Source organism: Bemisia tabaci, chromosome 2 (genome assembly GCF_918797505.1).
Source record: "Bemisia tabaci chromosome 2, PGI_BMITA_v3".
Lineage (NCBI taxonomy): Eukaryota > Metazoa > Arthropoda > Insecta > Hemiptera > Aleyrodidae > Bemisia > Bemisia tabaci.
Genome location: NC_092794.1, coordinates 21384036 through 21672393, shown reverse-complemented (window position 1 = coordinate 21672393; position 288358 = coordinate 21384036). Strand labels below are relative to the sequence as shown.

Here is a 288358-nt window from a genome sequence, read left to right as displayed (position 1 = left end):
TGCAATTTTCAAGACATCATCATTCTTCGATAAAATTCTAAAAGGGATTTTACGAAAAGTTAAAAAAAAAAGTAACATGCATTTTTCAACGCTTTAAATGTTTTAAATAATGTTGAAGCTATTTTTGAAACCGGCACTCATTGAAAATATTTCCAAATTTAGTCCCAAACCTACTTCAGAATTTCTCTAAAATATCTATACATAAATTTATTAATATTTATAGTTTTACCAGGTAAGCAGCGGCAACATCGCGCCACGCGTCGAGACAGAGACAGGAGGCGTTGCGATATCTCAATAGCTATCATGAAATTTAGCGTGATCGGAAGGTGCTCTCAGCTGTCGAATTTGCAACGTTTGAGCAGCCCAGGGGTAATATAGTGGCCGTCGGAGTCGGCAGGTCGGTTTCGTCTGCCGTGATAGCAAAAAGAGCATAAGTGCATGCTCGGATGAACCTTGAGACACATAAACCCATGTGCGAACCATGGCTCATACAGAAATCCATGTACTGCTTTCTTCGCTATCACGACAGTCGTGGCCGCGGCCGGTCGGTAGTTCTAGTGCTCTGCCGCACTCTGGACCGAATCAAATTTGGAAGGTCGGACGTGAAATTTTTGACTAAAACTGCGAATTTTGATGTCTAAAATGTCATATTTTAAATTATAAGGGGTGATTCCTGAAGAAAATTTCACGAGAAAACCAATGGAGCAACTTTTAAAACCTCAAAGTTTTGTATAAACGGAGTAATGAGCGTTTAAAAGTTTCCAAATATTGTCCGACCTCTCCTGTTGACTCGACCTACTGTGTGCCGGTGCCCGAGTGGCGATGAAGGAATTTGAATACGGGAGATGAGGAGATACGACTATACGAGAGCGATCAGTTTCGGCTAATCTTCTCGTGGGTCGCCCGTATTTCCGTTTCCGTTTTTTACGACCCGCGCGCGCCACAGCGCCGCGGCGCCGGAAACCGGCCGTGGAATCTGCTCAAGATCGCAGCTCCAGTTAGCCTCCGCTGCGTTGCCGCATCCTCATCGAATTTCAGCCGTGCTCCAGCTCATACTGTCGGTAAACTTGGATATTACAACCGTAAATGACATATCAGTGTGATTACATTATCAATATATTCGTTGATATAAACCGGTGATGGCGTATGGACGTGGTCACACTACCAATATATTTTTTGATATAAACCGGAAACTACCCTCATAAAAAGAGCATGGACTTCACCCGTGCTCACACTATCATTATATTTGTTTATTTCAACCTTAAAAGACGACACGGTGTGGTTAAAACCGCTAATATATTCTTTGATATAAACCGGAGATGATATAAGTAACACTGATAGTATATTTTTTTGTTATAAACCGGAAATGACATCTCGCGACTTGGTTGTATTCGTCGATATAACGCAAAAATGACGCACCGACCAGTCCATGAACATTTAGATTAGTTAAATATCGAAAGAAATGTTGGCCGTTACGTCATTTTCTATTTTTAATATACTGATAAGCCCTGATCAGTGATCATAATATCAATCAACTCCTGCAATAAGTACCTTAAGGTCGCAAAGTCATTAACTGAAAATGACGTCACATTATAACCCGTTTCCGAGAATAATTAGCGTGCTGTGAAATATTCGTGGGTTGGTTCGTTACGTCATTCCTGGTTTATATTAAGTACGCGAAAAAGCTGATGTCATCCCGACTACTATAGGTCTGACGTAAAGAAGTTGCGCGCGTTGCTATTTCGCCTTCAATTTTCAAGTTAGACCATAATATGTCTTGGTGCAGCAATAGTTATCTTTTGGGGGAGTGTACCTTGTGGCTGCGGCCTTTCAAATTTTATTAAAACTTTATTTTAATCGGTGTGAGAGGCTTCCTTAAACCTGCCACATCTCAATGTTGAACTAAACGTGTCTTCCTAAGAGAGCATGGAACTGACCGTCAGCAGGACTTAAACAATTGAAATACATTAAATTGGATAGGCGTTGACGCAGATATGCTGAAATTAAGCATAAAATTTGTAATTTTCAAAGTTGTCAACGTCTAACGAATCCAGGGCAGGTTGGATCATTCAACAATGGCAACTTTTCTCGCTCGGCTGGACCCGGTTCCGTCTGCTCTCATGTAAAACGCATGACTTACGCTAGCTCGTTCACGGTGGAACTTATTACCTACTCTGAAAGTTTATTGCAGTAAGATCTCAAATTCTGCATGCATCTTCCTCGGAATTTCGCATGTTGTTACTGTTCTCAGAAACGCGAATACAGGAGCCGTTTATCGTTGTTTATGTTGTTTATCATCAAGAATCATCCATTCAATTTAATGTTATTTCTATTTTTAAAATCGGGTCCATCTTTAGCTCTACTTTCCAGCTTTGGATGCAATAGGCGAGTCTGGGATCCAACCTCCTCCCCCCCCCCCCAAAAAAAAAAGTCTGGGGAAAATTTTGAATCGTTCCCTGCTTAAAATGTCATTAGTCTGTAATGAATTTGACTCAGAAATGTAAGAATAGCTTCATTCTATTAAAATCGTTGATTGATTCTGAATATTTGCTACATCTTTTGATTCGAACACATTGTTCCCCCTTATGACGAAAACGTTATTCTCCTGATTTGGGTTTGCAAAAATGCGTTAACGCGCGTCGTGTTAACGGTAAGCGCGCACAGCGTGGCACTCGCGCAATAGATATTGAATTGCGACGATATCTCCGAGCGTCGCGAACGGGTCCTCGCGATTTTCCGAAAAATCCTCCGAAAATTGTTCACAGCGTGTCGCCTAGTCGCTGGAGGATTTTATTAACCTGCGGAATCGACGTTTTTCTTTGAATTGCAAAGAATGGTTTTTTTGAAAAAAATTTCATATAATCATTTTTTTATTCTAATGAAATACAGACCAATTACTAGCCTCATCAAATTTTAGGTTATTTTGGCAAAATGTTTAAAATTTGTTGTCTTCACACTTTTAGAATTCAAAAGTGAAAGAGAGCAATTGGTAAACGAGGATTACATGGACGTATGTTCGTAAAAGGTTTTCCGATGTCAACAGCAGGGTAGAAATACATTAATTTTGTGGGGACCACTGTGCCAACGTATTACAGCTTTTTCCCCGTTAGATACAATCTTCATTGGGCTATATTTGGGTGCGGAATGTTAAACGAGAAACAATGCTGCCGGTGCCTTTGTTTACGCATGGAGAAAGTTTTTGATGTCAGATTTAGAATAATTGCTCACAAGATTTAACAACAAATCCCGACTCGGAAAAAGGCTTCAACCTGAGTCCGCTAACATGGGCCTAGGAGACCCGGTTGCTAAGTCAAATCTTCCATTATTTATTCATTTGCCTAATTTATATGTATTACGACATTCCTTTTCTACATGACCCTAGGAATACATAATTTTCAGATAGATTACCTACTTTAATGACTTTCGAGAGCTTCATCAGTATTATAGTGACGCATTGCTAACATTCATACTGCTTCTGTTTGAGTGTATCATGTACCATGCATCCTCTTTTACCTGTGCCATTTCTTTCCTCTACCGCTTTTCACTCTTCCTGTCTATTTTTCAGTCTATCACTCCCATTGCAGCTCGTCTTGAAATTGTAGACTGACAAGGCCTGCAGATGACATGAGATGCCATTCTTCGATTAGATAGCTATTAACAAAATTGACTAAAACCGGTTATGACCATAAAATTTCATCACATAGAAACTAAACAGAAAAACAAACTGTAAATCATGAACATTTTTTCACCCTTTTGCCGCACTCTCCCGTTTAGAATTCTTGATGATGATAGGTAAAGCAAGCCTTGGAGAATTGAATAGTACTGTGCCGTTGTGCCATGGTTAGAAATACGTTGTTGGATGTTGAGAGAGGGTGGTTTATAAGTCCTTGTTTGTGCTTAAGAGAATAGTTCATTAACAATGCACTTTTTTGTGCGCGCTCTAAAAATTCCAAAGTCTAGACCCGATGATTAAACCACTCGTCGATTCGTATTGCTCCAGGTCAATATGATTATTTATATGTAGGACTGATAATTCTAGTTTTTTGTGCATTTACAGCAGTCATAGTGTCTAGTCGTCGACCTGAAACCAGTCGTGCATTCGGTTCAGCGCAAATACCAACATAGTCTTCGGATTTCAAAAAACTTGCCAGTGTTACGCAATGAACCACCGAAAAATTGGTTCACTTAGCCGTAGTTGTCAGCGCTTTGTCCAGGCTCGCGTTTGTCGCGTTTTTACTGATTGAATGGAAACCGCAAAATCGTCCCACCAGCCGGATGTATTTTTCTTTTGCTCCGAGAGGGGCTCACAGATTTCAACGAGTAATAACCTGCGGGCTGATTATTGAAATTGATGAAAAAAGCTATAGACAAAGAAGACAAACAAAGCAATTGGGATCCAGATTTCTTTTCTATCCCTGCGTTCAAGTCTCCAATGATTTTCAGTGAGTTTTGTATGAGGTCACTCCTTGTTAGCATACCTAAATACATACTTTATATAGAGGGATGAGGAGTTAAATGTAGGCAAATGTATCCTCATAGGTAACGTGCAGGATGATTATTAAAACTGGTCGAAAAAGAGATTGATAAAAGAGGTACATGAAAAATGAAGTGATCATATTGGGTGAAACGGGTGATTTTTTCGGACTATAAGGGGATTAATGAATGACGATCTATGCTGTCACTCGTGGGTTACTTTTAGTAAGTTTATTTTATTTTTCTATTATTTAATTTGGTAGACAAAGCTATAGACAAAGAAGACAAAGGGAAAATGGAGCAAACCTATCGGTTGAAAGGGGTGGTTGTTATAGGCTAGTGCGGAAAATGATGGACTAACTCCAGGATCTCACGCGATTTGCCGCTTTAATACTTACATCCTTTGACCATTGCAACAACCTTTTTCCCCCAATCGGATTGCTCCATTTCCCCTTTGTCTATGGCTTTGTCTATAGCTCCGTCTATCAATGTCAATAATCAGCCCACTGGAACCCATCCATGTGTTCCTCAATATTTGCTTTGCTCACTCTGTGAAAGGGCAAAAATTGCACACAGAAGAGACCACCAGGAACAGGCAAATGTGAAACTTAAATGGACATCATTGAAAAGGCTAAACAGATTTTTGGTGAAACCGCTGATACTGTCACGAAAAAAATTTCAGAAAAATGTAAATTAATTTTAAATTTTAATTTATGACAGGAAGTCGAGGTACAGCGATGCAAACCAAGTCGCGCGTTTTTGCGTAGTTTCACCGTCCATTTGCAGAAAACACTACTGCTCTACTGCTCCACTGCTCCAAATATCTGCTTCCTCTGCCTGATTGGTAATCCGGCCGTGGTTTTTTAGCCCTTCCCCTGTCCGCAACCTTTCGAAAAATGAAAAACGAGGCGTTCGGCAATATTCGCAACTCACGACGCTCGCCGTTGGCAATCGTAAGTTGAGCGTTTGAGGATAATGAGAAACGTGCGCACGAGGGCCACCAGACACCACGCACAGCAACAAACATTCCGAACATTGAATCGGAGCACTTCGGAGCTCTTACGCACTCGGAATAGTTGTAACTTTGTAAGACGTACCGAGACGTACAACAGCCAACAGCTGTGCGGCGCGAGGTTCCACCCGCACGCCGCACGCGCCTCTCTCTCGCAATCTTCCGATGCAAATACGGTCCATCTCCCGGTAAACACTTTTAATGATCAAAACTAATAAACCGCGGTGCGTAATGAGTGAGATCCCCGTCATCACAGCGCCGAATCACCGCATAATACTGCCGCATTCTCAGGAAAAACGGCGTGTATGAATATTCAGAAGTTGCCAAATTTCCCTTACTCGGTTATCCGCACCCAGTGGTCGAGATCGGAGGTACCGCGCGCACTGGAAAAAAAAAAAAAAAAAAAAAAAAAAAAAAAAAAAAAAAAAACATTGGATCTAGAGTCCAGACTCTTGAAAACATTGACAAGAAAAAATACTCTTGATTCAGTCGGATTTAAGCTTATAAATCAAAAGGAAATCCGCTCAAATTAAGAGGCTTGATTCTTGATTTAAGCTAGATTCTGATTGAATCAAGAGTACTTTTTCTTGTCAATGTTTTTAAGAGTCTGAACTCAAGATCTAATGTTTTTTTTTTTTTTCCAGTGCGGGTAAAACGAAAGTCGAGGATAGTCCAAGGTGATACAACCCCCTCGAAAAATTACTTTTTGTATATCCTAAAAAGAAAAAAATACCGCACAAAGAAATTAATTTCTGACCATATTGAACACATTTTCACCTTCTAGCCGAAGTATCACAAGCGCCATGCGACGTTTCAAAATTTCCGCCGCCATTTAATTTTTTTACAGGCTGATTGTTGAAATTGATAGTCAAAGCGATAGCAAAGTAGACGTAGGAGATATGGAGCGATCCTGTTGGTTGAAATGGGTGGTTCTTTCAGACTATTAAGGGGGAAATGATGGACTAACTGTAGGGTCTCTCGTGAGTTGCCGTTAGATATTCTATTACCTACCTCCTTTGTGCATTGCAACTACTCGCCTCCACTGATAGGATCCCTCCATATCCCTTTTGTCCCCTTTGTCAATAGCTTTGTCCATCAATCTCGACAATCAGCCCGCAAACATAATTTATGCATATTTTCCTTTGAAATTTTTGTACAAATTAAATTAAATTAATGTCGGATTGCATGAACTGTTGTAAAAATTGCAATTAACATTAGAGGTTTTGCAACATTGGAATGTTCATATGGTGTTTTTCATAGGAAGGCAGAGTCCCCGCTCGTAAAAAGCGTCGGTCGATACGTGTGAATCGTTGCGTAAGTCTGATTAGTGGTCGGGCGCCGGGTACGTAATAACACTGTCGTTGTCTTAATGAGAACCGCAGAGTGCGAATCGCGAATACCGCGCTTAACGGCCCTCTTTTTGTTTCACGCCGATGAAATCGTGCGCCCTCTTCGATCCTTGATTGACGCACCTCAAACTAAAACATTTTTTTATCCGGGTAGAAGATGATTCCCCCCTTATTGTAGCTCTACGAGGGCTTATGAGGTCCTCACTTTTGACGGCGAGGTATGTACTGTCGTGCTAAGGGCTAAGGAAGAACGTCGTATGAACCTTCAGGCGTCAACTAAGTTCCTTCGACAAATCACAAATTTTCAGGGGAATTTGTGAATATTTTACCTTTAATTTTTCACAAGATTTCGTTTTTACTTCGGTTTAAACATTTTGAAAATTTCAAGGAAAAATATTCATGATTTTTTTCAAAAATAAATATTTATATGAAGAAATTTGGCAACATTCGAATGCATATACGGCAAGGGCCGGATTTACCTACTTGCCGTGCCGCCGATGGGCTGCCTGTATTTTGCTGCCCCCTTCTTATTCGTTTTGAAACATAAATAAAAATCATCAAGTGAACGTGCCAGCGGGAAAGGGGTGCATCTGCATATAAGACGCGTTTACTCGTGTTGGATAAATTTTTTGGGATAAAATTAATTTAATAAAATTTTTTTGGGAAAGCCCTGTCAACACTACTAGCAAAAGTTCACGAAACTTTGCGCAAAATTTAAGTTTCGTAAACCTATCTCTTTGTGGACAAGGCCTTCCATTCATAAGAGATGAACGATGAAATTATGAAAGAACAAACATAAATGTGGTTTAATGATTTTAATTTCCGCCTCGCCGCGCAGACCGCACTATGTTAGACGCGATGCGTGAAGTATTCATGCATTCTTGCAGGCGCTATCCGTTTCACGCTGACCAAAGTGACCGCACTATGTTTGATGCAATGCGTGAAGTATTCGTGCAGTCTTGTAGGCGCTAATAGGTGTTACATGCCGAATGCCGATCGATCGCCGCGCCGAGGCTTCTCTTTTTCATCTCAAGGCCTGTTATCATTTCTCTCCAAGTCGAGCTGTTCCAGGCCAAATTGCGTGTTTGGTTACTCTTAACTCGACTAATTAAAGGTGCTGTCACTTGTATCACTGAAAGACGTAAAAATTAGAAATTACCATACTCTCCGGAAATGAGAGATATTGTTTGTAATTTATTGCTAAATCCGATTTTTTTTATTCCTACGTTTGAAAAGATTGCAAAATTTGCCGCCCCCTAGATTTGCCGCCATGGGCCGCGGCCCATGTGGCCACCCCCTTAATCCGGCCCTGTATACGGCGTTTTTACTTATGATGACAGTATAGGTCAAGGACTTTGCGTGACTGGAAAAAGGCCATCTCATTACAGCATCATTGAAGCTACCCTCTACAGAATTGGAAAAAAATAAAATAGCTGTTGTATTTTATACCATAGAATGTGGCAAAGTCGCTAACTCTGTTTTGCCAAAATTGTCAGTTAAGCGGTATTCTTCGTCAGCCCTCGCTGTGTTTTCTTTGTCTATCGTTTTGCCAATCAATCTGAATAATCAGCCGGCGGCCATCGAGACGTCTTAAAGCAGACTGACGGGTACGGCTTGAAATTATTAATCTTGTAAAATAGTTGCAAACTATTTCGTCAGTCATGGACATCGATCGGAGTGGCCATGTCCGTTGAAAGGCCGAGAGAGCGCCAAACAATACCGGGAATATTTTTTGCAATATCAAGAACGGTTTCGTCCGCCCCCGACCTCCCCTTTCCTCGGAAGAACAATTAGCGAGGACTTTTCTGCCGAGCTCGTGACGACCCCTCCATCAGGTGCGCGCCTTCGCGGTCAATCTTGACTCTCGAGCACTACTGCCGCGCTATGGAAAAACGCCGTAACATCCTTCAAGCGTTGCCAAATATCCTTCGATAAAACGCGAATTTCCTGGTAAACTTGTGAATATTTTCCTTCAATTTTTCAGATAATTTTGTTCGAAATTTCACTTGAAGTTCCTGGAAATTCCATAGAGAAATATTCATAATGTTACGCAAAAATGAACATTTTATCGAAGGGAATTTGGCAAATCTCGAATTTTTATACGGCGTCTTCCCTTAGCACGGCAAGCACTTTTCAGGAACGATGTCCTATTGATCCCACTGGACCCTTTTCGAAACGCAACGTTGCGCCGTGTCTAATCCTCCACCCTCAAGGCGACAACGAAGTTTGCCCTGCATGAAATTCACCCGGATTGTCCTCTATAATCTGACCGGCAATAAATAGCGATTTCATGATTGATTTGCAGTGAATATTATGGCCGCGGCGATCCGGCGGGAGGCGCCGTCTTGTCACCTTTGCCATATCGTGCAAGGACTCATGGCGGATTGTTGACCACTGCCCTGAGGATATTTTTTATTGCTATAATTGACCGTCAAACAAATTTGTGGAAGCGCCTGATTCATTTTACGTTAGTCGTCACTTATTAGAAGCTCCTGTCGTGAACGGACTCCTCTAAAGTGAATTTCGGGATAGAAATCAGAATTGCCTCCTTCTTCATCGCGATGTTGATCTAAGTTAAGAAGGCGGTTTCGGTCTGTGGCAACGCGTATCTCTATGTGCGATATTGCAGATTCTATCACACTTTTTTTCAAAGGAAAATAATCGAACACCATTTCCTGGAATATCTACCAATTTATTTTGACACGGTCCGGTCACTCTGTGAAACCAACAGTAACGTCCAACCAACTCTGTCCAACAGTAACGTCCACTAGTTTTTCTATAAAAATAGAGCAATATCAGAAATTTTGAGACGTTGCGATCGAAATTTTTATTTTGCAACTCTCACCTTTGATACCTGTTTCCGACTAAACACGCGTGAGTTCCGCAACGCCTTAACCGCTTTTGAATGCGGTGAAATGCTTAAAAGAGTCAAAGCTGTCGATATTTACCCACCTTAACGAGAGTTCCTAACGCGGCCAACTTCCTGACAATCTGTCAACTCGGCTAATCGGAGAGTGTATAATATCGGTCAATGAGGTGATGTCGATGTTTGGCGTCGCGTTGCGTCGATTAAACGGTATTTGAATGGAGACTCGAAGTTCATGACTCATTGCCACGGCGCGGCGCAAGGCGGCGCGACGCGGTGCCCTCCCTCCGTTGTTGCTCAGATTTTCATCAGAATGAGTCTCTAAAAAAATCGTTGCAGCTGCGTTAAACTGAAAATAAGGAAAGCCGAGTGGCATCATACATTGTGCAGATTAGTTGCATACATCCTTCTTCTTCTTCGCCGTCGAAACAACTGCCTGCGACAATTTCTCCAGATCCTGGGAGTGTATACTTGAGGGATGTGCTTAATTGCCTAGTGAAGGGCCTAACGGAGACAAGTATGCCAAGTTCACTCGCTGAAAATGGCTATCATTTTTGCGAAATACAACCTACCGGTAAAGTGATGATCGATTTGGAGGATAGTGAAAAGATGAGGAAGGAGGATCGAGAAGAGGAGAAAGAGAGCGTATGAGGTGGAATAGGGATAGAGAAAAAATAAGAAAAGAGGTGAGCAGAAGATGAAGAAGGAAAACGTGAAGAAGAAAAGGGATATGAAGAGTAAAAGGGAGAAGAAGAAGAAGGATTATGAGAAGAAAATAAAGTAGTAAAAGAAGAGGAGGAAGCAAGGCGGACAAGAAGTATTTTTTTCTTCCTCTTATGTTCTATTCTTTTTCCTCTTTTACCTCCTCTCTCTTACTTCTTCTTTCTCTTTTCCATCCTCTCCTCTCTCTCCCTTTTCGTCTATTCCTCACCTGTTTCTTCTTCGCCTTTCGAAGGGGACGCCCAGTGAAGGGCTAGCGACAGGGGGTTTCGGAAGAAATGAAGGAGTGCCTAACTCCCTGAAGGGCTTTGGGAGGATAGGCGACTTTGGCGGCTAGGTGTCGCAGAGCGCCAGAGAGCGCTGTAAAAGCGGCTTTTATACACATCGACGGTGAAACTACCAAACCACGTATCTCGGTTTGCGACGTCGCAGACATCCTGTCATACTTTATTTTTTAAATGAAAAACTACCTAACATCCAGTCTTGAAAATTTCTGTGATTTTTCCTCTTTGTGCGGAGAAAATTCCGTGAAAATTTCAAGGAATGATATTGATTTGGTCTACTTCAAAAAAATAAAATGTGAGCGTAGATTTTTAAACACCGCAAACGAGATACGTGGTTTGGTAGTTTCACCGTCGACATGGTAAAATGTACTAGCCGGTACGGACCAGCTCAAAATGTTACCTCGTGAAATAATCCCGATCGCTGCGCCTCCCCCCGTTTTTCGTCCTGGAATACCTGAGCGGAAGACGTAACATGACGGGTATGTCAGCGAGCAATGCTTCCTGAGTCGCGAGTACTTTGAGTTAGTAAGTATAACTGGATCGATTCCAGGACACGGAAAACATAAAAACGCACACGTGATCCCGGTGCGTTCTCAGCTTCTCACACGCCGCGCCGCGCCGCACGCGTTCTGGCGTACGTGGACCTTACTCCTCTGCCCCGCAAAGGAAAGAACCGCGCAACTTGCATAAGGATGCGGTTTAGATACGCGGTTTTGTTCTGCAAAGCAGCCCGCTCCGGCCTGTCATGCTTTCGGCGCCACGGTTCGTACGTCGCCGCCAGGAAAAAGCAATCTATCATCGGAATAGAAGTATTCTCATCCGAGCAACCAAAGCGGTCCCTGCTCCGATTTTGCTCGGAGAAAAAAACTTCGTGCGTGGGACCCGAAGTTTAGGTCATATGGATCTCTGAAGTTTTCGGATTGAGCATCTGAACACTTCAGATCTAGCTGTCGAGGTTTGGATCACACATCTGAACCTTCAGTTCTTACATCTGAAGTACTTCGGTTTTCATATCCGAAAAACTTCGGTTCCACATCTGAAGTACTTCAGATGTGTGATCCGAACTTCGACAGCTAGATCTAAAGTGTTCAGATGCTCAATCCGAAAACTTCAGAGATCCATATGACCTAAACTTCGGGTCCCTCACACGAGGTTTTTTTCTCCGTGTGCACAGCACTTTAGGCCGTGTTTATAGTCGTTCCTTTAACATCCATAGTGTAGTGAAAAGACGAGGCAAAGCAGGGCAATATCTAAGATTTTTGGGCCCACAGGCACACCTTGTGGTGCAGCCTCCCCCCTTACATTGGATATATCCGGAGAAGGGAGTTAAGTTGTTGAATTTTCTCAGTATGGAAGGGGAGTCCGGGGGGTCTCCCTTGATAACATTTGAAATTTCAATCCCTCGTAAAGGCAATGAGGGAGATTAAAGGGCCCCCATAGGAAGAAAATATAAGCGTATAAGCAACAGAGGGAATAATTTCAACAAATTAAGGTCTATATTGACGCGGAAGGAAAAAGACAATTTGTGGGGCGAGAGCTGACACTTAGGCGCCGCCTTAGACGGCCCTGTTGGAGCGAAGCGCTACAAAGGTCCAATTTACAAACATTAATTTTTTTAGCCCATTACACAACCTCGGTTTTTCCTAAAATTTGGCAACATCAACGCAGTTTACCGGCATCAGAGACGGTGATGGTCGTCCGCGTTCTCCGCTAGATTTCCCGCTTTATACACTCTTTTCCGAAATTCTGTCACATTTCAAGGGTCCATTAACTTCGATGGAGAGAATCGGAGGTGCGTGTGGCCGGAAATAGAAGATCTCGCGTAATCCAACGTACATTCGTAAAATCATGATCTTCTAGTCATGTTGATTGATTTCAAACGAATAGGCACAATATAATGCAACCCTGGTAAAAATTGGCGATAAGAGCTGCGTTTCAAAATACCATAGAAATTCTTATAGCCGGCTAAAGAAGGCTACAGAAAATCATATAGCTGGCTGTAGAATGCGGAGAAAATCATACGGCCGGGGTATACGAAGCGGTAAAAAATTATGCAGCCGGGCTACAGTTCCTATAGCCGGGCTTTACACTTTATCGTTGCTTTTTCGCCATTGATTATAAAAGGATATAAAAAATTGTGTAGAAATTCGTGTGCTTTGGAAATCATTAAGTTTGATACGGAACCACCTTAATATTTACAAAACACAGATTATATTTTCCTTTTATACATATTTGTTTTCATCAATTAAAATGAGAAGAATCCATACAGGATGTGCAAACATTTCAAAAGCATGAGTTGAATAACGCTGACTCCTCCAGATTAAATATTAGAGCCTATCACAAAGCGGAGCGGCGACGCACTGGCGCCTACAAACCTAACAGGGATACTTCACCCATTGCGCAACGCGTGAAGTATCCCAGTTAGGTTTGTAGGCGCCAATGCGTGTTTCGCGCTGGCTGGCTGCCTGCCACGGCGCTTGAAGCAACTTTTTCACACCAGAGGTATTGCACAGTATCGTACGAAACTGAAGGCACTCTAATATATATTAGTAATGGCAGGCATCCATCACAAGTACGGAGCTTTCCTCGCAAAATAAATCAAGATACTACGGCCCAAAAAGAGAGCAGTATTCCAAAAACTCACTAAGTCCTAGCATCCGTAATTAGTAACGTTTAGCATACACTTGTGTACAGCCACAAGTGTACAGCACCACAGGCGTTATGTTACGCCACGTCGGCGCCGTTTCAGCTAAATATTAAGGGCAGTGAATCTAGTAGGAAAATGCTACATTCGCTTGAGAAACTTAAACAAATGTCCTCAAAAAACTCCCTTTAAATGAATGAAAATTGACCGACATTTCCGCCAAAAAGGGTCGAATTTAAAGTTTAGGGGGTAGAAGCATAAATTACTCCCGCGTGCTTTCCAAATGATGACCCTGATGAGATTCAGCTATTTTTTGTTACGTATACAAAGAAAAATTGGACTGCATTTTGCAATTTGGACCTATAAATTCTGTCTCATCTGAAAAAACACGTATGTGCATTGGGAAACTAATGGCACATACGTTGTTTTTAAACCGGGCTGGAATTTATAGGTCCAAATTGCAAAATGCAGTCCAATTACAAAGTAAAACATGCTCTCGGAGGTCTAGGCAGAGGCAGATTCAGGAGGTTGGCAACACTGAATTTTCTCCATTTAACTCTGTGTTGATTAATCGATTCCTGTCGGAGCAACTGGCTCCACAGAGAATCGATACGTTTTCATAGGTTCAAATGGAGGGGAAAAATGTTGTCAACCTCATGGATCAGCTAATTTGCCATGGTGATGATGATTTGAACTTGCCATGAACTTTAGATACTGTAGGTAAGTTTAAGATCCCTCGTCTTTCAAGGCTGGTCCTTTTAACGTTTATCGCAATTACAAAATCAATTGCAAAATCCAGACCATAAAATCAGATAAGCGCGACTCGCTGAGTGATTTAAACAGTGCACCGATAAGTTTCGCTCCAATGCATTCCGGTCTATGCTGCCCATTGAACAAAGATCAGTCATCGGACTATCGATACAAAATCTCCGATCTTTAAAAGTAAACAATAGTGATGTATTTTTGCTTGAGGTGAAAAGAGTAAAACGTTGAAATAATCGCTCAGCGAGAGGTCGTCAGTCCGTGCAGGCTCAATGTTACGTCTAACTGTTGCATAGTATCGTGAGGGCACAAGTACAATGCACATATACAACATGTACTTATAAATACATTCATTTATGTTTTTTTCAACTTTAATTGATATTGTTGTGAATGCGAATCCTTAAATTTGAAAGAAAAGAAACAGTTGAGCTTTATAAATTTGGGAAAATTTTCTGGGAAAAACTCGTCAAAGAGAAAGGTGGATTTTTCCTCTTAAAAAGTAGAAGAGGGTTTCCCATAATGTGTACACGTTAACACTTTTTCAAGAGTTCGTATAAGGTTTGAAATATATAAAGAGGGTAAACTTTTTTTCAAACTATCGCATTGCCACGAGCAGGGGCGTCGCCTTAACCCCTCCCCCTTCCCTAAATGGAATTCGCTGAAAAAAAATCTCTGTGTATTTACTAGGAAAAGGGTAAAATTACCAAGAATTCAGGGTTCTATTTGATCCCAGTTTTTTCTTGGTAAAATTACCATTTATGGAATTGGTAATTTTACCGAGAAATCTCGGTAAAATTATTGAACTTTCTCGGTCATTTTACTCGACCTCGGTAAAAGCGCCAATATTTTTTATCGTATCGTATTTTTTAACTGTGGTAGAATTACCGAGATAAAATGGCAAAGTTACCGGGAATTGATTACCAATAAAAGTGTTATTCTTACCTGGAAAAAACAGTAAAAATACCGGTTATCAGGTAAGTTTACCGGTCTGTCTTGGTAAAATTACCAATAATTGGTAAAAAAAAGTGAGATGGTAAAGGTACCAACGGACCTCGGTAAGAACGCCGAGAATTTTTTTTTAGTGTGCCCGAGGCAGATAGCGCTGTATTCTTTTAGGGACCCACTTCCATCCTAAACATTGAATAAAGTATTATATCGCCCCACTATCATGGCCGGAGTTGTTCTCTTAATGAGGATTTCCAAATACTCTCGCTATGTCGCTGAAAAGTGAGCACATTTACAGGGCTTCAAGTTGTGACGAAGAGGAAGAATGAAAAAGCGAGCCACAAAAATCTGAACACTAATCGTTTTAATCGTGAATAAAGCGCGGGCGCAAAATCGTGATTCAGGCGTGAGCGCGCGCGGTCCGAATCGCGGAGTCGAACAGTTTGTTTATCCACGCGCTGACGTGACGTGAAGCTACGTCGACGAGGAGATAAAAGAAATAACGCCACGCTTATAAATATCATAGTAAATAAGAATCCTTGAGCAATTAAAGAATGCGAATTCCGTCTACTGCCGTGCTGAGGAAAAACGCCGTATGAACCCTCAGGCGTTGCCAGATTCACTCGATAAAACACGAATTTCCTGGTGAACTTACGAATATTTTTCATCAAATTTTATAGGTAATTATCTTCGCAATTTCACCCAATGTTCCTGAAAAATCCAAGAAAAAATATTCATAAATTTCCACAGAAATTAGTATTTTATCGAAGGAGACTTGGCAACTCTCGAATGTTCATACGGCGTTCTTCCTCAGCACGGCAGTCTACTATCACCCTTGTTAGTTACTTAATGTGGGCGATGAGTTCATGTTTATCTTAAGCAACGGTTTTTTTCCAGTCAAAACTATCAATGGCCGTGTTTTGAATTAAATAGTGATGGAGAAATCAGGCATTTGCCTTCAGAGTGGTGATTCAAATGGTTCAGCGCATACTGCGAAACAGCATGGGTGGATTTATAGGAACTTTCTGTGGAGGGGGTTAGGGGAGAGCACTTCATTATGGGGCGTTTGGGATGGGGGCACCTCAGCGAGGGGGATCCGGGGAATCCTATTAGTTGGAAAGAGGAGGGTTTAAGGGACTTTCAGCTCCAAGGGGGACCAGGGGGCCTCCCCGGGAATATTTTGAAAATTAGAGTCGTTTCAAGAAAAATTCTGACCTTTCTTCACCTAAAAGTTGAATTGATTAAAATCCTAGGGAAGTCATGAGATGAAAGATATGTCACGCACTTATATTGTAAAATAGGTACATCAAATTTTATGCAGGGGCTAGGTAGATTTCTGAGGAGGGCAGGCCCCCTTTAGCTCCACCCTAGTTTCGCACATGCATGCCGATCATAGATAAAATGATCCATTTTCACTATCCAGTGCTAAATGCTTCCCAAGAGTTTCGAGAACAACAGTCAAGACATAATTTGTATTAAAAATGCTTTGAACGTCTGAAAAGAATCGTGTTTAAAAGTGGAAACAGCGTTTGCAACTTTTACAGCGTTTTTCTAAAAGTTTCCGATTTAGTGTTTTTAGCTTTGAAGTGTTCGCAAAGGGCCAAGTTTTACAAGATTTGAGTATTCCTTTCGACAAATGATACGGAATAAACTCCTTTAAGTTGCGGTACAGTTATATCATTTTTATTTTTTCCCCATCTTAAGGACCATTATTTCTGCATGTCTTCATTATTTTGACGAACTATAACAATTATTGAACATCGACTATACACGTTGTAGGTAGTTAAAATAGTGAGGCGGATATATTGATGATCATTGGTGTTTTTTAGATTTCAGTAAGGCATAATTGCTTGCATATATTTTCTCGCAAGACAACTGACATTTCCTTGAAATTTAGTAACACTGTTTCTGACATCTGGATTCCCTCAGAGCTTTTTTGATGTGACATTGCCAAGTTCAAGGTGATGCTCCAGAAAGTATCATCCCGGAAGTCTGAGTTATGCGAGCTCACGACACAAGTGTTTTTCCTTTTTTCTTTTCCTTTTTTGTCTTTTTCTTCCTGACAATGCAGAGGATATGCAGGTGGTGGTATAAAAGATGATAGAGCAATGTAATGAGAATAAAAATCTTCGTTTTGGGATCGCGTGAGGTATACCTGAGGGTCATACGCTCTTGAGCATGCAAATTTGTCAGCAATATAAATTGAGTCTTAACGAAGTTCACGTCTAGTAATATCATTTCTTCAGCGCAAATGGACTTCGCTCTCATTGGTTCGTGAGTTTGAAAATTGAGGCTTTTCCGGTGCAACTTTTTACTTTTACTGTCACTATTTCTTTCAAGTATGCGCGAAGATTCAAGGTGACCATAAATTGGTGAATGCGCGCCGTCAAACTTTCGGGAAAATAGCAAGCTCTGGGGCTTAACTAAATTATGTTCATAATGGTACACTTTTAACTCCAATTTCACTCGTATAATATAAGGCTGTAAATCGAACATTCCATCATTGACATTGTACAGCGTGAAAAATTCATCGGAGTTCGGAGGTGGCAAGAGATAATGAGGTAAATTTTTTTAATTGGTCGGTCAATCGAATTTTATTACTACGCTGTGATATTATTCTAGGATGATGTTAATACTCATAATCTATAATATATTCTACCCTGTATATACATGGCTAAAGTGCGGACGGAGATACGTGGTTTCGCACTTTGGCCACCGATATGTATAAAATCCAATGGCAATAGATCCTCTAAGTATGAACATTTTAAAAATTCTAGACAGAAATTCAGATTTACACTAGGTCCAAAAACATCGTTATGGACACACTCACACATACACATAACACACCTTGACAGCCGAAAACTGCCTCACGTTCAGTGGTGCGAGGAAGTCTAGAATCTAGTCCATAGTGCAGTCTAAAATCGTCGGATGCTGTCAGACATGATATCAAATAACTTTCACTTCACCATTGAGGACATATCATTTGCGCAATTTTGAATCCAATTTTACCAAAGAACCTTCAAGCTCAGCAAAAAAATGATAAACTAGTTAAAGCTTTTCGATCACTACTTTGTGCGGTCGTGATCTTAAGTGACAAAAACAAAGTTCAAGTTGTTCTGGTCCTAATGATGATGAAAAGGGTCTTTTCAAGATTTTTTTCTCTCTTTTTTTTCTACTTCTTCAAGTGTGCAAATCGAACGCTACCATCCGTTTTGTATGCGTATCCTTGTCTCAGTTTTTTTACACGTATCTCCCTTATTTACATTTTGACTTACGTTTTTTCGATGAAACGGTATCAAGTATCATTTTCCTCTCGCTTGAAATGTGAATAATGCCTAGTTTGACACGTATAGTTTCCACTTTTAACCGCTAGGAACGACAATCAGAAAATGATGTATTATTTAAGGGTGAACGATCTGGACCGGTAACACACAATTGCTAAAAGTGCGTATAAGTACGTACCTCTTTAAGCAGAGTTGTGTAAGACTATGATCATCACCAACTTTAGTTCTCATGGAAAGAGAAGCATAGCCGCTCTAACAATGCTACAGTGGTTTCCCATATATTATATTGTAACTATGACTCGAAAATTAGAGAGATAGGATCTACAATGAGCATAGTAAGAGACCGACGAAGAGAAAAGTTGTCACTACGGTTTGGAGAAAAGTTTAGTTTTTACGGAATGAGATATTACAAAATACTGCAGTGTATTTACCACTTAAAAGTCCATTCCTCTAATGCCGCACTAGTTGTAAGATCAGCTACATGATCTTTTCATGACATGCTATCAATATCTAATAAATCCGTCTAATGTCAAAACCATTTTAATCATCATTAGGTGAAGAACCTGTTTAATGATACATGACGTCTGTATGCGTCTGAAAATTTATCTTTTAAAACAGTCATATAATTTTGAATAGTATCATCTACACCGGAATTGACCTTTGGTATACGCGCACATCTGTTCATTAATTTAGCCAACAGCGACGGGAGAAGTCATTCGTTGGTTTTATACCTACTCGTTTTACATCTCGTGAAAATAGCCTTTAATTTTGATGAAGTCGCTCCAACGAGACCAAAGTTATAAAATGTTATGACTACTTTGGTGCATACTATCAAATTATCTGGACCCATTCGACTCTCGTGCAAAATCTTTGCGAGATAAATTGCTCTGCTCAACGATAAGCACACATCGACTTCAGTGTTGTAAAATTTGCTATTTTTTTAATTTTTTAAAAAGATGAGTCCGTTTACCGACATGGTTTTTAATCAATTACAGAATTCTTGTCATTAATGTCTTTAACACATTTTTTTTTTTAAAAAAAATTTTATTATCCTAAAACAGACTGCGATATTTTTCAAGAAGTTCATTGAGCCTTAGTTGGAAAAAATTAACCACGATCAGTGTTCGAAACTCACAGGCGCCAACGCGCCAAATGCGCCTAAAAAATCGGCCATGGCGCCTAAAAAATGAAGGCTCCGCGCAAACGTGACCCCTAAACATTGCCACCTAAAAATCTGAATTTTCACAGGAAGTCACATAGAGAAAGAAAAACAAATCTATTTGAATTGAAAAAACTCGGAATTTTCAGCACTACATGTGAAAGCTTGCTTTTTCTATTCTTCACGATTTCATTCTTAGTGCTTTTGTCTTCCCCAAGTTACAGCTACTCACTAGTACTGTTACGAAAACATCTTCCGACTAAATTTTCACTATAAATGCACCGTAATATATAGGCAAAAAGTCAATTTGGCCCCTAAAAAATCTCCAATGGCGCCTAAAGATCGGGCTTGATGCGCCACATGGCTCTTAAAACTCAAAGCCGAGTTTCGAACACTGACCATGATGGTACTTTTTTCTTAATTTTACTTAATTACTGCTCGCAATGCAGAGGATGCGCTCGGAAGAAGTCTGATTGAATTCCGTTCTATTAGATAACTAGTTCGAGAGAGTTGAATATACGAGTGCTGATTATTGAATTACTTCTTTTGTCAGGGCAGCTTCCCGCCTCGGTGACGATGTGAATAATCCAACGCGTGAAAAACCAATTCAGAAATTGAATAGTGGGCGCATCAGACAGGACCAACATCTAGTCCGTGCGTGGACGAATCGTATTCGTATGTTATTCGACTTGCCAGTATTCAAATGAAGTATCATTTGAACGCTAGAAAGTTCTGACACTTGCGGTTTCCTTGCGGTTAAGACCATACATTCCGATGAAAATATCGGGGTAAATTTACACTTCAACAAGCTTAGCTTATCTTCAGGCAGCACCCTTTTTAGGAAGGAGGGGGGTGTGTGCCTTTTTAATATATTTTCATTTTTTCTTTTTTCTATCTTCTGCTTTGTTTGGTAATAATTTATTAAATTATTAAAAAATGTAGAGGTCCCTTGCGAATAAAAATTTAAATGTATAATTAAAAGTTTCTCCGTAAGTCTAATCATACCCACTTACATGCGATGAACCCAATGTTACTACCAAAATTCTGAAACTCTTCACCTCTCTTAATTTAAAAATCTAAATTTTCGTATATACTCCCATTTTAAAAATTCTCTGTAAAGACGTTAATAGCCTGTGACGCTGAATGTCTTAAAATATATTAACTAAGTAACTAATTAATCTGAGTGGTGATTTACACTTGTGATTTTTATTCTGAGTTGCACGAGATGATCTCAAAATTTCTGAAAAAAATCATTCAGGTCCGTAGAGAACGTCAAGACTGCACAAGTGGAATTTGGTGGAGAAATTAGTAAATTACACATTATCTGTACGCTGTTTCGCCGCTAAACAAACGGTCACTAGGTAGTGCTAGTTTGACTCTTGCTATGCGACGTTCTTGAAACGGGCATGATGCATACTTTAGCTACAGCAAAAAGAAAAATTGTTTGGTAGAGTTCATGGCTTAAAAAGGACGATGAGCGCACCGGGCAAGTCTGAAATACACGCCCAACTCTAGGTATAATCTGCGTGAGGAATGTGCGTTTTTTAAGCTTCCCGCTTCAAAAACAATACTTCGTACCCTGGTAAAAATTGGCGATAAGAGCTGCGTTTCAAAATACCATAGGAATTCTTATAGCCGGCTAAAGAAGGCTACAGAAAATCATATAGCTGGCTGTAGAATGCGGAGAAAATCATACGGCCGGGCTATACGAAGCGATAAAAAATTATGCAGCCGGGCTATAGTTCCTATCGCCGGGCTTTACACTTTATCGCCTGGCTGCTGCTTTTTCGCCATCGATTATAAAAGGCTATGAGAAATTGTGTAGAAATTCGTGTGCTTTGTAAATCCTTAAGTTTGTACGGAATCACCTTAATATATTTACAAAACGCACATTATATTTTCCTTTACTTACTACATATTTTTTTCATCAATTAAAATGAGAATAATCCATACAGGATGTGCAAACATTTCAAAATCATGAGAATAACGCTGACTCCGCCAGATTAAATATTAGGGCCTAACACGAAGCGGAGCGGCGACGCACTGGCGCCTACAAACCTAACAGGGATACTTCACACATTGCGCAACGCGTGAAGTATCCCTGTTAGGTTTGCAGGCGCAAATGCGCGTTCCGCGCTGGCTGCCCGCCTGCCGCGCCGCAGCGTGCCACGGCGCTTGAAGCAATTATTTCACACCAGAGGTATTGCACAGTATCATAAGAAATTGAAGGCGCTCTAATATATTAGGAATGGCAGGCATTCATCAAAAGTGCGGAGCTTTCCTGTATAAGCTATACTGTATAAGGTTGTAGAAACACTTGGTTTCCGCGAGGCACTTAATGCAATTGTATATTTACTACAGGGGTCAAGCACCAGTAGCTGAAATTCGACGACCTGCATAGCTAATCAACTTTTGAAGCTGTGAAGATGAAAAACTAAGGCTCGTACCAATGAGTTTTTAACGTTTGCTTCATTTCGCAAAGAGACAGTCAATAGCTTCGGTGCAAAATGAAAAGAGAGAAAAATTCATCAAAAGTAAATAAGAAGGTTGGAAAGTTTCATGTTTTCCAAGTTTGCTGGGATCGAATCCAACGCATGTTTCAGAGATAGTGGAATGGTCGCCTCCATGTGCGCTACATACTGCTGTGCTAAGGAGAAACGCCGTATGAACCTTCAGGCGTCGTCAGAATTTCCTTTGATAAAATACGAATTTATTGCGAAAGCTGTGAATATTTTTCTTCCAACTTTCTAGACAATTTAGTTGCAATTTAATCGAAAATACCTGAAATTCTCGAGAAAAATTATTCATAACTTCCTTCCAAAATACATTTTTTATCAGGAGAAATTTGGCAACTTTCGAGTGTTCATACGGCGTTTTTCCTCAGTACGGCAGCATAGAAGAAAGGCGTCCGATACTACCAAAACAATGGATGAGTTGACGGTGGATTCGCGAATGATGAAACTGTAGTTCAAGGAAAAGAGGCGACTGAGTCACATCACGCGTATAGAGGAGCGCTATAAGTTTATGGTTGTGAGATTGCCGGGAAAATCGCCGAGTTTCCCGAATCTCACGGGACAATTAGGTCTCCCCTCTCTGGCGATCTTGCAACTGACCCCTCGTCTTAAACTATGGGCTCGCTTGCCCTCGTTATAGCTCAATCTATGGTCTGTTTCATCGGCTGTTCCCCGAAATTTCGGTTTTTGTTCTCACAAAATCGGTTATGAAATTTCACAGACGGTGATCTTTGATAGGTCACTCTATCGTCGTGTTTTATGGACTATTTATCCATCTTCGGCTACGGAGCGTTAGGAGGGCATAAAACCCCCCATGGTGTATACACGTCTACATATTTTGGAGCTCACGTGCAAATCCAACTACGCCCTTTTTTGGTGCCTTCGGTTACGTAAAACGAGCACAACTCATTCCGGAGCTCTCAAAAATCCATACGTAAAAAAGGAAAAAAAGAAGAAGAAAAAATTATGCATTTTTTAATGGCATCGACTGAAATACATTGGCTCATCTTAGGCAGAAAAATTCATTTCTCAAAGTTTTGAGCTGTAACAGTGATAACCACGTATACAATCCCTCTAGGAACAATCGTAATTTAGGGGCTTGGAGGACAAGGCACATAAGTGCAGTTTTTGAAAAAATTGATGTCAGTGATTTAAAGTAAAACTAGTCTTAATGCACATTCTGTGAAAAATTCGATCCAAAATTCCAATTTAAGCATCGAAAAGTCAGTTTGAACTTTCATTCCGCCATTAAGATCCATGTGATTTTAAAAGTTCAAACACGTTATTCTCGAAATAGCAAAAAACCTGTGCACCATGCACCTTGTCCTCCAACCCCCTCAATTTATCATCATACAATACTTTTAGTTTTACCTAATTCCAAAATAATGTTGTCGGCCCCGCTTTCAATTTTATAATAGAAGGAAACCACATAGACCGAGAAACCCTTGAATTTCTTCGAGAATCATTGCATTTTTTAGCGCTGATCCAGACCACCCGTCCACTATCCTTTTCTTGAAAACGGCGGAGAATTGAGCTTCGGGACCAAAACTTTCATAGGGTAAATCGACCCCAAAGAATCGAATACCTGCAAATCAAAATAATTATTATTTATTTTTTAAATCACCCTGTATTTGCTTCCCTCTAGAGGCTTGACAGCCAACGTCACGATTATTCCTCCGATAAAAATTGCTAAAACGGCCCGCCTTTTGCTCACGATTCAACTGTCATCCAGATCATACCTGAGGGGTTAGCAACAGTGATGTATATCAGAAATAAATCTCGTAGAAGATTTTATAGGATAAAAAAAAAATAAAAAATAAAAACAATCATGAAGTAGAGGAGATCAATACTTGCGAAAGGACGAAAGGAAGAAAAGTTGAGGAGTGTCAGAGATGGTCATTGATCATTAAGAGATATAAATCGTGTAAATTCGTGACTGAATCAATGGTCTGTTTTCGTTGATAACTTTAAAGAGCACCAATTGATTAAGATACTGTTAGGTTCATCCCTGAGAGAATATCTCTCTCCTCCATCGCAGCGAGAGAAATATAAATACAGATTCTAAAATGACAAACCTAATTGCCATATTCTGCAGTCTTAATATCAGCCATAAATCATCAAGACATTTGGACCGCGTTAGAAGCAGAAAGGAACCAAGCCACATCAGCTGTTTCCAAATTTAATTGGGCAATTTAATTTTTTACACGAAAACTGTTGTACGGATTTTTGTGCAAATTTCAGTGAATTTTCTGCGTAGTAAGAAGCAAATTTCTTAAAATTTTCAGAAGAATCCGCATAAACTTACTATGATAAAAAATTAATTCGCACAGTTAAATTTGGCAAAAGCTGATGTGGCTTGGTTCTGTTCTGCTAAACACGGTCCTTTTAAAAATACTAGAGCCAGAAGGGTTCAATTACATTCCCGCCCAACAAGAAAATGTTTTAAAACATTATGGCATTATTGTCAGTATGCATTCGACCATTGTGAAAATGTTTGACAATATTATGGCAACTTTCAAGGCCGGATTAAGGGGGTGGCCACATGGGCCGCGGCCCATGGCGGCAAATTTAGGGGGCGACGAATTTTGCAATTTTTTTAAAAGTAGGTATAAAAAAAATCGGATTCAGAAAAAAAATTATCAATAAGAGAAGGAAACAAAATCTCTTTTTCCTGAGAGTACAGAAATTTCTAATTTTGTCGTATATCGGTGACACAAGAGACAGCATCTTTAATTAGTCGAGTTAAGAGAGGAACTTAACACGCAATTTTGCCTGGAGCTCCGCGCAAAGAAGAATGATGACGAGGACTTGAGATGAAAAGGACATGCCCTCGGCGCGGCGGTCAGCATGTAACACATATTAGCGCCTACAAGACTGTATAAATACTTCACCCATTGCGCCGAACACAGTGCGGTCACGCTGTCAGGAGCGGTTGGCGTGAAACGCATAGCGCCTACCTACAAGACTGCAGGAATACTTCACGCATTGCGCCAAACACAATGCGATCAGCGCGACACGGCGCAGCGGCGGAAGTTAAAATTATTAAACCACATTTATGTTTGTTATTCATAATTTTTTGGTTCATTTCTTATAAATAGAGGATCTTGTCCACACAGAGATAGGTTTACGGAACCTAACTTTCGCGTCAAGTTCCGTGAAATTTTGCTAGTAGTGTTGACAGGGCTTTCGCAAAAGAATGTATCCAACACCAGTATAGGTAAACGCATCTTATGCACACCTCCCCTCCGTCACGTTCACTCGATGGTTTTTATTGATGTTTCAAAACGAATGAGAAGGGGGCGACAAAATACAGACGGCCCATGGGCGGCAAGTAGGTAAATCCGGGCCGTGGCAACTTTACATCTTATCGCTCCATTCGGGCTCTCATTCAGAGGACGCTGGCTTTCGATTTTCAACCCTGATTTTTCATTTGGTTCCATTCGGGACTAGTATTATTCCATTAATCACACAACTTATTTCACTTTATTGCATTAAATTTTTATAAGAAGTGTCCCTTCAATTAGAGACAGGCAAATAGCACATGCACAAACACTCCGATGCAGCAGGAATAATTTTACCGTGTAATTGCAATTTATTGCACTCTAATGTTACTTGGGTTTGACTAATTAAAGTCTTTCAATTTTTGCAACAATTTTGACAGTTTTAAATTCGATCGTCTTGTTTTAAAATGATCAATGTCTGAAAATTAATGTGAAGTGAGTGCTTCTCCCGGAGGACCAGATCGAGACAGTTGAACTGAGCGATATATCTCTCTGGGCAGTAAATTATCCGCTTCATAGTCATAACAGATTAAGGCATCCACACAACAATGACCGGAAAAAAATTCAAAGTATTTTTCAGTTTCTGCCGCGGAAGGAAGAAGCTTGACCGAGCTACCTATCCAGGTGAAAGTGTGAGGCAGATGATCGGTCACGTAAAATCCGCAGGATTCATCCTAGTATGAAGGCTTTTTCAATTCCATAGATCGCTCTACAGAATGTGGCGATTTAGATTACCTCGCATGTTTTTATTATTATTTCACATGGTTTTTTAATGATTAAATAATTGACTGATATTTATTCGGAAAAAGGAAATAAAAAAAGAAAGAAGAAGATGGTCTTCTTCCTCTTCTTCTTATTAGGCGCGAAGGAGCTAATCTAAGTAGCACAGAGCCTTATAAAGAGAGGGAGTGAGAGAGGGAGGGATAAAGGGGGAAGAGGGGGAGGGGGGTGAGCGAAAAAAAAATTAAAAAATAAAACATACTATTTTTGGACTCAACGGATGCATACTGGGTCGCTTAGACTGTTTATTTTTTGAACAACTGTATTAAAAAAATGGTCTAAAAAAAATTGTCTAAAACATAATGAGACCTTCGGTGTAATTTGTAACTTTATTTTTCTTTTCCTTGAAAGTGGATCTAATTTACAAAGGCCAGTTTTATATTAAAGTTTTGAAAAAAAAAAAAAAAAAAAAAAAAACAACCGTAAACATCATGTAAATCATGGAGTTGAATAGTGATCAGAAGTTAACAACCAACCCAGTCAAACCCATCATCAAACTTCAAAATCTCATAGATCCAAACCTCCAAACCTTTTGCAGGCTTAAAAACTTAAAATTTCACAAAATCAAAAATGAACATCAGAGGTTCTCTACACTGCCGATTCAACTATTGCCTTGCAACAAATATCGTAACCGACACAGGCCCTAATACTCCTGGTGCTGTATTTTTGAAATATGGACCATGCTTAATTGCAATTAGGTATTGAAATTTTTAGCTCATTTTAGAAGAAAACATATGTGCCCTTAGTGTCCCTATGCAGATAGGTGATTTTATCTTTGAGCCATAAATTGTAGGTTCTCATTGCAAAATGCAGTCCATATTATCCATTCGATGACATACTTAATTTTTCGAAAAATTCTGGGAAAGGCTCAAACCAGAGGCCTTAAGACAAGTACAGAGGATGCTACTTGAAAGTTTATGAAAACTTTGACGGTCAATTCGGGTCTACATTATTTATGGGGTTTGAACAAGACTTAACGGTGACCACAAGTAGGTCTATTTCTATTAATGTAGTATCAAATTAGACGGACGACGGCCGAGAGGGGGCCAAAAACGGACCAAACTTCACAGTCGAGAGCACAAACATACAACCAGACCACGACCCGGCCTGACACGACACGACGCACGAGGCTGACGTGCACAAAAACTGGTTCGAGTGAACGCGAAAATAACCGCTAAAACGAGGAACTGGTGCGCGGTGACAGCGGTCTAATATCCCGGATTTGACAGAATCATAAGGTATACACAGTGCCACCAAATTTCACAAGTATTTACACAGGGAAAAAGTGGTAACATCAACCCATAATTCAGTAAGGCACATACAGGAGTTTAGAGAGAGCGGTCTCGACCTCTCCTCCAAACCAAACGAAAACGTTTGCCACGTGCGCACGTTTTAGGCTTAGGGTGAAACATTCCAAATTCTGAAATCACTGTTTCCAGGCGTATCACAAAACTTCGTGAAATTTTGCGAAATTAAATGAAATTCAATGGAATTTTCTGAAATTTTACGAAATTTTATGATGTATTACAAAATTTAATTAACTTTTGCGAAATCCGTTGAAATTTTACGAACTTTTATGAAATATTACAAAATATAATGAAATTTTATGAAATATTAGCAAATTTTTACGAAATCTTACGAAATTTTATGAAATTTTACGAAATTATATGAAATATTACGAATTCTTTTTGAAATGTCACGAGATTTCATGAAATATCACAAACTTTTATGAATTTTCACGAAATTTTATGAAATTTAACAAAATTTTATGAAATTTCACGAAATTTCGTTTATTTTGGCAATAAATTTCATAAAATTTTCTGTCTCTGCAGAGGAGCACCGACTTTTCAGTCGCGCGCCTCCCTTGGAATCGTAACCTAACGCGCGAGTATGAGGGATAATCGGCGGTGCGGCGCGCGTGTCGTTGGCACGTGCGTGAACCGCGGGAGTGGGTGACAGATTCGCGCGGCGTGGCGCGGCGCGTCAATGTGTTTACACGCGCCGCGCCACGCTCACGTCCGAATCCGCAGATCGGATTATGTAAACACGCGTTTTTCGTGCACTACTAACCTGGACCCGGACCGGGTCTCGACTCGGGAGTCGGGACGTTCGGGAGATGGTGGATTTGTCGGCCAAGTTAACAAACCGTCGCGCATTGCTTAATTGACTCGAATGCGAGCTACACGTGGTTACGTCCGCTCCATGACGGGCGCTTTTTCCTATATGAATCGAGTCATAGACGAGGAAACGTTGTGGCACCGATAGGAAATACCTCCGGCCGTACGACTCATGAGACACAACATCAGGAACGTTGAGTGACACCGCGGATTGTGCGTGGAACTAACGCCTCGAACGTGGTGCCCTCTACGGAGATTGAACATAGTGCAAAGATCAATCGGGAAAATGGCAGAAAATGGGGAAATGGCAGGGTGGGATAATATTCTCATGAGAAACGTTTCCTTATCATAATTTCACGCCAGGAAGTGCCATAAAATGACATGTCGTCACCTTCCGGCCAAAGTATCACAGGCGCTATGTGATGTCTAAAAATTGCCGCCGCCATTTTAATTTTTTTCAGAGAAATTTTTCAACGAAGCTGTCTGAAAATTTCATTGAATTTTCTTTGTACTGCCGTTAAAATTCAGTGAAATTTTTAAACGGATTCAACAAACAATTTCTCTGTACAAAAGTAAAATGGTGGTGGGAATTTTTAAACGTCGCATGGCGCTTGTGATACTTTGGCCGGAAGGTAACGATGTATGTATGTAGGGATACCAAAGAGGTATAGATGGTACGCAGCACGCTATTTCGCCTTCACTTTTTGAGGTAGCGCAAATAGCATCCTCTGAGCAGCAATGGCTGCATAGATGGTACGCAGCGCACTATTTCGCCTTCAATTTTTGAAGTAGGTCAAATAGCAACATCTAAGCAGCAAGGTTATTTTTCTGTTTTGTGATTTTTCAAAATTGCGACGCACAACACCGGATTCCAATTTTCCACTAAATAATGCGCCGTGATTTATAGGCAAAAAGTCAATTTGACCCTTAAAAAATCTTCAATGGCCCCTTAAAATTGAGCGTGATGGGCCACATGGCCCCGTAAACTCAAAGGTGAGTTTTGAACACTGCTCCCGAAATGATGAGAAGAAAATTGGAAAATCAGCGGCGCACACAGTATTTAACCGACTGGAAAAATGAAGGGGGAGGAGAAGTTTTTTTCGACAAGCTTATACCCATCTATTTGCAGACATGGATCCGGGAAACCCCACAGAGGACTAGGAGCCACTAATAGGCAAGGCGTAAGCACATAGACTACCATGCCGTCGCAACGCAATCAGCTCCTAATTGCCATGAAAGATTCCGTCTAGGAATCAATTTACTCACTTCAAATTGCAGTGTGGTCCCAGCACCTACTCAGGTTGCTGGCGCATGGGTTCGGTGAAAATAACGACATTGCCATCATCATTTTTGCCGAATTGTGTTTCCTACGACCTACGACTTCCATGGCAGCATTCACTCTGTACACGATCTTATTAACTAAACAAGAACGAATTGAAGGCACAAGTTAATGACATTAGATGAAAAACAAGAAACGAGAGATGATTATTGATAGATTCCTGGTAGTATCTTTAGTTCCCAGAAGATGGCATCAGACATCCGGCACTGCTGACTGGAAGTCGTTTAATAATTAGATGTGACCGTTTACATCAGCAAAGGGGCTTTAATCTACGGAGAAAAAAAAGTTAGTAGATCGATTTGTTGTTAAGTTCAGTTAGAAAATCGCACGGATCTTCAGAAATTAACTCAGCGTGCACTCACTAACTTTTTGGAAAACCCGGTAATAAGTTTGCGATTGCTTAATTGTGTGTGTGCGTGGTTTTTTTCGATCGCTCAGCAAGGTCTAAATTAAAGAACACCATCTGTGGTGCGTGACGGGAGATGAAATCAGCTTGATTCGATGAAAAATCCCCAATGCTAAGTGATACCTAATGACCCGGACTTCATTGTTCCTTCCTCATTTTTGTGCTATTTTCATTCGTACTCAAACATGTAAGAAAAATATCCAGAAATCGTTGGATTTAATTTGACATGGTTTTCGCTTTGCATAAGAATAAACCACCGGAAGTTGATGTAAAAAAAAATGTTTGTCAGCGATTCCATTTTTATTCCTGCGGTACCTCCAATTAGCCACTATGTATAATACCTCATTGCTCTTCATTAACATCAAAATTATACATATAGTGCTGATCACGCGATATTCATTAACACTCGGAGAGATTTAAGTGCATGCGTACAAAAATAGATTACGATTAACTGCTGCATATTTATTTTTATTGCGGTTTCCCCAGTGATAAAAAAATCTAGGTAGATAAAATATGCCAAGAAATTGAAACAGGGAATAATTTCGCCTCTTCTATTGGATAGAAAATACTTTTTTCTGGATGTTGGCGCCGGTTTTTAGTTTTAGCCTGTGCCAAAACTAATGTAAAATGGCTACCTCCAATTACTTTTAAGGCTGATTTCATCCATGGCTTCAAAAATATCAAAATTTGCGGTTTAAGGAAGGTCCAGGAAGGTTAGGAAAATTCAGGATAAAATTCGGCCCTCTCAACAGACCCCCTGAAATCTCTGTTTAACTCCAGATTTCAACACTGAGAGTTCAAGATTTTGATCCAGAAGACTTGAACACTGAAACAGAGAAGTAAAAGATCTCCTCAAGACATTGAGGACACAACAGATAATCTTTTTGAAAAATGTCTTACTTTTCTACCTCAGCGTTTAAGTCTCTGAGTATAATTTCTGTGTCGCAGAAATTATGCATCATTTCATGGTCCCAAGAAGTACTAATCTTTTCCTCGAAAAAGTGAGACAGCTGATAGTGAATTCATACGTTTATTTCTTACGTTGAAAGATAATAATTTGAAGAAAAAATCGATCTGATGCTTGTATGCCACTGATAAGACGAAATTAAGATGAACCAAGGCATGCGGTCTGTATGCGGTAGATGACGTCATTTTCAAGGGCGGATCCAGCAAATTAGCGACACAGGATTTACTCCATTTAACCTATGTTAAATAATCGATTCTTGTTAGAGCACCTGGCTCCTTCAAGAATCTATACATTTCCATAGGTTTAAATTGAGAAAAGACAATGTTGCCAATTAGCTGCCACTATTGAAAAATAAAACTAGAGCACCGATTTTTTTTCTACTGCCGACACGAAAATATCACTGTGAGACTTGAACGCTGGAACAGAGAAGTAAAAGATCTTTTCAAGACATGGAGGACACAACTGATGATCTGTTTGAAAAATCTCTTATTTTTCTACCTCAGCGTTTAAGTCTCTGAGTATAAATATGTAACATTAGATATGTAATTTTCTGTAATACTTATTCAAAAGGTCATCTGTGACGTCTGGTCTGGTGTGTGTACTTATTCATCTGTGATTTCACTACGAGGGACTCAATCGGAAACTTACCCTTTCTGTTTCAGGTGGTTGCTGATAAGAGGAACCTCAGGATCTACACTTAAAATGGTGCCATATTATTTTTATTTATTGGGGGCCGTGATAGCTCTCATATCAGCCATAGACCAGTGCTACGGCCAGGAGGACGGCCTGGAAGTTCTCTACGAGTGGCGCTCGGCCGATTATCTGTGGCCGAGCGAGAGCGCCCGCGACGAGGCCATCAAAAGGAAACAATACATCCCCGGAACATCGTTCTTTTGGATGTTGATCAATACGATCGTAAGTTTATATCATATGTTACAAATTGAGATGAGCGAGGTTGTGATCTGTAATACTTAAACTCCCGCAATTGAGAATGGACTGCTGGACATGGTAAAATAGGTATCAAAATCCTATAAATTAAAACACAAAGTTCCGAATCTTTGGACGTTAACTTTGAGAGAACCACCGGACCGATTTGCCTGATCTTTTTTTAAATGAAAGCCCCTGAGCTGTAAATTTGCAGGCTGTAATTTGTTTTTCAATTTTCTCAAATTTTCTCCCATAATTTTCTCAAATTTTCTCCAATGTATTATAACTGAGGTCCGAATTTTTGGACGTTAACTCTGAGAGAACCACCGGACCGATCTGCATGATCTTTGTTTCAAATGAAAGCCTCTGATCTGTAGATTTGCAGGCTGTGATTATTTTTTAGATTTTCTCAATTTTTTTACTTTTATCGACGAGTGAAGTTCAGCTGTTTCGAAAATTTGCTTGGTATTTCTACTTTGTTGGTCGGTTTCGAAACAAGCTACGGCACCATCATTGCTAGCTGTAGAGGGCGCCCGGAGCAGCTAGTTTCTCATACAAAACGGTAGACATACTCCGCTTTCAATCACATTCATATTTCAACCTTCGACTCATACGTAAAAAAATTATATTTATCTTGTTAGCGAATTCAAATATTCCGCTCTCAAGTCAAATCTCGTTAGGTCGAAAATTCTCAAGCCATTTTGTGTTTAATTGAGCTTACTAATTTAAGTCCAACCAAGGAGCCAAGTTTTGGAGAGGGCCCAGCCAAACGGTGGGCAGATGGCATTCACGAAGAGATGGAGAGATCTCTACCATATATAAACGAGAGTTCGCTTAAAATGGATGGAAATGGAGCTTTAACCTTTTAAATGAGTTCTGGTCAAAAACGATCATTTGATGCAATTTTTTTTACGTCTGTAAATTCGTCCAATATATTTTGGTACCTGACTCCAACTGTTTTCTGAAACAGTTTCCCTCTTTACGCCCTTTTTACAAGAGGTCTCAAGACCGCAAGTGGAATGTATATTTCGCAGGTAGTCACCAATCGCCAGCAATTTGCAAGCGGTATGCGTGTTAACTCACCAAATTGCAACAATTCGCATCGAAATACAAAAGATTTCGTCGGTAAAGAACCTCAAAAACCAAAACCCGGAGTGGAGTGCCTTCAAATCTCGGCGATACTCTCAGCTTTACTTGGCAGTTGGTTTATTTGCTTATCAGAACCAAACTGAACTGAAGTCACTGATTCCATTTCACTTACTCGAGAATGTGCTGGCTAGTGCTGAGCATTTAAACAGAAAAAAAGTCTGTTTGTAACACAATAACCAATACTTCCTATTTTGTTTCTTTACTTCTGATTTTTTTCATTCAACACATGTAGATTGCGATTTGCCGACGATTGCTAGTTGCCTGCGACGCGACGTTTACAAATTAAGACTTCATATGATTTATTGATATCATTGCATTTTGCATAACCTAACTCGTTTTACTTTTTTCAGCGATGGTTCATAATGTAGTTTGTAAGGAGAAACCGACGTCTCATACATGTGCCAAAATCAAAAAGAGGACTTTCGTCACCTCACCTAGAGTCAACCGTGGTATTCCAGTCGTGCTGTCAACCATTAGTGATCGAGTTCGCAACGGCCAACATTTGCTGAAGCCTTTCCCGGATTGGCACTATAATCGGGAGGGCAACTGCGATGGCTTGACCAGTGTTTTCCGAACGCAGGTATGCTCCTTGAGAGGTATCCACTTCCTTTGAGAAGCTTCTTTAGAAAGAAAAACACAGCATTCGCTTTCTGCGAAGTTCGGGGTGAGAAAAAAATCAACTTTTTCATCATACGCCTGATTCTTCAAAGCCGCGGCAACACGGACCACTAACTTATATCGAAACTGCACTCGAATGCGATATTTTACCTCTAAAAAACCACGCCTTTAATACGCTGAATTTGTTTGTCAAAATTGGCAAGTGAATTCTTTAGTATCCTGAAAAAAAATTTAGATCTCAAATTTGAGAAAAATGACGAGTGGCTCAAAAAATTGAACCAATCCATGTGATTTATCGATGTCACTCTGACACAAAATATACCGTCCACCGGATCATCCCAGCGCATTCCAAGTGCAGGTATGATATGGTAAAAAAAAATCAGTAATAAATACTTTTTAGACTTTGCAGACGTGTGCCCCATAGGAACGCTGCTGTTATTTTCTTGAAATTTTATCCCGAAATTTTGACAGATATACCTCAGGATGCCTTAGGTTGAGACTGTCTACGTATGAAGAAGGAATTATTCTGAAAAAAAAGGAGGTTGATGTCTCTGAGATAGTCATTCAATGCAACGACATTTCAACTCCTCTTTCCCCATGTCGCCGTATTGTCCTTGCATCATTCATACTAACCGCTCCGAGTTTTCAAATAGGGAGAGTCCGTTCCCCTCGTGTGTTTACAAATAAATATTTCTCAGAGGCAATGCAATGATCTGACATTAGATCAGATGCACGTGACCTGGAAAAATGGAAACCACTGTAGTATTTGTATTTCAGGAAAACAGCCGAGTGGTACTCCTGCCGTGCTAAGGAAAAATGCCGTATGAACATTCGAGAGTTGCCAAATTTCCCTGAATAAAACATGTATTTCTGAAGAAAGTTATGCATATTTTTCCTTAAATTTCCCGATATTTTAGATTTAATTGGGTAGAAAATTATCTGAAAAATTGGAAGCAAAATATCAGAATTTACCCAGTTTTGTTGATTATTAAAGGAAATATGGCAACGCCTGAAGACTCATACGGCGTTTTTCCTGAGCACAGCAGTATTGTACCGTCATCTTAAGTTGAAACTAACACGAAGGTAATAAAAAGTCTACCTTTTCTTTGTTCACGTTTCAATTAAGTCGCTCATCATAATTTGATGTGTCCAAATTGTTGAATCAGCGTTCGTAGACGGTCTATCCATTAGAGCGATTTTTTTTTTTGAATCGTCATGTAGCCGTGACCTTATTTCAAGGACAGATTCGTAGTATTTGAGTGAGGTATCCTAATATGATTCTAAATTTATAGAGACACTTTAAGTGTGATTGACAGTGCTTTAAGTAATTTATTTCCTGTCCAGGAAAACAAAAAAGTTTATTTTAAGGATGATATGCAGAAATGAAAAGATAAAATAATAGTAATGATATGAATTATAGTACTAGAATGAAGAAGATGGTTCGCAACGTTTAAAGTCCGTGCGGCGGCTAATGTTTCAGCGCGGAAACCCATCATTGCTATGCCTTGACATTTAGTTTTATTTTTATTTTTATTCCTCCATCACGATAGATCAAGAGTGTTTTACAATTAGCTTACCCATAAAGGTCAATAATTGATTTGCTTAATTTTTTTTTAAAAAAAAAAAAACATTCTGAAAAAAATAAACAATGTAGTACGCAGTACATAGTTATACCTATGGTTTCCGCATAATTTCAGCATTTGATGTGACAGCTTAAGCACAATATAGAAATGTTCGAGAGGACCACTGTCACAATAGTAATACTCCGATAAGCACACAATACACAATTTATTTTAAAAATTTGATTAATTTCTTCATTACCTTCATAGTACCTTTTTTTTTTTTTTTTTTTTTTTTTTTTTTTTTTTTTTTTTTTTTAAAGATCTCAGATTTTTAATCAGCTTGATGGGTATTTCTTCTCATCCTCAAACTTTCCTCTCTTTTGTAGATCGACGAGTGTGGAAGACTCTGGGTGCTCGATGCAGGAGTCGTGGATTCGTTCGCCGAACGGCCACGGAGAATCTGCCCACCACAAATTCTAGTCTTTGATTTAAATGCCGGGGATAAATTGCTAGGTAAGGTGTATCACTGTATTTCGACAAAGGGCGGGATGATTTTAACTAAATTTTGATGACCATTAAATCATGGTCATTGATGGGTGGTTATTGGAGAAAACGTTGTTTTTCACCTACATATGATTAATGAGCGACTCGTCAAACTCATCTGCCTGAAAACGAATTCGTCACCATCCGGCTAAAGTATCACAAGCGCCATGCGACGTCATTGGCGGATCCATAGCAATTTGGCAACACCAGATTTCCGCCATTTAAACCTATGGAAATGTATCGATTCTTGGAGGGGCCAGGTGCTCCGAAAAGAATCGATTATTTAGCATAGGTTTAAATGGAGAAAATTAGGCGTTGCCGAATTGCTGGATCCGCCTCTGCGACGTTTCAAAATTTCAGCCATCATTATATTTTTTTACTGAGAAATTATTGGTTGAATCTGTTTGGAAATGTAACTGAATTTTATCGGCAGCACAGACAAAATTCAATGAAATTTTCGGACAACTTTGTTGCACAATATCTCTGTAAAAAAATAAAATAGCGGCGGAAATTTTGAAACGGCGCATGGCGCTTGTGATATTGTGGCCGGATAGGTACCGAATACTTTCTCTCTTATTTCGAATTTCCGGATGTAAATCATATTTTGACTCTTCCCGAGTAATTATTTGACGGGATGTAATCTTCATCCTTTCTATTCTTTCAAACGGCTTAAAAATCAAGGATTAATTAATTTAATGAGAGAAGTTTATCGTTCGTTTCATTTATTTACTTTCATACGAGCTACAGATACACGTAAGTCAAATCTGGAGCCCACGTTTCCTGCAATGGTCCAAAAAAGTTATGGAGAGAAAGCCATTCAAATTCCAAACCTGAAGTTCATATACTCAACAAGCTTAACATGTCAACGCTTAGGTCATTCACGTCGCAAATGATACTTAACATTCCGTGTTAAATATTTGAAATGGATGTGAACAGCATTGCCATATTTTTATTACGTTTCTTTATATTCTGTATCTTCTGTTCCCTACCTCTCTCGGATCTTATTCTCCTATTTTCTTGTAGTTTGTAAAACATATGATCATCCACGAGAAAAAAGCATTGCTGCGCGCCGCGCGGTGCTAAATTTTTCAGAGGAGTGATTTTCGTCAAGTTTTTCGGAACCATCGGAATTTTGAGACCTTGACGGGAAACACTTTCTATTATTCCAAAAATACAGAGCGAAGGACTTGGTTCGCATTTTTGTGCCTATGAAGAGCGTCACATTCTCTTTGAAATTCGACTATTTTAAGCCCGGTACATGGCAGGTTACCTCTTTCCCAAAACATTTTATTTCGAACAAGTGCTAGATTTCCCAAGTAGCAGCGATCGCGATAAGTTGCGATTTGATCGAAGTATATTGCAATTTTTCGACGTCGATTTAATGCAAAATTATCGAATAAAATATTGCATTAAGTTGCGCATGACTTTGCAATCCTACGCGATTTTATCAACGGCGATGTATCGCAATTTATCGAACGAAGAATCGTGATAAGTTGAGGTAAAATTTCGAATTTATAGAGATGAAATTGCGACAAGATTGAGAATAACCGCTCATATGTTTATGATCCTAGCGATTTTATCACCAAAAAAACTTAAACACTTAAAAACTAAACTTAAAACTTAAAACATCGCAATTTTTCCGTTGAAAAATTCTATGGAGCTACTCAACTCCGACTCCACCCTTCGAGGAGTAGATACCTAGGCAAGGAATATCCCTGTGCTCAGAGGGGAGTCCGAGGAGCATCTCTGGGAATTTTTGAAAACTGATTCAAATTTAGGTGCATTTTAAGGCCACTGCAATGCAAATTTTGAAGATTTTGTGTCTTCTTGCCGGATTTCAGCCTAGTTTCCCTTCCATGGAACTTAATAAACTGGAAACGTCAATTCCAAATTATTTTGATTTTTTTTTCTTTTTTTTGCTTGTTAACGCTTAAGTTCGTTTTGAAGATACTCTTCTCAATACTACCGCGCTAAAGAAACATGATGCACGGGTCCAAATCACTCCCGACATAAGGGTAAGGACTCATCTAAGATATTAATTTCTGGGATAGGTTAGTAATAATTTTCTCAACATTTTCTGTTTTGTCCTGATGAATGCAAAATAATTTAAAAAAACTCACCTGAAAATTTACAATTTATAAAAAAGATTTGGCAACATTTGAATGCACATACATGCAGTTTTTTACCTAAACACGGAAGAATAGCGGTGTGACATTTCAAATGTGAGAGTCCCGGCACTAAACCCTTTCTTCTTGTGGACTGTCACGTTCATGTTGTACACTGCCATTTTAAGGCAAAACGCCGTATGAACCTTCAGGCGTTGCCGAATTTCGATTGCTAAAACACGAATTTCCTGGTGAACGCATGAATATTTTTCTTTATTTTTTCTATACTGTTGTTCGCAATTTCACCTAAAGTTCCTGAAAATTTCATGGAAAAATATCCATAACTTTCCTCAAAAATAAACATTTTATTGAAGAAAATTTGGCAACTCTCGAATATTTATGCGGCTTTCTTCCCTAGCGCAGCAATATACCTCTAATTTAGTACTTTCATACGATTGCACTCTTACTTTGCCGTTTTTTTAGGTAGGTACCCGCTGCCGAAAAATTTACTGGAGTCAGACTCGCTGTTGATCACTATCGTGGTGGATGTAAGGGATGGACAATGCAAGGACGCTTTCGCGTACATGGCCGACGTGGTCGGGTTCAAACTCCTGGTGTTCGATCTGCGTCGTGAAGCGTATCACCGAGTCGCCCACAACACTTTCTACCCCTATCCTGACCACGGGGACTTCAACGTTGCCGGCACTTCTTTCCAGCTTATGGATGGTCTATTCGCTCTCACCCTTGGTAAGTCCCAGGTCCAGCTCCATTTAAATTACCACAGGGCGAAACCACGTATTTCCATTGCGACGTTTCAAAAATTTTGCTCCTATTTTATATTTTCGAAGAGAAACAAGCCAACTTTACATAGCTTGAAATTTTCATAAAATTTTCTGCTGACAGCTTCCAAGAAGCAGCAATCGGGATGAGTTGCTGTTTGATCGGAGAATGTATCGCGATTTTACTGTCGTCGACTCACGGGAATATATTGTCGGATGTAAAATTGCGATAATTTACGATTTCACCTCATAAATTTGCAATGAGATCGAGATTTTATCGACGCCGATTTATCGCAATATTATCGAACAAAAAGTCGCGATGAATTGAGTAAAACGCGATTTTTCAGTGATAAAATTGCGGCAAGAAGGAGGATAGCTGCTCGGATGTTGACGATCCTTGCGATTTTACTGCCAAAAAATCGTAAGAAAAAATTGATATTTTAAAATGACCTCTTAAAAAGCTCGACGGATAGTGTCATTCACCACGGCGGTGCGCTTTGCAGGCTAACGACTCTGTCTCGTAAATGGAAAGCCGAAAGCGGAATTACAATAGGGAAAATTGAACACCACTGATTGATGGTCTAGGTCATAGAAGAAACAACAACGAACCATTAACAAGGTGGCAGGTCACGACATGCACCCGCGATTTTAAAAAAAAGAAATCAGTTTCACCGCTAATGTTCAGGGTATTATATTGCTCTCTGCTAAACCTAACGCCACATTTCAAAAAACATTATGCTTTGGAACATGCAACCAACTCATCGCAAACGCACGGAGAAATGAAAACCATAGAAGCTTAATTGCATTGCATCGTTGCACAGTGTCACAACACAATTTACTTATATTTACTCAAGAGCGATTGTAAACTATGAAATTTTTGAGAATTCCCTTTGTAAATTGACGCAAGTCTGCTGAGATTTCGAATGAAAAACGTCCTCAGCAGCTACCGACAGAGTTTCCCGCGTGAAATGAAAAATATGGAAGATTGGAAATTTCCGTGAAATATTTTTCATGAAACAGGAGGCTGTGAAATATTTCTTACTTCCTAGGGGTTACAGAGTATGCAATCCGTACTCAAACACACGAAAATAGAAGAAAGTCACAATTTCTGTATTTTCCAAAACATGAAATGAGCAGGTATTTTTCAATATCTTTCATAAATTACTGAAATCTCATGAAATATTTCACGTGAAATTTCAAGATTTTATTTTTCATGAAAACCTGCAACTCTGGCTGCCGATGCCAGCTCCCGAATGATCTCTTCCTTGATAGATTCCACTTCTGCCGTGCTAAGGAAAAACGCCGTATGAACCTTCAGGCATTGCCAAATTTCCTTCGATAAATCACAAATTTCCTGGTAAACTTGTGAATATTTTCCTTCCAGTTTTTCTGATAATTTTTATCGTAATTTCACATAAAGTTCCTCAAAATTTCAAGGCAAAGTGTTCATCAATTTCCTAAAAAATAAACATTTTATCGAAGGAAATTTAGCAACTCTCGAATTCTCATACGGCGTTCTTCCTTAGCACGGCAGACTTGCCGTTAGGTGTCGCAGATTGCCCTGGTGCGCTGTAAACTTGACCAATACCTAAATATATTTCAATTTTTTCTAAGATGTGTCTAAACTTTCTTTTTTATTTTTCAGGGCCTGTCGAGCTTGACGATCGACGGCTTTACTATCACAGCTTCGCGAGTGTGCGGGAGGGTTGGGTGATGACGTCGACGCTGAAGGACCGCGCGGCGTTCCTGAAGAACGAGCGCTCTCACCCGACTTCCTTCTTCACCTTCGCCAAAGAGCGGGTCGCTCAGTCTGGGCCCGAAGCCATGAACAAAGAAGGAGTTCTCTTCTTCTCCCAAGTCACGCTCAACGCAGTCGCCTGCTGGAACTCAAAACTAGAATTTAAGCCCGAAAACCTTCCTGTGGTCGCCAAGGTAAGACTCCCTCAACCATACTGCCGTGCTCTGGAAGGACGCCGTACGAACCCTCAGACGTTGCCACATTTCCTGCAATAAAACCTTGGTTTACTGGGGAAATCGTGAATTTTTTTTCCAATTTTTTTAAGACAATTTTGTTTGCAATTTCGTCTAAAATGTCTGAAAAAATCGAGGAAAAATACGCACAATCGTCCTCAAAAACACAGGTTTTCTCAGGGGTTATTTGGCAACTCTCGAATGTTCATACGGCCAGGGCCGGATTAAGGGGGTGGCCACATGGGCCGCGGCCCATGGCGGCAAATCTATAGGGGGCGGCAAATTTTGCAATTTTTTTAAATGTAGGTATAAAAAAAATCGGATTTAGAAAAAAAAATTATTAACGAGAAAAGGAGACAAAATCTCTCATTTCCTGAGAGTATAGTAATTTCTAATTTTGTCGTCTTTCAGTGATACAAGAGACAGCACCTTCAATTAGTCGAGTTAAGAGAGAAACCAAACACGCAATTTGGCCTGGAACGGACGCGACTTAGAGAGAAATGATAACGAGGACTTCAGATGAAAAGGAGACGCCCTCGGCGCGGCGGTCGGCATGTAACACATATTAGCGCCTACAAGACTGCACGAATACTTCACGCATTGCATCAAACACAGTCCGGTCATTGCGGTCAGCGTGAAACGGATAGCGCCTACAAGAATGCATGAATACTTCACGCATTGCGGCAAACACAGTGCGATCAGCGTGAAACGCACAGCGCCTACAAGACTGCGTGAATACTTCACGCATTGCGCCAAACACGGTGCGGTCTGCGCGGCGCGGCGGCGGAAGTTAAAATCATTAATTCACATTTATGTTTGTTCTTTCATAATTTTTTCGTTCATTTCTTATGAATGGAAGGCCTTGTCCATCCAGAGATAGGTTTACGAAACTTAACTTTCGCGCAAAGTTCCGTGAACTTTTGCTAGTAATGTTGCCAGGGCTTTCCCAAAAAATGTGTTCAACACGAGTAAACGCGTCTTATGCACCCTTCCTCCGCTGGCACGTTCATTAGATGGTTTTTATTGATGTTTCAAAACGAATGAGAAGGGGGCGGCAAAATACAGGCGGCCCATAGGCGGCAAGTAAGTAAATCCGGCCCTGCTACAGACCTCTTTTTGAGCTACAAAACCCCGCTAAGAACTAAATCCGGTAAATCCGGATAAAATAAATCCGGAAAATAAAGGTAAATCCGGCCCTGCATACGGCGTTCTTCCGTAGCACGGCAGCAAGGTCCGATTGATATGCCACGGAGAAAAATTCGCATTGGCGGATTCAGCAAATTGGCAACATTGTCTTTTCTCCATTTCTATGGGAATGTATCGATTCTTGAAGGGGCCAAGTGCTCCGACAAGATTCGACTATTTATCATAGGTTTAAATGGAGGAAGTATGGTGTTGCCAAATCGCTGGATCCGCCTCTGAAAATTCGAGCATCGGACCTGAAGTTCAGGCCATATGTATCTCATACAGTTTTCGGATCCCGCATCCCCAGCTGCTGAAAAGGACGTATTTTTGCTAAATGGAACTAGAGACAGGTGGGAAAGAAGAGGTGTGCTCGTTAGTCGAGGACGGTGAGAATGAAAGAGAATTATAAAGCGTCAGTGACGTCAGCGGCGACGACGACTGACAACGCGGTCTGCAACTCATTAGCCCTGCCCAAAACGCTCTTTTGCCATGCCCACGGCTCATGAGTGCCGCATACAGTTGGCGCTTGGTTCCGTTTGATAGAATGTTAAATCCAGCTTTTCCATTTCCCTAGAAGGAATACCGCCCACATTTACATTGTTTCTTATCGAGCTTCCTGGAGCACACCCCATCTTTCCCACGCGTCTATAGATTCCGTCTTGCAGAAACACGTCCAAGTTTGAGTCACACATCTGAAGTACTTCGGTTGGAACTTTTACGGAGTAAAACGAGGTATCGAAGTGCTTCAGATGCGTGATCCAAATTTCAGCGACTGAACCTCAAGTGTTTGAATTCAAGATCCGGGAGCCTAAATGATCCATATGACCTGAACTTCTGGTCCCACCACGGAGTTTTTTTCTCCGTTTGGGTCTTTTGGACCCTCCATTTGGGGACCCTTGAAAAAACACGAAAAAGCTATTGCTTATCATATTAAATGGAGACGCATTAGAAATCAGACAGAAGGAAAAGAATAAGGAGAAGGAGACGGAGAAGGAGAAGGAGGAAGAGGAGGAGGAGGAGGAGGAAAGGGAAAAGAAAAAGAAGAAAGAGGACGGGAATAATGAAAAGAAAACTGATGATAAAGAGTAGGAACACGATAGGGAAAAAGAAAATGAAGTAGGAGAGGAGGAAGATACATACGAAGGAACAGATATTCTTCCTATTTCCTTCTTCTTTTCCTTCTCCTTCTTCTCCTTCTTTTCCCTTTTCTTCCCTTCCTCTTTTGCTTACTATTCCTTTTCCTTTTAACATTCTTCCTCTTTTTCTCCCTATTCTTTTTCCTCCCTATTCCTCATTCTTGCACATACAGGGTGTGCAAAAAGTATGGATATCTCTTATTATTGAATCATATACTAATATTGTCTTCATAATTATTAAAAGAGAATACTTGAGGCTTGTAACAACATTTATAATTTATTGTTTTCAACTTTAAAATATGTCTTAAAAGGCTGTGACTCTTGAAAGAGCGGCCACTGATAGTTAATTTTTACTAACGGGAATTACTGAGCGGAAGAATAACAAGGATTCCTTTCAGCGAGCTGATAGTTAATTTTTTACCAACGGGAATTACTGAGCGAAAGAATAACAAGCATTCCTTTCAGCGAGCGTCCATAAGTAATCATCTACCCGGTCGGTATATTGAAAGAGGACTCAAACTCAAGTTGACAAGGCACAATACCAAACTTTTCAATGATGTCACACGGCGCCTTCATTACAGCCACACGCAACATTCTATTCTCGTCGATTTCGCATCAATGAAGGGGCATTCTTGACGAAGTAATGCTGCGTTTTGCTCTTTCAGCGCAACTCTCACGCAAAAGAACTTTTACGAACAAGTTCGTAGACACTTTCCTCCCTACTGTGCCTTTTTTTTATCAATAAAATACAACAATAAACGAGAAAGTAAAAACCCGAGACGTTCCGACTCGAAACTGAGTCATTTTCAGTTAGAAAATGAATTAAAAATTAAAAAAATATCGATGAAAAAACCTGAGACCTACATGTTGACCTACGTGACTTACACGATGGAACATGTGGGTCTCAGGTTTTTCCATCTGTATTTTTCAATTTTTTTTAATTCATTTTCCGACTGAAAATGACTCAGTTTTAAGTCGAAACGGCTCAGGTTTTTAATTGATGTATTTTAGCCTTATTGTTTCCCGTTTTTCCCCCTTGTTTTTCTCTTGTCATTCTAAAAGTCTGACGTCACTTATGAATGATCCCTGATTCGAACGAGTCTGTTTCCAGAATGACGTCACGATGCAGTTTCCCTCCGGCCTGAAAGCGATCAACGACGAGATCTACGTGATGAGCTCTCGGCTGCAGAAGTACCTAGACGGCTCCCTGGCTAACAACGAGATCAACTTCAGGGTGCTGCGCGGCTCTCAGCCGGCCCTGATCCAGGGCTCCGTGTGCGACACCAGGTCTGCTCCTTCTGCCTCTGGCTCCATTGTTTACCCTAGCGAATTCGTAAAACCCGTCTACGAATCGGGCTCCGAAAAATCCACAACTTCGGCCACCCGTCGAGACCCGCCGCCCTCGACTTACGGCTGAGCTTAAAACTCTGCTTAACAGCCGCTTTAGAGTAATTTAGTTGCTTGCATTATTAGCTGGTAAGGTTTCGAACGGTGCTGTCGTGATTAAGATTGAAGGGAGAATATTGTACGTATTTCTGTCTTACGGAACTAAGCGCCAATTTGAGTTCCTTTTTGAGGAATTTAGAATGCCGGATAGCGCGTTCTGCCGAGCGGAACTAAGCGCCGTGGAAAAGCATTGCGAGTATAGGACGGAATGAGCCCGACGCCCGGTTCCGCCGCCAATCAAAGCCCCCCTCTATCTTCCTCCCCCTATGGCGCTTAGTTCCGTTTGACAGAAATACGTCCAATGAAAGTCGCAGGTTGTTAACGGGATAGAAATGAAATATTTCCGGTGAGCTCAGAAAAAACGCCGGAATTTTCAATCATGATGTGACGGTAATGAGTAGGTACTTATTTTTTACGGCCAGTGATTGATTCTAACGCAAAGGCCACGGAGGGTTATTCGATATTTGAGAAAAGTATGAAAATCCCGCAATTTTTTAATACATTTATTTACTCTTATGAGTTCATTTTTCAATATGCATTGTTTGCAACGTATTACCCCTCTTTGTTTCCTCTGGACACATAAATCCAGTAAAACCTTGCGTTTTCGCGTGCGACACGAAGAGAGGTTAAATTTTCAGTCAAAAGCGTGATCGAAATTAACATAATTTCGCGGGTCGTACCGTGAGCACTCAAAAATATGAAAGTGCTATATATACTTCCTCTTCTTCTCCCTTTTTTAAATATCATTGTTAATCATGATCACGACAGCTTCAGGCACTTACCTTTTCAGCACAAATTTGAGTAACAAGATTAGAATGATTTTGAACGATTTTCCGGAAAATCCGTGCGAGATACCTAAAAAAGAAAAAAAATAAAAGGACAAATGGTCTTTGCGGATTCAGCGCTGAAATCACCGCTATCTTGATCCTTCCTTCATTTTGACATGCACATTGTGCCACCTCGGACATTGATCTAGAAGCATAATTGGGCTTCATTTTGCAATTTGAAACTAAAATCTCTGGCTCATCTGTAAAAACACTTGTCTACGTAGAGAAACTAATGGTAAATACGTTGTTTTTAAAATGAGCCAGAAATTGTAGCTCTGAATTGTGAGATGTAGCCCAGTACAGTCCTAAATTCTAATCGAGTTACTCAGCATTATAGGCATTGGTTTAATTAGTTATGGTACAAACGGCATGTTAGATTTAGATCTCTCGTAGTTAGTGAGCTCTGGTGCTGGGTGAATATTGTAAAAAAAACAGACTGGGAAGGATTTAACGTTCTCTCTTGTAAATACGAAATTGTTTCGGCGAAATGTTTGTGTTTTCGAATCGCAGGCGGAATGGCACATCGGGATACTGGCTTGTTCCCAGCCAGCCCCAGCCGCGCCCTTGCCCCTTTCGATTTCGGCCGGCGAGACGTGGAGCGGGATTTACGCGCGCTTTCCACCGACGAAGAGCATGGAGGCGCAACGGGTTCCCAGTATTTTAAAATTATTATTTTACGAGTTTACGTCATTTCAGTGACGCCTCTTGAAAGTTAGCAACACCCTAATTCCTCCATTTAATTCCATTAAAAATCTCGATTCCAGGCGAGGCAAGCTGCCTCGCCAAGAATCGATTGTTTTATATACATTTAAATGGAGGAAAAAGAGTGTTACAAACTTTCAAGAATCGCCACTGCATCATTTTCGATCGGAGTTGGTAGCCTACGCTTTTTTGGGGGGTTGCGAGAGGGAGTAACCTATTATAAATGCGCAGTTGCGATATCGTCCACTGTTATATTTCCGATGCACTAATTCTGTCAAATCTTTGGGGGGGGGGGGCGAAACTCGAAAAAAATTCTAAAATACCTTTGAAGTCGTCAGTAAACAAATGCGGAGCAAAATTTTAAATATTTCCGAAAAAGCTATCAAGGTTTTCAAAAAATGGCCCCAATAAAGATGGACCTGAGCGCGCGCGGGGGGGGGGAGGGGCATAGGGGTATAAAATAACTCTAGCACAATTTGTTATGGCAAATTTCGAAATGTTTACACATTTTCGGGGAAATCGACTGTTAACGAGCGTGGCTAGAGTAAATTCTTCATTTCCTTCGAAATTTGTGCACTGTCTACTTAAGAATAATGAAAAATATTGATGTAAAATTTGTGGTTGGTTTAAATCAATTAAATTTCACAGAGTAATTTAAATGTGTTCCATCAAAAAATTATGTAAAACTTACGACCAAAAGTTTATGACGCCGTTTTTAACGGAGGGGTATCAAAATAAAAATTCTCTGTACGTTGGGTTACCTACTCATATAGATAAAAGTTATCATCTTTAACTTTACCGTTTTTAAGTGATGGACGTAAGAGCGATATATACTATTTTGCTGGTGCTGTTACTTACCTTCCCAAAGGTAATAAGCTATTGGAGTCGAAAATGACGACAAACTGTTCGCAAGCTCTCTATAGCATCCAGAACAGACCCGGTTCATAAAATTATGCTCGTTCAATGTTATTGTAAATAGATGCTATCAGAATAGCACACTTATGATTTTTCCTCTTAATTTTGTTAATTTCGTCTTTATAATTATATTTTTACTTTACTTTTCCTGCATGTTTAGCATTAGTGTCCTAGTGACTTTGTTTCTCCTTTTGTACAATGTAGTATACATGCTTGAGATCAAATATTTTATTCATTTTACTTTCTCTCCTGATACGGAATACACACCTATCCAAATTTTTCAAAACACTTATATTACTTGTACTGTACGCAGTTTTCAAGAACTTGAAAGCAATTGAATCAGTCAACTTTTGATTTGAATAGATGTGTATACAGGGCCGGATTAAGGAGGTGGCCACATGGGCCGCGGCCCATGGCGGCAAATTTTGCAATTTTTTTAAATTCAGCTATAAAGAAAAATCGGATTCAGAAAAAAAAATAACGAACGAGAAAAGGTGACAAAATCTCTCATTTCCTGAGAGTATATCTCTAATTTTGTCGTCTCTAATTTCTGTGATACAATAAACAGCACCTTTAATTAGTCGAGTTAAGACTAAGAGAGAAACCGAACACGGAAATTGGCCTAGAACGGCGCGGCGCACAACGCAATGATGACGAGAACGTGAGATGAAAAGGAAAAACCCTCGGCGCGGCGGTCGGCATGTAACACATATTAGCGCCTACAAGACTGCATGAATACTTCACGCATTGCGTCAAAGACACCACGGTCGCTGCGGTCAGCAGCGGGCAGCGGGCAGCGTGAAACGCATAGCGCCTACAAGACTGCATGAATACTTCACGCATTGCGTCAAACACAGTGCGTGCAGCAGCGGTCAGCCCGGAACGCATAGCGCATGTAAGACTGTAGGAATACTTCGGCCCATGGGCGGCAAGTAAGTAAATCCGGCCCTGTGTGTATATCTGGGTTAACATTTAAATGAAAGGTATTTTACATATCTTATGAATCTTTCAGAAGAAAGTGAACTAAAAAATTTCAATGTCCAGCCTAATTACGCTGAAACAGCCTACCCTCTCCTTTTTTGAGCTTAATATGCGTACATTTAAATTAAAACGAACACATCGTTTGGATGGTAAAAAAGAAGAAAAAAGAAGAAGAAGAAAAAAAACCATAAAGTAAACGAGTGAGGACATACATATTCGGCTGCGGTTCTTCCAAAATGAAATAACAAATACTTCAGACATGAATGCCCTACTAATTGACTGATTCTCTGTTCCTAAAATCATCTTGATTTGTGTGCTAAACAGTAAGTGAATTTGGAGTACTTGTATCGTATTTGTAAGGGGGGGAAGGGAGGCTGGTCATAAACTGGGACGCTGAGAAATGCGTTTCAAGTAGGTATGTATTTCAGCAAAGTATGATGTTGCTGATGAAACGCGATGCAAAGAAAATGGGGAAAAAACTAAAAATTAAAAATTAGTGCTTCAGATTTGTTTGACTTCAAAGCATTTATTGGCTATATGGCACTGAAAAGTAAGTTTTAACGTAAAATTTTAAGATGTTAGGAAAAGGATGAATACATTTTGGGAATAAGTAAAAAGTAAACCAAACCTGCACTCGATTAAAATAATTCTATATCGTTTACTATCCTTCAGTAATTTGCTTTTAACATGTACATAAATGCATAAAGAACTATTGCTTCTATTCTTCGTCAAGCGGCCGATTACCTCCGTGACTTTATCTAGCTTTCTGTAAATACTTCTGCCGTGTTCCATGGGTTGACTAAACATCCGAAGGAGTTCATGTGAGTATTGAAAATCACAATTATTACTGCACACTAGGAGTTTAGAAAAATAGCTGCAATTACAACTATATGAATGGATACACATACTTTACCAACCATTATTTGGAAACTTGGTTTTTCCCCCTTTTCATCTCGAGGAGGAATCATGTTCGTAAAAAAGGTGACACAGATTAACAGAAAAATCTACGTCCCGAGTAGCATTTTAAAAATTAAACAGAATGGAAACAATTTTTCAATTTTATTTTTGCGAAAAGCTAAAATTGGCAATAATTATAGCTATTATAACTGCAAATAGCTGTCATTCCGAAAAGATATAGTTGATAAAATCTGACTCCTTCACAATGCGGTCAGATTTAACGTTTACCTAATACATTTTTTAAATTAAAATTTTACAGGCTAAAGTTGAATTGCATCTCCATTTTCACCTTTCAAAATATCCGTTCTGTTTTATTGTTTTAAATGAATCGAACCAAGGTATCTCTTTGAAATTTTCTGTTTAAACTTTCGTGATTTGTGAAGAAAATTCATAGAAAATTTCCATCGAACCTTCATTGATGTCCTTTAAAAAAAGGAATAAAACATTAGCGACTATGCATAACGCCGCAATTGGAGATGAGCATTTTCTTACTTTCGTCATCGATCCATGATTGACATTTTTTGTTCGTTCTTTTCTAAACTCTCATATGCACTTCTGCGTAGGAACTTTCAATCACTATGATGTTCGGTGGTTTTAATTAAAAACAGAAAAGAGGCAAAAAAATTATCATCGACATTTTTTTTGGGACGACGCAAACACTTGTTTTTGATCGAACGATGAGCATGATTGTTGCCAATCGCGTGTTCGTTGTGTCTGGGCCTCTGTGCAGTAACATGACGTCCGCTAAAGTCTGGAAGCCTCAGCCAGCGAGACAACGAAAACACGTCACAACGACGTCTGAGGGGCTTGGAGGACAAGGCGCATAAGTGCAGTTTTTGCAATAACGAGAGATACGTGTTTGAAGTTTCGAAATTGCATGGATCCTAGTGGTGGAGAGAAAGTTTAAACTGACTTTTTGATGCTTAAAAATTGGAATTTGGGGGCAAATTTTTCATTAAATATGCATTAAGACTAGTTTTACTTGGATTGTATTTTGCAAAAAGGAACCACTAGCACTGCAATGTTGCTAAGATTGTGCAACTTCTTTTGTCTTGGAGGAAAAACCCGATTATCCCCTCATAGTTTCTATTTTACTCGCTAAAAACTGTAAATTTAAGGCAAAAATTACCATCTAAATTTCATAGTTTTTCACGATTTCCGCAATTTTATTGCAAAAGATGAAGTTGCACAATCTTAGCATCATTGCAATGCTAGTGGTTCCTTTTTGCAAAATGCAATCCACTTGAAATCGTTAAAATCTTAATTTTTTTAAAACCTACACTTATGCACCTTGTCCTCCAAGCCCTTCATTTCCCTTTTTGCCAATGCACTCATGACGAATCTCTCTCTTTTTTGCAGTGATTATTGGACCGACTACGTCAACTACGATACCTACGACCTCTTCGGGCCTGACTCGCTGGGCCCTGGTCCCGGAGTCCTGGACAGCAACTCCCTGGAACAACTCACCCCTTACAACCCCCTCGAGGACCGACCCTTGAGCCTCTCCAACTACTCATCGACCCCTCTCCACCGCCCCCCGCCGCCGAGCAAATGCGACTACGCGCGGGACCCCACATGCCTCTTGAAACCCCAACCCTTCAAATACTCGAAAGGCTTCAAGTTCTACAAGAAACCTGCGATTGCCTACGCGGCCGGGGGCATCGAGCCGCTGCCTCTCCTGGACGACAGCCACGAGAACCGGACCAAGATAGGGTCCTCCGCCACCCACGTCATATACTACAACCCCATCGCGGTTAGGTACCCGGAGAGTTTCGAGGAGCCACCCCTGGAATTCGGATCGCGGGTCGCTCCGGGGAAGGATAGACTTCGAGGGGACGAGGAGCCCCCGATTTCACCCCCTATTCCGCCCTTTAAAAATCTACAATTCTACCCGGCCAGGCCCCCTTTTTACGAGTACGCCATTAATCACCCAGCTTCTGGATTCGGACCACCGAGTATACCCAAATTCCCGAGGAAATCCCGCGGAAGACCGCCTGGAGTCCTCCGTAGCCCATTTAGTAGGGTTAGGTTCACCAGACTATCTAAGAAAAGGTGATGGACCTCAAGACAGGGTCATGAGTACTGCCGTATTAAGGAAAAACGCCGTATGAGCCTTTAGGTGTTGCCAAATTTCCCCCGGCAAATCACTAATTTTCAGGAAAATTTTTGAATTTTTGTCTACCAATTTCGCAAATAATTTTGTTTGTAATTTGATCTAAAACATCAAAATTTTAAGAAAAAATATCCATAATTTTCCAGAAAAATGAACATTTTATCGAAGGAAATTTAGCAACTCTCGAATGTTTACACGGCGTTCTTCCTCAGCACGGCCGAGTAGACCTTCTGAAAGATGTATTTCCTCATGAAAATGTTCCCAGAGTACTATGGACGTATCAAAAACTTTTGAAAGTATATAACTTTTGAGGTTTAAATACGTCCTTAGTGGTCTAGGTATAATTTTGTGAACGAGACTTATGTCTTGCATGATGTCTAATTTCATACCTAGCCGGTGGTCCATTGAGCTGTGAGGGTCTCCTTTGAATATGAATCAAATTAATGTCAAAACATAGGTAACATTTTCAAGAAGTTAAATTTACATGAGATATATTTTACATCAATTCTGGAAATCAACTCCTAAATAAGATCTAGCGACGGTGCAACTCCTAAACCACGTATGTAGTTTGCCGTGTTTCAAAATTTCCGCTCCCTCCCCAGTTATTTGAAGGAGAACAAATCAACTCTGTTTTTTGAAGTTCTCACAGAATTTTCTTCACACTGGAAAGAAAGATCAAGGTTTTCAGGAATTAGTATTGCGTAGTTTTCCATTTTAAAATTTAAGAATGGCAGGAAGTCTGTAACGCAACGTCGGAAACAAAAATGCGTGGTTTGGAAGTTTTACCATCGATGCGTATTTCTATGGGCGGAACTAGGAACTTTTTGTGAAGGAAGGGAGGCAGAGGAGCATCTCATTCATCAGGGCACAATTTGGCACGAAACGCATTTATGCCACTGATCGACCTTGAGACCGACTTTAAGGTTTGGAAAAAGCATCCAAAATTGATGCCTTCAACGCCTTATATGATAGAACGATTCAGGAGAAAAGTTCTCCTCAATGGGTAAAATATGCACACCATATATACATGACTAAATGAGTTACCTTTCAGTGAATACTGAATACCATTTTTGCGAGTTTTTTAGTGAGTAATTTATCATAAAACAGCAAAATAAGTTACCAATTCTTACAATGATATTAATACCATACTTGTGTTACCATACATTACCAAAGATATGTGTCAATAATAATTTAACATTAATTCTTAAGCTCTCCAGACCAAATCATATAGGTGAACAGAGAGAGGCTCGATGTAAATACTTTCATTCAGTTCTTCAAAACCAAGTTTGAAGCGAATAATTGGCAAAATGATCGTCTTGTACCATGGAGGTAATTACGTATACTATGTGGGTGCCATTTACGATCGTGAAGTTTCTCAGGATTTACTTATATTTTCACTTCGTCTGTATGTATCATTTTGTGGCGTCCCTTAATTTCTCAATTTATTCTCAGCTACATTGCTCGCTGTAATAAGACATTTAGTTGAAGCGAGAATAGATTCCCGTCATTATCGGTATCGTGGAATGACGCTAAGCGGTTCATTTTTTGCCACCCCCCCCCTTCCCCATCGGAGAAAAAAATAAAATTTAAAGATAACCAAAGGTAAATAGAAAAAATCGACAATTTGAATTTTTTCTGCACATCACCCAATTAGAACTCCTCTAACAGCACTGTGAGACTTTAGGAATCCCAAAATTTCTGTCTGCTAGGATATTTCCGTCTTAGTGAGTTTGTTAAAAAGTTTAATTTAAATAATTGGGTCTGCGAACAAGTAGGTGAATATTACTCCAATCGACGCGAATCAATCTGAAAATTAAAGAGTAAATCGATCGACAGCGATTCGATATTTACTTACTCACATTCAAATTGATTGACATGAATCAATAAAAAAGAAGAAGAAAAAACCGAAAAAATCGTTTGATTTTAATTCTACGTGGAACTTTTCCAAAGAATGCCAAGTGTAGATTAAGTTGAGTATTATTTTATCAAAACTGCCTTTATTTTTATAATGTGAGATAGATAGGGTGTACGTGTGCGTATGAGCGGTGTGTGATAGAAAGAGCGAATGTGTGCTATGAGAGGGAGTAAGGAGAAGAGTTTTTACAGTTTTTGCGTGCGGGTGTGTTAGTTTAGATTTAACAATGGATTTTGTTCCAACAGAGTCGATTCGAGATGATGTAAATAAAAGTTTATGTTGAATCTTACATACACTTTGCATAATGAATTATTCTCAGTGTATACAAATCCTTCCATGCAGATTTAAAAAATTGAGAAAAAGTGAAATGACCATATATGTGATAAAAACTCTACTTACCATGCTAGTTAGAAATTATTTATTTATTTGTACTGTGAAATAAAATGCCTTTTTTATATTTGTACATTTTGAGTACCCTTATTTGGACTTTGGACCCTCTGAATCATGATGCTCAATATAGCACGTGTATCAGGTCGGTAGCCTTTGCCTATGGAACTGATGTAAAACACTGATTGTGACTTCAATATGGACACCAGGGCCGGATTAAGGGGATGGCCACATGGGCCGCAGCCCATGGCGGCAGAATGTAGGGGGCGGCAAATTTTGCGATCTTTTTGAATGTAGGTATCAAAAAAAGAGAGAAAAAAATCGGATTCAGAAAATAAATTACGAACGAGAAAAGGCGACAAAATCTCTCATTTCCTGAGAGTAAAAGTATAAAAATTTCAAATTTTGTCGTCTTTTGGTGATACAAGAGACAACACCTTTAATTAGTCGAGTTAAGAGAGAAACAAAACACGCAATTTGACCTGGAATGGCGCGGCGCGGCGGTCGGCGTGAAACGCATAGCGCCTACAAGACTGCGTGAATACTTCACGCATTGCGCCAACACGGAGCGGCGGTGGAAGTTAAAGTTTTTAACCACATTTATGTTTGTTCTTTCATAATTTTTTCGTTCGTTTTTTGTAAATGGAAGGCCTTGTCCAAACAGGGATGGGTTTACGGAACTGAACTTGTGTTGGTATTAACAGTGGTTTCACAAAAAATGTGCCCAACACGAGTAAACGCATCTCATACACCCCTCCCCCACCGGCACGTTCACTTGATGGTTTTTATAGATCGTATTCGACGGATCACACAGGTGAGATTAAAGCAAACGATACATCGAACCACTGTCGAATACGATTTATTGAGGTTTCAAAACAAATGAAAAGGTGGCGGAAAAATCCAGGCGGCCCATGGGCGGCAAGTAGGTGAATGGTGATGGACACTGACCTCAGTAATCTCAGGCATTTAATTGACACTAGTGTTTTAGTTCTGTTCCAAAAGAGAGGGCTGCTGACCTAGCTGTCATTTTAACCAATTTAATTATGTATTTTTCATAGCTAATAGCTTGCAGTTAGGAATTAAAGATGAGAGTACAATGTTCTACAGTGTATAAAATACTTTTTAAAATCATTTCCAATCGATTGCATTCACTTGCGTAAGCAGAGTTCCTGTTTTTGCTCTTGGTACAATGTGAGTACAGTACCTACATGATTGAAAAGAAAAAAATCCTCGAAAAATATGTTTTCGGAATTGAAAATTGAAGAAAAAATGGCCCGAAAAAATGACGAACATCACATCAGACACTCGCATGCTCGTATTTTTCTCTCCAAATCAAGCTGGTGCGCCGTTGTCGAACATTCGTTCTCTTGTGTCACGCAAAGAACTACTAGGATTTAAATTGATGTGAGAGGACAATTTGATCAGTTCCTAAGGAGTTTCTTGGTTTTCAAGTGTTTCGCCATGTCATCAGCACGTCAGATTACTGCTTTTCTCGTGGTAATTATTTTAGTTATTTTTCATTTCTCATGCAATATTTATACATTTAGCCTCTGAACATTTCCCTATGTTTTGAGATGTGCGGCGTTTCACGATTTTTTTCAATCCTTCAATTAAACTAGTAACCTATATTAAATATGAAATTTTTCTTGGCGGACAGTGGCTAGGACTCGAAATCAGTTAAAAATTCACAACTGAAGCGCTAGGTGCAGAATGGACATTATTTGATTTCAGTGTCTCAGAATCTCAGCTAAAGTTTCATCCACCATGATTAAAGCAAACGTATGGAATTCTTTGTAACTTTTAATTAATTTTCTTCATGATTTTACGAAATCGAAAATTTGCAGAAAATTCTGTGATTAGTTTCCTCTACAAAATATAAATTAGCAGCGAAGATTTTGAGACACCGCATCCAAGAAATGTCATTTTAGCACCGAACGCCTGAACTGCACTCCCATCCAACATTTTACGTCTCCAAATTAAAATTATCTCTCTGCAGGGTCTCGCATCCCCCATTATCAAAGCTATTCTTATCCAAACACCCTTTTTACTTTTTTCCCCCGAAAGAATATCATCCAAATTACAATTAGTTCATCTACAGTTTAAGTAGTATTCCTTTAAGCTGACAAACTGCTAATTATTTCACGGATGACATCATTCGTCGGTGCTGTGCTTACAAATGAAACGTTACTCAAAGGCACGCCATATCCTCTCCCAGAAATTCTTCTTAGCACCGCTAAATTGACTTCACTAGATGACCTTTTTATCGCTTACCGTAAAGCTTTTTACCGCTAAGGTGATTTACTGGATGATTTTTTTTTTATTGCTAACCAGAAAATCTTCTACCGTTACGGTGACTTTCGCAAGCGGACCTGGAAAAGAGATAAAGAAAAAATCGTTCATGAAACATCATTCATATGCCTAGAAATTTTCGTATCAGTAATGAAATTCTGATCCCAGTTAATGACCAAAATCCATCGGTGATCTGTTGGTACATATAGAGAAAATGTGAACGTTGAATGCGGAATAATGTTGCCACCAATATAACCACGTTTACCTGTATTAAACATTGTATTACGATGGTGAAACTGATAGACCACGTATCTCGTTTGCGGCATTCGAAAATCTGTCATTCCATTTTATTTTTTTGAGAGAACAAATAAATGTTACTCCTTGAAGTTTTCACGGAGTTTTCTTTGTATAGAGAAAAAAAAATCCTGGAAGTTTTCAAGAATTTACGTTGAGTGGTTTTCTATTTAAAAAATGAAGTATGACAGGAAGTCTACACCGTCGCAAACCGAGATATGTGGTATGGTAGTTTCACAGTCGATTAGTGGCTTACCATTAACAGTGCATCGCCTCGAGCTCATTCTGACCAGTTCGCCTTCAATACTAAAGTAAGCAATGTGAGCGGCTCTGGAGCAGTGTTGCTTGCAGTATAATGTAGCCATGTTTATTCGCATTAAACATTATATCAAATGACTTCTATGTACTAATGGTGCACCGTTCCACACTCACACTAACCGGTTCGCCTTCAATACTTAAATAGGCAAAGTGAGCAGCTTTGGAGCGGTAATAGTTGCTTACGGCAGTGTGGCTGCGTATTTTTGACTCACTCAATGTGATGTATGCGCGATTTTACTCACGAAAACACTAATGATTAGGTGTTTTTCATGTGTGCAACTGCAACAAAACCATTCCTAGAGTAGCACGGTTGCAATGAATTGCAACCACACGGTAAAATGATTGCTATCGTAACGGAAAATTATGTGGATGTTGGCTAGTCACTGGTTGAAGGGGCTCGCTCCCTACTTTGTTTATTGCACTAAAATTGAACCAAAGTTGCAATTTTTTTGCATTGCTAATTGTCAACCTCCCTCGCGCTTGAAACGCATTTCATTGATCATTTAAAATCGTCATCTGCTTACCAAATAACTGTGAAAACAATGCAATTATACATGATAGAAGAAATTGCAATTTCATTGCATTGAATTGCACAATTATTGCAATATTTCCGCTGCTTGGATGGGGTTCCTATGCGCAGAATCCTCAATCGATTACACTAATTTGTATTAACACACTATTTTGTTCTTTCAAGCTCGGTTGCCTTGCCACCACCTGCACAGCGATGGCAACGGACGCCGAAACCAGCTATGTAGCCCTCCGAAAAGAAGAAACCCCTCCAAAAGAAGGAATCCCCCGCAAAGAAGAGAGCCTCCAGAAATCCCGCATGATTTGAACAGTTTCTTCGGAGCGAGTCACCACCCCCTTTCATTCTCATACTTCGACGCGACCGCTCAACCCTCACCAATCGCGCCGAAACCAGAAGCACAAACCAGAGAAGTGGTCGCACCCTCAGCATCGGAATCTTCGTCCAACAGTCCATCCCTCAACGCCATCCCGTCCCTGAACAAGATCCCATCCGGCAACGAGAGCCCCTTCAGCGTTATGTCCGGCACCACGATGGACACAATCCAGCAGGCCATCCGCGACCTGAAGCTGACCATCGCTGAGATGGACGAGAAGTTGGATCGCGTCGTCCAGAAGGTGGCGCCCGAAGGGAAGGTGTCCATGATGCGCCAAGGGACCGAGATGTTCAGGAAGTTCTTCCGACTCCCGCCGTCGAACACTCCCGACCCCTTGAAGACGGCAGCTGAGAGAGGCTATGGATCGTTCGGTGGTGGACGCGACAGTAAGTACGAGAGGGGTATCGGTCTCAGTCACTGGTAAAAAAAAAACCTCTTGGTTCAAGAGTGCAGTTTCTTGTCGCCGGATTTAGGAGTCTGGACTCTTGTTTCAATGCAAAATCCGCTTGAATCAATGCAAAATCCGCTTAAAACAAGAGTTCAAGACTCTTAAATCCGGCGACAAGAAACTGCACTCTAAAGTCAATGCAATGCGGCATTGGTCCAAGAGGTTTTTTTTACCAGTGGTTATTGAGATCTTGCTGAAGAGGAAGCGAGGAGGGTGATCTAGAATAAAGATGGGTACTCGCATCTTGGCCTAACGCGAAGTAGCGATCGGTCAGCCAGAAAATGGACTATCCACACAACTGCGTCGAGACATGAATGATCGATTATCGATTGCTATCCATTTGAAGCTATGGTAAAGAATCGATTATTCAGGTATTCGGTATGCGAACATTGTGTTCATCGATCCTTTCCCATAGGTTTAAACGGCAGATCAATCGATGTATCGGAAAGCACGCCACGCCACTGCCACACGATGCATTCTAGCATCGCTGTTGGAGAAGCTGATCAAAGGGCGTATTTTCGCGAACGGATTTAGCTCACTTTTGAACCCGAATTAACAGAACTGCCAACTAAAAAAAAAAAAAAAATCAATAGAGGTAAAAAACTAAACACTACGATTTGATGACTACCTCGGGGGTGGGTCAAGAATTTTGTATGTAGTCGTTATTGCTGCCAACATGGACATTGAATTTTGCCGGCACATGGCCGCTCAGAGAGAGAGATCAGTTTTTTTCTTCAAGGAAGTTGGCAGTAAGTCAAAAGCTGATCCAAAGCTTCTCGAGGAAATTCTCCGAACAGGATCGTCTATTCCAAAGCGCGCGAAAACACGTCCGCATGGAGAGCATTGACGTTTTTCTGAGGTTAAATTCTCGTAAACCTACTGATAAATCTTGCTGAAACTTGGTTTATCCAAAGTCTGAGTCATCTGAATGATTATTAATTAATGAAATTCTAAAAACTGACAGTAATTTTAGCAGAATCCAACTGGAAAGAGCGCCAATACTCATTTGACATGCTCGTGATTTTAAACGATTAAAATAAGGGGGCGGGCCATTTTCGACATTGCGAGTACCCACGTTTTTTATAGGTTACACCATTATTGTGTGGACTGGGAAGATAATCAGTGATGCCATCTCAGCTGAATCTAGTGACGAGGAAGTAAGGAAGGGGGGGGGGGGGGGGGTCAAAAATGTCTGCACATACACTAGTGTTGACCAACATAGTTTGGAAATTAAGAACATTTTTAAATGGCCTCTCACCATTTTTGCACCTGAAAATGAATTGTATCCGTGATACGAACTCATGCTCGTGCATCAAAGTCAACCTTTGATTCATAGATGACAATGAGTAGTAGGTAGAACGTCAGGGGTCGAATTAAGAGGATGTTCAATATCTTTCAAGAGACTCATTTTTGCCTATCGTCTAAGCTTTTTGATTACTATAAGCAAGTCTGTTTTCCCCATTAATTGTTATTACATGTTACTGTGTTAGATTTCAACTTACAATTGGTATAGGTTGACACAATAGTTTAAATTTATCATTAAGTGTAAAAAAGAAAAAACTTTGTAGTTTTATCCATGGATTTGGGCCATGAATTTTCGCATTATGTAGCATTGAATATAATCGTGAATATTCATAAATATTAGTTGTTTTTCTTTTAGTCCTAAATTATTTTTTTATCATTGCTGTATTTTCAATATAGGGAAACTTTTTGAATGATCTTTTGTAAATTAAAAGAAGTGGAAAGCAGTGAAAAGTTGTTCATGTCATTTTTTTAATCTTTTTATCGATGGTGAAACTACCAAACCACGTATCTCGTCTGCGGTGATTAAAAATCTCCGCTCCCATTTTATTTTATTTTTTTGAAGAGGAATTAATCATCATCTTTTTTTTGAAATTTTCAATGAAAATTTCAAAAAACTCTATGAAAATTTTTCATAGAGTTTTCTTCGCACATCGAAGAAAATACAACCGAATGCAGTTTACAAAAATTGGCTTTGAGTAGTTTTCCATTTAAAAAATAAAGTTTCACAGGAAGTCTACAAAGTCACAAACCGAGATACGTGATCTAGTAGTTTCATCGTCGATATATTTTCCAAAAGCCTTCAAAAGAAAAGAGTTTATTAATGCAAACAAAAAAGAAAATTGTTTCTTTCGCATGAGAGGTAAACTGCCTCTTTAACTTATGGAAGTAGGTAAACCGTTTGTTCAACTCATTTAAATCTTAGAGCATGAGGTACCTAATGGTTGCTAATTATTAAACTTTCCCATTTGTGGAGTCCGGCCGTGCATTTTGTGTGCACCGCTGAGCCGCATTTCATGAAAGTACTGCTTATCTTGTCTACGCATGTAAGTATTGCAGGCACGGCTAATTGAGGTATAAGTAAGGCGTTGAGTTATGTCTTATCAATCACAGAAAATTTCGCCTGACCATTAAGTAATTATTATGCATTATTCCACGCTGGTTCCTGTGGATATCGGAGGTGTGACTTTACGGAGGGAAAAATGTGTGTTATTTTTTGTCCCGTCCACTGTTCGTTCCGTCCGATTGATAGCAACATATTAATGTTCATTTCCGGTAAGTATCTTTCATTTTAACTTGGCTGAGGGCCCTAGTATAACCAATGAAGGCTGAAGGGTGAATAAAAAACCAAGATTATCTTTCGACCTTTGTATTCTAAAAAGTTAAAATAGGAATTCAAATGGTAAACTTATAGAAAAGTAATAGGTAAAAGAAAATAAAAATACACACCAAAAAAACCATCGGGAAGTGGGGCACGTACTTATAAAATGATACTTGAGAAATTCCTCCTCAGTCTCTAATGAAACTATGGTTACAGATTGCATTGACGTCGCTGGAGTGATTGCTTCGTTCAATGTATTTTACTTATGGGTTTTAAAGATTTAATTTTTTTTAAAAAGAAAAAACGGTTAAATTTATCTTTTTTAGAGGATCAGCAGAATGGCCATCATATTCTCATCAAAATTTCACGAAGAATGTGGCTAGCTTTTTTTTTTTTCTCTCTCTAAATTTCAAAATACGACTCGCAATTGAGATATCAGTGTTGACTACATTTTGTGAATGCAAACCTTCTTCTTACCAAAAAGCCAATGTTTGTAAAATGTTACGAAATACCATGTCATTCTATATCGGAGGCCTCACTGGGAGCACACTGGAACGAAAATATTGAAATACAAGTGAAATTTAATGTTATACATTTACATAACTCCGAGATGAGCAATAATCCTGTTGAGAGAAATGCCAATGCACGTCTGGGTTTTCAGCACGAGTGTTATACCCCCTCCGCAAAATTTCTCTGTCTGCGAACTAACCGATATTCTTGCCCAGTCCTTGAACTGGGCAGCCAATCAACAGACTATGGCCGGTCAAAAGTCTAAAAATTACTCAAATGGGCTAGTCGCTCATCTTATAAACAATCTAACGCTAATTGACGAATGTGCCCCACTTGCCGATTTTTGACGAATTTTTCGCGAGATTTTTAAAGAAAATTAAAAGTGCCCAAACAATTTCCAAATAATTTAAATACATTTTGCGATTCATTATCTCATTTTTCTCAGAAGTTTTTTAGGAAAAAATTCCGATTTTTTAATTTGGGTTTTAGTCGTAGTATCTTGAATCTGCGTGTTGCATGTTCAGAGATTGAAGACGATCTCGCTTTACGACGGCTGGACTGACAATGAGTTGATTGTAGCGCCTGGATACAACTCTTCGTGTTCTACGGATGGGCGTGTTGCATGGTCAAAAATTGAAGGCACTATCGCTTTACTTCCTTGTCCAGAAATGCACAGGACTTATCATTAGTTGTAGCACCCGAATAACAGACCAATGGAGGGAAATGTTGTCTTCTCAATCCTTTTACTCCAGAAAAAAGGTGCTGCTCTTTGACTGGTCGACGGATCTGAGACTTACGTGGATTTTCTTATTTTCAACTTCTGTAATAAGTTCGGAACACAATTTGATGGAGATTTTTGCTGAGGATTGCCCTATTTCCGTTAGTTTCATCCCAGTGGCGAGGCGTGAATGATCGATTATCGATATCTGCCCACTTCAAACTGTAGAATAGAATCGATTCCTAAGGTGTTCGTTGTGAACACCCTAATTATCGATCGCCTTCCACAGGTTTAATCGGCAGATTATTCGATATATCGCAAAACGCCACTGTTTCATTCATCTCTCCCTCGATGGTGAACATTTCTATTTAGAGCGTTTGTTTACCAGGATACAATAAGGCTTGTGAAGAAGAAGAAAATTCGTACATTGTTATTACAACTCCACGAGAGACATTATAAAAATTTCCATTCATTTCCATAACCTGTACATTTGTATGTGAGTCTGGTTTCTTATTTTGATACTTTCAAATTTCATTAAATATTCAGTAAAATATTCGTTAGAAATCGGTCAGCAGGGAGCACGCGTCCCCTGGTAAAAATTGGCGATGAGAGCTGCGTTTCAAAATACCTTAGGAATTCTTATAGCCGGCTAAAAAAGGCTACAGAAAATCATACAGCTGGCTGTAGAATGCGGAGAAGATCATACGGCCGGGCTATAAGAAGCGATAAAAAAATATGCAGCCGGGCTATAGCTCCTATCGCCGGGCTTTACACTTTATCGCCTGGCTGTTGCTTTTTTGCCATCGATTATAAAAGGCTATAAGAAATTGTGTAGAAATTCGTGTGCTTTGGAAATCCTTAAGTTTGTACGGAACCACCTTAATATTCACAAAACACACATTATATTTTCCTTTAATACATATTTTTTTTTTCATCAATTAAAATGAGAATAATCCATACAGGATACGCAAACATTTCAAAATCATGAGTTGAATAACGCTGACTCCCCCAGATTAAATATTAGAGCCTAACACAAAGCGGAGCGGCGACGCACTGGAGCCTACAAACCTAACAGGGATACTTCACGCATTGCGAAACGCGTGAAGTATCCCTGTTAGGTTTGTAGGCGCCAATGCGCGTTTCGCGCTGGCTGCCGGCCTGCCGCGCCGCAGCGTGCCACGGCGCTTGAAGCAACTATTTCACACCAGAGGTATTGCACAGTATCATACGAAATTGAAGGCGCTCCAACATATTGGGAATGACAGGCGTCCTTCAAAAGTACGGAGATTTTCTCGCAAAGTAAATCAAGATACTACCGCACAAAAAGAGATCGGTAGTCCAAAAATTAACTAAGTCCTAGCATCCGTAATTAGTAAAGTTTAGCATAAACTTTATCGTCTGGCTGTTGCTTAATCGCCATCGGCTGTAAAAGGCTAAAAGAAATTGTACAGCCGGCTACAGAAGCTATTGGAAATCTTACAGCCGGCTTTAGGTCTATAGTATTTTGGAACACACATTCTACTGCCAATTTTTATTAGGGTAAATATTCCGTAAAATATTCGTTAGAAATCGGTCAGCAGGGAGCATGCGTCGGTCAGTGAATGGATTGCTTATTGGCGTAATTTTCAAACTTTTGAACGCCCAGTCTGCGGAATGGCAGTTCACGGACTGGGCAAAAGCATCGGCCAATTCGCATGGTCTTATTTAAATTACATTCGGTTACAAATTAAGAAAACTAAAAAAGGAAAAACAATCGATGAGTTGGCATGTAAAGTAAAGCAAAATGAAAAAATGTCAAGAATTTTTGAAGTAAAATTATCAGTTTTTCCGCAATCTTTTATCAATTAAATATCTATCATTGTCGCAAAATGATTTTTTTTTTTTAAATTTTTTTTTAATCTTATAGAGTCAATAGTATTCTGTAGTCTGATGAAATACAGTGTTCCCAACATACGATAATCGCAACTGCTTGTTCCAGGTCAATATTACCGGCATATCCGCACTGCTCGACGATAAAATTGCGGCTCATCAGATACAGTCCATGATTCTCAGATTAACATGCGGTGCACCATACCCTTCAATTACCACGTAGATTCTTAAAAATGATTTTGTGAGGACGCGCAGCTAGCAAATATACGGAGTTTTGACTCAATCTCTTCACTACAAAATTCTCAAGCATCTCGAACTTGGAAGGTGCTCCAAATTATCATGATTAAACACTCAGTTACGACCATCATCCTTCATGTGTTATTATGCCTACGTAAAGAAACTCTTGGGAGGAACCTCATCGAATCGATGATGGGAGAGGGCATGGCAGACAGGGGCCTACTTTCGCAACTAGTCCTCGACGCAGCACCTCCAAGAGCCGGCAGCCTACTCGACCGTAAAAGTTGGACGGTCACTTGCGAAAACTCCCACGCGGGGAACGAGTGCAGCAACATGATAGACGGCGACCCAGCATCATTCTACCACAGCGAGTATGAGCCGACAGCCACCCCGCTACCGCACACCATCACCATCGACCTGAAGGAAATCCGCAACGTGAACGGAATCGTAATGCTCCCGCGGCAAGACGGAGGGAGGAACGGCATAATCGCCGGGCACTCCATACACGTCAGCCTGGACGGCAGGACTTTCAGCGACCCCGTGGCCCTCGGCACTTGGTTCGCGGACACGACCGAGAAGTTTTCCGTCTTCGAGACCGTCAAAGCCCGCTACATCAGGATCGTCCACACGACAGAGCCAGAGAATCAACCCTTCACCTGCGTCGCAGAACTAGGCGTCTTCACGACGCCCACCTTCACCACCCCGCACTCGAGTCTCGGGATCTGGGGGCCGACGATCGATTGTCCGATCGTCCCCTCCGCGGTCGCCGTCCTGCACGACGGGAGGGTCCTCATGTGGTCGTCCTACTCGAACGATGCGTTCGTGGGGGGTCCGGGTGGATTGACATTCACGGCCACCTACGACCCAACGACAAGGACTATCTCCCAACGCACGGTTACGGACACGCACCACGACATGTTCTGCCCGGGTCTCTGCCAAGACGCCAACGGTCGCGTCTTCGTAACGGGCGGCAACGATGCCTCCAAAACGAGCATCTACGAACCGGGTGTCGACTCGTGGGTCTCGGGTCCGAATATGACCATCTCGAGAGGGTACCAGGCGTCGACGCTTTGCGCCGACGGACGGATTTTCGTGATTGGTGGATCGTGGAACGGGGGCGTGGGTAATAAAAACGGAGAGATCTACGATCCGAATACCAACAGGTGGAGCCTCCTCCCTGGGTGCCCTGTGCAACCAATGGTGACGGCGGACAAACAGGGCACCTACCGAGGGGACAACCATGGGTGGCTCTTCGGCTGGAAAGGTAACTCCGTGTTCCAGGCCGGTCCGAGTAAGGCTATGAACTGGTATTCGACCAACGGTGCGGGTGGCCACCGAGGTGCTGGGCCTCGCGGTAGGGATACGGACGCCATGTGCGGAGTGGCCGTGATGTTTGACGCGGTTGCCGGGAAGATCTTGACCGCAGGAGGAGCGCCGAGCTACATGCAAGAGGCAGCCACGACCAACGCCCATCTTATCACCCTCGGGAACCCGAAGGCGGACCCTCAGGTCCAAGAGACGGGAAATAGGATGAACTTCCCGCGGATCTACCACAACGGCGTGGTGTTGCCCAACGGCGAGGTTTTCATCGTTGGTGGTCAGGTTGTAGGCACGCCGTTCTTCGACGAGGGTTGGCAGAACACGTCGGAGATCTACTGTCCGAAGAAAGATCGCTTCCGACCGGCGGCCCCCAACTCCATACCCCGCAACTACCACTCTTTCGCTGTCCTCCTCCAGGACGCCACCGTTATCAGCGGGGGCGGTGGGCTTTGCGGAAGCTGTGATACGAACCACTTCGACTTTCAGATCTACTCCCCGGCTTACCTCTTCAACTCTGATGGGAGCAGGGCGACCAGACCTGTCATTACGGCCGTGTCCTCTGCGACGGTCAGACCGGGAGGAAGACTTGCCTTCAAGACGGACGGTAAGATCATTTCGGCGAGTCTCGTCCGTTTGGGCAGCGCCACGCACACCGTTGATACCGATCAAAGGAGAGTCCCCCTGGACCTGAGAGCAGCCAGCGCGAACTCTTATAATGCGGTTCTACCTGCAGATTCCGGGATATTGATACCGGGGTATTGGTTTTTGTTCGTCATGAACGGGAAGGATGTACCTAGCATAGGAAAAATAATAAAAGTTGCGTTATCCTAGAGTTACTTTAGGCACAACAAAGACGTGTCAACTCTTTTTCTTTCACCCCCCCCCTTTCTCTTTCTCTCCCATTCCTCCTGTAACTCTCCTTGTTAAATAGATCAATTTAGTGGGCACGTCATTTGATAACTGTATCTTATAAAATTAGAATCTGATTGGCTCGTTTGAATTTTGATGCTCTGAAAATTGAGTTGTATTGGGACCATTGAATCGAAAATATCGAATAATGTGATGAATAAATCGATCTGTTTTATATCAAAGCCAGCGATTTGAAATTTGAAGGTTTCGAAATTTTTGCATAACATAGAATAACATAATTTATCTTCAGCTGACAAAAGGTATCACTCTATATGTTGATAAATTTTTTGGCGCGTATACGTAGTATACCGCCTTTGCGATCGTTTCGAACCCTGCTCGATACAATAACCGAGTCCCTTAGTTCCTTACCGAAAAGTGACTACCGCGAACTTCTGAGATTTTCCAAAGCGTGTAAAAAGTTTATTTATCCGTCAATAATTATGATTTAAAGTTGTTTCTCATTCTGGGGCTCTCTAGTTTATGTGCAGTGAATACCAAGAGTCTACGTTACTTGGTTTTCTTAAAAAAAGCCTAAGAGTACGACGCGCTGATTTAAAATATGCATATATAAGCAGAATCAAGCGAACTGATTCGAGGATGGCTGAGCAGGTCGGCACTCTCGGAATGAGAATTTAACTCCTCCGTTTTGTTCAAAACGTTGCTTTGACAGATCTCCAAACCTCTGTTATACTTTTCAAAAGTTGGTAACCGTGCTCTGATAGTGCTGTTCATCTGACAACAATGTCAGTGTCAGCTGATAATAATATTTTTATCATATGAGGTTAATAAAAAGTTTTCAGTCAGTCTTTGTGAGGCGTCCTATCCAAAGTCAACTGAATACATATATTGTAGATTGTTGTTAAAATACCAATAAAAAAAAAAAAAAAAAAAAAAAAAAAAAAAAGAAAGTAAAAAAAAGTCTTTGACATTCTGAATAAATGTCTTGGTATTTATTTACTAATTTTACAGAATTATATTTTATTTCTTATTAAAACTAAGAAATACAGTGCAATCTGTGTAAGTGCAATCTGTGATGAGCCTCGAGACTCATTAGACCATTAGCTAAACGTGGCTCATACAGGAATCTACTTACCCCTCTCTTCCCCACGCTCCTGATCACTGCGTCGGCGTCTCGACGAACAATAGCTAATGACGGTCGCCAAGCTAGGCCGGGATCCTCAGCCCCTCGCCCAATTACTTACGCTTCATTAACCATTTCACCGTCACGCTAGGATTCGCCCAATTTTCAAAAAAAATTGTTTCGGGAGTTTTTAGCAATTTTTTCCTTACTCTCCGTTGAAACACGAATTAAAAGAGGTCTCATTCATAAAAATCGGCCAAATAGAAGAGAAGTTACAGTATTCGAAATCCGAAGAAATCAACAAAACTTCTCCAAACAAAAAATAAAATGAAGGGGGAAAAAAAGAAATGTATAAATTACAATTTAATATGATTGACCTCAGAATGTGACAAGCAATTCAATTATAAAAAGGAGAAAAAATTGAGTGAAATTACAAAAAATTAGCCTCTTGCAAGGGGCTTCCTTGTATGAGTTTTGACCTGAAGACAAGTAAATCCCGTTACATTATTAAAACGAAATTGACTCCATAGTTTAATGCCTTAGTTTCTTGAATACGATTATTTTAAGCTCTCGAAAATTTATACCAGCAATTTTACCCATGGGGTGATTTCCTGAGAGCTGATAATATCACGAATTTCTCATAGAGCCCTTCAAAAATGGCTTGCTTTTTGGGCAGCCGAATCGGCCATCAAACCGGGGTTTAAATGGAAGCTGATAATAACACAAAGCTCTGAGAAAAATTTTGAGATGAGTATAGGAACGGTTTGTAAATTACGAGGAGAGGCGGGCATGTTCAGCATATCGATACATAAGTATTTTCACACGTAGAATTTAATTTTCACGTCAGGGAGTCGACATATTTTGATTTTTTCGATTTTATACGGAAAATGTATGGTTTTTCGGGATTGAAATTACTTACAATTGTTTCATGAAAAATGAATGCACCCAAAATGACTATAGCATTTTGACTTTCACATACGTGCACTCACGAAATCGATTGGTAAATTCAAAGAGTGGGTACATCGACCTGGTATATCAAGTTTCTGCAATTTTTCACGGCAAATCGGTAGATTTTCGGGATGTGGATTGCTTACTTTCAATTCATGAATGAATAAAGCATGGACATGGTTAAGCTTCTTTGCATGAAAAGACGTTTAAAATAAAAAAATCAAGACATATTTAATACAATTGCATTTATATCGAGTAAATCTCTTTTCAATAATATAACGGGATTTATAATACCGGTGATTTGGGTATTTTAGCCCCAAAATACCTTTAAATCGACTTTATCTTCTAGGAGTTCGACAGAATTTTTCCTTTCTTCGCTTAAATTTTTCCGTAGCACTTTTCTTCAAGGATCTGATAAGATTTTGCTTGAGGCAGATCAAAACACTTAAATTTGTTCGAATAGCTTTTCAGATTCACAATACACGGTCTCGTCAAGGTGCGTCGTTGACCTTGCACTGCTGGATCGTGAATTCTCTTGTTGTGCTGCTTGCCTTTTTTGAAATCTCTGTAAATGAAAACTAAAGGGGTTGATATGTGCGAGTTAATGACGCGCCTTATCAACACATTGTGTTGGAGTTCACTGCTTGTTTCCCCCTAATATACAAGGAAAAACCTCAAGCTAACATGTTGACCAATTACATCAGCAGAATTTATAGGAGTATATTATTAATGAAGCTAAGTATCAGTCGTGTTGAGTTTTAAATGGTTTTCTAGGTGGAATCTGACTGTAATCGTGGCGCCTTTTGTAATAGAAGTCTTAGTCATTATCACGTGGAAATCTAAGGTGATCTTGATAGACAATTTTGAAAGTAAATTGACCTGAGCCCAAGGGCAGAATTAGGAGGGCGACGGGGGGGAGGGGGCTGCTGCTTCCAGAATTAAACTTTTCCTTTTTCAGAAGATGTGGAAGATTAAAAAAATAAGTGCGCATGACATTTCTGCCATCTTTGAAACTTTATTTCAATCAATTTTTCAGTCACAGTAACTCGTTAAGTATAGCCTCTGAGATATCTTAATTTTCAAAATTTTCGTGGGCTGGTTCTGCGAACCCCCTTTGGGAGCTGAGGGGAGTCTATCCCCATAATTCTCTCGATAAGATGCATTTCTGCGCCCCTCCCCCTTCCTCAGACCACCTTGATGAGGTGCGGTGCCCCTCAGTGTCCCTCAGAAAATTCCAAGTTCCACCTAGGATTGCAGCCATTTTTTCACGTAAAATTCCAAAATCTTAGAACACAGGTAAGTTTGCATTCTGAAACACCTTGATCGTGACAGACTCCAGATATTGGCATAGCATGCCGATGGTGTCAGTGCAAACCCTTGCGTGAATCACGCTGGAAAAACATATTGCGTATCCACTTTACCGGAACAGGTTGCAACGAATTGTTGGGAGCAAGCACGCAACCGTCTACGGATTGAGGGATCTTCCTACTGAAATACTCAAAATCGAACAATTGGTGCCCTAGCCTGAAGGGATGTTTTGTAAACATTTTAGTTCAAGGGATGTTTTGCTAACATTTTAGTTCAAACGATATGAAATATGGCACGAGAAAATGTTTGAAGTTTTAATCTGCCCTATTCGGGCTCAAAATTGACGGAAAAATGCAATTCGTGTGCCACTAGGAAAAAAAAGAATTAATGAGACATCTTGCAACTTACCCTTTAGAATGATAGAGGTTTATTTGCGTCAAAAACTCAAACTTCAAATTTTCGACCTGACGGAAGAAAAAAGGTCTCTCGAATAATTTGCGTAGCTAAAGTAAGATCCCATCTCAAGTGGAGAATCACATACAGTGTACCCCAGATCACCCTTACCGAGCTTATTTATCAGTTAGTTTTGATCGGACGAAGTCGAAAACTGTAGAAATATACAGGGAATTGACCTTCGAGTATCCGTTTTTCATTTTATTCCCAAGGCCCCTCCGCTTCTCTTTGGAGACCAAAAAGGTTGTCCTAACTTTAAAATTCGGAGTTTTCGATATACTTTCAAAATTATTTGATCAAAATCAGGAAGTATGGACAATATTGACCTAGCAAAACCAAAAAGTCTAAAATCGGCTCATTTATGTCCGAAATATTGACCTTTGAAGTCGCGGGACAGAGCCCTTCTTTGATAAAATGCTCGATCAATAAGTTGACGTGGAGGCCCGAAAACAAGTGTCTTAATGGGTGAACAACTCCAAGGAATCCAAATCTGATGGGTTTGAAGCTCCTTATGGGGCTTCATTGATGAAAAAGAAGAGAGACCCTAAACTTATAAATTAGACAAGTCCCGAGCTTGCCCTGTATCCTGTCAGCGATGCCCCCGCGGATTAATTTATACTTTTTATATTAAAGAATAAAAAATGGGAGAGGGGGCTTTGGAGCCGTCAAATTTGGATTCCTAGGAGTCGGTTAACCTTTACCTTTTTACGTGGCCTCCACGGCAATTTAGTGACCCATCATTTTATCTAGGGAGGGCCCTGTTTCCCAACTTTGAAGATCGGTATTTCGGACAGGAAGGGACCGATTTTGAAATTGTCTCATGGAGTCTGGATGTAGATGTCATTGGTTGGATTAACGCTTATGGCACTCTGAACTCCATATTGTTAACTATTTAATCTATAGAAATTTTTTAGATGGGAATAGAATTTTTAGATAGAGATCGATAGAAATTAGAATAGAAGATTTTTGAAACTGATGCAAACAAGACATAAGGGATATAGGGGGATCCTATTGGTGGAAAAAGATGATTGCAATGGACATAGGAGATTGGTAGTAGACTAAGTAACGGCAATCAACAAGAGACCCCATGGTTAGTCCATCATTATTGCTCCTTAGTCTATAAAAACCACCCATTTCAACCAACAGGATCGCTCTATACACCATGTCCTCTTTGTCTATAGCTTTGTCTGTTAATTTCAACAATCAGCTCACTCAGCTACTGCATAATTGAAGAGATGATGAAAGCCAGATCGGTTTAGTCATCTTTTATGGATGCAACGTTTCATTTACCAATTTACACTGTGCAACAAAAAAAAATGACAAAAATGTCTCCCATACGAGATAAAGTGATCCTTTTGTATTTTGAGGCGTTGAATCCGAATATGACCTCCGTTTTTTCCCATCACCCTCCAGTTTTCCGGAAAAGTCGATTTTACCCGGAAAAATGGCCATTTTTGGGCATTTTTGGTGTTTTTGCGACTATTACCCCCTGCAGAATGTAGGTAAAATTTTTCTCCAGTACGAGAAACGGCTAATCCGATGTATTTTGAGCCGCTGAGTCCGAAAATGACCTCCGTTTTTTCCCATCACCCTCCAGTTTTTCGGAAAAGCGACTTTTCCCCGGAAAATGAGCAAATTTGAAGTATATTTGTCATGCATGCAATTTATTTGTATAAATTTTTCTGGACCCGTGATACAGTCATTCTTATGTATTTTAAGCCGCTGAATCCGAATATGACCTCGGTTTTTTTCCATCACCCCCCAATTTTCCGGCAAAGTCGATTTTTCCGAGCCTAAATTTGTGAATAAGCTTTCCCGGACTCAAAGAGGATCAAAAATATATTTTAAACGTGTCCGCGACGTGCGATACATCGATTCTTATGTATTTTGACTCGCTGAACCCGAATATGATCTTGGATTTTTCCGATCACCCACGATTTTCCCGGAAAATCGATTTTCCTTGGAAAACTACCTTTTTCGGTGTTTTTTGGACGATTTTCCTGTTGTGAGGAGTCTAAGAAATTTTCTGAGATCCTCTCTAGGTCTCTTCTGCTATATTAAGAGCAGCTGAATCCAAATTTGACCTCTATTCATCTCTGACAACCCCCCGTTTTCTAGAAAGTCCGATTTTTCAGGGAAAAAAGCTTTTCCGAACCGTCCCCACCTCCAGGGAAATTTTAAAATTTTTCCGCACGTGTGATACATCGATTCTTATGTAATTTGAGCTGGAAAACCCGAATATGACCTCAGAAATTCGTTATCACCCACCATTTTTACGAAAAACTCGATCTTTTGGGGAAAAATGGGTATTTTTGACCATTTACGGAGGGTGATGGGAAAAAACGGAGGTCATTTTCGGACTCAGCGGCTCAAAATACATCGGATTAGCCGTTTCTCGTACCGGAGAAAAATTTTACCTACATTCTGCAGGGGGTAATAGTCGCAAAAACACCAAAAATGCCCAAAAATGGCCATTTTTCCGGGTAAAATCGACTTTTCCGGAAAACTGGAGGGTGATGGGAAAAAACGGAGGTCATATTCGGATTCAACGCCTCAAAATACATAAGGATCACTTTATCTCGTACAGGAGACATTTTTGTCATTTTTTTTGTTGCACAGTGTTATCTATATTTACTTAAAAACTTTTATGTTTTTTTTTTTTTTAATTTTCCTTAACATTTAATGAACATTTCCTGAAATTTTTTGCGTAAAATATTCACCCGCGAAAGGGGAAAACAGTCATTAGTTTGAAGCGTTGCATGCAATTAAGCTTCTCTGGTTCTACCATCTGTTCCTTGAAATTGCTTTCTTTTTACATTTTGATCTGTTTTGCAATGTTGAGACCACGATCTCTATCTGGGAGTTTTTCATTCACCCAAAATATGAGGTGTGTCGCTTGCGCAAGACAGTGAGTAATAACAGCTGCACCATTGCAAAAATCCTCTTCGCTAGACGAAAAATAGGAGGAAAACAGGGAGAAAAAAGGACTGAGAATCTTTTATAAATCACGCATGGGCCCAGATCGAGGCAGGTGACAAGCGTTCATCATTCAAGTCAGTGTGCAAAAATGTCTGAAACAAATCGACTTGCTCTCCTCCTCTGGGTAAGTTTCTCTTTTATCACTGTTTATTGCCTTCTGATAAGTCACCAATCCCAAGTAGCTGTGATCGTGATAAGTTGTAAGTTGATCGGAGAAAGTATCTCAATTTTATAGGTGTCAACTTATTTCAATGGACACAAAATTGCGCTAAATTGCGATTTCATCGCATAAATTTACAATAAAATCTCGATTTTATCGACGGCGATTCCTAGCAATATTATAGAATAAAATATAGTGAAAAATTACGATAATATTCGATTTTATCGAATGACAATAATTCATAAATTATTATGAAAATTTAAAATTATTAAAGTTTTTTTTATTTCTCCCGGCTAGGATATGTCACGTAACGCTGGGCTTGACCCCCTTCTCCCTTATAATGCACCGTAACGCTGGCTGAATCCACCCACCCCCCTTCCCCAATCAATGCGTCACGTAAGATTTGAACGGCGCCTTGTGGAAATTTTGCTTGGAAGTCCTCACATCAAACAGTTTTTTTTTTGCAAAAAAACCTCAGTTCTTTAATTTTTTGGACCTGTTTTTAAATCGACTGATTCACGTTATCAGTTTCAATCAATTTGACGTATTTCTCCCAAATGGTACTACGTGCATTAAGGCATGAGCTCTGAGACCCATAAGAATAATGCATAACAGGGCTTACGTGATAATGCGCATAGTTTCGTTTCGCAGAAAGACGTCCAACTCGATCAGCATCGGTTTTGAAACCCTCATCGTTGGTGGACTTTTTCGCTTAAATGAGTCTAAAATGATATGCACGTACTCGTGAAGTACAATAGAGTCGCAATGTAATGTGATGCGTAATGTGATATTTCCTGGTAGGGCATCTACCCTCCGTGGAGAGGGGCTCAGAAAATGTTGGCAAAGCAGCACAAGTTTACGCTATCTTCAGGTTCAAAGTTTATTTAGTTCACAGAGTAAAAATTGCAAAATTGAGCGTTTTGAAGTAACTGACCGACTTCTGAAATTAAAGAAAACATAAAAAACCAAAGCCACTAGACGCATCCAAGCACCATTATTTCCAAAAGATCCGAGCCAGTGCTGCGGTTTACACGAGCTTGAGACGTGGGTCTGAAAATTCACCCTGAAAAAAAAAATCAGACAAGAACCTGAAAGAAGAAGAAAGAAAGAGTATCAACATAGCCGAAGACAGGAAAGACGTATTAGGGCCTCTTTTTTAACTTTACTCCCGAATCTGAGCGACACCTCATTGGCAGCATATAGCAGAGCATTGAGAGCTCACGCTTCGCGTCATCGCGCCTTCAATTTTTCAGATACAGCACGGACGTCCATCAAGTACGAATAGTCGTATCTCTGCGCCGTCGTAAACGCGCATCTTTTCCCTGGCTCTATTCCCATATTGTGTTTGTTTCCGTTTGTCTTATTCATAATGGTGCTTCAAGCACTACGTGAGTTACACAGCCGAAGGTAGGAGAGATGTGTTCGGGCCTCTTTTTTAACTTTACTCCCGAATCTGAGCGACATCTCATTGACAGCTTATAGCAGAGCACTGAGAGCTCACGCTTCGTGTCATCCCGCCTTCAATTTTTCAGATACAGCACGGACGTCCATCAAGTACAAATAGTTGTATCTCTGCGCCGTCGTAAATGCGCATCCTTTCCCTGCCTCTATTTCCATTTTGTGTTTCTTTCCGTTTCCTATTCGTAATGGTTCTTTAAACTAGTAGCATAGAGCAGATCATTGCGAGTTCACGACTCACGCCATCGCGTCTTTCATCCTTAATATGCAATGTGAACATCCATTTTGCGCGAATAGTTGTATCGCGTTTACACTTTGGAAGTATCTTATTTTTTAATTTCGAGATAATTAAAGTTAAGTTTGCCCAAGATATGCTATGATATGTCTAGATCAATAGTCATTTTGAAAAGGAAGAAATATGTTTGAAGGTCTCTCAAGGGGTCTATAAAGAGTGCGTATGTCTAAAAATCGAACCGACCCTCGCTTCTAAGGAAGTTACACATAGCGAATGAAGGAGGGGGATGATAAAGCGCCTGTATGTCAACAAAAAGGTTAAAATTTTACCGAAAAGTGTTTACACTTCAGAAAGTAATTATTGAACCTCTGTTCACCACTATCATGCGTAAAAACACTTTTCTTTACTCCTAACTCTCTATCTTTCTGTTCATTTAGGAAATTTTCTGCATACATTCTCGTTCTAAATTTTTTTCTCCTCTTATTTTGCTATCCGTCAGAGGAGCGCGTTTTTGGCGCGTCAAGAGGGCGTATCTGCCAATGGCAGATCGGCCTTATGGCCAGTCCGAGCCTGTTTTAATCACTCATTATTTCCGCGAATTTCGGCAAATTGTGTTACCGAAGCCATAACAAATTAAAAAATGTACAACACTCCCGAATTTTTATGAAATCAATTTTATACCTGTATTTTCTGAGCGAAAGCCGGAGCTGGGACCCCGCGCATACGGCATCGCCAGTCGCCGCACACCAGTCTCAGGAGTACTGGACAAAACAGCCTCAAAAAGCGACCTCATCGGCGCTCCAGAACATTGCGACTCTACTCTGCCGTGCTGAGGAAGAACGCCGTATGAACCTTCAGACGTTGCCAAGTTTCCTCCGATAAAAACAGAATTTACTTGAAAAATTGTGAATATTATTTTCCCAAACTTTTATACAATTTTGCACTCAATTTAATCTCTGAAAATTTAAAAAATCTGAAAATTTCAAAAATCTGAAAATTTTTAAAAAAAATCTGAAATTTTATCTGAAAATTTCATTGGAAAACATGCATGAATGTTGTCACAAATACTAGGGAAATTTGGCAACTCGCGAATGTTCATACGGCGTTCTTCCTTAGCACGGCGGTATTGTATTCTATGCGCGTACTCTCATGTACGATGTTTTAAGCGTATTCTTTAACCTTCGTCAGGTCGCGGCAAGCCTGGCAGTTTGCTGCCGAGCTGAGGGCCCGAACGCAACAGGGAAGCAAGACGAGGTGGGCGTCCCCCCGAAATCGCCGCCCCTCCAAAACTTCTTCCAGACGAGCCACCAGCCTCTGTCCTTCTCCTACTTCGACCGAGCCGCACCCGCACCGTCAGCGACCATCCCAGCAGCATCTCCAAAGCCCGCGGTGCTACCCCGCCCGGACTCCATCAACGGGGACTCCCTTCGCGTCAGCCACCACGATGGACTCCGTCATGCAAGGGATCAGGGACCTGAAACTGACGATCGCCGAGATGGAAGATAAGCTGGATCGCGTCGTCCAGAAGGTCGCGCCTGGCCCCGGGGGCAAGTCTCTCATGAACAAGGGTGCCGATCTCTTCAGGAAGTTCCTGCGTCTGTCCACTCCTGAGGAGGAGAACGAAGAACCGGTCCGACTCGAGAGGGCTATGAACAGCATGCAGACCAGGGGCCCCAGAGGGGTTGGCTTGTCGTACCACTGAGCGCTCCACGGACGCCTGCGCTGCCGTGCAGTGGCGTGGCGTGCTTTGCGATATATCGATTGTTATGCCATTTACACCTATCGGAAAAGATCGATAAACAGGGTGTTCGCAGCGAACACCTTAATAATCGAGTATTTACTACAGCTTCAAATGGGAAAATATCGATAGATCGCAAAACTCGCCACGCCATTGCTGCCGTGCTGAGGAAAAACGCCTTATGAACCTCCACACCATAGAGAAAAAAAGGAGGTGTTTGCATCTTGACTTCTTGAGGTTTGTTTACTCTGTGACGTAGGTCGGTGCAACCTGGCCAGAGAAATCCGGAATTCGAAGTATGAAAAATGGACCATAACGTCCGATTTTTTTGCTTAAATCAACTCATTATATAATTTCAAGCATTTTTTTAAAGAATGGTTTTTTCCCTTAAATTACACCATTTCCAAGAAAATCGATGATAAAACTCGTCGTACCGACCTGCGTCATCAAAATAATTCCAAGATGCCCGAAATGCAAACAGCTCCTTTTTTTCTCTATACCTCCAGGCGTTGTCAAATATCCTTAGATAAAACACGAATTTCCTGGTAAACATATGAATATTTTGCTTCCAATTTTCTCATGTAATTTTGTTCGCGATTTCACCTAAAGTTCCTGAAAATTTCAAGGAAAAGTATTCATGACTTGCCTCAAAAATAAAAACTTTATCGATGTATATTTGGCAACTCTCGAATGTTCGTGCGGCGTTCTTCCTTAGCACGGTATTGCGGGCGCTACAATTTCGCACGTCAGCGGGCTAATTGTTGAAATTGATTGGCAAAGCTACAGCAAAGAAGACAAGGGGAGTACAGAGCGATCCTGTTGGTTGAAATATGTGGTTTTCATAGACCAAGGGGATTAATGATGGACCAACTACAGGATCTCTTGTAGATTGCCGTTTAGTCTGCCGTTAGTATCGATCTTCTATGTCCGCATTACAACCGCACCCACTTCCACCAATAGGATCCCTCCATATCCCTTTTGTCTTCTTTTTCTACAGCAATGCCTTTCAGTTTTATGATCAGCCCGCCATTTTGTACACTTTCTATCGATTAAAGAATTGCATTATGCATTTTGAGTTACAATTAGTCGATAACTTTCACAAAATTTGATAATTTGGCACAATTAGTCAAAGTTTGATCTTATTCTAATATTAATTTTTGCTCAATTGTTCTCTGATAGAGATTGTGCGAAACCGAGGCCGTGCGAAACTTTAGTCCTCAATTGAAGGCAGGGTGGCGAGATTCTATGAAATTCAAAACCGAGAAATTTCATGTTAAATCCCTTCGAAGAAAACTATGGGAAAATATAAATTTAAGAAATATCTATGAAGTATTCTTACTATGTTATACGTTTTTTGGGGTGCTTTCAGGGCGCGGTGCATAAGTGCAGTTTTTGCTATCTTAAGAAATATAAGTTTAAAGTTCCAAACTTACAAGGAGCCTTATGGCAGAAAAAAGTTGAGACTAAATTTCAGATGCTCAAAAATTCGATTTTATTGGTGAAAATTTCACCGAGTATATTTAGATACAAGTTTTATTTGAAATCATTAAACTCAACTTTTTCAAGAGCTGCGCGTATGCGACTTGTGTTCCAAGCCTCTCATTTAAGTTCTATAAAATATTTTCTTTTTGACATTTTTGAATTCCTTTTGTAAACTTCATTTAAATACTTCAAAACGCTACATATGAGTGTAGTGATTCCATGAGAGTATTATAACAATGAAATAATCGAAAGATTTCTTTTAAAAAAAAGTTGTGAAATAAGCTGCTATGAATTTGAATAAATTTTTCTTTCGATTGAACATCATTGATTTCGAGTTACTTTCCTTGGAAATCCAACTCAATCACTCTCCTTTCACCATGCAAGTAACGGTGATCGTGCTAAGTTGCGTTTCGAACGGTGAATTATCGCGATTATGTCATCTGCAATTTATCGCTATATTATGAAATCAAAACCAGCAATATACCTACTGCGATTACATCAGGATAACGTTGTTATAGAATATTCACCTATGAATATAAATACGCAGAACCACTATTAGAGTGCACTGAACACTATTCCTGCATTTTCACGCAGTTTGCTCAATTTTTTATTTTTTTATTTTTTTTTTTTTTTTGCACCCTCTCAAGTAATATACCATACAATCATGCATGATGAAGCTAGCATACAAATTATAGTGCGCTAGAGCAGTGTATAGCGAAATGTGAATGGAACACAAAGTTGGGACTTCATGACAAATTTCAAAACGTTCATCAAATGTTAAAAAAAAAAAAAAACCAATAAAAAAACGGAAGGCATGGTTGTTGCATGGTCATATCTATCAGCTGATGAGTCACAGGGCCGGATTAAGAGGGTGGCCACATGGGCCGCGGCCCATGGCGGCAAAATTTTGCAATTTTTTAAAGTGTAGGTATAAAAAAAATCGGATTTATAAAAACAAAATTACAAACGAGAAAAGGCGACAATATCTCTCATTTCCTGAGAGAATAGTAATTTCTACTTTTGTCGTCTCTTAGTGATACAAGAGACAGCACCTTCAATAAGTCGAGTTGAGAGAGAGACCAAACACGTAATTTGGCCTAGAACGGCGCGACTTGGAGAGAAAGGATAACGAGGACTTGAGATGAAAAGGAGAAGCTCAGGCGCGGCGATCGGCATTTAACACATATTAGCGCCTACAAGACTGCACGAATAAACAAAGTGCGGTCACTGCGGTCAGCGTGAAACGGATAGCGCCTACAAGAATGCATGAATACTTCACGCATTGCGCCAAACACGGTGCGGCGGCGGAAGTTATAATCATTGATCCACATTTATGTTTGTTCTTTCATAATTTTTTCGTTCATTTCTTATGAATGGAAGACCTTGTCCATCCAGAGATAGGTTTACGAAACTTAACTTTCGCGCAAAGTTCCGTGAACTTTTGCTAGTGATGTTGCCAGGGCTTTCCCAAAAAAATGTGTTCAACACGAGTAAACGCGTCTTGTGCACCCTTCCCCCGCTGGCACGTTCATTAAATGGTTTTTATTGATGTTTAAAAACGAATGAGAGGGGGGCGGCAAACTACAGGCGGCCCATGGGCGGCAAGTAGGAGAATCCGGCCATGATGAGTCATCCGATTGTGTATAGGCGTGTTATGAGCTAAGACTAGGAAGTATGACGTTATTTTCGTTGGATTGACGTCAATCATCAGTGGCGAGGTGTCAATAATCGATTATCGATATTCCCTCTTTCGAAACTATGGTGAAGAATCGATTGTTAAGGAGTTCGTTGCGAAGTCCCTGTTTATAGAACCTTTTCCGTAGGTTTAGATGACAGATCAATCGATTAATCGCAAAGCACGCCACGTCACTGTCAATCCCTAGCTAGAATTGCGCTGAGGTAAAATTGACGTCAAACGGCGAAAAACATGCGTATTGAGGTAAAAACGCAGCAAAATCTAGAGAGGAGGACTGAAACGCATTTTCTAACGAGCTTTGGGAACATATTTACCCATTTTGAACTCTGTCACGTAATTTCAAGAGAGCCTGATGATTCATTTTCTCGTAGGAGCACAGTTTAAAAATAATGGGAAAGGCTGTATTAGTAACTTTCATTACTTACGAGTCAGTTTTTACGATAATGTTACTTTTGCCGCCTATATGCATTGACTTGTTTTCCTCTAAACATTTTTTGCTCCGAAGATATGTAATAAACATGCTGGGTTGGTGATCCGGTTGAGATCACCGGATCAGCGGTTGTTTTATGACATTCAAATATTAAGGTGTACGTTGCCCTTCTTTCACCACCGGAATTTATAAGTACAAAAGATGTTAGCTAATAATTGATATTAATTTGAGGGGCTTGAAGGACAAGGCGCATAAGTGTAATTTTTGCTATTTCGAGAAATACGTACTTGAAGTTTCGAAATCACACGTATCCTCACTGTGGAAAGAAAGTTCAAATTGAGTTTTTGATGCTTAAAAATTAGAATTGAGGAGCGAATTTTTCAGAGTATGCATTAAGACTAGTTTTACTTGAAAGCATTAATATCTCCATTTTTCATAAACATGCACTTATGCGCCTTGTCCTCAAAGCCTCTCATTTGGAGTATATGACAATGATATTGATCGGAAACAGGCAAAAATTCGACAGAATATTTTTTTAACCTAGAACGGTTTTTGAAGCGGACGAGTATCTCTATTACGCCCTGTCGGCAAAATTACCCGATACGGGAACTGGGTAAATTTTTCGCCCCGTTGCCCGGTCCATGGACTTTGCCTGTTTACCGTATAAAAATTACACCAACGGGCCAGGCCGGTTGTTAATTGAATCAGTGACAACGAATACACACCAACTCGGATTTAATTTTTCGATGTTTACTTGTTTACGGTTTAGTAACACTCATAGATGGACGCATCTGCATGCAAAAGGAAATTTCGAAATTGCAATCGGAAATGCTAAAACAGGGACGGGATAAGGGTGGTGAGAACGGAAACACACCCTATTATTGGGCTTCTCTTCATCAATTGAGGGAGGGGGAGAGGATGTTGGAGTTTTTCAGGGCCAGTAGGTCACACAACACTTTCCTTAGGTACTTAGTGCCATCAACAAAAGTATTTAACAGAAGGCAGCACTGAAAATAGAAAAGCATTAAAATACTTTATTGAATTTTACGATTTTAGGTCTTTCAAGAAAATCGGGCAACCATCTAACTTCGTGATTCTTTTCGGTGCGAAACATACATTCTATCAACTATTTATATAAGTATTGGAGGGTTACATGCCGAAAAATGTAAATTATTCAGAGCAAACCATGAATAATCATAGTCTAAGCTTCGTTGGTAAAAGCAAATCCGTGGAACACGAATAGTTTCATTAGGAGCCATAATCACCTATAGTGCAGTCTTCGTAAAATGGGAGCGCCTTCAATTTTTGAATATGTAACACGCGCATCCAACATACTGAATATGAAACAAACAAAAAAATTCCGGCCTCAGCCGGTTTTTTCGCTGTACTGAACAATTTGAGTTTCCTCCTTAAGGCTTTTTTTGCCTTATATTTTTGCCTTTCGAGAACGATCATGTGACGAAACATTACTCTCAATTAATCAGTTTGCAAAATACATTTTATCTGAGAGACTTGTCACGCAAAATGATACAAAGCCTCGCGTGCCTCACCTTTTTGGATCTTCATCAGTTTATGTCAGTCAATAATACTGTTAGACGCATAATGATTGACGCAAATCCGGTATTGCGTTTTAAAGCGTTCTTAGTATCTGTTTTTAGGTGCCTTATAGGGTTGTACCACAGATGCATAGTCCAAAATGATGCTGATATTCATCAACATTGTAATGAATCAGAACTCCGCGTGTGCGTATGAAGAAAAGGGGGAAAAGAAAGGAAATTGATTTCATCGGGTTAAAACGGAAACTTTTTTCTCCTTTTTTTGCTTGGCTTTACGACTCAATTATTGATCCCAGACCAATTCTGCCGTGCTGAGGGGAAACGCCATATGAACCTTCAGGTGTTGCCAAATTTCCCCTGGCAAATCACTAATTTTTAGGAAAATTTTTGAATATTTGTCTATCAATTTCTCAGATAATTTTGTTTGTAATTTGATCTAAAACTTCTGAAAATTTCAAGGAAAAATATTCATAATTATCCTCAAAAATGATCATTTTATCGAAGGAAATTTGGCAACTCTCTAATGTTCATACGGCGTTTTTCCTTAGCACGGCAGAATTGCAGTCACGCGAGCGTTTTGCGTTCTTCAAATTTTGTCACGCCCGACCATATGTCAGCAGAAGATGCCAGATTTCAAAGAAAAACTTAAAAGTTAGGGTTGGTGTAATCTGAGAGAGTCTGAGGTTTCAACCATTTTGTAACCCAGTCATTACTCTCGGCTTGAAATCAAATTTAAGTTTTCTGTATCGCCAGTCGTGTATATTCTTTTTATCGAGTCAGTGTGATGAACTCGAGAAGAGGATGCATCGTGATTCTGTCACTCGTAAGTCGTAAGAACCGCATATTTTACTTATTTTGGAGATCACCTCCGGTCACCAGGATCTTTTTGTTTCCTTCTTAATTCGCACATTTTGCATAGCGAAAAAACGTCGATCACGGTAACTAACAATTTCTATAAAGAGGTATATGCGGAAAAAATAATTGCGGAGCATTAACAGGGGCGTTAAAGTGCGGCTTATTTGGGAAAAGTCTGAAATGTTATGATGACACATCTTCAATCCAGGCGAACTGCCAGTGAATCAGAATCACCTCTTCACATATGATAAAATATTTTTTTTTTTTTTTTATTGTTCTGAATAAAAGTAGGATCTACGTTGATACCACTATTTGACCAAGTGAGAGCCAATGCTGCCTACACTAAACGTAAGGGCAAACTGGCATGGCGTTAAAGCTACCTCTTCCTGACCTGGGTGTACCAGCGTTAAGATTACCTTACAAAGGGTGGGTGGTGTGGAAAAAAATAAAAAAAGGCATTTTTTCAAAATCCACAGTCCGTCAAAGTGAGCTTTCCGTGTGATTTTGCTAAGAATCACCATTGGCCCCTAGCCCCCCCCCCCAAAATTTGATCGTACCCCAAAATCGTTTGACGTGCATAAGGAGACCATAGATAGGTACTGAGAAATGTATGTATGAAAAGAAAGTATCGAAAACATCAATGTACTGGAAGGATTGAAATTTGGTCGTAATGTATCATTAAGCCATGGCGTCAAAGAGTCATTAAGGCTTCAGACAGCGAGAGTGCAACGAGACGATACGGCTCCGTGCCATTCACTAAGAGTCTCCTGTTGGTAGATTTGCAGGGACGTGGAATGCATCCAGCACGTGGCCGGTCGTCGCACGGCACGGCGCACGCCACTGACCGCTTAGCTAGAAGAGTAACTTCATGAAGAGAGTATGAATGGACACGTGCGGGCTGATTTTTGAGATTGATAGACAAAGCAAAAAGTCATAGGGAGTATGGAACGATGCTATTGGTAAATTTGGGTGGTTTTTATAGACTAAGGGAATAGGTGATGGACTAATCAAAGGGTCTCTTGTAGATTGCCGTTTGTTGGTCTATTACCTCCTCCTATTATTTGGTCTCCTTTGTCCATTACAACCACTCGATTCCTCCAATAGGAGTCCTACATATCCTATTTGTCTTCTTTGTCTATAGCTTTGTCTATAAATTTCAACAATCAGCCCTCGGGTCCCATGAAAATCCCGAGGAACCAGGAAAATGGCGGCGATTATGGAGAAGAAGGGGTCGGTACCAAATATTTGACAACCCAAGTAGCAGTGATCGCAATAAGTTGCGATTTGATCGGAGAATGCACCGCGACTATGTCGACGTCACTATTCACTTCAACATTATTTGATAAAATGTTCGGAGTTCATCACATAAAGTTGCAATAAAATCGAAATTTTATCGAAGGCAATTTATCGCAAAATTATTGAACAATAATCATAATAAATTGGGATACAATATTGGAAAAATTTGGGAAAAACTTGACTATTCCCTTCAACGATAAAAGTAATATTCTGATCATAAGAAAAACATTTTGTATACTTGATTTTTTTCGCTTCCAACTCCCTGTGAACTCACACGTGTTAATGATAATTCTTTCCTCTGTCTCTTTCCCACCACCTAAGCAGTTTTCAATCAGCGAGTAACTATTAGATAGGTCAACGTTGTCTCCAAGCCTCAGGGATCGTTGTTTTCCCTTTAGCTTACATTTCTACACTGGCGTTAAAGTCTCTCTATGTATGCATGCAAAATTGCAGATACACCCCGGCGCCGGCGTACCGCGCATGATGCTGCACAGCATTGTTATTTCCGAAGGCCTTTGATATCTTTCAGCACAAATTTGCGCAATCTAAGCAGCGTTGCAAAATTTACGCGTCGTTTCTACGGAGAATGGCTCAATGGAAGTATTTATGCTGAAAGGAACTATTCATAGCATCACGGATTTGCACAGTTTCTAGCCTGACACGACTTGGCAACATTGCATTTCGAATGGTGCAATGTGCGTCAAACTTTCATAATTGATATGAAACACTGTGGAATTTTTTGAAATAGATGTAAATTTATTTTAACTTTATTATATTTCAATCATCAGGTCTGTCCACCTCAAATAAAAATTAAGTAGAATTTGACTCTTATATATAAAATTTTGATTACATTGAAAAATTTACTATTATCACGACCATTGGATAAATTTTAAAATTTTATTAAATTTACTGAATTTGATGAAAATTGTTCGTCGTGAGAATGTTCGTTAGCGTCACAAATCACGATGAAGTTTGTCGGCATTTTGGGGGAAATCCGTGTAAATGGCCAGAGTGGATGGACATCCAAGTATTTGAGTTCCGGAAAGACAGATAGATGTAAGAGAGACATACAGGCGTGCTGTTGGCTATGAAATATTCAACTCAGTGATTGTGATTATGTGTGAAATATGTGATTAAAATTTGATATGAGACAACATTCAGCCTGTTTTTCTAACTGTAACCATTTTCGTTCCAGCTTGTAGGGGGTGCGCTCACAAAAGAGGCAAGAGAAAAGTTTGGCATGACAGTCGTCGCATCTCCAAACCCCATGAATTTTCCACATCCCTTTGATGAGTACGAGACTTTAGGACATTATCACTATGCGTCTGCGATTCCAGATCAGAACTCAAATTCTGGAGAAAATAATCAAGGGAACACTCTCCATGCCGCACAGTCTCGTAAGAATTCCGGTCCAGCGGACTCGACCATACAAATTAATGGACAAGAGGTATGAGGACAGATACATTTTTTTCCAATTTTGAGCCATTTACTTTTGAAACGTATGTTGGAGTTGTGACACACGACAGATACATTTCGGACTTTAATTTTATTGTGCTTCAAAGAGCTTGAGAGAATTCAGAAAAATAATCAATCAGTTGAGAAAAGAGCGCGACTTTTTTCGACAACCCATTTCTACAACATGGTTGTAAAGAAATTGAATTACAATAAGAAACCACAGAAAATTTTTGAATGAAATTGGTTTAAAATCAGCCCGCCTAGTTCAGAAATTCATTCCATTGAACGAAGAGCACACATAAGAGCACCTGCTCATTAATTTACAGGTCATGCGCCAACCGGATTGCCACTTTTTTTGCAATATCTGCAACATTTTTGTCTCGATTTACAGATCGATTCCATATTTTTCAAAATCCCGTAACTTCTTCTTTGCCTCAAAAAATACTGAAGCTATAATGAACAGTAGGTTATACAATTCACACGATCCTTTTAATTTAAAATTAACAATTTTTTAGTAAAAAAACAAAAACTAATTACTAAATACATTTTTGCATATCAAGATAAAGCTATGCACGATTTTTAAATTATTGTAATTGCGCTGGTTTCCTCCTGGTGAATGCGATCCATTCATGTGTTGTGGATTTTTAATCCCGGATCTTTTGAACCATCACAGAATGGACCTATCCTAAATCCCGTAAACTAATTAATGTGACTGTAATTGAAGAGCTTGGAGGACAAGGCGGTTAAGTGAAGTTTTTGCAAAAAATGAGACTTTAATGATTTCAAGTAAAACTAGTCTTAATGCATATTTTGTGGAAAATTCGCTCCCAAATTCCAATTTTTAAGCATCAAAAAGTCAGTTAGAACTTTCTTTCCGCCATAAGGATCCGTGTAATTTCAAAACTTAAATCGTGTATTTCTTGAAATAGCAAAAACTGCACTTATTCGCCTTGTCCTCCAAGCACCTCAATTAATTAATTTTTGTTTAATGACATTCAAATGTAGTCTCTAAATCGAGCCAGAAATAGTGGCTCTTTTTAAAAAATGTAACTACAAGCGCCTTTTTCTATTTGCACTCAGATGTCAAAGCAATCCTCGGACACCGTCAGGGATGATCTCGGGGTTAAGAGCCGAGAACACGCTTTAGACAGCCTCAAAAGTGGTCAAGAGAAAATCGTCGACATACCAATAGAGGGCGCTGATGAAACCCTGGACACTTTCGAGGTCGACGAAGAAAATCCCTCGACCAATCACGTTTCTACTCCGAACGTGAGACCAGATGATGTTTCTCCCAGCACGGTGTCACTCTCAACGCTCCTACAAGGAATCAGGGATTTGCGTCTGACCGTCGGAGAAATGGACGAGAAGTTGGATAGATTAATAGAAAAGCTAATTCCAAATAACACCAAGGGCAATCCAATGATTAGGAAAGGTGTCGCTTGGTTCAATAAATTACGACATCGTGACAGCGTGCAGGGTCCAGCCAAGATGCAACCACACCAAACAGACTCAGCGGAAGGAAAGAACCATCAAACAATGAGATGGATGAACTACTTCCGCAGTCCCTCTTCTTAAATGTGAGGACCCTAGATTATAATTTATTGTGTGACATCATCATAGGAGGAAACTGAACCACCACTTGACAGAAATCAAATCACGGGAAAATGTATATAGATGATTTAACGATTAAATTGTTAAAAAAAAATGACAGATATGTTTCAAATGTACATTTTACAATAGTGGAAAGCTAATTTAACCACGGGCGGGCATGGTTAAATTAGCATTTTTTTATTGTAAAATCTACATTGAAACATGTCTGTCATTTTTTCTAACTACAAAATTGTTAAATCAGCAATTTAATTTTTTCCGTGAGCCTATTGAGAGAGGCAATGGGACGGCTTCCTGTGTCAGAGGATTGTGTATTAATGGTTCGATCTGGAGTGAAGGGATCAAAGCCATAGGGTTTTAATGGCATTGCATGATTGCAGTGTTTGATTTGACACTTCTTTTTTGTTTAGTGAATAAAGAAAGAACTTTTGCAAATGCTCATCTAAAATTGGACGCATTTAAACGAATGAAGTCCATCAACGTGTTCGAAAATTCGATTTGATTTTTGGCTAGCTATAATCTCTGTTCCAACCATCAAAATGCGATATGCGATTCTGTGACATACGGAACGGTTTCAATCTTAGGCGAATCGGACCATTGATGTCAGATACTGTGAAATCATATGATGATTATCATTTTTTTTTCTTTATGAGCTTCAAACAGCCATTTTCAGCCATTGTCATGCCATTCATTCTCTACAGTGGATAGTATCTTACCATGTCAGAGAGTGAACAAATTCGTACTCATGAAATTAGGCTGCACAGAAATTCAGCATGTATCTACAATCTTAAAAATATACATTTATCACAATTCTCATTCCTCCTCTTATCTTCCTTCGTATTCTTCTTCTTTTTCTCCTTCTTCTCTTCCTCTCGCGTTCAATTTCTTTTCGTTCTCGTCTGACAGACTATCGCTCCTCTAACGTAGGGTGTACCTCTATTTTCACATGGGCCCTGGAAAATATAAAGTCATGCGGATAACTGGAGTTACGTGGAAATTGAGATACCCACGCCTTTACGTCAGGGCAGGAGCGACTATTACGATAGCTGAAGTGCGAGACTGCGTATCTCCGTTTCCGACGTTGTAGAGGACTTCCCGTTATACTTCAGTATTTCCTTGAAAATCTAGCCGACGTAATTTCTTGAAAATTCCTTGATTTTTCTTCTCTACTAGTAGAATATTCTATATGCCTACCAAGTTTTAAAGTTAACTTGCTCCTCTTCGAAATAATAAACTCGGAAAGGAGATTTTGAAACACCGCAATTAAGATACGTGGTATCACACTATAGCCATCGATGTGTTAGAAGTCCCAAGTCCCCAAATATCATATTTCAACGGAAAAATCGCGATTTTGAAATTAAGTAGCGATTTCTTGACGATTTTTTGGCGATAAAATCGCTAGGATCATCAACATCCGAGCGATTGTGTTCAATATTGTCACAATTTTACCTCTGTGATATCGCGTTCGATAACATTGAAATTTTACCTCAATTCATAATGATTTTTTGTTCTAGATAGTATTGCGATATGTCGCCGTCGATAAAATTGCGATTTTAATGCAAATTTATGAAATGAAATCGCAATTTTGTATATGATAATTTTCAATAAATTGACGTCGATAAACCGCGATACATTCTCCCATAAAATTACAACATGTCGCGATCACTGCCACTTAGGTACTTTAGTTTTTCCTTGGAAAACTAGGCAACGTTATTTCTGGAAATCTTCCTTGATTTTCCTCCTCTGCTAGTAGAATATTCTATATGATGTTGAATGTACCTTGTCCCCATGTCCCTTGTTTTTTACCTGTTACCATTGTCTCGGGCTGCATGTGCAAATTTGCACTATAGCCATCGATGTATTAAAAGTGTTAAGGCCCAAGCGTGTCAAACTGAAATAAAGCAGGGAAAGTCGAGCGAATTCATTGAGAAGCGGCAAGCAAGCGCAATAATCGAGATGTAAGCGCCCAATGGTGAGCCCGTCGTCGCGGTGATCGAATCATTCTGTCACATACGAGTGACAATAGTTTCTTTAAAGATATTTAATGGGCTTGGATACGATTGATGCAATTCGCGTCAAGTGCCCACTCGAGGTGAGCGTGGATGTCCAATAGCGAAACGCTCTCCAAATCACGCATAAACAATCAATATAGTTTTTTTGTCGTTTCATGAAGGATATTCAGCAGAAATGCTCGAAGGCGGCCGTTCAGGGAAAAATGCGAGACGGGATGTTGGAGTTACGACCCGTGCGTTCACCATGGTTCACCGCGCAATCGGTTGGTGAAAAATGTGAGCGTACTGTGCTGGTTACACGCTCAAATTTCCATCAATTTCCGATCAAATGGTGACTGGAGCGCACCACCTACCATCAAATTTCTGCGGCCTGCAAAAATTTGATGGTAGATGATGGAGCTGTGGGGCTCATCCTTCATCTGATTTCCACACAACTGTGCTTATTTCATGCTTATTTCAATCAACACGCTGTTTTAATTAATTTTACTCATCAATCTAGATAACTCTCGACCGCCATCTTGGTCATCATTTTGATCGGAATTTGACGGAAATTTGAACGCGTAACCAGGCCATACCGGTGTGACTAAGTGGCAAAATTGTTTTAGACACATGCGAGAATATGACTTCTGAAAATTTGAAATCTAGTTAACGCCATCCGGAGGTGATTCTTACGAGTTGACACCATTGTTTTTGCTCCATTTAAATGCACCTTAAACGATCGATTCTAGATTCTGCCTCGCCTAGAATCGATATATGCAATAGATTTAAATGGAGAAAAACAGTGTCGCCAACGTGCTATAATCACCATTGGCGTCATCAGGTGTGCTTCGCAAGGAGAAGAAAAAATCACGGCAGTTTTGAAGAACTCCCGTCAAGTAGTTTTCCATTCAAAAAATGAAGTATGACAGGAAGTCTGCAACGTCACATAGGTACAGAGATCAGTGGCGTGGCATGCTTTGCGATATATTGATTGTTATGCCATTTACACCGATGGAAAAGGATCGATAAACAGGGTGTTCGCAGCGAACACCTTAATAATCGATTCTTCACCATAGGTTTAAATGGCATAACAATCAATACGTCGCAATTCATGCCACGCTACTGACAGAGATACGTGGTTGCGGACTATAACACCGTCGATATGGCCTCTTGGACGTTCAATTCAGTTTTTCCTGAAATTTCAGTCTTAAAAGTAACTTTAGTACTGAACGAAATTCCCGTAAATTTGACTTTGTATTCGAGTGATTTTAGCAACGAAGTAAAGGATCAAAGATAGTTTTTAAGGGCTGAAAATAACTAATGTGCCTTATTTTCCACCAAGTTCTGAGGCTAAATGTACGTCCATGCAAAACTGTGAAAAAGAAATTCCAGTGAACGGCACAGAGCGGAGCCTCATTGTCTCGTTGCGCTGTCTGGGGCCTTAATGACCGCTTGGCGCCATGGCTTAATGATCCACTAAGGCCAAATGTCTGTGCGTCAATACTTCGATACTTTCTTTTACGGAATACGTTTTCCGTTACGTCTGGAATCATTTTTGAAATCTTGCATTTAAAATTTTGCATCTAGTTCCAGTATCATATAGAACTAGTTTCTGTATTCCTCTGAGAGAGATTCATGAAAGTATCTCGCAGCATATATTTTTATATTAACTTTTCATTTTTTATGCGCGAGATATAAACCGGCCGATCAGGCTTGCGCGGTGAGAGGGCTGGAGATAGCATCGAAACTTCCACCGACGGTGCAACTCCCAAACGACGTATCTCATTCGCGGTGTTTCATAATCTCAGCTCTCGCTCTATCTTTTTAAATGAGAACAAATCAACATCATTCCCTGAAGTTTTTTCAGAGTTTGATTCGTACAGAAAAAAAAAGATCGAGCGGAAAGTTTGAATTAATCGATTCTAATGTAAACCGAGTATTGAACACTAATCTCTAACTTATCAATTGAATCAGTGAGTTCGAAAACACACCAACTCGGAAAAAAAAGTGTTCAGGAAACACCTAAAACTGGGCAGCGGGCGAAGAAGTTAGTTTAAGAAAAACCTTTTTGGTGCCAAAGGACAAGTACTTAGAGCCATTGTAAATCACCAAGTTGAAATCGATACACCATACTTGATGACAGAGAATTAAGCGTTTAAAAATTTCCGAGTTGGTGTGTTTTCGTTCTCACCGACTTTCAGATACTGATTTTTCATAGTCTGCCCTGAAAAATTTATATTTTTCGACCTGAATATCGCTTGAATATCTGTACAACACTTGTTGGTACAAGGTATACTGAACCAAGAAAAGAAAACTGCAAAATCGGATGGTCACCCGTTTCCCTTGAAATGGCCAAAAATTGGTACTTCCAATGAAATACTTGGATTTTTCCCTTTTTCCGTCGCTGTTTCGAGCACTTCTGATTGCAATTTCAAAATTTTCTTTTGCGTGCAGATACTTCTATCCATAACTATTACGAAACCGTAAAAAAAGGAAAATCGAAAAAAAACCCAAGTTGGAGTGTTTTCGAACTCACTGATTCAATTATTGATTTTAGAAGGTTTCAACTTGTTTTAACATGTTGTGCGTAAAATTTCAGGGAAAGATACGTAACGCGTATAATGAGCACTTGAGCTCTACCCACATCCTACATCACCGCCTGAGGTGAGCAAACTTGCACTTTCTTCGATTACATAATCATCGAACAGCATTGTTTGCAGAGTATGGATGTATCGGGCAGTGCTCATTAATGTCCGGCCTCATTTAAAACCGATCGAACAAGATTCCGCACGTCTGTTGAACATTGTAAGCGCTCATCCTCAGAGAATGTTGTTACATCACATACAATTAAACGGGTTTCATCTGAAAAAGAGCATGTCCATTCTCCAGATGATCCCCAAAATGCTCTTATTAGGATGTACATAGGCGGTTCTACGGAGGTGCCAGTGGGTGACGGGCAACCCCAAGCAAAAATTAAGTACAGTTACCGGAACCGTGAAAGAGGCTTTTGGGCAAGTAAAAACGTCGAGACAACTGGGAACGATTTTCAACGATCAATATGTTATTTTTTTATTGTTTTGTTCAAAAAAATCTTTAAAAACTTAAAATACTAAACAAGCGACACAAGACGACACCGACGATATAATTTGGACGTATTTCTTCCAAATGGAACCATGTGCATTAAGACATGAGCCTTGAGACCCATCAGAATATATTCATGACAGGGCTCACATCATAATGCGCATAGTTGCGTTTTTCAGAAGTACGTCCATAATACACGTCTAAAATAAATTTACAGCTCTGTAGCGGGTCACCCTTGAGGGTATGTTGACACTTCTACAGGGTTTAACTCTTCGTCTCACCCGCTACTGTATACAGTTATTTTTTGCCATGATCTTGGCCTGCTCTGAGGATTAATGAAGGGAATACCGAATAACAGAGAACGGCACTACGTTCTGAAAACAACTGGCTGCAGGTCTATTGACTCGGTCCAGAAACAAAAAGTCAGTACTGCCACCAACAGAGTAGCTGGCGCTAAAGGCGCTAGGGGATTCCTACCTGTACACTCGTATGAATGCACAATAAGCTGAGGAAAGTGGCTTTGAAGGGTTGGAGTTTGGTCCCGCTACTCGCTTGACAGAATTTGCTGAGTAGCATCTGACTATCAACGTCGTCGCGCCACTGAACTAATCTGCCGTGCTAAAAGGAAGAACGCCGTATGAGCCTTCAGACGTTGCCATATCTCCTTCGATAAATAACGAATTTACCAGGAAAATTTTTAACATTTTTTTTATAAAGCTTTCAGGCAATTTTACCCGCAATTGCATCTAAAATATCTGAAAATTCCAAGGAAAATAAGCATAACTTTCCTAAAAAAGACATGTTTTATCCGGAGAAATTTGGCAACTCTCAAAAGTCCATAAGGCATTTTTCCTCAGCGTTCTGAGGAAGAACGCCGTATGAGCCTTCAGACGTTGCCAAGTTTCTTCCAATAAAAACCGAATTTGCTGGGAGAATTGTGAATATTATTTTCCAAAATTTTCAGACAATTTTGCACGCAATTTAATCTGAATAATGTGAAAATTTCAAAGAAAAATGTGCATGAATGTCGTCAAAAATACATGTTTTATCGGAGGAAATTTGGCAACTATCTAATGTTCATACGGCGTTTTTCCTTAACCCGGTAGTAATACACGACTGACATGAGTTTTTCAGACGCCATTCCACCCCGAATAACAGAGGCTGCACTTTTACTATGAAAATACTGTAGTGATTTTTGTCCTCAAGTGCGGTACCGTTTTCACTCTTTCTCCGAAATAATTCCAAACCGAGCGAGGCGTCGAAGCGGATCTCGATCCGGGAATCTCCCTCCAAGAATTATATCACGGAGGTACCCAAATCATGTACCTGATCATGGCTCAGAATTTAACTGGAAAATTCCTTAAAATCAAGTCAGAATCAGGCACTTATAAGTGCATGCTAATTACAAAAATCGATGTTACCACATTATTAGAAGCATAGGATTGGTAATCGAAAGTTGAAATTTTTTCTTACCACATCAAACTTTTTTTTACAATGTCCAAAGCAATCCAGATTTGCGTGGAGTAGGCCAAAAACAGATTGCTCTGGAATGTGAGCACCCTAATTTGCCTACGTGCTAAATAAGAGTGACATTTTTCTTCAGAATAAACTTATGGCCAAATTTTTCCTATGTTTAGATTCTACCCCTGTCCGTTTTGCAAACGATCTGCATTAGATTGTGTGAAAAAAAGACGTTTCTAGCGTTCAAGTCCCCGAGCCATTTGATTCGGTTTCAAGGATATTCGTGTTACTTAGTGAGATCGTGTGTCGCTTCAAAAATCAATTGATTCTACCTTGTGTTGATTTTATAAAAACTGATTTTGAGTGACACTTGTGGTAAAAAAAAAAAAATAAATAAATAAATACAATGAGAATATTCTTATGAAACTGGATTGATTGAAAAGACGCCCGTGTGGCTTAGAATGACCAGGCGAAATTTTTCGGATTTTTTAAAGGGCAATCTGTTGAAATATTTTAAGCTTTTGAAGAGAGTTTATCCTCAAGATGTTAACCTGTAGAGTTGAGTGCTCCTGCATCAAACGGTAAAAGTACGCGGTAAAAGTACGGTCAGTCAAATCACCAGACATTAATTTGTGGGAAAATGGACATCAGCAATACCCAGTGCTACGTCTGGCCACATGACTACAACTGGAGGCACTATTCAGACTTGGCATATTATTAAAATCATTACAATGCTTTTTCAAAGCAATGGTACGTTTTCATTCTAGTTTTAAACGCTCGTAGATTTCCTCACACCAATTGGCATGCCTTTGACTTTTGTATTCCCACACTCCCCTCCCTCACCTGCACTACTCGAATTTCTCCATATCAATACTACTAGTTAACGAAATTATGACAATCAGATCGATGTACCTGATTTCTAAAATTATTCTCGAGTTTTAACCCTCCTCTTTTTTTCACTTTAAAACGTAAATTTGCAACGAAAAACTGATTCATATACGTTGGGGAACCTGGGATACACTTTTATTTTCCAGACCACCTTCGCCCATCAAGCTGAGCGCTTCAATATTTCCAAGTTAGGATAACGGTTTGCTGAAAAATATTCACATTTAAAGTGGTTTATATTATTTTACTAGCAGGCCTACCATCAGCAATCACAGTGATTAGTGATCAGCCATACAAATTGTATTTGTTTTTAATTTTTAAAAAAAATTATTCCATTATTTTACTGGAATTTTCGCGAGTCAGAAAAGATGTTTTGTCGTTAGATATTTTCCCCCTCATATGCCGATCGGTTGTTTGCGAGATGCCCGCGCTCCAAATATTAGCCATCAACATGCGTTTAAATATGGCGGAAGGCCCTATTATGATTGTCTTACATTGCCCTGGTTACGGAATGCTAATGTGCCCGATCAAACACATCTAAATTAACCGCGGAATTCGGCTTGATGCAGAAGGAAAATGCGGCACAGTTGGTGTCCGAATTCTCGATGATGAAATTGAAACTTAAAACATTTACGTGTCGTTCACCTGGCGCGCGCGGACAAGTCACACACATGTAAATGTTCTGCTAGAAAATTACACAGAAATAAAACTGTTTTTGCGAATAACTGCGATAATCGTCTCTTCTCCCTCTTTTTCTCCTCTTATTTTCCATCTAGTCCTTCTTCTTCTTATCCTCTTTTCTCTCTTCCAATTAACAGGAAATGCGAAATAAACGTGAACTCAAACGAAAAACTACAGTCTGGTTCAATTAAACGTCTTAATTCTCACTCATGGTAAAAAGAGACATGCTTGAACGTATGCCCTATGCAGAAAAGCACCGTGGGAAGGAAAATAGCCAGCAACGGATCCAGCAATTTGGCAACACCGGATTCCCTCCGTTTAAACCTATGCTAAATAATCGATTCTTCTCGGAGCACCTGGCCCCTCCAAGATTCAATACATTTCCATAGGTTTAAATTGAGAAAAACAATGTTGCCATTTTACTGGATCCGCCATTGATAATAATAGCTGAGTTGTGACGTAGTAGTCGGACCCTCCATTACAATCTTATGTACACAAATCTCAGATGCAAAAATTATGAGTCAGACCAGCAGCCGGGCAAAGGGACGTAAGTCACTTGAGCAAATTTTCTAGGATTTTTGGGTAATTCAAGTTAGGTTGAAAAACTGATAATTCCGCGTATTTTTACGCACAAATAATGACGTTCCATGAGAACCCATAATTGCCCCAGATCTGCGTCATGCACACACGTTTTTCAAGATAGCTGGCCGTATCAAGTCCGGTCAATTATGGAAAATTCCACGTATTTTCACGAATAAATAACGATGTTCTATGAGAGCCCCTATTAATCCTCAATGTGGGGTGAAGTGTCAACCACAATATCAGAGCAATTACGTTTCTGAGGTCTCCTTTCGGTCTCAATTGCACGGATTTCCACGAAACCACTCATCGCATCGATGAGACCGAATTTTGAGTCACGTGACACCTAAAGTTCCTCTGACCAATTATCGTGCCATGCCTGGCGCTACTCGGCTACTTGCCACCGACCTCCACCCGTGACACGACGCACAGTGGATCAAGTCAATAGAAAGGTCAGACAAAATTTGGAAACTATACAAGCTTATAACTCCGTTTATATAGAACTTTGAGGTTATATAAGGTTCCTGAGGTCCTGTCTGAGGTTCCACTGGTTTGGTTCGTGAAATTTTCTGCTGGAATCACCCATCAAAATTTGCAGTTTAAGTCAAAAATTTCATGTCCGCCCTCTCTAATTGACTCGATCCACTGTGCGACGTGACATTTGCTATGTTGAGGAATAACGCTGATGGACTTACGAATATTGTCAAAGAACTTGATAAAAAAAGTGCCCTTTTGTCGGGGAAACTCCAAGATTTTGTTCAAATGAACCTTAAACAGAATCTTATGATGAGACAATCTTCCACTGAAAGTTTTAACTTGAGTTTGAAGTTCGTTTTGGCAACACTGCGTGAGAAAAAGTAAATTTTTCGGCATTGAAAAATGCTGATATTTTGAAGTTCTTCAGATGTAAAAAACATCAGTTGATGTTACCTGGTCTCAAAAAACAAAAGAGATTGACTGAAGTAGTTTTTCCAACCGAGAAACTTCAAAATAATAGCACTTTTCAATGATAAAAACATAAACTTTGCAACGCTGTGTTACCAAAACGAGCTTTGAACTTACACGAATACTTTTACAAGCGGATTTTCTCGTCATAAGGTATCGTTAAGGCTATGTTTGAACAAAATCCCTGGGTTCTCGAATGAAAGCTCAAAAATGCCATTTTTTGCAGGTTCTCTCCCCGGATAAGATATTCATTTTTTTTGGGTAAGTGAGAAAAAAACAATTAAAATAACTTTTTTGAGAAGTCAGGGACATTTTTCTCTAAACATTTCAATTACACTAGATGAATTTCAGAGACAAGAGACCCTCCAATAGTATCTTGGCAATTTTGGAAGCTCTTACTTTTGGGCCTTCAACATTTATCTTTTGACCTACCTACTTAGTTGATGGTTAACAACGTGTTGGCAGTTCCGTTTCTCAAACAAACCGAAGTTTGGGAAAGTTGTTTGGCTCATGACGTCACCCGAAGCTCATCATCCACCATCCATGGAGATAGGTCAACAGCCGAAAAAAAGAGTGATGACTGTTGCTCCCTTGTATAATTGCCCATGAGAAATCGTTGAATCCCCGAAAGTAAAAGCTTCCACCTGTCGCCAAGAGGCCAGTGGAGGATCTCTTGTCTCTGACAAATTGGACGTATTTCTGTCAAACGGAACTAAGCGCCAATTTTAGTTCCTTTTGAGGAATTTAGAATCCCGGATGGCGCGTTCTGTCAAACGGAACTAAGCGCCATGGAAAAGCATTGCGAGTATAGGACGGAACGAGCAGGACGCCCGTTTCCGCCGCCAATTCAAGCCCCCCTCTACCTTCCTCCCCCTATGGCGCTTAGTTCCGTTTGACAGAAATACGTCCAATTTTCAATGAGGCTCTCCGAAAGATTCAAAGATTTGCATTTCATCAGCGGGAATTTGGCAACGTCCGGATGGTCATGCAGCGTTTTTCCATGGCTCCCAGACAGACATGACATGACGGACGGCCGGTGCCTGGCCGAGGCAACGGCAACCATCGCCAACAGGTCGGAGATCTTAGTGGCTGCAGCAATTAGTTCCAGTGCTCCGGCGCTTCATTCATGCTCCAGTCTTGGCCGAGCAGCGCCAGCCGCAACCCGCAACTCGCAACCGCGCGTTTTCTCCGACAAACAGGTTCCGTTGCCGTCGTCCGCCGCCTCCTCGCGCGTGCGGGCCATATCGCTCGCGCCCTCAGCTTCCCGCGGAAAGCACGTGACGTCAAACTTTTCCCTGTGGATCCTGCGACCACCTCGAGGGTTGAAAGCGTTGTACACAACTAATAGAATTTTCTTTGGTTCCTCTCCTGCCCGTTTTCCAAATTATCAGCGTTCGGAAGTGCGAAAGAAAATTAGTTTACGAACAACACGTGCGTTACAGTCTCCGAGCCATTTCGATCTGTTCTTAGGTTCCTCTCCTGCCCGTTTTCCAAATTATCCGCATTCGGAAGCGTGAAAGAAAATTAGTTTACGAACAACACGTGCGTTAAAGTCTCCGAGCCATTTCGATCCGGTTACGTGGTTTTGCGCTGTGAGTGTGTGTGTCGCGTCGAAAAATAGTTCGTGTTGATGTTATAAGTATATTGTAACTGATTTCAAAGGAGACTTGTGGTATGAAATAAAATAAAATGAGGATATTCGTATGAAACCGGCTTGATCGCGGTGATTCCTGTGTGAATATAGAATGACCCGGCGGAAGTTTTCGGATTTTTTAAAGAGCAACCGATGAAACATTTGAAAGCTTTAAAAGCGAGTTTGTCTTCGAAGTGTTAGGCTCTTTTAAGAGCGTCTGCATCGAACGGTGAAAATACGTGATCAGTCAAATCGCCGAATAATTGTGGAAAAATGGCCATCAGTAACGCCCAGTCCTACGTCTGGCCCCCTGACTACAACTGGAGGCATTATGGATATGAGGGTGCCCACGTAAATGTTCTACCAGAAACTGAAGCAGCCAATAAAGGTACTTACTACTGAATAAATCATTTTCAAAGGCTTAAAACGCACGAATTCCTCTCTCCCAAAACGACAAGACGTTCAAGTGACAAAAATTGTAGACAGTTGTTAGTGTACAGAAAAAAATCGGGCCCGATCGGTAAATGGTTGGATGGCGACCCGGGGCAAATTTGTATTGCAAAATCGCAATATTGGTTTTATCAAGTTTTCCGCAGTAATTATTGTAAAACAAGACAATAAATATCTTTTCTTTCTCAGACCGACTGTGGTCACATAATTTTTTTTAAAAACCATGGGAGGTCGAGAAGTCGAAGAGAGAACATTTAAAGCCGGATTTGAGTCAACTTGACCCCACAAAAATAACGTTATTTTTTGGGCATATTTTTATAGGAGTGGTAACGTTGGAGTCCGCATTTGAAATGTTTCTATAATAATTGATTTCTTTGTAAATTTTAGCGCTGAATCCAAAAATGACCTCGGTGATTCTGATATGGGCAATTAAATAGGTATCGTGGGGACATGTGGAATTGTGGATATCTTAAGTGCAAAGTAATTGGAGGTTATCAGCAAAATATTCTTTCTTTAAAAAGGAGACGAGGGCTAGTCTGTAGTTCAATTTCGGTGCTGAGTAAATTTTTATGAAGAATTAGTCTTTGCGTTAGATTCAACTTATAAGGCATTACGGATGAGGTACAAAAGGGCATGAATTTATTCTTCACCAAGAGTTAGGGACATTTAAAATGCTTTATGAGCAATGCAAAGATACAAGAAAGAGCGGAATGTATGTTACACAGCCAAGGATGTACAGTACACCTCCCTCCCATTATTTCTTTCTTTCTTCCTTTTTTTTTCTTTCGCTTGATACCTCATAAAAATTAAAATTCAGCGTTATAGGAATGATACGTGACACCATAGTCTATCATTGGATGCACTATCTCTTCATTCAATGAACTTCGAATGGTATGTAGCAAATAATCATAAAATCAGTCTATAAGAGACTTTGACTTTTGACTTTTGATAGCCATGATAGGGTGGTGATAGGGTAACCTCGAACTCCAGTGCTTACTGCTTTGCTTATCGCTCCTCTGGGAGCCAAGCACAGGAGTTCGAGGTTACCCTAGGTCCTAGGTGGTGAGAGTCGCACAACCGCACAATGAGCCAGCCCAGCTCTGCCGAGCTAAGGAAGAACGCCGTATGAGCATTCCAGAGTTGCCAAATTTCCCCAGATAAAACATGTATTTTTGACGAAATATATGTATATCTTTTCTCAAAATTTTCAGATGTTATAGATCAAATTGCGTACAAAATAGTCTCAAAAATTGGAAGAAAATTATTTACAATTTCCCCCAATAAATTCGGATCATATTACAGGAAATTTGACAACGCCTAAAGGTTCATACGGCGTTTTTTCTTAGCATGGGAGCAGCAGAGAGGGACACTTGGGAATTAGCTCCTACTTGCTTTTGTGCGCCGAAGAATTGAGTATCCGTTTACTGGGATGGTCATTTTAAATATTTTAGCACAGAAAAATTATGATATTTTTCGGCCGCCGCCGTCTCCGGACAGGCCGTATGTATGGGCCTCCAAGAAGTTGCATGCGTTGACACCCTCTAGTATCACAAGGGTCATTTATGCCTAGACGCTATGTTGCCGGGCATCTCAGTACTATTTTGATTTTTCTCTCAACTTTTGCACATGATTATATGAACATTTCAAGGATTAATCTTGATGACGAAATGAATATGGTACAACTTTCAGACTCTGCGTATTTGTTTTTCCGTAAAAATGAAACGAGTTTGAGAAGTTCAGCAACATAATGGCACAAATGGCCCTTGTGATACTTTGGAAGGAGCATGGTGCATGGAGCCCCTAGAGCCCAATGTAAGCAAACGAGATGGAAACAGCGTGATAAAAATGTTTAATTTGTATTACTTTTGGAATAAGGTCCAAACTTTTGACGAGAATTTTTGCCTAGAATCACACTTTTCTCGTAAGTATCATTTAGGCCACGTTAAACAGAAGGCAACCAAAGCCACATCCGCTATCGTCAAATGAATTTTCTGCATAGCACGAAGGAAATTCCTAAAAATTCTCTAAGGAATCCGCACGAACGTTCTCCGGTAAAAAATTAAAATTGCTCGGTTAAATTTGGCAATAGTTGGTGTGGCTTGGTTCCTTTTTGCTGAACACAGATAAATAAGACAGGAACAGGCGGGGACAAGGCTGAAAAACACAATAATTTACAAAACACGGGACGATATATACGTGCTCCACGGATACCTACGTTGCGTATCCTAAAAATGAAGGCGTTTTAGTCCTATCGCCCTCGCCTCATGAGCATCGAACATCAATCTTTTGGTACTTCGATTTAATCGTGTGGGGTCAGCAAATGACCCCTGAAATCGATGCAGCTCAAACACAAAATGGTGTATTAAAATGGAAGAACATTTTTGCCTATACATATGCGTATAGGGCCCGCGAAGCGGGCCTGAGGGCGCGAGGCGACCTCCCGGGGGTTGGGCCGCGTAGCGGTCAGGGGGCAGGGCCCCCTAGTAAATGATACTCACGGGAAAAATGTGATTTTAGGCGAAAAACCTCGTCAAAATTTATTTTCAACGCAGATATACCTCTTTCAGCGTTGCGCAATAAAATCTACATAAATCGGAGCTAGCGGAAAATTCGCTGTCTGCTCCAAACAGAGTCATTTTTTTACTTTTATTTTTTTTCACCACTTCTTCCTCCGTTCATGGTGGCCCCCAGCCTAGGGGCGGGCCCTAGGCCGAAAATCAGCCGTGAACCTACTTCCAAACTCCAATCCTAAAATCCCATGTATCTCTGAAACAAGTAGGCTCTTCCTTCAATCTTCCAATGTACATTACCCTGTTTTGAATAAAAGTGTCCGACTGTCCATTTAAATATGCGTGTTTGGAAATGTACTAAAGAAATTAAGATTCCTATAACTTAACAACTTCCTATTTTGTAAAGATTTCGACATTTTCTTTTTCCAGATCTGGTTTTGCCCTGGTTAATGACCGTCTGGATGCTGAGCTCATCGCTGGCCCCGGAATCAACGAAACCGACCCCGAGCAAACCGCCAAAGGTAAAACCCACCCTCACTCCTCCTTACACGATAGAGTACCCTCTGGAGGACACGCGACCTCCCATCGGCGAGTACTTCTGGGCGAAGCACGCATGGAACCGGATGGAGATCGAATTCCCCTCGGAGGAAGACAGGGATGAGGCCATCAACTCGGGTAACTACATCCCGCGCAACATCCTCCCCTTGGGTCTGGAGATCTGGGAGGACCGGATATTCGTGACCCTCCCCATGTGGCGCAACGGAATCCCGGTGTCGCTGACCACAATCGACAAGGCCGATACCTCCCACTCGCCGGTGCTGAGGCCCTACCCGGACTGGTCGTGGTACGACGTCGACTCCACGTCCCACTGCGAGAAGATCATCTCGGCCTTCCGGGTGGCGACTGACCCTTGCGGACGACTCTGGGTCCTCGACTCCGGCAGCATAGACATCGCGACGAACCAGGGCCAGCCGTGCCCGCCGAAGCTCCTCATCTTCGACCTGGCCACGGACCAACTCCTCCACAAGTACACGTTCCCCTCCAGCCAGGTCTTCGACGGCTCCCTCCTCTCGCACGTGGTCGTCGACGTGCGCGACGACTGCAACAGCGCCACCGCCTTCGTCGCCGACGTCTTCCGCTACGGGCTCATCGTCTACAGCCTGGAGGAGAACCGGAGCTGGCGGATCGGGCACGCCTACTTCTACCCCGACCCCCTCCTCTCCGACTACCGGATGGACAACATCCGGTGGCAGTGGGTGGACGGGATCTTCTCGCTCACTTTGTCACCCGTGGACCCCGAGTCCGAGGATCGGTACCTGTACTTCCACGCGCTGAGCTCCAACCGGGAGTTCCGCGTCCCCGTCTCCAAGATCAACACGGAGCCGGCGGCTCGCAACAGCGTGGACGACTTCGAGGCGGTCGGTGACCCCGCGGCGGCGGCGCCGGCATCACGCCAGCGGCTCGGCCATGGACAACAACGGCGTTCTCTTCTACAATATGCCCTCGTTGAAAGCCATCGGGTGCTGGAACTCCCGATCCTACAAACACAGTCAGTACTCGCAGGGTCTTCTGGCAGTCAGCAACGACTCCCTCTCCTTCGCCAACGACATGAAGCTGGATTTCACTGATGTGGACCAAGACGGTAACCCGAGGAAGCTCTACATCATGGCTAATCGGCTCCATCAGTATCTCTATGGGAGACTCGACCCGGTCGGACCAAATTACTTCTTGACTGTTGTTGATGTGAGTCGCGCCGTCAGGGGAACTGTCTGTGAGCCCAATCATAATCTCCTCGGTAGACCGCTGGTTCCGAGTTATAGTACCAGACTCGGAAGGAGGTGATAGTGTAGAGAATCATTTAAACCGCATTAGTACACTGGAAAAAATACTGTGCCCTTGCTGCCGTGCTAAGGAAGAACGCCGTATGAGCTTCAGGCGTTGTCAAATTTCCTTTGGTAAATCACGAATTTTTGGTAAAATTTGTAAATTTTTTTTCTCCAATTTTTTAGATCATTTTGTTCGCGATTTCACCTAAAGTTCCTGAAAATTCCGAGGAAAAGTATTCATAGCTTTCCTCAAAAATAAACATTTCATAAAGGGAAATTTGGCAACTCTCAAATGTTCATACGGCGTTCTTCCTTAGCACGGCAGCGTGGAAACCGTACTTACGGGCGAAATAGACATACCGTCCGCGTTCCGGGCACAGAGGCCGAAAGTCTCGGACGTAGCATACGAAGCAATCGAAGCTACGGCTCTGGCACCCGGAAGGTTCGGCCTCTGAGCCCGGAACGGACGGTATGTCTATATAGCCCGTAACTTTTTTTTCAGTGAGCGTGCAAGCTGAAATCTTTGGATGATCCTTAGAGCCCTCTAGACATTTCCCTGAAAAATTTGTTTTCAATCGACTCAGCAGAGCTCCAAGCTGCAGTCGATTTCAATTTTCTAGCAAAACATTCAAGATTAACGTGTCTAAGGCCGAAATTTCAGACATTCTTCTGGATTTTCTGGAGGTAAAATGACCTTAAAATTGCCTTAAGTGTATGAGAATGATTGTGCCTAAAAAAATTGTCGAGGATGTTTGGATCTTCGGAGCTCATCATTATTGCCATTTAGGTATTCTTTGGTTCCATAAATGTTGTCCACAGCTCCTGCGAAGATTATATTTTAACCGTGGAAAGGTTGATTGATGAGGAGTCTTATACGATTATATTTTACCAGTTTTAAGCTAAAAAAGTGGAGGGAAGTGACGTCAAATAACTCCAATCACTAAAATATTGACCTTTCACCCTTTCCAATTAAAAATAATTTTTACAATGAGAGAGTGACTTCCACGGCAATGATTTAGGTTGATCCTTGTTCCTAAAATATAAAAATAAATTTCTGTGATAATGGAGTTGTTTCACGTCGAAAAAACGGGTATGGTATACACTCACTAACACACACCTATATACGTCTTTACCAAGAATTATCGGTATGCTCAGCGGTTCGGCATTCGGCGTCGGTACAGGAGAAGGGCCTAGATGAATCGCGGCTGTAACTTTCCATTTATTTTTTCCTTGATTGTGATTACTTCTTTTTTATGATGTTTTAATTGTTGCCATACGTGAAATTGATCAGGAAAGCCTGGATGCCAACGATATGTTTGTCGTGAGTTTTTTTCCGTGCACTCCAAAACCATTGTACATAATAGAATTAATATGGTACTGTGCTATAAAGTGTAAAAAGTAGGCATTTGAATTTTTGCAGTTTTAGCAACATATTTAAGTTTTCAAAACCAGTTTTCATGTATGCCTGGGTAGAGCCATGTAAGCTTGACTCAAAATGTGATGTATGTCAATCCATCTATACCTGTACTTATTATAACACACTTGTATGTGTACGAAACCGTCCACGGAACAGGGACCTTATTTTACATATATACGGATATGAAATTTCTTGGAGGCCAAATTCTGTCACGTTGAGTCCGAACAGATTTTGAAATTTCGACGAACAACGCTCCCTGTCATGTAAAAAATGAGTTGTGAGAGATTTAGTGCATTTATTGTAAATATAATGAGTACAAGTTTATTCAAATTCGCACATTTTATGCACTGATGATAGATCAGAGGTTTAGATTGATTCTTCTCAAAATTACTTTTTTAAAAAATTACTAATGAGGTTTAGATAAATTCTTGTCAAAATTACTTTTTTTAAATTTACGAATTTTTCAAATTTACCAATTTTTTTTAAATTGTACTTTCTTGACGCAAACCATGCCGCGAAGTACTTCGGTTACCTTCAATGTTTTCTGACGTTTTCCGTCGCTAAATATTTTCAAAATACTCCCCTCAACCCTTTTTTGTCACTGACTTGATTTTAAGTTATTGTGCTCCTTTTTCCAGTGATTGGTCACTTACACTCATTCTATAAAATGAATATCCCGCGGTGGTATCGACGCTCAGTGGAGCGGTCTATTGAGAGAGGCCGGGCATACAATTTTCGACCAAAACTACACATTTTCATGTTAATTTCTTCACATTATTAATTTCAAGGGATACTGTTCAAATAAAATTTTACGAGAAAAACAACGGAACCATTCTTAAACTTCAACGTGCCATGTTAAACGCAGAGGCGGATCCAGGAATTTAGCAACACCGGATTGCCTCCATTGAAAGCTATGCTAAATAATCGATCCTTGTTGGAGCACTTGGCCCCTCCAAGAATCGATATTTGTCCATAGGTTTGAATGGAGAAAAGACAATGTTACCAAATTGCTGGATCCGCCAATGGTTAAACGATGTTGTGAGTTTTTAAAGTTTCCATATCATGTCCAACTCCTCCCATTGACTCCCTCCACTGTGCGGCGATTTATGAATCAGATGGTTTCTTTTTATACGCATGGAGAATTACAGCTCAATTCGGATCACTTGAGAAAATTCTCATTAAACTGATTAAACTACAACACTCAGCTCACTCGCTGCTGCCTGTGCGCCACCTCTCTCTTAATTAGTTTGTCGCTTTGTGAAGAAAAGGGCGCAATCTTATTTTCTCATGAACCATGGGAAGCAAACAGGTACATGCACGACAGAGCTCATCCTCAAATGTCTCTACGCCTTTTCGCCAACAGTTTCTCGGAGCGTGCGGGGACACAGATAGGCTTTCAGTTCTACTTGTTTCGTCAGTAATCACGCATGGGTTACAAAATGAGTTCGTGTTCAGACGTAATGGATCGAGTTTTGCAGTAAGGTACTAAGTTTTTTTTTGGAAATTAGGTATCTGCTTGCTGTAACATGTCTTGCCCATTTCTTTTGAAGAAAAGTTTTTGTTTCGAAACCTTAACCTCAATAAACTGCGGGAGCTTTGTTTGTTATCAATATCCGGTCAAAAATGTGTTTTTGGCAAAAATCGTAATTTTTTTAGGTTTTTATAACTGGAATACTTCCTTCCATACGTAAAAAGCCTCATCGATTTGGGAGAAGGAATGCAATCACAGTTTGATCAACTTAGATTTTCTATCGGTGAAATCAATTCAGGCATTGCCTCCATGGATCGTTTCATGAGATTTGTGGCAAGTTCGAATCGCAGGAATATAACTACTGAGCCTCTTTCCTGTTAAAAAAAACAACAAAATTTCTTCTACTCCTCTCTGAGTCGCTCCTAAGACTCCAAAAAAAACTCCGCTTGGTCCTATATTAGTATCGCCTAACGTAATACTTTTCCCAACATCGCAAGAAGGGATTTTTCTCTAGGACAAATCCCATGAAACGTCCCGCGGAGACAAGGCTCTAGAGAAAGGAACCAACTCTACATAGAGTTCCTAATGGAGTACGTTCAAGTAACTAATAAACATACCCCTTATTTTCCGAAATACTTGATTCTTTCCAATTGAACTCATTTCGAGTTTGGCGGAAGTTCAAAACGCATTCTTTCCAGTTTTCACGCGCATTTTTTATGAGTGTTTCCATGGTTCTTAGAAACACAGGCTGAAATTTCTGATTGCAATGCAGAGCCGCCTGTGAAAATAGTGTCATTGCTAGTAGATTTAACTATTAATAGTTCTAAGCCTACACAAATTTTCTAATGTTCCTAAGGACGGATATTGTACTTTACCCATTTTGTGATCGGGAATCCGATATTTTTTATTTAATGCATTTGTACTTGAATTTGGATTTTTCTTTAATCCGAGTGTATGTATTTTTGATCACGCGTAATAAATAAATGATTAACATTATAAAGTGCCAAACAACAAAAACTAGAATCCATCCGATAAGTCTTACACGTGAGCAGCAAACACACAGATACGCATGTTACCAAGTTTCGAAAAATGTGATTGATTTTATTTATTTCATTCAACTTTGCATCATTTGCATTTTACAGGCTGATCGCTCAACATTGTGCGATTAGTATACCTCATTTTACAAGACTTTGAGCAACTTTTGCCATTATGTAAAACGTAAAGGACGGATTCTGGCTTACACTGAACGAACGTGCGCCAAATCGGGCTCAATTTTTGACTGTTATGGTCTATAAAATGTACGTAGTTTAGTAAATATTGTAATTATATTGTAAAATTTTGTATTGAAATCGTATGAAAAAGTCTGACTCAGGTTGTTAATAATATGCTGTTGAAAGTTGATAACATCGTCAAACCGGCGATGTTTGACATTATGATACAAACTATCCTATGTGAATAAGTTTAGCTTTTTTTTCATTAATGTAAAAATGTATTATAGAAACCCTTTAACAATAATTGCCAAATGTATCATAATTAGTTTATGCCTGACTATCCAACTTTGTGGAATTTCAATCAAAATGGTTTGTCTTTCTTTGATGGTTTTCGTTGTCTGTAATTTAAAATTTGATCGCAAGGTCAAAATTGATGACCCGAAGAAAAATTTTAGCAATACTTTTGAAGCGATTACGCCGACAATATTCATTCTTCTGATTCGTTTTTATGACCAGTTTTTTCAATCAAAATTAAAAAAAAATTAATAAAGTGATTTAAGTTTAAATATTTTGAAAATTTAAAGTCTATCATTATGTCTCTAGCTTTCACTGTTAAACATAATACTCCTCTCTTGTTAGTCAATTGGGCACTTTATTCCCAAGTTCCCTTGTTAAGGCAGAGGGGTATCTGCGAAACGGACGAATACCAAGTTACATTATAAGGAAAAATAGGTTAAAAGCAGCCTTGAGCTTAACTAGTCGCACGTCTTTTCCTTTCAAAGGTTTAAAGTCTAGAATGAATATTTTAAATGTTAAGCCGGCAAGCAATGACCGCTTAACGTTTTGAACTTAACTATACTTGGGGCAGGATGAATTTCGGTGCTCCTTGAAGTGGGTAGGGCCCTGGCGCCTATACTGACGTGCTAGGGGAAAACGCCGTATGAGCCTTCAGGCATTGCCATATGTCTTTCAGTAAAAACCGAATTTCCTGAGAAAATTGTGAACATTTTTCGTCAAATTTTCCAGAATATATTGTTCACAATTTAATCTAAAATACCTGAAATTTACAAGATAAAATATGCATAACTTTCCTCAAAATCGCATGTTTTATTCGAGGAAATTTGGCAACTCTCGAATGTTCATACGGCATTTTTCCTTAGCACGGCAGTATAGCCAGAGGGGCAGAGGAGATCTGGGCTCTGCTGATCGTTCTCCGAAAAAATCTGGAAATCTAATCTCTCAAGAGGCATTTTTAAGCAATGTTGCCCCCCATCTCTTTGATAAAGAGAAGAAAGACTACTTTGAAAAATCAGATTGAAGTTTGAGCGAACCGTGGTAAGCGCCACAGACGAAAAATGAAGCGAGTTATTTAATTTCATTTTTGTCTTTTATTTTTAGCGCCGTCAATAAAGCGACACGTATTCACCTCTCCTTTGGGTGCTGATGTGAGATTTCGTGCACACCGGTAACCAACGGTGCAGGATACATGACTGTCGGCTGTTGAGTAATTTACAATCCGAGCACAACACGTTCCTACCTTAAAAAGTGAGCAACGAGGCATGTACTGTACTCTTTCGCGGGTCCCAAGATTGCCGTAGTGCAAATTAATAAACATTGAAGCTACTCTTTTCCGTCGAACGAACTGGCAAAATGGCAAAAGCCAAGTAATTAGGGCTGATACAATACGATATGCAGCGATGGCTAAAGTCGAAAAAGCCTTGCCTCCATTACAAAGTTTCAAAATCTCTGATCATTTACACAAAAGAAAACAGGCCAAGTGGGGGTGGGGGGAGTCGAGATTTTTCGATTTGGCAATTCTTGCTCTGCATGCTCTCACGAGTAAAGTAAGACCAATAAGTTTTTGAAATTCTAATAAGAAGGTCAGGTGAGTGGGGCTTTTAAAGTGTAAAGCCTCAAGTAACGACTATTTTCAATAGCCATTACTCGAGGATGCGTTTCTTGAGTTGCGTACAAATCTTGTTTCACAGTGAATGATGTATACTTATATTTAACTTCACTCTTAATTTTGACCATAGCCAGCTCTAATTTTTATTCAAGTCTGATGGTTTATGAAACCAATTTCAACGTAAAAATAATAACTCTCTCTCTATACATTTTTATGGGAGGCATTGCTTTTCTAGCGTACATGAAAAAAACTTCATACTCTAGGTGGCAAGTAACGCAAACCCTCTTGTTTTTCGAAGGACGATTCTTCAGTAGGTAAGTAAAAACGCACGAACTAGGTGCATGGGCAGGTATTTTCACCCACCGCTACACAGTGGGGAAAAACGCCAATCTAGCCGCTCAAAAGTCCCTGTGTCAACGCTCTTGATTTTTATTCGTGTTTCTTGGGTTAAAAATGTAGCCAAAGGATAGGGGGACCCAAATTGAGGCAAGAAAATATTTTGTCAACCCCCCTTGGGCTATATTTTCGCCGCACAATGGCCCAATCCAAAGAGCTTGGTGGACCATCTTTTTACACCTACTTTTGGTTCACCTTACGTGAATTTTCTTAATTATCTGATTTTCTGCGTTGCGTTACACTTCTTTCAAAACAATCTAATCAATTATAACATCACTTAATGGCATTGTACACTGAAAAATTGAATGTTACGTACAGTGAAAATGTGAAATTAAAAATTAGTAGATCTATTCAGTTTACAAGACAATAACATTTATTTTCATCGATACAGGCGTTTTTTTAATACTAAGATACTTTTTGAATTGTGAAAAGACAATGAAATCAAACACTGAAACAGCATGAGAAAAGAAGAGGAAAAAAGAAATAAAGAAGAATCTAAAAATTAATGGAGAAAAAAGAAAGGAAAGATAGAAATTATAGCATTATAACTAAATAATTTTATAAACACAAATAACAATAAACAACAAATAAGAATAATTTAAGAATAACTTAAACAATAATTATAACAATGAAAAGGAATAAAAGAAAAAAATATAAATGCAACAAAGCTGCGACTAAATCACAAAAGCTGCGACTTTTACCTACTTTTTTGGCATACCATTGTCTGAATCTATAAAATGTGATAATTACCCGCAAGAATATTCACCTCCTCTCGTAGCCAGTGAAATTTTTCTTTCAATGTAATTTTTAGTGACTCTTATTTTGATTGCTAAATGTGTTCATGATGTTAATTATTCATCAAATTTATATGAGATTTAGTTGTTGTACATTTTAATATACATGAATTTTGAATTTGAATATATTTCTTGAATTTCGGACGAAAACTGACTCTTGCTCTTCTTGATTATTCGTAGGTACTTCAAAAAAAGAAGAAAAAAAAAAAAATACATTACAACCTCTTTAATTTAAAAGAACAACGGACCAGTGTCCGACACGTTCAATGCCTTTTCTCCCTGTCCAATAGTATTATTAGGACGCTTTTTACTTCATTTTCATCCTGCCATTTCTTATACCTCAAAATTATGGAAGTAGATTCCGAAAACAGATCGTGTTAATTGCATGCAGGTATACTTCGTTCAGTTATTCAACGTGGCAACCCCCCTCCCTCCCTGCTCAAATAACCATCCAAAAATGAAGACTGGTAAAATCGTTGGTCGTTTTGGATGATTAATCATTAAATTAGTCACATGTATTATAGCTCAAGCTCCAAGCCAAATTGTCAAATAATTATTCCGGTATTTGAGCGTTAATTTGCTATTTTTCGCAAATTTACCATGTTTTAGTTAACGATGGAGTAAAACTGACTTCAGATTCGTGATCAGCGACTCAAAAAACACAAAAAAACATGTATTGCATGCCAACAAAGGTGATACTCTAATTAATGCCGCCTAGATCTGGCTCTGGAACCAATGTGCAACGCGCCTAGTGCATCAAAAACGCCTCGACGCCGGGCCATTAATCTTCGTTTATCTCTCTGAACCGCAAAAAACCGCAAGATATCTCTACAGATTATGAAACTACATGAAATTCTGCGTCACCTAGTACAAGTCTGATATTGGTATTCGCCGGATTTGATACATTCCAATCCTCTGAAGTTTAAAAACACAGATTTTTCAGAGCAGGTGTTAAAGAAATAGAAAATATAAGAAAAAATGATGAGGAAATAAAATAAATGATTTGATTTACTTCTCAGGGGCTCTGCCATGCTGGAAAACCATCAATTGCATAACCTGTTGCGTGAACACCATCAGTACGGAACGCATTTGGTGCGTCTTCCATCTGGGCTTCCAGTCTTATCTGTTTACGCTCACGGTTCATCATCAATTTTTTGATAACAAACAAGATTCTGGTGAATTTAATCACTGATTTGGTGTCAGTGGATATCTGAGAATGAAATGCAGCCTCTGGTAGCTTTCTACCAAACACTTGAAATTACGACTTTTGAGCGGCTAGATTGGTCGTTTTCCCCACTGTGCGCTATGATTTAACCTTAAAACAGGTTCCAGTGCGTTCTCTATGGGTTCATAAGACAGATAAAGAATATACTTGTGATGCCTCAATGAAAAATAATAAGTTTTTAAACTGTTGGCAACGCCGGCCACAAGCGGCACGGCATAGCGGACTGGTCAACGCAACGCTCCACGTCACAAAACCGTGTTGGTCACCGACGAAATTAGAAAGGGACGAAATGAAAGAGTATGAAGAAGCGGAGGAACAATTATGTAATAATTCCCATTCCTTGAAATCCATCGTTCACTCAATGACAACAAACGTACTGAGTACAATTATTTTAGGTAATCGTGAACTTTTGCTGTAGACGGACGGATCGACCATAGGCTCACAATGCCGCTTTGAGTCCGCGCCAAATAAAGGCCTGGATACACGCTCAGATTTCCATCAATTTCCGATCAAATGGTGACTGGTACGCACCATCTATCATCAATTTTTTGCGGCCTGCAAAATTTGATGGTAGATGATGGAGCTGTGGGTCTCATCCGTCATCTAATTTCCACACAACCGTGCTTATTTCGTGCTTATTTCAATCAACACGCGCTGTTTTAATTAATTTTAGATAACTCTCGACCGCAATTTTTGTCATCATTTTGATCGAAAATTGACGGAAATTTAAGCGTGTATCCAGGCCTTAAGTTTACGCACTTCTGCGACAGAGGATCGTCTGACGTCTCTTTAAAATGTACAGTAAACGCAAGAAGCAAGATGGCGGATCTTCTATCGCAGTCCAGAACTCTGTACAGGAATGGTCTCCGATTATGGGAGAGGGAGAGAGGGGGCGACAAATAAGGAGTCAACAATCGCACTTAATGTTTTGCCGCTCTATGCCAAGCAACAACAAAAAATTATCATTGTATTTCCATTCATTAATTTCCTTGATTTGTGAATCAAATGCGTATGATAGTCACAAATGTTATCAACAGTAGGTGTGGATCTATCAGAGTGGAAAAATATCGGTAAAAGATCGGTTGTGTTATGCAGCAATGGAAATTGATACGGATTTAGTGTCAATCGGTTCTGTTTCGATGGTTCGTTGAGCATTCTCCCGTAGAGATTGAGCAACTAACGTATAATTGTCTGCCAAGTGCAAACTCGACATACCTCTTAAACTTGGACTCCAATGGTTGGTTGGACCGGAACGATTATCGCTGCAATAACTGTTGCGTTTAATCCCATGTGGAGTTCCCGAAATTTTCGACTTGTTTCACGAAGGGTAATAAGTAAAAGTCTAATCGTGGGTTACTTTGAAAAAAAAAATAACAAGCAAATTACTAGATGGCTTTGAAAATTGGGGCTACGGTCACAATATTGGCGTTATTTCTTTAAAATCAGGGAGGGCGGAAAATTTAATCTCATTGCGATATCAGAGAGTCCAAAATTGGCCTATTCTTGTCCCTCTTGATAAAATGTTAGGTCACACGATTTTCGCAGAGACCCGAAAAAAGATGATTCCACGGATGACTGACTTCAAGGAATCCGTATATGAAAATTTTCAAGCCCCCTCCCCCCCTCCCAACGCTGCTGATCGGATAAAAGGGTGCCGTACTCATAAATTTAATTTGTCCAGGGTTTGTTCAGTGCCTCATTGGAGAGGTTCGGGGGGGGGGGGGGGGCGCCAGAATTGTCCAATTATTACTAGAGCACCATCTCATGGGAAAAACAACTTCCCACTCTTGCGGGAGTTCGGGGTAACTTTTTCGAAACTTTGATAATTTTTTCTATACTCCTCTTGACCGCAATGAGGTGTGTCTGCGAAGCTTTAAAAAAGAAAGTATTTTCGATAGGTACATTTTTCTTGACAACTTCAGAGTTAGTCGGTTCAAGCTGTGAATACAAAAGAAGGAGAAAAAAAAGTGTCCGTTAATAAGGATACCACCTTAATCCTGCGAATCTACGTAAATTATGCGGCCAAAGAACAATGGCCTGTTGCACCGATTTTTTTTTATTGCTTTAATCGAAAGAGCTAAGGCTCCTGATGTCACAGGAATTTTCCTGGAGTTTTTTGATCACCGGAAACCCCCAAAAAAATCAACTTAAAAACGCCTCAGAATTTGAATTTTCAAAACGGTCGTTTTGGGTCCGCCATACTTGTGACGTGAAATGATATGACAGACCTGGTTTCTTCATCACTTACAATGTATTTTCCCGTAAGGAAATGGCAGCCGCTTTTCAAATGCAAATATCGAGTCAATCGATAATTTTTTGATCAAAATGGAAAGCAGGAATGGATTCCTCGTACGTTTAAATGGTTAAAACCTTCATTAGATAAATAGAGCCAACGGGATAAACCCTATTTTGAAGGAAGACTGTAGTCAATGGCGATTGTTTACATCTGCTTAGTGATAAAACAGACATGGACATTAGCTTAATATTTGGCCATTTTCCATGAGTTTTTACTTTTTCGTCACTATTTGAAGGTAAGTTTATTTTGTAAATCAATTGTTTAGGAGCCGTAGGACATCATGTTAAAAGCTGTAAAGGTATACTTTGTTACTTATTAATTCAGATCACACTCCGGCAGTCCAATGCTCAAACCATGGATGTTCTCTTAATGCGTTAAATCATTCTTAACTCTTCAACCAACATCTCAATATCATTCAGAACGTTCCCACGTTTTATTAACTTATGTTATTTTAAAATCCTGTGTGTTTTAAATGTAACACTATACAGAAAAATTTATCGATAAAGTCTGGTAACCGAAGAAGGATCCTTCGTCTACTTTCCTTGCCTCCAGCTTAAACATATACCGGTCTCCTCATCTCATCAGTATTGTCAAAGGTAAGTTTTTTTAATCATCAATGATTGATACTATCATTTTGGTGTCTTCAGTGAAGCATTAAAGGGTGAAATAGTAAGCAAGTAACAACTGACTCGCTACATCCAGGTTTGAGCGTTGGACTGCCGGAGTGTGATCTGAATTAATAAGTAACAAAGTATACCTTTACAGCTTTTAACATCATCCTAAGGCACTAAAACAATTGATTTACAAAATAAACTTACCTTCAAATAGTGACGAAAAAGTAAAAACTCATGAAAATGGCCAAATATTCAATTGAGCTAATGTCCATGTCTGTTATCACTAAGCAGATGTAAATAATCGTCCATTGACTACAGTCTTCCTTCAAAATAGGTTTATCCCGTCGTTCTTATTTATCTAATGGAGGTTTTAACCATTTAAACGTACGAGGAATCCATTCCTGCTTTCTATTTTGATCAAAAATTTATCGATTGACTCGATATTTGCATTTGAAAAGCGGCTGCCATTTCTTACGGGAAAATACATTGTAAGTGATGAAGAAACCAGGTCTGTCATATCATTTCACGTCACAAGCACAGAATACATAGGCTCCACAAGTGTGGCGGTTGAAAAACAACCGTTTTGAATGGGTCGGTTCCAAAAACAGCTTTTTTGAGTTTGAGAGGTCATTTCAAGGTTTTTTAGTAGCGCCATCGTTCTTTTCGTAAAATTTGCCATAAGAATCAGCCATCAATTTGCAAATCCCCGCACCTTGCAACAAGCCCATTCTTGAAGATGGCGTCGTCTCTCTCTTTAGGAGATTCCTAGCATTGAATGGGCCGATTCAAACTCTGAGAGGTCAATATGATTATTTTACGGCTAAATTTGTTAGACTCTTAAATTTGGATGCAAGAGTGTTGATGATTTGGAAGGAAGCCCCCGGCTTTTAAAAATTAACCCCCCCCCCCCCCCCCCCCCCCCGGTATAACTCCCAAGTTAGAGCTGGAGGGGAGTTTGGGACCATAAAATGTGGATTCCTTAGGGTCGATTCTACCCCTGCCGTCCCTGACTTCGTCTGACCTAAAACAACCGAGAAAACAGCCCGGTGAGATACAGATTCTCATGTGCGCTCAACCAGTGTCACCCCCGCTAATTTGAAAAGTCGCGCGTCAATTTGAATATTTTGCCGCGCGCGCTACGGGAATTGGCGGGAACCAATGGGAGTGCGAGTTTCGACTTGTTTACATTCGCATTCTTTTGATGAAGAAGTTGTAAACAAACGTGGTTCTTTTCGTCCTCTCGGTTGTGTCGCGAATAAGTCCTTCGAATATACTTGAAGTTGCTCGAGTTTCTTGATCATTTGTGTAAGTGCGAAGTAGTTTTTATTTGCCTATCTTAACCGCATCCCCCTAAAGAATATGTAATTCGGTGCTCTCTCGTTCAATGTCCATCATTGCAAGTACGCCTCAAGGTGTGCTCCCAAAGTACCTGTGAGTTCTCACAACATAATATTTTATTATTTCATCCTCGCAGTTTTTTCTACCACTGTATTGTTCAAAATAATCGGGGCTCTTCAATTGCAGGAAGCTTCAAGCCTTTCATTCTGGTTCGTTTATCAATTTATTACTCATTTATCATCAGGGATTTACCTACCTGTTATGCTGTGCTCCAACCACCTCAAATGTTTTGGAATGTCAGCGTCTCACCAATCTACTCAATTCCTGAGTCACCTCAGTGGGTTTTCATAGCTGAGAGATAAAGCAATTTTTACTTAGAAAGAAGTCTATGGAAGGTCTCAATCTAATTCACAGTATAATCAATTGAGTATGAATGTAGTGATTAGGAGCTGGCCAAAGTTTGATTTCCTACGACGATCATGTCTTGGAAAAAGTTGTTCATGTCTCAGGTGTTACAGATTCATACACATCCCTCAAAAATTGATGACAGGATGGTAAATTTTCTGTGAAGCCTTGCAGTCTAAGCATTTATTGCGAGAGAATGATAACAGAAGCGTTGATCTGACGATAGGCAGAAAAGACTAAATAGGTACATTACGGCTGCCATGAACTTGCACATTAAATGAACCGCATTTAGGAATTAGAAACTACAATATCGGGCTCAATTGAAGAACAATGTATGTGCTATTAGTATCTCTATACACGTAAGTGTTTTTACAAATGAGCCAGATATTGTACTTAGTTTCCTAATTCCAAAATGTAGTCAAAATGTCAAAGTTGATAAGTCAACCCCTCTATCAGACAAATCTATTTTTCTTTTTTTTCTTGTTCACTACATTGCAGCAAAAAGTTAATCTTCACTGGTACTTAAAAGCTACTATAATATACATGTACTGCAGCACACACGCCAATCGCAATCGGGATGGATCAGGCATTATGCGCTAGGTACTTTCTCTAAATTAGGACTGTCGGTCAAGATTTTGGAATTTTATCATCAAAATGAAAAATCATGGAAAGACTCTCTCTGATTTTGTACCAAAGGAAAAGAACGACCTATTCTGAATCCAAAAATCCGACCTCCCCATCCCCCGAAAAACCTGAATTTTAAGAGCAGCCCCCACTTAAACTTTCAAAGCGAGGTCACCGGAGCTCAGTGACCATAAAATTCGGATTCCATGGTGTCAATTACTCAGGATACCACCTTCTTCCAAAAAGTCTACGTCAATTTTGGGACCCAAGAAAAAATTGTGGAGGGGGCAGCGGGGCACTGCCCCACCTCTTAGGGGGTTAATTTCGGGCCTAGGGTGCCCCGATTTTGGATTTTTAGTTGTCAATTTAATGTGAAAGTCACCGTACTTTTCAAGTCTAATGCAATTGAACGCAATTCGGTCGGGAATCAGACCTCTCGAATCGTGACCCCCCCCCCCCCCCCCCCTTTGGCTGAGTTGATTTCAGAACCATGAAATCCGGATTCCTTTGGAGTCGATCCCTCATTCAACTCCACACACACAGTTCCTGACTGCGGAGAACCTTACTAATCGAGAAAAAAAGCTAGGTACGAGAGGTCAGAAACACCCTGTATTCGACGATGGCTCTGTTTCATTCCTGATCCTCTTTCTCGAGGATTTTTATAAGCTATACCCATAGAATGCATCAGTCTTACGTCAGAGTTGTCAAGCAGATCTGATCCATGTCTACGCTAGACATGAAAATTATGGTTCGCAGGATGAAGGAAGTAAACGCAAATTTTCGGGGATCAATTCGTGCCCTAACAAAGCCGGCGGAAATCTCCGATAGAGTATCCCAGCCGTATCTAAATGCAGTTTCATTGTTGTCAAATTACTTTGTATTTCCATGCAACAAGTCAAGAGCGAAGGAAGAACGAAAATCGCTTGAGCTGGAGTCAATGAGTCCATCGCAAACTTTTAGTTGAGCGAAGATAGGAGTTATTTCTTGCAATAGATGACTCAAAAATCGCTATGAGCGTATTTAGTAAGTTTAAAATATACTCGTAACTTAACATTCTGTTCAATTGTACGTATTTTTTGCGTCTAATGTATTCTAGATTCATCTACAGGGTGGCCCAGACCTACCGTACCAGGCCTTTTTTTCGGTTAATTTGGGTCATACGAAGTCCAGGATCGCGGGGATGAATAGGGAATCGACCCCAAGGAATCCGAATTTCATGGTCCCCAGAGCCCCCCTGGCGCCCCCTTCGGGAGTAAAAAGGGGTCCGTGCTTCAAAAAGTCAGGGTTAATGTCAAAATTTTGAAATTATATCATCGGAATCAGAACGTACGGAAAATTTTAGCTTAAGTTGACACCAAGAAATCCAAAATCGGCCTACCCGTGTCCAAAATACCGACCCCTAAAGGCGGGGGACAGAGCCCCCTTTCAAAAAAATTCAAGTTCGTAAAAGCGACGTGGAGACTCGGAAAAAATGTGTATTCATGGATAATCGACCCCAAGGAATCCGAATTTGAGGGTCCCGTTGTCCACAGAGACTTTTCTGATGAGGCACAGGGAGACTCTGAACTTTCAAATTAAACCGGTGTGGAGGATACCCCTGTGCCCCATCAAAAAGTCTCTGTGGACAACGGGACCCTCAAATTCGGATTCCTTCGGGTCGATTACCCATGGATACACATTTTTTCCGAGTCTCCACGTCACTTTTACGAACTTGAATTTTTTTGAAAGGGGCTCTGTCCCCCGCCTTTAGGGGTCGGTATTTTGACACGGGTAGGCCGATTTTGGATTTCATGGTGTCGATTTAAGCTAAAATTTTCCGTACGTTCTGATTCCGATGAAATTATTTCAAAATTTTGACATTAACCCTGACTTTTGAAGCACGGACACCCCTTTTACCCCCCAAGAGGCGCCAGGGGGGCTCTGGGACCATGAATTCGGATTCCTTGGGGTAGATTTCCTATTCATCCCCGTGATCCTGGACTTCGTATGACCCAAATTAACCGAAAAAAAGGCCTGGTACGGTAGGTCTGGGCCACCCTGTATACATTTTTATCTATGAAAAGTACATATTATCAACCAACCAACATACCAACATACATTTATTTTTGGCACCGCTTGTTAAAAAAAAAAAAAACACAGAAATATTCTTTCACCAAATATGGAGAGGTGATTCCGATTATTCTAACGCCCGGTAGTGCGCCTACAATTTTCAGTGCAGGCAACACGGGCTCCCACGTGGTCGAATAGTGGTATCATCATGAAATGTTACGTTTTCTTGGATTACACACAGATGCGAACCGAAGCCTTAAATGACGATTACACTTCCAGGCAGTAGGAATTGTCACAGTAGTCAAATTTAGTTTTTTTTGCTGGAAGGTGGATTGCAAGCTTCCATATTCGAATATGATTGGAAACGTAATATTTGAAGCCATGAATCAAGAAATGTGTGCATCCAAGAGAAGAATACTTACTTGAAAATAAATTTTGTGAAAAATAAAATAGTGAAAAAGTGAATACTAAGGAAAATGAATGTAGATGAAATATAATATATTTTAAAGAAAGAATAAAAAAAAAAAAGAAAAAAATACGTCAGTGCCAAATGAAGGAAATGAATAAAAACCAAATGACAGAAAAAATTGAAATCCAGTGTACACATTGTTACGCAACGCTGAGCTTAAGACTCCCCCGCCCCTTATCACGCTCGGTGACAAAATTATAATGACTCACCCACCTCCTACAGCGTTGCATAATTTATTGACAGCCCCTAAGGTATTTTTATGAATTTTTTAATGGTTGGATTCTTTTTTCTCCTTGTTCGTAGGCTACTTCGTATGTACATTTCAGACCAATATTTGTGAAACAACTGACCCCACAGAGGTCAATCTAGATATATCAATACTCAGTCGCACCTTCACTTCACTCATTGGTGATCCTCGTAAGTTGGCAATGCTGTTTTCCTTCCGTTCAGATGCAAGAAAACAATCGATTCATCGTGAGGCATCTAAATCGATATTTTTAATGGATTTAAATGGAGGTAAAACAGTTTTTCCAACTTGCAAAATCGCCTCTGACTTGACTATCATCGGTACTTAGCGATCCATTCTACAAGTTTTGTGAAAGTTTACCTCGACTCATTCCTTTCTTTTTCCTTCCTTCAAGTATTCTTCTCCTTTTAGGTCTTCTCAACTTGTATATTTCCCTCAGTAATTCCAAGGAAATCAGAACTGAATCTCATCAATACGAAGGGAGCTTCAAAATCGTTGGTTCGTGCAGTCATCCAGAGACAGCCCCCTCCCCCCCCCAAGATTACAATTTTTCATGAAAAATGGAATCTTGAAATTTCATGTAAAATATTTCATGAAATCTCAGAAAAACATGAAAAATATTTATTACAAATTATTTTTTGAAATTAAATGCAAAATTAAACGAAAGGCGACTGGTTTTTGCTTTTTGGTGTTTTTAAGTGCGCGTTGCACACCCAGCCCCTGAAAATATGTTTCATATTTTTCACAACTTCGTGAAATCTAATGAAATAAATCACGGAAATTTTCAATATCTCATATTTTTCATTTCACCCGCGCAACCCTGCCCCCCCCCCCCCCCCCCCCCCCCGGATCAAAGATCGGTATCGCCGTTAAAGCTAGAGGCCGTCCCTTTCGTGTATTTTACTTGAAATAGTGGAATCGTGTTTTACTTCTTCTCTCGAGGTGCTCTGCAAATTTTGTGACTGTGACGTTTCGTCAGTCTCCTTCGGGGCGCTTTCTACTTCCCGGCCACTTTCAGTAGAATGTAAGGCCTCGGCTTTTTGTCCGCCGGAGTCGATAAATCCACTTGACCCTTTAATTACAGTTGAGCACGCCGGGGACACCTGATTCTGTTTTTGAACTGTACCACAAGAGTCGTTTGATTTCGATTCAGCTCCCAGATTATTTTCCTGACAGTCAATAATCTTCACATTCGAGCATTCGCTCGAGTGAGAATTAATTTTAGTATTGGTACAACTCTTGTCCTTCTCAAATACATCATCCATTGCCACGTCAGATTTTAATGGTATTTTTGTTTGGCGGGTTGATTCTCCAGTCTCCGATAAACTTGCTGAGATTTCACAAGTTGGCGTTGAAAAGTTCATCCCGTCTATTTGTCTATCTTTCGAATTCCCATTGACGCTAGGGTTGCATTTTATCTCGGAAGTCATGCTAGTAACATTCGACCTCGATGAACCAACTGGTTGAGAGGAGAACTTGGCCCTTGCGCTTCTAAATACCTCAGAGGAAGGAATGTTTTCAGGAAACTTCCTTTCAACCGTAACAACCCTACCAATCGTTGAGGATTTTTCTAAACTTTTGATGGACTTTAAAACCGCATCGCTCGTAATGCTGTTTCTAGAGCCTCTAGGCGATATTTTGGGGCTTTTACCCGAGGAGCAGCTCTCGATCGCAAGTTTGTCAAATAGTGAGGCTTTTTCAGATATCTTGCTGGGTCTTCTGGCTCCATCTCCTCTTAACGAATTATTCGAAGCCCATTCTTTACTTTCAACCGAACTCCTTCTTTGACTTTGATTAGTGGTCGGGGGTGAATTAGCGGCCGACATAGCGTTGAATTTTCGTAGAGTTTCTTTGACGATCGGGGGCCCTGGGGGTGATGAAAACTTCGCCATCAGTCTTTGAAATACGCCAGGCGGAGGAGCTGCTACTGGCGGTGGGCTTTGCGGCTTATTTTCGAAACTCAGAACGAAATTTACCTTCGATTTTTTTATCACCGTTGAAGGAGTATCACTTGATAAACACCCTCCTGAGACCAGCCTCTCTCGTTCCTCATACACCCTTCCTGGTCGAGAAGTTACAAGAGGACTCTCTGCAAACGCTGAGCCATTTGTGGGCGCGTTTTTTTCCGAGCTCTGGCCATCGATGAGTATTGTGGAAGTTTTTCTGACGAACATCGGAGGTATTTCGGTTGATGATTTTTTCGTGACGCAAGCGTCCGTGCCTGTGATTCCTTTTTCCGGAGTTATCTCGTCGTTTGATTCCGGGGTTTCCATATCAGAGGCCGAAACATCTTGAAACACCTTTTCGGATATCAAGCGATCTGCAAGTGCTCCGTGAATAGAAATTAGCGTTCCTTGGAGCAAGCTTTCATCATCACTTAAGTTTTGCCTTACTTTCAACTCTACGTCTTTTAGTTCAGTCTCCTTCCATGTCTCAGACTCATTGGTCGATGCTCCCTTTGCACTTGAGAGACAATCAGGCATTTGAGTTACAGGAACTGGATCCTTCCCATTCGTTACTTTTTCAACTGAATTTTGAATTATTTTATTCTTTAAAGAGTCTGCACCATTCATGCTTGGAAAATTTTCGATTAAGGAAGCACCGACGGTTGTAATGTGAGGTGCATTGTGCGATGAAGATTGATGATTTCCCTCTGATGATTTTTTTTCAGACTGTAAATGTTGTTGTTTAAAACAGTATTCAGGCTCTAGGCTTTGGCTCTCGACAGAGTCTTTTATAGAAACCGAAAACTCAGGAGATGCTGAATTCGATCAGCAAGAACTTGTGATTTAAACTGCTGCGTCACAGGGACTTCGGTTGAATCCTCTCTATCGCAAGCTGTTGCAGATACTTTGTTGATTAATTTTTGAGAAAGGCTTCTCTCCCCATTAAGCTCAATTTGAGAGGCTTTCAAGTCGGTCAGGGAACTCTTTTCAGGGATCTCTCTCAAAATTCTCAAAACCTCCGTGTCTGGCGCTGTGTTAGTTTTTGAATCTGCCTCAGAAGTGACAATTTCCTTCAATGTATTAATTGAATGGCATGAGTGAAGCCCTGATTGAGGATCGGCCGTAGAGTTGCATTTAGCAGCCACCGCGACGGAATCAGGTGATCTAGATTGCAATGGGCAAGTTAGCGGGCTTGCGTCCAGATCCAAAATATTATCATTCTGAGAAACATTTTTATCGAAGAGACAGTGAGGAGGAGGAGAAGGGGTCTTGGTTAATAGTGGCTCCACAAGGGACGAGGAGCAAACAAAATTCTGTGATTTTGAGTTACTAATTTGAGGATTGAGTACCCGACGATTTTCAACTGGATCACTTTCACGCACAAAATCCACAGTACTGATATTGCCATCTTGAACCTCGGGACATTTTTCGACGGGTGTAGTGGAGTGGGTAGTTCCGATCGTCTCACACAATGACTTGTTAGGAAATGAAGTACCGGAAGTAGAGGTACAGATAAGTTGATTGACTGTGCCCTTTGAAGTTTTTTTGGTAAGAGTTTCAGGAGTCAATTCAGGGACATCATACGATTCCAAGATTGATGTAGTGCAGTCGTAGACATTTTCATTAGCATTTGAATGATTAAGTTCAACCATCGAGCCTTTTTCAACTCCAGAATTCTTTTTGTTCACATCTGCTGATCCTGATGTTCTCACCATTGCTACATCGTTCAATACGCTTACCGTCTCTTCCGTGACGGATATGTTATTGATCAACTCACACGGCAGCTTGGTATACTCCTCCACAGATTGATCGATACTGTTGGCTTGGCTACTCGTAGAGGATTTTTCGATGAGTACAGATTTATTAGATTGTTCTGTTGACGTTTGACCAGAAGTTTCAGTCCGACAAATAGATGAGATTTCAGGAGTGGCACTGTCAATCGAAGTTTCTTCATCTATACCTGAATTCGTATTGCTTTCAAAACTATCATCAATACTGAATTTTTCGGGAGAATTTTTGCCACTAGAATAAAACCTCGAAGGACAGATGTTGGCGCTTTCCTCAGAGACAAGGCTGGTATACTCAGAGAAGTCTGCACCATGGTGAGTATATTCAATGCTTTGATTCGCAGATGAATTTGTTCGTGATCCCGTCGAGAAAAATACGGATTCATCATATTCACAGTTCAAGCAACACCTACAAGACTCAATTTTTTTACCTAGTTCGACCTGAGGGATTTCGAGGCGCTTTTCACCAGTCTGATTTAGCGAGGCAGAGTGGTCCATCGATGTCTCCTCGGAAAAATTCATATTTCTAGAAGTCGATTTACTGTCACAGGTCACACTTTGTTCTAAGGTCCTCGTATTGGGTAAGAATTTTCGAACTCGATGTTTGATTCCCATATTATTGATCGAGTTACAATCGGAGCAATTGGTTAAGTCGATAACCGATACTTGGTATCCGGCACTTCCATCAGAATCTGAACGATCAAGAGACCCAATCTGCTCCTCAGACTGCACATGTTCTCCCATTATTTGCATCAATACAGTTTGGGTCATTCCTTGCGAAAAAACAGATGAAGTTGAACTGGCAGCACAGTCGAACGACGACGCATTCCCACGCCACATTATTGTCTCGAGCGTGACTCCCTCTCTCGAAACATTTTGCTCAAACTTTGATTCCCAGTTCTCACCAGATGTTTTCTTAACAGCTATTTGCTCGTCGTTGGATGTACTGTTGAACGAGCCATCCTCAAAGGATTCATCTGCTCCCATGTTTTTTGATTCGTCAGCCGTAAGGGTCCCCGATGAAAGCGACTGGGTTGGACTGGCTGAGGATAATTCATCGGTGCATCGAATCCACCGATCATCTTGACACTTTATTTTGTCATCGAATGACGACTTCTCACGAGAAGGCACCGATGAACTCTCCGAACAATCTTCAAGAGGTTCTACTTTTCTTACCTCTGATGACTCTTTAAAAAGGTTAGTGAGGCGATTCTCATCATTTTGTAAGTCTCGTTTGTCTGCTGGCAAATTATTGGCGTTCAGACATTCATGATTAATCTGTGCTTCGTTGACAACTGCCTTGATACGATCAAGAGTCAATATATCAGGACTGATGGAAGAATCACATGACTTTGTCTCTAATCCAGCCTCATGAAACTCCCGATGCTTGAGTGATTTGCACCATGCATCGCACCAACTGACGACTTAATGACTAATTTAGCCACGAGTTGACCATCAATCTCGTCTTCTCTTGACTGGGAATGACTGCCTGCTGGTCCCTTGTCAGAAGGAGGGTCCTGATTGACCCTCAGCGCCTCATTTTTCATCACCGCACAACTGGATTCATTCCCATCGTCAGTGTTTCTTGTTACAAGCGATTGTAACTGGCCACATTCTGTCGTATCAGAAGCTGAATTTCGATCAACGAGGTACTTGGAGCGCTCTATTTCTGAGCACTTGTGCGACTCCTCATCTGGATCAGAATTATCCTTTTCCGTATCAAATAGTGGCACTTTTTGCTGAAGACACGCGGGAGAGCCGAAAAATTTTCCCGTCGGACATAAACTCTCGTCATCCGAGCAATCGAATTCATCCGAACCGTCTTTCCCACTTCGCAAAGTGGTCTCTAATCCTACACTGTTATCAGCCCCGAATACAGGTCTGAAAACTTCCTCCTCGACAAACGGATTTTTTCCATGCCCGATCTCGAATCCATTTTCACACCAGTGACTCTCGGTTTCCATGCTTGGTATCTCTTCCTCTACGGCGTTTTCACGCACGAGTTTGCGTCATCAAAGCACGTATCTAAAGTTTCCCCATCCGCGGTAAGTGGGATTTCCTCTTCGACGCAAGTTGACTTTGACTCCCGCGAGCATACCTCTCTGTTCCCAACAGCTCTGGTTTCTTTCGCGACGGGGGTCTCCTCATCCTGCGAAGGGTCGTAACGCTGGGTCGTGTGCAGCGGTAGGAGGTTCGTGATGACCTCGAACTCGTCACTGCGAGCCGAACGAGGTTTCTGCCCGAGCGTTCTTTGCAGGAACGCCGCGGCCCGTTTGGCAAGTCCCTCCTCGTACCTGGCGTCGTCCTTCTCGACACTCTGATGAACGAGAGCTTCTTTGATGAACCAATCCATCGTTGCTTTCGTGAAGAGGGAATCCAGCGAGCGGCTACCCTTGGTCATCTCCGAGTCCCGGAGGCTCGAGAGACTGTAGTCGCTGTCGGAGGAGCAGTCCAGGTCGTCGACGGAGACGCAGGGGGGCGGCGGGCGGTTGGAGGGTGGCGGAGGTACCCGGTTGCCCAGGGTGCGGAGGCGGCGACGACGGTATGCGACCTCCTGGGAGAGGAACTCGGCTCTGCTTTGGAAATGCCGCAAAAACGGCACGTACTTAATGCCCGTTTGCCGGCAAAGCTCCACGTATTTCCGGTTTATCTTGAGCCAGAAGTATGAGTATATGACTGAAAAAGGACACGGATTTTTCAATTTTTATCAACAGTTTAAAAGAGTCAGGTTACATATCATTTTAATTCAATTCTCGATTACGCTATGTCAAGTCAACGAACTCGTAGTTATAGTCAAAAAAGACTTTAGTTCAAAACCAATTTAAGTAATTTTGAGTCATAGTCAACTTTAGTCAAATTAATTGAAACCTAGTCTACAATGAAAAAAATATGGTAGATTTGACCATACTCTGACACAGTGATCCGAGTATAGTAATAAACACCAGACTATGGTAGCATCTACCATATTATGTTAGGTAATCAGAGTTCTGGTGAATACTACTATAATTCTGGTTATTTTCACTAAATCGTATCACTGTAACATGCTACCATATTTTTTTTCGGAGAATTGTTTACCTTATCTTATCTTGAACCATAGAATAGAATATCGATGTCCAAAGTGCAAAAGCACATATTTTCGCTGCGGTGTTTCAAAATTTCTGCTTTGTTTTTATTTTTTCGAAGAGGAACAAGCCAATTCTGTAGCTTGAAATTCTTACAAAATATTATGCTAACAAAGAGGAGAAGTCAAGGAGGTTTTTAAAAAAATACTTTTACTAGTTTTCCAAAGAAAAAATAAAGTATGACAGGAAGCCTGCAACGTCACAAACGGTGATACGAGGTTACACACTTTGGTCAACAATATTACTATGTTTAACAATGCAGACGCCAGACTAAAACAGATGAATTTGTTTCCTGAAGCAGTAGAGAGTTAGTCTGATGTCATCTAGGTATTGCTACTATGCTCGTCACACTGACACGGAGAAAAATTGTCTGTCGGATCGGTAGAAAATCCAGTTGATAAGTCCCGTACGAGATTTTTCGTCGAGTCTAAAAGGAATTTCCTTGTTTCAGAAGGTATTTCTATTATTTCTAAGAACCTTTCTGTTACTTCAAAGAGATTTCAAGTTGACTGAACAAGAATTCTCGTCCGCGAATGATTACGTGAAAATTTTTCTCAGTGCATGTACATGCAGCATGGGCATGTACATGTGCATGCAGTACATTATGCCGTCAGACAATTGTCAAACTTTCATGCCCCTGAGCTCGAGGGTTACCATTCCTTCAATCGTTTGGAATTTATTTACAAAAAAGTTATCCTGAAATAACCGGAAGATCATCTTAATGCACTGGAAAAAAAACACATTGGATCTAGAGTCCAGACTCTTAAAAACATCGACAAAATTACTCTTGATTCAATCAGAATCTAGCTTAAATCAAGAACCAAGCCTCTTAATTTAAGCGGATTTCGTTTTGATTCAAGAAAAAATCCGATTGAATCAAGAGTATTTTTTCTTGTCAATGTTTTCAAGAGTCTGCGGCCCGATTATTGAAACTATGTCAGCCCGATACGACAAGACATAGCCCTATTTAAACCATGCAATATATCGCAATTCGATGTCTTATCGGGCTGCTTCAAACTTTCAATAATCGGCCCGCGGGACTCTAGATCCTATGTGTCTTTTTTTCCAGTGTGGTATGTGCATAGCTCGATTATTTGTAGATCAGCTTTAAATATGATCAATAAAGTATTACGCTGAGAATTAAACCACCAGATTTGCGCATGGTTTCGATAGCATTGAAATTGCCTTCAATTGATTAAGATAGGAACATATTACGTGCGTGACCCGTTTGTTGCCTACAGATATTTTGAAGGCGCTACGCCGTCTCTGTTGAATAAGCAAGAACCTAGTCTGAATTAGGAGCCTAATCAAATATCTGAATTAATTTAAACGTTACAGAGGTGTCCAACGACTTTGGGTCACCTTGTATAAAGATTAATTTATGAACTGTCACAGTTTTTATTTTCGATGTATAAGCTTTCACGTACACGTGTGAGCAAAGACAACCCCCCTAAAAACTATTAACAGGCTTTCGATCACACGAAACGTAAAATTCAAGAGCACGCCGTGGTAAAGCCTTGAGACAGTTTTCCTTGAACGCGCTTTCTTCAAGAGTAATAAACTTTCAGCAAAGCAACAGCTTATACGCTTCAATTAACGCATCTCAATTAACAGCTGGTGCATTGTTGCCGGACAAGATTTGATTCCGAAAGACATCCTTCATTTTCAACTGAGACGGATCAATATCAAAGCAGAGTTGCAACAAGGACCTTGCGTAACTCCAGGATTAGCCATAAAAGTAAAAAGATCAAACAAGCTTGATTACTCGCAGAATTCTGTGGCGTCAGTAAGGCAATGTTGTAGCCACGAGGGTGCTACGCTACGGAAGTTGAGTACCTCCCACGCACGTTCAGGGGAAGGAAGGTTGTGATATTTGATATAATTATGGAGAATGGCAGTTAATATTCCACGATCACTCTATATTTGAAGGTAAATGACCTATAGGTTTTCATATTTTTCGGAAAATTCCTTCGCTTGAAGTAGGTATTTGAGAGAAACCAACTAAAGACATAGCAACGTAAGGCCAATTTTTAGTGGGAATTTTCTAGAGTATACCTATATGGGGAGGGTACTATTTTTGAGGTTAGGTCATGGAGCTTTTAGGGCTTAAAAGGGCAGCCTACCTGTGAAATCAAATTATACAGAGTTATTCATTATCAATATTGGTGAGACATTCGCAAAGCACGTATTTGACTTGGTTTTCGTATAAATTTATTCTTTTTTGCGGAAGGACGCTCATTTATGTACATTCTTGGCCATCTTGGTTTGATAATGGAATCTGAAGACTGGCAGTGGCATTTCTTCTGTGTTTTCCTTGTTAGAGGGCTGGCTGCCTTTTTGGGCCCTCATAGCTACATATATTTTGGCATGTCCGCACCCTCACCATATTGGCACTTTAGATTTTTCTGGTGTATATTTTTTAATAAAATAATCCCAAGAATTTCAGAGAATTAATATTTTTCTAAGTAGGTACTCAACAAAACAAACCGCAACAAAATCGGACTATGTGCGGCCGAACGCGAGCCGTTTGAACGCGCCGAGGAGCTCGACGCTCCCGCCGAATCTGCGAGGATTTGAAGTCCGCTACAGGAGAAGAGCTTCTCTGCCAAAGCCTCAGTCGTTCATCACTGACGAAAAATCAAAGAAATTTTTGTAGAATAAGGGGCTTACCTCACTTCTCCACATAACCAGCTCGATCCAAGCAAGTCTGATACTGAGACTAAGACTAAGAGAACAGCTTTTGGATGCCTCGTGCGTGGAAGTCTTTCAGCTGACCGCGGATGAAAGAGTGGACGGCTTGTTTGACCTCTTCCACTGATTCAAAATTTACTCCTCCAAGTTCAGATTTCAGGAACGGGAATAAATGGTGGTCTGGTTTGCCATTTATTATCGTTCTGAAATCTGAACTCGGAGGAGTTAATTTTGAATCAGTGGAAGAGGTCAAACAAGCCGTCCACTCTTTCATCCGCGGTCAGCTGAAAGACTTCCACGCACGAGGCATCCAAAAGCTGTTCTCTTAGTCTTAGTCTCAGTATCAGACTTGCTTGGATCGAGCTGGTTATGTGGAGAAGTGAGGTAAGCCCCTTATTCTACAAAAATTTCTTTGATTTTTCGTCAGTGATGAACGACTGAGGCTTTGGCAGAGAAGCTCTTCTCCTGTAGCGGACTTCAAATCCTCGCAGATTCGGCGGGAGCGTCGAGCTCCTCGGCGCGTTCAAACGGCTCGCGTTCGGCCGCACATAGTCCGATTTTGTTGCGGTTTGTTTTGTTGAACTCAAAATATCCTAAGGAAGATTTTGAGCCCAAGTTTTTTAAAATTGGTCCATTCTTATGGATTTTAGAGAGGGGGGATACTTACTTATTGAACGCCCCTCGTAATATTTTTACCTCTCTCACCAAGGGGAGTTAGTTTTCGAGAATCAGTCGTCTAGGAATTTTGATGGTTAGTCTAGGAGTTTACCGATCCGCGAAATTATAGTTTACGATGATACGGCTATTTCACTCACCTGACTCTAGCATTTTAATGAATATGAACTCCATGCAAGCTGGTTTGATAGGTGAGAAGATGACACAAACACAGAAACCGCTCATCAGTAGGAAAAGGTTGAACACGACGCATCGGAAAAGAGCTACCAGTAACCATGGGACGTAGAAATAAGGGTGAGAATTCTACTTGCAAAATACAAAAATACAAAGTTGAAACTTTATCTGTCGAGGCATTTAATTCTCAAATTATTCATTTAATTAACAGAAAAGGGGCTTGCAGGACAAGGAGCATGAGTGCAGTTCTTGTTATTTCGAGAAATAAGTGATTGAAGTTCAGGGTCGGACTGGCGCGAATCTGAGGGTGTAGACCCTTGGCTGGTTACTCGTAAAGGGGCGTAATGTATTTTTCCTGATGGGGCATCCCCTTTGTGGAGAGGGGTTCAGAAAATTTTGGCAAAGCAGCACAAGTTTCCGCTATTTTTAGGTTCAAAGTTTATTAATCGTACTGAGTAAAAATTGTAAAATTGAATGTATTGAAGTGACCGACATACTTCTGAAATTAAAGAAAACAAAAAAAAAATTAAAGCCACTAGACGCATCCAAGCATCATTATTTCCATAAGAACCGTGTCAGTGCTGCGGTTTACACGAGCTTAAGACGTGGGTCTAAAAATCCATCCTAAAAAAGAATCAGGCAAGAACCTGAAAAAAGAAGAAAGAACGAGTATCAACACAGCCGACGACACGGAAGACGTATTCGGGCCTCTTTTTTTAACTTTTCTCCCGAATCTGAGCGGCACCTCATTGGCAGCATATAGCAGGGCATTGGGAACTCACGCTTCGCGTCATCGCGCCTTCAATTTTTCAGATGCAGCACCGACGTCCATCAAGTACGAATAGTTGTATCTCTGCGCCGTCGTTAACGCGCATCTTTTCCCTCGCTTTATTTCCATATTGTGTTTGTTTGCGTTTGTCTTACTCGTAACGGTGCTTCAAGCACTACGTAAATAACACAGCCGAAGGTATCAGAGATGTGTTCGGGCCTCTTTTTTAACTTTTTTCCCGAATCTGAGCGATACCTCATTGGCAGCATATAGCAGGGCATTGAGAACTCACGCTTCGCGTCATCGCGCCTTCAATTTTTCAGATGCAGCACCGACGTCCATCAAGTACGAATAGTTGTATCTCTGCGCCGTCGTTAACGCGCATCCTTTCCCTCCCTCTATTTCCATGTTGTGTTTGTTTCCGTTCGTCATATTTGTAACGTTGCTTTAAACTAGAACAGAGCATTACGAGTTCACGACTCACGGCATCGCGTCTTACATTTTTCATATGCAATGTGGACATCCATCTTGCGAGAATAGTTCTATCGCGTTTACACTTTAGATGTCACTTACTATTGAATTTCGAAATAAATTAAGGTTAAGTTTGCCCGAGATATGCTATGATATGTCCAAATCAGTAGTCATTTGGAAAAGGATGAAATATGTTTAAAGGTCTCTCAAGAGGTCTATAAAGTGTGCGTATGTCTAAAAATCGAACCGGCTATCGCTTCTACGGGAGTTACACATAGAGAATCTTCCGTTCATTTAAGAAATTTTCCGTATATATTCTCGGTCGTAATTTTTTTTTCTCTTCCTATTTTGCTATCTGTCAGAGGGGCGCATTTTTGGCGCTCCAAGGGGGCGTATCTGCCAATGGCATGAAGTTTCAAAATTACATAGATCCTTATGGCGGAAAGATTGCTCAAACTGACTTTTTGATGCTTAAAAATTTGAATAGGGAGCGAATTTTTCACAGAATATGTATCAAGACTAGTTTTACTTGAAACCTTTAATACCTCAATTTTTTCAAAATTTGCACTTAGGCACCTTGTCCTCCAAGCCCTTCAAATGTCATTTAAAAGTAAAAGGTTTGGTAAATATTGAATGGGCCTCTGGACTAGGTATGAATTAAAGCACAACGAAACATGTTTTCTCTTCAAAATTTCACAAGGAAAACAAATTTTACAACGGGAAGTCTGAAAATCAACTCCTGAACAGATAAACGTGTTTTCAATCAACATTGGTTTAGTGAATAACATATAAATGACATCATTTGTATGATTCAATTTCCATTTGATCTGTGTTAACAAGACTTTATTAATATCTATGGCTTCTATTTTCGAACTTCCCGATGTGTAAATCAATTTCTATGCAATATTTTGAAGAGAAAACATGCGAAGTTAACTTTTAGTTCAGACCTTGTCCAGTGATCCCTTGATCCATTGCATTGGAAAATAATTAGAATTGTATTTTGAATTGGTCTATGTTCCGATCATGTCATCAATTGGTGGGTGCCCTGATGTTGATGTATCAAGACGCCACTCATGCGTGTATTGATGGCGTCATCGACGGATGCCTCTATGACTTTGGAGCGGGCCATGAACGGTCATTCGACGTCATGAACGGTTATCCGACGTCATGAATGGGTATCCCGATGACGTCATGGACGGATGTAACTACATCGGAAAATGTTAGTAAATTCAGCATTATCGATTTCCAGTGTTTGCAATCATTCATTTTTTCTTCTTTTTTTTGTAAAAATTATTTTTGCTATTTTCCCACCTCTTCTGCACGTCCCATTTTTAGCAATGCGCAAATTGCTTCTTTACCTACACCGGTGCTTATAACAGCAATGCTTTTCCTCGATATATAAACATTAGAAATCAAGGTAGTAACTTTTTCTTTTGTCGCATCTTACCTGCGCATTATATCTACATGTGTTACAAACGTTTAAAATGTTGTTAACTTCTTACGAGAGATTTCTCTGAAGTCAACAAAACCTTTTATCGAACACCTAAATAACTGTTGAAGGCAAGCTTATGGCAAACAGACAATTTCAAATAAGGGAAGGGTAAGGACTCACGGTTATGATAGGGATGAACATGCAGGCTAAAGTCCCGATGTAAAAGTAGACAGTTGCCCCTCGCAGGAACATAGACAAGCCAACCACTAAAATTTTAAAGACATGTTTAAAAAAAACTTTGTCAGAAATAAATGATTTGCGAAATCATTTTAAAAATCATAAAATATTTATAGATTTAAAGTTAAATCTTCATGCTCTATATAGATTGTTCGAACACAACCATGTTTTGAAATGTCATCGGAGTCCCAAAATTAAAGCAGATTTTTTGGCGGAATGATGTCGTACCCGTTCACTCTCAACAAAAAAAAAAAAGAATGATAAAAAGGAGAAAAACACCATCCCTTCAATTAAATTCTTGAAATAGGAAACTTTCGATTGCTATTTGAAAAAGCATGTCTGATGCCTACGATTCTAGTAATGCGAGGCTCACCCCATTCTCGTAATACCCTCGTGATTATTAAGAGGAAGAGGCTCACTCACCACTTTTTGTTATACTCAACAGAATGTTTGTTGACTCCAGCTCATAAACCTTCATAAGGTTTGGTTTGAGGTTGGTCGGGGTTTCCTCCGTGAATGCCATTGCCTGAAACAAAAGTAATATACTATCAATAGTCCAGGCGCCTGGTAGCTAAAAATGAGGCTACTTGGAATTTTGGGTACACAGCGATTTTTTTGGCTTATGTTTTTTGGGTCGCTGAATCCGAATCTGAAGTTTCCGCACGCGTATCTGGTGAGCATTTTCCGCTATTTTGAAAAAATGGCCTAAAAAGGCTTTTTTTGCGATTTAATGTAGCGGCTACGGATGAGGAAAAGTCCCATTTAGCTAATGTTTTGAATAGCTGACATAATTTGGAAGAAAATGGTGTATACATATGTCAGGTTTGCTTAAAATTGAGAAGATACAGCATCGTGAACATCGCGTCTATTCACGTTTTCGCGGCGCACCCGTTAACGCGTGATCCGGCTCGGCGGTCAGCTAAGTTCCGAAGCGTTCCAAAGTTCCGAGATCCGAGGTTCCTCAATTTTTGAGCAAATAGCATATTCCATCTTCCAAATTTCGTCAGCTATTCAAAACATTAGCTAAATCCGGACTTTTCCTCATCCGTAGCTATATCCCCCAAAAAGGCCTTTTTAGGCCATTTTTTCAAAATAGCGGAAAATGCTCACCAGATATGCGTGCGGAAACTTCAGATTCGGATTCAGCGACCCAAAAAACATAAAGTAGGCCAAAAAAATCGCTGTGTACCCAAAATTCCAGGTAGACTTACCAGACTACAATAATACTAATAATATTTGCTCCCAATAATTTCCTGCTGTAACATTCTTGTTAATATAAGGAAGTTTGTTGGAAAATTAAATTTACGGAACACACAAATTTCCCACAATGAATGTTTTCCCCTGAGAAGGAGCTTTAGGTGAAATTGCTAGCAAAATTATCCGAAAAATTAGAAGAAAAGTATTCATAAGTTTACCAGGCAATTCGTGTTTCATCAAATGAAATTTGGCAACGCCCGAAGGCTCATACGGCGTTTTTTCTTAGCACGGCAGTGTAGTTTGGCGTTTTAACCGTAGACACTCTATATTGACGGTGAAACTACCAAACCACGTATCTCGTTTGCGGTGTTTAAAAATCAACGCTCACATTTTATTTTTTTGAAGTAGACCAAATCAATTTCATTCCTTGAAATTTTCACGGAATTTTCTCCGCACAAAGAGGAAATATCACAGAAATTTTTAAGACTGGATGTTAAGTAGTTTTTCATTTAAAAAATAAAGTATGACAGGAAGTCTGCGACGTCGCAAACTGAGATACGTGGTTTGGTAGTTTCACCGTCGATATGGATTGCTTTATGGCCTGGTTACACGCTCAAATTCCGATCAAAACGATGACCAAGATGGCGGTAAAGAGTTATTTAGATTGATGAGTAAAATTAATTAAAACAGCGTGTTGATTGAAATAAGCATGAAATAAGCACGGTTGTGTGGAAATCAGATGAAGGTCGAGCCCCACAGTTCCATCATCTACCATCAAATGTTTGCAGGCCGCAGAAATTTGATGGTATAGATGGTGCGCACCAATCACCGTTTGATCGGAAATTGCTGGGAATTCGAGCGTGTAACCAGCACATCACATGATCGTAAAATTGGAATTTCTTACTCACGAGAGAGTAAACGTAGAAGATGGACATCTCGACGACGAAGCCTACGTTGGCCATGGGAGGAATTTTCGGGGGGGCTTCAAAGAGAATCGGTCAGTGGAGTCGCTGGCGGGAGGACGAGTCCAAGTGCCAAGCTGTCATCAGAGTCATCTTACTGCATGACAAATGGCCCTTTTTGCCGGGGTAGTCGTCATTGTCACCCTTGCACTGGCCATCGCGCAATTACGGGTCCTCTCTTCCGCCGACAAGATTGATCGCTTCTCCCCGGGAGTGATGTTCGAGTGCTCCTCAGCACCAATCATCACCCTCCATCGGAAGACGTTCCGCTGTCTCCCGTTTCGAGCCCGGCTCCCACATTCGCGGGCTTACGGCCCCATGATAGAGAGCTTGATCCGATTGGGTTCCGGGATCCGAAGGGATTCTGAGAAAATACGGATGCTAAGTATTAAAGCCAACATAGGTGCACGTAGGTCATTTTGCTAGGGAGGACCTGGCCCCCTACCATTGGGGAGTCTGAGGGGTATGAAATACCCCTCGGACGGAAAGCTATAGTTAGCGTAATTTCTCGAAAACTTTCAAGACTTTTTTCCTCTGTCGGCAGAATAATCTACATAAAGTTTAAGCTATAAAAATGCCTTTTTTTCCTCCAAAAAAAAACAGAAAAAAAAGTGAAATTTAAACGAACATTTACAAACGAAATTGGAGATACGTGCGGTCCAAACTTCGACTAGCGATTACATATCGATGGCTTACCGCTATAGCAATACCGCTTATCTACAAATTGGAGATTTCGCAGAATGAAGAGTAAACTTCGCCATTTCCGTAATTTTTAGTCCAGATTTGCAATTTTTTCATACATCACAGCGTCATTGCAGCGCTCCCATACAGAATTGGGGAAAACTAAAATCATAAACTAGCGTATTTTATACTGCAGAATGCGGCAAAGTCGCTAACTCGTTTTTGCTAAAAAATTGTTAGTTAGGCAGTTTTGTTTGTTTAGCCCTCGATATTCAGAATGATCGGAGAGATTCCCTCAGTTACGGCACATGCCAGTAATAAGCAGGCGCACAAGAAAAGGCTCAGAGGTCACTCGCGAACTAGCGTTTTATTTTAGCACAGGTATGACTCACTGCGTTTTTCATGCGCTGAGAGGTGGGGGCGGCGGCGCAATCTGGAAAATCTGCGAATTTTGGCGAGCAGACTGCTCGTGATGAGTGACGCTCCTCAGACAGAACACAGACTCTGTTTAGGATGCATTGTGAGTGAATAATGCCCGCACGAGATCTGTAATGAATTTAGAGAAAAATTACAAGTCTCCTGCATTGATTTTACGGCTGTAGCCAGGACTGAGAGCATAGGCGCACGGTGGATCGCGTCAATAGGAGAGGTCGGACAAAATTTGGGAACTTCAAACGCTTAAAACTCCATTTATACAAGACTTTGAGGTTCTAAAAGTGGTTTCATTGGTTTCCTCGTGAAATTTTCTTCCTGAAGCACATCATCTTGAAATTTAAAATGTGCCGAAATGAACATCAAAATTTGCGGTTTTAGTCAAAAATGTCATGTCCGACCTCTCTACCGGACTCGATCCATTGTGAGGCGGGGAGGGGGCAAAATTTTACGATAGAGGGGCAAAATTATATGCTTAATTGGTGATAAGTAGGGCCTCTCATACCGACTTTGTGTGTGAATTTGAGGGGTGCGAGACTTATCCCTTGGGGGACGCTCTTTTTGCCCATGCTGCAGATTTTGGAGCTAGCTCGGTTCTTGTGTTCAAGTCGTCATTTTAAGCATAAAGGGAAGAAGTTCTTTCCTCGATCCTCGCGTACATGCAGAAAAATTCATTAACGGTTTTTAAATTTTACCTCCTTTCAGTGGTTCAGGATGTTCACTTTTTTCTCTTCAACTAACATTCTTAGCCATATAGATTTGAAAAAAGAGGCAGAAAATTAGTATAACTGTATTCTGGACTACCTCTTTGTTTCGAACACTTTCTTCACAATGAGTTATCATCATTTGAGAGAAAGGTTAAATGACAGCACCAGAATATCAGTTCACTCAATCAAATCCACTTTATTCAGGTACTATAAGGAAGTCAGTCTGCTACCTATTTAATTCTTCTCAAAAGGCAGTATCTACGCGCAAAGGTCATTTTTTTTTAAATGGCTCGGTACGTGAAAATAAAACGTTTAACACAATTAAAAACAAAAACACAAGAACACTACGTATACGGGTAACGGTTGAAATTCTAATTACCCCCATCCATTTCCGGTCATCGAAGATGAGCTTAACCTCAAATTAAAGCACGCGGCTGGTAGCTAGTCGATAAGCACTCCAACAAAAGTCGCGTCTTTCCGGTAACATTCGAAGAGATTCGAACTGGACGAAGGGTAAATAAACGGATTTGGAGGAAAAACGCCGCTTTTTATTTCACTTTTCAACTTGAAATTTAGAAGGAGGGAATTACGGTAATTTTGAAAATATGACTCTGTCACTTATTTATTTTGGCTTGGCCGCCGTTAGATCAGCTGTTACGCGCGTCATATATTTCCTTTAAACGTTATGCGCTGTTGCCCGATTTTAATGAAATTGAAAAATAAAAATTTCTCAGTTTTTGTGTCTAGTCTGAGACCTAACCCAAGACGTAACCAAAAATATTTTATTGTTGAGGGTCTTTGAATTCGATGATCTAAAATTCTTTATGAGACGAGGAAGATAAAAAATGTCCGAAAAATACGAAAAAAAAAATCTCTTTTAATGAGGACAGTTTGTTCGGTCACGGAAAGGAGTATGAGGGTGTCATGACCTTTCGGACTCTCCTAAGAGGTAGACCAATTGGTCAATATCTCAGTCGATTCGATGAGACTCGAAAAGACTAGGCTTAAATGCGATTGGTCGATTGTATCATAGGATTCCCTTGCGATGCTACTGCATGTCGATCGGATCACAAATTGACCCGCTAAAGGCATCTTTCTCGACAATGACCGATTCAGCAGACGTAAAAATTTTGTCGTACATTTAACTACGTCCAGACTAGTTCTACTGAAACTATACATTGTATCGACTAAGACAAAGCTTCAAAAATCGGCCGGAGTACGTCGTCAGAATGTACTTTAAAGCGCCCTATATCGATCCCTGTCCTCATTTCTTACCTTATCATACGACCTTTATTTTGGCCATGAAGAGAAAGGGGGCTGGGGGGATAAGGCAGATACAATGCAAATATTTTAAAAGATAGTAACAGGAGCATTATAAAGTTTTAGGTAACTTTCCCAAATATCAACTTACGTTACTTCCCATTTCTCCCAGATTAGCAAATGATATCCACATTGAAGGCAAAAAAAAATTGTAGCGGTGGATTGGAAGTATCAATATGAAAATTTCATTGTTGGTTTTATACAAACGTGGTATAATCCAAGAGGCAAAACATCGTCATCGCCACATTCTGACCATGGCAAATAGAATTCTGACATTGAGAAACGGTAAAACGGTTAAATGGACACTTGCAAGAATTCTCTCCAGCAAGGCCAGGAAATTTTTTCTGTGATTCACACAGTTCATAGCACATCTTGCTGCGGTGTAGTCTTTTCCGCGATTAACTAAAAAATGTTGTTCATTCCCAGCGTCTGGATTGTTGAATCGTTATCCAACGACCTCAATCGATAAATAGCATTTCTGAGAAAGGGACGTCCCGACCAAGATCAGTTTGTAACGATTCAACAATTCGACCCGCTGCGCACCGCGGCCGGTTCGAAGGGGCTGTACGTAACGCTTTTCCCCCGATTTTTTGACTCCCCCTTCAATCAGCGCTACATTCCTTTTTTTGACCTACGAAACACTAGCCAGACTCCTCCCGCTCATGGTAAAAATAATCAATTAAACGCTGAGAAATCAGGTGGGTCACGCGCCGAATAGATTCATTCGGAAAGGGTAGGATTTTCAATTTTTGCACGTTTTTTAAAAATTTTTCTCCTGCCGGCTCGGATTTGTTATGTAACTCTGGGCTTGAAACCCCTCCCTTCTTATTGAACCTCCCTCCTAAACCCCTTCTTCCCTCAACGTGCGTTACGTGACGCTTGAACGGCCCCCTAAAAGGGTGAAAAGATTGAAAAGTAACTTGGCAATCCTACGTTTTCGAAAAGCGATCCATTGATGCCAGCTCCCTCAGAAGTGACCCGGCCCTTGGTTCTATCTTGGTGGTTGAGCGACATTCGACAAGATAAATGTTTCGGATCCGCTACGTCAACTGCGTCATACGTTATGCAAAGTATATTTTACATCAAACGATCCCGAGTCGGAGCGGAAATGACTGTTTTCTCTTGCAAATTCGTCTCGTTGAGAGTGAATCTCTTCTCTCCGTCTGGAAAAATGAAATAAACACATGCGATCGCCTAAAAACCGGGAAAAAATGTAGGTATCCTGAACATATCAGTCATACGTACCCATATTTTTCCCCTTCTTAGGACTGGAACGCAACCATGACTGAAATGAAATTTTCTTGAGATATTATTTATTAACAGTTTTTTTTTCTCTCCTTCAAAGTTAAATTCGTGCAAAAACTTGAAGTCAGGTTTTTTAGTTAAACAAGCGTCATTTTGCTGTCGTCAAGTTTAAAAAAAAAAAAACGATAGCAAAGCAACGTTTCCATAATTCCAAGAACTGACTTTAAGTCAAAGCCAAATCCACCAAAAATCACCAAAATCCTATTATTAAGCGTCAAAAAGTGATTTTGAGGCAAGCCAGGAGAGATCCTATTGTTAGTCCATCATTTTCTCCCTTAGTCTATAGAAATCACCAGTTTCAATCAATGGGATCGTTCAGGCTCGGACTGGCCATAGGCCAATCTGCCATTGGCAGATACGCCTCCTTTGCGCAACCTTCTTACAGATAGCAAAATGAGAAGGGGAAAAAAATTACGACCGAGAATACGTGAGAAAAAATTCTTAAATGAATGGAAGAAGAGAGAGTTAGGAGTAAAGAAAGGTTCTCTAACGCATGATAGTGGTAAAAAGAGGTCCAAGAACTACTTTCTGAAGCGTTAACAATTTTCTGTGAAATTTTCACCTTCTTCTTGACATACAGGCGCTTTATAATCCCCCTCCTTCATTCGCTATGTGTAACTCCCTTAGAGGCGATGGTCGGTTCGATTTTAGACATACGCATCCTTTATAGACCTCATAAGGGACCTTTAAACATATTTCCTCCTTTTCAAATGACTACTGATTTGGACATACCATAGCATAGCTCGGGCAAACTTAACCTTAATTTATCTCGAAATTCAAAAACAAGAGACATCCAAAATGTAAACGCGATACAACCATTCGCGCAAGATGGATGTCCACGTTGCATTTGAAAAATGTAAGACGCGATGCCGTGAGTCGTGAACTCGCAATGCTCTGCTCTAGTTTGAAGCAACATTACAAATAAAACAAACGGAAACAAACACAATATGGAAATGAGGGAAAGAATGTGCGTTAACGACGGCGCAGAGATACAACTATTCGTACTTGATGGACGTCCGTGCTGCATCTGAAAAATTGAAGGCGCGATGACGAGAACCGTGAGCTCTCAATGCTCTGCTTTATGCTGTCAATGAAACGTCGCTCTGATTCGGGAGAAAAGTTATAAAAAGGCCTGAAAACATCTCCTCTACCTTCGGCTGTATTACTCACGTAGTGCTTGAAGCACCATTACGAACAAGACAAACGGAAACAAACACAATATGGAAAAAGAGGGAGGGAAAGGATGCGTGTTTACGACGGCGCAGAGATACAACTATTCGTACTTGATGGACGTCCGTGCTGCATCTGAAAAATTGAAGGCGCGATGACGAGAAGCGTGAGCTCTCAATGCTGTGCGTCATGTTCAATTTTGCAATTTTTACTTCGTGCATGCAATCAATAAACTTTGAACCTGAAAACAGCTTAAACTTGTGCTGATTTGCCAACATTTTCTGAACCCCTCTCCACGTAAGGAATGCCCTACCAGGAAATATCACTTTACGCCCCTTTTACCAGCCAAGGGTCTACGCCTTCAGATGCGAGCCAGTCCGACCCTGGGGTCGTTCCATACCCCCTATGTCCTCTTTGTCTATAGCTTTATCTATCAACTTCAATAATCAGCCCGCTGGTCGAGGGGCTTTTGCCCCCGGCGAGCAGGCTAACACGACCAATGCATACTCTGAATGGACGTATTTCTGCCAAATGGAACCATTAAGACATAAGTCCTGAGACCCTAAAGAATACATGCATAGCAGAGATCACGTCATAATGCACATAGTTCCGTCTGGCAGAAATACTCCCAAATAGCTGCGATCCGTTTGGCAGAAATACGCCCAAATAGCTGATCCGTTTGGCACAGATACGTCCAAATAACTTAAGGATTGATTTCTTGCTCCTCACATCGGATGACGAAACATGGTAAAAAATAGACGCGATTTAACGGACGTACTAAATTCACTAGGCATCGAAATCACCAAAGAAGGAAAAAGGTGTGTCACTATTTCGCACCACGACAGAACGCGCGTGGTCACCTTCGAAGTTGTCGAGTTGCATTGAAAACTTTTCTCATTTGTGATCGGAGAAGCTAAGAGAAAACTCCTTCCCGAATTTACAAATTTGTTTTTACTTGGTACGAGATTGTATTAGACGTCCTTACGCACTGAAAAAAGTTCTCGGCGTTTTTACCAAGGTCCGTTGGTACCTTTACCATCTCACTTTTTTTACCAATTATTGGTAATTTTACTAAGACAGACTGGTAAGCTTACCTAAAAATCGGTGTTTTTACTGTTTTTTCAGGTAAGATTACCACTTTTATTGGTAATCAATTCCCGGTAATTTTGCCATTTTATCTCGGTAATTCTACCACAGTCGATAGAAAATATTGGCGTTTTTACCAAGGTCCAGTAAAATTACCGAGAAAGTTCAATAATTTTACCGAGATTTCTCGGTATAATTACCAATTCCATAAACGGTAATTTTATCAAGAAAAAACTGGGATCAAATAGAACCCTGAATTCTTGGTAATTTTACCCTTCTCTTAGTAAATACACCGAGATTTTTTTTTCAGTGCGAGGGAAGAGGAAGGGGGATCTTAAGGACGTTCTATAAAATAAAAGAGGATCTAGAGGAGGACCCTCGAAATTTTTTTAAAAAAAGAGTCTCTCATTATATGGCATGCTAAGTATATTCAGTACCATGTTAAGGTGATTTTGTTAAATCTAAAAATCCTCTTGCACATTGTTTTTCATTAAAGCATGCCTGAGTTCGCATATTATTGTAGTGAAAATTGGCTAAGAGCTTCTTGATACAGCATTTAATTTGATTATCTTCAGTAATTTCCGTCCCTTTGGTTACAGGATATGAAGTGGAAAATGAAGGCCGAAAAATTATCAAGTCCTCGCGTTCTCTTCTGTCAGCGGTAAGTTTTCCTTCATTTTTAGGGGTTGCATTTTATCAAATTTCAAAAATGATTACTACTAAGGCTCTAGACTAGTATTCATTGTACTTTTTACCCATTGAATTGACGAAAGTTAGGTTTCTTGCAACATTTGATGGCGATCACCGCGAGTTTCTGATATCCACTTTTTAATTAATTAAAAAGTTGATGATTAGAGGGACTTATTGTTAGTTGCATTGGAGGTTTCAAACCGCGCCAAATTACTTATTTTCCACAAATCAACAGGTGTGTAATGTAGATCGAAGATTTTAGGACTCCTCCGTCAAATCATAAAAAAAATTCATAAAAAATTTCAAAAGAAACATGCTTGAATACCTAAAGGAACAAATTGTAAAATCATCCAATTGCGCAACGATTCATTGCAACTGAGCTTCTCTGTCTCTTACCGCCTCACGACTACTTCGGATCAACATGTTTTCCTTTTTTCTATCGTTTTTAAGGGTTCACGCCCCCAGGCCGCATCGCGGCCCAACCCCCAGAAACGCTTCCCGCCTCAGGTGTTATGCGTCACGCGCCACTTTTATGAGTTCATACAGGGTGATCCAATGTTAAATGGCCAGACTGCAGGAGCGTGTTTTATGGGTCAAAATAAGACTTTTTTCTTGTTTAAGGGTTTTTCCCAAAGCACCCCCAGTCGGAGCTACGGCCCCCTAAAATTTCGGAAAGTAAATCGTTTGCCCTGAATTTTGGCAACGGTTGTGAACCAAATATCATGAGAATTTGTACTTCTATGCCCTGAATTCATAAATGATCTAAAAAAAATCTCAATCTGAAATGAAAGAGAGGGTTCGGGGGTGTTTCGGCTCCTGCAGTCTGGCCGTTTAACCCTGGATCACCCTGTATTGTGAATATGATAAGTAGCTTGACAACAATCGAACAATCCTAGACCACCCAAAGTAGATAGCTTCCAAAATGTCCAATTTGTGTTAGAAGTCCCCCTGTTTTGACCTTTACAGAGAGCAGTAAAAGGTCAACAAGCGGCAATGCCGCGTTTTCACGGACAGCTCGATAATCCCATCCTCAAGTGCAGAACGACTCAAATTAATAAGTCTAACCTATTTCGTAGAAGCGTGCCCCCCCCCCCCCCCCTCTGTCCCCTGATCTAACACCCTCCCGATTCTTATCGGCACGCAATATTCCCGCGCTCCTCCCCGTTCCCTCGGGATCGGTTGATGTTCCCATCCCCGATGAAGGGAGTGGCCCCACCCGCTCACTTATCTCCAGGCATTGTTTGCGTTTGTCAAGGTCGCCCGAACCAGGGTCAAGGTCACGCGTGATCGTCAACATTCATTTGCACCTACAGCCGATTCGGCCGGCTTACGCGCAAAGTCAAGTGCGTCAAACGTGGCAGCAATTTGTTCGCGAGTAGCAATAAGCCATATCATCGGCGGATCCAGCAAATTGGCAACATTGTGTTTGCTCCATTTCAACCTATGGAAATGTATCGATTCCTGGAGGGGCCAGGTGCTCCGACAAGAATCGATATTTTGGCATAGCTTTATATGGAGAAAAGCCGGTGTTGCCAAATTGCTGGATCCGCCTTTGGGCTATATGGACTGCGTTTAGCAGAAAGGAACCAAGCCACACCAGATATTGTCAAATTTAACTCTGCCACTTAATTTTTTTCAAGAGAACGTTCGTGCGGATACCTTTGAAATTTTAAAGGCATTTGCTTCACACTCTGCAGAAAATTCACTGTTCGCACACAAATCCACACAATTTTCATGTAAAAAAGTAAAGTGCCCAATTAAATTTGGCAATAGCTGGTGTGGCTTATGGTTCCTTTCTGCTTAGCGCGGTCATATTATGGGCTGCGATTTTGCGTCGATGTTCGATGGTTCAAGTATAAACTGAAAAATAACTAAGTCAAAATTCTCCGTTCAGTATTATAGTTATCAAGTTCATTATGAAATTATCATTAATTAACCGTATGTATTACTTCACGACTTAGGTACTCAACACAAGACATTTCGAGTTTGAGAACTCATTATAGTTGAATGTCCAATAATTGTCCATAGGCGTATCCAGGGGGCGAGGGTGGTATGGCCCCCAGAATTGAAAATAGTTTTGTCTGCCTCTCCCCCAATAAATTCTTGTCGGTGGAAAAAACATTCGTCAAGGATAGAGTCTTCGTCCTAGTGGAAAGGCGTGAATGATCGATTATCGATATCCCCTCATGTGAAGCTATGGTAAAGAATCAATTATTAATGTGTACCTGCACAGGTACACACTATGATAATTTTGAAAGAGACCTCAATGTTTTCTTCATTCACTCGTAGTAATTCATTGCTCTTAGTTTTTGTCAGTGACATGTAGGTAATCATACGCAATGAAAATGAATAAAATCAGGACAGAGTAGGGTTTAAGAGCATCAACATATCGTCACCTTCGGGCCAAATTATCACAAGTGCCATGAGACGTTTAATATTTCCGCCGCTATTTTATTTTTTTACAGAGAAACTGTTTAACGAAGTTGTCCCAAAATTTCGCTGAATTATTTTTGTGCTGCCGATAAAATACAGTGAAATTTTCAAACAGATTCAACTAACAATTTCTCCGTAAAAAGATAAAATGGCGGCGGAAATTTTGGACGTTGCATGGCGCTTGTGATACTTTGGCCGGAAGGTGACGATATTAGCTCCGGAACTCATTGTCAGTTGCTAAACTTCATGACATTGCATAGACTTGATATTTCAACCGAAACATGAAATGCTAACAGAACGGAAAATTTGGAAAAATGTCAACAGATCCTCTAGCGGCTACGAATTACACCCCCTCACTCCCCTCAGCCCTGCCTCTCTCCTTACGATTCGCGTGTTGACCCTCGTTTGATGCCACGCGCCAGCTTCATTGCTGCCGTGTTCGACAAGAACCGCACATCTGCACGTAGGATCATGTAAGGAGTTACGCTGTCCTTGCTTAGCAGGGCAGAGCGGTGCATATGTCATCGAATAACACCAACGCTGTGTGACGCGCCACGCCGCCTAGATGGTTGACGCAATCCCGTCCAACTTTGGAATATTTCCACAAACTTTGCGTCAAACTGTCCAGCCCGTTATGCGTCGGTTTTGATATTCCAATCATTCATAAAAACCACACGAAGTTCAATATTTGTGCCCATCCGCGAGAAAAAGGACCTTAAATCGAAATGAGTACTCGGAATTGAGATTTTAGGCCGCTGGACGGGGTATAAGAAATTAGGTTCCACGACATAGGTACGTTTTCTTATCCTGGTGCTATGTCCCAACGGAGGATGTTGCGAGGGGGGGGGGGGGGGTATAGCAAAAGTAATAGGTTCAGAAGTGAATATTAAGTAGTGAGTGAGTAATTATAACCTAGCTATGAATTATGAATAAGTAGAATTAAAATATAAATCGACGGAGTAATTCGGCAATCACATAACTCGTTTGCGGTGTTTTAAAATCTCCGCCTCCATGTTATTCTTTTAAAGGAGAACAAATTGGCATCATTTCTTGAAGTTTTTTCAGAATTTTCTCCGCACAGAGAAGAAAAATCACGGCAGTTTTAAAGAATTGCCGTTGAGTAGTTTTCCGTTTAAAAAATAACGTATGACAAGAAGTCTGCGACGTCGCAAACCGAGTTATGTGATTGCCGACTTACACCGTTGAAATATTTCACTGACCAATTTTGACGCATTCTTTGATATACAAGATGGAGCCATATTTTCTTTGATATAACTCCAACAAATAGATTTTATTGTATGTAGGTTTCGTGTCTTCTCTTTCCGGCCCTATTCCAGCTTGTAAAGAGCGTAATATAAATATTACTGCAATACGGTCCCAGACTCACGTTCGGTTAGAGGAGTCAGCATAAAATCCTGAAGGTCAAGATGAAGATCAACTGCTTGGAGATGAATGGAAGGAAGGTAGGATGGGCGGAGTGGAGTGAGAAAATGGTGGGGGCAGTGGGGCACTGGTTGTGACTGCGTCACTGCGTGACAGCGCAGCGGTATGGCGCGCGGCTTTGCGGCGGTTGTACTTCCAGCACAGAATAATAAGTAATAACTATCAGAGGAGCAACAGTTGACCATCTTTACTCCCATTCTTGAAGTCAACCTTCCTACGACATAAAAGCAGACTACACATTATAAACTTCAAATAAGTTGACACGAAAAGTTTCCGTGTCCACGATATTTTAAATTCGCCGCTAGAGACCGTCTGATTATTACATGATGATGATACCACTATTCGACCACGTGGGAACTCGTGGTGCCTACTCTAAAAGTTGAAGGCGAACTGAAATGACGTTGAGTAACCTCTTCCGCTCTAGTGATAAGCTACTTCTTTAGTGTGTGGAAATAGAGCGTACCGTTTCACGACGATACCACTATTCGACCACTGAAGAGCTCGTGCTGCCTACACTAAAAATTGAAGGCGAACTGACATGGCGTTTAAGCAACCTCTCCTAGTTTGATTAAAATCTAGTTTGAGTGTGCCGAGTAACCATTCAATTTTACGACGATTACACTATTCAACCACGTAAGAGCTCGTGTTGCCTATACTGAAAATTATAGGCGACTTGACTTGGTGGTAAATTAATCTTTTCCGGCTCGAGAAAAATTAATTTTTTAAGTGAGTGCTGCCGAGCAGATCCGTCCAATTTCACGATGATCCCACTTTTCTATACACCATTCTCATTTATCCTTTCTCCACTTAATATATCCTCTTTTCTCTTTTTTCATTCTTTTTTCTCCCTCCTTTTTCTTCTCCTTCTTCCATTCTTCTTCTTCTTCTTCTTCTTCCATATTTCCTCCTCCTCTTCCTTCTCTCCTCTTCTTCCCTCGTTTTCTTGTTCAGCCTGCTTTCTTCTTCTTCTTCTTCTTGTTTTTTCTTCCACCCCCTCTCTTTTCTTCTTCTTCTTTTTCTTCTACTTCTTATTCATCTATTTCTTCTTCCCTTTTTTCTTACTCTGTCTTTTTAATTCTTCTTTCTTTTTCCTCTTTTTCCTTTTTCTTCTTCCTGTTTTCTTCTTTTTTTCCTTCTTTTTTATTTTTCCTTTTTTTCCTTCTTCCGTCTTTCTTCTTCCTTTTTTCTTCTTTCTTCTCCCGTTTTTCTACTTCCTTTTTTCCTCATTTTTCTTCATTTTTCCTCATTTTTCCTCATTTTTCCTCATTTTTCTTCATTTTTCCTCTTACTCTTTCCTTCTTTGTCATTTTTTCCCCTCCCGTCATCTTTCTTTTTCATCTACCTTCTCCCTTCTTCCTCCTCCTGAAGCTCTTTCTTCTTCGCTCACTCCTTCTTCAGATGCCTAACGTGGCCTCGTCTTGAGTCTCCCTATGTCCTGAGTCCGACAGTTCAAGTCTACGAGAAGACGGCTGATCACTCTCAATGGCTCGTCCATCCATAGCGGGCTGGACGCGGGTCCAGGTTCGAGACGCGGGACAGCCGGCGTCGGTCGTCGCGGCGCCGGCAACACGGCTGCTGCGGCGGCGCCGGCCGTGCCCGAGCAGCAGCAGCAGCAGCAGCGGTCCGTAGTAGTCGCGGTCCGAGGACTCAAGGAGCCGTGGTCGCCGTGGAAGAGGCACAAGTTTCCTACGTCTACATAGCGAGCGCAGCGGCCGAGACTATTCTTGGTCCAGCGCGAGGAGCGTGGAGCGTGGTCGGCGGCGCAGCTCGTCGAGGCGGCTGATCATGACTCTATGACGTAGCCGCAGCTCCGCAGCGTGCCAACCCAAACAGACCCGACTTCGCTCCGCTCCGGAGCCTCAGTTTCTCGCCGACTCGCCCGCCGCGGATACGTGTGCATCTTGCGGATTTACACGCGCGGTTTCGCCGACGCCGACGCCAGCTTGGACGCCAGGTAAGCTCGCAGTTCGCTTTTTGTGTCACGCACGTAGGCAGGGCTTACGCTGACGTCTTGCCGAAGACAGCAGTATCGAACGTCTCCAAAGTCGAGTTGCTTTCAGCTTTTGATAAATCCAATTCGATTCAACTGACAGGCTCGCATGTCGAATAGCGCGATACTCTTCTTATTTGTGAAAAGCGAGTTTTGAGAAATCAGTGTTGACATCATTTCCGGCAAAACAGCAGTAAGTCTACATTATTCCGCGGGGCTGTGTGCTCACTTACTGCTGTCATGGGTAAAAAAATGGTACCCTAAGCAACAGTTTTCAAGCTCCGAGTTCGCTTTTTGTGTCATGCTCGTAGCCAGGGCTTGTACTGACGTCTTGCCGAGGTCAGCAGTAACGAACATCTTCAAAATCGAGTTGCTTTCAAATTTTGATAAATCCAATCCGATTAAACTGACAGGCTTGCATGTGCAATAGCGCGATATTCTTCTTATCAGTGAAAAACGAGTCCTGAGAAATCAGTGTTTACATCGTTTTGGGCAAAACAGCAGTAAGTCTACCTTATTACGCGGGGCTGCGTGCTCACATACTGCTGTCATGGGGGAAAAATGATACCCTAGGTAATAATTTTCTAGGTCCGAGTTCGCTTTTTGTGTCACTCTCGTTGGCAGCTAAGACCAGAGCTTATGCTGCCGTTTTACGTACCGAGGAGCACAGTAACGAGCATTTTTCAAATTGAGTTTTTTTCAAATGTTGACAAAACTAATTTGAATGAACCGACCGGTTTTCGTAAAACAGCAATATTCGTCTTTTTGTAAAAAAAACCGAGAGTTTTGAGGGAGCAGTAAGGACGCAAAAATTGACATAATCTCGAGCAAAGCAGCGTCAAGTCCACATTGTATCGCATGAGAGCTATGCTTACTCACTGCCGTCGTGGGTTAATGGCATCTTACATGCCAATTTTCAAACTTAGAAGTTTGCAGTGTGTTCGAACGCAATTACGAAACGCACGTGTGTGGATTTTTCAGATCATGGAAAAGATCAGAGAGTGAACGTCTCTAATGGAGATATTGCATGTGTGAGGGATTTGCGATTTGACTGTTGTTTCTTATGTAAAAGATCGCGGAAAACACGATGGTGCCACTGGTTTTCTCTGAAATCGACTCCCAAGCTCAAAAAAAGCTCTCAAGTTGAGGCCAAAATGGAGGGGATATCCCACGCTATTCTGAGAGTCCACCTCTACATCATGACAAACTCTCCGTGCAATGATAGGGAGCAAATACATTGACAGGGCTGCCACTTTATTTGGGGACTCCAAAACTGAAAACACGGCAATCCTGCTAATGTATTTGCTCCCTATCATTGCACGGAGAGTTTGTTTGGATGTAGAGGTGGACTCTCAGGGTAGGGTGGGATATCCCCTCCATTTTGGCCTCACTTTGAGAGCTTTTTTTGAGCTTGGGAGATGATTTCAGAGAAAACCAGTGGCACCATCGTGTTTCTCGCGAACTATTACATAAGAATCAATGGTCAAATTGCAAATTCCTCACACATGCAACATCTCCATTATGCTCGAGTTTCAAAGAACATCCGTTGTGCGTGCGAGAGATCGATGGAAATAAAGTATTGCATGTGCTCCAATAATCGATATCCAACTCTTCCTTTCTCCTCTTATACGCTTGCCTGTGTTTTGTTACAAATCTATTCAACGTATAAATAAAAAGTGTAGCCTCACGTTGAGTCTCCGCCTTTGAGATTCGTTTTCACAGGCGCAACTAGTGCAATTCTCTAGGGGTTAGCTACCGGGCCCTTGCTTTCCCAGGTCGGATTAGGGCCTTCTCAGTACAACTTCTGAAGGTTTTTTCCATGAAATTTTGGAAAATTAACCTTCTTGATCCATTTGAAGCAATGCTCTTGCAAATCATATCCGCATGCAAACTTAAAGTTTAAGTCTACCGACAATCCTGGAAAGATATTTCAAACTTTTTCTTTTTTCCTGTCGTATGCTCAATGCAATTATTCAAGAAAATGAACCGGTTCCAAGGCTATCTTCAATCGTGCAGTTTTCCAGGGGGGAGAGGGGGACTCAGCTATATGCCTCTGCTCGTTGTACAATTGCCCTAAAGCATTCCGCGATGCAAAAGGACCGAGAATGGACATTTCGAAGGGGTTAATCGATAGCCAAAGTGCGAAATCACTTGTCTCTGTTTGCGGCGTTTTAGACTCCCTATCCTGATTTATTTTTTCTTCGAAAAACTACTCAACGTAATTCCATGAAATCTTTCGTGATTTTTCTTCTCCCTCGGTAGAATATTCTGTATTAATTGCAAGCCATAAAGATGTCTTGTTTTTCTTCTAAAAAATAAAATAGCAGCGGAATTTTGCGGAACACCTCAATGGAGGTACGTGGGTTCGCACCTTAGTCATCGAAATGATGTTTGACTCCAACAGAGGCTATCCGTCTGACAATGACGTCATCGAACCCAATGTTCACTACGTAACACTGTATAAAAATGATCATTTATTATTTTTCGGGCGAAGCAGCTCCTCGCAAGCATACGTGAAGAAAACATCAATGATGGTTTTTCCCACGTTACGTCTACTCTGCCATGCGGAGAAAAAACGCCGTATGAGCCTTCAGACGTTGCCAAATTGCCTATGACAAATCAAGAATTTTCGGAAAAATCTGTATTTAATTTTCTTTCAATTTTTCCGAAAAAGTTATTTGTAATTTGATCTGAAGTAGGTATCTGAAAATTTCAAGGAAAAATATTCCTGAGTTTCCTAAAAAAGTGAATATTTTCTGAGTGGAAATTTGGCAACATTCGAATGCTTTTACGGCGTTTTTACTTGGCATGGCAGTACAGTTTACAGTAATCACTGACTAGATGAGTGTTTCTGCGCATTTTCGGATAGACGTCGTGGTCGCGGAAAAAGTCGACACCGGCCAGTTTCTGCAACTTTTCAGAAATGAGCTAAACCGGAAACCGAAATAGCGCGAACTTTACCTCGTAACGATAACGCGCCGATCATTTTCGTAACGGATCATGCACCGCGCACGCTAGAAAAACCATAAAACTCTACTAGAGATTAAATATTACCACATCCAACATAACTTCCAGCTCGCATCAAGTGCTCGCCAAAAATACACTAATTCACTCTTAATTCCACTCGCTCGCCCGGATATGAATGCAGTTTGAGTCGCGTGCGCTGGAACTACACTGCCCCATGCTTGGGAAGAACACCGTATGAACATTCGAGAATTGCCAAATTGCCTTCGATAAAATGTTTAGTTTTAAGGAAAGTTGTGCATACGGATTTAAGAATATTTCTGGTAAAATCAAGTCACTTTTCCGTGCCGTGCGTAGAATATTCTTTAAAAAAAAAAAAAAAAAAATCGAAGTATGACGATCTCTGCTGTTCCCCCAGAAAAGGTGAAAGGAAAGCAAAGTTTTTGATAAGTCTCAATTGGACGTAGTTCTACGAAGCAGACCTATGTGGAAGTGAGAAATATGGGTCGTGCTCGTTAGTCTCTGGCCGTAAGAGTGAATGAGAATAATAAAGCGCCAGTGACGTCAGTGGCAAAGAGGGAACGAGGGTAAGCTCGAGGGCGCGGCAGCGCGGACATCGTCGTCGGGATGCTTTAACTCATGAGCCCTGTCCACAACGCTCTCTTGCCATGCCCGCGGCTCATGAGTTCCGCACTCAGCTGCACATAGGTCTCTTTGATAGAATGCAATATCCCGCTTTGCCAATTCTTCAAAAGGAACCACGCCCACTTTTACATTGCTTCTTATGCAGATTTCTAGAGCACACCCCACATTTCTCATCGCCACATAGGTCTGTTTGGTAGAAATACGTCCAATTAAAGTACCTGATTTGCGACTTCCACCATTGTTACCCTAAAAATCAGGTATGATTCTATCCTGAAATAAGATCAGTTTGAAAAATCCTACAGGCAGTGATCACGCTATAATCACGCTATAATCTGCGAACGATGAATTAGCTCCAGCTCTGCCGTGCTAAGGAAGAACGCCGTATGAACATTCGAGAGTTGCCAAATTTCCTTCGATAAAATGTTTATTTTTGAAGAAAATTATGACTATTTTTGCTTGAAATTTTCAGACACTTTAGATCAATTTGCAAACAAAATTTTCTGAGAAAGTGGTAGACAAACATTCTAAAATTTCCCTGAAAATTAGTGATTTGCCAGGGGAAATTCGGCAACGTCTAAAGGCTCATGCGGCGTTCTTCCTTAGCACGGCAGAGTTGCAGTGAAGTTAGGCTCAGTATTCCGCTTTTTACCAATCCTCTTTGACCTTACAGCCATTTTTGGCTTCAATGCTAACTTCCGAGACAGGATCAGCCGCGCAGTCACAATAGCTTGACTCATAATGTTGCTTCTCTCCTGAATACCTTCATCCGTCAATACCTACCCTCCATGAGATTAAATATCGTGATTACAATGCTATTTAGGGGCCTAAATGATGCGATCTTACAATTTTTAACAGTAAGTACCGTAAGGCACAACCGTACTCGTACCGTATGAAGTGATGATAAACTATTTTTTCGTGTAAAATCGACGTTTAACGGTGTTCAAAAAACGCTACTTGCTTATTATTCTCTGCTAATGAGTAATATATGGTGTGAGTTGAGAGTAGGCTTTCACAGAAAATCGACCTGAATCTTGTCTCAATTACATGGCTTTTGCAGTACCGGCCCCATGCCGGCTTTAATATTTCAGCGCCCCCAGGCTGAACTTTGTTTGGCGGCCCTAAAAGTAGATGCTATATCTTGGGAGAGGGGTGCCTGGGTCGCAATCCTCCCCCTCCCTCTTCAATCAGAAGTAATTGTAAGGGAATAGGAAAATATTTCAAATTCACCTTTAATAAACTCGATTTTAAAGGATTTTGAAGTGCCTAGTTGCGCACAACTTTTCGAGTTGCTCAGAGGCGGATCCAGCAATTTGGCAACACCGGATTTCCTCCATTTAAACCTATGCTAAATAATCGATTCTCGTCAGAGCACCTGGCCCCTCCAAGGATCGATACATTTCCATAGGTTTTAATGGAGAAAATACAATTTTGCCAATTTGCTGGATCCGCCAATGGAGTTGCTCTCCCTCGGGAGGCTCCCAAGGGAGCCCCAAAAATGAGCCCTCTGAAAGAATCAGCCCCTTGTCGCGAAGAGCAATGGTCCAAACCGGAACTTTTTATCTTTATTTGTCTGAAATATACAGTCACTTTTCAGTTACTTCTGGCCCACCTTTGTGTGTAGACTTCGAGCTAATCCGACCCTGGACAGGCCACCTGGTTATCTTCGTTTTTTTTCTCCTTTAATAATCAACACGGATAGGTATGATTAAAAGAGTAGAATTGTTGCGAAAAAGGAAGCATCGACCGATAACGGGCGTCCTGTCGACTTAAACCGATCGAGTATCCGGTGCGGTGGATCCTGCCGAAATTCCCACATCCACTCGAAACCTCGCGAGCTGTAAGTACCTAAATTAATGAAGGTAATTTTTAATCTTATTGACAGCTCAGGCACCTGAACAGTGAGTTTACTTTTGACGTATACAAAAGGCACATTGAGACAACGGCGAGTTCGACTGATCGATAAAAATCCTCTTTCGTCTGTTTGCGTATGGAATATGTACTCAAGTTTTTATCGCCGAAATTTCCGCCCAAGTTGGCCGGGTATCCATGATTCACGACGCAATTTTTTCCCGCCTGACTACCAAAAACATCCGTCAAATCATGTCTGGCTAGTGAAGGCTTTTCTCTTTTTAATGTTTTTATTTATCGTTTATCGTTGTATTGTGCGAAATTGGAAAGAAACATCCTTCCTAACCGAAAAATGAAGGTTCGTTTATACGAGCACAAACATTATCATTTTTAGTTGGTTTTATCATTTCATATTGGTTTTGCCTTGTAAAAATCATAACCCGCCCCTAAATTTTCTCCGTGCCACTGAACTGAAATTCAGACTTCAGGGGAAGGAGGAGGAGGGATCTGTTGAACAATTCGATTGCATTTTGCAAAAAGGAACCATTAGCATTGCAATGATGCTAAGATTGTGCAACTTCATCCTTTGCAATAAATTGCGGAAATTGTGAAAAACTATGAAATTTATATGGTAATTTTTGTCTCAAATTTACAGTTTTTAGCGAGTAAAATAGAAACTATTACCTAAGGGATAATCGGGGTTTTCCTCAAAGACAAAAGAAGTTGCACAATCTTAGCAACATTGCAATGCTAGTGGTTCCTTTTTGCAAAATGCAATCCAATTTTTGCTCACCTCGCTTGGGATCTTAACTATCCGATGAATAATTTCTCATTTTTTTTATCACGGGTCTCATCCTTCCTCAGCTCATTTTCGCGACGAATATGCGCGGATCTATATGTACCCTCTTGTCGTGGGTGGATTTATGATACCCACTCTTGTAACACCTGTTCTTGGCTTGCGGCGCGCGGTATCGAACGCGAAGAACGCGTTGGCGCAGCCGATCTGACCTTCGCTCTACCTTAACCCTGAATTCTGGTGACCTATAAAAGCTGCTTGCTCCCTCTGAAAATGGTGTGGCAACCTCGCACACCTTTTGTTTATACTTTTTTCGAATCGATTTTATTCGTTTCCTCTCCTGCACCGCGCCTCGCGATACTTTCCGATCGAATTCTCCGTCTTCTTCCCGTCGCCTCTTTGCCTTTTGAAGGGATCACAGAGCCGGCACAGGGATGGTTTACCGACGAAATCTCGCGGAAGAAATCCCGCGCGACTAAATCCCGTGGTCAAAATCCCGCAACGACAAAATCTCGTATATTAGTGTTACGGTTGATATCCCATGGACTAAATATTGAAGAGAGAATGGGAACATGCCTTAAATGGAGCTCTTGCGTACGTTAGGGATTTGCGATTTAAGTACTTAGACTGACGCAACATTTCGCGAAAAACACGATGGTGCCACTGGTTTTCTCTGAAATCAACTCCAAAGCTCAAAAAATGCTCTCAAAGTTGAGGTCGTGATGGAGGGGATATCCCAAACGCTACCCGAAGAGTCCACCTCCATAGTCTACTCAAACTCTCCGCACAAGGATTAGGTGCAAATACAGTATCCTCGTCCTTTAATCTATTTGACTTCATTTTACTCGATGTCACCCATTTAATTTATCGTTTACCGGACAAAGGTGCGTGATTCCATCCCAAGTTTGTAGCATTGGCTTTAAAAAAGCTCATGTTGTAAGGTAAAATCAAGATATATATATATATATATATATATATATATATATAAAAGTGTGCCATTTATCCATCTGAAATACTGATATTTTCAAGTGCCTAAACAGAAGAAATATAAATGCTATTTTCAGTTAAAAACACTCTCAAGTTTCTGTCAAAATTACAATTTGTCAGAGGGAAACTTTGCAACGATGGCATGTTACTAAGTTTTTGGTCCAAGAAACGACGAATAAATAGTAAAGGACACGCGGAAGTGAGAAACTGTCACCAGCATGTTATATCCAAATATTTATCGTCAATTAATGGAGCTAGAGGTGCCCCTTCGATTGTTTCTGTGTGATACTTTTCCCATGTTTTTCCCACTGTCTAATTTCGTCCGACGGACCGAAAAATAATCAGTCTCACTGATTCCTCACAATCGAGAGTTTAACAATGGAGTAAACGGTCAGCGCCCTGCGCCGCGCCGAGCTGAACAGAAGCGCGCTTCGCGAGGCTTTTTCTTGTAATGATCAATCAAAGTAAATAGAAAACAAGTAAAATAAAAACTCTCAATGTCATCGTGCGGACGTGCGATTTCTTAGTTTTTCGCTCTTCGATGGAAGACTGACGTTCGGTTTTCCGCAGTTCAGCACTTTCTTCGAGATCTCCGCTCACACTGCACTCTCTCAGAGTTGTTGCGCGTCGAGTCGCGTTAAGAAGAGATGATACAGCTACGGTCCCACAGGTTGCTCGCAGTGGCGTGGCGTGGTTTGCGATACATCGATTGATCAGTCATTCGGGCTTATGGAAAGGTATCGATTATTAGGGTGTTCGCAGCGGACACCCTAATAATCGATTCTTTACCATAGCTTCAAATTGAGAAATATCGATGATTTCGCACAGCTAGGCGTGCGTACCACCACGAATTGTCCTACGGTGAGACAAATAGGTATTGTAACGTGGCCACTAAGTTTTTTTTATTTGTTTTTGAATTGATCAAAAATATTGCCCAGTAACCTCCACATCTTTTTACTTACACCTTGTTCCTTTCCGCATCTTACAGTCTCCAAACCGAACGGTCTTAAAACATTCAGTGGGAGAAGTAAAATGGGCCAATTTTCACGTGTAACATTTTAAGTTTAAGAGTTACGTTTCCAGAAATTTTATTCGGAAGATATTACACGGAGAAAAAAACCTTGCGCGTGGGACCCTAAGTTTAGGTCATATGGATCTCTGAAGTTTTCGGATTGAGCATCTGAACACTTTAGGTCCAGCCGTCGAGGTTCGGATCACACATCTAAAACTTCAGTTCTTACATCTGAAGTACTTCAGATGTGAGAACCGAAGTTTTTCGGATGTGAAAACCGAAGTACTTCAGATGTAAGAACTGAAGATTCAGATGTGTGATCCAAACCTCAAGAGCTGGACCTAAAGTGTTCAGATGCTCAATCCGGAAACTTCAGAGATCCATATGACCTAAACTTTGAGTCCCATGCACGAAGTTTTTTCTCCGTGTAATCTTCAAAATTTTCTAAAGTGAGGCCTTCCAAATCCTTTCACTGCCCTGGGGACGGCCTCGTCTTCAGACCCTACATGGATGTGTCACTGCAGCGGGTGCAATGATTATTAACCTGGGCCGCTGCTACTGGGAAGGCAGTTTGCATCGCCAAAGATTTGACTTCGCCCGACCAACCTCTCGTCGCACGCCATAAGTAGAACCGTGGCCCAAGGCACTGCCACAGTGTCGCAGGTCAGTTCTCTCTCCTCTGTGTCTTTCTGTTTCAATGCAATCGATCGAGTCATCATCTCACAGAGGGGCAAATCGCGCTCCAATGGATTCACATCCCTGAAGATCTCAACAGACCAGGGCCGGATTTACTTACTTGCCGCCCATGGGCCGCCTGTACTTTTTCGCCCCCCCCCCCCCTCTCATTCGTTTTGAAACATCAATAGATCGTATTCGACAGTGGCTCGATGTATCGTCTGGTTCAAAACAGTAGAGCATAACCTTAAACAAAAATTTTAGGATTTAATTTGGAAAAGCTGAAAATGAGGAAATTCCTAACAATTTCACTTTTCATTGCCATTTGGTACTCGAGAGAATAAAAATTCGATCACAGAAGACCCGTTACTTCAGATTTCTAACTTGATTTTTGAGGCTGTGTTCACATATTGAACCAATCGATATCAATATAATCTCACCTGTGTTATCTGTCGAATACGATCTATAAAAACCATCAATTGAACGTGCCGGTGGGGGAGGGGGAGGGGTGTACGAGACGCGTTTACTTGTGCTGGGCACATTTTTTGTGAAAGCCCTGTCAACACTGCCAAAAGTTCAGTTCCATAAAACCATCCCTTTGACAAGGCCTTCCATTTAAAAAAAACGAACGAACAAATTATGAAAGAACAAACATAACTGTGGTTTATGATTTTACCTTCCGCCGCCGCCGCGCCGACCGCACTGAGTTGGAGCAATGCGTGAAGTATTCATGCAGTCTTGTAGGCGCTATGCGTTTCATGCGGACTACCGCCGTGCCACTCCGTTCCAGGTCAAATTGCATGTATGGTTTCTCTCTTTACTCGACTAATTAAAGGTGTTGTCTCTTGTATCACCGAAATACGACAAAATTAGAAATTACTATACTTTTACTCTCAGGAAATGAGAGATTTTGTCGTCTCTCCTCATTTGTAATTTATTTTTTGAATCCGATTTCTCCTCTCTTTTTTGATACCTACATTAAAAAAAATTGCAAAATTTGCCACCCCCTTCATTTTGCCGCCATGGGCCGCGGTCCATGTGGCCACCCCCTTAATCCGGCCCTGCAAACGACACAAAAATGTACAGCCTTTATGTTAGTATTTTAAGGTGAGAAGCGTTTATTTTACGGGCTCTATCCTTATTGATAAAATAAAAAAAAAAGTACGCCGAAAGTATCGCCAAGTTTTGTGTGTGCTGAAAGGAAAACCATTGTGCCTTCTGGTTGTATCGATCCTTGCTAAGTTAAAAAATGATTTTACCGCGTTTGTTTTATCAACGATTCCGATAAGTTCCGGTTTTTACTTTGATTAATAAAACACTAGAGACCCCTCTGGCCACTACGCTGCCGTTTTTGGTAAAACGCCGCACGGACATCTGAAGGTTGTCAGTTTTCGTTTGACAAAAGTTCAGAGTATCCTTCTTCGAAATTTAAGTGCGGAAAGTGGACAAGAGATAAATTCTCCCATTTTGTGTATTGCATTTTTATATTTCATACGGGAGATTAATTTCTGAAAATTTTTTTGTCGTATTTGTTTGAAACTGAAACCAGGAGCATTACATTACAACAATGAGGGTCAAGCAACAGCGAAAAAGGCATGATATTTTTTGTGACTTTCTCGCCGGGACTGTGCAGAAGTGTCAAAACTACTGCGCGCAACTATTCGCACTCTTAAGCCGCTCAAATTGCCGTTTCAATTATTGAAGGCGAACTCAAGAGAATGAGAAACACTCAATAACGGGAAGGATCGCCCTATGTTCTTGGCAGGATACCTCCTAAAACTTACTATGATTCCTGCCCCATTCACTCGTATGTATAATCTTTTAGCTTTTGAGGTATGATAGACGCCTCGCAGCCCGTGACAAGATACATGATGAAAAAACAATTTAAAAAGCGGGTAACAAGGCTAAAATTTCACGAATAAAACCAAAACGTTTCGGCTGCAAACTCAGCCATCCTCAGCTGTATAAACAAAAAGGAAAATGTAAAAATTCTAAACTAGTACCTGGCTGTATCTCTCAAAGCGAAAATGTTGTTATGACAAAAATTTTGATAACACAGTCAACAAAAAACACCGCAAACGGCTTCTAGCTTTTCTTTTAGCTAAGTCGCAGGTTTCCAGCTTCTGTGCACTGTGCGTTGCGTCGTCGCCTGCATTAACCTGAATAAGGAAAAGTGATCCGAACTCATTGTTGATTAAATAGGTCATCCTACCGTACCGCCTGCCGCAGACTTGGGCCCGATGGTCAGCTCTGCGATGCTTTTGATCGCCATATCTGGACGTATTTATGCCAAATGGAACTATGTGCATTATGACGTGAGCCCAGTTATGCATATACTCTTATGGAGTCTCAGGACTCATTACTAATTGTACTAAATTTTTACGCATTTTACTAAATTTGCAAATTTTGATGTTTATTCCGTCGCATTTTAAATTTCAAGGGATGTTTATAGGGGAAAATTCTACGAGGAAACCAATACAAGCACTTTTAGAAGCTCAAAGTTTTGTATAAACGGAGTTACAAGCGTTTAAAGTTTCTAAATCTTGTCCGACCTCTCTTATTGACTCGATCCGCTGTGCGTCGTCGGGATCATGAATTCAGCCGCGCCCGGCTCTCCAAAGTACTTCCGAACGCTTGCAAGAACAAATTTTCACTGGAGACAAAGTGAGCAGCCGTGAGAAATTTTGGTGACCCCATAGTTGGCATCCCACGCGGAGCACTTACTTTTGGTGCCCTCCGGTACTGGCCTCGTCCGTACATCCCTCCAGTGCAGGATTTAGGGAGGGCACCTAGAGTGATCGCTTCCCTCCCACCCCAAAATAATTTTCTTTCTCTTGTAAGAACTGCCAAACAGTTGTCTTCGTCATCAATAATTCGTCTTTCATTTAATCTTCTATACTAATAAAGCAGACTTCACGTTGATTGACTCACTCACTCACTGACTGACTGACTGACTCACTCACGTATCAGCGGATCTCGTGAACGGGAGGCCGTGTGACCCTGAGATTCCGCACTGGGATCCCTCTCTACCCCGAGGCGCCGGATAAGGGAGGATTTCGCGATCCGCCCGCCGGTTCGCGGGATATCGCGGTTCGCGTGGGTCGATTTTTCCGTAAGGACAACGGGTGCGAGAGAGAGTGCGAGCGAGATAGAGCGATTTCCGCGTCTCGCGCTGGAAGACAAGCTGATAAATTTTACGTACGTTCTTCTGGTACGCGCAACGGGTGCGAAGAAGATGGAAGGAGTTCGGCGTCCAACGAGTGCGAGGAGGATGGAACGAGTTCGGCGTCGCGCTGTTGGAAACGCCGCGCCATGATTTTTGCGAGCTTCGACTCGTGCATCCGTTGCCGGGCTACTCTCTCAGGGATGTGAAAATCTGGAAAATCTGTCTGTGCATTAGTTCTGTTTTGAAATGATTTAGGCGAATTCTCGAAAAATTTTGAGAGAAGCTGTTGTTTGGCTTCAAAAATAAAATAAATAAACCCAAATGGAACATAAAGACGGTGCGCAACGTTGCAATCGGAGGAGAAGCGGGGTTTTTGCGCGCATTTCATCAATACTTGACTCCGATCGTGGAAGGCGCTCTTGATACAACTATTTCACCACGGGGGATGTCCACATTGCTGCTCGCTATATTGAAGGCGTTCTGTACTGTGATGACGGCTCGGTCGAACAGCGCCTGCAGACGCGGTGCTGACAGCAGAGGAAAACTAGAACATCGTTTCGACATTCTCCACCTGCTTTCTGTTTCTATCATAGTTTACCGAAACACATGAGTCATACTTGCAAAATTTTGGATCATCACTAATGTTTTTTCCTTTTTTTTTTTCTTAATTTCAAAGCATTAAATCTTATACAAGGAAACCGATGGTTACATCCCATAGTTCTCGTAAAATCGAGATTGGATTCTTGCAATTCGTCACTTTTAACAAGCAGAAATGAAGCGAGCAACTATTTGAACTCCGGAGTGGGTATGTGGTATCATAAAAAATTGAAGGAAAATCATACGTTTTCGCCCATCCCAAGTAACAGATGTTTATGAGTTTTATGCGCACATTTACGTAGTCTTAGTTGAGTAAGAAATTCGCGTGTATGCCACGATATTGATTTGAATAACGCGCAATTATAATACTCTTAGAAATTCGCCAGGAACACGACGTATTTGCCGTGATATCGTGGTGATTATCGTGTAATTTCTAATTTGTTTTTCAAAATCCCTGGAAAAATCACGTTTTCTCCGCGATGTCGATGACAAACCCGCCATTGCTGAGAATTAAACGAAACCGTTGGTTAAATCCCGTAATTTTCGCGGCTGAAACTCACCAGCTGTAACTTCAATTAAACATTGGACTGACAAAAGTAACACATCTTTATGAAAATAACCAACTTTTGATTGGGTATTGTTGATTATTATAATGATCATATGAGCTTACTGCAGAACAGACCAAAATAGCAGCTTTAATCAGCATACTACTAAGCTCTGCATTTTTATCAAACCAGTGCGTCTCGCCAATTTTGAAATAGTAAAAAATAATTCAGAAACACAATTAGTAACTGATCACTAATCACAGTGATTGCTGATGGTGGGGGTTTTCCTGTGCGTAGCACGGGTTTCCTGCTAGTCATAAAATAATTAGTTCCATTAATGTCCCTTATCATGCCTCAATGCCTATCCTAAGCGTATATTAAAGTTTTTAAAGCATGTTCTGTAGGAGGATTTTCAGGGACTCCCGCCACACTGAAAAAAAATTTTCGGCGTTTTTACCGAGGTCCGTTGGTACCTTTACCATCTCACTTTGTTTACCAATTATTGGTAATTTTACCAAGACAAATTGGCAAGCTTACCTAAAAACCGGTATTTTTACTGTTTTTTTCAGGTAAGAATACCACTTTTATTGGTAATGAATTCCCGGTAACTTTGCCATTTTATCTCGGTACTTCTACCACAGTCGATAAAAAATATTGGCGTTTTCACCAGGGTCCAGTAACTTTACCGAGATTTCTCGGTAAAATTACCAATTCCATAAATAGTAATTTTACCAAGAAAAAACTGGGATCAAATAGAACCCTGAATTCTTGGTAATTTTACTCATTTCTTAGTAAATACACCGAGATTTTTTTTTCAGTGCACAGCCCGCTCCAGGGCTCCCACCACCCTAAAGGCATTACTGTATCCGTGGACGCATGGCTCCTCTCTGCTTCTGCTTCGTCCATCAAATTCTAGGTGGCGGTAGCCACCCCGGCCCAATCCTAAAAAACTCCCGCTGAAAAAAAAAAAAAAACCACCGGGGGGGGGGGGAAGGTGAAGACAGTTGCGGCTGCTGCCTAACTAAATATTCACGGAGAAACTCAATCGGGCTCGCCTGCACGGTTTGGGGTCCATTTAGCTCTCCTGCTCGTTAAGTCGTAGAGTAAATCCCAAAAACCATGTAATATTTGGATAGAGTATGCTCAAACGTAATGCCCAATTTTTTTTTAAATTTAGTTAAATATTAATAGATTATATAACAAGTAAAATGCGGCAACCTCATGCTGGATCCCTCACGAGTCACGCTGATCCGGTTCGCTCGGCTGTGTCCATTTTTTGGATGCGTGGGGCGGTTTACCGTGGCCAAGCCACACTCCGCTGAACCTGACCCCGGCCCGGCTCTTGCGGGGGCTGTGTGCCCCGTGGCCCTCCCCCTCGTCCCCCTCCCAACCTCTGATCCGCGCGTGGTCGTCGTCTTCGGCACAAACGCAGGCCGCGGCGTCATCTGTCAGACCGACATTGCCCAACATACTGTGTCTTTACCTGAACTGTCATCGCACCGAGGAGGGCAGTAACGCCAAAATTTTAAAAATCCATGTTTTCCTCAAATTTCGACTAAAGCCATCGGCGGATCCAGCAAATTGGCAACATTGTCTTTTCTGCATTAAACCCATAGAAATGTATTGATTCTTGGAGGGGCCGAGTGCTCCGAATCTACTTTGTTGCATACCTTTAAATGGAGGAAATCCGATGTTGCCAAATTGCTGGATCCGCCGCGCCGCTGACTTAAGCCCGTGCCCCACGATCAAATGAACTCATCAAATACTTATTAGATGCAAGATGGCGGAGATGCGTACTGATTCCCGCGCAAGTCCGCTATCAAAAGTTGGCGGGCCGTCAAATTTTGATGAACTCGCTATCTTGCATTTGATGTGTTCATTTGATCGTGGGGCACGGGGTTAAATTATTTTGTATGAATTGACCGATCCAGCCGAAACAGCAAACTTCGTCGTATCGTCGTCGCCCTCCCGAAAGAACGCAACTACATTTTAATGTTGCCAACCGTAGTTTTACTAGGAGAATCTTGAGCGTTACTAACTGATTTTACTGATTTTCCTTCTGAACTCATGCAAGAATCAGACAAGTATTAGACACGAATTGCGTAGGTGCATTTTTGCAAAAAAAATTGAATTGTTCGCGTCAATTTTTCAACCTCGGAATATAGTTCCACTCCTCCCTCTGAGAAACAACGATTTTTGTAAAACAAAAAGAGGGTTATAGAAAGCAGTTAAACATTGACATCATTTCAGACAAAACAGCAGTAAGTCCACATTATTTTACGAAAAGCTTGTATAGTCGCTGCTGTTTCGTGTGAAATGGTACCATTTTCTATCGATTTCTATCCTTCAAAAGTTTGTTGTGTTTTGAAACGGTATACGAAGACATAAATTTCGTGCATGGAACCTAAGTTTCTGAAGTTTTCGAGTTGTGCACCCGAAAATCTAAAATCCAGCTGCTTAAGTTTGGATCACATATCTGAAGCACTTCGATACTTCGGTTAGTTTCAATCGAATCACCGAAGCACTTCAAATGTGAGACCCAAACTTTGGCAGTTGGAACTCTCAAGTTTTCGGATGCCCGATCCGAAAATTTCAAAGATCCATATGACCTTAACCTCAGGTCCTATGCACCAAGTTCTTTTCTTCTCCGTGAATGAAAAACGCATGCAACCTGCCTTGCCTACGACTTACGAGGAACGCCAACGGAAATCATCGAAATGAAAATAAATTGACGTCATTGCGAGTGCGGTTGCTTTGCACCAAACACAGATCACGGTTTTTCGTGGAGGATTTTAGTCCAACTCTAACTCCGCACCCCGACCGAATAAATATGTCTCTCAGCTATATTTCTGTTAATCCGTTCCGACGAGATGAGTGTCGAAAAATTGCGGGGAATGAATTATGAAAGTTAATTCTGCCTACGTCAAGCACTACGTGAGATTCGTTCCAGAACCCCCCACCCATATTTCTCCCGCGCTGAGTAGGAACGACGTAAGAGCATTCGCATGTTGCCAAAGTTCCTCGGTAAAGCAATAGAGAAAAATGTATTTTTGAGAAAAATAAAGAACATTTTTCCTCGAAAATTTCTAGAGTACTAGCTTGAATTTGATAAAGTTAAGCAAGCCAGTCAAATTTATGTACGTTGCATATTTCCAAAAAAATACTTATGTCCCTACACATTAGAGTGAGAATGTTAACATACTTTAAATAGAGATGCATGAGGAACTGGAAGGGAACAGTGGCGTGGCGTGCTTTGCGATTTATCGATTGTTATGCCATTTAAACCTATGGAATAGGATCGATAAACAGGGTGTTCGAGGCGAACACCTTAATAATCGATTCTTTACCATAGGTTTAAATGGCAGGACAATCGATACATCTCAATTCATGCCACGCCACTGGAAGGGAACGCAGAACGCGACCAGCGACCAAGACTGGGAAAGGCACAAGGAGCACAGTGCAATAAAACTGCAATTTTGTTTTACCGTGAAATGGCAATAATTTTACATTATTTGGTCCATAAACGCCGACTTCAACAATCTACAAAATGAGTTCCACGAGTTGTAAGAAAGGTAGGCAATTTGCAATGCAGAACAAATGGGTCGATTGCGCTGGTTACAGAATCGGGTTTTGATGCTTGATCCTTGTTGATTAGTTTAACATAATAGGATCAGTCCAAACATCACCTTTCTACGTTCAATATTAACCGAGATATTGCCCTTTGATAAGTCGGGTTTCTGACGTCATCCACCACGGTAGTGACACCGTTGGTCTCCCCACCTTGCTTTCATGAGTCAGTGCAACGCCTATTTGCGCACTGGTTACTCAGCGTGAAACTCGGATGAAAGCAAGGTGGAAGAAACCAAGGATGTCCCTACCGCGGTTGATGACGTCAAAACCCCGACTGTACAAAGAGCGATATCTCGGTTAATATTGAACGAAGAAAGATGCTGTTTGGACAGGGCCGGATTCACCTAATTGCCGCCCATGGGCCGCCTATATTTTGCCGCCCCCTTCTCATTCGTTTTGAAACTCGATAAAAACCATCAAATGAACGTGCCAGCGGGGGAGGGTTGCATAAGACGCATTTCCTCGTCACACACCTCGTCGTTTGAACACATTTTTTGGGAAAACCCTGTCAACACTACTAGCAAAAGTTCTTAACTTTGCGCGAAAGTTAAGTTTCGTAAACCTATCTCTGTGTGGACAAGGTCTTCCATTCACAAGAAATGAACGAAAAAATTATGAAAGAACAAACATAAATGTGGTTCAATGATTTTAACCTCCGCCGCCGCGCCGCGTAGACCGCACTGGACGGACCGTTGGACGCAATGCGTGAAGTATTCACACAGTCTTGTAGGCGCTATGCGTTTCATGCTGACCGCACTGTGTTTGGCGCAATGCGTGAAGTATTCATGCATTCTTGTAGGCGCTATCCGTTTCACGCTGACCGCAATGACCGCACTGTGTTGGACGCAATGCGTGAAGTATTCGTGCAGTCTTGTAGGCGCTAATATATGTTACATGCCGATCGCCGCGCCGAGGGCTTCTCCTTTTCATCTCAAGTCCTCGTTATCATTTCTCTCTAAGTCGCGCCGTTCTAGGCCAAATTGCGTGTTTGGTTTCTCTCGTAACTCGGCTTATTGAGGGTGCCGTCTCTTGTATCACTAAGAGACGACAAAATTAGAAATTACTATACTCTCAGGAAATGAGAGATTTTGTCGCCTTTTCTCGTTTGTAATTTTGTTTTTACAAATCCGATTTTTTCATACCTACATTTAAAAAATTTCAAATTTTTGCCGCCCTTTAGATTTGCCGCCATGGGCCGCGGCTCATGTGGCCACCACCTTAATCCGGTCCTGTGTTTGGACAGATCTTATTATTTTTAGCTAATCTACGAGAGTCAAGGATCAAACCACGATTCTGTGACGAGCGCAACTGACTCATTGCAACTTACTTTTTCATTGCGATTTTCAATAAAAGGAGCTCCTTCAAGTAATGAACATACAACATACGCACCATTCTGACACAATAGAAAAAATTCTACTACGTAATTAAACTGCGATGTGTGATATTTATTGCAGCCTTTGCTACTTGGTTTTTGGACTCGCAAAAACTATCCAAGACTCTATTAAACTCCATTGCGACTCAGGTTTTTTAAATTTTCTTGTACTTTTTTTTTTGAGCTTTTTGGAATACGGTCGCTCCTGCTGTAATATTTAATTTAAAACATTCTAATTACGGACATTTTCAAGAATTGACGTTATGTCGTTTTCCTATTAAAAAAATAAGGTGTGACAGGAAGTCTGCAACGTCGCAAACCGAGATACGTGATCTAGTAGTTTCACCGTCGGTATACTAACCAAAAGTAACACGAAAACACAAATATTTTTCTATAAGACGGATCCAAAGTCTATCCTCTCTACATTAAGGCGTTTCATAAACTTGCTTCGATCTGCGAAACCGCTCAAGGGGATTTCCCTCCGATTCAAACGGTGATTTCTGTCGGTGTTTTCCTAAACGCTTCCTGTCTCGCGGGTACATTTCGAGTGTTGATTTTTCTATTCTGAGGCGGCAACAGCTGAAAAATAAGCCCGAAAGCAGGAGGGTTGGGTAAGGGATTGGTTGCGCAGGGTGAGAGATTGGTCGCGCTGCCGCGCAATTTTCCACTCCCGCGCTTACAAAAATAACCGCGCCGCACACTGGATCGAGTCGATTAGAGAGGACGGACATGAAGTTTTTGATTTAAACAGCAAATTTTGGTATTTATTTCGCCTCGTTTTAAATTTTTAGGGGAACTGCTAGAAGAAAATTTCACGAGGAAACCAATGGAGCCACCTTTAGAGCATCGACTTTTTGAAAAATCGGAGTTGTATGATCGTTTAAAGTTTCCAAATTTTGTCCGACCTCTCCTATTGACTCGATTTACTGTGCGGCTCCGCGCACTCGAATTCATGCGAGCACCCGAGCAGCGAGCACTCATCTGCCATCCATCAACACTTCTCCGGCTCCCGACTGTAAGCGCATTCGTTCGAGCGTTGTTTGTGTTACGTCACGGAAATTCGATTTACTCCTCGATTTATCTCGATTCATCCTGATTTGTGGCTTTAGAGAAAACAGAGGTCCCTCGTTTGAATCTTAGCCATGAGGGAAGCTTTTCCTTCCGGAGCTTCATCTTTACCTGTTGACCCATCCTCTTGTTCGACACTGAGCAGTACGTCGAGAAATTTGTTCAGCTAATAAGCTGATGTTGAGTAAACTTGTTGGGCACGCTGCTCATTCTGAAGCTCAACAGCTAACACGAAGATAGATGAGAGTTGTTGCTTTTCAAATATCCACAAAGAAATGCTCAATCCCCTAAACTCATCTTCCCCGCGAAAAGTATCTTCTCTGTATCTTCTATCTCTTCTCGTCTGCCGGAAGTTTTCTTCAAAAAGCATCCGACTACCTTGCTTCGTGCTTCGATCGAACCAATTAAAAATGCGTGAGTCTATTGATCATTATCGTCCACTTGAAGCTCCCCTTCAATCTCGACGTATAGGCATCAAACCTACACGGAAGTACCAATAGTTATCTCCTCGAAAAGAACATGATCATCTCGCTTAATGCTTTGATTGAGCCAAGGAACGATACATGGTCCATTGATAAGCATTTGACGGTTATAGGATATTCCGTCAACGATGTTTTGTCCGCGCACCTGTTTTTTCCAGTAATTTACGTCCACGCGTTTTTTGGCACGGGGGTTTTGGTCCACGTCTCCACGTGCCAGTTGAGACCCAAAGTTAATTGGCCCACATGTAAGTACAAACGACAATTGCTCACGACGTTTTTGGATGAAAATGTATAATGTCTTGGAAGAATGAGGGTTTGCTTGTTTTTTTATTTTGTCTGTTCGGTCCAACGGAGAATAATATATAGTTGAGAGTTTTGGTAAAAATGGGGAGCGTCAATTCCATGAGACAAAATTCACTAAAACTCTCTACACCTCTTTGGTGTAACAGGACTTAATGGATCACTAGACAAGGTACGAATTTAAGCATTCCGGTACATGTTTCTTAACCAAAATTTCACGTAGAACACGATTCGCGCAACAAAAATTACTGAAACCAACTCCTAACGAAGATATTAACCTTTTCATTTCACATTGGTTACGAGGAATTTGAACTGCCCGCTCACAAGAAACTCAAAGCTCTACGTGAGTCAAATCGCGCACGACAACGGTCTCAGCAAGTTTCTTAATCGAGCAATATTCATTTCCCACCATGTGTTGTTCGAACTATAGGCAATTTGCTATAGCTGAGCCAAAGCGTCAAGATTGAGGTTGCCAGATTTTTACATCGCGCAGAGACTGTCATGATAACGTTTAGCGCGCGATGTGAATCACGTAGAGCATTGAGTTTTCATGAGCGGGTGGTTTGAATTCACGCATCAAGAATCATTAAATATCGTTGTGAGGAGTTGATTTCGATAATTTTCATTGTGCGCATCGTGCTCTACGTGAAATTTTGGTCACGGATCATACATCAGAGTGCTGAAATTCGTACCTTGTCTAGTGGTCCATTATCTTTCAAGAAGTTCCCACCTCCTGAACCGGATAAACCTCTATATTTGCCTCGGCTAAAGGTTCTTAGATTTTTCCTGTCTACGATAAGTATCTTGATTTATTTTGCGAAGAAAGATCTGTACTTTTAAAGGATGTCTGTCATTCTTAATACGTTTAATTTCGTATAATACTGTGCAACACCTCGCTCTGTTGTGAAATAGTTGCTTCAGGCGCCGCCGCGCGGCGGGCGGGCGGCTAGCGCGAAACGCGCATTGGCGCCTACAAACCTACGTGGATACTTCAAGCATTGTGCAATGCGCGAAGTGTCTACTTAGGTTTGTAGGCGCCAGTGAGCCTCTCGCGCTGGCAGCACGCCGCTCCGCTCTGTTAGGCTTTAATATTTAAACTCGTATAGTCAGGGTTTTTGAACTCGTGATTTTGAAATATTTGCACACTCTGCATTGATTATTCTCATTTAAATTGATGGGAAAAAATATGTATCAATTTATCAAAGGAGAATAATAATATAACGTGTGTTTTTTAAATATTGGTGGTTCCGTGTCAAATCCAAAGCACTTCAATTTTTTCTTTTACATGTTGTGCTTTTATCGTGCTGCAGCGAGGAGTACACGCAACCAAACGCTCGAAATTTGACGTATAAAGACTCTAAAAGATCGATGTAAAAATGGGTTAAAACTAAAGATTGCGTGCTTCTTAGTTTTTTCCCCTCTTTTATTCATTTTCGCAGTTTCTGTCGGCACAACTGCGGCTCATTGAGATTAATGTCGCTCGGGAAAGGTTTTACAAATATTTGTCACGTTTTGCAACATCTCCATTGAAGAGGTCGGACATGAAATTTTTGACTAAAACTGCAAATACTGATGTTTTTTTCATCATATTTCAAATTTTAAGGGGTGTCTCTTCAAGAAAACTTCACGGAAAAACCAATGGAACCACTTATGAAGCCACAACGTTTCGTTCGAACGGAGTTATAAGCTTTTAGCGTTTCCAAATTGTGGCCGACCTCTGCCCGTAGTGCCTCGATCCACCTAGAGTCCCTTTATACTGAGAGTCAAGACAACACCCCTCATGGAGTCACAAACGGGAATAAAGATTACACAAATTGAACGTTTTTCGTAATCTTTGATCTGCTCATTCTTAAATTCCTTTCTCCGTTCCTTCTCTCATTCCGTTTGTTCCTTGCCGAACCCGTAATCCCCCGGTCCATTCCAGATTATAATCTTTGCAATGGGTGAAACTGTAATCTTTATTCCCGTTTGTGACACTGTGAAGGCCTAAAATCCGGGAACCAATCAGAAATGGATTCACATTGTCTTGACTCTCAGTATAAAGGGACTCTAGTAGTGACTCGATCCACTGTGCGACGTGACGCACCACGCGTCTTAATGCGGTGGGGATCCCGGGGGGGGGGGGGGGGGGGGGGGCTCTGAGACGGGACGGCAAACGCAGGACAGGGACAGGGACTTGGGTTTAGTTACCTGTGTTGTTCACAAATAGTGTCCGCTCACGCTCGCGTCTCCGGCACTGACCCTTATGCCGAGAATAAATCCACTTCGACGTCGCGGTGCAACAAAGCCGCTATTAATAGATGAACTTCAAACTCGCACTCGTGAAAATCGAGGCGTCTGCCCCTCCGAAATCGAAACGCTTTGCCGCCGCAGCGCTCTCTGAGTCGACGCGGACGTGACCTTAAAAAAAAACTCACTGCGTTCTTGCTCATAATAATTTTTTTTTTTTTTTTTTTTTTTTTTTTTTTTTTTTTTTTTTTTTTTTTTTTTTTTTAATAATAATAAACTGGGAAAATTCTAAAAAAAAGTGCTCCTACACTGAAAAAAAACCACATTGGATCTAGAGTCCAGACTCCTAAAAACATCGACAAGAGAAAGTACTCTTGATTCAATCAGAATCTAGCTTAAATCAAGAACCAAGCTTCTTAATTTGAGCGGATTTCGTTTTGATTCAAGCAAAAATCCGATTGAATCAAGAGTATTTTTTCTTGTCAATGTTTTCAAGAATCTGGACTCTAGATCCAATGTGTTTTTTTTCCAGCGTAACGTGATTCCTCTTTCAGCTTTTAGTGTATTTTTTTTTCATCAATCCTCTAGAACTGTAACCGATTATTCCTCTGTCGTGCGAAGGAAAAATGCTGTGTGAGCCTTCAGACGTTGCAGAATTTGCTTTGATAAATCACGAATTTTCGGGAAAATTCGTAAATAATTCTCTCTAGATTTTTTAGAGGATTTGGCTCATAATTTGATCTAAAATATCTAAAAGTTTCAATGAGAAATATGCACAACTTTCTTAGGAATAAATATTTACTTAGGAAATTCGGCAACGTTGGAATGCTCATACGGCGTTTTTCCTTAACACTGCAGCATTTAGTAATAGTTTGTGGTAATGACCTCAAATTTGCGAGGAAAAGTGTCTTTTTCTATGGGATAATCACAAATTAGACGTATTTTTAAGAAAAAAAACATTTTAAGTTCTAATCTCTCATTAAAATGCAACTTGACAACCTGTCCCGGCACAGTAACGAATGAAGTAAACCGCTGGAACTTTATTCTCTATTTACGAATTATTTTGCCATCCTATAAAGCGTTATCTATAGAAATCTTATATTCCGCTATTTTGAACGAACTTGACGAAAATACCCACCCTAAAAAATTGATCTCGTGAACAAGGATCATCTCTACCGAAGCCATCGCACTTCCCATTTTATTTTTTTTCCCTCTATACCGGAAATAAAAACAAATTGAAAGCGGAAATGTTGAAACTCTGCACTCCAAATTGGAGGTTTTTTTCTACTTTAAATGCGGACGTGTATATGAGTCGGGATTTATACACGTTCTATTTAACCGTGTCTCTAATTTAGCAGGATCCATCACGAGGGAGTCTGAACTCTCAATTAGTCGTGAAGGGAGGGGGATTCTGGCTCGGCTCCAGCACCCAGCTCGCAGGCAGTAAGACGCGGTGACAAAAAATTTTGGAAGCGAGGGGTTGAAAACAAAGTGAAAACAACAATAAAGACTCGGTGAGATCGTCTGAAATAATAATAGGAAAAGTTAATCTATTTTCGGTCACTGTTTTGACGCGAGCCGCGTCGCGACACTCGGAGTCGCTTGATACCTACAGACTCAAGTCGAGTCGTCGTTTCTCTCATGAAAGAACGTAACCAAATTTCAAGGTTGCCAAATTTATCTGAGCAAATTATATTTTTACCAGGAGAATTTCGAAAATTTCCAAGCGGAAATTTCCCCAAAATTCCCCATGCAAAAATCAGACAAATTACGGATGAAAACCACCACGGAGGCCATTGGGAGGGACACAAAAAGTACGCACTCACATATGGCATGGCGCAAACCGTGAGGGGGGGGGGACAAAATGTATCGTGTTTCTTTTACATGGAATGGATATCATTAGAATTACACATCAATCAGAAACCACCTGAATTCACACATAAGAAAAAGTCAAGCATTGCGTAACGTGCCTCTCGACCCCCTTCCATCCCTATAATCAAGTTCAGCCGTAAATAGACTGATTTAGTTACTACGTCATTCGATATAATATCGAACTCTTGGTTCTAACCACAACAAACTAACATGACCTCATGTGCAAATTCTTCGTGAGTTAATTGTGTTAATTTAGTAAAAGCCATTGACTGGTCATAAATTATTTGAGGACTCATTAAACAATAGAGATTTCGATAGGAATCAGCACTTGGACGCATTTTACCGTCATGGCGCAAAGGGCGCAAATTAGAAACAAGGTTATGTGTTTGATAAGAGAGCGAGAGACACAATAGCCCGAATGCAGACACCAATAAAAACACACAAAAATACAAAAAACAAATGGGTATACAAGGCTAGAGGAGACATGAAACAACCAGGACGTTTCGGGCCAATTACATGCCCATTCTCAACTGGAACAGAAGCTAAAAAATGTAAAAATTAAAACGAGAAAATGAGCATGCAACTGACTTTTTCAGTTTGCACTGATTCCTACCTCGGTCAGTTGCATGCTCATTTTCTCGTTTTAATTTTTACATTTTTTAGCTTCTGTTCCAGTTGAGAATGGGCATGTAATTGGCTCGAAACGTCCTGGTTGTTCTATGTCTCCTCTAGCCTTGTATACCCATTTGTTTTTTGTATTTTAGTGTGTTTTTATTGTTAAGTGTTTGTTTACATTTGAAACATGACGTAGCCACTAAATCAGTCTATGGTCGGAATAACTCAAAACTCAATGAATTTCTAAGTTTCGGGAGTTTTCGACCTCGGCTGGCAACTTTCAACGAAGAAGGTTGTGACGTCATGTCGGTAAGAGATCCGCCTCGGTGGCGTATTAGAGTGCGGCTGACATATAGGTCAACAAGGGGACAACACCAAGTCTCATCGCGGAATCGTATGCCCGTGGCCCGCACCCACGTCTAAAAAAAGAATTCCGCTAAAAACGAAGAATTGATGAGAAAACGAAGAGCCGATAAACACCCTGAAATCACTAGTTTACGTTACTTTGAAAGAAAGAAAAGAAAAAGTTTAAAGACAATTTTTTTTTTTTTTTTTTTTTTTTTTTTTTTTTTTTTTTTTTTTTTTTTTTTAGCTCTATTAGATAATTAGAGATACATAGACATATTAAAGATGGTACAAATTAAATACATTATTGATCTTAAGATGAAAAGAAGTAATCTAATGAAGCCCCGGAACCGCCTGTGGGCATTACATCGGGGGGTAAAGACAAAAATTTCGAATGTGAGGATCTTGAAATGTGAAAGTTTCAAGAGTAAGGGCTCTGAAAGTAGGAAAAAATCAAATGAAATAGCTTATTGTATTTCACCTCGAAGCAGTTAATTTTGTACTATTTGACACAACTAAGTCTAGAAATATTCCAAAATTAACCCTTTGAAGTTGGAAAACGGTAAATTGTTAATTTGAAGAAAACTAGAGGGCTACGCCCCCTGGCCGCTCCGCGGCCCAACCCCCTCTTGGATTCTGTTAATTAATGATGAAAATATCACATAATTTTTTTTTATATACATCATTGTTTGTAGGGGTTGATATGTGCGATTTAAGGAAGCGCCTTATAAACACATTGTGTTGGAGTTCACTGCTTGTTTGAAGTTATATTCATAATAAAAAATGTTTTGTTCATAGTGACAAAATTAATTGTTTTGAAGATAATAAGTAAATATTTCATTCCTCAATTTTATCAGTAGAAAATAAACAAAGTTATTGCAGAACTTCTTGATACACAATGTTCATTGCTGTGTTTTTATTTTTTTTTGTCATCAAAATTAATGATTTTTATTTTTAAACCTTCTTTAGTCCTACATCTAGACAATGCTACATACAGTTGCCCGTGAGCGAACATTGGTCTTTATTTATCTATAAAAATTCCCACTCTGTCAAACGATTGCCCTTGGCTTTCACTAATAGTCATAGCAAATGCTAATCTAACGGGGAATTGTTTCCTATTCAAAACAAAAGGTAGGTTTGTTTCTTCTTCTGTGTCAAGTGTAATTTTTGGTAGTGCAACTATTTTTCCTTTATTTTCTCCTGTTAAAACTGAGCAATGCAAAATGCATTTGTTTATTTTTAAGACAATTAATCTTGTCCCATTGCACAATCCATCCTCGATACAAATGTTGCGTAGTAACATAACCACTGCTCCTTCTTTTAACTTTAAATTTTGACTTGGCATTCCTGAAGGGTTCAATGAAACATGCGATTATCGATACATGCGATTAACAGTTTGATGTATTTGATTTGTTTGATTGTGTTTCATGATGTGTTTGTTGTGTTTGATTGTGTTTCATGATGTGTTTGTTGTGTTTGATGTGTTTGATTGTGTTTTTTCTGTGTTCCATGATGTGTTTGTTGTGTTTGATGTGTTTGATTGTGTTTCATGATGTGTTTGCTGTGTTTCATGATGTGTTTGTTGTGTTTGAAGTGTTTCATGATGTGTTTGATGTGTTTGCTGTGTTTCATGATGCATTTGATTTATGTTTTATCCCGGTTTCTTAACATAGTTACATCCAGTTTTATCCATGACTATTGTGCTGTATAGGTAAAATTACTGCATACTATCCTGGTCATTATGAAGAAATCCCGTAAATCACCTTTGATCCCAGTGAATACTCCTTTAAATCAAACGATATATCGAATATCGATACATAAAGATCGATATCCTTCCTGTTATCCCGGTTTCTTAATATAGTTACATTCCGTTTTATCCTTGACTATCCTGTATAGGTAATATTCTTCCCTTTTATCCCCGTTATTATGAAGAAATCCCGTTTTATCCCAGTCAATACTGCTTTAGAACAAACGATGTATCGAAGATCGATACACAAAGATCGATATTCGTCCTGTTATCCCGGTTTATTAATATAAGTACATCCCGTTTCTCCAGGACTATCCTGTATAGGTAATATTCCTCCCTTTTATCCTGGTTAATTAGAAGAAATCCATCCTATTTTTATACGTGTCTACCTATCATTAACTCCTTTAACGATAACGATTAACGATATATCGAATATCGACTTATAAAGATCGATATCCTTCCTGTTATCCCGGTTTCTTAATATAGTTACATCCCGCTTTATCCATGACTATCCTGTATAGGTAAAATCCATCCCTTTTATCCCGGTTATTATGAAGAAATCCAGTTTTATCTCAGTCAATACTGCTTTAGAACAAATGATGTATCGAAGATCGATACACAAAGATCGATATCCTTCCTGTTATCACGGTTTATTAATATAGGTACATCGCGCTTTTCCAGGACTATCCTGTATAGGTAATATTTCTCCCTTTTATCCTGGTTAATTAGAAGAAATCCATCCTATTTTTATACGTGTCTACCTATCATTAACTCCTTTAACGATAACGATTAACGATATATCGAATATCGACATATAAGATCGATATCCTTCCTGTTATCCCGGTTTCTTAATATAGTTACATCCCGCTTTATCCATGACCATCCTGTATAGGTAAAATCCCTCCCTTTTATCCCGGTTATTATGAAGAAATCCAGTTTTATCTCAGTCAATACTGCTTTAGAACAAACGATGTATCGAAGATCGATACACAAAGATCGATATCCGTCCTGTTATCCCGGTTTCTTAACATAGTTACATCCAGTTTCATCCATGACTATACTGTTTATATAGGTAAAATTACTGCATACTATCCCGGTCACTTTGAAGAAATCCCGTAAATCACCTTTTATCCCAGTCAATACTCCTTTAAATCAAACGATATATCGAATATCGATTTATAAAGATCGATATCCTTCCTGTTATCCCGGTTTCTTAATATAGTTACATCCCGTTTTATCCATGACTATCCTGTATAGGTAAAATCCCTCCCTTTTATCCCGGTTATTATGAAGAAATGCCGTTTTATCCCAGTCAATACTGTTTTAGAACAAACGATGTATCGAAGATCGATATTCGTCCTGTTATCCCGGTTTATTAATATAGGTACATCCCGTTCTCCCAGGACTATCCTGTGAAGGTAATATTCCTCCCTTTTATCCCGGTTTTTATGAAGAAATCCCGTTTTATCCCAGTCAATACTGCTTCAGAACAGACGATGTATCGAAGATCGATACACAAAGATCGATATCCTTCCTGTTATCCCGGTTTCTTAATATAGTTACATCCCGTTTTATCCATGACTATCCTGTATAGGTAAAATCCCTCCCTTTTATCCCGGTTATTATGAAGAAATCCCGTTTTACTCAGTCAATACTGCTTTAGAACAAACGATGTATCGAATATCGATATATAAAGATCGATATTCTTCCTGTTATCCCGGTTTATTAATATAGGTACATCCCGTTTTTCCAAGACTATCCTGTATAGGTAATATTCCTCCTTTTTATCCTGGTTAATTAGAAGAAATACATCCCATTTTTATACGTGTCTACCTATCATTAATTCCTTTACGGAAGAATACATTTAAATTTCCCGGGGATTTTCAATGAAGTTTTCTGATTGGTTAATGAAAGACCAATGAGCATGCGAAATGACACGGACGTACACACAAAAAAGGCCTTATATTTTTTTACTATAGTAAGATAATGATGACGTTTACCGACCCTGTTACTAGTTACTACGCATGCTTCTTCTTCGAAATTTGGCGAGAAAAATGAATTGCTCAACGAAGAGTCTGGAAATCATTAGAGGATCATTACGTTCATAGCGGATTAGCGGAAATTTGCAACATTGGTTTTTCTCTAATTTTAACCTATGGAAATGTATCGATTCTCGGAGGCGCCAGGTGCTCCGACGAGAATCGATTCTTCAACGCAGATTTAATTGGGAAAAGCCAGTGTTGCCAAATTGCTGGATCTGTCTCTGCTGACAATCGACACCTAGACAAGATATAAGTGTTTACATCAATGAACATTACTTAAATGCCAAGAATAAAATGTCGTTATTTGTGTAATTCATCTTTCGTTTGATCTGTTTTGGAAATACTTGTTGTTATCTCGTTCAGCATCATCAATAACGCAAATTATGGCTTGAAATGATGACCAAATGTTCTTCAGAGCACATTACAGAGATCTTGTAGCAACGAAGACTGAAAGTCGTTATTTTTGACCTCGAATCGGGATTTTAGTTGCGTACTGAATTATTTGAGATATCACCTAAAGGTTCTTTTTGAGTGGATTTACCATCATGGTAAAAGAAAATTGGCAATACCTGCAACCCGAGGAGCTGGGCAACCGGCAAGCGTGTAGAACACACTTGATCGCCCGATCCGTTGATTGTGAGCACAGATTAGTCCAGATCGCTAACATCCAATCTAGCCAATGCTTCAGAAGCGTGAGTAATTTTGCTACAGGTTAGGCAACTTTAGAAAATTGATGGCACTACCAGTAGTGAAAGAACTTGACCGGATCGAGAGAAATTTCCTATTGAATCTGATTATAAAGCTTGAAAAAAGTATAAATAGTAATGTGTAATAATGGTTTTTGATCAAATAAGATTTTATCAAGTACTGTTATGCTAAGTATTCTGTTTCAATATTCTTACAACAGTTGGTAGCAATTAACTGCTCTCATGGGGGCCTGGCGGGAATTCAAAACTAGGAACCAAAAGTCTCATTTTGGCAGGATTTTGCTTTAATTTTCGGTTTCTAAGGCTTTAAACTTCAAAAATATGATAAATTATAATCTGCAAATTTTTTCAATAATGTTATCTACTCAGTATACTGATGAACTCTGATTTGTTTATTTCCACCGATAAAGCACAAAAACATAGCCCAATTATACGAATAAAGAAGGAGAATTAATTAAAATACGGGTAAACAAGGCTAAAAATTATTGAAACACTTAATGGCAGGACGTTTCGAGCTGCTACCAGCTCATTTTCAGCTGCAAAAACATACATAAAAACAAGTAAAAAATTGAGTGGCGACCTGACCCCAGCCGTTATTATGAGTGGTTACGTGATAACGGCTGAGGTCAGGTCGCCACTCAATTTTTTACTTGTTTTTATGTGTTTTTGCAGCTGAAAATGAGCTGGAAGCAGCTCGAAACGTCTTACCTTTTAGTGTTTCAATAATTGTTAGCCTTGTTTACTCGTATTTTAATTAATTCTCCTTCTTTATTTATTTCCACCTTAATTATTTAATCTGGAAATATTGAACCACATAAATTCTACTGAGAAACTAATTCTTGAATTCTTCGGAATGTTTCATCCCACAAAAATCTGAAAAAGAAGTATTTCCCCGCCGAAAATCTGCTGAAAATAGCCAAAATTTCAGTTTTGGTTCCTAGTTTTAAATGCCCATGGATTTTCCCGCCAATGGCGCTCACAAAACTACTCACGCTCCTCCGCCGATGTTAGCGATCTGGACTAATCTGTGATTGTGAGTGGACGGTGCACACTCCAGCAGGCGCAGTGTAGGCAATTTGCACTGCACATGTGGAACGATGATGTAGCGTTTGAAGTATTTCTAAGATGTTGAAGGCGCTACGTACAGCGCAGCCGGGCGGGTTGGCGCGCTTTCTATTGCCCGTTATAAAGTGGGCCTTTAACGGTGTCACACACGGGAATAAAGATAACATTTTCACCAATTGCAAAGATTATAACCAAGAAGGACCGGGGAATTGGGGATACGGCAAGGAACAAACGAAATGAGATAGGTAACAGAGATACAATAAAAAAAATAAAAAAAAATTTAATTAATTCAATCAATTAAACGGGTAACAGGGTAAACATTTCACGACTAAAACTAAAACGTTTCGGCTGAAAACTCGGTCATCCTCAGTTGGATGAATAAAAAGAAAAATGGTACGAAATAAACTTCATTTTGTAATTAGGAACTATAAATTCCGGCCCTGTTAAAAAACAACGCATGTGCCTTCAGTTTCCCTATGCACATAAGTTTGTTTTTTTTTCAGATGAGCCAGAATTTATAACTCCAAATTGCAAAATGCGGTCCAAATCTAAAATAGCACCTGGCTGTACCTGTTAAAGCGAGAATGTTGCTATGACAGAAATTTTGATAACACCTCGGAGAATAGAAATTCAGGAATAGGTCGATCAAAGATAACAAAAGTTTAATCTTTATTTCCATTTGTGCCAACCGTAAGCCGCGTTGTCTCAACTCTCTCTACAAAGGGACTCCAGTCCTGAGTTCGCCCTTGAAATTTCATGTGAAATTTCATGTGAAATTTCACGTGAAATTTCAGTGAAATTTCAAAAGGCCTCATAAATTTCAATTTTTTTGAAAAATTGATTTATTTGCCCCTTAATTCTTTTTCTTCACTGATGTTCCTAAATTTAATAATAATACATTGTCTTACTGTTCCTCACGCCTGTTTTTTCTTTCTTTCCGAGTAGCTAGTCTTGTTACTCTCCTATAAATAATATGGCATCGTAAAACAATTGTGTCCCTCAAAAAATAGTCATGATTGTGCTATTCCTTTCAGTAGGTAAAATTCTTCTCTAAGATTAGAATAAATAGTATGTACCTAAGTACCTTTCTTTTCTATTGCTCTAAACTTTATTTGCATTTAAATGATAAATTTCAAGAATTATAGATGAAGAGCCCAGTACTCAGTGCATTGTATGTAACGTTGGAGTACATATCTCTGCTGTTTTTTATTTTTTTGGTTTTTTTTATTTTATTTATTTTTTTTTTTTTTTTACTGAAAATAATTTTCTTTGCAGTGAATACATGAAGTTTAGAGCCAAAAGAATACGAACAACGAAAAGTAAAGGTAGGAATTTTATGATCATTTTGTCTTAGTTGACCGGCAAAAATCTACAGTACCAAAAATCTATGGCACGAATGCGGACGAAACAAACAACGTCGGTTGAATCATTTCGATTTTAGCCGCCATTTTCTTGCGTGACGGCAATAGGGCACGAGATACGACTCCCTAATACTCCCTTTGCATATTCGTCTTGTTGTGGCGAGCAGTCGGGCAGAAAAAATTACTGGAATCAAAAAATTACTGAAAATCAAGCTTAGATTTTAATTTTTCACGGTTTCATTGAAATTTCAAGTGAAATTTCAAATACCTTATTTTTCATGAAATTTTCCATCTCAGCTCCAGTCCTGTGCATCGAGGGGCAGGGGCCAGCTCGGAGGCCAGGCCACGGCATCCGCGACATCCTGCATCTTCGGTCTCCAGCCAACGGAACGGCGCTGCGCTGCACCGCCTCGGGCACGACCAAGCAGAGAGCGTTGCACCGCTGCAACTGCTACTGCTGCGCCGTACAAGGAAGTTTCGCAAACTCGGTCAAGGTCATCCTCCCATCCCAATGAGTTTACGTCTCGCCGCGTCGTCTTCACATTTGTACTCCATCCCCCCCCCCCCCCGCCCCCCTCGAACCACTCCTCCGCCTCTTTGATCCCGGTGACGCAAGAGGGTGCCGCGTGCCGGGAGGGGAGTCTCCGTACTCATTGACAGTTCAAAGCCTCATCATGTGCCAATGAATTAATCCCCCCCCCGCCGCCGCCGCCGCCCCCTAAGAGGTTCTGTCTTAATAGATAGCGCCAGCTCTGCCGTGCTAAGGAAGAACGTCGTATGAAGATTCGAGAGTTGCCAAATTTCTTTGGATAAAACATTAGTTTATAAGGAAAGTTATGCATTTCTCCCCGTGAAATTTTCAGATGTTTTAGATCGAATTGCGAACAAAATTATCTGAAAATTTCGACAAAAAATATTAACAATGTTTCAGGGAAATTCGGTTTTTTATTAAAAGAGATCTGGCAACGTTCAAAGGCTCATACAGCGTTTTTTCTTAGCACGGCAGAGCTGCCCCACGACAACCGAGATTTGCTTGATCCATCTCGTCGCTCGAGAAGCTCGGGGGAGGGACAAGAGACCCTCCATTGCTATCTTGGCAATGCAATCGTGGAAGCTTTTACTTTCGAGACTTCAACATTCGACTGTTGAATTATCTACTAGGTGGATGTTGAACGAATGAACAACGTGTCGGGTACTTGGATTCGCAGACGCACCGAATTTGGCAAACTTTTTTGGCTCATTACGCCACCCGAAGCTCATCATCCACCTTGGAGGTCGAGCCGAAAAAAGGGTGACGGCTGTTGATCCCTCATAATGTATCGCCCATAAGTAGTGTCGAATCCCCGAAAATATACGTTTCCTCCTGTCGCCAAGAGGTCGGTGGAGAGTCTCTTGTCTCTGGTTCGGGGAAAAGGGGGAGGGGGTGCCACGGGGTCTCTTGGTAGCGCCATGAATGCTTTCCCTTTGATTTTAAGAGATCGAAACACGTTAGAGTGCGGGAGTTCTCTTTCATTCTGATGTCCAACTTTAAAATGGACAATTTTTATTAAAGTTTACAGAGCTTTCCTCCCAGCGGGGCGATTATTGAAATGATATCGACTCTATGTCGCCGCTCTGTCGTGTCGCGTCATCGACTAAGCATATGCTTAGTCGATGGCGCGACACGACAAAGCGGCGACGTACAGTTGATAGCATTTCAATAATCGCCCCGCAGATCTCAAATCCCGCTGTCGGCCTTACCGGAGCTGAAACGTCCCATACCGCAGTAGGGCCTTAAAGGTAGCAAAAATGCCGAAAAGGGATCTCATCCCAAAACGAGACCAACGAAGGTTTTTCTACTTTGATTTTCCTTCCTGGTCTCAAAATCTAATGTCGGCCTAACCGGAGATGGGGCGCCCTTCCGAACTGAGGCTCTGAAGTTGGCGATAATGTCGAGCAGACAAAGTTTTTCCGCTATGCAGTATAATACCCTCCGATCCAAAAAAAAAAAGGGGGGGGGGGTTGCCTCCAAAAGTAGCGTCAATATCTACCGAAAATAATCAACGTTTCCGGTCGCATCAGCTAATCGCCGAAAACTCTCCATTGCGCACGAAAGTGTACAGCGTCACGTGAATATTCTCCGGAAATATTCTGTATTTCGGGTAAAATCAGCCGATCGCCAAAAACACTCTCAAATTTTGCAGTGGCACCGTAGAATATAGTTTCGCGCACAATGAGAGAGTAATTTCAGTGATCAGCTGATGCTGATGTAACCGGAAATGCTGGATATTACCGGTGAATATTCACTCGACGCTGTGTTTGTACTTTCGTGCATAAGTTCATAAAAAGGTCTCGAAATTTGAAAGAATCAAATAGTCGATGGAGTGAACGATCAAAGCGCTTTCCTGGCAACTGTGAACACCTGAAAGTGATGAGCGAGAATCGAAAAATTCTTGGAAAACTTTTAGATGCTATTTCCCACTTAATTTAATTCATTGCAGTCACACGGCACTCATGCCCGGCTGTGCGTCACCGTTGCGCTGTCCCTTAATATCGTCGTCCATCTGGCGTAAGGGCGTACCGCAATTTCCCCGTGAACCCTGTTCTTCATATAAGTCCATGCTGCCTAGGTCTCATGTAGAAATCGGGATACGCCCTTACGTCAGCGGAGCGACGATATGAGGGCGCGTTATTTTGATGGGAGGCGCTGTGCACATTTTACCGCACGACTATTTTTAGATAATGGAATTATTAACTTGGGTCGTTATGCCTCAGTGATAGCTTGTTCGCTTGTAGACGCACTGCATCTCTCCACTGAAAAGTACATTGCTCAATATTAAACGCATGCTCGTCTCGTGGCCAGCGTTGTCATCGTTCAGGTAGAATTCACCTAATTTTTGTGGGATCTCGTCGGATAATCGAATTTCTGCGTAAAAATGACTTCACTGCGTGCAGAGCTGTCGCGTGCCAGTAAGCTGTGGGGAGATTAGGGCTGATTTCACGAAGAACAATCTGAAATCTATGGCTGAAGTCAGAAAATGCGTAGCAGTGGCGCAGCGGATAAACCCCCGCCATTGGCGGTTCCAGAAAATTTGCAACATTCTATTTTCTCCATTTAAACCTATGGAAATGTATCGATTCTTGGAGGGGCCAGGTGCAGGTGCAAGTTCTGGTTAAATCATGAAGCTTCTTTTTTTTCAGTGTACGTCCAGTAAACATTGAGTCCTATGAAGAAAGAAAACTTTAAGCCTCTTCTTCTCTGTTCGAAATTGACGCGACTTTGCGTTTTTCTATATGTATTAAACTTGTTCCAAGGTGATGATCCCCCGATCTCTAATTATTCCTGGTTTCCGATTAGGTTTAGCGAGAAGTTCCTCTTCAGCATCAGTAACTTTAGCCCCCGCAAAACGCACGAGCTAAACTCTCTCAAATTCTGCCACATCGTTACGATTTAGCCCCGAACACCTGTCATTTCCAATATTGGCGTATCACTCGAGGTTCGCTTTCGTGCGTATGGTTTGGACCAAATCCAAGGCAGGTAGATAGATATTCCATGTTTGCAGGGTTGCCCGTAAACGAACGCAGCTGTCACCAATAAGAGGCAACAACCCCTCTTGGATGAATTTCTCAACATGGGTGTGCCAAAACTTTCAGCGACCTTCCGCCGCAGTAGAGGTAACTTAGCACAGAGATTTTTTCGAACACTGAAAAAAAAACTCCGGCCGTGGAAGCCGTACTTACGGGCTATTTAGACATACCGTCTGCGTTCCGGGCTCAGAGACGGAAAGTTTCGGGCGTAGCACCCGAAGCAGTCGAAGATACGGCTCCAGCACCCGGAACTTTTGGCCTCTGAGCCTGGAACGGACGGTATATTTATATAGTCCTCAACTTTTTTTTCAGTGAAATGCGCTCGTGTGGGGTAGCCTCAGTGGAGAATTTTAATTAATAAACTATAATCACTACTACTCTATTCACTACTCTAAACTAAAGAGAAAATACTAGACTGCGTTCAACAGAAAAGAACAAAGCCGCATCAAGAATCAACCGCCATGAAGCGGTTTGAAGTTTTATTTCTCCATAAAACTCGATGTTAAAGATTGAGTTCGACGCTTAGGTATTTTCATATACAAAATACTTTTGAAGCAATTTTAATCTCCCGTCACATTCTTACGGCGTAATGATACAACTATTTGAACTCTCCGGAATGCGTGAGGTATCACGCCGCATTTGAAGGCGTTTTCAAAACAGCCAAGTTCCGATACCCGGATTATCGTTTTGCATAGTTCATATTCTTTTCTTTTATTCCGTACCACTTGTTTATTTTTATTCCTCGTATAAAAACCACCCATTTGCTAAATACAATTCTAGCTGGAGCGCACTTAAGCTATGCATTCACCACTACAAAAATGTCAAAGGAAATCGATAAGCCCGGCGTGCATGGAGGCTATTTCAATAATTGTAGATTTGTAGTAATTGTAAAAATTGAAATTGTAGTTCCTGATTGCAAAATTCAGTTCAATCGCAGATACGCTGATGATGGTTAGCTCTATCCGAACAGTGCCGAGTTTCTTCGAAGGGATGAAAGTTGCATCAACAGTTTGTCATTATATTTGATGGCAAATGTAAAGCAATTTTTAAAATGATCCACTATGTTTGGGCTTAAAATTAATTTTAATAAAGAAACTATAAATATAATTAAAACCTTTGAGAATATTACTTTTTCTTCAATGTAAAATTGGCTATAAATTAAAGTTCTAGTTCCGTAAACTCAGCCTCTTTCATTTTAAAAATCTTCCTAAAAACATTTTAGAATGCGATTCAGGAGTTCATCATAAATTCAACAAGTTCTTCAAGTTACAGCCACGAGCTGGGAGGGGTTGGAGGGGGGCGGCGGCATTCCAATCGTCATCATTATGAAAAGCTGGATTTCCGCGGTGAATTTTCACGGCCGGCGGAACGATACTTAAGGTGCTAGGCGGTTCAACAGAGTTCGGAATTAATTGATCACTTGTATAAGCTAATGCAGATTGCTCTTGGCAAGTCACACGATTGGAACGGCAGAGGGGCATGAAAACTGCAGCGCATAGGAAAAGCGCCGTACGAGCCTTGAGACGTAGCGAAATTTCGTTCGATATGTATAAACGAGTCGCTTTTATAGCGCTCTTTGGCGCTTCACGACGCCTAATCGCCACAAAGCTCGGTCTTCGCACAGGTCATCACGGAGTTGAAAATCCCTCATCTCATTTAACACCCCCCTGTCGCCAACCTCTCACTGGGCGTCCCCTACGTCTCCTCCCAGGAGGAACCCAATCAAGCATCTTTTTTGGCAGCCTCTCTTCCGTCATCCAATTGACATGACCGAACCAGACAAGTTGTTTGGTCATGATGTCGAACACGATGTCATTTTCGACTTCCATTATCTGACGCACTCCATCATTACGGACCCGATCTCTCCTAGAAATTCCTGCCGACCTTCTCCAGAAATCCATCTCCGTTGCTCTTAACATATCCTGTGTCCGTTTCTTCAGCTGCCAAACTTCACATCCGTATGTTAATATACTTTTAACTATAGCGTTGTATATCCTCCTCTTGTTATCTTTGGAAATCCGCTGATCCCAGAGGATTCCTTTTAACATCGCTATACCCTTCCTTGCTAAGGTGTTCCTTTCCCTGATAGCTTGATCCGTGTTTCCATCCTGAGTCAACCGCACTTATAGTACTTATGTATAGTACTTACTTAGCAACCAGCCTGCTCCTCTGCTTCGTGATCCTGCCATTCTTCCTCGATCTTCGCTTCCAGTATCTTCCCGTACACTTTGCTTGCTAACCCGGTCACTGAGAGCCCCCGGTAGTTTTTACAGTCGTCCTTCCTTCCCTTCATTTTGTAGATGGCCTTGATCCAGGACTCCTTCCACTCCCTTGGTACCTCGTCACCCCTGATGCATTGTTGCATCAGTTTTCTGAGGCACTCAAAGAGCTTGGCAGTCCCGTACTTGACCAACTCCGACAGGAATCCCACCAGGACCCGGTGCTTTGTGATTAATTAGCCCTTTAACCGCTTTAATTATGTCACAAATGTGAATCGCCAAGGTTTTTTATTCTTCCGCTGTCCGTGCGCTGCTGTCTCGGAACTCTAGGCGCCTTTCCGTCAAAAGATATTTTGTTCGATATAACCTGTATTTTCGGGGAAACCAGTGACTTTTCCTGCTGAAATTTTTAAATTATCGTACTGATCGCAATTTTATCCAAGGTACCCGAAAATGTCGAGGGAAACTACTCGACAAATTTTCGACGGTGGATATTCTACGGAGGGAGATTTGAGGGCATTGGAATGATGATACGTCGTTCTTTCTCAGACTGAAAAGAAAAGCTCGGTGTATTTACTAAGAAAAGGGTAAAGTTACCAAGAATTCAGGGTTCTATTTGATCCCAGTTTTTTCTTGGTAAAATTACCATTTATGGAATTGGTAATTTTACCGAGAAATCTCGGTAAAATTATTGAACTTTCTCGGTAATTTTACTGGACCTTGGTAAAAACGCCAATATTTTCTATCGACTGTGGTAGAATTACCGAGATAAAATGACAAAGTTACTGGGAATTGATTACCAAGAAAAGTGGTATTCTTACCTGAAAAAAACAGTAAAAATACCGGTTTTTAGGTAAGCTTCCTAGTCTGTCTTGGTAAAATTACTAATAATTGGTAAAAAAAGTGAGATGGTAAAGGCACCAACGGACCTTGGTAAAAACGCCGAGAATTTTTTTTCAGTGCGAGGTACGCGAAAATTGCGAGGGAAACTACTCAACAAATTTTTGATGGTGGATATTCTACGGAGGGAGATTTGAGGGCATTGGAATGATGATACGTCGTTCTTTCTTAGGGAGGCCCCCCATGACGCTGCCGACTTGGCAACGATGGAAAGCGGTTGGTGGACAGCACGCGCGACGCGGGGGACGTTGGGCGCGCTGCCCGAGGCCCGCGCGTCAGAGGCTGCTAATTTTGGACCCACCAATCACCACCGCTGCCGCCCCCGCACCCGACGCTCTGACGGTCAATCAGGGCTTGTTTATTGCCGATATTCTGTGCAAAATTTAATGTATGGCTGGTCTCGTGCATTCGGCCTCTGGCTGACGCATGAGAGCCGCAGTCGGTACCTTCCGATTCAGAACTACTTTCCCCGTTTGAATTTCACGAAGAAAGCTAAGATGCCTCTTGGTTTTTCCGATATTAAGGTGATTCGATGGACGCCACATTTTGTGTCAGAACGGCATGCGATATATCGCATCAATTGGTTCCATTTTTTCAGCTACTCGTAATTTTTTTCAAATTTTGAGATCGCAATTCTGTTGTCAGGAGACTAAAGCACTCACTTACCATTATTAGCAAAGAAATTCAACGTAATAAAGGCGTGGATTTTTAGAGAGAAAATATCGCATTCGAGTGTAGTTTCGATATCAGTATCGAATGCGATGTTTTCTCCCTGAAAAAACCACGCCTTTATTACGTTGAATTTCTTTGTTAAAATTGGTAAGTGAGTGCTTTAGTCTCCTGACAACAGAATTGCGATCTCAAAATTTGAAAAAAATTACGAGTAGCTGAAAAAATTGAACCAATTGATGCGATACATCGCACGTTGCTCTGACACAAAACATGGCGTCCATCGAATCACCTTAAACTAGAGTCCCTTTATATTGAGAGTAAAGACAATGCGAATCCTTTTCTGATTGGTTCCCGCATTTTAGACCTTAGGTGTCACAAACGGGAATAAAGATTATACACTGGGGGGAAAAAACACATTGTATCTACAGTCCAGACTCTTGGAAATATTGAAAAGAAAAAATACTCTTGATTCAGTCAGATTTAAACTTAAATCAAAAGGAAATCCGCTCAAATTAAGAGGCTCGGTTCTTGATTTAAGCTTGAATCTGATTGAATCAAGAGTATTTTTTCTTGTCGATGTTTTTAAGAGTCTGGATCTAGATCCAATGTGTTTTTCTTTTCCAGTGTACAGTTTCACCAATTGCAAAGATTATTAACTGGAATGGACCGGGACATTGGGGGTACGGAAAGGAACAAATAGAATGAGAGAGGGAACGGAGATAGGAATTCGGGAATGGGTTGATCAAAGATTACAAAAAACGTCCAATTTGTATCTCGACCAGTATCTCGTTTGCGGAGTCTAAAAATCACCGCTCCAATTTTATTTCTTGAAGGAGTACAAATAGATATCATCCCTTGAAGTTTACACAGAGTTCTCTTCGCCCAGAGGAGAAAACTCATAGAAGTTTCCAAGAGCTGACGTTGAGTAGTTTTCCATTTAAAAAATGAAGTATGACAGGAAGTCTGCAACGTCGCAAATCGAGATAGGTACGAGGTATGATAGTTTCACCATCTACATGCGTTTCACGCGGACAAGCGACTGGCGCAATGCGGGGAGTATTCCTTTAGTCTTGTAGGCGCTGACATGCTTTTCGCGCCGACCAGCGACCGCACTGTGTTTGGCGCAATGCGTGAAGTATTCCTGCAGTTTGTTTTTGTTTTTGTAGGTCAAATTAGACAGTTGTCGGAGAGTTGACGATTGCAATTTTGTGATGTTGCGATTTTTACGCTTGTCAAACGAAGTGATGAGGAGGAAATCCTTAACTCTCTTCCAAAAGATACATTTTATCGACAGGGTTGCCGTAGAATTTAGAAAATGAAATTCTCTGACATTTCCCTGATTTTCCTGATGCATTTTGGTGGCATTTCTGACAATTGAAGATGTGGCGGATGGTTAAGAAGGCATAATTGAAAATAGTTTTCAGGCAAAATTTGTTGTTCTAAACCTCGAACCCATTCTAGAAAGCAAACGAAGGTGATTTAACAAATTTCACGTGACATTTTCGTCATTTTCCCTGACTTTTTAAAATTCCCTGACATTTCCCGGTTTTCCCTGACTGTAGCAACCCGTATCGGAGGAAATTTGACAACTCTGGAATTTTCTTAAGGCGTTTTCCCTCAGCACGGCAGCGTGACAAGGAGAGACAGAAGCGCCCCCCTGGGCGGCGGCGCGACTGGTATACGACGCGACATGCAAGTGCAGAGGAGGCGCGCGTATGTATCATAATTTAGCCAAGCGGCGACATGATTTCAAAAATTGCGAGGAAACTCGTTGAAGATGCACTTTAATTAGCGCTACACGGCCGCGTCGCGCGTCGGCATGTAAATCCACCGCACCGTTTCCGGGCGCGGGCGTCCACTATGTCTCCCTCCATCTCTCCACTCTCCACGATAAATTTAAACGCGTAGCACCTATTTATTTGCCGAGCAGGGTTGTTAGATGCACCGGAAAATAGGTCGATGACTCAAGTCAACAATGCGTATCTCCATTGCGACGTTTCAAAATCTCCGAGTATGAATAGTAATTGTCAGTGTTCGAAACTCACAGGCGCCAACGCGCCAAATGCGCCTAAAAAATTAGGTATGACGCCTAAGAAATGAAGGCTCTGCGCCAATGTGGCCCCTAAAAATCTGAATTTTTATATTAGGTGATTATTTGAAATTTTCAGCACTACAAGTGAAAGCTTTTTCTATTCTTCACGATTGCATCCTTAGTGCTTTTGTCTTCCCCCAAGATACAGCTTCTTACTAGTTCTGTTACGAAAACATCTTGCATCTAACTTGTCACTAAATGCGCCGTAATATATAGGCAAAAAGTCAATTTGGCCCCAAAAAATCTTCAATGGCGCCTAAAAGTCGGGCTTGATGCGCCACACGGCTCCTAAAATTCAAAGGTGAGTTTCGAACACTGGAAATAGTACTACCCAGTACCAGCCCCCTTTCTTACCAATATTCTAATCAACAGAAAAAGTAACAAAGGAACAAGAAGTTAAAAACTTAACATCAGAGGAAAAGCTTTATCAGGGGCAAAAAAAATCAATAAAAATCATTCCTATTGAATCAATTTATTTAGAAATTAGATTTTTAAATTTATTTTGACAGCTTAAACTAGACATTTTAAATTTCATAGGGTGCTTCTAGGAAGATATTTTACGAGAGAATCAATGGAACCACTTCTAATCGAGGTTCCGTATTAACATCGATATGAGCTTTTAATGTTTCCCCATTTTGTCGGACTCGTCTCTTTGACACGCTCCACCGATTGTGAGTGCCGCTGGTGAGGCGGTGTTTGTCGAAATTTAAAACGCCTTCGCCTTCTTGGGTATGCAACACGGACATCCGTGAAGCTCGAATAGTTGCATCCAGGCGTTATGATGAAATTCGATTGGTATCTGTCGCATGTGACACGACCTGAAGCTTTAACAGTTTATCTCTCTCCTCAACTTAATTCAAGCTTTGCTTGCTGTGCCAATCGACGGTGAAAGTCGGCAATCACATAACTCGGTTTGCGACGTCGCAGACTTCCTGTTATACTTTATTTTTTAAATGGAAAACTACTCAACGGCAATTCTTTAAAACTGTCGCGATTTTTCTTCTCAATGCGAAGAAAATTCTGCAAAAACTTCAAGAAATAATATCAATTTGTTCTCCTTTAAAAAAATGACGTAGAGGCGGAGATTTTCAGACACCGCAAACGAGTTATGTGATTGCCGACTTTCACCGTCGCAATGCAATAAACTATCACTTATTTTTATCGCGACACTGTCGTTTTTCGAGAAATGCATCATTTAAATTTATTGAAAAACGTTGGCGGTCTCCAAAAATTGCAGAAAATAGGTACTTATGTCAGAGCATAATGTGTAGAATGTCTGTAGACCCACTTTAATGAGTCGTCCTTTGTTTGGTTTTTTCCCCTTTGAGGAAACTAATTTTGACGTTAAGTGCGAAATTTCCAAAGAACAATCCTGATGAATCACACGGAATTTGAAACAGAAACGATGACCATTCGTCTTTCGAAAAAATTAAATGCGACGGGAAACCTTCATGTAACATCGCAAGATTAAGTACACGTACTTATATGATTTCCTAGATGCAATTGTGAAACTAAAGCGCAATGAGGTCTCATAAATATCAGTGAAAATTATTTTATGTATGTTTTTCCCTGCTCTTGAAAATGAAATGTGGGCTGCGCGTCTAGAACTCGAGGATTATAAAAATTGATGACGATTGTATCGCGAAATCAGTCGCGTAGGACACAAACACTGGTTTTCCCTGGTAAAAATTGGCAGTAGAATCTGTGTTCCAAAATACTATAGACCTAAAGCCGGCTGTAAGATTTCCAATAGCTTCTCTAGCTGGCTTTACAATTTCTCGTAACCTTTTATGGCCGATGGCGATTAAGCAACAGCCAGACGATAAAGTTTATGCTAAACGTTATATGTAATACGGATACTAGGACTTAGTTAGTTTTTGGACTACCGCTCTCTTTTTGTGCCGTAGTATCTTGATTTATTTTGCGAGGAAAGCTCCGTACTTTTGAAGGATGCCTGTCATTCTTAATATGTTGGAGCGCCTTCAATTTCTTAAGATACTGTGCAATACCTTTGGTGTGAAATAGTTGCTTCAGACGCCGTGGCACGCTGCGGCGCGGCGGGCGGGCAGAGAGCGCGAAACGCGCATTGGCGCCTACAAACCTAACAGGGATACTTCACGCATTGCGTAATGCGTGAAGTATCCCTGTTAGGTTTGTAGGCACCAGTGCGTCGCCGCTCCGCTTCGTGTTAGGCTCTGATACTTAATCTTGCGGAGTCAGCGTTTTTCAACTCATGATTTTGAAATGTTTGCACACTCTGTATGGATTATTCTCATTTTAATTTATGAAAAAAAAAAAAAAATATGTTTAAAGGGAAATATAATGTGTGTTTTGTAAATATTAAGGTAGCTCCCTCTCAAACTTAATGATTTCCAAAGCACACGAATTTCCACACAATTTCCTATAGCCTTTTATAGCCAATGGTGATAAAGTGTAAAGTCCGGCGATAGGAACTATAGCCCGACTGTATACTATTTTACAGCTTCGTATAGCCCGGCTATATGATTTGCTCCGCTTTCTATAGCCAGCTATATGATTTTCAATAGCCTTCTTTAGTCGGCTATAAGAACTCCTATGGTATTTTGAAACGCAGCTCCTATCGCCAATTTTTACCAGGGTTACAGAATATTCTCATTTCTTCATCAAAAATACTTTAATTATTGCAGGAATTTTATTTTATGGTGTATTTTCAAAGTATCAAAGTTTATATTCACATATTTTAAAATGTTTCCTATTTTCTTTCTGTTTCAGACTTGAAAAAGGAAACCGCACAAAATGCCTACCTACTCGGGGCCTGTCCTGGACAACTGTTGCGGGTGTTATTCCCTGAAAACGGGTTCCATCATCAGTGGAATTGCTGGAATGGTAATGAACACATGGTGAATGGGAAAATATTTTTTCTCAGGCGACTGGTGGAGTTCACTCCACTAAATTATTGCCGCTACAGCCGAAAATGACCCTCGGTTCCTTTCAGAGCCTTTGGAAAATCCAGATTCCGGAAAGAGGGGAGGTTCTTAAACGTTTTTGAGTTGAAAAGGTGCATTTTTTTTCTAAAAATCGATTTTTCAGAAAAATTGATAGATTTTGGAAGAAAACGAGGGTCATTTTCGGCTGTAGCGGCACCTGTCGCCTGGGAAAAAATATTTTCCTTCCTTTCCGACGCAAATCAGTCGGACTGGTATTACATCTATTACATGCGTCACATGGGCGGAAAGGGGCACTTGTCCGGTAAAACCTCGATATTTGCAACAGAACGGAAACTTCTATAGGCATGCAATATATGGTTTCCCATGTAATTTTAGCTGCTGAATCCGAAAATGACCTTATCTTTCTTCCATCATGCACAGATTTTTCGGAAAATTGATTTTTCAAAAGCTCGATTTTTAAGGAAAATCCTAAATTTTCCGGGGAAAATCGACCTGACCCAGCATAACGGAGGTCATTTTCGGACTCAGCGCTAAAAACTACCGTAGTACAAGCACATTTGAACCCGTGTTGACCAGTGTTACTTTAAATCTCTGGTCACTACCAAAATAGCGTAGTTTATAAAGAGTGTATTTATATTGGATCGGTGAGGGAGGGGGTTGGGGGGGCTGGGGGACTTAAGGTGGAGGATCGGGTGCATTTTAGGTTATATATTGCCTATTTATGAATAAATTTATCAAGTAGAACTCTCCGTGAGGCCTGAGAAAATTTACCAAAATTGATGAAAAAATGCGAAAATTAGCCGAATTTTGCAATCTCAAGGGCCAGTCGGGACCTCTAAATGTTGACCAAATGCAAAACTGTTCTACAACGTTTGTTTTTACACTATTAGGAACGTTTTGGCGGGGTCCCTTGTCAATTTCAAAATTCAACCTTTTTAATTTCTCGTATAAGCCGCACCCTAATGCAAAATCTCCATTAGCAATAAAGTTACAGGGGTAGTGCCGTAGTGCGGGACATTGGATCACACTGTATAAGTAGCGCGCCACGCGGTGCAGTAAGGCAGCTTCATCAGGAACACGTGACCTCCGCTGAACGTTCGTAGGGAGCGAGGTCCAACCTCCGCGCATTGAAGACTTGCTATTTCACTTCTGACTCGCCATCTCGGGGATATAGCTCAGTGGTAGAGCGCTCGCTTTGCATGTGAGAGGCCCCGGGTTCGATCCCCGGTATCTCCATTAGATTTTGGTGGATCGGACAAATGCTTAGGTGAACGATTCTTGAACATGATATGCCGAGCTCGGAATGACATATAGTAGTCACTGGCAGTTCTGCCTAAGGTGGATAATCTTTTAACTTCTATAACGAAGTGGATTTTTTTGCAAAAATGACTCATATTTTATCCAGTACCTACCACCTAATCCAATGCAAATTCGTAAAAAAAAAAAAAAAAAAAAAAAAAAAAAAAATTTCAGTCGCGTAATCGGCGTGATCCGTGACGGTCGTTCCTGCGCTCGTCTGCTCTCTCTAATCTCAACTCCTATCTAATCTAGTACTGAGTGTATCCTAAAATCATTGTGCCAAATCGTGCTCCAAGCAACTTTAGGACATGTGATAAGTGTATTGTGACCAACTCCCTGGTGCCCACGTCGGTGTGGCACCATGGACAAACACGTGATAAGGCTACAATCAGGTGAAATTCCTCAGCCTCACCTTGAAAACATCACAAGTGAACAAACTTTAAATCAAATTCCATCTACTAACTCTAATTGTATAAACTATAATGAGGTACTTTTAGAAGCAAACAAAGCTATTGCTACCCTTATACCTACAGATAACTTAGGAAATGACACTGTAAAAGCACTTCTTGATTATAAAAATCTCACAAACAAACTATCTAATGCTCTTCAGAAATCAATTGATGAGACAAATAATTTTAGACACGAACTTATATCAGTTAAAGCTGATCAAGCTAAAAAAGATGAAGAGACAGATGCTAAATTTAGAATTCTGGAAGAAAAAATTAACCTACTTCAAACTAATCTCAACTCAAATATTAATGCTAATAATTCCAATAATAGCAATCCTATGAACAGTGAATCAACCTTAAAACCTACGTTAAATGATGAGGAGAATATGGACACAACTACATTTGCATTACCCGATTCGGATGAGGAAGAACGCATAGTTGACATTGAAACTCTGGCCTGGAAAACCAAGGTGAAAAGGAACAAAGGCGCCTCCAACCAGTCCAGGAAGGACAAACGTAAGAGGGAAGATTCCGCATCCCCTAACTCTAAACCTATCACCAACAATAATTCTACCCCTGGTAAGAAAGTCAAAATTATTACCCAGCATGATTCAGAACCGAACAAGAAGAAACAGTCAACTTTAATTCCTGGCTCAACACCTAAGGACGCACAAGCAGCTTTAAAGGAAAACCCGCCTCCGCCCATTAAAATCTGTAATGTCGAGGATGTCAACAATTTACGTACTTTAATTCAAAATGTAATTAAGGATGACTCACAGTTTTCGCTGAAGGCGATTACAACTGTGGGTACTAAAGCTGTATGGAAAGTGAATGTTATGAAAGAAGAACATTATCGTGTATTAACTAAAGAATTAAATAATAACAAAGAAATTTATTGGTATACTCACGAAAATAAAAATACACGTGACTTTAGAGTTATGTGCAAAGGCATGTCTCCTCAGACTTCGGAGGAGGATATTTTAGATTCACTTAAGGGAAAAAATTTCAATGTTATCAGTGTAGTCAATATTTTTAAGAAAATCCAACCCGAAAATGGCAAGGGAGGTCCCGTAAAAAAAGAACCTTTATTTTTACATCAAATCACCTTTGCTCAAGGGGAAGACCCCGAAAGAGTATTTAACTTAAAAACTATATGTAATCAAGTGGTTAAAATTGAAGCTTGTAAATCCAAACCTAAGTTAATCATGCAGTGCTACAGATGTCAGGGATTTTCGCATTCGAAAAGCTACTGTCATAAGCCCTGGGCTTGCGTCAAATGCGCAGGTAATCATCCATCCTCTCAATGCACTATTCCTGGATATAACTCGAACCCAAAATGCGCTAACTGCAACGCTGGCCACGTAGCCAGTTTTAGGGATTGCCCTGCTAGGAAAGCTGCTCTTGAGGAGAGATTCCAGAAAAAAACTGAAATAACTTCACAAGAGAATGCTAAACCTATTAATAAACCCACTGGCGCCAATAACGCCAACAATTCTTATAAATCTCCAAAGAATTGTAACTTAAAATCCTATGCATCAGTTGCTTCCACCCCTCAAAATGACTTAACACAGGTCATGGACTTATTAAATCAAATTTTTAGTCGTATGACCACTCTTGAAACCAAATTAAATGCTCATGATATTGCTTTGGGCGGATCCTCAACTTCGCACACAAGATGACAAATCCGACTCAGATTTCCTGTAAAGCCAGCAAAAATTTCTTTTTAGATGTTTCAAATGTATCTTTATTAAATAATGCATCTACACTCCGAATAGTTGCGTGGAATGCTAATGGCATTATAAATCATAGAGCACAGATCATACAATTTCTTAATGATTATAATATTGACGTCATGCTTATCTCTGAAACAAGGCTCACAAAAGAATCGTATTTCTCTATTCCTAATTACATTTTTTATCATGCATTGCACCCTGACAACACAGCGCACGCTGGCGCAGGCGTGCTGATAAAACGTAGAATTAAGCATTTCTTAAACGACTCAATTGTAAAGGAAATGTTTCAGTCTGTATCAATCACCATTAGTTTACAACAACAGGATCTAACAATCGCAGTTATATATTCTCCACCTCATCATAATCCCCAAGAGATAGATTACGCTAATCTTATTGATCGACTAGGCACGCGTTTCCTGATAGCCGGAGACTGGAATGCGAAGCACTTTGCCTGGGGATCAAAATCTGTGTATACCAAAGGCAGACATTTATTGAAAGCAATTGACTCGCTTCACGCGAGCATTGCATCACAAGGACGCCCTACGCATTACCCTACAGACCCACTTAAGAACCCCGATGTATTAGATTTTGGAATTTATAAAGGCTTTTCCAAGCAAAATATACATACGTCATTAATAGAAGATGAACTTTCGTCTGACCACATCCCCGTCCACTTTCATTTAGCAGCCTCTCCAATTTTTACAACACCTCCTACTGGACTTATAAATAAAGCCACTGATTGGGAATGTTTTAAGGATTACATTAATGAAAGAATTAAACTTTATGCAGACCCTAAATTAGACACTCCGCAAAAAATCGACTCTGAACTAGAAAATCTTGTTAAAATCATACAGGATGCGGCGAAAAATGCCACCCCTCCCCCTATTCAACACATTAAAGCCGGATATAAAACCCCCCCCTACATCCTCAAAATCATAAAGGAAAAAAGAAAAGCTAGGAAAAGATGGCTGCGCTCCAGAGACCCCGAAGATAAAGCCTATTTTAACTCCATCTCAAGAGAACTAACAAATGAGCTTTGGACTATTAGAAATAATCAACTTGAAAAATTTATTAAAACATTAGATGCCTCACCTGCAACCGACTACTCCCTTTGGAGAGCGATCAGTTACATAAAACGTCCACCACTACATAATGCCCCTTTATTTAATGATAATACAAGGAAATGGGCCAAAACTGACCTCCATAAAGCAAATTTACACGCAACCCACCTCGAAAAAGTATTTAAACCCAATTCACTACCCAATGCTACGAAATGCGATATTCTCCTGCATCTAAATGAAACAGATCTGATAGAAACAGAGCACGAAATACCCATTTCTCTTTTGGGGAAGTTACCAAATTAATAAGCAAATGCAAAACAAAAAAAGCCCCAGGAAAAGACCAACTTACTGGCCTCATCCTTAAAAAATTACCTGATAAAGCAATTCATAAATTAGTCCAAATTTTTAATGCAATAATCAATCTACAATATGTCCCTAGCAAATTTAAAGAAGCAATAATAATAGTTTTTCATAAAAAAGGCAAACCCGAAAGAAATCCCTCTTCTTATCGTCCAATATCTTTGCTCTCATCCATAGCAAAACTATGGGAAAGACTTTATCTTCCTAGACTATTAAAAGTAATCAATATTAAAAACATACTGCCAGATATTCAATTCGGTTTTAGAGCTAAACACTCTACCATTGAACAAATACATAGAGTAACCAATTTTATTGAAAAAGCCCTTGAAAAAGGAGAATATTGCGTCTCTGCATTCTTAGACGTTGCACAAGCATTTGATAAAGTCTCTCATAAACTCCTTATTAAAATGTTAGCAAATCTTCTCCCTGCTTGTCATGTTAGATTAATCCAATCGTATCTCTCTGACAGAACTTTCCGAGTTAGAGTAGGTGAGGCACTGTCGGACGAAAAACCAATTCTGGCAGGAGTCCCGCAAGGCTCAGTTCTAGGCCCATTGCTATATTTACTGTTTACCTCAGATATTCCCGCTCCAACCAGAAAATCCCTCTTAGGAAAGTATGCTGATGATACTACGTATTTGTCTAGCAATAAAAGTCAGGAATTAGCTACACTTGAACTTGAAGATAACCTTCAAAATTTCTATAACTGGACGAGTGAAAAAGACATCAAACTTAATTGTGCAAAAACTATTTATAAGATATTCTCTAACCGTAGTATCAAGGACATTAACATTATATTCAATAAAGTCCTATTAAAACCTTCAGAAGTGGCCAAGTATTTAGGTATACACCTAGATACTAAGTTAAAGTGGAAGGAACACATAAAAATCAAAAGAGAAGAATGCTTGTTCAAACTTAAAAAATTGTATTGGTTAATAGGTAAAAAATCTAAGTTAAGTATTAGTAATAAGCTTCTATTATATAAACAAATTGTACGACCCACATGGGCATATGGAGCTCAAATCTGGGGGTGTGCAGCACGGTCCAATATAGAAATTTTACAAAGAGTCCAAAATCGTGCTCTGAGACAGATAGTCGGAGCACGATGGTATGAACGTAACTCTGATATCCATAGAGACCTGGGGATGGAGACCGTCTCGCAATTTATAACTAAAGTTGCAACCAACTATGAGAGACGGCTCCATCACCATCCTAACACCGAGGCTTTACTATTACTTGACAACTCAAATGAGTTTAGACGCCTCAAACGGGTGAAACCGTGGGAACTGGCCAGCCCCTTGGTTTGAACCATTAATTTTAGTAACCAATTATTTCTAACCATTTAGATAAGTTACAGACTACCCGGTCGTTTGTACTCACACATTTATTTTGAATTTAGAAACAAAGTGTATAATTTCATTGTGAAAGTTCGCTTAACACTAATAAAAAAAAAAAAAAAAAAAAAATTCGTAAAATTTCATACTATTTTTTTCATGTTTTTTTTGTTGTTTTATTTCTCTCTCGCTCCCCTCCCCTTCTTTATTTTTCCCCCACACTTTTTCTCTAATTTTAAGCTATTTTTAATGCCCAATTAGGTTCACAGCCATATAAGAATGAGCAAGTGTGATAGAAAATTAAGATCAGGAGTGATAAATGAGCTATTTTGACAATATAGTGAATTTATCAGTATGAAACTTCGATTGAATTGCGATTTTCTCATGACTCAACAAGGTACCTTGCTACCCACTTACATCAAGTAAAACTTAATTCACAGCCAATAATTGATTTTTTTATTATCCGTACAACCACGAAATATTGGTATCTAAATTTATTTCTTTACAAACCATTTTAGCATACCTATTTTTCAACTCAACTTTTTAAAATTAAGATGCTGTTTTATTTAGATTAATTTCTGTTACATGAAGTAAAGGTGTCTTGCATGTCAGGATGGCCCTTCTTTGATGAGCCTTCATTTTTTTTATTTTTTTTTTAAAGTTTTTTTTAGTTTTAGTTTTTATAGGTTGAGAGCACCAGTTATAATTTCTTATTAAGTAAAACCACACATTACATCCAATTAGAGGTCCTTGAAAGTGTGCCCCAAGCCTCATTCTGTCTTTCATGCACTCTTTCACAAAATTCTTTAAACTCGATCAATCAGGATATAGGTAATTTTTCCAGAATCCCTGACCCTACCTAAATTCTCCAATACTTCTAATTAATTCGCTGTTTTTTTTTGTCATATCTCTTTAGATTATGGGAGCCCTCACACTTGTTTATATCTGGGTGACCGATGCAAAAATGAAAACCATCGTCATTGACACGCTCCCTCCAGATGTTGGTAAGGATTCATCTATCTAATAAATTTGGAACTACAGTGCCACAAATGCATGGCAGTCATGAACTGGAAGGAGTGGCAAAATCAATTCCAGATAAAAGCCGAAAGCTTCTGTCTACGATGAGCAGTATCAAAAATCATGAAATTGAAGAAAGTCTGATTCTCATATTCACATACTAAAAAAATGATGAGCCTTTTGGCAACAATTTGGTCTAATACCTGGGTGCCTCAGCTGCAGCTAAACCATTTATGCTCCTCAACCATCTGTCCCATGAATTAAAAGATTTACCATCTACATTCTACAGCAACATTAATTTATACAGTTTAAAGGTTAAATGAGGTGCAAAATCTTGGACAAATATTCTTACATAGTTGAGAGCGAAAAAATAAAGGAGAAAAAAACCAAAGAATAGGTGCTTAAAAATCGGTAGCTGGAAGAAGAGACAAATAAGCCATGGCAAGTGTCATTTTTGCATTTTTTTGTTTTCCTTTCTTAGGTGTGAAATGTCATCCATTTTTTGATTAGGTACTCTTTTCCTAGATCAAATGAAAACTAAATTGAACTTGTTTTTTGTTTTCATTGTATTTCAGTCAAAATAATTGTGACAATCAACCTCATTATGACTATATTCATTTCTCTGATGCTGATCCTTGGAGTTATCAAGGTAAGACAGTCTTACAAATAAATAAAGAACCATAACTGAGGATTATTCTTAGATAATACTACCTGATAAATAAATAATCCATCTATTGATACTTTTACTGTAACATTTTAAAGGGTCCAAGCATTGTTATTAATAAAATAAATTGATTTTTTTCTTTCCGATCAAAATTAGGTATACATCCTCACACGGTTACCTACTTTCAAAAGAAAAGGCAAAGGTCCAAAAGATTTATGAATACCATTGTATAACTTGCAATCAGTAAAAAATTTCAGTTACATTGATATATTCTTCATTTACTTACCTTCTCAGACAATTTTTGGATAATCAGGTTAAGCCAATGAATTTGAATGGGCACATAATTACTTCTAAATTTTGAGAAAATGCCCTACTAATTCCACCGATTTGTAACTTTGATAGATGTCTTTGTTCCAACTTATTTTCAGAGGGTGAAATTCATGATGTTGCCATGGGTCATTCTTGCAATTATGCTTGCCATTGGACTTGGAATCTCCGTAATTTACACTGCAATTGTGTTCATTGTTCATAAAGAAATTCTCAGTGGATTTTTATTCCTCCTTTTCGGCATTCTTTCTGTTGGTAAGTAAATTAACTGCGTCACTCACTGCTAAACTTGATGCACCTTCTCCCAATGAAAGCTGTTGCCACAAAGTAGCAGATCAATGGGGCTGATTGACTTGGTGCAAGCATTGATTCTTAAATCTCAATTCTTACCAGACTATTATTGAAGTCACTGAAATCATTGCAATCTAATTTTTCTGATATCCTTTAACTTTTCAATGTCTCAACTGTCAACAACCACAATTATGCACGCTTTTTCCACACTTGTATATATTTTGATTGCAGAAAGGCACTTGTAGCCATACACTTAAAAAAAGACACTGTACTTTATATATTCTGACACACATAATAAACGCAATATTGGTTTGCCTCTTCACTAATAAAATATAATCGATCATTAAATTAGTAAAAATGCAAATTTAAACAAAATCAAAGTTGTAAACAGCCTTGTTTCATAGGAATGTAAGTCCACTCAAAAGGCAAGCAAGTTATTTAGAGGAAGTCCTGCAATATTTTGTGAATAAGTAGATTCTGAAATTGGCGATAATTTTGTCTCTTCAGGATTTGTAACTTTTAAAAGAATTGATTTCTTTTTTTATAGCAGGGCAAACATGAAATTGGGATTATTACATAATGCAATGCACTCTTTGCAGGTCCTAAACTAAAATAGTGTCCTTATTTTTGTTCTAGGAGTCTACATCTACATGTGGTTAGTAGTCTACAGTTACTATCAACTGCTCCGTGAAGAGGCTGGACGAGGACCATACCAAAAACCCCATTACCGACGATAATAATGCGGAGAAAGTACTCTCCATTTCTAAAAGTATCTCTGTCAGGGAAGTTCTTTCTTCAGCTCTCTACATCAGTATCTGTCACCAAATAAATGCTGATGAAGGCCTAACTCAAATTCAGCTATAAATTCTTCTCTTTTATGAGAGGAATTTTATAGCTCACAGATTTTTACATTGCATGTGACATTGGGACATCATTAATGAATAAGAGATTAGCAGTTGACAGATCCTACGATAAGCTTCATATCATGCAAATGAACCATTCATGGAGGAATAATTTTAAGCAGTTTACAGCAATTTCAAGTAACTGTCCAAGAAACAACAAAAATGTAAGGACTGTTTGCAAGTCATCAAAAACAGGCGGAAGATTATCATTTTCTTCCTAGGAACTTAACCTCTTTCCCTAAATTAAGAGGGATTTTAAAATCAGAGAAAGAAGGAACCATTCTTGAAAGCTTTGAACATGACCTTCGTAGCAACATCTGCAAAGCTGTTACAAGCACCGTGAATTTCAGTTTATGGCTATAGTTGTATCACAATTTTCTTTTTCACACTTTAGTTAATTCAAATGCAATCATTTTTACAATGATTTACTTCACTATATGACTTCCAGTATTATAATCAATTACACTATGTGTGCCTACCTCCAACTTGCATAATAACAGAACTTTGAATTTTGTTATTAGTCAACAGCTTCCCAAAGAAATAATGCTTTCTATCTTGTTCCGACTATGACAGCATTAGTTGAACTTCAAATTTATATTGTGTGAGAAGAAAAAAATGAAGCATGAAGCTTCGTTGCTCTAAGATCCCCCCCCCCCCCAAAAAAAAAAAAACATGCACAAGTGTCAGTCTAGTTCTTCCTGATAGTCACAACTTTGATCTCAAAACTAAATTTAAAGTCATTACAAGTCCTCAGATTTGTTGTCAAGAATAAGGCATTACTCGCTCATTTCCTCTTGATGTTTTCCGTCATTTCCCCCTCCTGTGCACGTTTCAAGATGTCATGCATCCGAATCTTAATTCCTAAGAACAAGTTGTTCAACCGTAACTGTGCAGACATTTATCAGATTTTTTTTGTGGAAAGTCTGCATATATTGAGCACATTCCAAAAATCAATGCATGAAGCTCAGAAGGTTCCTCTAAACAAAAAAGACGACATCCCACCCAAACTAAAATGACGTTTCAAATGATCATACTGTCCCAAACCTATAAAAACTATGCCTTCTGTACTAGGCTTTGTCCTTGGTAACTTTAGATTGGACAAAGTGGAAGACTGCCGGATGAATACTGAATTGGACGTAATTCTATCAAACAGAACTATGTGCATTATGACGTGAGTTCTGTTATGCACATATTCTGATGGATTTTAGGGTTCATGTCTTTATGCACATAGTCCTGTTTGGCAGAAATACGTCGTAATCGAATTGGACGTAATTCTATCAAACAGAACTATGTGCATTATGACGTGAGTTCTGTTATGCACATATTCTGATGGATTTTAGGGTTCATGTCTTAATGCACATAGTCCTGTTTGGCAGAAATACGTCCAATTGACACCAAGAAAACTGAATTTTATCATCCCACGGCCTCTCCAACCTAGAAAGCTCAAAAGCCATCAGATTCAAGTTCCTCAGAGTCGATGAGAACATCATTTTTCTGAGCCTTTACATCAATTTGAAGGCCTTGCACATTACTAAAGGGAGCTCTGCCCCCCAATTTTGGAGGGTCAGTATTTCAGACAGGAATGGAGCAATTATGGACTTTTTGGTATCAAATTAGGTTAGAATTTTTCTTACCTCCCTATTCATCCGACGGTCCTCGACTACATCAGATCCGAGAAAAGAGCCTGGTACGGGTGAACGGGACACCTTGCATTTGTTCTAAGTCAATGTCTGGGGATCTCTGGTATAAGACAGTACCTGCGTTTTTTTTTTTTTTTTTTTTTTAAATATAAATCCACCATTGTGCAGTATTCAATGCAACGCTCTTTTGGTTTGAACAAAGGCAGAAGAAACCAAGGCGCACTGAGAGACAGTGCATAGCGACCCTGAGCCTTAAACTTTTTCTGCTTTTCCAGTTTTATGCTTGTTGCAGAGTTTCGATTTGAAGTGCAGAATATTACTTTTCTTGCAGCCTTATTTGCATTAAATTGACGTATTTTCAAATCTGCGTAGGTAGAAAGTGGAACATTTTTAATCTTTCCTGACTTGTACATATTCCCAAACTCAATTTTTGTCAACATGGTGACTAAGCTTTTCGATTCAAGATAGAATGAAAAGTCAATCGATGTATCCTATATATGTATTTAAAAATAATTGTTGATTAAGAAATTACGGCATTTTTAAGCATTCTTGAAGCTGAGCTTAACTTCTTGTAAGTTAGGTGTCTATATTTTTTTGTTTGTTTATAATTTTCATTTCATATTTTATTTATTATTTGTTGTTAATTTATTGGCTTAACGCTTCAGTTTCTTTTTCCTAAAAATGTATTAATTTCATTTTATGAATGTAAATACCTTTAATTGTCTAAAATAAAATGTTTAAAACTTGTACCCCACATCTCTATAATCCTTGTATCAGACATTTCTCAAAAATGACATGTAACACCACAAAGGACAAACTGAAGGAAAACACGTTCAGTTTTCTGAAATGCATTGTCTTAAATTGTATACGAAAGAAAATAATACACAAAATAACTATCTAAAGTCATCTAAAAACATCCCTTGTGTACACTTTGATACAGAAGGTACACTTTTGACCACCCAACTCCTCTGCCAAAATTTTTGGTACAGCAGCACAAGCTGCTGTTATCAATACTTGAAAGAACAAATCTAAATAATGGGAGAGGGGTTGCGCAGTTGAAAGTAAGCCCACGGCATGGCTGTCTCTGCAATGTGCATTGAAGTGGGAGTTGAAAAAAGCAACTTTCGATTCGTTTTTTTGTGGGTTCATATCGTTCAAAATAATCCAGGATGTAAATTAAGTGGATCTACTGTTCGAAAATGCAATGATATGAAATCACTCAGCGAGCTTTTTCCTACAATCTATGACATTATCATGGACAAATCACTGACAAAATCCGTAAATGACAACCCATCAATTCCAGCCACAACTACTAGGCCACTCTCTTCGACACTCAACACTCATTCTTCCCGACACTCAACACTCATTCTTCCCGACACTCAACACTCATTCTTCCCCTCCTCATAAAACCAGGTTGCAGGCCTCTCTTGGCTGCACAATATAATGTGTCAAGAAAATGACCAGATCATTGTGGCCCAGACTGATGCGTTGTCATTTGCAGATTTTAATCCCAATTTCACCAGCTCAGGTTGCGTAAAATTAACTACAGCAACGCAGGGGTGCAGAAAATACTCAATCACCCGCAAGGGCGCGTGAAAATGTGCAAAAGCCGTCAAAAATGTGGAAGGAGGGAAAATTTAAAGGCTCAAACATCAAAAGTCAACAAAAAACAGAAGAGAGGTTATCTTTTCTTGAATTGGTGGGAAATTTTGTGGAAAACCAATGAGATAAACGTGGAATGCCAGTAAGCAGACGCGTAAGAATGTGGAAGCTTGGAAGATCCTGCACCCCTGCAGCAACGATGAGTTCGACTTTAAATATTTGTTGTGAAACAGGTGATCTGCATAATCATCACAAAAAGCTAGATATTATGGCTAAAAACAAACTGAAATCATAGAGTTTTTTTTTTCTTTATTATTTTTTCAAAACCATGTATAAAATTCTTAACTGAAAAATGTACAACTGGATTAAAATACAAATAAAAAATAATAAAAACTGATTTACTTGGATCCACTCCATCCCCAGAGACCTTTGACGAGACCAGAAATTCCTCCTTCACCGCCTTTCTTACTTTGCTGCAAGTCAACTTTGGGGAGCTCAATGAGATTATATGCCAAATCAAAGAACAATGGTTTGCAAGGAACGGGTCTCATTTCTGGAGGAAGTTTCATAACATTTGGTTGTTTAGAAAGTAGATCTGGATCTTCTTTGTATTCATTCAATCGTTCTGACAGAGGAATCTGATAAAATTAAGAGAAATAATTAATAAGCAGGAAACCCATGACAAAGAGTAAAACGTGCAGGAAAAAATCACAAGAAACTCATGAAGATAATTGTGTAATTAAGTCAAAATATATTAATTTTCGTAGCTTAAGTGCATATTTTAATAAGTTACAGATATCACTTGCGTTCATTTCTTTAATTCTATTTCAATTACGGCACAAAACATTCTAGAAAACAGGTGATAATTTCTATCAAAAATCTGAGATTGGATATGGTTGGATTTTGGATAGCTGGAGCTGACTCATGATTAAAGTAAAAAGTTTAGAAGCTTGAGGAAAAGCAGGAAAATACACACAAATTTATCCATCTTTGAATTCGAAGAGGTAGTTCCTTCTTTTTTACTCAGAATACCGATCGTATAAAACAACTGTTTGATGTGATATTTGATGAATTAGAAATAAAATAATTCTGAAAAGATTCATTTGAAGTTCCATGAGTCTCAGCTAATTTACAGAAAATCACACATTGATTTTTATGTTCTTTTAAAAATGACTTAAAGAAAGGATGTTGGATATACTAATTAGATGAATTACAAATGAGAAAAACAGCTTACCTTCTTCTGCTTTTGATTGGATTTTGGATACAAGATAGTTGATTCGGTTGTTGAGGGCTGTTCAGAGTCCAGAATACTGTTGGCAAGGGCAGTAAATTTATTGCGATCAATGTCAGTGAGCAAGTTCTTGAGCTCATCTTTAAGATGTGCATCTGTGAGCTTGTTTGCCAAAGATTCATTGGCATATTCAGCAGCTCTTTCATATAGAGCAGCGATGTCTCCCCATCGTTTCATTGAAGACATGCTTTGTGCAATATAATAACAGCTGAAACAGAAAAACATGCGTCAAGAGCTACATCTCCTTGATTACAGACAAGTCTGTAAGATAAGCTAAATTTTTAATGAGGGCTGTGTTTTTCCAGCTTTTCTGTTGTTCAGTTCACTTATTATGTTTTTTCCCAAAGAAAACACACCACTTTTAAAAAGTTTTATTTCATATCCAACTTTCTATTCTTGTTTCTTCTTCAATACTTTTTTGTGACAGCCTGACTGTTTAATTTGAAATACAAACACAACAAGCTGTACCTAACATCTGGGGCAGTTGTAATTACTACTATTTTAATTTAACATCATGGAGAAGAAGAGAGAGCAATAGAGGTACAGAAATGGAAAAATTAATTTCCCACCTGTTATCAATAGCTCGTTGAGGTAACAATTGACCTTGCTGAGACAAATATGGGATAAAAACATGATGAGAGTTTGGGATAGAAGCAAAATCTGGGCTGTTTCATAGTGCACTGCCAAACTAGGAAAGTGATTTGGAAGGTACAGAGGAGCCGGAAGGCCTTTTTGGGAGGAAAAACCAAAAGCTAATTAAATTTCGAATCAACACTTTTCAGTATGCTATTTAGCAGCTACAGTTTGTCAGGATTCTTGACAAAAAATTTGCAAGTAGCAAGGATTCACGAACTGTTGATAATACTGATAGGAATTTTTGCAAAAAGGCAGATTGTGGCCTCAAAATATTCAGTCAGTGCCTTTTCAGTTCGATAATGGCTCTAGAAAATTTCAAGGCTTCTGATTGGTTATGTCAAAGACTGACCTCAAATGACATCAACTTGTGGCTGTCCGAAATCTAATGTGGTGGTAGGTTATAAGATTCAGGTGGATCCTCAACTTTGGCGCAATGCATTTTGGGTACAATGGATATATCATTTCAAATGTTAATCATAAAGTAGATTATTTCAGGAAAATCGGAATTTCAGTCTATTAATCGATTATTATGGAGTGTTTGTGCCAAAAATCATCTCTTAAAATCTTGAAATGAAAGCAGAGGTACTGTTTCCGATTTGCAACAGATTTTAATGTATCAATATCGATGGTTCATTGGTACGCTGTAAAACTCCAGCAGGCTGATGGCCAGGTGCCACCAGTTGACATTACAATGCGGCAAAATGGACAGAAATTCAAATTTGATTCCAAAATTAAACAATATTCTCCATCTCAAAAAAATTCCAAGGTGGTATTCTCATCCCCTACTTATAAAATTTTTTTTTTTGAAAAACAGGTACAAATTCTCTGTTGTAAAAATTTTGCTGAAGGTAAACTTAGAACATTGTAAAATAGAGAATTCGAGGTATAATTCTTACCGGAATGCTTTGTATGCTATGATTTTTGCTTCGAGTCCAAGTTGATAGTTTGTATCTTCACTTGCATCAGGTAATTGTTGCAACTCGGTAAGATTCTGTAGGATAATCTCATAAAGTCTTGTTAAGTCCTGTGGCCGAGTTTTGCGCAGTTCAACATTAGTCTACATGGAAGAAAAAAAACGGGTTAAACTCAAAATTATATTTACATAAGTCCGTCGACCACTTCATCAACCTGGCTGGCTCCCTCTTGGAGAGGGGGAGGGGAGGGTGGAGGAGGAGCAGAATTGCTTGACATTCTAGAAAATACTGATAAAACATGTATGCAATGTTACAAACATAGTGACATCAACATTATACCACCATGTCCATCTTCATTCTACAATTTTAGGTACAACTCTAAGATTTTAAAAAAATAAATTGTGACCATCTACAGAAAAAGGGATCTAAGTCAATATTGTCGTGCTAAAGAAGGACGCGGTAAAAGTCTTCAGACGTTGCCAAAATTCCTTTGATAAAATGCATGTTTTCAGGAAGATCCGTGAATATTTTTCCTCCAATTTTTGGAGAAATTAACTTGCAATTAGATCTAAATTATTTGAAAATTTCAAGAGAAAATATTCATAACTCTTCTTAAAAATAAACATTTTACTAAAGGAAATTTGGCAACTCTCAGATTTTCAAGCGGCATTTTTTTTATTACAGCACCAAAGAGACATAATTTCTGATAGAGCAATTTTTGATATTAAGTTGGGCCGAAAAGTAGGCTTTTGAGTAACTGGAAAACTCTCTCCAGTGCACAGAAGAATAAGTTGCAAGTGAGTCATTTCACTCTTAATCTTAGAGGTCATAAAAATACACCATGATTCGATGATGATGATTCTTGCTCTGAAAAAGGAAGATTGGGATTTTAAAGAACTTTCACTCAAAACTAAGTTTTTCTAACTAGGAACTTTAACACCACATTGATTTAACATACTTTGGCACTTTTTGTCTTAAAATGATCAAAGAACGCTCCTAAATACTGTGGCATCAACCGCCCGGATCTGAGTTTCTTTTAACAATTTTCTCTTCTCCTATTAATAGTCAGACTTGAATTTATTCTTTTAAAGGTGAGTCTACAGGACTTCAAGAGAAAATTCTTCAGCGTTCTACAACTATTACTTCCAGATTTCCTGAAGAAAGAAAACTTCATTGTCCTTGACATATTGGACTTTAAATACGAGAGCATGGAAATTAAAATGAATGAAATTCTGAAAATACTGTGAATAATTAAAGCTCAAGGGGTTTCATCTTCAGGAAACAATTTGATAATTTTCCTTTCTCCTTAAAGTCAGCTAATTTATTTACTTCTTTAGCGTTTTATTCATTAAATTCATAATCAGCTTCATAGAACATCCACAGCAACTAACAATTTGTTACTCGGAAAAAGAAAGTAATTACAAACCTCCTTGAGTCCTTTTTCTTCACTGAGAATTTTTTTGCTTCCTGAGATCAAGAAAAGGTTCTTCCGAATGGACTGCTCTAGTTTCAGGCGTGCTTGATATGCAGGTGACTGCTGCTCCGGTGCAACATTGTCTTTCCGTTTGGTCAGTGTCTAAAAGTTACAAAGAATCGGAATTAGAGATGTGAAAAAAAGTGTAAGTTGTGGAAGGATGATAAAAATAATGCACATTTCTGTGTCCTTTCACACATTGCATTATTCTTTCCAAAACTTTTCACTGACTTTCCTTCAGTTAGAGGAAATGTGGAAAGGTCCTGAAAATGTGGAGAGCCTGCCATACATATACGTGGAAAGCAGAGAAATCTTCAGGGCTTTTCCCGATTTTGAAACGATAAATTTATCGGAAATAGAGGCAAGAGCCGAGACCTGATCAATCAGAATCAGCTGACAAGCGGTTCTTCTTCAGGAATACTTTGGATTTCCTCAAGGATCAGGCTGTTTAGGTTGTTTGCTGCAATGCGCGAATATCGCGAATCTCTATGCCGACTGATACAAAAACTTTGCAACATTTTTTTCCTTAAAAACTTCGCCTCCAACACTTATTTTTTGGGTTGTTCCATAAAATCGGGCCCTTTCCACATTTTCATGCGCCAGGGCAGGCGCCTGATCCAGTATTTCCTGCACACCTGGCACAGAGTGAACAGAGTTTCAAAATCACCCTGATCAGTCTTTGATCTTCTGAGCTGAAAATATGATATCACACAAAATTGCAAATTACCAAACAGAAAACTCATCTACTCACAGGTATTGTGATGTCAACTCCTTCGGACGAGGTTTCCAGTAAGGTATCCATGTTGGCACCATCTCCAATATTATATGCACAATACCTCAGACTTGGATTAAGTTCTTCAGCTCGCATTGCATATAAGGAACTATCTTCTTCATCTAGAGCTGCAGCTAATTTTAAGTAGACAGTCCTAAAAATGAAAAAACAAATACCTAAATAGCAAAATAAAAAAGTGACCGAGAGGTAGGTAATTTAAACACTGAATGTTTTGGGATGACACATGACCAAAGAATAAGTTGTCTGGTGACATATTGATGATAAAACTAGGAAAAGACATGTCACCTTAGTTGTACATGAAAATCCTCTCTTGAGCTTATTTTAATTTTTTAAAAGGATACATATTATTTCAAAGGAGAATATTCAAGAGAAAATTAGAATTCACTAATAATTTAACTAGTAATTTCAGAGAATATTTTTAAAAAGGAGAAGATAAATTGCAAGAAATTACAAGCAATACTGATAATCCATGGGTGATGATTGTTATCCAAAACAGTAGAGTGTGACAAAAAATTTGCGAGTCAATGACAGAGTACTATTCATGTTTCATCATCAATATGCTGGGTGTTCTATTCACATCTTCACTGTTTGTCTATTTTTCTACAGGGTTATTCAAAAGTCACGCACCAATGGCCATAACTTTAGTTCTAATTATGATATCGACTTGCGGTTTAAGACGTTTTTCCTCATATCGAGGGGAAACTTTTTTAGGTTCTTTCCAGTTTTTGATCCCCTCGTGGGAGAAAGGGAGGGGGCAACGCAAAAATTTTAAATGGCCAGTGGTGCGTGACTTTTGAATAACCCTGTATGTTGAAATTCCACAGGTGTAGAGTCTACCATGGACATTCTTCCACAAAAAATTGATTTACAGAATCAGCAAAAACAAATTTGCTAGAAAAAATAACTTCCAATTTTTGTTTTAATTTTTAAGGATCCATCTGTTTACAACAGTAAAGGGTCATTCCACGTCAACTGTGCCAGGCTCGGAACCCGACCCCCTCCGATTTGGCTGAAAATTGGTATACGGGGTCTTTACATCATTATAAGAAACTAATTTGAAGGGTTTTCCCATCCGACGCCCCGTTCGCGAGATATCGACCCCCAAAGATGGGGTGAATTTTAGAGATATTCAAAAAAGCCCGTTTTAGCGATTCTCATTTTCTCGACTTCCCTCTCTTTGACTCTCCATAGCGAGACTCTGTATCAATCCATCATACTTTGAAAGAGTGTTTCTAGACCAGTTTTTTATGTAGATTCTGAATATGCCATCGAAATTTAGTTAAACATTATTTAAATGGCCGTAATTTAGGATTTTTTAAAATTTACTATTTTTTCGCCATTCAATGTTCAAACTGAATTATCTAAAAAACAGTCACTCCGATTTTCGATTTTTTTTTTATACTTCAAGCTTAAGATATATACTTTAGGTTGATATACTTTTTTGAATAGTAATCGGACGGTTAAGGGCCTAAAAAAATTCAAATAGGCCAAAAAAGGTCAAAAATTGTGTAAAAAAAGACGATTTTTTACACTTTAATCCAAATATTTCGATAATGAACACTTCAATTAACGATGTTTTCCCCCAGTTTACCCTCTAAGATGTATAAAATCAGACTATCGACGCTATCCATACATTTACCGATCGATTAACGGCCTGATGGAAACCGGAAACCGACCGAAAATCCTCGAAATTGACGCAAAAAGACGATTTTTCACACCGTAACCGATGCTTTCCATAGATTGTAACTGCAATTTCCAATTTTCTCTCTCTATTTCAACCTTAAGGTATATACTTTCGAGTAATAAACACTTACTAACGTGCATCGATGGGGCACGGATCTAAACGGAAATGAAAACCGGCCGGAAATGCTCGAAAATGACGGAAAAAGGCGATTTATTGCATAGTCAGGGAAGCATGTGTTCGAAAATTACGTCCCGTTTGCACGTTTGTGATGCAAGTTTACTCCTTCATTTTGGTCCCTAGAATGAGAAAATCTTTGGTGGACTATCCGATTTTGATGCCAAGGCCCCAAAAACAAGATGGCGGCCAAAATGGAGGCTGAAATTGAAATGTTGGTGAAACGGCACAAAACGTCAAGAGAGGTGTCGATCCTCATGTTTTTTGAATCGTAGATTCCAAAAAAATTGTCATACAGACCCCTCGACCCACGAAAATGACCAAAATCCAAGATGTCGGCCGATTTTGGCTCTTTAGTGGCTAAAATGTCAAATGAGGAGCAAAGAGAGGAGTAAACACTCCAGATATCCGTTTTCTAGGTCACCGATTCCAAAAAAATAGGAGCAAAAAACATCTCATGCCAAATGGTACTGATTTGGACCATGCAAAGGCCGAACTCGGCAGTCATTCTGATTAGAGTGTTCAGAAACACTCTAATCAAAATCATTTTCCGAGTCAGTATCTATAACTAGCATTATTCATTTTTTTTTTTTAGGACCGGTACCCCATCAGAATGTGGGTAAATTTGTTCTCAACTGCGCAATAAAACTATTCCGATGTTTTGAGCCACTGAATCTGAAAATTGCGTTTATAATTCCCTACCACCCCTCAGTCTTCTAGAAAACTGACCAGGATAATGACAATTTTTCCGGGCGGAATCGACTTTTCCAGAAAATCGGCCTGTTGCAAACTTTTGCTGGATCAAAAATAAGAGTTGGTAGGTACTATAGAAATGTCTCAAAAATCACAATAAGCGGATCGGCAAAGTCTAAAATGTACTCCTTACTTCACAATTTGCATAAAAAATTTGCGTTTTTTTGAGCTTCCCGCCTCAAAAATGATACCACGGCACAGGTGAACGTTTCGTTAGAGGAGTCATATTCCATCCAACCCCTGCTTACAAGGATACTACGCAATATTCAACATAGCTGACGCCAATCCACCAAAACGCTTGAGATGGGACGATGATTCTAACCACTTGATAACAATCGGCGTGTTTACATTCACATTTTTCTCGCGTTGACAGATATCTGCCGTGATTGACCTCATGCTCTCCTCAACTTGCGCGCGGAAGCGTCTGCCATGTTGAGGAGGGATGGAACGGAACGACTCCTCTAACGAAATGTTCACCTGTGCTGTGGTATCGTTTTTGAGGCGGGCAGCTTAAAAAAACGAAAATTTCTTACGCTAATTGTGAAGTGAGGAGTATATTTCAGACTTTGCGGAAGCGCTTATCGTGATTTTTGTGACATATTATCTATAAGGAAAAACTCTTAATTTTGCTCTAGCAAAAGTTTCAAACAGGCCCATTGCAGGGTGATGAGAAGGAACGGAGGAAATTTCCGGATTCAGTGCCTCATAATACGAAGGAGTCACCTTATCTCGTCCGGGAGATTATTATATAGTAATTATTTGGATGTGCTGACTTCTAAACTCGACTTTCGATACTCCGCTACCAACTTGCGCTTCATGTACTAGGCGTCATCTTGATCTTGTGCAATCACCACTTGGTCATCAGCAAATCCGAGAAACTGACAAAGGGAGGAAAGCACTGAGTTGGAGGATGGGCAGCAGATCAAAGGCTGCGCGCACTATAGGTACTTGGGGGGGGGGGGGGGTGCGGTTGATCCAGGATGGAAGAACGGATCAAGGGATCAAGGAAACCAACATCCAAGCAAAGCAGGCCACAGCGATGTTCAATGGAATCCTCTGGGATCCGCGGATTTCCAAAGAGAACAAGAGAAAAATTTACAGAGTTGAAGTCAAAAGTATTCTTACATATGACAGTGAAGTTTTGCAGCTGAAGGAACGGACCCAAGGGATGCTGAAAGCTACGAAGATAGATTTCTGGAGGAGGTGGCTGTAGGAATTTTTAGAAACGATGGGGTTCGCAATGAAAGAGTGCGGCAGATCATGGGAGTCGAAAATGACATCGTATTCGACGACATGATCAGACAGCTTGACTGGTATGGCTATGTCAATAGAATGACGGACGAAGGACTGCCAAAGAAGATGCTTGATTGGGTATTCCTCCCAGGAGGAGACGAGGTGGATGCCCAGTGAAAGGGTAGCGACATAAGGTTTTAGAAGGAATGAGGGAAAGTGAACTCCCTGAAAGGCTTTTCGAGGATCGGGAACTTTGCTCCGCATTTGACGTTTTAACCATTCAGGAGCCAAAATCGCCGCCATTTTGGAATTTGTGCATTTCCGTGGGTCGAGGGGTCCCGATTATAGAGTGTTTCTGAACACTCTAATCAGAATGACTGCCGAGTTCGGCCTTTGCATGGTCCAAATCAGTACCATTTGGCATGAGATGTTTTTTGCTCCTATTTTTTTGGAATCGGTGACCTCGAAAACGGATATCTGGAGTGTTTACTCCTCTCTTTGCTCCTCATTTGACGTTTTAGCCACTAAAGAGCCAAAATCGGCCGCCATCTTGGATTTTGGTCATTTCCGTGGGTCGAGGGGTCTGTATGACAATTTTTTTGGAATCTACGATTCAAAAAACATGAGGATCGACACCTCTCTTGACGTTTTGTGCCGTTTCACCAACATTTCAATTTCAGCCTCCATTTTGGCCGCCATCTTGTTTTTGGGGCCTTGGCATCAAAATCGGATAGTCCACCAAAGATTTTCTCATTCTAGGGACCAAAATGAAGGAGTAAACTTGCATCACAAACGTGCAAACGGGACGTAATTTTCGAACACATGCTTCCCTGACTATGCAATAAATCGCCTTTTTCCGTCATTTTCGAGCATTTCCGGCCGGTTTTCATTTCCGTTTAGATCCGTGCCCCATCGATGCACGTTAGTAAGTGTTTATTACTCGAAAGTATATACCTTAAGGTTGAAATAGAGAGAGAAAATTGGAAATTGCAGTTACAATCTATGGAAAGCATCGGTTACGGTGTGAAAAATCGTCTTTTTGCGTCAATTTCGAGGATTTTCGGTCGGTTTCCGGTTTCCATCAGGCCGTTAATCGATCGGTAAATGTATGGATAGCGTCGATAGTCTGATTTTATACATCTTAGAGGGTAAACTGGGGGAAAACATCGTTAATTGAAGTGTTCATTATCGAAATATTTGGATTAAAGTGTAAAAAATCGTCTTTTTTTACACAATTTTTGACCTTTTTTGGCCTATTTGAATTTTTTTAGGCCCTTAACCGTCCGATTACTATTCAAAAAAGTATATCAACCTAAAGTATATATCTTAAGCTTGAAGTATAAAAAAAAAATCGAAAATCGGAGTGACTGTTTTTTAGATAATTCAGTTTGAACATTGAATGGCGAAAAAATAGTAAATTTTAAAAAATCCTAAATTACGGCCATTTAAATAATGTTTAACTAAATTTCGATGGCATATTCAGAATCTACATAAAAAACTGGTCTAGAAACACTCTTTCAAAGTATGATGGATTGATACAGAGTCTCGCTATGGAGAGTCAAAGAGAGGGAAGTCGAGAAAATGAGAATCGCTAAAACGGGCTTTTTTGAATATCTCTAAAATTCACCCCATCTTTGGGGGTCGATATCTCGCGAACGGGGCGTCGGATGGGAAAACCCTTCAAATTAGTTTCTTATAATGATGTAAAGACCCCGTATACCAATTTTCAGCCAAATCGGAGGGGGTCGGGTTCCGAGCCTGGCACAGTTGACGTGGAATGACCCTAAAGCCAGTTGACAAAAATAAAGGCAATGTGATGACAATACGGGCAAAAAGTATAAGGATTGGTACGATAGTAACATTTTTAACATACGTCATATGATTCCTACATTTTTATCTTAGGGACTTCTATTTGCGGATTATTGTTACTGATACTGATATTTGTCTATCAAGAAATATTGAACATTAAAAGTGAAGACTTATAATACCCGCCAAAAGTTTCAATCAGAAGTTCTTGACTGGCATAAATAAATGTGCAATGAAATTAGCCTTTAAGAAACCACAAAAAACTGTGAACACTGCTATCAACAGGAAAAATTAAGACTGCCAATTGAACTATAATATTTTCACCAGTATCATTTTTGTCCATTGGATTTTATTCCTTTCTGTTTCCGTTCTTGTACAATTTCATTTTGTTAGGTTCCATTCCATCCCCCCCCCCCCCTTCAGAAAAAAACTTGTCTGACAAAATGGTCTTTCTTAGTCTGTCAAAAAACATTTCACTTTTCGACCAATCAGAGTTAAAACTAGTTCACATGAGGGTCACACGGTAGAAACTAATAAGGGAAAGGACATGACATAAAGTCCTCAACTCAAAATTTAAAAAAAAGGTGACAGAATCTGGCGCAAAAAAGAGCATGTCACTCCTTGGGAAGCCATGATTAGAATGGTGGTTCCTCATTCTATGAAACGATGAAAAAGAAACGTGGAAGTAATTAACCGGCCATAATTTTGTTGTCCTACTGAATGGCTTATCAAAATTGAGGATACAGAAAGTTGAGGATTCTAGAGTTTCAGAGTAAGTCGTTAGTCTTAAATTCGGAGATATTTTGCAGAATACATGAATAAATGACTCACTGTGCTTTCTTCAAATTTTCTAACGCTGTATCCCAAAGCTGCAACTCAAAATGCAATGACCCATGAATCCATGCAACGTATGCTTGTGCCTCTAACCTGCTGCGGGCATCGCACTTTTCTGACTAGAAAAGCAAAAGAAAAGTATTAGTAAGTACAGTTATTTTGTTGGTTGAGAGAACGCAGTGACATTTCACACTGATTTCAAATCTACTGGACAAATGATAAAGAATGATGAATGAAGTATGATATACTTTGTTCAAAATACTCGGACATCAAGATGATCATCCGTTTTTCTGAAACTCATTCATATCTTCCATTTTACTTCCTCTGGTCTCACACTGTCTCATACTCAAAAATAGCATCCTCTGAATATACCGGCCCCTTTGAAGCAGATTAACTTTTCAATCCTTTAACCTGCAACATATTGAAATGGGCGGTGGTGAATATTTCTAAATAAAGGGATCCTTTTTCTACACAATCAAAACTTATCTAATGACTCTCCATGAAATGATAAGAGTCAGGACTAAAAAATCCAGCAACAAACGGCAAGGTTTTTCTAATGGGGTTGTCAGCAAGTAGGGGAGGCTGTTTTATGATAGTCCCCACAATCGCTGTGGAATCAATGTATTTTCTGGAGATTTTCATGAGTTAAGTATTTTCCATCATTGAATTACAGGTGCTCATTTTCACTTGAATCATTGCGCGATCCTCCCTCCCACCCATAGAAAACTATAAATGACAGCCATTGCGAAATGCATGGGATGATTTTGCTAAAATTCAATATGAAACCAGTCTAGGTGGAGCTCTAGCTACCATCTCAGCTCAAAAAATGCATTTTTACTGGAGTTACCCTGCGGACAAAATTAAATCCCTCCACTTTGCCCCCTTAAAAAGGGCAACATAGCTGACCTATCAATTTTTTTTTTTTTTTTTTTTTTTTAAATACAGTTTGAAAGTGCTCCTAGGGGACTACAATACCTGAAAGTTTTGTTTCAAGAAACTTAAAATTAACTGGCATACAACGCTCTGAAAACTGGAAACAGGTTGGTTTGAATACATAAAATACAATTCAAATGAAAGGAATCATATTTGGACCGCGTTAAACAGAAAGGAACCAAGCCACATCAGCTATTGCGAAATTTAACAGGGAAATTTTATTTTTTACGAGAGAGCGTTCGTGCGGATTCCTTTGAAAATTTTAAGGAATTTGCTTTGTATTATGGAGAAAATTCACTGAAATTTGCACAAAAGTCCGCACAACCGTTTTCATGTAAAAAAATTAAATTGCCCAATCAAATTTGGCGATAGCTCATGTGGCTTGGTTCCTTTCTGTTTAACGTGGTCCATTTGTGAGTTAAATCTAAACACCACAAGACTTTGCTACTATGACATTCTGCTTTGAAAAAAAGGAAGAAAAAATGCAGTGGGAGCTTGTTTTATGCTTTACCGGCCCTGAATGTGTTGAATTCTTTTAAGTTTCATTCCTGATAAAAGGAAAGTCTGAATCAGTGCACAAAAACTTACATCAATGCACAAAAACTTACTTCACACAATTTTTGCAACTGTAATGCATAGACAGTTGCTTTCCGTAACCTATTTATGAGATGAAACTTTTTTCTGGGGGTTTGGTTGGCCTCTTGCCGCAGTTGCATAGCATAACTCCATGCTCTTTCAGCAAGCATTAAAGGAATGCAAAGGTACCTGAAATCACAAATACATTTTACTACTTAATACGGTAGGAACGGGACTTTAAACCACAGAGAGAATTTTTTGGTAAAAATGATGATTTTCTCGAGTGAAGTTGAAAAATCAGAATGTGAGTTCTTGATAACAAAAATTCCACTATCTTAAATTATAAGTTGCGAGGAATATAGTATGTTTTACTGCTGACAAAAGGTGTGAAGGTGCATTTTGAATAATTTTGAGTCTTGAGCATAGCAGGTAACCACACTCATCTGAATCATTTAAGAACAAAAGGGCTCAAGCTCCAAAATCATTTGAGTCTTGGCCTCCTTCACTATTAACAATCCAAAGGCTCATGATTTTTGGGCACTTAGCTTTCCTGTGATTAAATGGTTAAATTGCCTCAGTGATTTACGAACCAAATTTTGAAGAAAGGGACGATTAGAATTAACATAAATATCTCTGAAACTCACTCTCTTTATCAAAAGCAGCCCTCCTCTTCAAGTCAACTGCTTTACATTCTCTCGTAAAATGGGACAATTTACACAATTTTTTCTTTACTGAGAAATTTCTTTTCTTCAAAAGTCAGAAATGGACAGAAAAATTTTGTCTTGTGGAGCAAATCAATAATCTCGAGTTCTCATGGTTCTGTCGCTGTTGGTCAGGCTCTATTTGCATGTATCTTCTTGCTGCTAAATCTGGAGTATTAAAATTCTACCTTCGATTTTTGCAGTGCCTGTTATATTATGGATACTATGGATTAATGGAATATGAAGAGCCAATATTTCCATCATCAGCTTTAATACAGAAAATGTATTTTTCATACCACTAGACAGAGGCAGGGGCGCCGTTTCAGGTTATTGCAGGGCCGGGCAAGAAAGTGACAAGGTTTTCTTTTTTGCTCAGCTATTCACCTCAAAAACGGCAAACATATGTCCCCCAAACTATGGCCGATGATTTTTTCACCTCTTTTTTCCTTTCTGTTGGGTTAAACGGTTCTTGACCCGACTCTAAAACGCAGGGCCTGCCAAATGCCCGGACTCCCCCCTTAAATGGCGCTCCTGGGCAGCGGGGAAATGTATCATTCTTTTTCTTTTAAATTATCACTTAAGTAGAATGTAGTGAAATGAAAACATGCAGAGCTAAAACAGCATACCCTGCCATTGATAGATCCTGGTTTAGATGTAATAATGATATTTCATTACCTTCCAGCCAAAGTACCAAGAGTGCCACTATCGCTTGGAAGCTAGGTTGTTGAACATTTCAATATTGTTTTAATTTATTCCTTAAAACTTTTGCAGATAGAATTTTGTGAAAATTACAGGGATCGATTTTAATGATAAAAGAAATATTAGGTAGGTAAAAGTTTCAAGTGAATCCGTTCAATAGTATTTCCGTAAAAAATTTGACAAGTTTGAGAAGTTAGAAACATAGGGCCTACGCACAATTCTACCTTGCTAAGTAACAATGCCATATAAGCATTAAAATGTTGCCAAATTTCCTCTCAGAAAATTTCCTCTGAAGAAAGTCAAAAATATTTTACCTTGAAATTTTCAGACGTTTTATATCAAATTTGGAACAAAATCCTTCGAAAAATTAGAGGAGAAATATTCACAAATTTTCCTGAGAATTTATTGTTTTTCGAAGGAAATTTGGCAACGCCTAATGGCTCATACAGTTTTCTTGTTTACTCAGCATGGCAGAATTGGCACTTGTGATACTTCAGCAGGAAAATGACCATTTATTCAAAGCTGAGACTTAGGTATATTCTTCAGGACAGCAGTTTGCAGTTGTTCCTTTGATTTAGCATTGTGTTCAAATTTTTAGTAACTTCATTTTACATTGACTAAACCACTTAAATTCAAAAATAGAAAACGAATATCTCTCAATTCTCAATCGGAGCTGTCAACTTTAGACCTAATAATTGATTGAGTCAAAGTTTTTTTAGAGTAATTGTAGAGAGTTCACCTTTCATCTTTCAGGAGAGCAGCACTAAATTCTACTTTCTTAGAGGTACGTTTGATATTCTGACGCATATGAAGAGTCTTTCGTATCCGACGAACTCGCCTTGAACAATATCCTCTGGATCAAGATGAGAAAAAACAAGAAAAAAAGACAGTGAAAATTAATACATTGAAATATGTTAAAACAGAATTACTATTTCAAAAGAGAACTTAATCTGAATCATTTGTATCTCTTGATAAGTATTAAGTTGATATTTGGTTTTTCAACAAATATAGGTACATGAATAATATAGCTCAACGAGGAAAACAAGTTGCAAATTCACCTACATCGGTTCAATTACTTTTTTGAGATCGTAAAAGACAGGAAAATTTGATAGGAAAAATCTTACCGATATCTTTGATAATCATCATGCCGTAGACCATGCTGTTGTTGCGCCTCTTTAATGATTTTCAAAACTGGAAAAGAATATAATCACAGGATATAATAAAGTAATGATGAATATCACATTACCAGCAGACTTTGGTTCAAGAAGCATTTAGCGCCCTCAGAAAACGCAAATTGCAAAAGGTAACTGTGTTCAATCAGGCCCTGAATGCGAAGGACCCCGCACATGTCTTATGGGGAAGGGTACCACGATTGATTTTCAGTTTTTTTATTGTTTTAAATTTGTCTATATATGCTGATCAAAAGTCATCATTGCACCAACCTTTGACAAGCCACCATTTTCGCACAAAATCGCCGGAAAATGTTCAATAATTCCTTGAATAAATGAAGGTAGTACGAGCTCTATACTCGAGAGCCGTTTGGGTTGGTCGGGTGGGTGTCAATCACATAAACAGGAAAACCAATCAGCATCCAGCAACAGTCTTAATCGCAGATTCCACACACTTTTTCTTTAAACAGTCAAAATCAGTTACCTTCTTCCCACTCTATTGTCCTTACCAGACAGACACGCATTGTGTTTTGATTTCAGCCGGCCTGTCCTGGTTATTACCAAAACTTCAATAATGTACTGTGCGAAAATGGTGGCTCGTCGAAAGTTGGCGCAATGATGACTTTTGATCGGCATCATTAGACGAATTTCAAAACAATAAAAAATTAAAAATCAATCATGGTACACATCCCCATAGTGCAAAACAATTCTATGCGTTTCTATTCCGGTGTTTTGAAATTATCGCTCCTATTTTATTTTATCACGTAGAAACAAGTCAGCATCATGGCTTGAAATTTATACAGAATATTCTAGTAACAGAGAGGAAAATTTAGGAAGTTTCAAGAAATTATGTTCACCAGTTTTCCAAAGAAAAAATAGAGTAGGTATGACAAGAAGTCTGCAGTGTCGCAAACAGAGGTACGTTGTTTTGCACATTGGCCATCCACCTGCTCAGGTGCTGAGGCAGAATATCATATTGGTTACGACTCCAGTGCATTGGACCGTTACCATCCTCATTTTAATCGGTAACACGCGCCGCCGCATGTAGAGAACATCTGTTGGTAGAAAAATTCCAAATGTGAGGGAGTATGATCTTTCATACTTTGAACAATTCAATGATCCTAAGCCTTTTGAATCTGCAATTTTCCTAGAAGGATAAAAAATGGGGCCTCCGGCTGAAAAGAATCATGATTCAAGAGTCACCAAAACCCAATTTAAAATTTCCAACTCAACAGAGTTGGAAGATTGAAAGTGAGGTTATCCAGATGAAAATTCACCACACATACCTTCAATGGTGAATAATTGATGATCCTTCCTTTTAGACTCTTTTCCCTCGTTTTCAGCACTTGCAGATTTTTCTCCGACATTATCACTTTTATTTTCGTCCGCAGCAACCATAGTTAATTCTCAATTGAAAACTCCTGAAGCTGATAACAGGGCACTTGCAGATCTGCAGCAGAATGTTTGAATGCAAGGCGGAATGTTTACGCCTACGTCACGTCACCCAATATCGTGTTGCCAGTTGGCATCCTAATTATGGAATTATTAGATAAATTTGAATTTAATTGTTTTTAGATTATTAGTTACAAGATTATTGATTATAGTTAATAATTCAAGCATCGGATTTTGTTTCGTATACTTTTTAACTCGACACATTTTTCCTGATTTGTTTACGTTTATTTATAATAAAAATTACTATGCTGTTGAATTATGCTCCATAACAGTATTTTAGTGATCTAAATAACAACTACCTACCCGAATGATAGCAATGACCTTTTAAAACATTCTTCAAAACTCTTAAAAATCCTTTACGGCTGTTTTTTAAGTAAAATTTAAGAGAAAAAAAGTGTTAAAAAAACACCTGAAAATATCACTGTCGTTTTATAACATATAGTTTTCAAACATTTTTAGCCTTGAAAAACTAAGTTGATATTTTAAGAGATTCTATCACACTTTTTTTTACCTAAATTTTACCGCTCGCATCAGGTACGAGCCGAGGAATCCCGCGTTTGATATAATGAGTGCAAGAGAGAAGGTCGACAAAACAGGGTATGACCGAGGCAAGTTGAGCCCTGCCTTCGGTTTGCGAGACTCATTACGAAAGAGCTGTCGAGTTCCTTCAGCAGAGTACGTTTAGTGTAATTCAAAATGAGCTACCTATTAGGCGCAGGGAGTATCCATGGCCAAAGTGCGAAACCACGTATCTCCATTGCAGTATTTCAAAATCTCCACTGCTATTTCACTTTTTCAAAACGAGACAAGCCAACTTTAAAGCTTGAAATTTAAACAGAATATCTGCCGACTGAGTAGAAAAATCAAGGAAATTGTCAAGAAATTAAAATTACTAGTTTTCTAAAGAAAAATCAAAGTTTGAAAGGAAGTCTGCAACGTCGCAAACGGTGATACGTGGTTTTGCACTTGAAGTCGATTTGAAATCTATTGATAATCATGCTTCCATTGGAAAAGTTAGGAGAGCGCCAATACGCTTTTTTCTCAGTTTTTTTAAGACTAGCATTTTACTTTGAACTTTCGACATAATTTTCGAATGACAATAATGAAGGGACAGTTGGTCTTGGTAGCTGTCTTTTCATTATTGTCATCCCAAAATTATATCGCTATAGTAAAAAAATTCTAGACGAATTTTTATGGGTGATGGGTGATAAGTAGAAGAAGAAAAAATTAAAATAGACAGGACGATTTTATTACAATAATTAAAGTTACAGAGTTTCGTGGTAATAACTTATCATAAATTTACATGGAAAATGTAAGAATTTTAAGAAGGCTTAATCCATTTCTAGAAGGTTAAACCTATGAGCCAGCCTTCAGCAATTAAGTAAAATACTGAAGTTAGAAAAAGGCTGATGTACCGGCCAGTTACTATGCCACCGTAAGCAGGGTAAACAGCCAGTGCAATAATGTTGCATGGTATACTTTATATTTTTACTAGGGGAATGAATCTGCTTCAGAATATACATGGATGTTTGTAGTCTTAAATACAGAGATCAATAAGAATCATCACATCAGAGTTATAAATGAGGACAAGTATATACAAGTTATTTTTAGTTGAAATTACAGGAACATTGAAGTATGTTAAAGGGGCAGTTTTCCAGTTTTGATAATTTAATTATAGCATGTTATATCCACACGGATTAGGATATCTCAAAATTTATATTTTTGATCACACGATTAATTTTACCATTTTTTTTCTTTCTTTTTTTTTCCAGATATTGAGATGTTAACTTATCCTTATGGAAAATGCTTCATTAAGTATACTGTGGTAACTGGAAAAGACATATTTTACTTCATCGATATTATCCCCAGGGAATTTCTAACAAAAATAAAGGAGGTTGGTTTCAGAATAAAAACTTATTCCATGACAGGTTTTGGATAATTGGAACAGCATTTCCAAACACAATTAGCCCCCCTTTAATTTTACAGAGATTATCAAAGAGTTTCAAGTAAACTACACGATCTATTGGAGAAATAATACAATTTATCTGATACTTAATCACTTAGATACTTTACCTAGCAACAAAAGAGGGTCTAAAAAACAATATTCCAAGATCAAAATTATTGAGATAAATATACCCGAAGTTATAGGTTAAACTCTGTCAGAACTCCATGAGATCAATGATACTACCCTAGGCAGTATTTTAGAAACATGCTTATCTTATAACTTTTAAACTTCACAAACATGTTTCATTGTAAAAAAAAATTACGGAAAAAAGCCTTGGACATAAAGGATTTTAAATAACACTTCATTAGGGATCTGACAGTTTAAGAATTATTGCTTTCACCAGAGTTGGGGACTAAAAAACAGTCGACAGAGAAATGATTGAACGAAGGACAAATGTTGCGGCAAAACATTAGCCACCTTTAAAAAAATTGAATACATGAGAAAAGCAACTGGGCATACTGGCACAAGGCAGACAAAATACCATTGGCTAATACTTGAATAAACAGAGACATTCAGTTGTGAGATCAGAGAAAAAAATATGGAAAAAATACAACTTAAGACTGAAGAAATTAAGTTCTTTTAAGTCAGATGCAATACTAGAAAAACAGTTTTGTACCATGTTCAAAGGCTAAAATGTCTGAGTATGAGAGGCTAAAATTGTGTGAGAACAGTAACTAAACATTGTCGTTTAATCCCTGAATGTATGTTGTCCCTGAGTTCTGAAACAAATTTTCAGATTTTTCTTTCCTTGCTTAAATATGATACAGAGAGATGTAAGAGATTGACTTCAGTAGACTCAAAACCTTGTAATGAAAATGGGACTGTCCCTACATCACACTTCACTCCGCTTGAAAATGGGCATTTTCAAAATACATAGATCTGAACATAAAAATTTACTCATAGTTTTTTGATCCTCAGAAAATTGGCAATTCACTCAATTTGCTATCAATGTTGAAAAGTATGACAACAGCTTGCACTTCACTCCTTTTCCTATTTTATAGACCAAAACCTTTACACACCCTTGAAAAGACTCTACTTAGAGGCAAGATGTGTTTTATGAGCAGTCCCTTTCCGATGAAGTCGAAACTTGAGCTACATGAACACTAAAAAAATTCTACAATAAACCGTTTTAGTACCTACGTCACAAGTGTGATATACATCATGTAGTGCCCTACCTAGCTCATCACTGCTTCGATATACAAGGGATTTTCTATGAGATTGGAAAGCTAGTTATTAAATGCAAATGTTGAGTGGTTCAAGACCTTTTGACAAAATTTTTTGCGATACTGAGTTCTTCAAACATAAAGTTTTAACGTTGGCCTAGTAAAATTTTAATATCGCATCGAATTAATCAATTAAACTCAATACATAGAAAAAAAATTCCGAAAAGGCGTTTATGTTATTCTCCTGTTAATAATCTTATCACGCATTTTAGGGAACAATTTTTGTGTATTTGCTCTGTAATTATATAGGTAACCTAAATATCTGCACCTAGTTTGTCGGATGTTGGATCCTAAGATTGGTTTTTCCCTTCCAAGAGTGCATGCGCATCAATGGAACCAGCTGAATATATCTCTCACTTTTGTTTCAATTTATACATGATTTTTCCGCTTTAAACAATTCAGTACATAAGTATATTTGTTTAAGTAAATTTCAGTTAATATTTTCAGAGGGATGCTACCATTATGCTCCAGGTACTGACTGTTAGCATAGAATAATAATGCTGTTGGAAAGTTGCCTGCTCCATAATACTATGCAGTTACAGTAAACTCATGTAGCATCAGGTAAAATCTGATACCATATTAAGAATTCAAAAGGTGAAAATGTTCATTTGAGGGTTTAAAGCGCTAATAATCGCAAGAAAATCTAGCATAGACTGTTTTGAACCAGCCAAAATTTTCGTTTAAAAATTTATTTTCGACTCCTAATGGATGATCACTTGTAAATCAAACCAACCAAATGTTGGCTGGGGCATTGAGGCCAAACTCGTGATGTATCTACAACTGTTATCTAACACTAAAGGTCTACAGGCGCTGAGGTCAAGGCCATGCTAACCTTAAAAAAAAAATTAGCCCGACTGCTGTTAAAAAAATGTAAATTTCATTTCTACGCAACTGATTTTGGTTGTGATGTGTGGACACTCGAAATCAATGCGTGGCTTCCTCATTACAGCACAAGGCACAAAGCTTATCAACATTACTATCTCTTTGCAATGCAGTTTAGTAAAACAATTTATTGAAGCCATTTTAAGGACTGAAAATTATACTTTAAGCCCTGAACATTTCTATCTAGCTTTTAAAAAACTGCGAATCAAACTGGAAATATTAATAATTTTAAGACTACAAATATCTTACTTGACTAAAAATTATTTTACAGGATAATGGAGGTGCAGTATTTCCCTGAAAATAGTTTGAGTTCAAAGAATCTTTTGAGCCGCTGATAAAACTTGTGTCATGCAAATGTTTCAGCAACCTGGTGGGTCTCAAATATATGTGCCTACTATACATTTGTATTTGGTAAAGAGATTAGAAATATTCAAAATTCTTAAGCAAAATATAAAACTGACAAAATTTTTAAATTTACATTCACAATCATAAAAAAATTCTCTATCCAACAATGAGTGGACAAAGAGACATCGCCATTTGAAAAAAATAAGTTAATTTATTATATCTACACTGAAACTAAAAAAGTAGAAATTCTTAACTTAGTTTCAAATTATGTCTTGATGATTTTAAAAACTAACATTGCTTTAACTTAAAAAATACAAACAGAGGAGATAATTTTCAATATGTCAGTTGATAATCATCAGTGGGAGAAAATCCCCACTTTAATGTTTAAAAAAAAATGTTAATGTAAAAATGAGATCACTCTTTTAGCGTAAATAATTCAGCTTTTTAGTGTGGTTAAAACATTGATCTGCACATTGGTCTCATCACTCCACTGATCATTGATTTTTTTGCAGGGGCAAAGCTGATACAATCTTTGAATTAAAAAAGCTTCTATATACAAAAATTATGATCTGCAGAATTGCAGCTGAACTTCCTGCTCATGAATAAATTCAGAAAGCAAAAGCATCATTGCTGTGACCATGGATAGATATGTTCTAAAGGTTTTTGTCCGCTGAATGTATTTTAACTATGACTGAGCTTTCGTACGATAGACTTCATCGTCATTTGAGAGATATTGCTACCTGAATGCAACTGCAAGGGTCATGCATAGGAAAAATAACATTCCATTTTGTAATTAAGGGTGAGGCAAATTGATGGTAAAGGATACCATCATTGATGGAGCACTAAGGTGCAGAATTTCACTTAGAGAGAGGATGATTAAGTTGTCCTTATAATAAAGGATATGTAGCCACAGCTCACTTACATTTGCCTAAAATGTTGATTACGTAGTTTTGTCTCTTCAAGATAATGCACTTTTAGGATTTTGATAAAGAGTGATCTAAAACGTTATCACTTTTTACAGTTACCATCGCCATAGTTTTGCATGTATGTCAATACAAATCCCCTTTCATATGAAAATAACAGACTAGTAGACACAGAGCATCAATCATCATTAATCATAACAAGAAAGCCCCTTCGAGTACACTTTTCATCAAAATCCTAGTTTATCATTGTTTTCTTGGTCTGGAAAAAAATAAGAGCTCATGACCACAAGACAATCGATGAGTTACAGACTGCAATAGCAGTTGATGAACCTTGAAGCTAAGAACACAAACTAAAATGAAAATATTACAAAAAGTCTTACAACTGATGAGTATACTGACCCAGCAATTCACAAATGCAATAAAAGTCAATGGAGGTGCAGAAAAAATATTTGAGTTACACTTCTAAAATGAAACTTTAGAAGCCATGTTACTTAAGCTCACAAAAAACTAAGTGAAAAACTTAAAATGATTGGTACTTAAATAAATGAGTTTGAGAGCAGTGAATGCAAAAAGAATTTTAAAGCGTAACCTTACAAGCTAAAAAGGCGAGCTGCAACTAACAAGCTTCCACAAAGTAAAATAGTGTAGATTTTACCGTGCTCTTGGAGCCAAAACATTTTTTTGTGTTTTATCGGGAGGAGAGGGGGTGGTTTTTTCATGTTTACCAAAATGTTGATTTCTTTTGATAGCTTCTTCGGCTTAACCGGAAGACTTCATTTAGAGCTCAGAACAAAAGTTGTGAAGTGCATTAGATGAGTTTAGGACTGCATTTGTGACTAATTAAACATAGCAGAGATTTATTTCCTATCAACAGAAAGCCCTTAATTTCTGAATACCTTCAAAAACTTTCTCAGGTACCCATGAAATTAGTCACTAAGACACTTGCAGACCAGTTTTCTATTGGTTCTTGGTCAATTAATGGCGAATCTTAGAAGCTAAAAATGTGATTTGACTCAACTTAACAGAGAGAGACAGAAAGATAATTCTTTTGAGACAAAAAAACCCTAGAAAAATAAACACAGTCAATGCATACAACACATCACTAACAAATACAAACAGATAGAAGTATACTACTTGGTATAAATGGTAAAATATGTAGAAAAGACAAAATTTCAAACATGTACAATTTTAAACACAGTACTTGTAAACTTTGAGAACAAGTTAACACTAATCAGGACAACTTATCCTCCTCATTAAATTGGAGTATTTATCCAGCTTCATGTCAGCAACTATTCCAACTCTTCTTAAAATATCAGATTATAAATACAATCTCCAAACAAATTTACAGTGATAAATTCTACATAAAAATAGGTTAATATTTTCTTACAAAACTTGTACTATTTTTGTTGTACATACTTTCAATTGAATACTGTCTTTTTTTATTTTTGTTATTGTTTCATTATTGTAGGTTAAAATCGGTAGTTGAATAGTTATAATAAACTGTAACGATAAAAAATTGAGGCTTCTGCTGTGATTAAAAAAGGTTAAGGTTCTCTTTGAGCTCGGTGCTCACTTGAGCATTTCTGATGCATGAGCCAAACAAGGTGTGCGCCTAGTGGCTACATCTTCATGCACAACTTGAAAGCTCGTCCCACACGAGCAGAACAGCATCAAAAGCTTCCTACATTATTCGGCGAATTCATTAGTTTCTGAGCTATGCATAGCTTATCTTTATTATCAGCGCAAATCAGGTACGGTTGACTTCTCCCAACTAACCAAAGTCCAATACTCATTGCGCATAGGACGAGCACTCACGAAAAAGACGCAGCTCATGCTGAGTGGCACAACAAGAATGAAAGACGAGTTCAAACTGTGCATTGGGTGCTGCTCATGCATTGAAAATGTTCAAATAGATACCCAGCTTAAAACAACGGAAGTTAACACAAAGGACAGGATTTTTGGTTAATATTCCTAAAAATCGTAGGATTGCATAGGATTGATTGAAATGAAAGATTATGGATAGGAAACTCTCAATGCGCCATTTGTTGACAACAATTTATACTCAAATGGGTAAGTCTTCGATTTTGCTTTTATTTCACACAACTGAAGGATTCTAAATTTACTTGATCAAATGATTGATGGTTTGATCATAGATTTTGTCTGAGAGTTAGAGGGTATTACTAATCCAAAAGTTGGTGCGTAGAAATAGTAATGAGAAAGGTATTATGCTTCGATAGAATAAAAAAAGATCACTAATATTTCACAAATCTTCACATCATCGGTGACCAGTAAAAACACTAAACAAACAGAAAAACTGTAAAATTTGTGGTGTAACATCCATTTAAGGTAAATTAGTTTCAAATGCACTGTTGGTGAAACTCGAAGTATGTTTGAATTTAAGACTGGAGAAAAGCTAATCGTCATCTTTGCTTGAGAATTTCTGTTCTTTTTCTTCATTCAAAAAATCCTATGCGATAATTTCAAGCAATTAAGTTGGTTTACTTGTCTTGAAAGAAATTTAAAATTAAGAGGAAACTGGAAATTTAAAAAGCTGCCATTGAGAGGTGTATATTCAAAGTTCAGTTATTGAACAAAATTCGGCAAAATCAGCTAAAGCTAAATCAGCCTAAAACTTTTTTTACCGCTAATACATTTATAAACGGTAGAAAAAAGGAGGGTTATTTGAGCACACAACATTGCTTGCGTTGATTTAAGGATCTCCGAAACACTACTCTGCTTGGTTGAATTTTTATAAATGTTTCTCAGTTTTAAAAAGTGCACCAATAAGTTTTTAATAGATATTTTTCATGCCAAATAAGTTTGAGCACTTCTAGACTGCAACAGAAAATCGTCTGATGTCACCTTTACAGGTCAAGTAAATGGAAGAATTAAGATGGTTGATCCTCTGTCGCGGTTTAAAGTGCATAAACTTATTTGGCGTGGACTCTACTAAGAACCCTTTTACAATATGGATTGTTTAAATTGGACTGATTTAGATGGATAAACACTATATGCATTCAACAGACTCTTGAATGATAATAAAAGAATTAACACTCCAAACGCCACGGAGAAAAATTAGATAATCACTGAGAAACAAATGACTTCTGGTCAGTGAAAAATTAGTTTTTCCCTAACAGAACCTTTTGCAGAATTTACTGATTGCTTTATCAACAAAATGATATGACTTCATTTTTGCTAAGGCCTTTCAACCAGAGATGTAGACAGAATATGAAAGTGGTATCAAAATGTCATTGTACCTTTGGGCCAGCAAAAAGAAAAATTGACAACTTTCTGACATTGAAGATTCAGTTGTCCAAAATCGAGCCGTAACATTTGTTCATAAGCAGTAAATATTTTGTTTTTCTAGAGATGCTTAAACAAAATATGAGATTCAAAGGGTTTCATGAGAAATGATAAAAATTAGTTTTCAGTTCCGTAAATTAAAACTAACAGTTGAACAAGATAAAAATATTTACACAACGAAAAATTGAAAAGTTGGTAGACAAGCTGTACAAGCGAAGTGTGCAAATATTACAGAGAGAATATAAAAAAGTATTCATCAATTGCGGTATTTAGGGCTTATGCAGACTAGAACAAAAAAGCCAAGAAACTATTCATTTCTTGAGCAATTCGCACCGGGTATAGCAATGAAAAATGAATTAACTTAAAATTTCATCAGAAATAAAACAATAGTTAAAAATATTTTAGAAAAAATGAACTGTCTTTAGATAGATACGAAAAAAGGGTGATTAAGAAATTTTCCGATCAGAGCTCCTACACTGATGTTGATAACACCTATAAAAATTCTGCGACCAAGAACATTTGCTACGAGATTCAGATTTCTAATTTTCCTCTTGTCTCCGTAATTCCTTAAAAAAAGTCTTTATTTGTTTCCAACAATTTTTTGTGTAACATGTAAAATAGATGGAAGAATGTTAGGCGGATATGTTACAAGGGCGTTATTGATAGTGCACTTGAAGAGGATGGGACAGCTCCGTGAAAAATTATGAAAAGAAGGAGATTTTCTCTGGTAAATGTAATGAAGATGAAAACATCTGTTTCTGAGGTCTCATTAAAATGCATGCAATATAAACGACTCTAGGTGATGTCAGTACCTAATTTTTTTTTTCAATTTTGTGTGGATTAAGGTTTTGTTCTCCTAGTTAGTGGAGAGGATCGATTTAAGTGTGAACTTGGTCAGCAAAAGCAAAATTTTTAAAATGAAAATAAACACGGAAAAATTTGAAAGAGAAAAAACAAATACTGAGAGCAGTCGGCCTAAAACTGTTCGATATCAGAAACAAAAGGTAAAAGCTCAATTGATGAGAGTATTTCTTTATGCCCAATTTTCATTTTTACAGTAAAAAAATTAAACTGTGTCACATCCAAACTGCCACTTCCTTGGCCAGGAACAAATTGCATCATATGTACTTACAAAAAAATACCTTTCTGCCATTAAAAAATACACAAACTTTGCTGCATACATAAAAAGTCAACAGCCGATAAACAAATTCTGAAATCTAAGTAGTTCAGGTTGAAAAAATAAAAATACAAAATAGACTTTACATACTTTAAATCTGATATAATAAAGTAAATTTTTTATGCAAAGTTAGGTTTATTTCAAGATTCGATGGAATTATTATGATTGTTCCTCCTCTTGTAAAAGAACTATTTAACTGATCCAGTTATTTCTTTCCAGATGATTCACAAAAGCTATTCCAAAACTGTGAGATTAGGCATTTTGGTGTATTTATCAAAGGAAATACACTGTTGTTTGTTTCTTTTTTAATCAGACTTTCAATTTAAGACGTTTCAAGAGTTTCTTTAAGTTTCAAAGAATTTCGTTCATTGGTAAAGGCTATCAATCGAACAGCTGAGTTTTTACCTGCAATACTGATGCCCTAATTTTACTTCAGAATTTCAAAATACCCTTTTAAGACAAATATATACTTCTTGTGGATGTAAATTTTGGGTAAAAACCTGAGTAAAATTTAAAATGAGTCATAAATCAATACAACTTAAATACACATCAAAGAAAAAAATGCCTAGATTCACATTAGGCTGAAGTTTATGAAAGGCCTCCATTCATAAAAATTATCAGCTTTAAAAATTACAGAAGTAAGCTCATCTGGTCAAATTCAGCTGATAAAGCAATTCTCAGGATTTAACTACTTGATTGAGAAAGGGTCTTAGAGATAATGTAACGAGAACTTTCTTAGTTCATGACCTTAATGCTAGTTTGTTAGCATGCTGCTAGCAACTGCTAGTTTTAGATGAAAAATTCGTTGTATGATTTTTTTTCTCAAAATCTCCTACGCAATTGTTATTAAACCACTTTCATACTGATCCCACACAGCCAAAAACATAAAAACTGCGGAAATGAATTATTGATAAACACAGTCTATCAATTTAGCAAGGGTGTAGAGAGCTTTTCCCTTCTGAACTTATGCAGGATTCTGAAAACAGATTTTATATTTTTGCGACCTGATAATTTGAGGATACGGCGGAAAGTTAGAGAAAACTTGGAATAATGCTTTCAAAATTTTCTCTGCCTTTGACAATGAGCCCCAAGTTTGTGCACTTTCCAGTATTCTTACTGAGAACTTCTGGAGAAAACTTCCAGAGAATTAGCTCAAGTAAATCTGACAATATCTCAATCACTTGTTCGGTGCTTTGAAGAGGACCAACAACTTTAATGTCATGCCGATAAATATTCTTACAAATTACAATCACCTTAAGTCACTGAATGAGCGAAAGTTATCGTTACAGTATCATTTCTTAAAAGGAAAAAACGGGGTTCATCTCCAGGAGTGGCCATTGGAAAAGTTTCCACTTTTGTGAGCTTTTAGAGGTTCAGTTGACCAACTGAACATGCAGGAGCAGCTTCGCAAAGAGAAAAGAGTGCCTCCCTAATGAACATATTCACAAGCTGCTACTATGAGCATGCTCATCAGTCATTAATCCCCATTAGCTAAAAGGAGAAGTCCACATGTAAACTGACTGAATGTAAAAATCGGTGACAGAATTCATGGCGGGGAAATTGGGGAATCTGAGAAATGACTGTTGATTTGAAAAACCATCTAAGAAGAAATAAATACTGGTCAAAATTAAAAAGCATCTTTGGCTACAGATACAAAAGCCATCATGTCAGGAGCAAAATTTGAGTGAGCACTCGGTCCTCCGTTGCTCCGAACGGCCATACCTCAAGACATGGGATCAGTTCCTACATGATTTTGCGTTGGTATATGTTGAGAGAGTTCTGCTTTTACTCGCCGTGCAATATGACTCCTTGTATGCTTACGCAAATGATCTTTCCGATAGAAACCTTTGCCACACTCAGGACAAACATGTCTCTTTTCCCCTGAATGGATTACAAAATGAAGAGTTAACTGCTCCTTACGTTTGAAAGCTTTCATGCAAACCGTGCAAACAAATGGACGATCTGGATTGTGGCTTTGTTTATGACGTGTTAAATGATCTTTGCGCTTTAAGCCTGCACCACAGATATCACAGAAAAATCTACGTTCCATCGTGTGACCTAATAAATGCTGCTCTAGCAGTGCTTTGTCTGGGTATGCCATGTGACATTCCGGACAACAGTACAAGGTTGATCCGTCAAGAGCGGTCGTTAGACGAATTTCACCAGGTTTTGGGCGAGGTTTTTTCTCTTTGGCCGCTTTCTTTTTCTTTTTCTTCTTTGGTCCTAAATGTCCCTGGTCACCCATGCCATCAGTATTCTGATGATCGCCTATTTCAGGCTCTTTCTTCATATTTTCTGCAGAGTATTTCAAAAAGTGATGTAATGATATTGGTAAAGTTGAAGCAGGTAAGTGAGATAAGTAATCAGCAACAGTTGAGCCAGGTGCTGCAATACTCTGCCAAGAGGGGGGCATGGTTGGTTGCTGATGCTGCAACACTGATGAATAGTCTTCTTCTTTTAAGTTTTCTCGTTTAATAGGACTTATTTGCTGATTTGTAAGCTGTTCTTGATTATTCGGGTAAGATGGAAGAGTCCGTTTCATGTCTCCTTGAGAGGTACGGTTTTCAGAGATGTGAGGATTATTGCCATAGGGTACAGCATAGTGATGGACTGTGGAAACATTACTTTCATTTTGATACTTTGAATTTGCAGATGATGTGCCTGTGCTTACCATTTGCGATCCAACATCGCGATGGTACTTGGAACTCATTGCTTGTTGGTTGAGCGTAAAATGTCCACTAGAACTTACCGGCGTATACCTATTACCACTATTCAACATACCTTCATCAACATTTAGATGACCATTAGTGTGTGAAATTCCATTCACTGTACTGCTGTTGCTCGTTCCAGAACTGCTATCATGACTAAATTTAGCTGCAAACTGGTGGATGCCAGGTATGGCGGCTGAAAAATGACTTCCGAATGGTGAGAAGTTCATTGTGCTTGTGATCTTGGAAGGGGCTCACCTTGTTTACAAACAACTACTCTGCGATCAGTCCACCTAAGGGGGAAAAAATGTTTACGTTAGACTTGTGCTTTAAGGAAATTTTTCTGGGTCTGAGGTGAAAATAGGATCCAATGGATCATTTCCAGAAGGGCGCTTGTAAAATTGACCATACTTTTCCATTAACTTTGGATGCTTAAAAAGGGTGTCTGATCTTGGTCACAGTGAAAAGTAGACACTAAAATACCATGAATTCGTTTTCATTTTTATACAATTAAATCTTGTCAGAGGTTTACTTTTAGGGGCAGAAAAGTCTCTGGGAAAAGTGAAGTGTGAGCGCATTCAAACCAGAAAATCATGATTTTTAATTCTCTTTGAAACCTCTGAATACGTTGCCAGAAAATGATGAAGTGATGAAAATTACTGTAGTTGCTTTTCCTTTATCTTCTGAATGTGACAAGAATCAAACTCAAAATTCAACTGTTGGAGAGTTACAAAGGAAAAATATTGCTCTTTGACTCACTGTGGTAATTTTTCGATAGAACTGTTACGCTTTTAGGTATACCGTTTCACTTTCTTTCTTGTGCATACAACGATTGCTCAGAATGAATAACAAACTCGTATTGATGTGGTGCCCTAACAAGACATGAAAAAGTGTTATAGTAGGATTCGTTTTTTTTGGTATTACCCCTTAAACTTGATCCATTTACCAAAAAAGACCTACAGGTCTATGTCAAGATTTAACCAGACCAGATCTAACTGACAATGGTAGATGGATGCTTTATAAATGCATTTGAAGGTAGAAAAATGTGTTTCTATTTAAAAAAAGAAAAACATACATTTCCCCAGGGACCGATGAGTGAAAGAGAAGAGTGATATAATTTTCAGTTTCAGCAGCAAAAATTGGTAGGAAAGCGGCTCCGCAGACACCTAGCTATAGATGTTAGACCTTTTCTTTCGGCCATCATATCCCAGTTACTCCCTGCATAATGTTATCTTTGGATCTGGGAGACACGCTTGCAGCTAAAATTTTAGTTTTATGATTATAAGGGGGTCATTTTTGGAGGCGAGCAAAAATCATTTATCAGTCGACCATTTGACAAATAATTACAAGTGGACTGAGTCTGAGAGCTTGCTGCCACGTCCTCACAAGAATGGCAGCTTATTCAAGATCACCTCAATGTCAACCTTACATGTGCATTCTAATGCATTCAAGGGTAGACTTTGGGCATGACAGTCAGGGAGAGGGGGGGCTCAAACAGCTCAAACAATGGACCAGTAGACAAGGTACAAATTTAAGTATTTTGGTATAAATTTTGTCTTCAAAATATCCTATAAATTTGCTTGATAAAAAGTAATATAACAAACTACTGACCGAGATATAAACATTTTTGATTAGCATCGGTTACGGAAAAATTGAATTTCTTACTTGCAAGAAAAATCAGAATCTACAAGAATCAGAACACACACTACAATGGTTTTGGCAAGTTTCTTAATCTTGAACAGAGTTCCCATCCCACCCAAAGTTGATCACTTGCTTGTGGGTTGATCTGAAACACTAAGTTTGAGGCTGCCATATTTCCATGACGCAGAGACTATTACGGTGACGATAAGTATGCAATTAACTTGAGTAGATTACAGTTTTCTCATGAGCAAGAAGTTTGATTAATAGGCATCAAAAACATTATCGTGGTTTAGGGTAACTTTTAATCATTTTTGTTGCACAAATCATGTTCTACATGAGATTTTGTTCAGAGAATGTGTGGCATAATGCTAAAAATTCAGACCGTCCGCCTCCTGTGGTGCAGTGGTTGTAGCGCTGGCCCAATGACCAAGGGGTCCCGGGTTCGATTTCTGGCCAGGTGATCTAAGTTTGATGGTCTCACGCAATGGTCGGGGCTAGGGTAATAAGCGTGGGATTAGCCAATAGGTTATTCAAAAAGGGTTAAAAAAAATAATAATAAAAAAAAAAAAACCTTGTCTAGTGATTCATTGTTTGAGCTGGACTAGTCTCCGCCGAGTAGGAGCTGAAGTGCATGATGGGATCAGGATGCTATCCTTATTGCTGAGCTAACTGCAAAAGTTCTAAAAAAAAGGAAAAAACATACTTCCTTCAACAGGGGAGGATCGACAGTTGTTCCACGCCAAGGAAATGGCTCACCGCAATGCTCAGTTTCAGAGGAAGAGCTGCCAGACAATCTTTATGGCGAACGACCAGAAACAACATCGGAATCTGAAAGAAAATTAATCATATATATTTCTAAGTAAAAATGTTCAATAAAGACAAACCGGTTAGGCTTTGTGGCTCAAGATATTAACCTTACGAATTTTAGGGCTCTGTTCTATACTGATAACCGGGTGGTGATTGCAGAAGATCCAAATAACACAGAGTACATGATAAGGAAGTTAGAGGAGGAATATTAAAAATGAGATTACGCAGTCAGTACATCCGAAACAGGGACACTGACTCGAGGTGGTGAGCAGTAAGTAAAGCGTTAAGTGAGAGAATGGGCAGCACATCATGGGCTGCGCGGTGTATAAAAACTTACAAGTGCAGTCAACCCAAGACCAATTCAAAATGCTGAAATATGCTCCTTGATCCAATCACATTGTTGATGCTGCCAATTTATGATGGCATCTGTGCTTTCACGACGTCTGTTCTACATACTTGACATGTGCTCATTTGCTACATGAGTTTTATACTTCCGACAATAACCTTAATACTTTTAATGAAAACTTGGTACAGAATATTGATCATCATCAGGCCTTGGTTATGAACAGAGACATAAGTATGTTATTGAAGTAAATATTAGCAAGTCAGTCAAATGAGACAAAAAGAAAACATTCTGATAATTTGTAATGATTTCTAACTCTTGTGTGAGAATTAAAATGATAAATCACTAACTCACTAAGCTCAGGTGATTTGTTCAATGCAAACTGAATACATCAAGAGGAGCGTCCTACAATGAGAGCCCCTTAACGATACTTTGTCCTCTTCTGCTATGTGTGCATGCAACGTGTAAAACCCGAGCATGCAGCGAAAAGGACGAGCTGTCTGAAACCAGCTCTACTTGCTAAAGAATTCAATGCGTGTGAAAGACAAAAGAGACCCATGACACTAGACACTCAGCATCTCTACAACTGTCAGGGATGGTATTCAATAGTTCCTCTGTGACAAGCAAGACACATACATAGCCAGACTGTACTTTTGAATCAACTCCTCCGATTTCAAGAGAGAGATGAAAAGCTCTAATGAGTTAATTGTGCTCAAAATAATGGGTTGCAAAAAATGCTTGTTGAGACGAAAGAATTTTCTCCCTCTCGTCAGAAATATTAATTCTAAACTGATACATGACTGAAAACCCAACAAAGACGATAATGCCGGAGGGAGGTAAACATCAGATCAGAAAGGCTGGGCGGCCCTAAAGAGGGTGGCTCGCCGTCAAAATGGTTGACAACATAGACATACCGCAATGTCGGGACGGAGAGCTCGTGAGTTCCATACTAAAATACGCGATTGCACTTGTACACAAGACGACCGACTTCTCGTAAGTAGAAAACCTGGTGAAAACACAATTTAACATTGATAAACACTCACTCTAGGGGAAATAAACTTTTATAAACAAAGGCGTCGATAGGAGGAATACGGGGGACACCTGCCTCGACTGCGGCACATCATTGCCAAACTGTTGAATAAATTATCAGTAACTCTGACGCGGTGGGCACGGACTCTGTGCACGAAGGCAACCCTGCTTAGGGTAAAGCTCCCCCGCAGTCGAGACATTTTCTTTGCGCATGCGTGGGTTGAACGCGTTGCCATTAGACAGGACGGGGGAGGGATACCGGAGTCTGGAAAAGTGACGAGCATGCCGATGATAGAGGGTGCAATTGCAAAGTGTAATTTGCAATTAATCATAAAGTTTCCGGACAAAATCTAAGCACGTATACAATTTGCCTGGATTTTAAACGCGTCGGTGATTTTCGGCGGGCGTAATTTGAGCAGTATCGATGTTGAAAATACTAACCGAGCATGTTTCTACTTTTTTTCCGACGCAGTACATACATGAAAGATTTCCTCTCTCATTTTTCTTTTCGACTTCTTATTGAGAGAAGAAACTAAAAGTCTGGTTTATTTGAGAAACATTATAAATGCCGTACGTTGTCTTATACAGATATAGCTTTTATGCATGAATCAGAGATGAAGTTTACCTAATCAATGATCATCCCTTATCGGACGAAAAATTGTGTGATTTTTTTCAACCCTTTCACCAAAAATCGCTCGAAATTCTCTGGAAAGTTTCCTACATTAAGTACACCTTTAAAAAATATAGCCGGAGCAAAAATTTTAAAACACCGCAATTAAGCTGCAGCGCGTCACAGAAACTTACCGTTTCGCTGTAAAGTGTAGCGGTACACGAAATGACGCCCTGGCTTCCTCCAAAATTCCGAATAGCTCAGAAAAAGCTTTCAAAGTTGTGGCCGTTACAGCATAATAAAGTCGAACTTCAGATTGACGCGAACCACGTTCGCGCTCCCCGGTATGACCGATTGCCTATGCGGCGGAATTGAAGGCGAATTTTAACAGGACGATAAGCATGTCAATAAAGCACATGGTCTTAGCCTCGGCCAGGCCCGCCACATCCCATCTTGGGCCCTGGTACCAGTTTCAAGGTCCGGGCCCCAAGCACGGAAGGGGGGGGGGAGTCCGAGGGGCATCCCCCGAGAAATTTCAGAATTTATACGACTAATCGGACGCATTTTGAAGCTTTCCATAAAGAATTTTTCCATCAATTTCTGCGGAATAATTATGTTTTTTTTCTACTTTCAGCACAAAATACTTGCGAATTGTTGCATTCCAAACATCTGGAAAATTTTTATTTTTTTTGGGGGGGGGGGGGTTTGATACTATTTTCAGTTCTAAGAGGGCCAGGCCCCCCTTGACTCCCCCTTCGTTTGTCTATGGCAAGGGAGTTGCGCCATGAGCCATTGAAGTCGAGGATGCCCAGACTGGAGACTCTTAGCATCTGACGACGGAAGAAAATGAAACGCAGTTACTAAAAATATCTCTCTATACTGAAAATCTTGAAAATAGATAGAAATTTTCCAAGAAGTATACTTCTTTGAAAATTTAAGAAGAATTCTACAGTGCCCCAGCGTGTTTCTGAAAATCTATTCACCTTATGCGAAATTTTTAGGGTAAATTTTTCACTTTATCTTACGAAACAAGGGTTGCATGTGAATTCGTAGTGGTTTTTAACGGGTAACACGGGCCCCGGTACCAGGGACCCAGTATCCCCCCCTTGTGGCGGGCCTGCCTTCATGCACGCTGGGCTTGTCGATTTCCTCTGAAATTTTTGAAGAGGTGCATAGCTGAAATGCGCTTCAGCTAGAATTGTATTTACAAATGGGTGGTTTTTCTACGAGGATTAAAAATAAACAAGTGGCACGGAATATAACAAAAGAATATGAACTATGCAAAACGATAATCCGGGTATCGGAACTTGGCTGATTTGAAAACGCCTTCAAATGCGGCGTGATACCTCACGCATTCCGGAGAGTTCAAATAGTTGTATCATTGCGCCGTAAGAATGTGACGGAAGATTTAAATGGAGATAGCCTTCATAAACGCTGGCCTTTTCGATTTCCGTTAACATTTTTGCAGTCATAAATGCGCTTAAGTGCGCTTCAGCTAGACTTGTATTTAGCAAATGGGTGGTTTTTATAGGAGGATTATAATTAAACAAGTGTTTAGAAATTGAAACAAAATAATATGAACTATGCAAAACGATTATTCCGATAACGGAACTTGGCTGTTTTGAAAACGCCTTCAAATGCGGCGTGATACCTCACACATTCCGGAGAGTTCAAATAGTCGTATCATTGCGCCTTAGAGAAATGCGACGAAAGATTGCAATTTAAATAGCCTTCATGCACGCTGGCCTTTTCGATTTCCGTTAACATTTTTGCAGTCATGAATGCGCTTAAGTGCGCTTCAGCTAGACTTGTATTTAGCAAATGGGTGGTTTATAATTAAAGAAGTGTCTTTCAAAAATTGTGCAAAAATGAGTTTGCGGCAAACTCGTATGCGATATCAATCTTGCTGCAAGCTTGTGTGCTGTTTGGGAGACACTAAGTGCCGCCCCCAATTAAATGCTTTTGTGGTGAGTTCACAAACGGCCTCGCTTCTCGCTCACCACCGCACAAATACACCGCATAACACCGCTGAATGTTTTTGGTATTTCCCACTCCCTTTTTTCATTTTCGGATTATATGTAAGGCCGTTTTCTTTCTTTTATGGACCCTTACTTACTACCTTTGTAAGAGCGATACACGTTGCTCTCACGCGATTTGATATTAAAAAGAGTATGATATGTTTTTTTTTATGGTCCCTTTTTGACCTTCAAGAAAATTCGGCAAGAAAATGCCGAGCCGACTTCCATGGTTTCAGAAATGGTTCAGAAATGTGCAATAAAAACCGGCGACAATAGGTATAATAAGTAGTGCACAGTCAATATAGTAATCAAGGTATAGTTTGATGACGTCTATTCATTGCTCGCACGACTTGAGTCGGAGTTGTCAGTTTACTTTAGAGTACCTGTTTACTTTGAGCGTTTCTATCTAAACGAATTCATTGAACAAATCCTTGCCGCGAAGAACGCTAAAAATTGAAATCCCGTTTTGACCAGGCAAGAATTTTTTCATTAAACTGCTAGTCTCTTAGTCTCTAACAGAAAGGATGGATCAAGGCTAGAACATTATAGAATGATCATGATCATAATTCCTGAAGTTATTACGCAATTCTACGGCGAATTACATAATGCGGCAACAGCGTATGATACGAAGTGAGAAGAAAAACCGAGTGTAGCGCCACGAAGGAAGAAGTGGATATTTTCGAAAACAAAATATCGGATAGCTGAAATGTTAAAGTAAACAGAGGCCCAAACCCCGCACTGAGCCACGAACCCCTAGTCTTCTGCCCTAGCCCGAGGCCCACCGGGGCCCCATCATCGCGTATTGTTGTGGTCGCAAACCGCCTTCGTTCGCATCGTTCGCTTCGTAGCAATTCACTATTGAGGCAAGCAGTCGCGCATCGCTCACGAAATCTCGTCACGTGGTTCGACCCCGGTCCGGCCACCTAAGCTTTTTTTAGGTAAACAAAAGTTGCGGAAAAGGAGTACGGTTTCTAATTAGTTGTCTCGTGGTATTTTGTTTATCGGCTACATTTGGTGCGTGAATATTTAGTAGTGCGGCGTCGAAGATAAAGAAGATGTCCTCAAATCTCGGGTCGCAGGAGAGCGATGCATGGGCACTTCTAGCTCTGAAGTCCGCCCCTGCTAGTCCCTCGAAAGTTCAATGGAGTCCTGAGACTAAAGGCACGGCTATCGCAAGATTAGAAGGAAGAGAATTTGAGTATCTTGTACGACAAAAACGTATTATCATCGGCCGGAATAGTTCGCGAGGCGAAGTGGATGTAAACATGGGACACTCGAGTTTCATATCTCGAAAACATTTAGAACTATTTTTTGACCATCCGCACTTTTTTATGGTTTGTAATGGCAAGAATGGTGTTTTTGTCGACGGTGTATTTCAGAGGAAAGGTGCACCTGCAGTACAATTGCCCAAAACGTAAGTTCAAAGCCTATTTCGACTTCCTTCCCTTCATAAACATGGAGTTGTTGAGTTGGATTGGTCATGTTCCTGCTGTATCTTGTTTACTTACTGCTTGAAGGCCACTGTCGGTCATGGCTCCTAGTGGCCTATTTCAAAATAAATCGAAATCATCTTTGAGCTCGTCTTTCGGCCCACTTAATTTCAATTTCAAGATATTTTCTCTCTCATTCCACGTTATTAATTTTCCCTTCCATTGCAATGACTTCTAATTTTAGGCCTTTTCTAGGTCATCTCTCCTTGTGATAGGCAGCCTTATTATCATGCAGCACATGTTTTTATGATTAAAAAACCACATACTAAATTTCGAAAGCACTGCATTTATGAATCCTGAATTTTTGTTCATGGTTGCTAATTACTGAATTTACCCTCCAGAAAATGTTATTGGCTGCAAACTGTTAATTCATTTAATGATCATAGTGAGGCTGGCAAATTTTAATGAAGTCATTTTCTCCAGTTGATTATCTCTTACCGACATTTTTCCTTTGACACATATCAAGTCAGCCTCTTGTTATTTAAAACTTTTGCAAGCGTTGTTTGTGCTGTATGCCCAAGCTTTTACGCTTCAATTTGTATTCTTTACAAAATTTTACTAGCCCATCGTCATTCTTACTAAATATTAACACATCCGTATTCATATGGTTCCTCATATTTTTCAACTTCATTTACATAAATACTGGTCAAATTTTATTTTTTCTGTCTATACAGACTTGCTAAAAGAATAAGTTTGACAATTTCTGAAGACAAACTTGATCAAATGGTGTGTTTAACGTCTTCTGGAATAGAATTATCTGGCATTAAGCGCTGAATCTTCCTTTTTATTCATTGAACGGAAGTAGTAATAGTGGAACGCATGCCAGCTTTCAGTCTTATGATGTTTAGACTGACCTTGATGGGTTTAAATGGACTGAAACGAGACCTAATTTTTTTTATTTATGCCATTATACTGAATTGTAGGTAATAAGTAGAATGCTAGTGTCATATTCCAAAAACACGAATGGTGCATCTCTCTCCAGAAGTGCAAAAATTTCTCGAGCTCAGGTCGGGGGGATTTGATGGGTTGCGATTGGTCGCATGTGGAAATAGGGAGGCCCTGGAAATGGTTTTGAAATGGGAAAGCTGGCAAAATTGTGTATCTTTGCAATAGTGCATCAGTGTCTGTTTGTGAAATCGCAGTAAATATAACATGTTTTTTTGTATATTTGTGGCAATTGATACATGCCGAGTCACAAGAAAGTAATCTTATCGATATTTCTGGAGATAAAGGGGCCTTTAAAATGAGATTGCTGAGAACTTCAAGAACATGTTATTTTTTCGCTGTGGTCCACTGCCACCATGCAACCCATTCCAGTGGAACACATGGATCGCTCGTCCAAGGTAGTTGTTAAGCGGTTACGAGCAACCCTAACCTCAAGCAGATAACCTAATCCACTGCGTTCTAAGAATAATGATTGACATTATGTCAATTTTTTGCACAACGGCAATAATTAATGATGGACATAATGTCAATTTTTTTCACACCTGCAATAATGAAATGCTCGTTGAAAAGCGTTTGCATACTTGAAACTTATCACTGTTAAATTTGCAGCTCATACTCATTCTGTGAAACGTAGTTTTAAAGTTTCCTTCGGTTTTGTTTTTAGGTGTACTTTCAGATTTCCAAGCACTGCAATCCGGTTAGTGTTTCAATCTCTGGTGGACGAGTCTGATCCTACACCTATTCTCAGCAGTGGAGAAGCATCTGGTCCACCTGTGTCACCAGTTAAACACAGAACACCGTTGCCTCCCTTAAGAATTAATATTCCCGAACCTTCAGATACAAATTTTACAAGTCCATTCCCATCTCCTACTGGGACCATCAGGTAAGGAAAGTTGTTTGTAATCAATCTAGCTTCTAGTGTATCACTCTTGACAATAGAGGTTTTGTCTTACTTCAGGTTAAGTTACTTCGGTCAAGGAAGAAGTGCAAACTATGATTATTTTCCCTTTACGCTCTATTTTGTTATTTTTAATCATGACACCTAGAGCGGACGCATCGTATGTTGAGACAAATGTCAAGCTCTGATAACCTCAGAATCAGCACCACTCAACAGGTTAATACATGCAGTCAGATGGCACCAGTGATGAGTAGTGACCTAAACAATACTTGATTTTTGTCTTAACATACGATGCGTCTGCTCTACTGCACAAGTATTTGCTTCAGTAGTATTTTTGTAGTGTTTTTCACTAGTAATACAGGATGTCTACATGTCCGGAATTTCCGTATATCAGTGTTTGAAACTCGACATGAAGTCTTAGCAGCCACCTGGCTTGCAACTTTTTTTCTTAGGGGCCATCTCAGATTTCTTAGGGGCCAAAATGGAAAGTTGCCCTTTCCATATGCCTCGAGTCAGACCTGATGTGTCACAAATCTTGAAGAAAACGGAGGGGAAGAATTGAAAACATAACATAACATGGCACCTTGCAGAATGCGCAGTAAAATCCCAAAAAGGGAGTTTAACAACGATTTTCTTAGAGGCCAAAGGTGTTTTCTTACGGGCAAATTGCTGTTTGGCCGGCAAGTGTTTGAAACACAGCCGAAAACAGCACTGATTTTTATGGGCGGTCCGGAAGTACTGAAATAGTTCGAGAATTCCGCTAGTAGGTCTGGATTTTTTGTCGCAATTCGAGCGAGAAATTCAAATTTTCGAAATTAAGTAATCAAATTTCGTCAAATGGAGGGACTGAGAAAATACAGAATTTTTCTGTTATGAATTTCCCAGGAATGTGCTGTAAAAGTACCGATTTTTGGCCAGCCTGTTTAAATAGACACCCTGTAGTGTGATATTTTAAAATTGAAGTAATCTTCCTATGTAATTTTCTACTCTCTCCTACACTTTTGCTGGATCCAAACAAAAACTTTTTCTTTTTCAATCATTTTAATAAGAATGAAGTGAATATCTGATATTCAATAAATGGTGTCGCCAACTCTACAAATAACCATAGTTTTATTGTAGTATACATTTCTCAGTGAATTTTCAATTACCAGAACATCTGACCTTAATTTTGACCTATTTCTTCCCAGTGCTGCTAATTCCTGTCCAACGAGTCCTAGAGGAGGTCATGGACGACGCAACATAAGTGCTGACTTACAAATGGCTGCTGTCTACGCAGCAGCTGCTGTGAATCCTCATGCAACCAACTCAACCTCTGTACAGATACCAATCGATGAAAGGTATGCAAAAATTAACTGTTTACCTTTTAGTTTTAATGTGGTTTAGGAACGTAGTTTACAAGGAAGAGAGAAATTACATTACAGAGAATTTTGTTGAAAACTGTTAATGTTGAGAGTAGAGGGGTTTATGATTTGTAATATGGCAGAAGCTTGGAAAAGATGCTAACCAAGACTGTTTGCAACCTCAAAAATAATATGATAGGGCTTTAGGCAGAAGGATACAAGGATGCAGAAACTTCCTGATTACAAGGTCAAATTACGTGGCTGCTATTTGAAGAAATGGGAAGGCCAGCTTGCAACTGCAACAATAACGCTATGAAGATTGCATGTTTTTTGTAGAAGTGTGGGTGTTCTTAATCTCTAAATTGCGGCACTTTGTGGATTCACAACACGCTCTACAGGTCGTGGTTTTTAAAATTTTGGGTTAAAAGGTTTTAAAATAGGTAGGCCAGTTTGAAAATGGGAAGGTGAAGAATTTTCTGCCTCCCTGGAAGGCTTGACACTGGCTACCTACTCAAAATTTTCATTGCCTAAATAGCACGTAGAGTCGTGATGTAAATGGGAGAGCTGGCGCTATGTTCTGGTAGACGAGTTCTGAGCCGGGAGTGCACCAAGCTTCGGTCACTTTTTCGATGCATTTTCAATCCAAAATGGTGTTGTAGAACGTGGAATAATTCCTATCATCTTTGTTTATATCGCATGGCCAGGTCACTCTGTATTGAAAAAGTGACCCGGCGGATAATGCTTAAAAGTGGTGCCAGCTCTCCCATTTACATTACGACTCTATGTACTCTATGAAATAGCAAGAGGTCAGACTTGAGAGTTGGGATATTTGTTTCAAATTTTTACAGCTTGTTTTTGAGATAATTTAGCAACTTCTTTTCTGTGTTAGCGTTTTCTTAGCTCCACCATAGTCTACAGCATAGCCCAGTATGTTCTAGGATTAAATAGTTACTCTTTTCTGAAGGAGTCTTACATGTTGGAAAAAATTTGTCAAGTAATCATTTGTTTTCTTTCCTTTTTACAGGACTGAGGTTGTTGTTAGCGGTTCTAGTGTCCACAGCAGTCCAGAATTACAACTGGCAGAAAGTGTTAGTTCGTTTTCTCCTCAGAAAATGTACAGAGCCACAAACGGATCCGGACCTTCACATAATTCTTCAGCTTCTGAATCTTATCCAAAGGTATTGCTAATTCTGTGTTGTTCCTTTATCGCTTTTAATGGATCTTAATTAGTTTTTATTCTTACAGTACGACCTCAATTTGTCGGATTGTGATTTAATGGATATTCGAATTGATAGATTCCGCAATTTAACAATTAGATTTGTTAGTTCTGTGAAATTCAAGAAATTGAGGTGTTATTGTAGTTAGAATTAGCATCACAATACTTCCTATGAAAGTCAATAAGACAAGATGACACAAGCATCCTCTTGCTTCAAACAAGAGGAGCCCTCTAATTAGTTGTTTTTTCAATGCAAAATTGAGCATTTTTACCTGATAGTGGTCCGTTGTGGGACTTTTTAAGTCATTCTTATGTTTAGATTGGTTTTGATTTTTTATGAGGCTTCCAGGTAAGATCCACTTACTTATGAAAATCAAGCTCTATTCTTTCCTCCCTCTACTAATCATGGATAGCGATAATGAATGTTGGTAAAATTCATTGCAATCTTCAGAACTAAAATCGGAAATTTTTAGGCCAATGTAGACCTTAAAAACATTCATGAAGCACTTGTTCTCAGCTAGAATTTAACATGTCTTCATCAATTCTGTTGTTATTTTCGCTTAAAGCAAGACTATGAGCTCAGTAAAGATGAGTGTCATCTTGCACAATCAAAATAAGTTGATGAAATTTAACAATAAGAATCAGAAACGTCAAGAGGCAATATGTTCACAATACTTTTAGTAAGATAGATATAGAAGGCATTAAATAATCAAAATGAAATTGAGTGCAAGATTTCTGGTCTGAAAGATTTGAGCAGGCAAACGTAAAACTAAAGAAGGTGATCAGGTGAACTACAACCTCTCCCTCCCTACTGTCTCTCGCATAATTATTGTACCCTGTCTGATTTTAGTCATTGATGATCATGCAGATCATGACACAGTAGAGGAATTTTTGCAGTTAATTTGTTTTTATTGTGGCAAATCCTGTCAACCCTTCAGAAATTCTTTTTTACCAAATAATAAGTTAAAGTTGTTTTCAATAATTCGAAAATTCATTTTGTTAAGAGGTCTTTTAGAATATTGTCCAAAAAAGTTGCCGGTCCTGTTAAAAAATTGTCAGATTTTGATAGAGGCATTTTAGTTTATTTGTCTTTTTAATTTACTGTTTGGTTTTTTCCCAGGACGAAACAAAACCACCGTTTTCTTACGCTCAGCTAATTGTACAAGCGGTGGCATCAGCCCCAGACAAACAGTTGACATTGAGTGGCATATATTCTTACATAACAAAACACTATCCTTACTACCGTACGGCAGATAAAGGATGGCAGGTAAAACATTTCGTAGACTACCCTGGAATAAAATAAAAATCCTCACTCCTTTGCCTTTACCTGCTGCTTTTATAAGCTCAGTAAAAGTCTGAACTTTTTCAAATGCAGTGTGTGCAATATGTTTCTGTAGTTCTTTTTCCTCGCAAATTCACCCTTAAAAACATTTTTTTATCATTTTTGTTCATTACAAGAACATGACATTGCACTAATTCAAAATTTTCTTATGATCTTTTTGTTATGTGTGCTGGCAGAAATTTTGAGCTCCCCAGTTGAATCTGGGAATAATAAACCTCTTTAAATATCCTATTTTTTTAAAGGATTATTCACTATTGCCAAACTTATGAAAAAAAAAAAAAATATTCAAAATTTATCTGTGTTGTGTAAATGTGTAATGTGATTAATGGGAAATGAAATAAACAAAATAAATGTTGTTATAAGCAAAATCTGAGTTCAGTTAAACTTCATAAGTTTATCATATCGAAACTGTAGTCGAGTTACTTGGGTTCATATAAAAATAAAACAAATGAACATATAGACTATAACAGGATTATAATGGGATAAATTTGACAGAACTTAAAATCTGGCAAGTTCTCTCAGCAATGTGTGCAAAGTTGGTCAGATCACCCAAAACTGTCTTCATTCATCTTGGTCAGATGGTTTTTTTCAAGGAAGGTTTAATGTCCAGACCTTATTCTCAATTTACAGGATGATTAAAATAATGCTTTAATGCAATCCTCTCTGAATTGACTAATTTGGCTCCAAATTTGTTAGAATGTTCCTAATCTATTTGATTCAATGTTTGCTAGAACTCAATTCGTCACAATTTGTCCTTGAACCGGTATTTCATCAAAGTGCCCCGGTCTCAAGAGGAACCTGGAAAAGGTTCTTTCTGGAGGATAGACCCACCCTCAGAGTCCAAACTTATTGACCAGGCATTTAGACGCAGAAGGCAAAGAGGTGTCCCATGTTTCCGCACTCCATTTGGCATTTCCTCAAGGTTAGTTATAAGCATTGAATTCATTGGCGTACAGGTTATTTTTCTTTCTTTTTTTTTTTGAAATGTGCGAATACGTTATTAAGCACACATCTATATGCACCATGTCCATGCTATACAGGGTGATCCAGACCACCCGTCCACTATCTTTTTCTCGAAAACGGCGGAGAATTGAGCTTCGGGACCAAAACTTTCATAGGGTAAATCGACCCCAAAGAATCGAATGAAAATATTTTCAGCCTCCCAAAATGGCCCTTGGGGGGGTTTTGGGGGGAGCCCTCCCGTTTCTCGCAATTTTCAAATAGAAAGGGTATGTTTTGACTTTTGATTCGGAATCTACGGTAAAAAATAAGAACATTTTGTTCTTTGCACTTTTTCCCTAAACCCCCATTTTTTGGAGTTATGGGGCATTTTTGGGGCAATTTTCAATTCGACGCTGTAAGCGGCCAAATCATCCAAATTTCAAAATCTAAAAATCTCCTGAAAGGAGAAGTCAATACCTTTTTATTGATGTGCCACATGACCCCTGTTGCTCCAAAATTTTGGGGGCCACGACCCCCCAAAAATTTTGGGGCTTTGGAGGGCCATGAGTCGAAAATGTCGAAAGGCAAGGGTATGTTTTGACTTCAGATTTGGATTCTACGCGAAAAGTTACGCAGAATTATTATGGCGCATGGCCTGTTTGCTCAAATTTTTTTTTACCCCTTATTTTGTCCAAAAATACACGGCTTCTTATGGGGAAATGGGGTTCTTCAGTAATTTGGAGCAAACAGGCCATGCGCTATATCAATTCTGCGTAACTTTTCGCGTAGAATCCAAATCTGAAGTCAAAACATACCCTTGCCTTTCGACATTTTCGACTCATGGCCCTCCAAAGCCCCAAAATTTTTGGGGGGTCGTGGCCCCCAAAATTTTGGAGCAACAGGGGTCATGTGGCACATCAATAAAAAGGTATTGACCTCTCCTTTCAGGAGATTTTTAGATTTTGAAATTTGGATGATTTGGCCGCTTACAGCGTCGAATTGAAAATTGCCCCAAAAATGCCCCATAACTCCAAAAAATGGGGGTTTAGGGAAAAAGTGCAAAGAACAAAATGTTCTTATTTTTTACCGTAGATTCCGAATCAAAAGTCAAAACATACCCTTTCTATTTGAAAATTGCGAGAAACGGGGGGGGCTCCCCCCCGAAACTCCCCAAGGGGCCATTTTGGGGGGCTGAAAATATTTTCATTCGATTCTTTGGGGTCGATTTACCCATGAAAGTTTTGGTCCCGAAGCTCAATTCTCCGCCGTTTTCGAGAAAAAGATAGTGGACGGGTGGTCTGGATCACCCTGTATGTTGCCAATTGGCAATAAAATCTAAGTTCAACTAAATAAACTGCATAAGCACAGCTACTGGAATGGTTTTGGCTGGTTTATTTGCTCTTGACAGATTTGTTAGGTATGCTACTGTGCCAAATTATTATGATCGTTTCCTACAAAAACGAAGAGGCTGTAACTACGTCCCTGTGACGTCATGCTAGTAGATGAAACTCAGCCGCTGTTTAACATGTGTTCTTATGGGAGAACGCCTGACGGGTGTTTCTTTCAAGCCGATATCTTCTCGGGGGTTGATCTGATGCAAAAATTCAGAAGAACCTTTTCAAAAGAGGATGAAATTTCACTTCAGCAACTTAACTAACCCATATGTGACATTGTTTAATAATTGAAGAAATGAAAGCGTAATACCGAAAATTGTTACTCCGCTCAAATTCAAATGCACTCATCACGCAACTTCGGCCGATCTAGGGCCACTCTAATTTGTCCACGCAGCAACTGCCTCACTCATCAATGCATCAATGACCTGAAGATGCTTGTTGTTTTCAGTAAATATGTACTAGCTTGACGTCACAAAACTGACTAGTTATGGCCTCTCCATTCTCGTAGGCAATGGTATGATCTACATGATTAGCAAAGGGTCTGCACTAACTATCAAAAACTTATTCCATCTGTGTGATCGACAACCCAACACCACCCTGAGGCACTATATTGTGACAAGGGGGTTATGACTGCAACTTTATTTTTCAACGCATTCTTTAATTTTTGAAAAATTTCCTTTGCTCTCTATCATGTTACAAACCCCTTGAACGTATGTTATCTTTTGTTTCATTCCTTGACCTTCCATCTCTCGTCTTTTCCAGCAGAAGCGCTCCATCATCACCGAGTCATGTTGGTATGTCAGGTATAATGACTCCAGACTCATTATCTCGAGAGAGCTCACCTGTTGCAGACAGCACAGTCCCTTCACCAGGTGCTAGTCAGTCTGCTCCAGGCTCCCCTGGTAGCACAGGTATTTCTGTCTATCTCATTTTTTTCCTTTTTTCTCTCAACTCTTTTTGTAGGTTTGTGATTTCTTGTTGGGAATTTGCATAAGAAAAAAACCTTTTAAATTAAAAAATATGAAGAATTTTGATAAAAATCTTTTGAAAAATGAGAAACTTTGCTCTGCGCATCGCAGATACTTTTGATTATATCATCATTGATTTGATTATATGATTGATTTAATTATATCATTTGTTTTGCTCTCTGAGAGCAGCTGATTAGGAGAAGTCCGTATACCTCATTTCATACAAGTTTATCTTTTTTATCGGCTTGCTCATTCTGTATTTATGGTATCTGTGTAAGAAAATTTAAAAGGTACACTATCTGAAATGGAGCCCAACTCACTTTCAGAAATACATTGCCAATAAAGTTTTTTCTTTTATTTTTTTTTTTATTTTTATTTTATCTATTCATTTATTTCAAACTCTTGCTCAATCAAATACTTTTGAGTCTACCACGTAAGCTTTTGCAAGCCCTTGGAATTTGAACACTCCATTTGTCGTAAAAATCAGGCTTATCATTGAAATTTTTTGTTATTGATTCAAGAGTTACTTTTCATCAAAACTAAAATCAATGGTTTTTTTTACCTTCATTCTCACTGAGTGTTCGTTTTCAAAATTAAAATTTGTGCTTAACGGGTCTTTTTTCCTTTTTTTTTTTTTGAGGTTTGTTTGGCTTCCATTCCTTTTTTTTCCGAGGAATCAACAGCCATCCATGGACATATGTCTTTGATTTGGGGATTGGAGGGTTAGATTGGTATTTTATTGTATTTTGAGTCAGAAGAGAGATAAATATTTAAAAAATACGATGTAGAACACTTAGGTACCGGTACCCTTACACCAGCTTCTAGCTGCAGTGCTACACATTGTCAAGCCTTAATTTAATGTTTTTGTCTCATGATTCCTTTTGGTCCTGAACAGTCCAAGTTTTTGATCTTGAAAAGTGACTGATCTGTAAGTTGACTCCCATTGAATTTGTAGGGGCCGGGTCCATATTTGTCCATTTTTGTCCACACTATTGTTTACAGTGATTTCAAATCAATTAAGTCAGAGGAAAATTCAAAAATTGATCGGTTTTATTTTTTCTGATTAAGGCTCAAATAGTTTGTGCTGCCTAAATAATCCTTGAATAAAGTTAAATATTTCTCAAACTTTCGAGTCCTTGAATAAAGGCAAATATTCTTTGAATTTTCAAATCCTCGAAAATAGGGATTGTCCAGTTATCTAGATCAATGAAGTGCAAAAATGTAAAGGCCTCGAATACAGGTTTTTAAAATGAAAAGACCGGGGCACTTTAGCAAAAAATATTTTTTCTTGCAAAATTATGACTGTTCATAACATGCAAAATATGGGTCATCATGTTGAAATTTTTGAGGGAACAATGGTTTCCAAAATGGGAAGGCTAAGGTCTTTCTGCAGCTTTGCATCCTTCAAATATCAATGAAGCCTTTTTTTTCAGAATTGGGTATCAAATTCACTAGGAAAATTTAAACAATTCAGAAAATTTGTTGGTCTTCCGGAAATGATCGATTGCTGCATTTTGTCTTTGTAATACCATTTTTCTAGCACCTCAAGTTTCAATCCTAATTGTCAGTGATTTTCTTTAACAGTTACACCACAGCCATTGTATTTGTTTTCAACTTGTTAAACAGGCAATGAAGTGGGTCTGCAGTATTTTAAGCAACGTTTGGTTGTACCAGGCTCTCAGGGTGCGCAGCATATCACTCTTGTTACCAATGGCATCTCTACCAGTTCTGCTAATGTAGGAGAAGGTTTGTGCCAAATATAAAATTGATTTAATCCTTGCTTTCAGTATTTCTACCATCCACTCTAAATTAGCAGCCAAGTCCGAATAATCCAGCCACCTGTCTGAGTCAGTCTCCCATCAAACCATTTTAAACTACATATTAGATTAATCTCATAGGCTTCCTTTTTAGACGATTTCAATAAATTGATTTACTTATTCCCTTTGCTCTCAATGTATCGAACTTTTTTGATTGATAAAAAATGTCGAGTCTTTCGTAGGTTTCATTCATTTATTCCGTAAAAAAATGGACTCTAACTAGCCGAAAATACAAGTAAGAAGAACACTCATACTACGGGACAGTTACGCTGGTCTCAGAATCAAGTTTTGATGATTGATTCTTGTCGATCAGCTGAAAATGTTAAGATCAGTCCAAACAGCAACTTTTTACGTTCATCGTCAACCAAGATATCGTGCTCTGAAAAATTTGGTTTATGACTTCTTCTACTACGGTTGCGACTCCCCTAGCTTTTTCCACCTTGCTTTCATCTGAGTTACTTGTTGAGTCACTAATACAAATGCGTGCTTCCCTGACTGATGAAAGGAAGATGGAAGAAACCAAGGGTGTCACAACTGTAGTGGATGGCGTCATAAACAGAATATCAGAGCGTGATATTTCGGTTAATATTAAATGTAGAGAGTTGCTCTTTTGACAGATCTCATTATTTTTGGCTGATCTACAATAACCAAGCATCAAAACACGATTCTGAGACCAGTGCAGCCGACTCATTAAATGGCAGCACAATGAATCAGAAACAAAACAAAGTAGAGTAGATAATAAATAAAATCACTTCATTCAACTTTGCAGTTAAAGTATACAGAACATTTGAAGTGGAAGTATTAAAGCTGTGAACAGATGCCATACAAAACCAAAGCGAGTAACTGGCCCAACTAACTGAGCACACTAAGGGCCATTCAGGAATATTCATCGTGAATAGTGTCTCATGTCAATCAGCGCGGTTAGCAATGGGAGGTGGCATACAGCCTCATCAAATCGTATTTTCATTTTATTGGCTCTTATCAGTAAAAACATGTTTTCAAGATGTAGTAGATGTGTAACTGTTAAAACTGCAGTGAATTTTGCACTGAAGCAAATTTGCTCTTTATATGGATTGTTGGTTTCACCAAGGCAAAATTCTCTTACACCTTAAGAATAACAGTCTCATGAATTTTGTACAGCATTTTAGCCAAAAGTCAAAAATCAAAGAGACCTTGCACATAGAGAATGACTTGGGTAACACTCATTGACTGCCTCAAGTATTGCCCTTTAGGGCAGAATATCATATTTTGCTCTTTTTTTGCTGAAAGCATCATTTTCAAGGTGCACTGGTTGGACGATGCAGCTCAGATGTCCATGCAAAGGATACATTTTTGAGCTCCTCAAAGCACAAGGATTCTGATATTAAGCTGTCAAGTAAGGATGTTGATCACACCCTTTTACTTTAGAAGTCTTTTATCAGTGCTAAAAACAATTGGCCGCATTCTTGCCTCTTTGCACCATGGATCAGAATAAAAACTCGCTGTTTTTCATTTCAGAAAAATATGTGATCTCTACCGTGAGTGGGAATTGCAGTTCTGGCGTCATCAGTAGAAAGCCCTCTGTATCACCTCCCATGTTGAATCAGCCACCAGTCATAGTGCAAGCTGCCTATTCAAGTTATAAGTAAGTGTTAGTCAGCTTTCTTAAACTTTTGGTGTTAACAAAGGCACTAAACAAACTCCTTGACTCAAACTTCCTTTGTCGCGGACTTCTCATTGTATTATGAGTATTAATGACCTTGCTTTTATACCTAATTCTGGTATCTAATTTAACCACCTTCATTTTCATTGATGAATGGTAATTACAACACTTTTCTATTCTCATCAGCCGTATAGCGTGATAACAATCATTTTTTTTCTCACAAATTATTTATTTCCATTTTTTTTTGTTGGGGATAAATATTTTGGCTCAAATAAAGAAGGGTTTTTAACATTTAAAAGAAATAAAATGGCGATATGTCCAATAGTCATCAAATTGGGAGTTCAACGCATGGACTACATTTTGATTTTTTTTACTCATCTCATCTCCTATCTTGTCAGTTTTACTGTACAACTTTTAAAGTCATTCTGGACCTGTTTGGTATCTCTGCAAATATCTGGTGTAACAATGACTGTTAAGTCAAGAGTGAATGTAGGAGAAAAAACTAATCGGCAAAGTGTTTCAACATTTTCATCTACTTGTATCTCTCATCAAGCTCATTAATTATGGTTTTTCAGTGCGGTATCTCCGAGCAGTAGTGAATCGATAGACCACTGTGGGAAACGTCCCAGAGAAGAAGAAACAGAACTGGTTTACGAGCAAGTCATCATTGATAAGAGTATGGTAGGAGATCAGCCAAATTCCCCACCACAAATACAGATTCAAGAAACATATGGTGGACTAAGTGAAGACGATCCTCTCACATTAGTGACATGTAAAAAGGAAATAGAAAATGGACATACATCTAACAGCTCCCAAGGCTCAATACCTGTCAACATCTTGGAGAACGGTTATTCAGTCTGTAAAAAACCAAAATTAGAATTAATAGAAGAGGAGAATGCAAACTCTTAATGAGGTAACTATCTATTCTTACGTTCTTTTTTCCTAACAATAAATAACTGTTCATTTTCATGTTATGCTTTAACGGGAAGAGAAGGATCTCCAACAGCATTATGGTCCAGCTCAAAAGTGTAAACAAATTTTAGCAAGAGGGGGAAGGAATAATAAATCAACTGCCGTCAACATGCCATGCGAAGAAAACTGCTCGCAGTAATAGATAGATAGCTCATTATCGCCAAGTTTAAATCCTAGATTGGAGCACCTAACATAACAGGATTACCATGCTCCACATGAGTCTGTTAATATCATGTATGACTTAAACATGTTGAAAAACTTTTTTGTTAAGTATCGCATGGTGGACAAGAAGCAAGAAAACCAGGATCTGGGAGTGGGTCAGTTGCGCTGGTCACTTAATCGTGTTTTGATGCTTATTTATGGTAGATTAGCCAAAAATAATAAGATCCGTCCCAACCGCAACTTTATGCGTTCAATATTAGATGAGATATCGCTCTTTAAAATGTCAGATTTTTGACGTCAACCACTGCGGCAGTAACACCTTTGGTTTCTTCCTCTTTTGTGCAATCAGTGATACAGAGGGTGCAAGGCGAAATTTCAACAAAACTTTCAAATGTGAAACGTAAAAAAACTGAGGTGAACTGACTGATTGCCTTATCTCTTTGTGGCAAGTGCGTTATCTCCTGATAAGAAGATCTTTATTGTGCGAATCCGTCTGTTTCTTGAGTTTGTTTATGTTTAACGTAGTTGAAGTTTTGCATTGCACCCTCTGCATCACTGATCAAACAAAAGAAGAAAAACCAAGGGTGTCACTGCCACAGTGGATGACATCAAAAGCTTGACTTTTCAAAGGGCAATATCTCGGTTAATTTTGAACGTAGAAAGTTGCGGTTTACACAGATCTTATTATTTTTTGCTTATCTACAATAATCAACCATCAAAATACGATTCTGTGACCAGCGCAACTGACCCATTCGAGACAGCGAGGACAAATTAGAGAGTGTATGAAAAGTTAGTAGGAAGTCAGGAACTTTGGTACACACACCCGTCTTGAGCCTTGAGAAAACTGGTTGGCAGTGCTCTCTATATTTTTCAAGAACATCAGCTTCATCAGCAAATCTAGAATCTTGGAAAGTCAAAGAATTATAAGGAATGTCAAGGAATTTTACGAGTAGTGTGCCTGATCAACATCTTTAGCTGGTGCCATTCCGAAGAGGACCAAAAACTTCCAAGTGCCTTGCTTAGTAATTTAAATCTCTAGAAATGATGGTTTCGTCGATAGCTTACCAGAAGTGAGCATAATAAGAAAAAAAATCTATGCAGAGGTTACGAGTTATATTCATGATTTTATACCACAGAGTAAGGAATGTACAGAAAGCCATTTTAATATCTGTCAGATCAGGGTTCTTTGAACATTTCTCCAATGCGAAGCTTGCACTTCATCTGCAAAACCAGAGGTAATGCTGAACAAAGAGGATAGAAATCTCGGGCAAAAATTAATGTTGGAAAGAGGCTGAAAATTTTTTGAAGAAGAGAGGTTTTTTGCATCACTGTTATGCCAGTATAAATTTTATTTAACTACGCAAGCTTCTCTTGGCATTTTTGTATACTGATGATTTATTGTGTGATTCTGTTTCAGTTTTTAATCCCTCTCAGACTTGACCTTATCCAAGAAGAGCAGGTAGCTGAAGATGTTCGATTTGACGTCCAGATTTGTGGAGAGGATTTTATTTGTTAAGTAGTTTTAAAAGGTTTTATTTTCCTTTTCAACTAAAATTGTATGGTTTTTACCTCATCCCCCTCCCCCTTCCCGTTTGTTTTCAAGCAGGAGTTAAACTATTTCAGTGCTTTGACCTCAAACTTTTAATTGCAGTTCTTATCTAATTGAGAGTTTATTCGGTTTTCATATTTTGAAGATGTGTTTCTGTTCCTAACTAAGGAGTAAGGAACTTCCTTTTAGTTATTAGTAAGTGTTTGTTTTTGTTACAATTTGTATATGTATATATATATATACATAATAGGAATGAAAAATTGGGGTCAAAATCATTACTGTTTAGCTGGTTTGTCTTACAGTGGCAGCTTTATCTGCATTGTTCTTTTCGCTTATCTCTGTTGTCACGGTTCTCTGCCGCTGTTTTAACTTTATTTGGAACATGAGGATACTCCAGTAGAAAATGCGAAGGCTTTTGACAAGAACTCAGCACCATCCGACCCTGTTTCCTTAGCTCAAATTTCTCCTGTTTTCTGGCATTTACAAGTGATATTAGTTTAAGAGCAGCAGGAGCAGCTACGTCAGGAGTGCATGAGAAACCTTGTGCTGATTGACAGTCAAATGGTTGCTTTAGGAGCCCAGTATAGGCGTATCTTACACCATGGAACCTTGTGCTGATTGACAGTCAAATGGTTGCTTTAGGAGCCCAGTATAGGCGTATCTTACACCATGGTATATATTCTTGCATGCTTGTCTACTTGGAAACATGCCTCTTCCTGATAATGTGACGTCATAAAAGTTAGTTTTCTCTCATACCAAGTATACCCGGCAAAACAGACAAGGAACCGAGGAGAAGATTCTTCGTACTCAAGTGCCTTGCAAACTCTTTTTTTTTTATTTTTTTTTTTTTTTAATGGATCAAGTAATTCAGAAATTTAAATGCATGTTCCTCTTCAAATCAAGCAATGGCTTCAGCTTGATTGACTTTTGAGAGTGATCTGTAAGGGCCAATTTCAATCAAAAATCTTTTTCTGTTCATTTACAGGCAGCTGTATTTTTCTGAATAGCTAAAGAGTGTATTTTCCTTCACTCAGAAAACCTTTTTTCATTCCTTGCTCCCTCTCACAGGGCAGTAGCACAACGTCCATTTATTTGTTTTTTTAACTATATGAACCTGACTGTTGTCAAGGTTTTCCCTTTATTTTTCATTTTTGATTCTCATTTTAATCATTACGTACATGGAAAGCTATTTAATTTATTCATGAAACTAACTCATATTGGGTTTTTTTTTAAAAAAAAAAAAAAAAAAATCAGACCTTTTTTAATCCGTCTATTTTGAAATAGACAAAACTATCCTGTTACAAGGTGGTTTGATTCACCTCCTAGATCTGATAAACCAAGGCAGAGTCAACAAAGTTTTCATTTGAGGGTGCCTAAGCATTATGAATACTGGGTGTCTACAGGTTTAGAAAACCGGAACTTGAAATCCGAAAAAAAAAAAAAAATCTGCGCTCTGAGTATTGAATGGAGGGTTAATTTTCTTTGAGATATTGTAATTTTAGTCATGTAATTGAATAATTAATATCTGAAGAAAAAGTTTGTGTAATTTGCAGTAAAATTAATCCCAAAAGTGTTTCAGTTTTCAGTTTTTTCCGTGCAAATTGTCAGTGTGTAAATTCAGGGAATTTTTATCCAGCAAGCCTGTAGACATTCTGTAAGAAATTTCATTTATGTTGATCGTATAATATCAGATAGGTTTTGGAGCCTTTATTTCAGATGAAGTATCCTGTAAAGATTAATTATATCAACTGATACCAGGAGAGATCAAATAATCATAAACATCCAGGAATTGTAAGATTATGGTATGATAATTTCAGAATGCTTTGTATAAGGACAGATTTTCCCAACCTTTCAAACCCCCCTGTGTTTTGCTTGTAATATAGGGGTGTATCCAAAGTCAGCAAAATCTCCCCAGTCTGTATCCTATAAGTATGCGTTTTTAAAAATTTAGCACGAAAAATGGCTGAACATTATTTTCCATTCCGAAGATTCAGCTCGATAAAGCTTCAAAGTTTGCAACGCTGAAACCTGACGTGAATTCGTGTAAGGCCATCAAATTGTTATAGTGGTCATATATCATACTAAGGAATCTAAAAATTGATCAACATCCAGGGGAAGAGGATTTTGTCGATTTAGAATACACACTCTTTGGTGGCGCACTCAGAAGCTCTTTTGACCCATTTCTCAGTATACCCTACAACTTCCATATTGAATCGTTTGTCAGTAAAAATTAAACCAAGAAAAATCTTTGTAAATTATTAATCTAAATGTTTTTGCTAAATAGAGGGAGCAGAGGCTCCTCTGCTCTGACGTACAATTTCAGCACTTCATGAAAAAAAGTAATTTTTTTTTTCCTCTCTTTTTTTCACTTGAGTGATGAGATATACTTCAAGTTCCAATTGGTCCCATCAAATTGACAATGCTATGAAGCCAAAATCGAACTTAACTTTATCATATCTGATCGTGACCTCATGATTGTGATCATGGAGGTAATAAGATTTAAAAGCTTTTTTTTTTTTTTTTTTTTTCTTCCTCAAGAAGAGCATTGTCTTTTCTTCTCTTGGCCAAATATTTTGGATCCGAGACTATCCTCCTTGCAACATTTTGTCCTAGAATGGTTTTTAATCATTGACACTTATCTACTCTTTTTCTAATGATTTGATGGTTTGGACACTCAGACTGTATCATATGTTTTCTCTCAACACCGGTAACCGTAATGGTTTTTTTCTTTCATCCTTTTAAGTTGAGTATTTATTCTTATATTCTATTAATGCGTATATATTATAGTTACAATAGCATATAATGTTATATCAGATTTGTACATAAGTAGAATATTTACTCCTGATCATCAACAGTGCTTTTTCTCTCTCCTTTTGTGACTACGCTGAAGACATAATAACTTAGACAGTGGGTAACTGTAAAGCGTGGTGACCCATTCTCTTATTTTGGCACTCTGCAACAACCATTTTCTAATTTATTTTTAGATGTGTGCCTTGTAAGGAGCTGATATGAAATTTTAGTTACATTCTCCCAAAAAGGTCTAGTAACTTTTTTCTCTAAATGCAGTCACTTACAATTCTGAACTGGCGAAATGTAGAACCCCAATCACTCTCCCTCTCTTTACACCATCTATCATAGGGCGCCACAGTAAACAGTTACCATGCGAAAATACGGCAAGTTAGGGAAACCCACTATCGATGTGTTATAATGTCTTTAGACTAAGCAAAAAAGGTCACTATTTTGATGTCTCTTATTGTTGATAGATTTCTAGGTGTACCGTCAGCTTTGTTGATCCCCACACAATTTGTACACAAGGTAATTTCTCGTGTCATGATTTCTGTATTTTTAAGAGTACCTATAGTTAAATAGGAGTTTTCTGCTGGTGGTCTGCAAATAAAGCCAAGCTGAAGTTCAAATCAGTTACCAACACTTTTTGTGTAATATTTGCTTTGTCTCCTGAATGTATATTGATAAAGTCCGCTTCTTCCATCGCGGCTTCCTGAAACTAATTTCTTTCAAATTTTGTAATTCTCCTTAAATTTTTCCCATGGCTTGTTATCGCTGACCATTTAATTTCAATTTTGAAATTTTTAAAAAACAAGAAAACAACTAGTGTACAGTTTGAACCTACACTTTCATCCTCATGTTCATGTTTATCTTTCACTAGACTTGGCAGTAAAATAGCTTTTTTAATATCAGATGCAAACTCCCTCTATTCGGTTGTTTATTGTTGTGTGACTTGTATAAAATTGATTAAACTGTGGTAATTATGTTGGATATCTTGCTTCTTTTTTTTTTGTTGAAAAAACTCCAACTCTGTCAAAAGTGAAATGTAACCTTGATTATCTAGACACTGCGGTATCTAAGCTTCCCAAATATAGGCTGGATTAGAAACAAATTATTATATATCAAACACTGCACCCAAATTTCACAAGATTTGAGAAAAATAATTGATACACGAAACATGCAACGATTTTCTGTGACTGTACTTTTATTTGAGGTGTCTCTATTTCTTTGACTCTAACTAAGTCTCTGGGATCAAATGATATCAAGTATGTAAAAATTTTTGTGCAAAAGCAGTTTATTGTCGGTGAAACTAAGGACTTGTCTCTACAGGACGTTTCACGGGATTTGTCTCAGGGGAAAATCTCACTTGCGAAGTTGGGAAAAATATCAAGTTGGTGAATAGTAATCACAGGACCAACTAAGAGTCCTTGTGGAGTCCCAGGAACGACTTAAAAAGAAGGAGAAGAAATTTTGGTGTGTTGTCTAATGGGATAAAAGCCCAGAAGTTTCATTCCTGGGATTCGAACTTGGGAAAAATCCTGTGAAACGTCCTGTGGAGACAAGGCATAAGGAAGTACATAGCAATGATGGAATCACGATTCTCTGTATCTTAATCTTGGTTTGAAACTTTGCAAATGTCTCACCAAATTGTGTTCGACAATAAAGAAAGACTAACCATCCACAACGCAAGGAGATCGGTTTTTACCGTCTTTCTAAAAATATTGCTCAAATACAAAAACATTGGTTAATCTTCTTTTGATAATATAAATGAAAAGCAAACATTTTGAATCACCTAAAGCACATCGAGAGATTTTTAGTTTCATCCTCATTATGTAATTATCCGTAGGTAATTAAATTTCTGTCCAAGTTTTTTTCTTTTTCTTAATTAGGCAGGAGAAACATGATGTCTGAAACATTACTTGGGAAGTACACTTCCTGATGGGTTTTCTTCTATGTGGAAAAATGAAATGAGACAGGAAAGAGATAGATATTTAGGCACTATGATGTGCGTTATCTCATCAAAATTTCACGTAGAACAAGATTTGTGCAACACAAGCTACTGAAAGTAACCGCTGATCAAGATATACACGGTTTTTAAGGCATTAATTCAGACTTCCTGCTCATAGAAATAGACCGTAATCTACTTAATTAAACCATATGCTAAACATTACTGCAATAGTGTCTGCCCAAAAAAATGAAAATATGGCATCCTCAATCTGAGCACTTTGGCCCAGCCATTACATGTACTATGTACATTGTTATGCAGAAAAGTCAAAATTTTCGTAACCAGGGCCTGATGTATACATTAATATCTTAGTTAGGAGTTAATTTCAGTAGTTTTTGTCGTATGAATCATGTTTTACAGGACAAGAAGAGGAAATAGAGAGAAAGAATCTCTATCTCAATCAGGAAAAATTATCGGGGGTTTTGGAAAGGAATATTAATTTGGTTCACCCTGTCCTTGCATTGCAAAGAAAGAATTTTAGTAGCACTGAGCACTATAAATGCAAACTCTTCCCTGAATAATTATGTTTGCAAAGGTACGACTCATAAGAGCTCTTTTTTTGCCTTCTTCGAAAATTGAAGGCTCTTGGATCGCATGTAGCAGAAAGGGAGCAAAGGCTTACAGGGTCGTAAAAATCGTGCATCTTTCTTCGTGTGAGAAAAATGCGTATTTATCAGCAAGGTGGCATGAAACGTAAGAAAGAAATGAAAGATTAGAAATTTCAGTGAAATATTTCATGAAATTACACGAGGCTGTGGAATATTTCATATTTTTCAGGGGCTAGAGTATGCAACCTGCACGCGAACACACAAAAATAGAAAAGTCACAATTTTTACATTTTACGAAATATGAAAAGGAACTAGTTTCTTCAATATCTTTCATAATTTCTGAAATTTCATGAAATATTTCACATGAAATATTTCACGTGAAATTTCAAGATTTAATTTTTCATGAAATTTTTCCACCCTGTATATCACTCTAGGAGCGATCGGCAAAGCAATTAGTACCGGAGCTCAAGGTTACCCTAGCAAATAGGTACTACCTATTTCTAGGTGATATCTAGGTTATTTTCTAAAATCAAATCATTTACAAATTCCGATCTTATGTTGATTTCATGTCGTGGTTGGAGTACTTGGAGTACTGACAGTTGGTTAAGTACTTATTTTTTGAACTTACGCGCGGTTTTTGATCGGAATTTCCAAGAGGGCGCCAGCGCTCAGCGCCAGACGCGCCAGACGAACGATTACGGAATTCGATATAATAATTTCGAGAGTCATTGACGTATAATACAATCTAGACCGCGCATTGGGCCCGACTTTAGGCGGGGAAGGTAAGACAGCTAGGGGGGTAAAGACGCGCCTTCAGCCTAGTTGATACCGCCGGATATACGAGCTAAGTGTACCCGTATCAGGCAACGGCACTGGCAAGACTGGCATTTCCACGAATTCCACCATTGTCTCGCCGGTACACTTGCTGTGTGTTGCTGGGTTGCCTATCGTCTCGCTTGAATTTCGTAATGCGCGGTCTAGATTGTATTATACGTCAATGTCGAGAGTCAACGTACCGAGTCGGCAGCAACGCAATTCCCAAATCAGTTTTGTTGTCATTTTCCGTGGAATTCCTGTTACTACTGCTTACAATTTATGATGCATTCTACTTTTATTTAATTTTTAATTTGATTACAAGTGCACAAAAACTGTCAGTGAACCTGCGTCTAATTTCTTACAAACTCCATGATTCACTGCGTAACTTATCGTGACCCTGTTACTCACAGGGTTCATCTGGATGGATCATCAGTTTTTTAGGCTATGTTAATTTCAACTAGTGGTTAAAAATATTTTACCTATCCACATAATTTCTAATTGCGTTTTAGAGATGCGTTTCAAACTCTCGTAACTCTAGTGTGTATTTCAAGCCGGTTGAACAACATTTGAAATCCGTGTCGGTGGAATTCACATCTCTTCAAGAGCTGTCAAAATGAGAAAGTTTCCAACATTTTTTGGTAAGTAGGTCTCACATCCTGGTTGGGTCTTCAGACTTTCATTTCACTGAAAACCCATTTTTCAGCTCATTCCTGGCTTAGATTTACCAGATTCAACTTTTAATTTTGGTCACATCACTTTGTTTATAGTTATTGCTAGGCACACTTTCCCCGGCATTTTCCTCGGAGGACACCTCAACTATCACTATTTACTGAGCTGACTGTAAATACGAGCGGCACTTTGTCTTATGAGTTTTCCAAATTTCTTCTCTCTCCCTAATTTCTCTGGTAAACACTTTCTCTCACAATGTAAGATATCATTTGTGTTTGGAACACATAACTTCAACCTTTTCCTTCTGGTTCTTGATAAATTTCTCCAACACTTTCACCAATATCCAGACAACTACGTCAGTAAATGATCTATGTTGAAATATCGTTCTTTTAATCTTCTTAAAAAATTGGAAGTCTGGAGTTCCACCAGCAGATGCTTCTCTAGTTTTTCCGTTTCTCTTAAGTCAATTTCTGTGGCTTTGTCCACTTGCGTCAGTTTGTTGACAGTTTCAGTGAAACTCCAGTGGGATGAAACAATACTAGCAGGTTAATTTTATTGAAATTAAGATCAAAGGTATACTATAGCATAAGATGTCAATCAATCTAGAAGCAAATCGATGGTGAAAGTCGGCAATCACATAACTCGCTTGCGGTGTCGGAAAATTTCCGCCTCTACGTCATTTTTTTAAAGGAAAACAAAATGAAATTATTTCTTGAAGTTTTTGCAGAATTTTCCTCGCATCGAGAAGAAAAATCATGACAGTTTTAAAGAATTGCCGTTGAGTAGTTTTCCATTTAAAAAATAAAGTATGACAGGAAGTCTGCGACGTCGTAAACCGAGTTATGTGATTGCCGACTTGCACCGTCGAAATATAGCCTGCTCCTGAATAAAACCAGCAAGTACAGTAGAATCTCATTAGAATGTTTAAGTATACTCTATCAAGTTTTAACCTGTCTTGTTTTATTTTAACATTTCTCAAAATGATTTAATTCCTGAAACAACCTTCTACTTTTCATTCCCATTCTAAAGTATTGCATGAGATATAGCTTTATCCATTTGATGAGCCGAGCGGCCACCAAATGAAATGCCAAGTTAATAGGCTTGACGTACTGGAAGGTTACTTTTTCAACTTATCAAATATATCAGCAGTCAAGACAATGGGTACAGCAAGGGCGTTCTTTATGCATTCTTTCTCTATGTAGGTATATCAATTTTGTGTATCCCCGGAAGCATAATCTAACTGTTACTGTTTGGATTTGGTTATCAAATATAAAATATGAGAGAGGTCATTTTATGAAAACAAGTTGCAACATAATATATACTTCATGTCTGGCTTGTATGAGTTGCATTTGCATACTCATAAAAGAGAGCTGTTGTTTGCCGCAAGGGTGCAGAAAGTTCTTTGGGGAATAAATTCAGTAGGTACGTTCATTCTTGGCCTCAGAAATCCTTCACTCCTGGCGAGTATCCTCATCATGCATCTAGGTCAAAAGTAGGCACTGAGCCAGTAAAGGCAGAAATCACGACAATATCTACTTTTTCTCATTTTTTAGTTTAAAGGAAGAGTTTCTTCAAAAAAATTTCCCTACTTCACACGCCATCCAGCAGCCCGATGGTTGAAACTTTAACTGGCTATGTTAGCAAGATAAGACAAGACAGCCCTATCTGCGCTGCGTAATATATCAATTTTTTATTCTTGTCGTGCAGACATAAATTTCAACAATCAGACTGCAGGGTTCCTGTGCCCAAGCATTTTCTTCACTCCTGGGTTGCCATACTGTGGAAGTCATTCCAGGTAGAGCAGTTGAGTCTAGGAATGTCAGTGAACAAGTTAAAAATAATTTATTTTGCCATTTTGTATACCTGACAATATACATGCCCAGAGGAGCATTCTTTTCAGGATATGAATTTCCTTACTTACCCTCAGTTTAAGTATCTTCGCAAATATTCCTGTCAGATGGACCAAGAAAAGTCTTCTAGTAAGTGAATGCTCTCACTTAAATATGCTGGCCATTGAATTGATCTGGAATGTGTGACAGTCTCCTGAAAAAGTAGACCATAATTCACAGAGAAAAATCTATAGTCCCTTTTTCCATGGACAATCTTGAATAATTTCATTTAAAAGCATACTTTTTAGGTTTCAAATTTCATGTGCCTAATTAGTTGAACATTCGTTGGTCAAATGCATTTTCAGTAATGAAAATCTTCAATCCAACAGAACCTACTTTTATGTCAAAGAAGAGGGTCTGCTTATTGATAGTGGTAGGTAGAATTTCATGTTAATTTGTAGAGATGCCTAATTTGATAATTTCAACGAACGGCAGGCTTCTTGTCTGTTTATTCTTGATGGAAAAAATTAAGGTTGGTGTAAAAATAATTATTCGTTTTGCACCTATTGTGAAATAATGCTCTCCAGTTGATAAAAAAAAGAGTCAGGTTGGGTCCATAGACAGTTACCAAAGAACACATCATTCCTTTTCATATTGTTGGAGAAAGATATTGAAGATCTATTAGTTAAGAGTAATTTTAGAAGTAATCAATTCACCATCAGGAAGCAAATACGCATAGATGAACATCAACACTTGGAAAGGTCTGCTAACTAATTAAGGAACAAGCCCATTGAGTTTCTAAAAATCTCAATTCTTTTTTTGATAAATGGAGCTCAAATAGGGTGTGAAATTCAGAACATCGCCAACCAAGTTGTTTGTTTTGTCAGGCTTACTTGTAGTGTATAGGAGGTCTCTCTCCTTATAGTATATATTTCAGGTTTAAGACTTTAAAATCAGTTTTCAATATTTGGCAAGGCTAGTAATTTTTATCATGAAAATTTTTGATTTTTCATCTATTATTTTTTTCATAATATCCTATCATTTGCTTCTTTTTCTTTTGATTGTTGCAGGTGGAACCCCTAATAACTTAGTAATTGCCTGGCGCTGACCAAATTTTTTGCCCAAAGAAAATGGTTTTCTAGCAGGAAATCTCCAAATTTCTGACCTAAGAAACTTTAGCACTGTTGAAGTATGAATTTCACTCCATTTGGAACTACATTTTCCACCAATTCCTTACCTGCAAGTACCAATGCGTCTGTTCATCAGTTGGCCTCTACAGGCGCAAAATTTTCTGCTCATAACATGGCCGCAGCAGCCACAGGTCAAGTGCTGGGAGTCCTCAGTTCAGATGACGGTGGAGTTACTTATTTAAGACCAGTCGACACTAATGGCTTCACTGTTAATCTTGCTCAGCAACAGCCTGTTGCCAGCAGCCAACAACATAATCAGGTACTTAAAAAACTCCTCTTTTTACCTAAGTCTTTTACAAGTAAATCATTGGAAAGGAAGCAAAGCATCTCTCCTGTGTCCAAATTAGTCTGCTATACTGGACCGACCTCTAAGTTAATAGCACCCTGTGCGAGACATCCAAATACCTCCCTGAATTGTGGGTTGGAAAGAGTGGATCAGAATTTCCTGCTGGAGAATTTTGTAACCTTAACTTTCAATGCAAGGGCATCACAGGTCGGGTCCACCTGTTTTTCAGGAACCCTTTGTGCAAATTTGGGAGCAAATTTTGAAAAATTATCAACTTACTTCGCTTATTCTGCCTCTGTAATTTCAACTGGTCAGTTGAACATCAATCAGCAGCCAAGTTGTGCCTACATTGACAGTTTTGATAAAAAACGCTCATCATCAGTCCGGAGAACTATTGCTCAGAGAATTATTTCTTTCTTTCTTTTTCTTTTTTCCCGAAACTGTCATTTAGTGGATCACATTTGCTATTGGTGTTCAATTACATTTTTGTAAGTATAAATTAAAGAATGGCAAGACAACTTCATATTTTCGTATTGTACTTCAAGTAAACAAAAATATACCAAAACATTAATTTACTAAACAGGCTCTCCTTGCTTTTGCATCGGCAAATTTCTTGATAACGTCTTGATAGCTCAAGTTTTGAGCTACTAAATTTTCAATGGCGAGTATCGCCAACTTTAAAGCTGTTCATCAGTGATGACTGATTGGAGATAGCCTTATTATTCTTTTTATCAAACTCAAATTTGGAAAACTCTGCTGATTTTGGAATCTGCTGATACTGAAATCTACTTGTAAATAATTAATTTATTATTCAAAACATGCTCTTGTACCTGTCAACAGTGCAGAGTAGAATTAAAATTGAACCTTACGCAATGAACCTAGAAGTTTTAATATCAGTTGTTTTGACATGAGAATCTTAATACTCTCTAATCACCAAATAAGTCTAGCTAATTTAATATTGTTTTAACAGATAATAACACTGCCCATACAAGTGCCTGGTGCGAAGCCTGGCGATTTATCCCAGCATCAAACTCTACAGATTCAAGTACTGCCGAACCTAGGTGGCGATAACAAAATTCATGCAGTTCCTGTTTCTCTTCAACATTTTCAACAGGGCACTGCAACTGTCCTGAATGTTGTGTATGGTAATCCTGCTGATGGCAATGAATCCATTCAATTACAGGTAAATCTTTGCCTATCACTTGGTGGCCAGGGTAACCTTGGATAAAAAGGGGTGTTACAGAGCTGGAAATAAACTATTAGCTCTTTAAAATTATGTATCAATGCATGTTTCTTTGAATGGACAATATTGCATTTGCTAGTCTGAATTTCTTGAATTTATGTGGATTTTCTTAAGTTTAAATGATTTTAATAGCATCTTAATGCCCATCTTTGGATTTGCCGTGAAAGTCCACAGTAAGATTAAATTTGTAGGTTTCCCGTTTCAGAGAAATTCCTCTAAATTAATACTCCTATATGTTTCAAACATGCTTATTCTTTGAAGAAATATTGAAAGTGGGAACAATAAGATCTTACTCAGTGAATAAGAAAAACACTAAAATCATGGCCTGAATACTGTCAATGACAGGATAGTAGAAAAGTGCTGTGTCCTCACTATTCGGGGGAGAAATTAAGACTAGAGAAAACCAAAAATCAGAATTGGAGTTTATATTCTGAGCTTCTCCACGATGCCTTTTGAAATGAACTATTTGGTTTTACTGTCGGTGTATAATCAATGTATCCATAGTACTTTAATAATGTATTGCTTTCTAGCTATCTCAACCAGAATTGGAAGGAGAAAGTCACGAACAACACAATAACAACAATAAAAACAGTAACAACAACAATGACTCGTCGTCTTCATCAACTTTGAATGCCAGTATACAAGCAGATGAGGTATTTTATCATTCTTCTCCGCATTCTTAATGAAACTTCATATTACTGACTGCAGAGTTTTTTGAATGTTTTTCCCCCCCTTTCCAATGGGACTGATGCATAATTCAGAAATCGCAAGTAAAAAAGTGCCTCTAAGGCAACTTTTAGCCAGAAATGTGTCTCTGAGTTTCAAAGCGCCAAATCAGGTTTTTTTGAATGGTCAAAAGAAATCTATAGTCGAAGCATTAAATGGAACATCTCTCATTTGTTTATTGCTGGTGATTTCACATGTTGTGACAACCTATGGTCTCAACCAACATCTATCTCATGCAAACAAAATGATATTACTACTGCCACACAACTAGCACCTACGTAATAAGTAATATTGCAAAAGTTATTTTATTTACTGTATACGCCCGCAGATAACCTGCACCTTTTTTCTGAGTTCAACTCTCGAAAATGAGGGTGTGGGTTATTTGTGAAACTTACTGAAATGGGCCTGATGCAAACTTTTGCTAGAGCAAAAATAAGAGGTGTCTCTATCAGTAAATGTCTCAAAAATGATGTTGAGCGCATTGGCAAAGTATGAAATGCACTCCTAAGTTCACAATGTGCGTAATAAAGCTGCGTTTTTTTGAGTTTCCTGCTTTAAAAACGATACTACGGCGTAGGTGAACATTTCGCTAGAAGAGTCGTTCTATTCAACCCTTTCGTAATAGCAATACCCAACAATCTCATGCAGATTGTGAAGTTAAGAGTGCATTTGAAACTTTGCCAATATGCTCATCGTGATTTTTGAGACATTTATTGACAGAAACAACTCTTATTTTTGTTCTAGCAAAAGTTTGCAACTGGCCTATTGCATACCTTTCTTTTTTGACCTTCTCAAAATCTGTGGTATGGGTCATCTGCATGTTGGGGCGTTGCCTACGAGAATGGAGAGGCCGCAATTACGATTCTGTGACGTCACACTAGTAGATGAAACTTGACCGCGGTATAACACGCGTTCTTATGGGAGAACGCTTGCCGCAAGATGAATTCTCGCCGATATCTTTTTCAGGGTTGATCTGACGCAAAATTTCTGAAGAACCTTTTCGAAAGAAGATGAAATTTCCCTTTGAAAAACTAACTAACCCATTTGTGACATTGTCTAAAAATCGAGATAATGAAAGCGTAATACCAAAATTGTTACTCCACTCAGATTCAAATGGGCCGCTCGCGCAACTTCGGCCGATCAAGGGCCACTCTGATTGGTCCACGCAGCGACTGCCTCTCTCGGCGATGCACCGATGACCCGGAGATGCTTGTTGTTTTCGGTAAATAACTACTAGCTTGACGTCACAAAACTGACTAGTTAGGGCCTCTCCATCCTCGTAGGCAACGGTTGGGGCTATCTGCGGTCGTACATAATAATATAAATTGGTACAAGTAAAACAAAAATCATTGTTATCGTACAAGTCAGGAGGTTTACAACTATCTATAATAATACCTTTTACCTTTTAAATATTCCTTTTTAAAATTCATTTATTGTGTAGCAGGCTTTGGTAATCATTAAATTTTTGGCGTTTTTGAAGAAGGCCCTACTGTTTTCAATATCTTTGACTAATTTTGGCAGCCTATTGTAGAGACTGGCTGCCAGTAAACAGAGAGTACTGAAAACCCTTGTGGATTTAATAGAGGACAGTTGAAGTTGAAGTTTTCTGCACTCATAATTTGTGATTAAAGAGGACGGAAGTCCAGTAAAATGTGTTTTGCAATCCTGGCAGAATGTTCCCAGTAATCAAAGAATTTATGTTTTCAGATGCTGTCTGATGTTAAACCAATTCTGTCTGACCAGTCTGGTGCAGGTTCATATCCTGTAGCTGTTGTAGTTCCTCCAGAAATAATTATTAGAACCCAAGCAGAGGCTGAAGCAGATAAAACCAAAGAAAAAGATGCAAGGAGTGGAGGTAGTATTGTAACGTCTTTTATTTGGTTTTTTTTCTCTGTTTTCCTCTTTTAACCCTTTCCGGTCCAATGTCGGATATATTCGCCGTGAAAAATAACGCGTTTAGGTCCGATGTCAGATATAGTCGCCTTAAAGTTTCAACCTCTGTGCAGGCCTGATGTTGGGTATATTCAACTGCTCCAGCAAGTGGCGGCCTCTGGTGGACCCTTTGGAAACCACTGTCTTTGTTGACAACATCGCTGCTACCTTAACCTCGCTTCTCGCGGCCGTGGAAAACTGCTGCGGACCGAAAAGGGTTAATTTTTCAATTGAATTTTTCTATAAGACTGATGCAGCTATCAGTGTTTAAATCTGATGAGCATTATGCGTAAAATGTGCCTAAATATTTCTAATTGAACCCACATTAATCCAAGTCGTTGCCAAAGTTGGCGTCTAAACATGCGTAGTCAGATTTCAAACTTATGAGATCGATCCTGCTTCATTGAGTCCTCTTGTCTTATCCAAAGACAATTTATTTTAGACAGTGATATAGGTTGAATCCCAAATTTAACTGAATCCAGACCTCAAATTTTTACAACCAAATCCATAAATCCGAATGGAGATGTTGCATGTGTAAGGGATTTGTGGTTTGACTGTTGTTTCTTATGTAAAAGTTCGCGAGAAACACGATGGTGCCACTGGTTTTCTCTGAAATCAACTCCCAAACTCAAAAACAGCTCTCAAGTTGAGGCCAAAATGGAGGGGATATCCCGCCCTACCCTGAGAGTCCACCTCTACATCAAAACAAACTCTCCATGCAAAGATAGGGAGCAAATACATTAGCAGGGTTGCCGTTTTTTCAGTTTTGGAGTCCTCAAATGAAGTGGCAGCCCTGTCAATGTATTTGCTCTCTATCTTTGCATGGAGAGTTTGTTTTGATGTAGAGGTGGACTCTCAGGGTAGGGCAGGATATCCCCTCCATTTTGGCCTCAACTTGAGAGCATTTTTTGAGCTTGGGAGATGATTTCAGAGAAAACCAGTGGCACCATCGTGTTTCTCGCGATCTTTTACGTAAGAAACAACAGTCAAATTGCAAATCCCTCACACATGCAACATCTCCATTCTACGTTTGTAGGGATAACATAAGAATTTTCAATATTTTGGTCACGTTTCAAATCTAAAATCCTACCAAGCATATAGGCTTTTTTAGATTTGAAAGTAGTTTTGTAGATTATCCGTCCGTAGTAAAAAATAAATTTGTTTTACTTTACATATTTCTTTGGACATCTGTTGGTAGAAAAAATGATAGGTTGACTAAGCACACAGGTCAATAAAAAATCTCAAATATCTCATAAAATGCGCTTTATAATATAATAAAGTCTCATTATTTTTCTTTTTTTCTTTTCTTTTCCAGAAGATTACAATGCTCAGTGGCAAAATGCTGCAGCAGGGTCCCAAATAGCTGAATATTTGTCGCGGGTTGGCACTACCTCATTACCAATGTCATTACAACACTTCCTAAAGTTTTCTGCAGACACAATCAAACGAGAAGCCCTAATAGAATCATCGCCTTTATCTAATCCCAACGAAGAAGAGACTCAAACCAGTGAATTTATCATTGGAACTAATAGCGGAACTGTTGAAAATAACCCGGTACGTGTTTCTTTTCAATCATTTAAGAAATTCCATATACCTCAGTTGCAGCCCAAAAAAAGTTGTTGGTCGTACTGTGACCTTTTAGGATTCATCTGTACAATGAACAATTATAATGCTGTCACTTCATATCGTTTGGGTGTATCGAAATTTCCTCTTATTTTTTTTAAATTTAGCATTTCTGTCAGTGCTGTCCAACTTGTTTCGCAACTTGTGCTAATTTGACTTACATTCATCTCTGTATTTGCTACATAATTTTTTTTTTCTTTTTTTTTTCTTTTAAATGATATCTCAAGTAAAGTTTCCTATTAAGCCTTTCTTGCAATGTATCACAAATTGTTGCACAGAATTTGTTTGATTGTGAAAAATATCATATTTTGTATAATTTACCTTGCAGCTAAAGAAAAAGCGGAAAAAGTACAAAAAGAAACCACCAAAACCAAAGAAACCCCGACCGGGTCAGGTGCATATAGCAACTGCACTTGATGGAACCACACTCTTTTGTTGTCCAGAATGTAATATGGCCTATTCTGATAAGGACATGTTAGAGCAGCATCTTGTTGCACATAAAATTGAGCGCAGGTGCGTACAATTCCATTGAACTACATATCTCTATTCTCATGCGTATCTCTATTTATCATTTTCTACATGTCTCTTTCCATTATCTTTTAGGAAATATTCATGATGTTGAATTTATGAAAAATGAGTATCCCAGGATATACTTGCCGAAATGCCAGTGGATAGATTCTTATTTAAACATTTAAGTCAACATTTTATTTAAGTCATTAAGAGTGTCTTCAAAAGAAAGTTAAAAGTTATCAGAAGGGGTTTTTTGGGGTCAAAATTCTCCAAAACTATAGGTTTAGAACCCTGATAGTTAAAATATAAATCCATTTATAAGGGCATTTTGGTATGCGTATCCTGGGATACCTATCTATTTTTCCCTCAATAACATTGTAATCTGATGAGAGCAACGCAAGTGAAACATAGGTATGCTCTTTCCGACCAATTTGGCCAGAACTTGGCTTTTGACTCACGCCGGTAGGACAGTGGCGCGAAATTTGAATTTCAACAACTTTGCAGTCCTGACCGAAAACAAGTATGACCGTCTGCTGTTGATAAAATGAAAAAAACAGCCGCAATACTAAAAGCAAATGAATGTTTATTTTTGAAAAATTTGCTTGCATTGAATTTGTTCGTTTTCATGAACAGTGGACGGTTATATTTGTTTTGGGCCAAGACTGCAAAATCGTTGAAATTAAAACTTTGCGCCACAGCTCTAGTGGCAGGAGCCGAAAGCCAGCTGGCCGAAAGGGTCAGGAAGAGCATACCCACAATTCCTTTACCTTGTGATAAGAGAACATAACTAGTATCAGAACCCAGTTACTTTTAGGTTTCCAGTAAAGCAAATTTTTAAACATAAGCTCGCGGGTTATTGAGAAAACAACAGCTCAACACGGAGTAAAGAGCAATGTTGAAAAAACAATGTAGCACAATATGAATAGGATGTTTCATACCCAGCTTCTTTTCATAATAGCCAGGCTTTTCGAGCATCTAGGTATACTTTTTAGCTTTCGATACCCATTTTTTTGTTCTCTCTCCTCACTAAACTTGGACACTTGTCACATGTCACATTTCAAATATCCTACAAAATAGAATGTTAGAATTAAATAATGAATGCTGGCAGGCTCAGCTCGGCAAAAAATGTAAGTTCCAAGGTTTGGTCTTATCGTTGCCAGGATATCTGACTTTCCATACCCGCCTCAACTTGAATAACTCCTATTTGCCTTCGAATCGATTTTTAAGCTAAACATTTTTAGATTGGGCACCTCTTCTGTAGTATATTTTGAAATAAAGTTGACATGTTGGCATGTGACAAGTTTTGCATTTTTTTCTTGTGGTGGCAGAAAAACACGCAGAGAGAACGTCAACTTTTGGTAAACAATTATAAAAACTACATCACTAGGTTCAAAAAAATTTTAGCCCTAAGTTTGCATTCAATTTGCGGATGTCAATTCGTGACATCCTGTGGGTCTGAACTTTCAAAGGAATGCCTAGAATATGTGGGTGGATTTCAGCTAATGGGATAAAATATGGGAAAGACGTGTAACTGGTTGTTCAAAACTTTCAATTATGATATTTTCTCTCGATGATTGGTTTTATGCGTAGAAGCAGGTCACACCAACCATGAAAAAATTCCTCAGGAGACTTGAACAACTCTAAACCTTTTTTCAACGTACTAAACAGTGAAAATGTCAGTTTGGTGACGTGTAACTCGGAGTTAGTCAATGTATCAAATCGTTATATAAATAAACCAGGACCTTTTGCGAGCTTTGTCTAATTTTTTTTTAAGTCTTGAATGTATATTGTTTGATATAATATGCATTGAAACACCAGAAAACTATATTATTCAATTTAATTTGAGACATTAAGCGTGTAACTCAATATTATGTCAGTTTGGTGACGCTATGCGTTTTAGTTTGTGGCCACTCAAGAGATTGCGTTTGTGTGCGGATTAAGGCATGACTGAGTGCGGAAGTGGAGAACGAACAGACGTTTATATGATAAGTCCACATATTTCTTCCAATTTCAGCATGATCTCAGTTTTTTCCATGGTTTTTGGAGCATCTCACTTATTCAATGTCAGTTTGGTGACGCTGTTTCCCATCAAAACTTTTGTTGGAATATGTGAGCAAATATTATATAAATATTTTTTTCTTACATCTACAGGTGGCCTCTCGACCTAACCTCAATGATTCGTTTGATTTTGTTACTGTAAATTGGCAGGAAAAATTAATAACAGGAAAATTTAATAACAGCAAAATGTCACCAAACCTGACATGTCCAAACCAAACTGACATGTCATGCTTGGTAAAGAAAAATGATCGTAAAGATATTGCGATGCACGCAATTAAATGCTATAGTATGGAGCTCTAAGATAACAGAAAAGTAGTCTTTAGCTTGATATGACCAAATCACTTTTCAACTTTTAAACTTTTTTCAGACCCATTTTCTCCCATTAGCTGAAATCCACCCATGTATTAGGAGTGTCCTAGAATTCCTTTTTATCAAACAGTCTTTGTTTCATGTATCTTAGGTTCATCTGTGACATTTGTGGAGCTGGACTGAAGAGAAGAGAACATTTAGAGAGACATAGGTTGGGTCACAATCCAGAGCGCCCCTATGTGTGTTCCATATGCTGTAAAGGTAAGATACTCTTTCTTCAACAAATTACCATCATAGAATGGCTAAGAATTCACGTGCAAAAAACTGCCGCCACCCTCCACCCAGAGGAAAGATATAAATACCGAAGTTCTAATCCCTCTCATATCCATCTCTGGGCCATGCCTCTTTCCTGAAGGAAAGGTTTAGAGTGGATTGTTGGACTGCGCATCTTATATATTTTTCACTTATTTATTTTCCTTTATTTGTCAACAATGCTCAAATAGGCAAACAAATGCGTCAAATAAACTTCTAGTTTATCAGTGTCTCATTCCATACCATAAGGTTCAGCGAGGCCATCTGATAAGCCAACAGGAAGTTGTTACTGCAACTATGCTAGACACTATTGAGTGCAGCATTTTGGAGCATGATCAATGACAATCCAGTAACTTCCAATCCAGTAAGTCCAGCTCTCGAACAGAAGAGATGAACAATCACGAAATTGGGTTTTCGCTCATGATAACTTTGAGAGGAACTGCTAGTATGACGATTCATGCCCACAATTTCTGCCTGCTTGATGACAGACAATAAATCTTCAAGTTAAAATTGCTTAAAAGCACTGAGAGGGCTGTCAAAAGCTCCCACACGTCAGAAAAATATAAAAAAAAGGGGAAAAAGTCACTTATTGGCGCAGCAAGAGAACCCACGACATTTTGAATTACTCAATAGTCCATTTTTCTTGCCTGTACATCGACTCGTAGTACAACATTGTTTACATTGACATCTGATAAATCCCTGGACTGAGCTTCCTGCAGTGTCCTGTTGCAATATACGCACTTTCGAAAAAAGAAAAAAGTTCCTCGGCGGGTACAATATATGACTACAAACCCATTGCTCGATTTAGAAATAAGTTTCAAACAACCATTGCTTCGCCAAATGTCGAACCTTTTTAGACGCTATTACCTTAAAGTGGCAATCTGCAAGACAGAGTCAGGGAGACAGACAGAGAAGATGACGTAGCGTCTTTGTCACCCGCGAAAACCTTTCATTCAGTTGTTGCAGAGTTCGTACCATAAATCGTCACTAATAAAACTCATTTGTCTGAAAGTTTTCGTAAAAACCCGTCAGAGAATCAAACTTCGGGTTTTGACCGACGCGAACTATTTCTGACTAAAATTTTACGTAAAAACCCAAAAAAACAACTACTTCGGATTTTCACTAATATGTTTTGAAAAAACTAGTTTTTACCGCTAATTTGCGTTTTAACGCCTTTTGGCTTTTGACTCTAACATACACAGCCAAACAGTGCAAACTAACTAAACAACTGGATCTTTGTGTCCCTCCTTCTCCTTGCCACATATCAGACATGATTTCAACTTTTACTACGCCCAAATTTGCGAATATCTGTATTGAAGTTTGCAATAAAATGCAATTTTACTGGAACCACCTCTCATCGCCGCATGCCCACCTTCCGGTGAACTAGCGAATTGCACTGGTAGTAGCTAAAAGTACATCGGAAGCGTAACTTTTTGCCTACTTAATTTATCTCTTTTGGTTTGGAAGATATGAAATGAGGAAAGCTACTTTCATGGACGATCTCCTCTTATGAAAACAAGACTCAGTGCACACTGTGATGGCAACTCTAGGAAATAGAAAGAAGGCTTTGAGCTTTCACACAGTGCTGATAAAATTATAGTAAACTACATCTCTCAATTGCGGTGTTTCTAAATTCTAGGTTTCTTTCAACTAAAAAAGTTACTTTTCAGTTAATTTTTTAATCAATTTTATACTTGAAAATTTCGAAAATATGAGTTTCTGATTCTTCTGAGCCAACCAAGCACAAGTTTTGCAAAAACCGCAAGTGTTCAGTTTTCTCTTTGCCATGTATCTTTTCTTCAATGCCACAATTGTCACAATTGAGGTGTTGGGTGCAGAAAGGGCACTTTTCGGTTGCGGTGTTTCAGAATCACCAGTGCTAATTTATCCTTTAAAGAGGAAACTATCGGGTGAATTTTCTGAAACAGCACGTCTTCAGCATTGTAAAATCATAAAGAATATTCATCGAAAGTCACAGCGAATTACATACATTTGCTTTAATCATATCAGATGAAATGTTCGCGGAGATCATGAGATACCGCTACCAAAAAATTTCCTTTCTGTACCTAGCGCTTCAATTATTGGACTTGCTTTCAATTCTTATCAGATCACTGCGCATTGATTAGAAAAGATGACTGGAATTATCTATGTAGCTACCATCTAGCTCCTAAATATATGTAGAAGTATTGAGGAATAATGTAGAAAAATGTATTAGGTAAGGATCCCGTTTGTCGAGAAACCATGAAATGTGGCAATGTAAGGATTTATGTACTCTGCTGTTGCCTTGCCTGCACTCTTCAAAGTAACGTTGGGTGACAAATGACGAAAGATTTTTTCTGCCTCTTCAACTCTGTCTTACCCTTTAGTGCTTACTCAAAGATGCACCAGAGCTTCTCTTTTTCTGCCCATAAATTTTCATGAAAATAGGCAGAAGACAAGCGTTGGCGTTAAATTTGAAATGCAGATGATTTTCTTAAACTATTTTGACGCTTCATTTTAACTAGATGTACTGTAGCTTTATTGTAGTCATTTTTTCATGCAATTATGTATTAAATACCCTGCATGTGCCTCTCTGCTATGCCCACAAGCTCTTAAATGATATCTTTTGTTTGAAAAAAGATTGTTTTATCCAATTTCAGGTTTCAAGCGCAAAGAACACCTTAATTTGCATTTTGTGATCCATTCTGGGGAGAAGACAGAGGTTTGTCCTGAATGTGGTAAAGGCTTTTATCGACGAGATCATCTGCGCAAACATGCTCGGAGTCACATTACCAAGAGGATCAAAGATGAGTACAATCAGCAGCAGCTAGCACAACAGCGAGCTCAAACACAAGCCCAACTGACGTTAGATGAACAACAGCACCAACTATTTTTACAGCAGCAAGCAATCGCAAGTGGAGAGCACCATGTAGTCTCAATCCATTCAACTGATGCTTCTGTCAACACACAAAGTCAGCAGACTCAAGAGATTGACTCAAAAGATGCATTAGTAGCAATAATTCAGCAACAGCAAGCACAGCAACAAACATCGCAACAGCAGACACAACAGTCTCAACAAGTTCAACAGCAACAACAACAACAACAACAGCAACAGCAAGTTCAACAGCAACAGCAAGTTCAACAGCAGCAGCAAGTGCAACAGCAGCAGCAAGCTCAACAGCAGCAGCAGCAAGTATCACAGCAATCACAGCAGCAAGTGACGCAGCAATCGCAGCAGCAAATTCAACAGCAACAGCAGCAAGTTCAGCAAACTCAGCAGTCACAAGTTGTGCAACATCAGCAAACGCAACAGCCTCAAACGGTGCAGCAACAAGTTCAACAGCGGCATGTTCAGCTCCAAGTACAGCAGCAACCTCAGGTTCAATTGCAGCAAGATCAGCACGCTACGATAACTATCACAAATCAACACAGCACCAATGCTAATAATGTAATCAGTAATCTGTCTGATGCACAAGCACATGCAATTGTTCGTAAGTGCATGAAAATTGATTCGGAAAATCAGTTGTCGCGTAACGAAATACAGAATTCGGATGACTCGGGTCCTGTCCTGCGAATTATGGAAAATGCCTAGTTAACTGCATTTACTGCCTGTTTTTTTTTTTTATTTTGTCAATATGTTGGACAGTGTTAAGCGGAAGAATGCTTTATAATCAGGGCACTGGTAGAAGCTAGCATTCTCCTGTCCACAGCATTTTAGTTTTTATATCTGAAGGGAGCATATCTTATATGGACGTATTTCTGCCAAACAGAACTATGTGCATTAAGATATGAGCCCTGAGGCCCATAAGAATATATGCATAGCAGGGCTCACATCATAATAAACATAGTTCCGTTTGGCAGAAATACGTTCATATTTCTGTCTCTAATTCACGCCCAATGTGAGCTATTGGAAAAGTTTCAATACTTCTCATTCTTATGGATTTTGTTCAGCGTAAGGGAACTACTTCTTCAAGAACACAGGACCTGTTCAAAAATTTGGTTGGCAGAATCATCCATAAGAATCAATGCTGATCCATTCGTACTTAGTTCTTTTTTATGGTTTAATTTTGCTATTTTTCCTGTCACCTAGATGGAGCCACCTCTCAAAATGAAGTAAATGAATTGTGAATTTTTCAACCAAGTTCAATTCCCTTGTAATGATTAAACTAACAAAAATCTAAAGGTCATTAAAATTAAAGTGTTGAATACAAAAATATCAGCCATCTATGAATATAAAATTCTGCCAACCTCTTGCAATGAGTAGCCTTGTTGTCATGAAAGGTTGTTTCCTTTCGCTTGACACTCTTTTTTAATTATTGAGTTGAGACTTGTTGGATTAAATTATGGAAAACAAGTTCGTGAAAATATATTTTTGTATTTTAAGAATACAATTGTAAGTTTCCAACCTTTTTTCCTGTAATCGGCCATGTTCATCCTTATCAACAATTCAAAATAATTGTTTCAGCTTAAGCTTGATTTCGGGATTTATGTGTGCTTCTTCCTCGAAGATTATTTGTTAAAAACTCTGTGTATCAGAGCCTGTTAACTAGTTTTATGATTTATTGCTAGCCTTTGCTAAATGATGATTGAAATTTAGTTATTGGGAAAAAAACTTAATTAAATGTAAGTATGCATGTAAGAACAGGGGCTTCCAAACTATTAATACGTAGTCAGGGTTTCCTCCGCCTAATAATTTTGTAAAACTGACAGCCAATAAATCAGTATCCAAAACTAAGCCCCAACTGAGCCTACGTTGCAAATTAAAGTTTGGAAGCCCCTATGCTAGACTATAGGACTTCCTAAATGCAATTTTTTTTAGTGTATTTTCCAAAGGAAATACACTATTGGGTTCTCCCTCATGGTGGGACCTGGTTTTTCATTATTTTCACTATTCCAGTCTATGATCTAAATTTTCAGTGGAACAAGATGTTTAAGTAAAGGGACCAGTTTTTAATAGGCAAGACGCACTGGAGCATTCAATGCAAGAAAGAGACTTTGAATAATCTTATTGAACGTTTCTTCAGAGGATTGACTGCGACTGCGACTGTGATTCAATAGAATATTCAACATGATTGATCTGAAGCAAAAATTCATGAGAACCTGCTCGAAATAAATCAGAATTTTAAGTCTCAAAAAGCAGAAAAAATCAGTCCCTCATAAGACTGAAAATGCTCGATACTTGAAATTGAAGAAGAGGATAAAAAATAGATTTCAAGAAACTGCTCCAAGCGCTCTAAGTACGCGGATTTACAATGTGACTGTGTGTATCATTAATTTCTCAGGCAAATGTGACCTACTGTTTGAGTGTAAACAGCAAGTAAAAAAAGTGGACTCGTATGGCTTCTCTTATTTAGTAGACAATTAATCTAGTAGAACCCTTCAGGGTCAAATAAATAACGCGTGCTTCCTGACTCATGAGAAATGAAGTCGCAAGCACGTCTCTATCCTTTTTTTTACTGCTCAATGGAAAAGGAGAAGAGTATTATTTTTGCTCAGTGTCTCAACTTGACCAATGCCAAATCCGCCCCTATTCGGGAGACGGAAATGGATTAACTGCAAAATACAGATGAAAGTTTTAGGTTAATTTTATGTTAATAATAAAAGTGGCAAGTACATTAAGGTATTTCATTTTGCTTTTCATGGGAGAAGAATGATTGAAATTTTCTTATTTCGTTTTCACTTCAAAGAGATGCTTCTGTGCAAATAACTTCAATGTATTGCCGTATTTTTTTAAAATATGAAGAAGAATGCAGTTTAGCATTTAAGCTTTCAAAATTTCAAAAATTCTGTCAATGTTACAAGCATTACTAGGAAACTTTATAATTCAGGGAGCGAACATACTAGGAGATGATCATGCATGTTAAATACTGAAACTTATTAGTTCCTTTACTCAGTGAACTTAATCAACAAAACTATCTTTTTTAGTGCTCTCAGTATCAAGGTCATTTAATTAGTCATCGATCAAATTTAGTTAGCAGCTAGAAATCAGAATGCTTTTTTAGGGAAGAACTACTCTCTAGATGCAAAGATTTCCCTGGGTTTTTTTATTTCTTTACCCCAGAGGAATAAATAGTTAACTTCCTATTAATTATCAATGTCATTTTAGGAGGCACTGAAAGTAAGTTTTGAACAGTTGTAAAACATGTATTTATTCTTTACTTGTTATCCGTATGCTTTTGCTAATCTGGCGTTTTACAACTTCGAATTCGTAAAAAAAAAGAAAGTATTAATATGTTCAATGGGTGAGGAGCAGTTCAAACTTTACTGAGCACCGTACGCCAAACGTTCCTAGAATGAGGGGCGCCATGAAAATAAGGCCCCAAAATGTTCGGACAGGCTTAACTTCTATTATGCCCTTGCTCTTTGAAAATGTCCTGCTGAATCTTTAAGTTTTTGACCAAAAAATTGTTGATGGCACCTAAAAAATAAACTTGTTGCCCCGGATGGCCCCCAAAATTTTTGATGAAGCTAGAACACTGAGAGAGGGGGGCTTTTTGACTCACAGCAGTATCGATTTATGTAGATCTACTTTGTCAGTAAATCCATCCTTATATCACCTAACCTCAAGCGGTATAACCTAGATCCAACTACTTTCTTCCAATTTTCATCCTAGAAATTTTGGTACTAGAAATAATTACATACTTATAGTACTTCCATGTTTTTAAGGGTGTAGATTTATTATTAAATTGCTCTTGGTTTTCAATAAAATTTACCAGTTGGGTCACAATCAATTCTATGTGAATATCCTTGGATTTTTAGAGTTTTCAATTACTTTCTGCAAAACATGTCTGAGCTTTTTATTTGGCACTCTTTCGTCAGAAGTACCAACAAGTATTAGAAATTCAGTGCAGGGTTGAAAAGAATAATTGAATGTTTTAAAAAAACATCATCCATGAAGATTTCTGAAGATTGATGAATTTTCCCACCTTTCTTTTGGCCCCTCTATCATCATGAAATTTTCCGAGATGCTTTAAGAAATGGCAGTAGCCGCTTTTTTATTTGTATTAAGCTGTATCAGCATTGTGTTGATTGAATCGATATTTGGTCCTCTTTGTGTTAAGCTCTTAGTGAATGCTACCTCTTATACTGTGTATGTAAAATATGAGCACTTCCCAAATAGGATCAGAATGAGATTTTGACTATTTTTAAATGTACTTAAATCTTTGTATGATGTACAGTAACGAGCCCATTTTTTTCGAACATCACTTTCTACACATTAACTTTATCACCAATATGTCGACTAACAATTTTAAGTGGAAACAAAATATTCTCCTTTGTTAAAATTTGTTCCCTTTTTTTTATTTTTAACGGTTCTCTTGTGTTGATTCTCCTTTTGAAGGAGATCTGAAATGATAATTTTTTCCTCATATCATAGATCTTATTTGTAGGTTAAATAACTTCTTCTTTAATTTAAAATTTCAGAGGTAAAAGGCAATTTTTGACATCGTCGTTACGTGTACAAGAGAATATAAATGTACTTTTCTGAAGAAGATAAGTAATTTTTGCTCTCTCTCTGAGGAACAATTACCTCTCATTTTGTCTTGCATCTGTTTCTGTGCAAATGATTGTCCCCCAAAAAAGAAAGAAGTATCCAGCTGTTTGCAACAATATTTTTGTCTCTTGAAAAGGAAAGACATTTCCTCAGATCAGGAGAATGATGTTCTCGAAAAAAAAAAGAAATTGAACGTAAATTATTTGAATCAGCTTCAAGCTGTTCTACCCAAATGCTCATGGCCTTTCCATGAGAAATTTCGTATTAAATCCTGGGTCCCTTTTTTATTGATGTCCGTGAGACAATGCAGAAGTTAAGATGCACTGTGTAATGCTGTGTTCTACATGTCTGTCATGCATGAATAAAAGTGCGGTTTGAAAAATTTCATCGTGCTAATGGTGCTTTGGGGATAGGATTACATTTTTTTTCTTGTCTCTCTGCTTCCTTAAATGGTTGCATCAAAGAATACCACCTGTGTAATAAAATTCTCAAAACAGTCTCAGTAAATTTTGATGATTGCTTTTTTACTATCCCTCTCATACATCTAAATCAGTTTATGTCCATATAATTCTCAGATGTACCTTTTTTGTACATGTATCAGATTCACTTGAAGTTTCTCTTAGATCGCATTTATTACGAAAGTTATTTTTCAAGCAGAATATTTTGTAGTTTAAGAAGAATGATTTCCATCAAATAATCTTGTTTCATTCATCAAAATTGATGTATATGCGGCTACCTGCTTGGTCGGGCAATGCATCAATTCTGTAATCAGCATTATTTTTGTGAGGGTAATTTCATGCAAAATTTTTCAATGAATGTTTTTTGATTGATTGTTTACTTATTTTTTAACATTTTTGTTCGTCTCTCTTCTACAGTGTACAGTTGAAAATTCACAATATTTTTATATCTAATTTGTAGAAACAGTGAAATTCCAATTTTTTCAACTGTAATCTTTTTCGATCATTTTACCATGTTTTCTCACCTTGCAAATCTATTTTTGTATTTAAAAATGTATTTAACTGAAAAATTACTGTAAAAAATACGTATTTCGTATTATTTAATCCTGCATCTATTGTTATGGAATTCTTTAAAATTTGTTTCATGATTTGTATCAGGGTAGCTTAGAACAAATGTGGTCACACGTGCGACCCAAAATACACTGCAACTCGGTGAAGACTTCACATGTGCAAATGGGCAAAGTTTTCTAATATTAACTGAACTCTTCACTAATTAATATTTAAACTGTACGTAATTTGTCATCCATGATCTTTAATTGTATTTTCACTAATATTATTGAGACATACCGGTCAGGTTTAAAGAAATTTGTCTCCTAAAATTTCCTTGTGTATTTCTTAAGAGTGTATTTTTGCACCATTGAAAATTTGCGATGGTTTTCTCACTACCTGAGACAGAGTTCATGTAGGAGAACATCTGCAAGTACTTGCATTTGTTTTAGGTTACCCTGGTCTGTAGTGAGTTAATAGATCATACCTGTCATCAAGCCTATTCTAGCTATATTGACCATCCCACTGCACAGTGAACAAAGAATTAGATTTTTTTACTGAATTTTTTGTAACCTCTTTTTGCTGCTTCAATTGTGTTTATTTAAAAAAATTAATGAATTTGTCGGAGGTGAAGTGGAGGGAAATTCTTCCACTTACCTTTTTTATTTACCATAAATACAGATAAAATCTAAATTCCAAGATAGTAGCCATTTCATTTTTTTAAGTTATCTCTTTCCTGTTTTTACAAGAGAAACTCCCTCTGCATTTAGTTGCTCCAAAGAATGTTGAAATGGACTGCATAGTTGTATTTTGTTTGGCGTAACAAACAGAGTTATTTTGCAACATTGCTTAACATCCTTATTTTGTTTAAGAGTTATCAATTTTTAGTGGGCGGGCCTCATTTAATTGAAATTGAAAAATGTAACAACCTCGCGGCAACGTTTTGATGAGCACAAGTCAGAATTTTCTCTGAGCAGGTTCTAAATATTGTCTCGAAGTCCTTAACCTCACTACTTTTGACTGCTCTCTCATTAGTTGCTGTTTGATAAAGTAAATCAGAAGAAAGAGGATTCCTCTTTCTTCTGATTGGAGCGTGATCCAGATAATGTAAGACAGGGCTCAATTTTCTCAAAATATGTTTCCACTGTTACCGCAATCATTATACGTCTCATCTTTGAGAAGCCACCGAAAATTCGCAAAACAGTAATCTCCTTATTTCACATGTTTTCGTCAACACCATGTTATAGATTTTTAATTTTTTTTCGAGGATAGCTTTTCCGCTCATTTGAAATAATATTTTTATAAGTTTAAGCCCTCAGAGACACCCTTGCCAAAACGTCAACCAGTAAAAATTGATTTTTCGCCATACTTTTATATTCATCAGTTGCACTGGTATGGGAGGTGTAAATTGTCACTCTAATACGTCCCAACATCTCTCTCCACGAAATTTTCTTACTTGCCTCTCTAATGATTCAGAAGTCCTCTGACAAATTCTCTGATTTGATCTAAATTATATCAGTTTGTCTGGTTTCAACGTCTATGATCAAGCTTTTAACTTGAATTATCTAGTTGATACAGGCACTTTCAATGAGACATTGGAACATACAGGGACAAACTCTCCTAAAATTCATTTGCCCTCCTCAATTATTTAGTTTACTTGCAACACTAATTTTGGTACCTAGTACATATTTCGACTTTGCCCAAAATTTTGATGGAGAGTGATAATTTTGTTAACGATCACTTATTTTGTTTTATACCTGTTGTATTTTTATATTTATCATTGTTTAAATTTTTTAGTCAATTTTCCTTCTCATCCTGTGGCGCTTGCCCCTCCGCTTTTTCCTACTGTAAGAATTATAATTTAAGTTCAAAAATAGCGGAAGAGTAATAATAAATATAAAAACTTAGTTTAAGAGCTAGTTAATCAGGGTGATGGGTTTTGCGGTAATTTTTCCCCCCTATCTGAAGCCTGTGATGATATTAAATGTTAGCCTTCATGTCAGTTGACCTCTAAATTAACAGCCTGTAACTTCTAATTATCATGAATGATCCTGTTAACTTCTGTTTCATTGAAACTATCCAAAGAACACTGATGCCAAGCAGGTTGAGTTCATTGTGAATACATTGGCAAGGTTCAAATTATCATCAATTCGTTTCTAAATTCCTCTTTTCAGAATAATAAAAATACACTGCAGGTTTTGCAATCATCTCATGTAAAAACGGTCTAGAGGCTTTTCAGAATTGGTTTTGCCTCATGTCTCAATACCCCCTTCTTACTGAAGTACAGATCCTAGTTCTTTTGTTGCGCCACTGAGCTAAAAAAATTCAGACTCAGAGCAATTATTTTGAGAACTTCATTGCTTAGGCTTCCCTGTTAGCCCATCGCAAAATTGAAATTTGATAGTGTGCAAGAAGACATTCTCTTCTGCCAGCTTTTAAAAATTGGTCAGTGTTAGAAAAATTTTTCAGTGCAACAGCGCTCATCTCATTAGTTTTATGATTCATAATACATTTTTTTTTTTTCATTTCTTTTAAAATTAAATTTGTAATGCATACAACTATAACTATGAACTTATTTTTAAACTTATGAAGTACTAATTATCCTCAAAAATCATTAGGTGAAAGTTCCTGGATCATCATGAGCACTCCTTGAACAGTCGCATTTTAGGCAGTCATTAAATCCACCTGGTGCTCCTAAATTAAAAGATCAAATTTAATTTTTTCTTTTTTTCTTTTCTCTGAAACATCTAAGAGCCTCTCATTTTCATCTATTTCACAATATCCTTCCCCAATCCCCATTCCTCTTTGTTAAAATTTTTTACTTTTTATTTTTGGGGTATTCAACAATCTTTTCTCCAAAATCCTCAAAACGAAATAAAATTAATATTTAGGTATGCTCTCAATATGACTGATCAATTTTTGTACTAAATCTAACACCCAATACGGTTATTAAACGTTCAATACTTAACGATTGTTTTGTAGTGTAAGTTTATCAAAATATTTTCACTATTTCACCTATTAGTGTTGTCTATTTCAAAGTAACAATGCAACAAGATTAACATCTTGCTTCAATTCTCAAAGAAAACAAGGAGTCTTCTTTTTTTACGTATATTTATTTGTATTTTTTGAGAGCTATCTTGTTTCCTGTTTTATATTATATTTTCTTTCTGTTAAAGTGATAGAGTAATTATGATGTTCTTTTTGATAATTTAAGCTTCTTAAAAAAATATTTATATATACTTATAAATAATCGTAATAATCTATAATTGGTACCTACATGTTATTGTATGTAATGTACAGTTTATTTAATATAAATGGAATTTTTATTTTAGCAATAAACTTTAAATTTATAAATTTTTTAAATTGTGTTTTAGTGATTTCCCAGCGTTTTCTTTTAGAGGAATATTCACTCCCAGAATACTAATTTCTGGGTACCTAGTAAATGTAAAAATGGACCATCAGGCAAAGAAAAAACTAAGCATTCTCATGTATACTTCCTCCTCAAAATTTCCCCAAGAACACAGCAAGAAAAATGACTAAAAGTGATCCCTACTCAATTTAGGTACTAACATTTTTATTTAAT

At 39.3% G+C, this 288358-nt stretch overlaps 11 protein-coding genes and 1 non-coding gene across 19 annotated transcripts; 9 read left to right on the top strand and 3 right to left on the bottom strand.

Annotated features, from left to right (window-relative positions):
- The first annotated feature begins 31682 nt into the window (after positions 1-31682).
- On the top strand, positions 31683-59009 carry LOC109043612 (dopaminechrome tautomerase). The gene is made up of 8 exons (XM_072296917.1): positions 31683-31816; positions 33328-33557; positions 35544-35670; positions 38289-38552; positions 40230-40516; positions 43988-44163; positions 50064-54616; positions 56715-59009. The coding sequence occupies exons 2-7, from the start codon at positions 33330-33332 to the stop codon at positions 50758-50760; spliced, it is 1779 nt and encodes a 592-aa protein (XP_072153018.1). The 5' UTR covers positions 31683-31816; positions 33328-33329; the 3' UTR covers positions 50761-54616; positions 56715-59009.
- Positions 59010-59455: 446 nt separating this feature from the next.
- Positions 59456-65834, top strand: LOC109043609 (uncharacterized). The gene is made up of 2 exons (XM_019060870.2): positions 59456-59947; positions 63200-65834. Exon 2 carries the CDS (start codon positions 63430-63432, stop codon positions 65476-65478), a length of 2049 nt encoding a protein of 682 aa, XP_018916415.2. The 5' UTR covers positions 59456-59947; positions 63200-63429; the 3' UTR covers positions 65479-65834.
- A 6458-nt stretch (positions 65835-72292) lies between these two features.
- Positions 72293-77717, top strand: LOC109043611 (uncharacterized). The gene is made up of 2 exons (XM_019060873.2): positions 72293-72449; positions 75367-77717. Exons 1-2 carry the CDS (start codon positions 72414-72416, stop codon positions 75682-75684), a joined length of 354 nt encoding a protein of 117 aa, XP_018916418.2. The 5' UTR covers positions 72293-72413; the 3' UTR covers positions 75685-77717.
- A 4026-nt stretch (positions 77718-81743) lies between these two features.
- On the top strand, positions 81744-88264 carry LOC109037641 (uncharacterized). Its single transcript, XM_019052409.2, has 3 exons — positions 81744-81903; positions 84427-84678; positions 85767-88264. Exons 1-3 carry the CDS (start codon positions 81865-81867, stop codon positions 86259-86261), a joined length of 786 nt encoding a protein of 261 aa, XP_018907954.2. The 5' UTR covers positions 81744-81864; the 3' UTR covers positions 86262-88264.
- A 9282-nt stretch (positions 88265-97546) lies between these two features.
- LOC140223942 (dopaminechrome tautomerase-like) lies at positions 97547-102382 on the top strand. The gene is given in 3 exon segments (XM_072296467.1): positions 97547-97938; positions 100940-101940; positions 101942-102382. Coding segments are annotated over 3 exon segments (1527 nt in total). The 5' UTR covers positions 97547-97823; the 3' UTR covers positions 102353-102382.
- Positions 102383-115027: 12645 nt separating this feature from the next.
- On the top strand, positions 115028-203791 carry LOC109043614 (uncharacterized). 4 transcript variants are annotated; one of them, XM_072296916.1, is made up of 7 exons: positions 115028-115097; positions 141562-141623; positions 191790-191903; positions 199118-199205; positions 199794-199867; positions 200311-200464; positions 201137-203791. In XM_072296916.1, exons 3-7 carry the CDS (start codon positions 191814-191816, stop codon positions 201235-201237), a joined length of 507 nt encoding a protein of 168 aa, XP_072153017.1. In that variant the 5' UTR covers positions 115028-115097; positions 141562-141623; positions 191790-191813; the 3' UTR covers positions 201238-203791. The 4 variants fall into 4 exon arrangements, with proteins under 4 accessions (XP_072153017.1, XP_072153016.1, XP_072153015.1 ...); XM_072296915.1 differs by lacking the exon at positions 115028-115097 and adding an exon at positions 115140-115213; XM_072296914.1 differs by lacking the exon at positions 115028-115097 and adding an exon at positions 127463-127582.
- Positions 124513-136748, bottom strand: LOC109043525 (uncharacterized). 2 transcript variants are annotated; one of them, XM_019060728.2, is made up of 7 exons: positions 136461-136747; positions 135335-135488; positions 134208-134625; positions 132526-132628; positions 132046-132131; positions 129160-129322; positions 124513-125207 (listed from the first exon to the last, which is right to left on the bottom strand). In XM_019060728.2, exons 3-7 carry the CDS (start codon positions 134259-134261, stop codon positions 124513-124515), a joined length of 1101 nt encoding a protein of 366 aa, XP_018916273.2. In that variant the 5' UTR covers positions 134262-134625; positions 135335-135488; positions 136461-136747. The 2 variants fall into 2 exon arrangements, with proteins under 2 accessions (XP_018916273.2, XP_072153014.1); XM_072296913.1 differs by lacking the exon at positions 135335-135488 and having other exon boundaries at positions 136461-136748.
- On the top strand, positions 193130-193201 carry TRNAA-UGC (transfer RNA alanine (anticodon UGC)). Its single transcript has one exon. It is a non-coding gene; the product is annotated as a tRNA-Ala (tRNA).
- Positions 203792-204936: 1145 nt separating the features above from the next.
- Positions 204937-221797, bottom strand: Srp68 (signal recognition particle 68). Its single transcript, XM_072296910.1, has 10 exons — positions 221601-221797; positions 220270-220336; positions 219885-219998; positions 217778-217934; positions 216234-216355; positions 209711-209885; positions 208912-209061; positions 207468-207628; positions 205879-206143; positions 204937-205282 (listed from the first exon to the last, which is right to left on the bottom strand). Exons 1-10 carry the CDS (start codon positions 221710-221712, stop codon positions 205043-205045), a joined length of 1563 nt encoding a protein of 520 aa, XP_072153011.1. The 5' UTR covers positions 221713-221797; the 3' UTR covers positions 204937-205042.
- Positions 221798-222993: 1196 nt separating this feature from the next.
- Positions 222994-238320, bottom strand: LOC109043676 (uncharacterized). Of its 3 annotated transcripts, none has more exons than XM_019060967.2 (3): positions 238038-238320; positions 236677-236801; positions 222994-234625 (listed from the first exon to the last, which is right to left on the bottom strand). In XM_019060967.2, exon 3 carries the CDS (start codon positions 234560-234562, stop codon positions 233348-233350), a length of 1215 nt encoding a protein of 404 aa, XP_018916512.1. In that variant the 5' UTR covers positions 234563-234625; positions 236677-236801; positions 238038-238320; the 3' UTR covers positions 222994-233347. The 3 variants fall into 3 exon arrangements, with proteins under 3 accessions (XP_018916512.1, XP_072153012.1, XP_072153013.1); XM_072296911.1 differs by lacking the exon at positions 238038-238320 and adding an exon at positions 237474-237998; XM_072296912.1 differs by lacking the exon at positions 238038-238320 and adding an exon at positions 237478-237998.
- Positions 238321-241446: 3126 nt separating this feature from the next.
- Positions 241447-261234, top strand: FoxK (forkhead box K). 2 transcript variants are annotated; one of them, XM_019060934.2, is made up of 11 exons: positions 241447-242194; positions 243880-244098; positions 245301-245450; positions 246478-246631; positions 247790-247936; positions 248743-248933; positions 251113-251258; positions 252942-253061; positions 254630-254756; positions 255350-255687; positions 257326-261234. In XM_019060934.2, exons 1-10 carry the CDS (start codon positions 241836-241838, stop codon positions 255681-255683), a joined length of 1947 nt encoding a protein of 648 aa, XP_018916479.1. In that variant the 5' UTR covers positions 241447-241835; the 3' UTR covers positions 255684-255687; positions 257326-261234. The 2 variants fall into 2 exon arrangements, with proteins under 2 accessions (XP_018916479.1, XP_018916478.1); XM_019060933.2 differs by having other exon boundaries at positions 251110-251258.
- Positions 261235-263523: 2289 nt separating this feature from the next.
- On the top strand, positions 263524-288138 carry LOC109043643 (uncharacterized). Its single transcript, XM_019060927.2, has 9 exons — positions 263524-264251; positions 267182-267560; positions 268558-268770; positions 269361-269483; positions 271264-271411; positions 272804-273042; positions 273440-273624; positions 276140-276249; positions 278940-288138. The coding sequence occupies exons 2-9, from the start codon at positions 267303-267305 to the stop codon at positions 279869-279871; spliced, it is 2208 nt and encodes a 735-aa protein (XP_018916472.2). The 5' UTR covers positions 263524-264251; positions 267182-267302; the 3' UTR covers positions 279872-288138.
- The last annotated feature ends 220 nt before the right edge of the window (positions 288139-288358 follow it).

Coding starts and splice junctions, on each gene's coding strand:
- LOC109043612 (XM_072296917.1), top strand. CDS start 33,330: ATGGTTCATAATGTAGTTTGTAAGGAGAAACCGACGTCTCATACATGT. Junction 33,558..35,543: donor CCAGTGTTTTCCGAACGCAG/GTATGCTCCTTG, acceptor TCTCTTTTGTAG/ATCGACGAGTGTGGAAGACT. Junction 35,671..38,288: donor TGCCGGGGATAAATTGCTAG/GTAAGGTGTATC, acceptor CCGTTTTTTTAG/GTAGGTACCCGCTGCCGAAA.
- LOC109043609 (XM_019060870.2), top strand. CDS start 63,430: ATGATTAAACACTCAGTTACGACCATCATCCTTCATGTGTTATTATGC.
- LOC109043611 (XM_019060873.2), top strand. CDS start 72,414: ATGTCTGAAACAAATCGACTTGCTCTCCTCCTCTGG. Junction 72,450..75,366: donor GACTTGCTCTCCTCCTCTGG/GTAAGTTTCTCT, acceptor AACCTTCGTCAG/GTCGCGGCAAGCCTGGCAGT.
- LOC109037641 (XM_019052409.2), top strand. CDS start 81,865: ATGAACTCGAGAAGAGGATGCATCGTGATTCTGTCACTC. Junction 81,904..84,426: donor GCATCGTGATTCTGTCACTC/GTAAGTCGTAAG, acceptor TTTTCGTTCCAG/CTTGTAGGGGGTGCGCTCAC. Junction 84,679..85,766: donor TACAAATTAATGGACAAGAG/GTATGAGGACAG, acceptor ATTTGCACTCAG/ATGTCAAAGCAATCCTCGGA.
- LOC109043525 (XM_072296913.1), bottom strand. CDS start 134,261: ATGGCCAACGTAGGCTTCGTCGTCGAGATGTCCATCTTCTACGTTTAC. Junction 132,132..132,525: donor GTTGAGTATAACAAAAAGTG/GTGAGTGAGCCT, acceptor TTAAAATTTTAG/TGGTTGGCTTGTCTATGTTC. Junction 129,323..132,045: donor TGTTCATCCCTATCATAACC/GTGAGTCCTTAC, acceptor TTTTGCAAGTAG/AATTCTCACCCTTATTTCTA.
- LOC109043614 (XM_072296916.1), top strand. CDS start 191,814: ATGCCTACCTACTCGGGGCCTGTCCTGGACAACTGTTGCGGGTGTTAT. Junction 199,206..199,793: donor CACGCTCCCTCCAGATGTTG/GTAAGGATTCAT, acceptor ATTGTATTTCAG/TCAAAATAATTGTGACAATC. Junction 200,465..201,136: donor TTTCGGCATTCTTTCTGTTG/GTAAGTAAATTA, acceptor TTTTTGTTCTAG/GAGTCTACATCTACATGTGG.
- Srp68 (XM_072296910.1), bottom strand. CDS start 221,712: ATGGTTGCTGCGGACGAAAATAAAAGTGATAATGTCGGAGAAAAATCT. Junction 220,337..221,600: donor TCAATTATTCACCATTGAAG/GTATGTGTGGTG, acceptor ATTCTTTTCCAG/TTTTGAAAATCATTAAAGAG. Junction 217,935..219,884: donor GCTCTCCTGAAAGATGAAAG/GTGAACTCTCTA, acceptor TTGTGATTTCAG/GTACCTTTGCATTCCTTTAA.
- LOC109043676 (XM_019060967.2), bottom strand. CDS start 234,562: ATGAACTTCTCACCATTCGGAAGTCATTTTTCAGCCGCCATACCTGGC.
- FoxK (XM_019060933.2), top strand. CDS start 241,836: ATGTCCTCAAATCTCGGGTCGCAGGAGAGCGATGCATGGGCACTTCTA. Junction 242,195..243,879: donor GCAGTACAATTGCCCAAAAC/GTAAGTTCAAAG, acceptor TTTTGTTTTTAG/GTGTACTTTCAGATTTCCAA. Junction 244,099..245,300: donor TCTCCTACTGGGACCATCAG/GTAAGGAAAGTT, acceptor ATTTCTTCCCAG/TGCTGCTAATTCCTGTCCAA.
- LOC109043643 (XM_019060927.2), top strand. CDS start 267,303: ATGAATTTCACTCCATTTGGAACTACATTTTCCACCAATTCCTTACCT. Junction 269,484..271,263: donor CCAGTATACAAGCAGATGAG/GTATTTTATCAT, acceptor TTATGTTTTCAG/ATGCTGTCTGATGTTAAACC. Junction 271,412..272,803: donor AAAAGATGCAAGGAGTGGAG/GTAGTATTGTAA, acceptor TTTCTTTTCCAG/AAGATTACAATGCTCAGTGG.